The 223,692-nt window shown below is 56.1% G+C and overlaps 61 protein-coding genes across 61 annotated transcripts; 34 read left to right on the top strand and 27 right to left on the bottom strand.

Annotated features, from left to right (window-relative positions):
- Positions 1–3,526: 3,526 nt before the first annotated feature.
- KVR01_000601 (uncharacterized protein) lies at positions 3,527–5,851 on the top strand (the record flags this gene model as incomplete). The annotated part of the gene is made up of 7 exons (XM_044791856.1): positions 3,527–3,531; positions 3,642–3,775; positions 3,863–4,404; positions 4,472–4,639; positions 4,688–5,055; positions 5,115–5,692; positions 5,784–5,851. 7 exons carry the CDS (start codon positions 3,527–3,529, stop codon positions 5,849–5,851), a joined length of 1,863 nt encoding a protein of 620 aa, XP_044650550.1.
- Positions 5,852–8,178: 2,327 nt separating this feature from the next.
- Positions 8,179–8,732, top strand: KVR01_000018 (uncharacterized protein; the record flags this gene model as incomplete). The annotated part of the gene is made up of 3 exons (XM_044791827.1): positions 8,179–8,308; positions 8,388–8,487; positions 8,570–8,732. The coding sequence occupies 3 exons, from the start codon at positions 8,179–8,181 to the stop codon at positions 8,730–8,732; spliced, it is 393 nt and encodes a 130-aa protein (XP_044649967.1).
- A 1,377-nt stretch (positions 8,733–10,109) lies between these two features.
- On the top strand, positions 10,110–13,285 carry KVR01_000712 (uncharacterized protein). The gene is made up of 3 exons (XM_044787930.1): positions 10,110–11,140; positions 11,270–12,032; positions 12,089–13,285. The coding sequence occupies exons 1-3, from the start codon at positions 10,932–10,934 to the stop codon at positions 12,950–12,952; spliced, it is 1,836 nt and encodes a 611-aa protein (XP_044650661.1). The 5' UTR covers positions 10,110–10,931; the 3' UTR covers positions 12,953–13,285.
- Positions 13,286–14,163: 878 nt separating this feature from the next.
- On the top strand, positions 14,164–17,009 carry KVR01_000901 (uncharacterized protein). The gene is made up of 4 exons (XM_044792774.1): positions 14,164–14,238; positions 14,619–14,806; positions 14,864–15,786; positions 15,909–17,009. The coding sequence occupies exons 2-4, from the start codon at positions 14,705–14,707 to the stop codon at positions 16,444–16,446; spliced, it is 1,563 nt and encodes a 520-aa protein (XP_044650850.1). The 5' UTR covers positions 14,164–14,238; positions 14,619–14,704; the 3' UTR covers positions 16,447–17,009.
- A 1,192-nt stretch (positions 17,010–18,201) lies between these two features.
- Positions 18,202–23,340, top strand: KVR01_000884 (uncharacterized protein). The gene is made up of 3 exons (XM_044792837.1): positions 18,202–19,148; positions 19,257–19,472; positions 19,593–23,340. The coding sequence occupies exons 1-3, from the start codon at positions 19,033–19,035 to the stop codon at positions 20,944–20,946; spliced, it is 1,686 nt and encodes a 561-aa protein (XP_044650833.1). The 5' UTR covers positions 18,202–19,032; the 3' UTR covers positions 20,947–23,340.
- KVR01_000519 (mRNA (guanine-N7)-methyltransferase) lies at positions 21,276–23,340 on the bottom strand. The gene is made up of 2 exons (XM_044784710.1): positions 23,247–23,340; positions 21,276–23,176 (listed from the first exon to the last, which is right to left on the bottom strand). Exon 2 carries the CDS (start codon positions 22,920–22,922, stop codon positions 21,540–21,542), a length of 1,383 nt encoding a protein of 460 aa, XP_044650468.1. The 5' UTR covers positions 22,923–23,176; positions 23,247–23,340; the 3' UTR covers positions 21,276–21,539.
- A 343-nt stretch (positions 23,341–23,683) lies between these two features.
- Positions 23,684–25,298, top strand: KVR01_000143 (proteasome regulatory particle lid subunit RPN7; the record flags this gene model as incomplete). Its single annotated transcript, XM_044782641.1, has 3 exons — positions 23,684–24,142; positions 24,209–25,032; positions 25,100–25,298. 3 exons carry the CDS (start codon positions 23,684–23,686, stop codon positions 25,296–25,298), a joined length of 1,482 nt encoding a protein of 493 aa, XP_044650092.1.
- Positions 25,299–25,674: 376 nt separating this feature from the next.
- KVR01_000766 (uncharacterized protein) lies at positions 25,675–27,255 on the bottom strand (the record flags this gene model as incomplete). Its single annotated transcript, XM_044784000.1, has 2 exons — positions 25,675–26,726; positions 26,850–27,255. 2 exons carry the CDS (start codon positions 27,253–27,255, stop codon positions 25,675–25,677), a joined length of 1,458 nt encoding a protein of 485 aa, XP_044650715.1.
- Positions 27,256–30,381: 3,126 nt separating this feature from the next.
- KVR01_001022 (uncharacterized protein) lies at positions 30,382–32,320 on the top strand (the record flags this gene model as incomplete). Its single annotated transcript, XM_044791172.1, has 5 exons — positions 30,382–30,728; positions 30,787–31,098; positions 31,161–31,572; positions 31,643–32,107; positions 32,161–32,320. The coding sequence occupies exons 1-5, from the start codon at positions 30,542–30,544 to the stop codon at positions 32,318–32,320; spliced, it is 1,536 nt and encodes a 511-aa protein (XP_044650971.1). The 5' UTR covers positions 30,382–30,541.
- Positions 32,321–33,347: 1,027 nt separating this feature from the next.
- KVR01_000423 (uncharacterized protein) lies at positions 33,348–33,887 on the top strand (the record flags this gene model as incomplete). Its single annotated transcript, XM_044793871.1, has 2 exons — positions 33,348–33,360; positions 33,452–33,887. The coding sequence occupies 2 exons, from the start codon at positions 33,348–33,350 to the stop codon at positions 33,595–33,597; spliced, it is 159 nt and encodes a 52-aa protein (XP_044650372.1). The 3' UTR covers positions 33,598–33,887.
- A 455-nt stretch (positions 33,888–34,342) lies between these two features.
- On the bottom strand, positions 34,343–39,281 carry KVR01_000618 (uncharacterized protein; the record flags this gene model as incomplete). Its single annotated transcript, XM_044786447.1, has 5 exons — positions 37,175–39,281; positions 36,892–37,123; positions 36,738–36,842; positions 34,731–36,688; positions 34,343–34,644 (listed from the first exon to the last, which is right to left on the bottom strand). The coding sequence occupies exons 1-5, from the start codon at positions 38,943–38,945 to the stop codon at positions 34,343–34,345; spliced, it is 4,368 nt and encodes a 1,455-aa protein (XP_044650567.1). The 5' UTR covers positions 38,946–39,281.
- A 1,941-nt stretch (positions 39,282–41,222) lies between these two features.
- KVR01_000865 (uncharacterized protein) lies at positions 41,223–41,756 on the top strand (the record flags this gene model as incomplete). The annotated part of the gene is made up of 2 exons (XM_044788983.1): positions 41,223–41,436; positions 41,485–41,756. 2 exons carry the CDS (start codon positions 41,223–41,225, stop codon positions 41,754–41,756), a joined length of 486 nt encoding a protein of 161 aa, XP_044650814.1.
- Positions 41,757–41,939: 183 nt separating this feature from the next.
- On the bottom strand, positions 41,940–43,868 carry KVR01_000721 (ribosome biosynthesis protein ENP2; the record flags this gene model as incomplete). The annotated part of the gene is made up of 1 exon (XM_044787476.1): positions 41,940–43,868. The coding sequence occupies one exon, from the start codon at positions 43,866–43,868 to the stop codon at positions 41,940–41,942; it is 1,929 nt and encodes a 642-aa protein (XP_044650670.1).
- A 324-nt stretch (positions 43,869–44,192) lies between these two features.
- On the top strand, positions 44,193–49,522 carry KVR01_000913 (uncharacterized protein). The gene is made up of 2 exons (XM_044783031.1): positions 44,193–44,744; positions 44,819–49,522. The coding sequence occupies exons 1-2, from the start codon at positions 44,706–44,708 to the stop codon at positions 49,316–49,318; spliced, it is 4,539 nt and encodes a 1,512-aa protein (XP_044650862.1). The 5' UTR covers positions 44,193–44,705; the 3' UTR covers positions 49,319–49,522.
- Positions 49,523–49,532: 10 nt separating this feature from the next.
- Positions 49,533–51,267, bottom strand: KVR01_000279 (S-methyl-5-thioadenosine phosphorylase). Its single transcript, XM_044788799.1, has 3 exons — positions 50,791–51,267; positions 50,220–50,711; positions 49,533–50,149 (listed from the first exon to the last, which is right to left on the bottom strand). Exons 1-3 carry the CDS (start codon positions 50,819–50,821, stop codon positions 49,737–49,739), a joined length of 936 nt encoding a protein of 311 aa, XP_044650228.1. The 5' UTR covers positions 50,822–51,267; the 3' UTR covers positions 49,533–49,736.
- Positions 51,268–51,916: 649 nt separating this feature from the next.
- KVR01_000109 (uncharacterized protein) lies at positions 51,917–52,879 on the top strand (the record flags this gene model as incomplete). Its single annotated transcript, XM_044784833.1, has 1 exon — positions 51,917–52,879. The coding sequence occupies one exon, from the start codon at positions 51,917–51,919 to the stop codon at positions 52,877–52,879; it is 963 nt and encodes a 320-aa protein (XP_044650058.1).
- A 613-nt stretch (positions 52,880–53,492) lies between these two features.
- KVR01_000271 (uncharacterized protein) lies at positions 53,493–56,989 on the top strand (the record flags this gene model as incomplete). The annotated part of the gene is made up of 6 exons (XM_044783497.1): positions 53,493–53,698; positions 53,758–54,152; positions 54,206–55,696; positions 55,735–56,434; positions 56,569–56,673; positions 56,872–56,989. The coding sequence occupies 6 exons, from the start codon at positions 53,493–53,495 to the stop codon at positions 56,987–56,989; spliced, it is 3,015 nt and encodes a 1,004-aa protein (XP_044650220.1).
- Positions 56,990–57,161: 172 nt separating this feature from the next.
- On the bottom strand, positions 57,162–58,034 carry KVR01_000808 (uncharacterized protein; the record flags this gene model as incomplete). Its single annotated transcript, XM_044782652.1, has 1 exon — positions 57,162–58,034. The coding sequence occupies one exon, from the start codon at positions 58,032–58,034 to the stop codon at positions 57,162–57,164; it is 873 nt and encodes a 290-aa protein (XP_044650757.1).
- A 1,884-nt stretch (positions 58,035–59,918) lies between these two features.
- Positions 59,919–61,467, top strand: KVR01_000077 (uncharacterized protein; the record flags this gene model as incomplete). The annotated part of the gene is made up of 5 exons (XM_044786226.1): positions 59,919–59,925; positions 59,985–60,070; positions 60,163–60,524; positions 60,595–61,365; positions 61,440–61,467. 5 exons carry the CDS (start codon positions 59,919–59,921, stop codon positions 61,465–61,467), a joined length of 1,254 nt encoding a protein of 417 aa, XP_044650026.1.
- A 335-nt stretch (positions 61,468–61,802) lies between these two features.
- On the bottom strand, positions 61,803–63,468 carry KVR01_000387 (uncharacterized protein; the record flags this gene model as incomplete). Its single annotated transcript, XM_044786688.1, has 3 exons — positions 61,803–62,247; positions 62,330–63,092; positions 63,225–63,468. 3 exons carry the CDS (start codon positions 63,466–63,468, stop codon positions 61,803–61,805), a joined length of 1,452 nt encoding a protein of 483 aa, XP_044650336.1.
- A 659-nt stretch (positions 63,469–64,127) lies between these two features.
- Positions 64,128–65,929, bottom strand: KVR01_000936 (uncharacterized protein). The gene is made up of 3 exons (XM_044786043.1): positions 65,416–65,929; positions 65,214–65,324; positions 64,128–65,063 (listed from the first exon to the last, which is right to left on the bottom strand). Exons 1-3 carry the CDS (start codon positions 65,423–65,425, stop codon positions 64,471–64,473), a joined length of 714 nt encoding a protein of 237 aa, XP_044650885.1. The 5' UTR covers positions 65,426–65,929; the 3' UTR covers positions 64,128–64,470.
- Positions 65,930–66,978: 1,049 nt separating this feature from the next.
- Positions 66,979–68,159, bottom strand: KVR01_000340 (uncharacterized protein; the record flags this gene model as incomplete). The annotated part of the gene is made up of 4 exons (XM_044788723.1): positions 66,979–67,179; positions 67,242–67,751; positions 67,821–67,892; positions 68,157–68,159. 4 exons carry the CDS (start codon positions 68,157–68,159, stop codon positions 66,979–66,981), a joined length of 786 nt encoding a protein of 261 aa, XP_044650289.1.
- Positions 68,160–68,674: 515 nt separating this feature from the next.
- KVR01_000201 (uncharacterized protein) lies at positions 68,675–69,886 on the top strand (the record flags this gene model as incomplete). Its single annotated transcript, XM_044786410.1, has 1 exon — positions 68,675–69,886. The coding sequence occupies one exon, from the start codon at positions 68,675–68,677 to the stop codon at positions 69,884–69,886; it is 1,212 nt and encodes a 403-aa protein (XP_044650150.1).
- A 318-nt stretch (positions 69,887–70,204) lies between these two features.
- On the bottom strand, positions 70,205–70,651 carry KVR01_000318 (uncharacterized protein; the record flags this gene model as incomplete). Its single annotated transcript, XM_044790862.1, has 4 exons — positions 70,205–70,225; positions 70,286–70,380; positions 70,440–70,536; positions 70,604–70,651. The coding sequence occupies 4 exons, from the start codon at positions 70,649–70,651 to the stop codon at positions 70,205–70,207; spliced, it is 261 nt and encodes an 86-aa protein (XP_044650267.1).
- A 233-nt stretch (positions 70,652–70,884) lies between these two features.
- On the top strand, positions 70,885–75,388 carry KVR01_000052 (uncharacterized protein). Its single transcript, XM_044782847.1, has 3 exons — positions 70,885–72,047; positions 72,104–72,151; positions 72,225–75,388. The coding sequence occupies exons 1-3, from the start codon at positions 71,348–71,350 to the stop codon at positions 75,029–75,031; spliced, it is 3,555 nt and encodes a 1,184-aa protein (XP_044650001.1). The 5' UTR covers positions 70,885–71,347; the 3' UTR covers positions 75,032–75,388.
- Positions 75,389–75,821: 433 nt separating this feature from the next.
- KVR01_000822 (uncharacterized protein) lies at positions 75,822–78,725 on the top strand. The gene is made up of 4 exons (XM_044782642.1): positions 75,822–76,664; positions 76,735–76,804; positions 76,872–77,092; positions 77,149–78,725. The coding sequence occupies exons 1-4, from the start codon at positions 76,592–76,594 to the stop codon at positions 78,444–78,446; spliced, it is 1,662 nt and encodes a 553-aa protein (XP_044650771.1). The 5' UTR covers positions 75,822–76,591; the 3' UTR covers positions 78,447–78,725.
- A 7,198-nt stretch (positions 78,726–85,923) lies between these two features.
- On the top strand, positions 85,924–86,349 carry KVR01_000562 (uncharacterized protein; the record flags this gene model as incomplete). The annotated part of the gene is made up of 1 exon (XM_044788903.1): positions 85,924–86,349. The coding sequence occupies one exon, from the start codon at positions 85,924–85,926 to the stop codon at positions 86,347–86,349; it is 426 nt and encodes a 141-aa protein (XP_044650511.1).
- Positions 86,350–86,548: 199 nt separating this feature from the next.
- KVR01_000592 (rRNA-processing protein BFR2) lies at positions 86,549–88,427 on the bottom strand (the record flags this gene model as incomplete). The annotated part of the gene is made up of 3 exons (XM_044784015.1): positions 86,549–88,130; positions 88,198–88,294; positions 88,364–88,427. The coding sequence occupies 3 exons, from the start codon at positions 88,425–88,427 to the stop codon at positions 86,549–86,551; spliced, it is 1,743 nt and encodes a 580-aa protein (XP_044650541.1).
- Positions 88,428–88,872: 445 nt separating this feature from the next.
- Positions 88,873–89,960, top strand: KVR01_000709 (uncharacterized protein; the record flags this gene model as incomplete). Its single annotated transcript, XM_044786988.1, has 4 exons — positions 88,873–88,944; positions 88,998–89,247; positions 89,307–89,531; positions 89,614–89,960. 4 exons carry the CDS (start codon positions 88,873–88,875, stop codon positions 89,958–89,960), a joined length of 894 nt encoding a protein of 297 aa, XP_044650658.1.
- Positions 89,961–91,181: 1,221 nt separating this feature from the next.
- On the bottom strand, positions 91,182–92,692 carry KVR01_000266 (uncharacterized protein). Its single transcript, XM_044782983.1, has 2 exons — positions 91,772–92,692; positions 91,182–91,694 (listed from the first exon to the last, which is right to left on the bottom strand). Exons 1-2 carry the CDS (start codon positions 92,317–92,319, stop codon positions 91,532–91,534), a joined length of 711 nt encoding a protein of 236 aa, XP_044650215.1. The 5' UTR covers positions 92,320–92,692; the 3' UTR covers positions 91,182–91,531.
- A 768-nt stretch (positions 92,693–93,460) lies between these two features.
- Positions 93,461–95,708, top strand: KVR01_000407 (fructose 1,6-bisphosphate 1-phosphatase). Its single transcript, XM_044793505.1, has 5 exons — positions 93,461–93,807; positions 94,084–94,343; positions 94,422–95,212; positions 95,302–95,356; positions 95,418–95,708. The coding sequence occupies exons 2-5, from the start codon at positions 94,216–94,218 to the stop codon at positions 95,494–95,496; spliced, it is 1,053 nt and encodes a 350-aa protein (XP_044650356.1). The 5' UTR covers positions 93,461–93,807; positions 94,084–94,215; the 3' UTR covers positions 95,497–95,708.
- Positions 95,709–95,825: 117 nt separating this feature from the next.
- On the bottom strand, positions 95,826–103,190 carry KVR01_000638 (uncharacterized protein). Its single transcript, XM_044781337.1, has 5 exons — positions 102,552–103,190; positions 102,309–102,422; positions 98,399–102,096; positions 96,379–98,259; positions 95,826–96,305 (listed from the first exon to the last, which is right to left on the bottom strand). Exons 1-5 carry the CDS (start codon positions 102,652–102,654, stop codon positions 96,195–96,197), a joined length of 5,907 nt encoding a protein of 1,968 aa, XP_044650587.1. The 5' UTR covers positions 102,655–103,190; the 3' UTR covers positions 95,826–96,194.
- Positions 103,191–103,430: 240 nt separating this feature from the next.
- On the bottom strand, positions 103,431–104,684 carry KVR01_000092 (uncharacterized protein; the record flags this gene model as incomplete). The annotated part of the gene is made up of 5 exons (XM_044784550.1): positions 103,431–104,032; positions 104,101–104,251; positions 104,333–104,406; positions 104,449–104,543; positions 104,606–104,684. 5 exons carry the CDS (start codon positions 104,682–104,684, stop codon positions 103,787–103,789), a joined length of 645 nt encoding a protein of 214 aa, XP_044650041.1. The 3' UTR covers positions 103,431–103,786.
- A 2,826-nt stretch (positions 104,685–107,510) lies between these two features.
- On the top strand, positions 107,511–110,246 carry KVR01_000269 (uncharacterized protein; the record flags this gene model as incomplete). The annotated part of the gene is made up of 1 exon (XM_044792761.1): positions 107,511–110,246. One exon carries the CDS (start codon positions 107,511–107,513, stop codon positions 110,244–110,246), a length of 2,736 nt encoding a protein of 911 aa, XP_044650218.1.
- A 485-nt stretch (positions 110,247–110,731) lies between these two features.
- KVR01_000997 (poly(A)-specific ribonuclease) lies at positions 110,732–115,004 on the bottom strand. The gene is made up of 8 exons (XM_044784709.1): positions 114,847–115,004; positions 114,523–114,630; positions 114,274–114,452; positions 114,085–114,211; positions 113,438–114,030; positions 111,998–113,385; positions 111,726–111,939; positions 110,732–111,675 (listed from the first exon to the last, which is right to left on the bottom strand). The coding sequence occupies exons 1-8, from the start codon at positions 114,865–114,867 to the stop codon at positions 110,802–110,804; spliced, it is 3,504 nt and encodes a 1,167-aa protein (XP_044650946.1). The 5' UTR covers positions 114,868–115,004; the 3' UTR covers positions 110,732–110,801.
- A 714-nt stretch (positions 115,005–115,718) lies between these two features.
- Positions 115,719–117,198, bottom strand: KVR01_000856 (uncharacterized protein). Its single transcript, XM_044793415.1, has 4 exons — positions 117,003–117,198; positions 116,798–116,816; positions 116,184–116,739; positions 115,719–116,117 (listed from the first exon to the last, which is right to left on the bottom strand). The coding sequence occupies exons 1-4, from the start codon at positions 117,060–117,062 to the stop codon at positions 115,865–115,867; spliced, it is 888 nt and encodes a 295-aa protein (XP_044650805.1). The 5' UTR covers positions 117,063–117,198; the 3' UTR covers positions 115,719–115,864.
- Positions 117,199–117,432: 234 nt separating this feature from the next.
- Positions 117,433–119,081, bottom strand: KVR01_000930 (uncharacterized protein). Its single transcript, XM_044790782.1, has 2 exons — positions 118,813–119,081; positions 117,433–118,738 (listed from the first exon to the last, which is right to left on the bottom strand). The coding sequence occupies exons 1-2, from the start codon at positions 118,990–118,992 to the stop codon at positions 117,479–117,481; spliced, it is 1,440 nt and encodes a 479-aa protein (XP_044650879.1). The 5' UTR covers positions 118,993–119,081; the 3' UTR covers positions 117,433–117,478.
- Positions 119,082–120,052: 971 nt separating this feature from the next.
- KVR01_000211 (uncharacterized protein) lies at positions 120,053–120,698 on the top strand (the record flags this gene model as incomplete). The annotated part of the gene is made up of 2 exons (XM_044788745.1): positions 120,053–120,154; positions 120,252–120,698. The coding sequence occupies 2 exons, from the start codon at positions 120,053–120,055 to the stop codon at positions 120,696–120,698; spliced, it is 549 nt and encodes a 182-aa protein (XP_044650160.1).
- Positions 120,699–121,067: 369 nt separating this feature from the next.
- Positions 121,068–122,243, bottom strand: KVR01_000850 (uncharacterized protein; the record flags this gene model as incomplete). The annotated part of the gene is made up of 3 exons (XM_044783978.1): positions 121,068–121,362; positions 121,438–121,774; positions 121,892–122,243. The coding sequence occupies 3 exons, from the start codon at positions 122,241–122,243 to the stop codon at positions 121,068–121,070; spliced, it is 984 nt and encodes a 327-aa protein (XP_044650799.1).
- An 813-nt stretch (positions 122,244–123,056) lies between these two features.
- Positions 123,057–127,255, top strand: KVR01_000007 (uncharacterized protein). Its single transcript, XM_044791981.1, has 2 exons — positions 123,057–124,947; positions 125,889–127,255. The coding sequence occupies exon 2, from the start codon at positions 126,005–126,007 to the stop codon at positions 127,004–127,006; it is 1,002 nt and encodes a 333-aa protein (XP_044649956.1). The 5' UTR covers positions 123,057–124,947; positions 125,889–126,004; the 3' UTR covers positions 127,007–127,255.
- A 492-nt stretch (positions 127,256–127,747) lies between these two features.
- Positions 127,748–133,455, top strand: KVR01_000399 (uncharacterized protein). Its single transcript, XM_044789246.1, has 2 exons — positions 127,748–129,627; positions 129,684–133,455. The coding sequence occupies exons 1-2, from the start codon at positions 128,300–128,302 to the stop codon at positions 133,144–133,146; spliced, it is 4,791 nt and encodes a 1,596-aa protein (XP_044650348.1). The 5' UTR covers positions 127,748–128,299; the 3' UTR covers positions 133,147–133,455.
- Positions 133,456–135,095: 1,640 nt separating this feature from the next.
- Positions 135,096–139,461, top strand: KVR01_000251 (uncharacterized protein). Its single transcript, XM_044791852.1, has 3 exons — positions 135,096–136,283; positions 136,338–136,421; positions 136,475–139,461. Exons 1-3 carry the CDS (start codon positions 136,062–136,064, stop codon positions 138,914–138,916), a joined length of 2,748 nt encoding a protein of 915 aa, XP_044650200.1. The 5' UTR covers positions 135,096–136,061; the 3' UTR covers positions 138,917–139,461.
- Positions 139,462–139,915: 454 nt separating this feature from the next.
- On the top strand, positions 139,916–143,129 carry KVR01_000461 (uncharacterized protein). The gene is made up of 6 exons (XM_044791439.1): positions 139,916–140,439; positions 140,525–140,685; positions 140,756–141,590; positions 141,654–141,953; positions 142,017–142,233; positions 142,384–143,129. The coding sequence occupies exons 1-6, from the start codon at positions 140,397–140,399 to the stop codon at positions 142,826–142,828; spliced, it is 2,001 nt and encodes a 666-aa protein (XP_044650410.1). The 5' UTR covers positions 139,916–140,396; the 3' UTR covers positions 142,829–143,129.
- Positions 143,130–143,224: 95 nt separating this feature from the next.
- KVR01_000031 (uncharacterized protein) lies at positions 143,225–147,089 on the bottom strand. The gene is made up of 3 exons (XM_044788399.1): positions 146,042–147,089; positions 143,982–145,985; positions 143,225–143,881 (listed from the first exon to the last, which is right to left on the bottom strand). Exons 1-3 carry the CDS (start codon positions 146,747–146,749, stop codon positions 143,510–143,512), a joined length of 3,084 nt encoding a protein of 1,027 aa, XP_044649980.1. The 5' UTR covers positions 146,750–147,089; the 3' UTR covers positions 143,225–143,509.
- Positions 147,090–147,350: 261 nt separating this feature from the next.
- KVR01_000610 (uncharacterized protein) lies at positions 147,351–149,821 on the bottom strand. Its single transcript, XM_044789832.1, has 2 exons — positions 149,380–149,821; positions 147,351–149,329 (listed from the first exon to the last, which is right to left on the bottom strand). Exons 1-2 carry the CDS (start codon positions 149,592–149,594, stop codon positions 147,670–147,672), a joined length of 1,875 nt encoding a protein of 624 aa, XP_044650559.1. The 5' UTR covers positions 149,595–149,821; the 3' UTR covers positions 147,351–147,669.
- Positions 149,822–150,004: 183 nt separating this feature from the next.
- On the top strand, positions 150,005–153,065 carry KVR01_000392 (translation termination factor GTPase eRF3). The gene is made up of 5 exons (XM_044789298.1): positions 150,005–150,713; positions 150,773–151,413; positions 151,465–151,667; positions 151,746–152,649; positions 152,714–153,065. Exons 1-5 carry the CDS (start codon positions 150,377–150,379, stop codon positions 152,777–152,779), a joined length of 2,151 nt encoding a protein of 716 aa, XP_044650341.1. The 5' UTR covers positions 150,005–150,376; the 3' UTR covers positions 152,780–153,065.
- Positions 153,066–155,316: 2,251 nt separating this feature from the next.
- KVR01_000857 (uncharacterized protein) lies at positions 155,317–157,187 on the bottom strand. Its single transcript, XM_044782366.1, has 3 exons — positions 156,931–157,187; positions 156,059–156,875; positions 155,317–155,998 (listed from the first exon to the last, which is right to left on the bottom strand). Exons 1-3 carry the CDS (start codon positions 156,982–156,984, stop codon positions 155,913–155,915), a joined length of 957 nt encoding a protein of 318 aa, XP_044650806.1. The 5' UTR covers positions 156,985–157,187; the 3' UTR covers positions 155,317–155,912.
- A 231-nt stretch (positions 157,188–157,418) lies between these two features.
- KVR01_000904 (uncharacterized protein) lies at positions 157,419–160,430 on the top strand. The gene has a single exon (XM_044783163.1). It carries the CDS (start codon positions 158,358–158,360, stop codon positions 160,125–160,127), a length of 1,770 nt encoding a protein of 589 aa, XP_044650853.1. The 5' UTR covers positions 157,419–158,357; the 3' UTR covers positions 160,128–160,430.
- A 10,836-nt stretch (positions 160,431–171,266) lies between these two features.
- KVR01_000903 (uncharacterized protein) lies at positions 171,267–176,254 on the top strand. The gene is made up of 3 exons (XM_044790473.1): positions 171,267–173,711; positions 173,800–174,627; positions 174,775–176,254. The coding sequence occupies exons 1-3, from the start codon at positions 173,495–173,497 to the stop codon at positions 175,341–175,343; spliced, it is 1,614 nt and encodes a 537-aa protein (XP_044650852.1). The 5' UTR covers positions 171,267–173,494; the 3' UTR covers positions 175,344–176,254.
- Positions 176,255–176,916: 662 nt separating this feature from the next.
- On the top strand, positions 176,917–177,803 carry KVR01_000935 (uncharacterized protein). The gene has a single exon (XM_044782210.1). The coding sequence runs from the start codon at positions 177,103–177,105 to the stop codon at positions 177,751–177,753; it is 651 nt and encodes a 216-aa protein (XP_044650884.1). The 5' UTR covers positions 176,917–177,102; the 3' UTR covers positions 177,754–177,803.
- A 409-nt stretch (positions 177,804–178,212) lies between these two features.
- KVR01_000718 (uncharacterized protein) lies at positions 178,213–179,722 on the bottom strand (the record flags this gene model as incomplete). Its single annotated transcript, XM_044791225.1, has 3 exons — positions 178,213–178,985; positions 179,164–179,293; positions 179,363–179,722. 3 exons carry the CDS (start codon positions 179,720–179,722, stop codon positions 178,213–178,215), a joined length of 1,263 nt encoding a protein of 420 aa, XP_044650667.1.
- Positions 179,723–180,900: 1,178 nt separating this feature from the next.
- On the top strand, positions 180,901–181,190 carry KVR01_000680 (uncharacterized protein; the record flags this gene model as incomplete). Its single annotated transcript, XM_044784553.1, has 2 exons — positions 180,901–181,035; positions 181,098–181,190. 2 exons carry the CDS (start codon positions 180,901–180,903, stop codon positions 181,188–181,190), a joined length of 228 nt encoding a protein of 75 aa, XP_044650629.1.
- Positions 181,191–181,725: 535 nt separating this feature from the next.
- KVR01_000702 (uncharacterized protein) lies at positions 181,726–185,036 on the top strand. The gene is made up of 3 exons (XM_044781982.1): positions 181,726–182,134; positions 182,190–182,695; positions 182,773–185,036. The coding sequence occupies exons 1-3, from the start codon at positions 182,055–182,057 to the stop codon at positions 183,054–183,056; spliced, it is 870 nt and encodes a 289-aa protein (XP_044650651.1). The 5' UTR covers positions 181,726–182,054; the 3' UTR covers positions 183,057–185,036.
- Positions 183,285–185,036, bottom strand: KVR01_000128 (uncharacterized protein). Its single transcript, XM_044782472.1, has 2 exons — positions 184,915–185,036; positions 183,285–184,841 (listed from the first exon to the last, which is right to left on the bottom strand). Exons 1-2 carry the CDS (start codon positions 184,923–184,925, stop codon positions 183,719–183,721), a joined length of 1,134 nt encoding a protein of 377 aa, XP_044650077.1. The 5' UTR covers positions 184,926–185,036; the 3' UTR covers positions 183,285–183,718.
- Positions 185,037–185,201: 165 nt separating this feature from the next.
- Positions 185,202–187,589, top strand: KVR01_000383 (uncharacterized protein). Its single transcript, XM_044783963.1, has 2 exons — positions 185,202–185,713; positions 185,785–187,589. The coding sequence occupies exons 1-2, from the start codon at positions 185,555–185,557 to the stop codon at positions 186,643–186,645; spliced, it is 1,020 nt and encodes a 339-aa protein (XP_044650332.1). The 5' UTR covers positions 185,202–185,554; the 3' UTR covers positions 186,646–187,589.
- Positions 187,590–191,193: 3,604 nt separating this feature from the next.
- On the top strand, positions 191,194–197,092 carry KVR01_000421 (uncharacterized protein). The gene is made up of 2 exons (XM_044781391.1): positions 191,194–196,481; positions 196,599–197,092. Exons 1-2 carry the CDS (start codon positions 191,997–191,999, stop codon positions 196,626–196,628), a joined length of 4,515 nt encoding a protein of 1,504 aa, XP_044650370.1. The 5' UTR covers positions 191,194–191,996; the 3' UTR covers positions 196,629–197,092.
- Positions 197,070–199,383, bottom strand: KVR01_001014 (uncharacterized protein). The gene is made up of 4 exons (XM_044792120.1): positions 199,145–199,383; positions 198,800–199,044; positions 198,387–198,616; positions 197,070–198,321 (listed from the first exon to the last, which is right to left on the bottom strand). The coding sequence occupies exons 1-4, from the start codon at positions 199,258–199,260 to the stop codon at positions 197,194–197,196; spliced, it is 1,719 nt and encodes a 572-aa protein (XP_044650963.1). The 5' UTR covers positions 199,261–199,383; the 3' UTR covers positions 197,070–197,193.
- A 200-nt stretch (positions 199,384–199,583) lies between these two features.
- KVR01_000785 (uncharacterized protein) lies at positions 199,584–200,770 on the top strand. The gene is made up of 2 exons (XM_044783335.1): positions 199,584–199,858; positions 199,927–200,770. The coding sequence occupies exons 1-2, from the start codon at positions 199,806–199,808 to the stop codon at positions 200,762–200,764; spliced, it is 891 nt and encodes a 296-aa protein (XP_044650734.1). The 5' UTR covers positions 199,584–199,805; the 3' UTR covers positions 200,765–200,770.
- A 692-nt stretch (positions 200,771–201,462) lies between these two features.
- Positions 201,463–205,339, bottom strand: KVR01_000848 (phosphoenolpyruvate carboxykinase PCK1). The gene is made up of 6 exons (XM_044792613.1): positions 204,518–205,339; positions 204,398–204,446; positions 204,305–204,330; positions 204,173–204,222; positions 203,910–204,110; positions 201,463–203,390 (listed from the first exon to the last, which is right to left on the bottom strand). Exons 1-6 carry the CDS (start codon positions 204,918–204,920, stop codon positions 202,047–202,049), a joined length of 2,073 nt encoding a protein of 690 aa, XP_044650797.1. The 5' UTR covers positions 204,921–205,339; the 3' UTR covers positions 201,463–202,046.
- A 1,521-nt stretch (positions 205,340–206,860) lies between these two features.
- Positions 206,861–210,506, bottom strand: KVR01_000281 (uncharacterized protein). Its single transcript, XM_044782608.1, has 2 exons — positions 210,365–210,506; positions 206,861–210,196 (listed from the first exon to the last, which is right to left on the bottom strand). The coding sequence occupies exons 1-2, from the start codon at positions 210,425–210,427 to the stop codon at positions 209,426–209,428; spliced, it is 834 nt and encodes a 277-aa protein (XP_044650230.1). The 5' UTR covers positions 210,428–210,506; the 3' UTR covers positions 206,861–209,425.
- Positions 210,507–212,345: 1,839 nt separating this feature from the next.
- KVR01_000769 (uncharacterized protein) lies at positions 212,346–218,178 on the bottom strand. The gene is made up of 2 exons (XM_044788946.1): positions 217,163–218,178; positions 212,346–216,893 (listed from the first exon to the last, which is right to left on the bottom strand). The coding sequence occupies exon 2, from the start codon at positions 216,644–216,646 to the stop codon at positions 212,963–212,965; it is 3,684 nt and encodes a 1,227-aa protein (XP_044650718.1). The 5' UTR covers positions 216,647–216,893; positions 217,163–218,178; the 3' UTR covers positions 212,346–212,962.
- Positions 218,179–223,692: the final 5,514 nt, after the last annotated feature.

Raw genomic sequence — 223,692 nt, 5'->3', positions numbered from 1 at the left:
ACTCGTCATGTCCGGTGGTGGCTCCTCGCTCTTGGGGAACCCGGAGCTGGGGTTCGTCGCCGCCTCGGCCAGCGCGACGAAGAGCTCGCTGATGCTCTCCCATGTGACGCTCACGTGGAGGGGGTGAGGCATCATGAGGCTGTGGGTGTACGTGTCGGGCTGCATCTCGCAGCGCTGCGTGGTCTTGTCCTTGTCGGCCTTGAGGGCCACGTATATGGAAGGCAGCTCGTCGAGGTGCGCGAACTTCTGGCGGAGCTCGACGATGTGCGAGAACGAGTCCGGGTCCGACGAGTCGTACGTGTAGCACAGGAGGTCGCAGGCGTCGAGCTTGGCGCGGTTCTCCAGGATGGCGGGCTCCAGCTCGCCGAGCTCCTCGAGGATGAGATAGCATTGCTTCCCGCCCTGGAGCTCGACGCTGTTGACGGCCCGCCTGGGCTTGATGGTGGGGCGGTGGAGGGCGTCAAAGGGCCGGCTGAGGAAGGCATCCATGAGGGACGACTTGCCAGCCCCTGATGAGCCCAGAACATAGCACAACACAACGCCTCGCTCAACCCGACCTGGTCGCTTCCTACGCTTCCGTGCCTTGGTCACCTTCAATGCGCTGGTGATCGACTCTTTGGGATTTGAGGCCTCAAAGCCAAGGTACGCAAGGTATTCCAGCGTAGTCTTTGGCTCAAGGAAGGTCGTCATGCTCCATTGTGCCAGCCATCCCTGCAGCGTGATATGGCCCGCTTCGTTGCGAACAGTAGAGGAGGGAAACGAAGCGTCAGTCCACGACTGAGGCAGGCCGGGTGTGGGGCGGAACAATGCCGCCAGCTCCTCGCTGTTGAGCCCACCGTCGTTGTCCTTGTCGAATGTGATGAAGAGATCCACAAAGAACCGGTACCCAGCAGGACTCAGCTCCGCAGAGGCGTATTCGGGGACATCGAATTTCGGACGGAGGAAGTTATCGTGTAGACTAAGGCTGTCGGTGTAATGATGCTTCCGCAAGATGATCCATATGGTCTCATGGCGTCCCTTCTCGGCATACATCCTGTTTAGGCGAAGGAACCCTTCTAAGTCTACGCCCTTTTCCAGGTTGGTGCCGGGCGACACTTTGCCGACAGTCAATTTGATGTTATCCAGGTCCTCCTGCGACAAGGGCCGCTCGAAAGACTTGGCCTGGAAATCGTGCATCTCCTGGTCATTGAGGTAGCCGTCCTGGTCCTTATCACTCAGGTAGAATATCCTCCGTAGCGCCGACGCGCAGGCAGGTTTGAGGTTGCCCTCCTTGTAGTCGAACAGCGGGGCGATGGGGTGAGTCACGGCCTTCTGGCAGAGGAAGAAGACCTCGTTCACGTTACGGTGCTCCCTTGCGCTGGTTCTAATGCAGGAATCTATCTCACGGAACTCGTGCATCACTGGCAATATCTCCTCGTCAACGACCTGTGCTGTGTTTCCGTCGCCCGTCAGGTCCGACTTGTTCGCGCACAACACAACAGGGACGTTAACTCCGAGGGAGCGGAAGTAGGGCATCCAGAAAAGCGCAACCCTCTCATAGCTGTAGTGGTCGGAGTAGACAAGCAGGATGACATTGGACTTCCGGATCTCTTTGCGCAAGGTGTTGCGGTCTTGTGGTCGGGCAGATGTGTCAACGATGGTCGTAGTAACATTCTCTGGGGTCCCTATGCTCGGTGGAAGGGATATCTGGGGCAGGACGGCCTGTACGTGCGCGAAGGTCAGCGTGCTGATCGAACATACGAGGAGTTTCCAGCACGGGGAGTCGTATGAGTCGCGGACGCTCACGCACCTGGATCTTGTTGGAAACGAAGACGTCCTTTACAAGCGACGCAATCAGGCTGGACTTGCCTGTCCCCTCATCACCGCACACGCAGATACGCACTGATATCTAAATGTCAGAGGGTCATCATATAAGGGGCTCGTCTCGGGAAACGGACCTGTCGCCATGGCAGCTGAGGTGGCGGAGACGGCGTTGGAACTTGGAGGAGCTGCTCATGCCATTCCAGGTGGCGGACCGGCAGCGAGGTGGCACGTTGTTGGAGGCGATGAGCGATCACAAATTTATTCTAACGGTGGACAGCCAGACTGAAACAGAGTGGTGCTTTGTTGTGGAAGTGAGGAAGAAGAGCAAGCAAAAGTATGGCGTTGTAGTGGGCAGAGGTGTGGGAAAGCTACCCACATTTGTCCACGTTGGGGTCACGCAGTGCAGGTGAGTGGTAGCTCTCAGCAATTTCCGAGAGCTTCGCAGCCAACCACGAGCTGATCAATCGAGGCGTGACCATCTCAATTTTGGGACCCATCGCTCTAGCTCTTCCTCCGCCTCTCTTTTGATCTTATTTATCTACGCACATGGAATGCACACCGGCTGCGGCGGGTACGCAGGCACTTGAATGCTGGCCTTGGACTGGACAGGAACTATACCAACGCGCCCGTCTCTCCGCCACGCCGAGTGTTGGGCTTCTAGAATGCACGAATGCATAGATGCACGGATGGCTTGCGCTGGGGACCAAAGTCATTGAACGCCGTGCTGAGTTGCTGTTCCCACCTACGTAGCTGCTCGATGTTCCTGCATCCACACCTAGGTAGTGCGAAGACTATGACGGATCTAGATGCCATATGGGTCAAGATATCAAGAATCTATACTATTTCTGGATGCTTAATAGACTGGCGGATCTCTTACGTGCAGTTTGACAGGCCGAGACAAAACCCCAGCAGACCCCGTGGCCCTCTTCTCCAAGCTCCAACAAGCTTCCCCTCACTCCATCGCGGCTACCCCACAAGATCCATGTGGGTGACCAGGCCGATAGGGCAATTGGCACCTGGGCACTTGCGAAAGTAGGGATCACGTCCGAATTCCCAAGGGTGATCCCCAGGATCAGGGGCTACCGACACGACGGGCCCAACCCAAAGGCCCAATGGGTCCCGAGGTCTTGTCCTTCTAACCTGCCAACATCTCTCATCTCTCTCCGACACCTCGAACGTCGTCTCGTCTTGTTTGCCTCCCATCTCGTCTTCCACGCCTCTTTGTAAATAGTCGTCGATATTTGCTCCTCCTCACCCACTCCCAGCGACCATTTTGAGACCCATCAAAGGACTGTGAACGCGCAATTGGTTTCCTCCGTCCGTCCGATCCGTCCCCCTTCGGCCAGGAACGTCACCGTAATTGGCAGGTCGATCGAGCTGCGCGCCCAGCCTACACAACCCCCGACGGCCTGTCAGACTCGTGCCTCTGTCGTACTGTGGCTGCCACACTGCACAGCTCATTGCATATACATAGTCTAGCACCATCTCCTCTCGATCCCACCAACGACCGTCAGCCGCGGCCGCGCGCAACCGGTTCAGGCAGACAGACCGCAGCCGAGGACTGCCTGTCGTTATATTACACCACCCACCAGGGGGTCCGCTCTATTGCATGGGGCTCACTCCATAGATAAACACCACCACCCGTGGAATACAGACATCTCGCCAAGAGAAGCACCGTCCAGTACCACACCCATCAGGAGCTCTCACTCGTCCCACCGGCGCCATGTTGTGAGCTTATATTCCCATTTTACAATCTACCCCTTCCTTGTCCATCGTCCCACCCCGTTTCGCGGAAGCGCCACAAAAATGACGGACGTCTCGCTGATCACTGCCCTCAGCGTCCTACCTCCTCCCCCGCGGTATCCCACCCAGGCCGCATACAATGCCGCCGTCGGCTCGGGCCATATCCCGCCCATGATCGAGACCAACAATATTCTCTCGAACCCAGAGGACCACTTCCTGGTCGGAGAGGGTGAGCCCCGTCCAAGACCCTCCTATCTGCGGGCCTCGCACACTTGCTGCTGCGCGCGCGAGGCTAAACCGGTCTGACATCACCCAGGTACCTACGTCCTCAAGGAAGACCTGCATCTCGCGACCCCTCCACCACATCCATCCGAGGCACCCGTCATAAACCCAAACCCACTCTCCACGAACCCACAGCCCGCCACCGCGGGTACGAGCGTGTCGCTGATCAACGTCGACGCCCGGCACTCCCCCTTTCAGTACAGAGGGGGCATCACAGCAGCCAACCTCGGGCAGTCGAGCAGCATACAAGAGCACCCGCACGAGGACAACTCGAGGGATCCGACCATCAGCGGCAGTGAAGGGCGCGCAAATTCCAGCGATGCGCCCTTATCGTTAGGCTCGGCCCCTGCGTTCGGGGAGGGGACTGCCTTGCTTGTTGCGCCGAATTCCAAGGATGCTAACAAGCGGAAGAAGCCCAAGAATAACATGACGAAAAGCAACTCTTCGTTCATCAGCAGGGTTATCGTTAATGAGAACCTGAGCAAGAGGATACAAGAGCGCCCGACGGACGGCGTATGGGGCTTTGCCAATATCAACCGCGCATTTCAATGGCTGGATATGTCGGCTTCCAACAAGGTTGGTATCTCCTGTTGTATCTCTGCCAAAGGACTTGTGGGCTAGAGTCTGTGCTGACCATTTGTAGGCCGAGTATCTCACCAAGGTCCTCTTCACCAAGGCGCATTGTCTTTGTCATGATGTGAACCACATCACGAAAAGTATAAACCACGTGGACGTGATCATGGGCTTCTCTACTGGCGAGATAATTTGGTGGGAACCCACCTCACAACGATATGCGCGTTTGAATAAGAATGTAGGTCCCCCGGCGAGTGCTTATTCAGGTCCAAGCTGACGACCACAGGGCGTCATAAATGGAACCCCCGTCTCCCAGATCAAATGGATACCAGGCTCAGAGACCCTTTTCTTGGCATCACACATGGACGGGTCTCTAGTGGTTTACGACAAGGAGAAGGAGGATGCCATTTTCACATCAGAGCAGGAGAATGGTGAGGTCGAGGCAACCAACGGCACGAATGGAGTCCACAGCCCCAGGAACGATATCCAGGTTCAGAAGTCGGTCAACTCGAAGAACCAAAAGTTCAACCCTGTCGCAGCGTGGAAGCTCTCAAACCAGCGGATCAATGCCTTCTCCTTCTCACCAGATAACCGGCGGCTGGCTGTGGTGTCGGAGGACGGCTCGCTGAGGATCATCGACTACCTCAAGGAAGAGTGAGAAGCCCAACTGCCAGGACTCCGCGCTGATCTCCTTAGCTGACTAAATCTCACAGACTGGTCGATCACTTCCACTCCTACTACGGCGGACTCATCTCCGTCTGCTGGTCACCAGACGGAAAATACGTCCTCACAGGGGGGCAGGACGACCTCATTTCGATCTGGCACGTCCCCGACGCCGTGCTCATCGCTCGATGCCAGGGCCATCACTCCTGGGTGACCTCCGTAGCCTTCGACCCCTGGCGATGCGACGACAAGAACTACCGTTTCGGCAGCGTGGGGGAGGACCGCCGGTTGTGTTTGTGGGACTTCAGCGTCGGCATGCTGCACCGGCCCAGGGCTGGGACGGGCGCCGGCGCAGCATCCGTCCGCCAGCGGGGCTCGATTGCCTCCCGGCTGACTACGTCGCAGCTCACACGCGCCGAGACACAAGGGACATCGGCGAGCAGGGTACGGTCTAACTCGGCGATCTCAGCCGGAGTTGATGGCGAAGACGGCTTCGTTGGACCGCACGCCGTCGAGCCCAGGGCGAACACCGCGATCCTGCCGCCCGTGTTGACAAAGGTTGTGGACACGGATCCGTTGTGCTGGTTGGAGTTCACAGAGGAGGCCATTGTGACGAGCTGCAAGTCTGGTAAGGGAAATACGCATCCGCCCCCTCCTTCTACCTCGTGCGTCCCGTCCGTCGCATCTGCTCCGCCCACTGACCGTCTCTTTCCTTCAAGGACACATTCGCACCTGGACTCGCCCATCAGACTCGACGGCGCCCGTCGGTGAGACCTCGGCCAGTTGAGAAAGCGAGAACATTTGTTGGGATGGCATCAGCGCGAGAATTGGTCCGCCAAAGTTCAAGTAGCAGGTTTTTCGGGCTATGCCATATCCGCTATGCCGCGCAGGGACACATGTGAGACGGGCCTGATAGGCAATGCTAATCCAGGCACATGAATCCCAGGCCTTGCATAAGCACTACAAAGCCTTTTCACATGCTTTTGACTCTTGCGTTTCGTGAATGGCTCGGAGTGTGCCCGATAGAGTTGTCATCGCTGTGCCCTGGCTGTCCCCACCGGAGAGCTTCAGATCCGCTCCTGTTGAAGGGGCGACATGCATATATGTGTGTGAACTTTTGTTTCTCGTTGGTGGTAGGGGCCCCATCCCGCGTCGCCCATGGCTCCGGTTCGAGCCGCAATATCCTACATGCGGTTGATCTTGGGGACCCACACCAACTGGTCGAGAACGTTGCAGGACTTTTGACTCAAGACACGCCGGTCTGTCGAGCTACCAGCGGGCGAGGCTCGCGGAATGTCGCCGAGGAACCTCCTTAGGGGGGCGGGTTCCTGATCGGCGCGATCCATCTATCGAACTGTGACAGCTACTGCAGCCCTCGGCGGGCTTGAATTTTCTTTCTCCGACTCACCGAGTCCCTGAGTATTTTGGGGCCAGAGGGGGGAAGGGGGACCTGCTCGAGCTAAGCTCCTGGAGCTGTGCTCGGAAACACGTGGGTCCTTTGTTCCTCGAATTGTCAGAGTGGGACCCGGGAGATATCGCAATGGCAGATGGATCTCGTCCCGGCCACCCGACCCACAGCGGGAAAAGCATACTGCAGCCTCAGCCTCTGAGCCTGCAGCGGTCAATCTAGTGCAATCAATGGTGGTGCGATTGGTTGTCAGCAGCGACGGAGCAAAAGTGCACTGAGAGGTCTCAGCCTGCCTGTCCGGGTCTGTCCCGCATGAGGATCGATCAAGAGGTGTGCGGCGCCGGGCACATTGTTGGCATATGAGAGGCTGCATTGTATGTTTGTGGATTGACTGCGCCGGATTCGTGACCTGCCGAATTCTTAGCGCGAGGAATCGGTCAAAGGAAGTATTGATTGTATCTGTACACGCGCATGGCGCTAAGATGTCTCGAAGCAAAGCCTGCTTGAGGGTTGTCGAGCAGACGGTCTCAGCACTGACGCGCTCGTCATCGTGACAGATCCAGATAGGCGTCGACGTCCAGAACAAAGCCTTTTTTGGCACATCCCAAGCAGCTAGGAACAGGGATGACGCGTTAAATCATCTGCAAGGTTTTGCTTAAGAGAGCCGCTGTTATCAGGCTTTGGCGGGCTGCGGCAAAACTTTTCGAGCGTCGAACATGTGAAAATGATGACACTGCACTGCCTGCTCATAGTTTGCCTGCTCACCGTGGACGCTGCCGCATATTTGAATTTGCACGCATTTCATGGTCGGTTTCGTCGACCGTGTACCTACCCCTTGCGGCTCACTGTAGTGAGACAGACAGACAGACAGACAGATGCAAGCAAGATGTTGTGCAACCAGCAAGGCTGAGGACCGATCTTTTGTCATGTACCCACCTACGCTCTGTTTGGTTAGTGTCGATCTTTAGAGGATATACGAGCGGCCGAGCCGTGAGGCCGTTGATAAGGAGCGATGGGAACGGTGGACCCGGCCAGGACGGGTGCCGCTGGACAATCAATGCGGCGCAGGACCGGCGTCTCGTGGCGTAGATTGCTTCGTAGTAGTAGTAAGCCCGGATAGGCAGCCTGCCGACAAATCCTGAATCGTGACGGTGGCGGGAGGCTACACACGCCGCCTCTCGCTCTCGCGGCAATCAACCGTCGACCCTTAGCTTCGGCAAAGCCCAGGCGGAAGCGGTCGACCCAGATGCCTGCCGATAATGCAAGCTGCACCTCAAACAAATGACTTATGAAACTTGTCTGCTGAGGCTCACAGCTGAGTCTAAAGCACTCTGGGCGAACTGGTTGTGCTATCAAGAAGTTGACATGTGCCCGTGTGTTTCCTTTTTTTCGGCAGATCTTGGAATCGTTCCGATTGACACAGGGGCCAGGTATCAGGGCTGGACTTGTGGTGGGCCGACCCAGAGTCGGTCAATTAATCGTCGAATTCTGGCCGAGGCAGCGGTTGTTTTGAGCGGTCTGGCGGTTCCCTCAATCCTCGGACACAACGGTCAGGGCTTGTCAGGCACAAGCGTTCGTCTGGATTGCCCCAATACTGATGTAGCGCGTGGTTTCGGCTACCGGTTAGGTTTTGCCTGCGAGATGCGGTTGAACATGCTCTCTGCGCCGGTCCCGTGCGCTCCAATCGGCTACGGACCACCCCCTACATGTGGCGTGGTGTCACCCCGAACGAAGGTCATGCTATCGCCTGCTTTTCTCCGGAGGGCAGCGAGGCCCGCCGGTCACAAGGCCGCGGCGTGCAGGTTGAGACCCCGCGATTATGGGACGGTGAGGCGTGTATTTTATATATATCGGCTGCAAGAGCAGGTGCAAGCCGCCGGGGGAGGTGCATCGGCTCATTAGCACGGGTTGGCAGACAGGGCGGATAAGCAGGCTGGGCTGGTGGAAAAGAGGGCCATCAGGCGAGGGCTCGGAGAGATCATGCCACTGCCCCGTGACGCGGGCATGGGACGACAGTGTGGCACCTTCTAGGCCCTCTGACCGTTGGCGACGAGTTACAGACCAGGCCTCGTGCAGCAGGTGCTGTCTTGCATGCAGAGCCACTGTTGATCACAGCCGGGCAAACATGGAGGGTGTCGCCATGGCAGCTGCGCAGCTGGGTCGAGGCATCTGGTATCCGTGGAGGGCTCCGAACTGCCGCCGCTCGAATGCCATGCCCCGTCTTTCCCGCCCAATTCAGCAGTCCCACGCTGCAACGTAGATCTCGCCCTGGCAGCGTGGCAGGCGGAAGGCCACCAATGAAGTCCTGGTCATTTGCATGTACGGAGTACTGTACAACACGCGCTGCACGGTCCGCAATACCACAGTAGTATTGCTGAACGGGGTCGACTCGCTTGCGCCACTCGAGGAGGCATAAGCGAGAAGACTGCTGTTGTTCCGGCCGTATCGCGACGGCTTGACGGCAGGTGCCAAAATTGAAGCAAGGTGCCTCTCGTATCGAGAACAGACGCCACAAGCGAGGGGAGGAAGGCCAAAATGGAGGTCAGATCGCATCTAGATGTTAGCCCAGCCGTGGGGGCCCTTGGGGGTTGGGCGAGCCAACAGACCGCCGGGGCCTAGATTTGACGGGCCAGCCAGCGAGCGAGACGAAAGGCAGATACACTAGATGGAAGCTTGAAGGAAGGATAATGGAAGGATTCCCGATAAGGAAACCACTGCAGATTGATAGTGACGGGCTGGCCTGGGCTGACGCTGGACCCACTTTGCAAGTACCTAGGTTCCCGTGTACTGTACAGTACTCCGAACATGCAGAGGTGGTGACAGCGACGAACGGAAGGGCCGATCAGCAATCACCCCTTGCCGTCATGACCCGCCAGAGAGGCGAACGGGGCGCCTGTTCGGGCCTGTCAGAGTGGGATTTCAGGATTCGCCAGAGCACAGTCCTGGCAGTCTTGTTTTCGTGGGTTGGGTTGGTATCAGGGTTCACGGCGGAAATGCGGAATAGTCCGGAGATTCAACGGCAAAAGATACTGCCAGACGGGCCCAAGTGGCAGATTTGGCTTCCACCCATGCTGCCATGACGCTCGCGGTTCCGGCTGGAACGAGCGCAAACCTGAAGTGTATCGAGAACGGTGCCGACCCCGGCGACTCTTGACGCCCTGATGGATGACGCCAGGAGTCAAAAGTCAGTTCCAAGTATTCGGTACAAGTCATTCAGCCCACCCACACACGACGTCTTTGATACCATCACTGCAGAGTGACACAGCCCCCATCTGTACTCACACATACCCACTGGGTGAGCCCAGGTACCTAGGCACCTAGGTAGTCAGTCGGCTGGCTGCTTTGTCGACATCGGGCGTAGAAACTCTGATGCAGCCGTCGGCAGGGGCCTAAATTCTAGTAAGGGGTTTGTTTTTTACCGCGAGAAAGCCAGGGAAGGCGGGAGTAGAGCGGACGGGCGGGCGCTGGGCGGGGCAGGGGAAGCCCCTCGAGTCCAAAAGTGACTAGGATGCTTGCAGTAAAGTGATTGTTGACCTGGTACTATCAGTATGTGGGACACAACATCGCTTATTATTGTGACTGAGCGGTGCTGCTTGCTGCTTGGCCTGGCCGCGGCCGTTCTTTTGTACCGGTACCTGTCACCTGTTCCCATCTCCCAGTTCCCAGTTCCCAGTCAGCAGATCGTAGACGTGCTTGCAGAAAGCCGATGCGTGCATATGGGACCCAGCGCTTGGGTTCCACGTCCCACCCAGCCCAGCCAGCCAGCCCAGCTGTGTGTGCTCCATCCGATCGCCCTTTGTGTGTGTGTGCGAGTGTGTTGCGAGTACATACATTGTGCTGCTGTCGGCCGGTCGTCGCTTGTTCTCGTTTTTATTAGGGGGCAATGACCAACAGGGCGATATCCTTTCTACATGTAGAAAACGTTTGCCCATCCTGCCCTGCCCTTTTCCAATCCCACTCTGATCATCCCCTTTCACCAATCCCAAAACGAGGGCCAGAGACCCCCACCACCCACTTCGTCGCCGCTGCCTCCTCGTGGGGTGTTTTTTCGCATCTTTCGATACCAGTCGCCTCGACCCGTCTCGTCACCCTGCCTGCCTTGTCTGCCTTGCCTGCCTGCCTGCCTCCCTTCCACCCCCTTCTGCTGCATCCGCCATCCACCAGGCCAAGGGTCCCAGTCCACTCACGGGGCGCGCTACGCTACAGCAGTTATCGTCGTCTCTGATACCGGCCACTTATAGCAGCCGCAAACGACTCATTCCCACTTCTGCCCGGTGTTACTACGCCCATTTACATTTTTTTCGCCTCACCAGTACCCACTCCGCTTCCATGATCTGCATTGGGTTCCTGGATTAAAAACACCCGACCCTGCCTGGCAGTCCCTGGCCTTTCCTGACCCTTCCTGCCCCTCGGGCTATTGCACTGCGATTCTCATGCACAGAGCACCCACGGCTTGAGAATGCCCTCATTTAATCCCATCGCCAACGTCACTGGGCGTAATGCCTATACGCTTTTCGAAATCAGGCTCGACAATGACTTTTTGGTCTTTCGAGGCAATGACCATGAGTCCTCAGGCCAACTACTGAAGGGCACCGTCGTGCTGTGTCTCCCACAAGCCCTCAAGGTCGACGACGTGCACCTGCGACTAGTCGGTACGGAGAGGTTGAAGTGAGTTTGTTGCAGTACTCTAGCAGCCGTTCTCTACATCACTGCCTCGTCGTCTCCCTTGCACCGAACCCCCTCCCTACCTAAGCATTTTTTCCGCCTATAGAGATCCCTCACTAACAGCCACACCAGCTGGACGGACGCACGGGTCACGCCAACGGGAATCTCAAATCAGAAGGTCGATCGTACCAACATCTTCTACCAGCACAGATGGAACCCTTTTGTTGGCGGCAACTCGGGGAAGAGCACCCTGCTCGAGAAAGGGAATTACGAATGGCCCTTTGAGCTTATGTTGCCAGGAGACTTTTGCGAATCCATCGAGGGGATGCCCGAGGCCAGCATCACCTACCACCTGAAAGCGACCGTTGCGCGCGGCAAACTCGCCTACGACCTGCACGCAAAAAAGAGGGTCAGGATTATCCGCACACTCGAGTCCTCCGCCCTGGAGTTCCTACACGCCATGAGCGTCGAAAACATCTGGCCAAACAAGGTCGAGTACAGCGTGGTGATCCCGACCAAGGCCATCGTATTTGGAAGCTCCATCCCGCTCGAAACCAGGTTCACGCCGCTGCTGAAAGGCTTGGAGATCGGGGATATCAACTGCAGGTTGATGGAGGTCCACGAGATAATGGTGACGACAGCGGCAGGCCACAGCATACGGGAGCACAAGAGGGAACGCGAGGTCGCACACTGGACGCTCACGGTAAATCGAGATGAGCATTGGAATGACATGATAGAGGATTCGGGCCAGGAGGGCTGGGTCCTCAACGCAAATCTCGATCTCCCGAGGAAGTTGGGCAAGTGCATGCAAGACACCAATGTGCACGGCATCAAGATAAGACACAAACTGAAGATGGTGGTTGCGCTGCACAACCCAGACGGCCACGTCTCAGAGGTAAGTCAACTGCCAGCGGATGGAACATGAAGTCACAGGCTGACCCGACCTCACAGCTGCGTGCAACTCTCCCCGTGACGATATTCATATCGCCCAACATGCCTCTGGATGATGAGGGCAATCTTGTGCGACAGTCACCGACCGAGACCAACCCAGCACAGCGCATGCACGGCATTGCGCCGCCGGGCTACGGCGAGCACGTCCTTGATCAGCTTTACGACGAGGTCGATATGAACGGCCTGCAGAGCGGGTTTCAGACACCAGCGATCCAATCTGGCGTCAACACACCATTCTACGCCCTGTCCCGGGCTGGCTCGGCCGAGAATCTGCACCAGATGGCAGGAATGGCAGTACCTCCCGCAGCGCTTAGCTCGCGGCTACAGGATGTGTCTCTCAATGCCTCAAATAGGAGTCAATCGTATCACAGCCTCAGCGGCGCGACAACAGGTGGCGCGACGACGCCACACTCGCAGCCGCCACCGGCTGACAGCACCCACAACTCACCTCCGCCCTCGGCGCCGCTTTCCAGGTCAAATAGTGGCGAGGACCAGTCCGGCATAAACACACCGGAACACATCGAGATGGAGAGCCTCAGCAAGGTGCCCAGCTACACCACGGCGATCAAGACGCCTGCGCGACCCCTCAGCACTGGGGAGGGCCTGAGCCTACCCGATTACGACTCAGTGGTGAGCGCGCCGACGACACCGACGACACACAACAGCACGCAGGCAGCAAATCCCCTGGACTCAATCCCCGAGGCGGCAACCACCGAGAACAACCAGCCACCGCCGCGGCCTCGCCCTTCCAGGAGGCAGACCTCCCTGGGGTTCAGCAACCTGCTTCACCATCACCACTTCGGGGTCGAAGATGACGTCCGTCGGAGGCTGCACCTGCTGCAGGCTCGAGCCCAGCCCTACTAGAGGGAGGGACTGGCGCGAGTTCGTCGTCCGCCCAAGCAGTGGCCGTGGTTTCCAGGCGGACCCTCAAGACCTACTTAGCAGAAGCCTTCTTTTTTTGAGGAATGGTCGAAACATTGTTTTTGTGTGGATTTAGACAGCATTGGTACAAAGGATACAAGCACGATCATGAGGGTATTAATAAGGGATCATCATAAGGGTGCATGCATCAGGCATTATAGACAGTGGCCGCAAAGGACGGAGTTTTGGACATAGGGACCGTTTATACCCCAAATAGCCTTGCTTTGGTAAATGGACAATAGATTCCAAGCATTAATAACAGGGACTGTAGTGATATCCGTTTCCTACCCGTGGACCCCAATGACATATGACCGAGAAGGATTTGGCTCATGACAGACCACTTTTCCATGTCCCCAATGGTGTTATAAAGCACATGAGTGCTCCTGTACATTACCTAATTTGAACAACAACTGGAATCATTTAGGACAGTCATGGACCGTTTTAGTGTAGTACTGCCACGCATGAGAAACCCAGTCTGTGTTCCCTCTCCACACGGTTGTGACGGTCTAAGACATCTAGCCAACTCGATGCGACCTCCTGAGAAGGCGGGGAGTAGCTACCAGACCTGTCACCACCGACCAGCGAACCTTGTTCCATGCCTTGCTTGCCATGGTGCCAACCAGATTTCGATCGTCCCATCTTGCTTGGCTTTCCCTCGCTGCATCAGGCGGCCTCAGGTTAGCGGTGGACCACCGGTGCTGCAGTGGTAGCCAGAGAGGCGCAGTGCCTTTCCCCGAAAACCTTCGCACCCAGAAGACGGGATCGTGGGGAGATCATGTCCCTAATCCAGTATGGCGCCTGATGGCGATAGGTGTGCGTGTGATGTTGCGCCCCTATCAAGCTTTTTGGCCATGTGGACCGCGACAGCCGCTATTGAAGCTGGGTATGGGCTCTGCCGGGGTGGTCTCGTCCCGCTGTTTCTTCCTTTCTCAAAGGGCCAAGGAAACTGCGTTGTGGCTTTCCCGCGCACCACGCTACTCTGAGGTGCCAGGCCGTAGTAGGCTACGTGTGTATGCTTGTATGCTGGGTATGATGCACAAAAGAAGGCGCTTGTTAGGGGACCGCTACGTCATCGCCACTCACTGGCCGCCCACGACGCCGGGTGTTATATAGCCCAATATCTGTCGGTCGAAATGACACACCATGCCAATAGACCTAGATCTCCTACACCAACAACAGCATCATCAAAGCGCTGCCAGATTAAATAGACCAAAGACTCATTTTCCTAGGTAAGCACAGCCGTTTTGTTTATCGCATCCCGAGTTCATGTGCCCTGTGCTTGTCAGGCAACGCGCCTGCAGGCAGCTCGAACCGGAGGCTCCGTGCAGCCCCCACCACAAGGTTCATCAATCTCGTCTGTCGAGATCGCCACAGGGGTCTTGAGTGCTGCATTGTGACGGCCCCACTGGGGGGGGGTGGTCGGCAGCTTGGCCCCTGAGCTCTACTGCACAGGTGAAGCTGTGCCGTGTCATGACGGTCCTATCATCAGCACATCGCTCAGACGACCTCACTCTTTCAGCCTCAAGATCTGCTGGCGTTTGAAGCTATTCACACATACGATATTGAATCCAGGTAAAGTTTAGATAGCGTGCTGACATTGGCTCTATAGTTTCTTGCGAACAACGCTATCGTCTCCACCCATTAATAGCCCGTCTCTAAGACCCGATAATCCGAAAGCAGACAACTGCATCCACGATGGCCGACGACGTGAAGACGTTGCCCCAGAGGTCGGGCACGATCATGACCAAGTCGAGCACTTTCAGCGAGTCTGCCGTCCCTGACACAGATCCCGGAACCGTACGTAGCCTCATGTCCTAGACTGTCTGTCGCGTCGACGACTGACCGAAACTACAGACCGCTGGGCTGCTTGCCGAGCGTCTGCAAGCATGGAAGCATGCCGTGGGCTACCTTGAGGAGTACATGGGCGCCATTGAGAAGATCCACAAGGAGCAGTCTAAGGAGTACGAGAAGGTCATGAAGACCATCTCCAAGCCCCTGCGCGAGGGCCACCACTTCGACCAGAACCTCGGCGGCGTTGCCGGCTTCTATGAGAACCTGCGTCAGAACACGCAGGCCCTCATCAACACCAATACCGAGACCGAGAAGAGCATCAAGGGCTCTGTCCTGCCCATCCTGGACCGCCTCCACAAGGAGATCAAGAACAAGGCCAAGGAGCTGGCCAGCGGCGCGCAGAAGGGCGCCAAGGAGGTCGAGAAGGCCCGGAACACCACCCAGAAGCACATCGAGCTTCTCGGCCAGCACGCTGCGTCTTTCGAGTCTACTGGTGGCAGGATGAACCCCTCTGAGGACCCCTATGTCATCCGCCGGGGTGTCCTGCACCGCCTGAACAAGCAGGTCATCGAGGAGAACAACCACCGCAACGATCTCATCGCGGTACAGGGCAACTTCCAAGACTTCGAGGCCCACGTCATCCAGGTCCTTCAACAGGCCATGGAAGTATTCAACCAGTTCGCCGGCGGGCAGGCCGAGAAGACCCGTGCGCTCTACGCCGATATGCTCGGTGCCGCCCAGAGGATCCCTCCGGACATGGAGTGGCAGGCCTTCACCCAGCGCAACGCCGATATCCTCATCGACCCCGAGGACCCTCCCAGGACGGTTGAGGCTATCGAGTTCCCCAACCAGGGCCACAACTCGACCGAGCCACTTATTGAGGGCAGCCTCGAGCGCAAGTCGCGGAACAAGCTGTCTTGGGGATTCTCGACCGGCTACTATGTGGTGACTCCTTCCAAGTTCTTGCACGAGTTCAAGACAGATGAGTAAGTTACTTTTGTGCTTTTTTCCTTTCTTTCTATCTGCCGATACGCCGGGCGGACCTCTGCTCCGGCCGCGTCTCGCAATTCCTGCCTAGATAACAAGATACTGACTACATGTGTCATAGCAATGCGGCCAAGGACCCAGTCCCAGAGCTCTCCATCTATCTCCCTGAGGCAACCATTGGCACCCCCAGTGGAGACAAATTCAACGTCAAGGGCAAGGACAAATCCAAGAGCATGAGCAGCAAGCTCACGGGAACCTCTGAACTCTCCTTCAAGGCGCACACGGCAGCGGATGCTCAGCGGTGGTTTGAGGTCATTTCAAGGGTTGCGGGGGCCAATTCGTCCGCAGGAAGCACACCCGCCAGTCCTGTTGTCGGCAGCGGTGATTCTCCGGTAATGAACGAGGCCCACGACCTTGGAGCAGAGAGGCCAGCAGAAGGATCAGCGGGAACGGTTGGGACTAATGACATGACTGGACAGAAGCAGGAGCCCGCTGGACAAACCTCGGGGATCACGGGCGAAGACACAGTTGCCAGCCCGACGGCTGTGTCGCCATCAGACACTAAGGGTAAGGAAGCTGTGGACCACCAACAAACCATCCCACCATCTGCGGCGAACACGACTGAGACAAAAGCAACTGCCCCAGCATCGGAAACTTAGGAAGCTACCATCGAGACCAATACGACCGCAGCCGAGGTTGATGTGAAACCGTGGTACGAGAGCTAGGGAGACCCGAGAGACGAGTTGTATGGCGGGGCGAGAGCCTGGGACAGCGAAGACTCCTGGGGAGCAACGGACGGCGGAGGGAGCGCGCTGGCGGCTCATGACGGGAATGTGTTCAACGATGCGAGAGTGAGCCACTCTCAGCCATGGAGGTTGAGGTATCCCACGCCACGTGATCTGAAGGAGCGCGTGGGAAGGACTCGGTCCTCATACGACAGGGCCCAGGGCACAGCATTCTGGTGGGACGTATAGTAAGTCGGATTACACAAGGTGGGATGGCAGAGCTATAGTAAGTGGCCGTAATGACGGGCCAAGAGGGCGAGGGAAGGGTCTTTTGTGTTTCACACACCAACCATATTTAATACTCATTCGGTTACAACACGGCAGGGAGGTTTGAACATCGGGTCCTGTCGCTCTTATCGATTCCCCCTTCTTCTCCCCTCCTAGATGAGCATACGCAGGACAAATTTAGGCCTCCGCCCGACAGGGCACTTTTTCTACTTGGCCCTCGCCCGTGTGACGAGCATCTAGCATCTGATTCGCCATCTCCCAACTGCTGACATGCAGCTGCAGGGTGGGTGATCAATTGATGCGCCGAGGTTTTTGGGGGCTGAAAAGGTACATGCTGGCCGCGTCAAGCGAGGCCAGCCCACCCACACCCTGAGTGTTCTCTGGCTTTTCGATCTCCGAATACACAGATGCGTACGCAGTAGTGTGCATTACCAACACCCGGGCGCGTTTCGGCACCCCTCGCTTGCGCGTTGGTCTCAGGACTCAGGTCTGTCTGTCTGCCCGTCTGTCTTGCGAGCCGCCCGCCCCATTGTTTCATAATCAGCCGCCCACGAGGCTGGACGTGGTGAGAAAGTAGTCTCCCGATTCCCCGAAGGAATAAGCATCCCACAGACCTTTGTGTATGTATGTGTGTGTGTATGTACGTGCATACCAGGCTGAGTGAGTCCCGGAAGGAAAGGCCAAAAAAATAATAATACACGCGGGCACCTTGGCCCAGACGATAATATCTATTTCCCCGCTTTGGCTGAGCAGCCTGGCTTGCCGCTCTGAATCCTTCAGAGCCGCCTCCACCTCCACGACCAGCCAGCCTGAAGGGTTACTTCTGGGATGGCATCCAAGGCAAACGAGGCGGGGAGGTATAGGCAGGCTCTGAGGGGCTTTTCCCTCCCTCCCACACAGCCCAGCCGAACCCCGGGTCCAGCCACGTTTTCCCTAACGAGGCCCACACCTTGGGTGTGCAGGCCGCCGGTGAGCGAACTGCAGAGAGAGAAGCGAAGGGTGGGTGGGTGGTGGTGAGCAGGGCCTGTCCCCTTCCAAGGTGTACAGTGAGGCCACCCAGCCGGGCCCCAAGAGTGAGCGAGCGCCTGCTCGAAGACCACAGCCCAGCCCAGCCAGCCCTGGGGTGGGCGCTTTCGACGCCCGAGGCAAAGCCACCCTCCACCATCTTCACCCCCCCCCCCCAACATTCCTGCCAGATAGATGGCAGCGTTGCATGTAGAATGTCTGAGATGCCTGGGAGCTGCTGGCCGACTGACCAACCAGGACTGTTTTGGGTGGTGGACAACATGTGCCCATAGCCGGACACGCGTGGGTTTTTTTTTGGCGTGGCGGTTGATGGTGTGGTTGAACTGGATACCACGCCGTTTCGCTTCGCGTCATATGGAGGGCGCCTACGCTGTCGGACTTTTTCCCTGCTGCTGCTCCTGCTGACACCCTGCGTCTAAATCCTCAGCTTGTGGGACGGGCCGCGCTCCATCTGGACGCCTAGTTTGTCTGCCTCTCTCTCTCTCTGTGTGTGTCTCCGGATGCCTAAAAGGCGTCGCCAGCACAGTCAGTCCCCCACACCCCCTTCGAGGCTCTCTCTTGGGATCTGGGATCGCCACGGTGCCAGACCGAACTTTCGAGGGCGGACCCTTTTTGACTCATCGAGATTGCGGAAGGGAAAGCTTCGACGTGGCCGGGGCAGGGGAGGCTGCGATTCTTGTTATAGACATGATCGTTCGTCCCCCCCTCCTCTATGGGGCGGCAGGGAAGATCTAGGACTGGGTTTAGCAACACCTCCCAGCCTACCGTGGCCAGGTGAGGCTCCAGGGACATGGGTTCGTGGGGTTGAGCGTGGACTGTTCCATTGGGTGCCTTGTTATCCCAAGTAGTTATCTATAGCCCTCAGAGTGTCCCTCCGTGCTTTCCCTTCCATCCCCTCCTCAGGGCTTCCCAAGTACGCCTTGCTGAGGCGCCCCGTCACACCTCCATCTCTGCCCCGGCTACTTCTATGATGCTTTCTCCTCCCGAGCAGTCTCCTCTCCCATAGCCCTATCTCCACGCTCCTATATCCATGACAATCATCTCCGTCTGTGGCAAAAAAAGAAATACTCAGCTGCCGGCCAAAACTCTAATGCCTCGCGCCGCCCGAGCTGACGGCCTCCCCCAGGCTGGACCACAGCTCCCCAGGACCGGGGACAACGCCATCCCGGCGTGAAGGCCGGTGATAACCACCGAACAAGGGAAAAGATGACCAAGGAATGGCTGAGGTACCGGTCGACGATCCTCGGCCTGTACAAGGATCAAAGCAAGACCCTCGACGAGGTGAGGCGGATCATGAAGGAGGAGTATGGCTTCGAAGCATCGTAAGTAAAAGATCTCCATTGCTACCCCGAGACACTGACTTTCCCTGGCCACCCGTCTTCTTTCGAGGCGAGACATGTTCCCGCTGACAGACATGATCCCATCTCCAGGGTCCGGGCATATAGGTCCCGCTTTGATAAATGGAGAATCCACAAGTATAACTGCGCGCGCCGAAGGGCCGTGACAGTGACGGCGGCGGGAAGCTTCCACCAGCAGGAAGGCTATCTGTGTCGAGGCCGGGACGTCCATGTCCCGGCGTCGCACGCTGAGTGCCAGTTCCTGCCCATAAGGCATTACTCCGCTCCAGACGTGCTGGCGACCGAAAGGTAAGCTGTGCTTCGTCCTCTGCCACCGTCTTGCGGCCCCAGAGCCACCTGGACTTTCCAACCCTCTCCCGGTGAAACGTCCATTTTGGCTAACTCGCTCCGTGCCTCCTCCCATAACAGCGAGTTCCGCCCGTACACGCCACAGGAGCCCTACACCACCACCAGGCCAGGGATAAAGCCAGAACCGCCGGTGGACCACGAGAACAGCCCGAGGATCCAGCCCGTAGGCGGGGAGCATCAACCCGGACAGGCTTACCGCTCCTGGTTCGAGTCGTCGCACAGCGCGGGAATCGGGGACGCCACCCACCAAGCCCCGAAGGCGGAGGGGGGCGTTTCCGCCAGCAGCTGCAGCAGCAACAACAGCAGCAGTCCGCCCAGCACCACCAACACCACCACACGGATGTTCTTCAGCAATAGCGGTGGCATACCCCAGGCCCGAGGAGCAGCAGACAACAACAACAACAGCAGCCCCAGCCCCTACAATGCCACGGACCAGCTGCACTGGATCATGCACGCCGTCCAGGTCCCGCTCCAGCAGGACGCCCTCGAGACCCTGCGGCAATATCTCCTGTGCAGTCCAGTCGTGACCCGTGGCCTTTCCAGCGGGGAGTCACCATTTTCCAGGCTGGCCATCATGGTCTGGCAGCAGCTGGCCTCGGACGGCACGCTGGGGCCCGAGCCGGTGTGGAAGCTGGCCGCCGAGTGCCTGCGGCAGTTCCTCCTCCTAGGCGAGGACCCGGATGTCCTGGTCGGCGACAGGCCCCTCCTGATCCGGATCCTCGAGCAGCCAGTGCGGACCAGGGCCTTTGACCTGCTCTGGCCGTTCGTGTGGACCCTCGCCCAGCAGGCCAGCCCGGCCAACCACCACCACCACCACGGCCTCAACGCCCTCCACACACTGCTGCTCTCGATGGGGGCAAGCGAGATCGGTGTCGGTGGCATGGCCGTCATCGTCCCCACCGACATCGCCGCCGCCCGCACCCGCCTCGTCAAGCTCCTCGTCACCCGCGTCGCGGAGGCGGGGCGCCTCGCCGACCGCAACGCCCAGGGGTACACGGCGCTCCAGCAGTACGTCTACCACACCGCGCGGCACGACTACCCGGAGCACGTCCTGGCCATCTGCGCCGAGCTCGTCCGGCATGAGGCCAGCAGCAGCAGCAGCGCCGTGGTCTCGCCGACGTTCGTGGCCGACCTGCGCGCCGGCAAGCTGGCCGCGGGCCTACACGACCAGGCCTCCGCCGCGGGGCTGCTGCCCTTCGTCTGGACCTCGGCATGCCAGCTCAGCGTCGCGGGTGACGCCACCGCCGCCGAGGAGCACCTGAATGTTGTCCTCTGCTGCATCGGGCGCCGGGCTGAGGCCGAGCAGCTCAGGGTGATGCTGCCCCGGCCAGTGGTGCCAGCACCAATGGCTCTTCCTAGTCCTGTCTCGCCGTTGGCTGTTTCGCCTAGGGTTGAGGTGAAGTATGCGTGGTGATGGGCGTCGGGATTGGGAGTGTATAAGATATTACAAGGCGAAATGGGAGGTCGATCCGGGAAGTCCATTCGCTTGTAAGCTGTCGTTCTGTCTGGGGGGTTGTTTTCATTCCTTTCTTTCCTGTCAACGCTGTTCCCTTTCCACGAAGCTGCTCCAGTCAGCAAGCCCATAAGCCCAGGTTCACAGTACTGGGATAGACGTATCCCTAAGAACAAGACATGAGGTCGGCAAAGATTCTTCAAAAAAGCATACATGACAGACGAACCGTTTATGGGTTGTTAGCAGATCATTTGTAACACGCATTGACTTTGGTTCCCCTCGGTGTCAAAATCATTATTTCGTTATCTCCTCTAGCTGAGGTTCACCTCATGTGCACGCTTGGGGCATGGCGTTCGCGCATTCATGTGCCACTTCTTGTTCGATGAACGGACAGCTGTCTGCTGATAAACTACGCCGTAGCCTGTATCGTGGTGGTCATACAACAAACCAGCATCCTCATTCGCGACTGACAACGGCAGAAGGTATGAGGTCCAGGTATGGCTGAAATGAGAAGTTTCTGGACTGGTCTTGCGGTGACAGTAGGAGGAGGGGTCCTACACCTTGTAAAAGCAGAATCCTACGTAGAACGATGCGGCCTCCATCTCCTCCGGAGAGACCAAAAGCTCGCCCCCATGTCTCTGTCGTACACCCATCCGCTCGCTTAGGGCACCCAGCGTAGGGTCATCCTTCTCTGTCTTCCAAATGTCGGAAAAAGTCTTGTGGTACTGCAGCTCGAGATTGTAGTCCTCCGCTAGAGCTCGGAAGGCCTCCCAAGGGACAACGTACTCAGGCACCTCCTCGACGGCCTCGTGCAGGAAGAAGTTGTACTTCCAGCCGAATGGAGGTCGAAAAATGCCGTCTTCGGGGGTCTTACCCGGGAACCTAACCCGGTAGATGTCGTTGCCCCACTCAGCAGTCGGCTCGGCCTCGCCCTCCTCCTTCTCCTCGCCCTCCTCAAGCTCGCCCTCATCCTCGGCCTTGGGCTCTTCGCCATTCTTCTCGGCCTGTTCAGCCTTGGCCTTCTGCTTCTCGTTGAATTCCTTCACCTTCTCGCCGATGACGTCAGAATTGGGAATGGTGCCGATCAAGCGTCCGCCTTTCTTCAATGAGCCAGCCACGTTCTTCAGCATCTGGCGGGCTTTTGCCTCGCTCTCAAACGCGTAGTGCATGCAGAACATCATGGAGACGACGTCGAACCCGCGCTCGCTGCTGATGTTGGACTGCGTGAATCCCACTTGTCGTACGATGTCGATGTCTTCGATAGATTCGGCGAAACAGTCCTTGACGTGGAACCTTGCCTGGAACAAGCGAGGCTGTGGACGCCGGTAGTTACCCCCGCGGCCACCTCTTCCGCCGTGCCGGTCCCTCTGCGACATGCCTCTGTATCGTTCCTGCGCCTGTTCGATTGAGATGTCGGCCGGGTCGAGCCCCACATATAACTCCACAGTCTGCGGCGCCTGCTGCCACTTGCCCAAGTCGCCTCCCTTGCCGCAGCCGATGTCCAAGATCAGTAGCTCTCTGCCACTTGACATGCCCCTCTCGAATGCGCCTGGTGTGTGATCCTCATCCGGGGCGAACTTTTGAATGATGCAGCTCTTGATCCAGTTGTTGAAGGAGCGGAGTCCCTTGATTCGGCTGTCGGTCTTACGCCAGTCGCGACCACGCTCGGGAACTGCATTATAGTGAGCGCGGACCACGTCGTTGATGGCGGCGCGCTGTGTCTCGGCCTGTGTTGCCGCGGCCTGCTGCTCGCGCTCGCGCTCAAGGGCACGCTGGCGGAGTTCCTCGCGCTGGGCTTCGTTGATGCGCGACCGCTGGCCAGGTCTCTTGAGTTTGCGGGGCTGTTCAGAACCTGAGGGGGACGTGCTTCGCTGTCGCTTTTTGGCAGGCGCAAGGGCCCTGGCGTCGTACGGTTGGGGAAGATCGTCTCCTGCCATGGCGACAAGTGTGCGATTGATATGGATTCGAGTTACCACAGTCGTCGGAGTCGTTTAAAGTGTCAGATTCGTGGAGATGGTAGTAGAGATGATAGAGTTTGTAAGGTCGAAGTTGTCGCGTGGGAAGTCGCAACGGCGGGCTGCTCCCAATAAATAACTTAGGTAACCTCGAGAAGCGGCCGTGCAAGTCCAAGACGGTCTGGGACGGAAGGGACACTGGTGGTCTCGATTTGAGCCGACAGCTCCTGCCTAGACTTCTAGCTGATTTAGCTCGACGTCTACTGCCCAGAGGCCCAGAGGTCGTAAAAAATGGTGTCTTCTCACGGGGTATTTCTTGTGCCGGGGTTTCTGACTCTGATTCGGAAACAATGAAGAGCCTGTGACGGAACAGTAGAAGAGTGAAGAAAGGGGCAGTCAGTCAGTCAGACGCATCTGGGGTCCAGCGAGGTTCAAGCATTGCACCTTGCTAGGTGGGCGGTACCTGGGTACCTAGGTACATTGTAAGAGCCTGGACCCACCCCCGGGTGCATGGGCGATTATGGCGGGCATTACGAAAGAAGCTCTGGAGCCTGCTGCTGTCAGCCACTCACTACCTCAACAGCAACATCGGCAAGCTTCCTTTGCCAACACAACTTCTCAAGCATCCGAAGCCCAACGATCACCACCCAATTCGGCGCCTCAAACCCTTGCCTCTATCGCCGTTCTCTCCTGTACCTCTCATCCCCAGCTGACATCGTCCTCACCCCCATTCGAACACAATCATGGGCTCAGATCCTCAATACGCGAAATGGCCTCTGCTGCCCCTGTCGCAGCATGTCTTCACCCTCACAAACCCATACGCCTCGCGGCCAACTCAGGATGCCGCCGTCAAGAAGCTGCAGGATGCTATCGAGGAGCACAAGATGGCACCTCTGTACAGATACCTGGCACACCCGCTTGAGGGCATCCTGAACGCCGTGGGCGAGGGTGGCGCCAACACACCCGGCAAGCCTCTGAGCAGGAAGTCGAGCGCTGCTGGCATGATCGCCACCAAGGGACCTACGGCAACAGTCACAATCCCCTGGGACGAGGGTCTGTATCAGAAGCTGAAGGCGGAGAACGACCGGGAGCTGGAGGAGATTCAGAAGGAGGAGGACGAGGCCGTCGAGAAGGCCGGCGACTCTGAGATAATGGCTGCAAAGGGCAAGAGAGCCGAGTTCTGGGCGCGGGTTGGCGACAAGGTGCGCCTCCATCATCACCATCTCAGACCCCTTCATCACAATAGCTAATATCTGTCGTCTCACCAGGAGAAAGCCATAAGCACTTACGAAGACGTCTACGAGAAGACCGGAATCCTCGGCACCAAGATCGATCTCGTCCTCGCCATAATACGCATGGGGCTGTTCTACGGCGACAAGCTGCTCGTCAAGAAGGAGGTCGAGCGCGCCAAGACACTCGTCGAGAGCGGTGGTGACTGGGACAGGCGAAACCGCCTCAAGGCTTATGAGGGCTTGCACCTGCTCACCGTCCGATCGTACAACCTTTCCGCGCCCCTCCTGCTCGACTCCCTGTCCACATTCACGTCATACGAGCTCTGCACCTACTCCAACCTGGTAGTGTACTCCGTGCTCGCAGGGTCCGTTAGCCTGAAGCGTGTCGACTTCAAGAGCAAGGTCGTGGACGCCCCCGAGATCAAGGCCATCCTAGGCGATGGCGAGGACAAGCTGGCGGCCCTCAGCGGGCGTGTGTCCGCAGGCCCCAGTGCGGACGACCCGGCCACTGGGGACGAGTCTGGCACCCAGGCACAGCAGGCGGCCAAGAAGAAGGCCGTCAACCTCACGACGCTGGGCTCCAGCACCGAGCAGCCCGAGGCCGAGATGGCGGTGGACTTCTCGCCGCTGGCCAAGCTGGTCAGCAGCCTGTACAGCGGGCGCTACAAGACCTTCTTCCAGTCCCTGGCGCTCGTCGAGGAGCAGTTCCTCACCCAGGACCGGTACCTCCACGAGCACAAGAACTGGTTCATCCGCGAGATGCGGCTGCGCGCGTACCAGCAGCTGCTGCAGAGCTACAGGGTCGTCGGGCTGGAGAGCATGGCGAACCAGTTTGGCGTCACGGTGGACTTTTTGGACAGGTTCGTTTTTACCCTCTCCTCACAGAAGGACGTCCTTCAAAAGCACGAATTACTGACAATACTTTAGGGATCTCGCCAAGTTTGTCGCTGGAGGCCGCATCCCCTGCACCATCGACCGGGTGTCGGGCAAGGGCGTCATCGAGACGAACCGGCCTGACGACAAGAACAAGCAGTACCAAGATGTGGTGCGCCAGGGTGACCAGCTGATCACCAAGCTGCAGAAGTACGGCCAGGCCGTGAGGCTCCGTGGGAGCGAGAGGGCATAGACGCAACATCAAGGCGCAAGATAGACCCGGGACAATGGAAGGGCAGATGATGCTTGTGGCATGGCACACATTGATGGGGTGCTGGGCCATGTGCCCAAGCCACACTGTATTGTATGATACCTAGACACAGATGAAATGACCTATTGGGGAATCCAAACAGAAGTGCTCCGAATTGAGGTGGGAATCCTCTTTTGTTACATTTCCAATTCCGTCATGTACTCATCTATGATGCAGCACTGTCATGAAAACATCGCGGTTTGCATCCAAACAGGCGAACGCCATGCCATGTCCAAATCCACTCAAAATCTACACGATGGCTGAAGCCATCTGTTTCCCCTCTCCTTCGTCCCCTTTCCAACGCGACTGGCTGTTCTGTCTACCTGTACTTGTTCATGAACTCCTCGTGGAACTTGACAATCGACCCGACCCACTCGGTACCAGGGGCGAGGAAAGTCGTCCGGAAGTGCAGGGTGCCCTCCTTCTGACCAAACCCGCTGCCAGGGACCAGACAGACGCCAGTAGCCTCGAGCAGCCTCAGGCAGTAGAACTCGTCGGCGGCACGGCCCTCGGCCCTGGCGGCCTCGATGGCCTTGGCGGGGATCTTGACGGTGGGGAACAGGTACATGCTGCCCTGGGGCTCGCCGCACTCGACGCCCTCCATCTTCTCGAAGGCGCGCCACAGGGCGTACGCGCGGTCCTTGAGGTTGTTGAAGATGAAGTTGTACTCCTTGTCGTACAGCTCGTAGCTGGGCTCGCCCGGCTTGGGCGGGTTGACCATGAGCTCGACCAGGCACTGGGCGATGACGGGGGCGCACAGGGTGATGGACACGAACTTGTAGATCTCGGCCTGGACCTTGGGGTCGAAGCCGACCAGCTCGAAGTAGCCGCCGCGGTGGCCGCACTCGCCCACCATGCCCTTGGACACGGACTGCAGCGACGCGAGCTCGACGGCGTCGTACTTGCCGGGCTGCTCCTTCTGCAGCGTCCTGAGGACCTTCTTGAAGGAGTGGAACTCGCCGACGAACACGTTGGTCTGGTACACCTCGTCGGCCATGACGACCAGCTTCTCCTCGCTCGCAAAGTCGAGGACGCTGCGGATGTCGTCCTCGGACAGGCTGGCGCCGGTGGGGTTGCCTGGGTTGATGATGACGATGGCGCGGACGTCGACGCCCTTTGCCTTTGCGTCGGCACAGGCCTGCTTGATGGCCGATACATCGGTGCCCCAGTTGTGCGACTCATCCAGGTAGTAGGGCACACATGTGGCGTTCAAGACGGCGAGGGAAGCAGTGTAGAGGGGGTACTGGGGGATGGGCACCAAGACGCCTGTGTTGGGACCCTCACAGATGATGTGCAGGAGGGTGTTGACACCGGAGGAGGCACCGCCCGAGAGGTAGATGTCCGCCTCATTGGCTGGGAAGCCATCTCGCCCTGCGGCAGGTTAGCCTTGTCTCATGCAGCCTCAATCATTCTGCGGCAGCCTCATCCACCGCAACTTCTTCTGCACAGTGATCCCTGCTCTGTTTTTCTTTTTCAGGTTGAGGGCCAACTCACTCTCAAGAAAGTCAGCAATGCTCTGCCTGATGGCCGGGACACCGTTGCTGGCGCTGTATGCTCCGACTGAGCCAGCCTTGCTCAACAGCCACTTGGCCCTCTCGATCACATCGGTCTTGTAGCCGAGCTGATTCAGGAGAACATCCTCATGCTGCAGGAGCTGTGGGTTCTCGCACAGACTCAGGACCTGCCTGAAGAAGGTGATGGGCTTCTGGTCGAGCTGCTGGGGGTTGCCGATGTTGGCGGAGATGACCTCCTTGAAGGGGAGGTCGGTGTCGCCCCTAGCGAGCTTGGCCCGGTACTCCTCAGACTTGACGGCGAGCTCGCCACGGACGGCGTACTTGGCCTCCCTGACGTGAGGGTTGACGTTGTTGATATTCAGCCTCCGTGCCGGTGTGGACGACATTGCGCGATATGTGGGTATGTGAGGCTGCAGCTGGTGAGAAAAGCTGGCAGTGGATGCGAGAGTGGTCGGCGCTGAAGATGCTACAGAAGGGCAATATTGTGAGTTTAGATGTGCTATTGATCAGAAGCCAAGACGATATGTTGACAGAAAGTGAGAGTAGATGGATCAATGACGCTTTTAGCGGAGACGGCGGCAAGGTACGGTGAAGCTGGGATGAGTCAAGCAACGATAAGTATTGTAGACTATTAGTAGCAGCCAAGCAGCCGGGGAGGAAATGGGGTTTCAAGACTCTGTCAGGGAAGACCAAAAAAATGCGCGCATCCAGACGGACCCTGTCAAGAAAAGCTTCGGATCTCGTGGGGTAGATGGAAATCTCGCGTGCATACGGACGCAACAAAACAAGTACCGATGTGACTTGTCGATTAGATACAGCGTCATTGTATCTCCAACGTGGTGGGGCGAACCATGTCTCTGGCTTGTGCACCACGAGGACCTGCCCATGTGCACCTTGCACCTGCTGTTCCTCAGCTCCTGCGCCCGATCCAGCCGCTGGCTACTGGCTCCTGGCGCCCCCGTGGACCGTGGGGCCGGCCGACTTGGCCGACATCGGGGGCGGCGGACGGGGATCTATAGTGCGGGAGGCTGCGGGACAGGAAGGGTTGACCCAGAGGCTGAGTGGCTAGTAGCCAGTGAGTTAGCCCTGAAGCCAGCCAGCCACGCTTGAGGCCATCACCGAGTTTCAGGGCCTCGACCGCAAGCACACCTGTGCCCTCCAAAAATGGTGGTGGATCGTGCCGTGCCCAGAAAGAGTTCCACTGGGTCGTCGATCGTCGATCTTTTGGCCGTGGCGGTAGCAACGGCTGTCACTTTGAGATCGGTAGATCTGCCTCAGCCAAGCAGTGTGCAATGCAGTGCAGTGTAATAAGGTCAAGATTTGTGGGATAGGAAAGACGTTACCCAGTCTAAGTTTACCCCGAGCCAATGAAGCCCGGCAGCGACTCGACAAAACCGGGGCCACAGCCCTGGCCGACATCGAGACCGCCCTCTGCCCACGGAGAGCCATCGTCGTCAGCCCGTCTCTTGTCTGCTCGTCTTTTCGCACGACAGATGGTGGGCTGGGGGGATTCAGGCTTGATAGGAGGATGTTTGATTTGGATCAATTGATCAAGGGAGAGTCGTGAGCTGAATTAAAATAGCGTGGGGGAGAGATAAACAGGCCCGCAGGGCTGCCCCTGCTCGGCCAGGTAAGCTGGATATAGCCGCAAAAGCAGTGCCGCACGTAACACGGCAGCCCGTAATAAGCGCCGTCCCGATATGGCTCCAGTCACAGCTGTGGATAACCCGTTGTTGACGTTGACTCGCGATTTTCATTACATGGAACAGTGACACTAGTATTGGGGGTTGCTTTCCAGGACCAGCTAGAGGCTCTTTCTGCAAGTGGGATGTCGGGTTGTCTGATGCAAGACTGTCTGAACCTCGTAGTAATAGAGGACCCGCCACTGATGGGTGGGTTAGGTGGTTTCGTTCTTAATTTGTAACCATCCCAAAGGCGTACGCCCCTTCACACAGTGGTAAACACTCAATGACCCAGCTTTTACAAAAATTAGATTAAACACAATGCCGATGACAGTCATCCGGATACTATAGGTGAGAGGAGATAAACTTTGAGATTTGTAGATATTGAAAATGCCCTTGATGCCCGGGATGAGGTTGCGGGTTATGATCGCCTTGCGCGCTTTTTGAGGGCAGCGCGGTAGGGCGTCTTAGATGAATCTGGGAGCGAGAGGACGGAGTGGGCTAGGGCGAAGTAGGTTGCAATCTCAGCTGGTGTGAGACCGTTGTTGTAGACTTAGAAGGAGTCTGTTGTTTTGCTTAGAAATCATGTCATATCTGGGGGTAACGAGATGCAAGTGGGATAGCTCCAGGGAATGATGTTTATCTCAAGGTGAATCTATGGATGTCTCGTGATAACTGCAACTTGCCGCACAGATGGATCATTGTCTTCTCAAAACCATGGTAGTCGGCAATACCGTGCCTGGCACCGGGCCGTTGGGGTTTGAGCCCGCATGTACCGTACTGGTAAATAGGGGGGATCCGCAAGCGTTACGGCCCTCTGCAAGCGTTGTGGCTACTGCAAGACTTGCGCCTACCGTAAGAGTTAACCCCTTCCGCAAGAGTTAGAGAATTAAGGTATAAAAGTTATGTGAGAAGATTCTGGTAATCTGAAAGTTGCTTTGTTTACCTAGGCGTGGAGAATGGCTGAGAAGGATTCTTCTTTTGGTACGATTTTGAGGTTTTTCATTCTATGAGTTGTTTTGTCTTTACCGTTGCCTTCGCCTTCGCCTTTGCCTTCGCCTTCATCTTCTTTGTCGTCTTTCTCTTCGTGACTGCCTCTTCGTGACTGCCTCTTTGTGACTGCCTCTTTGTGACTGCCTCTTTGTGACTGCCTCTTTGTGACTGCCTCTTTGTGACTGCCTCTTCCTTAGGTACGTACCTACCTAGGTACGCCTAAAAAGCCCTTACGTGACTTTTATACTTTAATCCTCTAAGTCTTGCGGAAGGGCAACTCTTGCGGGCTGCCTGCAGACACCGGTACGGTAGGCTGCTGATATGAAGATGTCGACGTGATAGACACGTACCCTGGTAATACACCATCGCTCCCTTGATTCACAGTTCAGGTGCAGGCACAGCTCGAGCCTAATGCTATCAGTTGTGGCTAAAATACTAGTTTCCAGAAGCAAATTGAAAGTCACTGTCAAATTCCCTGCATGTGGAAACTTGCTGTGTCTATCTTGAAAGATGTATTGACTTGTCCTTCTAGGGCACTTGCTGTATTTCCGACTTATTAGTGGAGGGACAAAAAGAATTCAAATAGGCCTATGATCCACAGGTCCTTATACTGGATCTTTTCCTTTTCATGGGGGGTTTGAACACATTGAAATCCAGCCATTACTAGTCATCTAGTGCAGTGAAAGCTAAAGTGATAGTTTGCTGTGGATAATTTGTGCCTAGTTGGCTTGGGTTCCAAGGTTCACGTGGTGTTTCCAAGGCGGTCCCTACATATCGGACAAGAGCCTGCCGACGATCATCCTTGACTAGTCACAAAAGACAACCCCCATCCTAGCTGTCACCGGCAGGAGCAATATAGGCCGGTCCCTTTTGATTATTGAAATCCAGGGACGTAGAGCTTGTCCATCGGTCAGTGTCTCTTGGTATCGGCACAAGTTGTCAAGAAACAAATGAGAGGTGCCGTCCAAGCACCACTAAATCGCTCAAAATTTTCAACATGACGGCATCATCAATCCGGGAGAGCAACGCCGCAGCGGCCAGCTCCAGTCCGTCCAAGGAAAAACCAGGCATCGCGACGCCGGCAATGGAATTAGTTGGGGAAGAGGCGAGACCAATCGACCCTAGAGCGGAGAAGAGAGTCGTCAGGAAGATCGACCTTTTCCTCATGCCGGCCATGGTAATTGGTAGGATCGCAAGACCGTCCCATGATCAGACCAGAAAATCATTGACAGTGGCGTGCAGGTTACGGCCTGGTCTACTACGACAAGGCTATTCTGGGCAGTGCAGCACTCTTCGGCATGACGGCTGACCTCCATCTCTCGGTGGCGGACTCATCGGTCAGCCCGCCCAGGGTAGATACCACGAGGCTCAGCTGGGCCACCTCCATATTCTACTTTGGTCAGCTGGTTGGCTCATATCCCATGACTTATATCCTCCAGCGCTTCAACAATCGACAAATTCTCGGTCCTGCCGTGATGCTTTGGGCAGTGATCTGTGCCGCCACTGCTGGGGTGACTACTTGGCAAGGTCTCCTGGTGCAGCGATTCTTCCTGGGTATGACCATTGGACTTGCTTTACGATTTACGAGAATTTTCGAGCTGACGATATTTGACCAGGATTCACTGAGTCCATAGTCCCTACCTCCTTCATGATCACCGTCAGTGGGTATTACACCCAACCCGAACAAGCCTTGCGACAAAGCTGGTGGTTCTCAGGTACAGGCTGGTTCACGATTATCGGCGGGGGTCTCAATTACGGGTTTGCTCAGATTGATGGCGCTCTCAAGCCGTGGCAGTACCTCTACATCTTCGCCGGCGCACTAACGTTCCTGTTCGGATTGTGGTGCTTTGCATTGCCGAACTCCCCCTTGGATGCGTGGTTCTTGACGCCCGAGGAGCGTATTGTCGCCGTTGAGAGGCTGCGGGCAGGCCAGACTGGTGTCAGAAACCAGGAAATCAAAGGCGCCCAGATTATGGAGGCATTGTTGGATGCGAAGATCTGGCTAGTCGTGGTGATGATGGCCGCTGCGTGAGTTTCCCGCCACCCCTAATTGCTGGCCTGGCTCTCAGTTTTGCCGAGCTGATGCGTATTAATATAGGTACACGGTGAACGGTGCTGTATCCGGCTTTGGCCCTCTCATAGTGTCGACTTTCGGCTATTCTTCTCTCGACAGTATCTTGTTTCAGTTCCCGCTCGGTGCTATCAGTGCAAGCGGCATCACTCTGACCGGCTGGATATGCACCCGCCGCAACATTCGAATCCCACTTTTGGTCGCCTGTTGTCTTCCTGTCATCGCTGGCTTCATCATCATCTGGAAGTCTGAGTGGGGATACCGGCCAGCTGCTCCGGTTGTGGGATATTCAATCATTGGCTTCTTCGGGCCCGTAGTCGGACTTATCATTACCCTGGCGGCTGGTAATGTAGCAGGCGAGACGAAGAAAAGTTTCACAGCATCAGCTGTATTCGTCGCTTACTGCGTGGGCAACATAATCGGGCCTCAGATGGTAAAGAGTCAAACTAAGAGCCAGCACTATCCTGAGCTGTGGACAGGTTTGACCATTTGGTATGTACAGTGCCCTTTTACACTCCGAGTGACCTTATTAACAAGATGGATAGCTACTGTATCACCATCATCTCTGCCTCTGCATTGTATTTCATTCTACATAAAGAGAACAAAAGGCGGGATGCCCTTGGCCTGGATGAATGTGAACGAGACAGGCTGGCTTTCAAAGACTTGACAGATAAGAAGAACTTATATTTCAGATACGTCCTATAGAGGGCGCGCTGGGACATTCCTCGCTACGTTGTAAATTACCCGCAGATGACCCACTGACAAAGAACATAGGTATATACTTCAGGACTGCATATCTACCTAGGTACATAAGTGTTAGAAAATAGTAATGATATGATGTTAAAAATGCTCTTAGTCTAATACGAAGGGCAGAGGCGAGGGCGGGGACGAGCCGCTCAGTGACAGTGGCGGTAGCTGTGACCGTGAGGTGAACATAGGAGCACATTGTTGACTGCACCCCATACCGTACTTTGGTGGGTACTAGAGAGGCTTACTTACTATGAGCTGAAGGACGTTTTTTACCACCTCTTGGGTCTTGGGCGTTTACCACCGTATGAAGGCGCCATGTGTCCTCGGACGTATACGGAATAGAAGCGAAACCAGTTAATGAGCTTTCACGGAGTCAAGAACAACCGCTGCATGTGGTTACATTTAGAGATCGGATATTCGCACCCACCAAAACGGAGGGTACACCCATACCAGGAAACTCAGAGTTCAAAGTGCTTAGTTTGCACCAAGCTACAAGTAATTATGTGGTTTCGCTTCTATTCCGTATACGTCCGAGGACATATATGGCGCCTTCATACGGTGGTAACTACAAGTAATTATCTCGTAGGTTTATCCTATAGGATGTTATCCTATAGGAGGTTGTCCTACAGGAGGTTGTGTCCCATAGGAGGTCATCCCATAGGAGGTTGTCCTATGAGAGGTTGTCCCTTGGGGCTTGGGTATACCCTCCGTTTTGGTGGGTGCGAATATCCGATCTCTACATTTATCATTAGTTAGACATGAGCCAAACACGCCCTAACGCTGGTAATGTGTGCCTATGTGAAGTGCTGTTAGATTGTTCCAGTGAAGAAATGGCTACAACCAACGGCAGCAATCCAGGGTCCAACCCTGACAGGGGTCGTGCGATCGCCCGAAGCCCATTCCGACGTCAACCCAAAATCAAACCTCGCCCGTCAGCTCGCCGAATCCCCCATCAGGCCACGACAATTCCACACAGCTAGCCATGGCCAAGAAAGGTGAGCAGTGCAACACCCCAATCCAAGCCTTCTCCTCCCCCCAGCATGCCTGGCCAAGTACTAACCCGCGGCAACCTGCCGTCGTGAGCAGCGAAATCCCGCGTCGTCTCGGTGCGGCTCCTCTCGATGGCCATGACGGGCTTCTTCTACCAGTTCACGCGCCCGCGCACGTCGCCGCCCATGAGCATGCTCAAGTACGACCCGATAGGTACGCCACCAGCCAGTCGATCTCCTTGATGATCCTCCAATCTGGACGCCGCGACCGTGCCCTCCCGCCAACCCAAGTCGCGCCCAACTGAAGACGGCAGGCAGGCCGGCGCATTCCCACCCCTCGGCCGCCCACGTCCCATTCGAGCCCGAGGCCGGCCTGTCGCGGCGCACAAAAACCGCGCGATGACTGGGAATCCCTTCCGCGACTGCAATGGTGCACGGGACTGGGGGTCCAGACTATCCAATTGCACGCACTGCTGCCCCGGACCGATTTTGCTGACATTGGATCCAACAGTGCGACGAAAGGTCCTCTTCCTCGAACAAAAGCGGAAGGGAAATAGGTAGACAACTACAATCTATACCGTCGCTTGGCCGATAGCCTACAGTTATGAGGACACAAAGAAGCAACACTAAGATCCGCTCAAGTCTCTGGCTGTGCGGATACCCATCACACGGCGCTTCTGAAAATGGGAGACCGCGAATGGGGAGCAGTACGGAGCATGCACTGCGGGTGCAGGGTGGGTGCTAAGGAATCCGGGCTAGACCTCTACCTCAACAGAGGTCGTCCCGATGCCATGCCATCAGTTCCGGGTAATGAGGATTCGTTCAAGTCCAGGACAACGACATCCGCCTTTTCATGGGCTCGACGAGTTGTGGTCGAGGAGGTGAACGTGATAGAATAGGTCGCATTCGCGCTGCAATGCCGTGTATCAAGCAAGGTTCGATTAGTCTAGCAGAGCTACAAGTCGCAAAATCCTCTTCCTCAGCAATTTCACTCATCACAAGCTACGTGTCGTCCGTCTTCACCTCTTTCACGGTTTCCCAGACCCGCTGAGATCAAAGACCCTGAAATCAAGCAAGCCTCTTCAGAATTGAATCTGCCCCCGGTCGCTAGAGCGGTTCCTTGCAAATCCCACCATTCTTCACAATCTTCGACTACACCAACATTGCATCTTCCTCTCGTTGTCAAAGGATCCCTGAAGTCACTCTTCATGTCTCGTTGAAGAAGGAGTTGAAGTACCATGGGCGACGTATGGGCTGATGGACTGGCCCTGCGGGCTCGCTTCTTCCCTTCTGGGAGTGGGTAATCGAGTCTTGAGAATCCTCCTGCTGCGAAGAGCGTTGGCGTGGGTAGTCGAGCAACTGCGTATCCTGGCTACTGTCTTTCGGGGCAGTCGATGCTCCTCGCCCGCTTGAAACCACATCCTCGGTTCTTCTGCGCTGCTTGTGCCCCTTTTTCTTAGTCTCACGCTCTCCCATGGATCCACTTTGTTCAAAGTAGAGACTGCGAACGGGAGAGATGGAGTCATCTGTATTCTTGCGAGCTCTCTTGCGTGGCGCGTCAGGCGGCTCCTGTAGCTCACCGGCTTGGCTCACTTGGCCCTCTGGAGGGGACAAGTGTTGAACCACACGCCGTGGGCTTTGCTCCTCCGTACTACCACTGGCCTGCTTGACAGCCGAATCCGCCACTCGACGGCTGCCCTGCTTGCGCTTTGTTGAATCTCGTTCAACACGAATTTCAGCTTGGCTGACGTTGTTGTCGGCCGTTGTTTTGGTACCTGACACGGGCCGATTGTAGGGCGCCCGGACGAAGTTACTGCGAGTAATGGTACTACTGTCCTGGTGAGTCTGGTCTTGCACCTCTCCTTCCCTCGCGCGAGCTAGTGGCAACCGCTTGAAGGCTCTTCTGCCGAAGGAGCCCCGAGTTGGCAGACTGACAGGCTCGGCAGTCGCATGCAGATCTTCATCCTTGATGATGCTTTGGCTGGATGCTTTCATAATGGATTTCGGTGGATCTGCTGATCGCCTGTGCTCCTGTTCTGCTGACACTGATGGGGGATTCGGAGAAGACACGCTGTGTCTTGGGCTTCTGATCGTCACGCGACGACCAATCTGGTCCAGCACTCTCGTAGCAAGGCTCTTCCGTGACCTTGGCTCTGATGAGCTACCCGGCAGGCGATCTACCCCAGCATCTCCGCTGGCGATGGTCTCATCTGCTGTTTCTTGGTCGCCATCTGGCGTCAATCCTCCCTGAGATTGACAACACCGAAAAATTGCCTGATGCAGCATGTCGATTTCCAATATTGCTTTCAGCTTGGGGTTGACGCCATCGAGGTCACCACCTTGAGCCTTCCGTAGCTCAGAGAAAAGGCTCTTCACAGCCTGATGGCCTCTTGCCCATTCCTTCAAACCGTCGAGAGCCTCCTGTAATTTCTTGTCGTACGCCTGGGCGTCTTCCGACAGCCGGGCAAGCTCACTCTCCTTTTGCGCAATCTTGGCTTCGAGGCCCGTGACTTCCTTCGAATTGTGATCAATAGCCTTTTGGGCCTCCATGTCCTTCTCATGTACCTCTTTGCCAAGTCGATTTGCATTCGCTTGTGCGATCTCTAGCTCAGATCTCAGCTCGTTCACTGTTGTGCCCGATCGTTTGTTCTCTTCTTGAGCCATCGAGACCTGTTGTTTTGTCGCATCGAGTTGCTGTTTCAATGCAGTGCGCTCTGCCTCAGTTTGTTTAAGGAGCATGCTAAGATTCTCTTTGGCAATGTCCATGTCGTGTGTAACCTCCTGGCGAGCAAGCTCAACCGCGGCTTCTCGGACCAACCGCGCGTTTTCGTCATGCTGCTCAACCAACTTTTGCAACGTCTGGGTGTGACTCTTGTGCTGTTCCTTCTCGTTTTGGAGCGCTTCTTGGCAATCCCGAAGTCTACCCTCGAGGTCACTGGAAATTGCGGCCTTGGCGATAATGTCCATCTTCAGCTTCTCGCATTCCTCATGGAGCGAGTTTGCGCGTTCGGCCTGTTCCATGTCGTTGGCTTGAGCCTGTTCTAGCTCGGCGATGTCACTTCTGAGGTTCTCGAGCTCGCTCTCACTTTGTCGAACTGCGACCCCAGCCTCTTCGAGTTGGAAGGAAAGGATGTTGCACTCCTCCTCCCTCAGTTGCGCATCAGCTTGTAGCTGGCGGTTTTCTTCCTTGGTCTTGTCCAGAAGCTCTACGAGGACATCTTCACGATCCTCAAGCCTCATCCAGAAATCTTCCATGTAGTCTTCGACGGCATCAGCGAGTTCGTTCATGTTGGATTGGATCTCTGTGTTCGATCTCAGCACTGGGTCAAGTAGGCTATAAGTCTGGTCAGCACAAGATCAGTCTACCCTACTTGGTGACTTACTTGGAGAAAGTTTTAACATTGGCTTCCTGCATCTTGTCGATGAAGCTTGCCTGTGGCTCGACTCGCTCATCAAGAGTAGACAGATGTCCGACGATTTTGTCAAGTCTGCTTGGTCAGCCTTTCGACCCTGACAGCAGAGAAGCCGAATACGTACTTGATTTGTATCTCCTCCACAGCCGCTCCGTCTCGATTCTGCTGAAATGATGCAAGGTCCCCCATTTTCGTATTGATCTGCGCAATCTGAGCTCCATAGGTCTTCATCGTATCTTGAACGGATTTGATGGTTGCGGTTTGCTCTAGGAGCTTCCGGATAGTCTCCCGTTCTCGCTGCACATCAGCTTCCCGCTCTTGGGCTCTCTGCTGTAATGATTCGAGCTTGACGTTGACTGCTGCTTTTCAGCGTTGGAAGAAGACGTGCATGCAAGATGTGTACTCACATTCTCGTTCTTTGGAACTATACTCAGCAACCGTCGACTTGACAACCTCAGTGAGACGTTCACGGGTGGCTTGCAGGTCTTTGCGGTGCTGTTCATCGAGCATTTTCCTTTTGTGCTCTTCTTCTCGCATATGTTGGATAGCAGTCTCGCATTTCGCCTTGGAAGCCATGTAAAGCTCCTGCTGCTCTGCGGTAGCCGAGTTCAGGTGCTCCTTGTATGTTCGGCACTTCTTCTGGAGCTCAGAGAGCTTGTTTGATCGATCTTCGAGCTGCTGGTTTGCGGACTCGAGCTGCTCTTGAAGTCGACTGTGATCTTCTTCCAACTCCTGGATCCTCCCAGACTTGCCTGCACTCTGTTTTCGAAAGTTCGACAATTTTTCAGCCTGTTTGCGAAGGTTGTGCTCGAGATAGGCAATATCTTGCTCCTTTCGTCGCCATTCGTCCTTCATCATCCCAAAGTTGTTGTTCAAGGCTTGAGCAAGGTTTCCAGCCATCATATCGATGTCAATTGATTCATTTGACTGCTGAGGACCCTCTTCTATCACAGGACTGGGGTGACTCGCTGCATGCTGGCGGTCCCGTAGTCTGATGGACGGCGTGTCGTTATGGCGGCGCGAGTGCCGTGACCGTGGCTGATGCAATCCGCTCAAGGGTGTTGGGCGAGGACGCGACCGCTTCTTGCTGATGTTCGAACCATGCGCAGATGAGCAAGATGATGGGCGAGGGGTTGGAGTCTTCAACTTGGTGACCTGACGAGTGTCTCTCATTGGTCGATTGAGACTGATATATGGTGACAGTCCGAGAGCTTTCTTTCGCGCGAGATCCTCACGGAGCCCCCGACATTGAGAGGTCTCTTGAGGCAATGCCCTAGAAGCTTGGGCTGGTGACACGGAGGTATCATTTGGCAGTGAGATGCGCTGTCTCGGCCCGTCGGTCTGAACAGGAGTTGTAAGTTGATCTTGATGCAGTCGCTGGGTTACTGGGTTGTGAGTTCCCCTCCTATGCTCAGTAGAGATCTTCTCTACGCGAGGAGCTCGAGACTCGAGTTGAGGGGTGACGTGATCTTGTTGCTCTCCCGTGCTTGAATCATCCGGATGGGCCACGCGACAGGCAGAAGTCTGCGCGAAGGATGCTTGTACTTGGACATCTGAACGGCGGTATGGTGGCACACAGTCCTCGAAAGGGGGACGTCTTGTGGAGGGGTCAACCTGAGGCAGTTGCTCACCCTCATTTGCGACGGATCTGTCCGTCTCTTCAGGGTTCAGACCGCCATTGATGCTGTGAACATTAATACGAGCTGACTCCTCAACAGGAAGTCTCAACCTAGGAGAAACAGAGTCACCAAATTTCCTAGAGGCGACGGGAAGTGGCTGGCCAGAACTGTCTGCAATGGCATCACGGCCATTGGTAGTCAGATTGCCAGTGGTAACAAGAGAGCTCGCGGAAGCCTTCTCCTTGACGGTATCGAGCATAGACCTTGTGGGAGCCGGGCGGCTGAACTGCCCAGGAATGATCTTCACCGGCTTTCCCCACAAGAAGCTCTCACCTGGATCAACTTCCAGGTTTTGCGGTCGAGACAGCAGCTGAAGGCCGCCATTTCGTTCAGTCGGCGACGAGTGAGAGTTCTCGGAACTGCCATTCTGGGTGTCAGGCAAGGGGCGCAGGGCATTCTGTAGGGTCATAGAGTCTTGAGAATCCTCGTCCTCTGGAGCCACGTCCGGCGGTCCGGGACTGTGGTGGGACATGGGCGAGATCGCGTCCACGTCCTCCATGTCGGGCAAGTAGACTGTACAGGTGCAAAAGCGAGACTTGTACGGCCTAGCAGGACAAGGGAAAGTTTCTTGAGCTCCAGTATGGTGTATATTGTCACTTCTGAGTTGCTGAACAGATGGGTAGGAGCCGAGAAGAAGGGGGTTGACGGTAGAGTGATTCAGTTGTGGTCGCTAGAGTGGGTGAAGTTCCTCGAAAGATGCTCTTGCGGGCATGCTGATTTTTTTCAGGCAGACGCCAGCAAAATTTCACAGAAGGGAAGCGACGTCTTAGATGGTGCGATACAAGCTCTCATTGATGAGAGAGGAGGCAGGCACCGTGACTGCCTCACCACCAAGGAAGGTACCTAGATACCCTAGGGTACCGCTCCCCATCGCCAATTTGGCGCTGGCGATCTAATGACTGTTGGACCAGTGGCTGGAACTTCATGCTTGAAAAAATATCCAGAGCTCATCTTTTTGATTCCTGTTGAACATGAAATCAAATCTCGAATTCTGGAGACGGATCGTCTTGTAAGAGGTGACTTCCTTGCCATCGTCGACAAGGCCGGCACCTTGTGGATCCCGGGCATGGAGGATATCGGCAGTGCTGTCCATCGTCTCGGCCCAATATTTTAAGACTGCAGGTGTTCAGCTAGCAGAGTCTACCATGGTGCTACTGGTTGTAGAATGATCGAGTAACCTCGTCGTCGAGTCATCCTCAACTTCTACAGTTGGGAATGGACCACATCGGTCATTGTCGTACTGTAGACCTAGCTACAATGACAGTAACATGACAGCTGACTGAGCATTGAAGGGCCAAAGTGCTTTCAACAAGTCAGAACTGACATCCGCTATCCAAGAAAATGGTCAATGGCAGCAAAGACTTGGAAATCTTAATAACGCAGTCCGGAAAAAAGCCACCTCAAACACCGTCAGCCGCCTTGGTGGTGGACGAAGAGGTTGAAAGTAAACAAGTTGCATCAAGACATTACCTCAATTTAGACGCTGGAAATTCCGAAACACGATGTCGTCTAGAGAGCAGCGCGTCTGATACTATTCATAGCCTCTCCTTACCAGGGCTTCGCGTCAAGCTGCGTCTGGAAGCAGGCGAGCTCCCTCAGCATCCGCTCGCTTACAGCTCCTGTCTTATCCAAATAAGGCCACAAGCCAAGCAAGTCAATATCCCCAAAGCAACATGAGGTCGTCTCGGGATATTAAAACTCTCGGCCGGGTACGGAGCCACACAGGCAGGCAGGCAGGCAGGCCGCATAACACAGAACCCCCGAATGTCGCCCGGCGGTAACTGACACCTGGTGTCTTGGTCATCTTTTTTTGGTGCTTCTTGAGTCTCGCAGTGGCAGGCCTGCAGCATCCAGTAGATTTTGACCAGGTTTTCATGCAGCTCGGCACAGGCTTGCTTGGGTCTGACCCCAAAACCCAATCCGTGCTGCAACTGTGCGTCCCATTCAAGCTGCCAGTCCCGTCACCACGGTGATGGTGTGGTGATTCTGGCACGCTGACAAGTTTCTCGAATCGTGAATGCCCGCTTGTGGTGCAACTTTGGCAGATGCTGATTCAAGAGCGGGGAAATGTGCCATGAAAGAATTAGCATCGTGACGAGAAATTCGCACGATACAGATCGGCAGTGATATTGGTGAGAAGTCGGGCACCATTCCAAAGGTGAAGTCAAGGGCTCGGCGCTTACACGCACCCCTGCCTCCCGGCCCATTTATCCTGATTGGCCCGGACAGCCCAGTCCAACTCAGGGGTACTGTGAAGTGATCCGCAAGGACGGGCGCGTAGCAGCACCCGCCCTCGCCAATGACAGAGACAGAGGCTGCAAAAGAGCTGTCAGTTTCACCTGGCACCTTTTGGGTGGCCAATGGCCGCACCACTGACATCGGCTTGCCCAAGTGCCGAGGAGGGTCCAGCATGCATGCACATGCACTGCTTTCTTTGGCAGCACCCACGATGTCCACATGCGCCCTTGTCTTTCGTGACGATTGCGGGCTGCAGACTCTGAGGGTGAGGTCTAGCGTGGTATTTCTCTGGGTATTCATGTGTGACTGTAGATCTAGTTGTCTAAATAGAGCGGCTCCTCGCCCTGTGAAACAATATTGGGGCATTTTCATACCCTACTCTCCCCGAATTCTTTCGACTGCTGTCCCTTCAAGTCCGAATTTTCCACATTCCCAACCGCTTGCAGGGCTGACAAGCATTTCTTGATAAGGTCTTCCGTCTGTGACGGGATTCACGGACCATCCAGCTTGCGGCTTTTGTTGTGAGCGACCGGCAATCATGGCGGCGACATCATCCTCGTACTTCCCGCTCGCAACTGAGGACCCATACACTGGCGGCGGCGACAACACAGCTGGCACGGCGAACGCTGGCTCAGATGGAAGTCCCGACAATGACGCCGGAGCGTCTGGCAGCAGCAGCAACAATTTCCAAATATCGCAGGGCGCACTCATCGCCATCATCCTGATCGTTGTCCTTGTTGCACTTATCGGCAGTAAGACGCCCCTTTCTCGCGTTCCCAGCGCGTGCTAACCCTTGACAGTCGCCTCTGGAACACTCTTCTACCTCGCAAAGAAGAGAGAATGGAAAGTCCGCGAGACCATTCGCAGGTCAGCCAGGAAGGTAGTCACAGCACTGACACCGCGACGCTCCGAGTTCCCGAGATCTGTGAAGGAACAGTCGATAAGGTCACGAAGTGGACGTACCCGGGTTGAGGATGAGATCCCACCAACTCCACGCTTGAAGCCCGAAGATCTCGAAAAAGGCCTGGCCGCCAAGGTGGACGTGAAGCGGAAGTACTTTCATCGAAAGTAGGGGTATCGCAAGTGGGTGTGAAGCGGACTGGTTTTTGAATGCGGAATTACCCTTGGCTGTGAGTCTGATGGGAGCGTGATGATATTCAGAACGAGATGATAATCGACCTTCAACCGCGAAGGGCGGTGTGGAGTTCAGGGTTGTAATTGAGCCGGATCATATAAGTAGTACGATGCAGATGTATTATAGTTTCCTGAAGGTGTTCGTGCTGGCACTCCGTCTTTGTGCTGAGCGTTTGTTATCCGAGGCTGGCTGCTCAGGCTTTTGCTTCTTCTTGGATTCTGGCACGAAAGTAATTGACCTTTCGCCCACCGCATCGCCCTGCGAAATCTTGCCAACGCGGCCAGTCTTCTTCTGCACTCGTGAGCCGAGAGCGATATCCTTATTTCTTCCTGCCTGGCCGGATGACGATACCCGCATGGAGACACCTTGTGGTTCATTTCGAATCGGCTCGTCGTCCTCGCTGACAAAACCATCTTCGGACTCTTCCTCAGAATCCACACGTTGTCTTCGGGTGCCGTTCGTACCTGCCTGCGCATCGGTCGTTGTGCTGGGGTTGAGCATCTTGAACTCCCTGCTCGTCTCATCCACAGCGAAGTCTTCGTCTTCGAAGAGCTTGCCGAAACGGTCGTCCCCGAGCACGCCGGCGTTGGTATCCACGGTGTCTCTCCTTTCTTGCCGTGCGAGGATCTTGTCCGCCAACTTCTGATTGACCTTGACCTTCTTGGTGCCACGGATCCTGCTCGCACGCTCCTTCTCCACCTTCTGTTGAATCTTCTTCTGGCGCTCCTCCTCGAGCACGAACGGGTTGGCAACCAGGTGCGCCTGCTCGTAGAGTTTCGTGTCGACAAAGTAACCGTGCATGTACGGGCGGAGCGTAGGGGTCCCGATCAGGTGATCCAGGCTGAGGGCCTTCAGCTCTGGCAGGGTCAAGAACTTGTAGTTGTCGTATGTCTCCGTGCGGGCCTCCTCGGTCATCTCTTCCACCATGTTGTCGAGGAATCCACACCACTTCGGTGCTGAACCCAGGGATGGGATATGGAACACGTGCTGCTGCTTTCCCTCATTTGCGGTCACAAGTGTGCCCGTGTCCTTGACCCACTGGACGAAGTTCAGGTCGGTAATGGGCTCTATATGTGTCCAGGCCTCGCCACTCGTCTCGTCCCAAATTTTGATGATTTTCTTGTCGGATGTCAATATTTTCCTCTCCTGGGATGCAGTCTTGAGATGCAGAATGTTTTGGATAGCATAGCCGAAGCCTTGATCCTTTCGTAGTAGAGGCACCGGTCGCCGGAGGTCGAAGACGGAGCATATACCCTGGCTGGTACCTATTGCCAGAGAGAGCCCAGAATAGGGATTGAAATCCAAGGCCGTGACTTGTCCCTCCAAACCTTCAAGAACAGCCACCTTTGATCTGACGCGTGGGTCGAACATCTCGACCGAGCCCTTTGATGTTCCGAAGGCCAGCAAGTTGTGGGTGTCTTCAGCGATAGCAGCCGCGCTCACGCAGCCAGCCTCAACACTGCCCTGCAAACCAGCCTCGATTCCTTCGTCGCCTCCCACATCAATCTCGTAAGACTTCATGAATCTGCCCTCGACAAGGTTCATGCGGAATACCTCTCCAGTACCGTTCGATCCCAGTCCTGTAGCTGCGACGAGAGCCTCGGACGAGTTGCGGTCGTAGACAAGATCTCGGCCGTAACGCGGCAACCGTATTTCGTGATGGCATCCGGCCAAGGTGTGGAACTCGAGTTTGCGGTCGGACTGGAGGTGAAGCGACTTGGAGGCATCCTGGCTGAGGAGGACAAAAGACTGATTGAGACTGGTGGTGTGTCTGTCCCAACTGAGGGAGAGTTGGCTGAGATCGTGCGTGTGTATTTGCGGTTTGTATGTGCCTGTGCTCATGATCCATTGCCCATCTTCCGAGACCCTGACACAGACACTAGCCTCTTCGAACTCGAAGTCCTGAAGCAGCTCGACTCGGTTTGAATATTCGGGGTCATATTTCAAACTTCTCTTCCTCCTGCGGGCGAGCCAGTCTGGCAGCGGCCTGCCTGTAGATGCGCCGGAGACGGTGTATACTGGCACAAGGCCAGGCGTGGTGACCTTCATGCTTTCTCACGACCGTGGGTCGAAAGAGACACGCAAGATTGTGTACAGGCGGGTCTAGGCGCAGAGGAAAGCGTGGTGAGGCTTGTTTTCGAGGCAGCAGAAAATCGCTTGTAAGAGGCCGCAAGAAAGTAATCCTTATCGGAACTTTTTTTATCGACCTCGCTAGGCCCACCAAGCATTGGACTGCCCAGGTACTATGGTAGAACGTAGAGCCCCAAGCTGGCCCTGGCCCCACACCTGGAGGACCCCTGTGAGAGGTGCAGGCGGGCGGGCCAAGCACCCACGAGCTAGTCCCGTCCCCCGGGCCCAGCAGCAAAGGGCAAGAGAGCGGCCAGGCCGCGCTGGATTCCATACATCAACGAAGAGCCAACCTTCTAGTCCGACCTGCTTAGCCGTGCCCGTCGTCCCGGCCGGAAGCTTCCCCGAACTGTACGATTAATTGCCCTTCCAACAGGTGCATCCCTAGCTCGAGCCGCTATACCCAGGTTTCGAACTGCACAGCTCAAAGTCGGAACCCCCGCGGTTGGCCTGCTGTTCTAGCCGTTGGGAACAACGGCCTGGTACTCCGTACTCCGATCGCCTTGCCACATCACGCACCTGTCTCACGATATCCGCACCTGGTCCCGACTGAGATGGACTGTGGCCCTCCGAGGGCTTTCAGCAGACCAGACCACTCCACACCCATGAGCCTCCGTCGCATGAGACGCCCCAACCTCAAAAACCGTGCCGGGCTTTCCACGAGGTCCTGGATGTGACACTCGCTTGGGAGGACGGCCGATCTACACGTGCCCCATGAATGGAGGCTGTCTCCCCCTGTGAGGGACTCGATACTACGAAATGGACCCTGGGGAATATGATACTAATACATTATTGATTGTGAGTTGCCCCCAGCGGCTCTTGCACTCCTTGGCGCGTGCCTCCGCTGACGTCTGCGCGCGCTACTCGTCCAGAACAACGTCTCCTCCGTCGCTTTCAAGATCTACGAGCCCGTGGTCACACACGCTTCCTCATACTCCTTCTCCGCTTCCGACGTCGAATCCACACTTAGGAATGGGGGGCATTTGGTCTATGCCGACGCGATTCGGCGGGCAATATGGTGTTTCTCACTTACTGCCGTCGATGGGTCCACCATGGGCCTTTCGGCACAGCCATACCTCGACGCGAATCTCGAAGTCTGCGGCTACAAGCTTGTGATGGTAGAAGAAAGCGGTCTCGAGCCCATCAGCTTGCTCAAGAATCGGAATGTCACCCCGAATACGCTCAACACCCCCGTATCCTCGTCGCCCATCGGATCCGCGCTCGACAATGCGCTACGAGGCGCACAGGCCCCAGGAGGCGCGATGGCCACGACAGGTTTCCCCATGGAACCAGACAACAAGACAAGCGTCGCTTTCTCGGCAGACTCGAAAGGCTATGGATCTATACCGGCGAAAGACATATACGAGTTCTTCACCGCGGCAGTCTTGACCAGCATTTCACAACGTTTCTGTGCTAAGACTGGTGCAATCCCGCTGGACTCGAGATCCTTCATCCTGCCCTCCACTTCGACCGATTCAGAGTCTTCGGAGCTTTCCAGCGCCCCAATAATTGCCTCGCTGAGGGTACATCTGACTACAACAGGCTCACTGTTCCTTGGCGTCTCGCTGTCTTTCTCCCAAGGCCTGCATGCCGGCGCAGATGGCTTGAACTCGTCTCTTCCGCCAGCTGGCACTACTATTCTAGCTGCGCCATTCGGGGTGTTTGGCACATTCCAGGGGTTGACAGAAGGTGACGGCAGCTCGGTTGATGGTAGTGCGGCTCAATCGCCCGAGACACAAATTACACGTTTCAGACCCGATGGAGATGCGAACTCCGGTCAATGGCGCGCTACGTGCTGCAAGTTGCTTGAAATGCGAGGCATCTCGACTGCTATTTTAAGCAGGTCTTCTTGGCTGAGCATCCAGTACCTGCGACGAAAACCGGTTGAGTCCAGGTCGGACGGCAAGCGTACTCCTGTGGTGAATTCTCAAACACACATATTGTGGCCAGCGGTGCTTTGTTTCCGGAAAAGGGCGAGAAGCTCACTCGCGATGAATTGCACTGTCGACCCCAGCGGCATCAGTCTACGGGATGGCTTCGATGCCTTGAATCATGCCAAGAGTTGGTTCATTGGGAACAGTGATCGTGAAGAGCTCTTGGCGAAGAAAAAGAATGAGAGAGAAGCGGCGGCAACAAGAGACACCAGCGAAGCTAATCCTCGCCTGCTGCAGAACAACGGGTCATCACCGTTTGATATGCGTCGAGCAAGCAACAACGGGGCCGCCGGTGGCGCTATGTACCCTACGCCACCCGATGGCGTGCAAACAGCGGCAGGCGTCACGCCGTCCATAGACGGAACTACGTCTAGCCCCGGAAATCCAGCACCCTCAGCAGCACTTGTTGACATTGACACATCGATGACAGCGCCAGGAGTTTTGGGCGATGCTTTTGGCGAAGGATGGGACGGTCCTGACACAAAGCGAGAGCAATCCTTCATCCAAGGCGAAAATTGGGAACTTAACAACGATGTCTTCGTTGACAACGACATCACGGATGCAGACTTCAACTTTTTCGACGACGAGAATCCTGGCTCCATGGATGTCAGCGTTCCTGATCTTTCCGAATTGAACACCGGACTGCCAAGCCTGGGCTCTGCGGACCAATTCGCCGCGCCCACCCCTCAGAAGCCTCCAGAACTTGGGACTCCAAAGAACAACGATCTGCCGGCTCCTCCTGTCTTCGCCAAACCAGAACTTAAGCACGCAAGGAGCATAATAGGCGAAAACCGCTCCCGCGACAGTACCAAGGTACGGCCATCAAATGGGGTCAAGAGGCAGGCCAGCCCTTTTGATCCCACAGCCGTCTACAAGAGGTTGAAGGCGTCCATTGCAGGTGGTTTTCGAACCAACTCGAATTCCGTCAATCTACCGCTTCGCCGAGGCAGTGTTTATGACAAGCTTCAGTTTGATCCGTCTCTGTCCATGGTGAACAAGAAGTACGAGCATAGCGGCAGGTTCGACTTCCAATGGGACAGCGAGGAGAACGCAACCAAGAAGACTGGCTCGCCTCCAACGACCGACTATTTGCGGCGGCATGGTAAGTCGAGAGCCACAATGAAAGACGTGCCGGCCAATGCGGGCAGTCGAGGTCTGGATGGCGCGGGAGTCATGGGACACAGCCTGCATCTTGATTCTATCAAGTATGAGGACTCAACTTCGGACGCTGATGAAGTCAGCCTGGTCTCAGACCAAGATGATGCAAGTGACTTCTCTGATGAGCCATCGTCTCCCACGAAACTGAGTGTGCGGCGGCGACGGCTTGGTGACGACAACGAATCGCTTGCCCCGTCCATACGAGACATTGACTTCATGGATGACAATCAGACGCTGAGTAGTACGGATCTGTCAAAGTTGTCCATAAATGACCACTCTGAGACTTCCATCTTGCGCTATTTCGCCGACGCAGAGCCGGCCTCTCAACGACCGATTCTCAACGACGACGAGTTCATCATGATTGCTCAGATACTCACAGAACAGGCTGTGTCTGGCAGCCTCAAAATTCCTCTTCCAGAGTCCATCCATGTGGGTCTACACTCGGCCGACATGCAGCGAGACATCGTGCATGGCACACAGACTTCGTTGCGGACACTGCAGGCAATACTGCCACCAAATCTGCAGACAGCGACGGTATGCCAGCTCCGTCAGTTGCTGGAAATACAAGACGTTCCATTCCTCGCAGCGCCTAGCCGCATGCAACCACGGCCGGCAGGCGGGCCAGAACAACGACCAAGTCTCGTCCAGATCCCGCCGCCGCACCTCGAGCTGCGGAGGCAAGAGTCCAGATTGTCAGTGTTGCCGTCTGCCGTCAGATTCTGGGAGACACTCGGGCTCGGGCCGTCACAGGGCCCCAAGAACGTACATGCTGTCTGTGTATTCCCTGGTCTAGACGGTGTGGCCGACTTTGCTGGTATCTTACTAGAGCGTCTCCACAACGTTTACGAATCCCTGAAGTTGGGTAGTTTCGAACGGATGCCGTCATCGGCGAATGTCCCGAATGTGCAAAACGGACTCTTCTCATACGAGGTTGACAGGACGAACAATGCCGCGGTTGCTTCACCGGGATCTCAATTAAGATCACTGCTGGTCGAGAACATGGCGAAACTCGCAGTGGCTATATACAACTCGACAGCGGTATCCAAGAACTTTGTCATCTACTTCGTTTACACACCCGACAACCCTCAGACGATTGTTGACGCTTGTGCAGCTTTCAAGAGACTCTTCGACATATACAAACGAGTTCTGGCGGAGAGGAAGAAGCCGGCACAGAACGAGCTGGTGCTGCAGCTGGTCTCTCTAGATTTCATGGCTACATCGACTTCATTGGTTGTGCTCCAGCCGTTTGAACACATTCGACTATGTCTCGAGACTTACGATCGTTGCACTCTGTTTGGAGGCCCGATGCCCGCTCCAGCTATTGTCCTTGAGCAACCCATAACCCGGGGCATCGACTTCCAGATCAGGAATCCGCCGTCAGCGAACATACTCCAGGAGAACTCAGCAATGCACATTGCGTATGCCCAGAGTGTGGATGAGAGATGGATCTCGGCTGCTTGGTCGGACAATCGTGGCTCCAAGCAAATGACTGCATCGTATTGCCTGGGAAGAAGAGGCAAGCCACTATCGAGGGGCTTCACTGATGTGGCCCATGAAATCTGGACGACGACATTTGACCTGATATCTATCTGGAAGGTGCACTGGCGCATAATCGTGACCAAAGTCGGTCCAATGGACCAACAGGAGGCCAGCGACTGGATCACGCTGGCACAGACAGAGACCAAGGCCTCTGTCACACTCACTCTGCTGGCAGTAGATACCAACCCATCGCTGCAACTGATCCCAGCAGTATCGAAAATACCCATCACTGCACAATCTGCATTCTACTCGACACCGGTGTCGACGCCCCAGTCATCCATTGTCTCACCAGAGCAAGTTGGGAACCCGACCACACCCAAAGGCGGGCCGACGTCCTCCCAGAGCGCTACTACGCCAGGGGCAGACGCAAACGCGTCCGAGGCCGATACTGATGCAAGCCTCGTGGACGTGACCGACACAGTCTGGGCAGCCATAGCCTCGCACCGGCTCAACATCTCACACTCGCTGGTGGACCCCAACCCAGCCCTCATCAGCGGCTACCTGATCAAGCGGGGATGCTCAAGCACAGAGGACCCGCCGGCCGTGCTAGAAGTCAACGTGGTCCACAGCGAGGGCAACCCCCGGATGCATGAGCTGCTTCTTAGAGAGATGTTGACTTACTTCCGGGGACTGTGCACCATTGCGAGGGCCAGGTCTGTGACAGACGAGGAGGGCGATGTGCGGCCGTGGCATGTAGCCGCGGCCGAGAAAGGCGTACAGGCGTTGTATCAACTGATGTGAGGGGTGGGCGAGGCGGATATCTTGGTATTGTACCACGGACTGGCCGGGCCGTTGGTGTTTTGGGCGTTGATCTTACTGGCGCAAAAGCATGGGAGAAGCACTTGAGCATGAAATGTCTATTATAGAGGCCCAATGTAGGATATCATGCACACCAAACAATCCGTGGAGCAATTTTTCATCGCTCTCAGTAGTGTACTTCGCGAGCGATACGGTCTTGTGTCTCATTGCATATTGAATTCCTGGATGGCACGCAAGTCTCGCAAAATCTACAGTCTATATTGCTGCGCTTACTTCTCTATATGTGCAGACTGAGCGCTTTCTTCTCACGCGGCACGTTGCTGACTCCGAGAAAGCCACGGATGAGAGCAGCAGCATCGCTGCCAAGCCGGTCGCTTTGACCTCTACGCCCCCCAAGACCTTAATTCTCCCAGAACCCGGGGAACAGGTACTCGATCCTCTTCATGGCCTCCGGGTCCCTGCCCTCAGGCTTGGTCATGAACTTGACGGCACCGGAGCTGGCGCCCTCCCAGTGCTTGGCGAGGACGAGGTCGCTGTTGTCGTGCTTGGACAGCTCGTCGAGGGCGGCGCCGACGAGCCGCTTGGCGTTGACGCTGTTGGCGCTCATGTAGCCCATGACCATGGCGACGTCGACGTCCTCCCCGCCGGCGGCGGTGCGCCAGCAGTCGTAGTCGGTCGCCATGCAGACCATCTGGTAGGCCAGCTCGGCCTCGCGGGCCAGCTTGGCCTCGGGAAGGGCCGACATGTTGATGACGCTGCCGCCCCAGGAGCGGTACATGTTGGACTCGGCGCGGGTGGAGAACTGGGGGCCCTCTGTTGTTGGGAGGCGGTCAGAAATGTAACCGAGGGGGGAAGTCCTTGAACATCAGGTGAAACTACTGACCCATGCAAATGATTGTGCCGCCGTCGTGCAGGGTCGAGCCCTCGCCCTGCATGGCGCCGGCGCAGGCCTTGACGACGGCAGCCAGCTTGGCGTCGAAGGGGTCGGCGAAGCCGACGTGGCCGACGAGGCCCTTCTCGAAGAAGGTGAAGGGGCGGACGCCCTTTGTGCGGTCGATGACCTGGTCGGGGACGACAAAGTCCATGGGCTTGATGTGCTCTTGCAGGGAGCCGACGGCGCTGAAGGCGATGACGCTGCGCACGCCGACGTGCCTCAGGGCGGCGATGTTGGCGCGCGAGGGGACCTCATGGGGCGCGAGCTCGTGGTGGGCGCCGTGGCGCGACAGGAAGGCGATGGGCACGCCGTTGTGCTCGAGGATCTGGATCGGAGCCGAGGGGTAGCCCCATGGCGTCTGCGGGTTGACCTGCGCGACGGGCACGTAGCCGTCGATCTTGGAGAGGCCGGTGCCGCCTATCACGGCGATGTGGACCGGGCCTGGGGGGAGAGGGAGACAAGTTAGCCGCGTATCCCGTGGAATTGGGCTATGGATGGGAGTGTGAGGAAAGCTTCTTACGGTCATACTTGTCTGGGAGATTTGTAGTCATGGTGAGAGCGAGGCAACCGGCCGGACGAGGTCAGAAGTGGGAAGGGTCGGGCTCACGGTTGAAAGAACCCCTCCAAAATTATCAATTAGTCTATCAATGGAGGGGTTGGGAGCTTTACATTTCTTGTCTAAATCGACCCCTCGGCGTGAGGTCCTGAAAATGTCCAGACGACCTGGATCTACATCCTGGTAGACAGACTACTGCGTATCTAATTACTCACTTAAGTAGGTAACTTATAAGACGTTGAATATTTGAGCAGAGTAGATCTCTCTGTTCCACCATTCCTTCGAGTCGTCTCGACGCCAGTCAGCCGCCCACGTGGTAGACGAAGGAGCGCCACATCGTCACCGTTGTAAAAATTCAAATTCGAGCAACTGTCTCACTTCAAAACCGCAATGTCGACCTTGACAGCTTGAGTCGGGCGGCTAATGCCGTGGGATCCCTCATTGATGTGGGCCATTTTACATTTACAAGGGCAATCTGCCAGGGGCAGACACACCTGAGCTTTGTATGTATGCCTGATGCTGTCAGGCTGACCCGGCACCAGGCACCGAGGCAGCTGCGAGGTTGACTGTGCCTGCCCTGGGGCACTAGATCCTTCCTTTCCCTTTTCGTTATGTCGTGCGCTTCGACGCCGCTGATCTTGCACTATCCCACGGACTTCCCTAGACCCCGAGAGTGAGTCCTGTGAGGCACAGTCTTGCCTGCAGGCACTCCGATTGGCAGACGAGCGAACACCACCACTACACTCCCCTGGTGCGCTAGTCTAATGCAAGGTCCTCAGGAGCAATAGCCTCATTCAAGTCTACCAACGGGGCCAAGAGCAATGATTGTTGACCACCAACACCGACTTCTTGTCATCCACATTAGGTGAGCAGCTCCGCAGTGGCCGAGGTTGCTTACTCTATGTTTTCACTCAATACTTGGCTGCAGCCTTACTGAAGCCCTTAAAAATAGATCAACGTCCAGAGTGAGTATGGTATATAAGACCACGGCGACGCCTTCAAGCAACATGGATGATGATGCTGCCATCATCCCTACACTCCCTTAGATTCACCCTCACCCTTTTTAAATCCAGTTGCCAGTTGGTCGACAATGCAGCTCAAGACTGTGATTCCTGCCACCCTCCTTGCCGCCACTGCGACAGCGCAGCAGGTCGTTACCGAGACTATCGAGGGATACGTCTTCGAGCACTCAGGCCCCAGAGACGCGGCTCCGCAGGCCACCTACGAGATCCGGGGCCTGAAGACTGCCAATGAGCTCCTCAAGACCCGCATGGGGCTCGACCCCTCGACGTCGGATGACCTCGCCGCGCTGAGGGAGGAGAACAGGCGCCTCAAGGCCGAGTACGATGCTGACGGCTTCCTGGAGCTCCTGGCCCCCGACATCACCTCAGCGGATGAGTTCTGGCAGGACGTGATCAAGGACTCAACCCCGGGCAGCTGGATACCCGCCGACGCCCGGGGAGCCGCCTTCCTGCCGAACCTCACAGCCTTGGCCTTCGCCGCGTGGTCGCAGTCGCCCCTCGCCGACAAGGCAAACAACGACGTCAACGGCGAGCACTACTTCAAGCGCACGGTAACCAAGGGCCACGGCGTGCTGGCCTCGGAGATACTAGAGGGATGGGGCGGCGTGACGACCCTCTTCAACATCCCGGACTACGCCACCCCACCCAACAGGCTCCAGTTCCCGTTTCTGCGTCTCCTGCCCGGGTTCCTCTTCCAGGCGGCGGGGAGCAAGGTCCTTGCGGACGGCAGCCTGTTCGGCGTGCTGCACATCTCAACACGCGATGTTGTCGGGAAGGCGGGCGAGCGCGGCATCGAGATCTACTCTACCGTCTGGTACGGCGATGCAGCCGAGGATGATTTCCTGGAGGCGGAGAGGCAGCACATGGTTACTGAGATCGTCAAACTGACGATTCAGGCCCAGAAGGACGTGGAGAGCGGCAGGTTCAGTGTGCCTTCTGTGTGGGAATATTCAAAGGCCGCAGGCGAGGGAATCAAAAATGAAGATGGGAGCTACGGTCTTCAGACCCAGTTCGCAATAGGCAGTAATTAATTTTCAATCGAGAGTACCGGTACACCACGGTGAGCGTTGTCTGCAATGAGCTTACTGTGTACAATGGTTGAATTTGCTGTGGCGCCAAATCGAGTTTGTGGCCAAAGAGAGACTGAATACACGGTTGTGCCACAGCAGATCTTGGGAAGGCGTGCTCCAATTGCGTAAGGCTGGGTGAGTCGGTGGCGCTACACCGGTGTGAGCTTAGGCAAGGATCCGCTGCAAAATTCACGCCCGCCTCTCCCCTGCCGACTGCACTGCTCACGGCATCCATCCGGTTTGGCAAGCTCCATCTGTTTGCCGTCAGTAACAATTAGCACTATTTTTTTTGTTGCCTCACAACGCACTTATCGCTCTATCTGCTATCAGAGAACGAAGCAACAGAACTATTACTGTCTGGCGCGAACCAGTAATCCAGTCGCGCGACGTTGTGAGCTCGGCCCGAGGAAGCAGAGGTAGCTTTGAGTTCGACCTTAGCGACCCGTCGAGGTCGCTGCTCAAGCTATCGTTTGTGGACGAGGCGCCAAATAAGGCACACTTCACAACAACGGTATCGAGGTACCAGCCAGGGTCAACCAGAGTGGGCTGCTCTCTGTAGCCCTCACCGAAAAAAATGGCGACGACAGAGGAGCCGGAGCCCGCTTCTAACGGCAATAAGTGCTCATACAATTCGATAGAGGAGCGATGTTTTGCTTCCGCCCTCATCTGCCTCGAGGGTCACTATACCGACTCGCCCGCAATGGGACCTCTGACCAATGCCAAGGTCGTCAAATTTGTATCACGCACATTGGAGAAGACCCATGCGTCGAAAGAGGTCCGGTGAGTGATCCCTCTGCTCAACGTTGCTGCCCCCTCACACACGCTGAACCACACTACAGAGAAGCGCTTTCAAGAAATGTCGCCATATGGATATGGCTCACGAGGATCTTTGCTGCCGCCATTCCCAATCTCACAACACGCTCTGTTGGCCCACTAGCAAGCCTTAATGACCCCGACAAGGGAGTGACACCCCAGGAGAGTACGGCTCTCATCGTGAAAAACTACCAAGGCCTAAAGGACGACCTGCAGATTCTTAACAAGCTCATGCACATCGCCCGTAATCTTCTCGTGACGACAGAGCCTGAGGTGCCTCAGGATCTATGTGCGGCGGTCCACTTCGACCAAATGGTCTACCAGACCATCATCCTCTGTGTTAATGTGACAAGTAAGGGTTATGACGGCGAGGTTTTGGATGAGCACTCTAGGCAGAGACTTAATGAAATCACTGAGCTCTGTAAGTATCATGGGATGCCACCTGGTTGGGAACTGTACTGACGTCCTGTCCAGACAAGAAGATACTGGTCACCTCATTACAACAGGCCCACAATTGGACTGCCAAGAATGACCGGAACAAGATGTCATTCTGGTTCGACGTGCTGTTCGACGAGGATGCTGCACTCGACGATCCGCAAGACGGGCTTGGCGATGGGCTGGGATTCCGGGTTGACGTCGCCAAAACGGAGGTCCAACACTGGCTGGAACGTAACTCAACAATGTGCGATACGGCCCGCCGACTTCTCAGGGACTATGCCGAGAACAGTTCCCATAGGCCTCCTGGCGCACTTGCACCGATATCACCGTTGGCATGGAACTGGCTTCCTCCAGGCTCGGTCAAGGTCAGAGCGGACGACCCCGAGGATAACGACAAGATCAACCCACAATGGAAACCCGAGGAGACAGACAAGTTTGAGCAGGACAGGGCCTATGGTCGCGTGTCAAGAGAGGTCGACATGTGGTGGATCAAGGCGCGGGATGCCAACTTTGATGATTGGGTCGTGCCCATGCCCTCGGTAGAGTTTGCGCAAAAGCGCACCGAAAACTGCAAGGAGAACCTCGTCAACCGATACGCCCATCAATATCGCGCCGAAGACCACGAAAGACAAGGTTCGCCACAGGAGGGAATCCACGAGGCGGATTACCCAGAAGAAGGTGACCAGCATGTCCCTGAAGAATACAGCGAGGAGTACGCGGACGACATGGTGGAGGACGAGGACGTGGACGATGACGACTCTTACGGCGAAGGCCCCATGACGGGTCTCCTCACCGAGGTGCCCAACATACTTGATCCTAAGCAGATTGAGGCCTTGCACATGATCGTCAAGTCGTGCATCTTGGATGCGGCTGGAAGCGGTTGGACTAGGGCAGGCGAGAATCTCCAAAAGACGCGATGTCGCATGTTTCTGGCTCTAGACTGCGGTAAGAGTTTGCTTAGAGAGATGCTTGTCTTCATTGCGGTCTGGGAAAAGGACGAGTCATCTCTTATCTTCCAGATTACGAGTCAAATCGTGGAAGCCATTCACCACAGTGCTCTCATTCCTTACGCCTGGAACAACCTGAGGATACCCAAGGACATAGTGTCTCCGGCTCAGACAATCCTGCTCCGTCTCATCAACTACATGTTTCGAGCACGGATTAAGAACCCACCCGTCGAGGAGAACAAGGATCAGATGGTGGCGATCAGATTGGTTCACTTTTTCTTCATCACCTTCAGAAGCCGCATCGTTCCAGAGTGTGTGGCTCTGATGAATCTTCAGGCACAAATTCGGGACAACGCCATGGATCCTGCGGACTTCCCCGTCGACAATTGGGACATGGAACGTGCAAAGGATGGCCTGGTCCAGTTTCTTGATTTCCTCACCACTGTTTCCGACGACTTTGACATGCGGAGCAAACTGATCGAGTGGGAGGCAGCGTATGACCTCTTGGCTCTGCTAAAGGGCCTCGAGGCCGGCGTTCCAAAGAAGCCCCTGGTTGATGTGCCTCACCGCTCACAACATCGTCCAGCAGATCCGGCGGCATCAACACCAGGCAACGAGCACTACGACGCCCACGACCCCCTCCCCCTCCCCATCCAAACATCAGAGAGACGCCATCCGCTCACACATTCCCGTGGGCCGGTGTCAAGGGCCAGATCTTGCAGATCCTCGCAGCCCTGCTCCAACCGCCTGCCGGCCGCAGCAGCCCGGGTAATCCAACGGTGCAATCGCAGGTCGTTCGGCACAACGGCATAGTGGCCCTGCTGAACTGCTGCACCTACGACGACCACAACCGCTACGCCCGCGAGCGCGTCCAGCTCTGTCTGAAGTGGCTCATGGACGGCTGCGAGGACGCCAACACGTTCCTCCGCAACCTGGTCCACAACACACCCGCTCCGCCGGGTGCCTCTGCCCCGGCCACCACGGCCCAGCAGCAGCAGCAGCAGCAGCAGCAGACTACGAACCTTCGCATCGACGGCGTGCCCGGCGAGGTGAGGGTGCAGGTGCGTCCAGCTCCGAGCGAGCCGGCAATGGCCACGCTGAATAACAGTAACGGTGTCAGCGGCGGCTCCAGTAACCACCACCACCCCGGGCCGGCTGCCGGCGCCGCTCCGTCGCGAGGCTCGGCTAACCACCCTCCTCCCGTCCCGGCTGTCCCTGGCCCGAGCAGCGCCAACGGCGGCGGTGGCCTACAGCTGGACAACCCACGAAGCAACATGCGGACGTACCTACAAGCGCTGGATTGGGCGCAGGCTCAGATGTAATGAGAGACCCTTTTCTGCTTTTGATTGCATTTTTTCCTCCCCAAGGACACCCGCGGCTCGAGAATTCGAAAAAGTCCGAGACTTCATGCTGACAATGGATCTTTCGTCCCACGCCACAAAGGCCCCCTAGGAGTCGCACCGACGAGCTCCTGCACGACATAATCAACCTGGCGGACGAGGCGGCGCGGCTTGCCCTCGGCGAGAACGGGGAGGAAACGGAAGACGAGGACTTCATGTGAGGGCAATCACAACACACCAAATACTTGTGGGAGACGGTCCCCCTTTTGTTCTTTCTGCTTGCATTTGACTTCTCCCGGCTTTTCCCACCCCGCCTTAAGTTTCCAGCTGCCTCTCCCCCCTCTGCCTCTTTTCTCAAAACCCACGCACAGAGAACCCTGTCTAACCTGCGTCTATTTTTTCACCTCGCGTACAGGTACTGCGTCTTGAAGCTTACAGAGCGCCTGAAGAGGGAGGGCATCGACATCAACCTACGAGACGCGCTCGGCGTCGACACGGACCCGAAATTGAGGAATTTGCGGGGGAAGCTGTGATGTTAGCGTACATATTAGATTAAAGCGAGGTCACTGGCGTAGGGACGCCACGAGACAACGGGCGTTGAGGATTATTGACTTTCCGCAACACAAATTGCGTCTAGAGATACCAGGTTAAGAGGTTCACTTTTTTGTTGAAACGGGCTTCTTAATCATAAACAAAACAAAACGGCTATTCTTTTGTATGGGTGCTGTGCCGTAACGTATCCCTCGATGAGGTGTTGGAAACCGTCGCGCGTGATCCCGGCCCCAGAGCTATATTTGAACGATCAGACACGCTCGCCCCCCACGATTCAGTCTCCCATGTTCCGGGAGGGCTCAAGCAGACTGCACTGTTCTCGTCCAAGGTGATGTCGTCCCCCCGTCGTTTGGGCCTGACATATACCACGCTGACCTCGTCCTTCCTGGGTGGCGGTGGGCTGGCCCCCCTCCACAACTGCGCCACCAGGTCCGTCGTGCTCCCGGCGTGCAGCTCCGCCGGGTGGATGTAGCTGCCCACCACCTCGGCGGGCTTCCCCCTGCCGTCAAACTCGAGCCGGTTGAAATGCGTGGCGAGCTCCTGCGGCGGGGACTTCGGCGAGGACACGGTGTGTGGCGAGCGCAACGACCTGCCCGCGTGGTAGCTGCTGTTGCTGGGTGCGACCCGGCTCGTGCGGTGGTGTGTCGAGGGGTGTAGGCTGGCCACCTCCTGGCGCTTCTTCCTAGCGAAGCGCCTGGAGGTGCAGAAGACGAGGAGGACGAGGAGGATAAGTAATATGATGGCGCCGATCACTATGCCGGCTATTATCCCCGGTGAGAGGCCGGAGGGCCTGCTGCCCGACGACGACCCGGATGAGGAGGATTCGTCCGTGGCGGATTTTGTGAAGACGTAGACCAGGGTCAGGTCACTGCTGACGGTGTTTGGAGAGTCCGTGATGAGGGCCGCCTCGGTCGAGACTGTGGAAGACGCGGCGATATCATCTCGGGTGATTGTGACGGTGAGGATTGAATGTGAGGAGGATGGTGCGAGGCTCTCGGTCAAGGGAAGGGAAGATGTGGTGGTCATGATAGCCCGGACCAAGCAAGTCACTGCTGTGTGATACTTGGGCACCGATTCGAAACGAGTGTGTATTGAAAAGGCGGAGGGAGGTAGAAGATCAACTGATGTTCATCTTCATATCACCAGTTTCTATGAGGCTCTGCTCAGGCTCAGGCCCATTCTCGCGGCACAGTCGAGCGAGGTCGGATCAGACAGACATTGGCTAGGTGATATCCACATATGTGACCAGGTTCGAGTACTGAGTAAAAGACGGCGGTCCCGGGTGCAATGTTTGGGCAGACGGGCGTCGTTTCCTGGTCTAAGTCGGCGAATATGGTGCGGAAGAAGGACAAAAGAAGATGGGAGAGCCGAACGCATGCATGCCACAAAGTCGAGGAGGGGAATAGACCTACATGAGAAGAAAAGCTGAATCCTCCCGTTGGGAGTGCTTTTGGTTACTCACGAAGAGGCTCCAAACCAACAGCCACAGCCATCCTTGCACCGCGATGAGAGCGAGATTGGACACGACAGGGGCCTCGCCTGAACCGTCAGGTTGGGCCTACACTGAGTAGCGTGACCAAGGAACGAGCAGCGTCTGACGGCCAAATAGGACTTCGTATCTGGATGCGGGTGTTGGGTCAATAGGGTAGCATGGGCGTCCCGTCCCCCCAACGAGCCGAGCGGACTGGACGCGCAAAACAGCCGCCCACGCCGCCTGGCCGCCTACAACACTACTAGTACAACTCGTGGATGGCAGGGAAGTGGCCCTGGCGAGAAGGGTCAAGTGACATGGGTAGAAGGGCCAGGACCCGGCCCGCCCGCCCAGATCTCGCTGCTAACGGCGAGCGGGCGAGCAGGCTGAGGAATAGTTCCCCTCGAGGGATCTTGGCAAGGATCTGGTCATCTTGTGGGTGTTGGTCCATTGACAGGAGCTTGACCCGATCTGGACGAAGCGAGATGAAATTTGCACAATTGTGCATCCGTCCACTCTTGCACAGACAGCATATGCTTCAATGGGCGGATGGACGGATTGATGGGAAGATGAAATGATAGGTGAGCTGACGGACTGACTGATGGATCAACGTGAGCGTAGATGGGTGGTTAATATAAATACAGGCTTACTATACCAGGTGTGGGATTGGAAATATTGATGACGGTCGAGATTGCAACATCCTCTCTTGGTGACGGCTTTTGTCCCTGCTTCCTTCAGGCGAACCCGAATGGGTGCTAATAAGAAGAAGACGGATGCCGCGTGATTTGTCTATCTGACAGGCAATTGAAACACAGGTTAGTCTGTGTTCCCCAGAAAGACCAGGAAAGAGCCGCATGCCCCAGATTGTCGGAGGGCTAGTCGACTGTGCCGGGATGGGGACCATCGCAGTGCTGTGGAAGAGGTTAAGCATGTGAAACTGCCGCTTACTCGTTCGTTCACAGCCAGCAGTGATGGAGAGTCGAGCAGCCACAGCACGGCTCTTTAACAATTTCTTAGTGCATCAAATGACCTCCCCGTCCTGCTGTGGGCGGCCCAGGTCAGCAGAAACGGCAGGGGCGACTGGCATGTGAAGACGCTGGAAGGTCCGTCGCAGTAGGGCAGTCCCATGACGCCAAGGCCCCTATGCGTGTCCGACTTCCGGCCGCTGCTGCAACCAAAGTCCACATCGCTTCGGGCTCGGTCGTCGTGTGCCTCGGCTCATCGAGCCAGGCGGTCCAGACAGATTACTACAACAACATTCCTCTCCTCTTCGTTTCTGAATTTGCACCAGACAACGCAAACTTGTTCCTCTGTCAGTCTGTCCACAGCACGAGACGAATACCATTCTCATCCGTATCCTATCTGCAGCATCACCGCGCCTTGTGTCACCCGATACCAATAGCCAGTAACCACTTACACCCTGGACAGAACAGGCAAACATGGGTGGTAGGAGAGCTCTCTCGTGTGCGCTTCCAGCGAACCTCGGACTGATCAAGCGGCCACAGCTATCGATAGGATCTCAGCAGTCGCTGGCCAGCTCTCCAGCCCCAAGCAGGGCAAGGCCAGACTCCTCGAGAAGAACCCCGATGATGTGAGCTCACCTGCTTCTCCCCTCTGCGGCTCCTTGCGCTGGTCGCCTCGTCACTACCTTCGCTGACCAGGGCTCCATCGCCTGCACTCTAGATCGTCGTGACAGCATGCCTTCGGACAGCATTCACAAAGGGCGGAAAGGGCGGCTTCAAGGACACCATGGCCTCCGACTTGGTTGCTGGCGCACTCAGGGGCATCATCGAACGCTCCAAGATCGACCCCAAGCTGGTTGAGGATGTCTGCGTCGGTACCGTCCTTGCCCCCGGTGGCGGTGCCACCGAGATGCGTGCCGCTGCTCTGGTCGCCGGCTTCACAGAGGCCACCGCTGTGCGCACTCTCAACAGGCAGTGCTCTTCCGGCCTGCAGGCGTGTGTGGACGTTGCCAACCAGATCAGCGCCGGCATGATCGAGGTCGGCATCGGTGCCGGTGTCGAGTCCATGTCAACGCAATACGGGTATGCAATGAACTGACCACGTCTCTGCTATCTTTCTGAGATCGGAAGCTAACAAGCGCGACAACCACAGCCCCGGCGCCGTCTCCGAGTTCTCGGAGCTTCTCGAGTCCCACCCCGAGGCCGCCAACTGCAAGGTACCCATGGGGGTGCTGTCCGAGCAGATGGCCAAGGACCGCAACATCGACCGGGCCAGCCAGGACGCCTTCGCCGCCAGCTCCTACCAGAAGGCAATCAAGGCTCAGCAACAGGGCCTGTTCAACGAGGAGATCATGCCCCTCAAGGTCAAGTACGAGGACCCCAAGTCGGGCGAGACCAAGGAGGTGGTCGTGGACAAGGACGACGGCGTGCGACCGGGCATCACCGCCGAGTCCCTCGGCAAGATCAAGCCGGCCTTCGCCAAGGACGGCAGCATCCACGCCGGCAACGCCTCCCAGATCAGCGACGGCGCCGCCGCCGTGCTGTTGATGAAGCGCAGCACCGCCCAGCGCCTGGGCCAGACCATCCTGGGCAAGTACGTCGCGGCGAGCATTGTCGGCGTCCCGCCTCTGCTGATGGGCGTCGGGCCCTGGAAGGCCATCCCCAAGGTCTTTGAGCTCACCGGCATCACCAAGGACGACGTCGACATCTTCGAGATCAACGAGGCCTTCGCCAGCCAGTGCCTGTGGTGCGCCAACGAGCTGGGCCTGCCCATAGAGAAGATCAACCCCAAGGGCGGCGCCATCGCCTTCGGCCACCCTCTCGGCTGCACCGGCGCCAGGCAGGTCTCGACCCTGCTGTACGAGCTCAAGAGGAGGGGCGAGAAGATCGGTGTCACGAGTATGTGCGTTGGTACGGGCATGGGGTAAGTCATCTGCATTACTATTCGCTTTCAATCTCGCCGAGTCGCCCCGCAAATGCTAACGTCTTTCTTTCCAGAATGGCTGCCGTCTGGGTTGCCGAGTAGACTATATAGCTGTAGTATAAAAATGTGATATTGCTAGCTTTGCATCTTGAGCCATGCGACTTCCCAACCACGCTGTCCTGTGTATCATCGACCTCAGTAAGTCGTCTGAGATCAGTACGTTCCGCAAATATTCTCGTGTAGCCACCATCCCCACAAGACTTGCACAGAAGCCCTCCACGTGGACTTCGTACAGCAGTCCCTCTGGGTGCTCGTGGCGTTGGCTGTGACATGTCTCGTACCGCGGGGCACAACAGGTCCTTTTTAGCATCGCACGAGATCCACGCGCATAGTGCATGGTTGCGCGCCACAGTACGTGCTTCTCTACAGTTGCCCGTCTAGAACCCAGGCACATGCGCGCCGATCCCCTTTTCCCGGGCAAACTCAACAACCTTCATGCCGACGGTCAGGTCCATCAGCCCCAGGCCGACGCTCTTGTAGATGACGTTGCCGGCCTGGAGCCAGCGGCACATGTGGTCCTCGCGCTCCTTCTTCTTCTTGGACACGGCGTCGCCCGAGCTGTTGGTGCTGCTGCTCCCCTTGCGCCGGTGGAACAGCGAGCCGGGCCGGCTGGGCGGCCGGCTGCCGTCTGCGTCGTCGGCGAGCGTTGTGGCGCTGCTGTTGTAGACTGAGGACATGGATGGCCCCGAGCTAAGGTCTAGCTTGTCGAATTCTGAGGACGGCGCTGTGCTCGCGCCGCTGCTGGAGATGAGGCTGCCCGTGTCGTCTGAGGAGGACTCCTCATCCATCTTGATGCGGTGGAGCATTACGAGTTCGCCCAGCCTGTGTTTGTGTTAGACTGCGTGTTGCCGTGGGGCTCAATACAATACAGTAGCCGGCGGGTTTCCACAATGGCTGGACTCACTCGATAAGCTGCTTGGGTGTTAACCCGCCCTGGATGACCTCGCCGGCCTCCTGCAGTGCGCCATCCAGGGTATCTACGATGATGACGCCGCCCTCGGTGGCATGCTTGTGGAAATGCCTGTGGCCCTCATGTTTCTTGACGGCCTGGTTTACCACCTCGAGGGGGATCTCAATCATGTCAGGCGTGTAGCTACCGATGGCGATGATGAGGCGGCCCTTGCGGCGGCCATCGCCGTTGGTGAGGAAGGTGTGGTCAAACAGCGGCTCCTTGCTAGGCGTGCAGCAGAAGATGACATCGGCTGCGCGGACCTGCTCCTTGAGCAGGCGGTCGAACTCGCCGTACCCGGGCGTGAGGATGCCAAACTGCGCGTCCTGCCAGCCCTCGCGCTCCTTGACGGCGCTGGGCACGGCGTACAGCCGCTTCAGGATGAGCTTGCACGACTCGGAGAAGCGGCGGTTGATGACGTTGACCTGGCGGATGGTGGGCCCGCGCAGCATGAGGGCGAGGCGTATGTGCCAGTAGGCCTGGTCGCCGGCGCCAAAGGCCGTGATGGTGTGGATGCGGTTGCGGCGGACGACGAGGCAGGCGGAGGCGAGGGCGGTCCGGAAGGCCGTCAGGGTGGAGGCGTGCAGGAGCCCGACGGGCTGGCCCGCCTCGGAGAAGAGGGTGATGGCGCCCGTGGGCTTGATCTTGGGCCTCCCCCCGGCTTCCCCTCCATCGCCGCCCTCGTCGTGTTTTGGCCGGGGTGGTGAGAGGGTGATGACTATTCATCTCGTCTGATCAGCAAGGGGCGGGACGGGTTTGAGGCAGGCCTGGGGCAAGGGCAAGGTTCAAGGTCAAGGGCGATGACATGGGGGCCGGGGACGGGGCCGTGACAAGACGGGTGGCTGCACACCTTTGACGCCCACGCCGGCTGGGCTGCTCGAGGGCATGAACAGGGTCGTGGCGCCTGTCCTTGAGGAGTGGACGCTCTGCCTGTGAGGCTGGTGGATATCGGACTCGCCGCCGGGAACCTGAGACCCGTTTGAGTAATCGTGAAGCGCGCCCTTGAGGTTCACAATGAAGGACTCGAGCTCATCCCCTGTCAGGGACTCGAGGAGCAGCCTTATCTGCTCGTCCGTGAGTACTGTGAGAGACATTGCGCTGTTATTGCACGAACGGTTCCCGTATATGTATATAAGACGCCGTATACTCGGGCAGTTCGGTCGATTCAGGAGGTGAGCATTCGCTTGACACCAGCAGGGGGTGAGGTTGTTGGACTTGTATGTGGCGATGGTTGGCCTTGGTCAACTTGGCAGACACAAATTTGAGAGTGAATAGTGTTTTCTCATACGACCAGAGGACAATGACGGGTGAGATGGTTTGCAGCAGGCAATGATGGACCAGATGTTTCTCGTTTAGGTAGGTGCAGTACCTAGGTACCTAGGACGTAGTTTGTGAGAAGTGAGTGAGTGATTGGGGAGGGACTCACTCGCATCTGCCAAGTGCCGCTAAACGAAGACGGCATTTTGACAGAACTTGAAGACCCGACGACAATTACATGAACAAGACGTTCTTGACATTGAATTCACGTCATTACGCTTTTCTGTCCATGCTTGGGGCTCGCGGCAGTTGGACTGTGGAATTTTGCAGCCCTTCTCAATCCACCCTCAGCAGCACATGCCGGTTTACGGAGTCTAATAGAGCAGCTAAGGGGCATTTGATCGTGGTCTGGCGGGGTTGATTGATTGACATCAGAAATAGAGCACAACAAAAATCCACATCATTTTGCAAAGAAGAATTCTACCTCTTATTCAGACATTCGATCAGTCTGCAAGGCTCCCACGCCACGCTCTTGTTTGAATACACATGATGACGGATCGTGCCTCTTCGCTGGTCTCGCGATGCAACTGACGCTTTCTTTTGAGTACATCCAAACACATCCAAACACATCCGCCCCCCAAGGCGCATAAATATCATGCCCAATCCGTCCGCCAAGGGGTCCCCCCGAGGGGCCCCACGACTCGAGGGCTCGTCCGGCCCAGGTCATTCGCCCCATGCACATGTTTGAACGCCAGGCACAAGAAACAATAAAAAGAAAACCAGAGCTAATAAATCATAAAACACACGCGCAAGCAAGCATCTCCATCGCTCTTCTATCTCTATCGCCCCGTCATGGAGGCTCCCTGACCGCCGCTGCGGAAGACCAGCGTCGCGTGGTTGCCCCTGATGATCTCGTCAGGTCCGGGGCTGCGGTGACCGTTGGCCTTGGCCTTTGTGTTGCCGAAGCCAAGGTCCCTGACCTTGCCGCAGCTGATGTCGAACAGGCACCCGTGGACCTCGAGCCCGCGGTCGCGGATGGCCTCCTGGATGGTGAAGTTGGCCATGAGCACCTTGACCCCGGCCTCGACGTTGAGCTCGGCGATGCGCACCCCGCGCTCCTTGTCGTCCCGGATCGCCGCCAGCTCCTCGGCGTGCGCGTACCGCACCGCCTTGAGCGGCGTCAGCCACGTGTCGAGCACCCCGCCCACCCGAGAGTCGGACAGCGCCGCCGCCGCCCCGCCGCACGACGTGTGCCCGCACAGCACCACGTGCTTCACCTTGAGGTGCGCCACCGCGTACTCGATCACCGCCGACGTGTTGATGTCCGTCGCCGAGATGATGTTGGCGATGTTGCGGTGCACAAAGACGTCGCCCGGCTGCAGGCCCAGGATCGTCGTCTCCGGGCAGCGGGAGTCGGAGCATCCGAGCCACACTGTTTGGTTTGCGTGTCCATTAGTCAGTTGTCATCTTTTCGAGACCCTTGGCGGTCCAGATGCCGAGCCAAGAAGCGAGCCCAGAATAGGTATCAAAGTCTAAATGAGCCGCATGGGGGGGAGGGAGACGAAACAACTCAGGGACTTACGGATCTGGGGTGCTTGCCCGCTCGCCAGCTTTGGGAAGAATTGTGGGTTCTGGTACGCCTTGTAGCCTGCCCACGCTCCGTTCGAGCTCATGGCATACTGGAAGGTATCCTCTGCATCGGCAACAAGTCTTGGTCAGCGAAATGGATATCACATCTGCCTGCAAGTGCATTGCAGATGGTGGAACCTGGACTGGTTACTCACGTTGGGCCATTTCGGAAGTCCGCTTGTGTGTGTCTCCCAACAAAAACTTGGTTTCGCCTTGCTGGTGGGTTTTTATACGCTGAGAGGCGCAAAGGAGGCGTCGGCTAGTGCAGGCGCTCTTCTGGTGACCCCGTCACAAGCTCGCAGCCTCGCAGGCTTCTAGGTCTTGCGGGTGGAATACCGGTGACGTTATTCCCACGCGAGAGTAAGGGGGGAAGGGGGCAGTGGACAACGGTGAGGCACCAGAGCCGGGATGGTGAGAACCGTTGGTGGTGACGGTGTGCTAGGCTCGGCTTGACGGTGACGGGCTAACGGGGTGATCTGATGCAGCGGACCGTTCCGGTGCTTGGAAGCAACTCGCGATGTAAGAGCGAGTTTACTGGACCCTGGCCTGCGAGATGGGGAAAGCTGTGGTCCACAATATTGGGTCTGCAGTCGCGTCAGACGAAGAAGCCGAAGAAGCGATACTCAAGGTTCCAGAAGCACATCCAGAGGGGGGGGGGGTGATGCAAGATAAAGATACGTACCTGGCCCGGGGAACACGGAGTATGTGCACGGTAGTTGACGAAACTCGGGGACACAGAACGGTGAGCGATTTAGACGCCGTCAACCAATTGTCAGCCGGGTAATGTCGACGCTACGAACTGCGCGAAGGGACGCTTTGTGGAACTCTGTTTCTGATCGAGGGGAATTCTGGCTGCCGCGGTGAGTCCTTCTTGTACTCGTGGGGAGGGAAAAAAGAAAGAAAAAGGAAAAAGAGGTTTGGGAAACCTTATAATATCATCTACGTCTGTGGGTGAGATCAAAACCCGGTGTACCCCAGGCTACGGATTTAGTTTTGAGATGAAACGACTCGAGCCCGAGTACCAGATCTGCTATCGCTCAACAGGCCGACCGATCGCACAGATGCAATTAGTGTTATTGGGAGTGGCCCGGGAATTTGACCGAGTGTTCGCGATCGCAGGAGCGTCGACAGGCGTGCGTGCAAGGCCCCCCAAGGAATGTCAAACACAGATCGCCGTCCCAGAACCCCTGGTCTGCCAGATCTATGCCTGGCTGCCGGGGCCAAGGCTCCTACCACATACCTAGGCTCGGGATGAATCAGGGTCTGTTTTGTCGTTATTGCTGCACACTATTATAGTCCCGGCATAAAAGAATGCCCAGCTGCTCCCTGCGAGACAGGCAGCCCGGTCACGGGTCCTGGTGTCTCTTGTGACTTGTGTGGCTTTTGATAGGGGGGATGCGACGCTACGGACCCAGCATGTGTTACCAAGCGGGTGCTTGGCACCCAACAACCACGTCCGGGAGTCGCCCAGCGCAATCATGTCACGGTGGTGATACGCTTTGAACATGGCAGGCTTTTCCATCTCGAGAGTCGTATTCTTAGTAGTGGCTGGCTACTCGGCGGCAATGTCACACAACACGAATGTGCCCAAGATGCTTCCAGATTAAGCAATTCCATTGTGTCCATAAACCGTTTTGGTATTTCCCAGACGCCGTGACCAGTTACCCTTTGCCGATCATGCTTCCCAATCATAGAAATCAGTCCTCGTCGAAACAGAATTAGACCTTGAGGGCCTGCTCGACAGCCTTCCTCTTCTTCTCAGTGCGCTTGTTGGCCTTGTCACCCATGATACCACCTCCCCACTGGCGGCGAGCGCTCTCAGTGTTGGCCAGGTAGCCGTCCTTGATGGTGGAAACCAGCTTGGACAGCTCGGACTTGTCCTCAGAGCGGACCTCGGTGATGGCGAGGACAGCGGCGGTCTAGACAAACGAGTGTTAGCATACATGCGCACTTGGTAGCTGGAGACCGGGGCAGCGCTCACCTTCTTGTGGACGACAGTTCCCAGACGAGCCTTGCCCTTCACGATGGCGAAGGGGACACCCATCTTGCGGCAGAGGGCAGGCAGGAAGATGACGAGCTCAATGGGGTCGACATCGTTGGGGATCAGGACCAGGGCGGCCTTCTTGTTCTCAATCAGGCCGACAACGTGGTTCAGACCGTACTTGACGGTGTAGGGCTTCTTGGAGACATCCTCCTTCTTCTTGCCCTCCTTGATGGCGGTAGCCTCCTTCAGCAGACGCTCCTTCTTCTCGACCTTGGTCTCAGGGCGGTACTTGTTGAGGAGCTTGAAAGCCTGGGTGGCGGTGTTCTTGTCGAGGACGTGCTGGAACTGGGCGATCGCAGGGGGGACCTTCAACCGCATGTTGAGGATCTTCTTCTGGCGCTGCAGGCGGACATACTCGGGCCACTTGACCATACGCGCAAGGTTGCGCTTGGGCTGGATGTCGGCACCGATACCGAAGTTGCGAGGACGCTTCTCGATGAGAGGGTTCTGGGGGCACTCGTTAGCATACAACGGGCCGTCGACCGCAAGAGGGGATGGATATCTATCAGCACATACCTTGGGGGCCTTCTTGCCAGCCTTAGACTGGGGGAAGGGGGCGGGAGCCGCCTTCTTTCCGGATTTGGGAGGCTATCATTGAGGAAGAAAGACATCAGCGAATGTGTTTCATTGCTTGTTGGTCTTTCTCGATCTCTAAAGAGCTCGCACGAGGCATCTCTGCCATCGTTGCGGAGGCTCAAGCCAAGTCATCACCTGAGTCCGAAGACAACAGGCGGAATCTGCATCTCGAATTTCTTCAAGAGCAGTCTCGAGTCGAACAGATGGACGACAGACAGCAGCACGCACGAGGCGGCCTGGTCTGCCGCCAACAAGACATCTCAATCAAGGGCTTACCATTTTGAAGGGTGGTGGTCGGCAGTTCTGGAATAGACCCTCTCGAAGAACTGTGGTTTGGCGATGGTTCAAGGGAAAGGAAACTTTTCGCTGGTGGGATCGCGGAGAAAATCGACTGGCAAGTTTTGTGGTGGGTTTCAGAGTAGCTAGTGCGAAACGGGACTAGCCTGCTGGGGGAGCCCGCTCACCAGCCACACTTGACGCCACAATGGGAAGGTACCTAGGTACCTAGGTAGCTTTTACAGGCCGGTGACTCGGCAGGCTTGACTCTTGTTACTCCGTAGAGTGCTCCATAGTCCAGACTGCCCTTCATACACTGACTTTTCGACTTGAAGTCCTTCAACACGGGTGAAAAGGACAACGATATTCGCTTTTCCTGTCACAGATTTGAGATTACAACTACTCCCATGAAAACATCTTGGGTTTCATATTTGGCCATTTTCTTTCCTCCTGGTTGTGACTCAGATTGCGAAGTTTGAACTGCAAGCACCGCAGTCTTCCAGTCCAGCGCCCTCGGAATGGCCCCGGTACCATGCGCCGTCTGCAAGACGGACAGGGCTCTCATCAAGCGGCCAAAGAACCACATGAAGCTTTGCAAGAAGTGTTTCATACAGGTATTTGAGGACGAGGTTCATCACACCATCACATCTTCAAATCTGTTTTACCCCGGAGAGAGGGTAGCTATCGGCGCGTCGGGTGGCAAGGACTCGACCGTGCTGGCTTCGGTTCTGAAGACGTTGAACGAACGTCACAATTATGGCCTGGACCTGGTGTTGCTCAGCGTGGACGAGGGTATCAAAGGCTACCGAGATGATTCCCTTGAAACGGTCAAGCGGAACTCGGAGCAGTATGAGATGCCTCTCAAGATAGTGGGCTACGGCGAACTCTACGGCTGGACGATGGACCAGGTGGTCGAGACGATTGGGAAGAAGGGCAACTGCACCTACTGCGGAGTGTTTCGCCGGCAGGCGTTGGATCGCGGTGCAAAGATGCTAGAGATTAGGCATGTCGTCACCGGCCACAACGCCGACGATGTCGCCGAGACCGTGCTCATGAACCTGCTCAGAGGCGACTTGCCAAGGCTGTCACGGGCGACACACATCGTCACCGGCGACTCAAACTCGGATGTCAAGCGGAGCAAGCCACTCAAGTACTCATACGAGAAGGAGATCGTGTTGTACGCACATCACAAGAAGTTGGACTACTTCACCACAGAGTGCATCTACAGCCCCGAGGCCTTCAGGGGAAGTGCACGGAGTCTCATCAAGAACCTCGAGAAAGTGCGGCCGAGTGCCATCCTGGACATTGTACGCAGTGGTGAGGACATGGCCCGCTTGGTGCCAGGGAGACAACCCGACAAGTGCGCCTGTGACGGAAAACCATCCCGCGCTGCAGCGCCGGTCGAGGAGGACGAAGGTGTCGGAGGGTGCGGCTCTGGCAATGGTCGCAGTACAGGGAATGAGATGGCCGCAATGGAAGCTCAACTAAGGGGCAACGAAACGTCGACGGGGCTTGAGACCGACGTAACAGCTGCCGTGCCTCTGAAGGCCCGGTCGAACGGGTCCAAAGAACTGCCAATACGGACTGCCAACTCCACAAATAAGCCAGGGGTGTCAAGGCAGGTGCTGGGAAGGTGTGAGAAATGCGGTTACATGTCGAGCCAGGCGATATGTCAGGCTTGCATGCTGTTGGATGGTCTGAACAAGAACAGAGCACAGATTCAGTTATAGCAAAAGATACCCGACACGGTTCATCCGTGCGCCTCTTGACAAGAATCATTCTTGTAAATGGCTCGTAGTATTGTCCCAACAAATTCGTTGCAGACTTTGTCTTCCATTGTTGCATGCATTGCGTTAGAAAGCCCCTATTCTGACTGCGTCTCCCAGGCGAATATATGCAAGTTGCGACCAAGCACGTATGCCTCTTCACGGCCCATGAACTCCCGGCCCACACGTATCGAGGCGCGCTAGGAGCCACAGTCTCGTGCTCTTGAGCCAAATATGTTCGCTTCGTGACGTCGTGGCGTCTAGGTGAGAATCGGTCTCCATCTAGCATATGCGTCGCTCGACCTGTGCATGCTCGTCAGCCTCCTCGTTGCAATTGCCAAGTTCCCAGCTGTTTCGTCTTACTCTCCAGGGGTTGTTCAATTCGTAGCCATCTGGTGCCACTGCATTTGACGTCTGGCCCCTGAGGAATCCAGTTAACCGCCTATCGCGGTTCATCACTTGTAGTCCGATCAGTATGGCACGTCCACGTCGTGATTACCAGCTCAAAGTAGCGTACTCTGTCTGTCCCACTGATCGAGCGAGCGCCTCGCTCGCTTGCCCCCGTTTTGGTAGTACTTCATGTTGGCAAGTCCCACGCCGGACACGCCGAACATCTGCAATTGAAGTCAGCCAAAAGTCGGGTGATTATGCCTCCTCTCTCTTCCGCCTCCGAAGTCTTACCGCAAGGATGATTCCATAGGGAATCAAGGTCTCGAATGGGACGGGCATCGTGCTGGCTCGGTCTGGATGGTGATTGAATTGGGTGTGGGATCTGACGTCGCCGAGACAGAACGTCGCTGCTGGAGTTGTCAAGCAGTCCGGTTAGAGGTGCTTGCTCGGGCCGGCACTGTTGTCTCAGACTGCAGACCGCGGGGCTGCAATTAGGCTCCATTGACCCCAACCCCAATTTGCGCCGACTGCAGGTACCGGCCGTGCTAGAATCCCTGGTCTGCGCCGAGACAGCCCACTCCTGCACCTCCGTTTGCGACGGACGTCTCGCCCTTGGGAGCCGGTCCGTCTTTCAACACGAACAGCTAATTTAGAAGCTCGAAACGCGTCAAAGTCGAAATTTTCGAAGAAGTGACTGCCTAGATGCTCATCGCCTCATGGTATCCCCTCAAATTCGCGCGTCCAACCACGGGCAACTCTCCAGACCGAGCCATCCACAACTTCATGCGTAGCGCCACCACGTCTCGTCGCAAATCACAGATCGCAAGGCAGACCGACATCGAGTGTGCGATCTAGGTACAACTACATACATAAAGAGTTGGGAATGAAGCCAGGCACTCCAGCAGTGATTGCCTGTCCGTAAGAAGGGTGGAGCAGGCCACGCGCAAGTCGTCGCTGGCAGGCAGAGCCTGGGCGGCGATCCAGAACAGGACCCCAACGAAGCTCCGCAGCTGGATTTCAAGTGTCCCCAACGAAATGGCGGCCGCGGGATCAGCTAGTAGCGCTCCCCTCACCGAGGACGAGCTGCAGCAAAGCGCGACAAATACCGACGAGGCTCCCGAGTTTGGCCAAGATGACGATGCCCCTGGTGACGAAGATCCAGATGCCGAGGGCGAGGAATATGATGAGGATGCTGAGGGTGACGAAGATGCGGAGGGTGACGAGGACGCCGAAGGCGAGTACGAGGACTTGGACGTTCTACCAGAAGAAGCCGAGGAGGACGAGCAAGAAGGCGCTATAGGATCCGGGGACGGCGACCTCGGGAGCGACGCAGATGCTGAGGGAGAAGAGGATGATAATTACTACGACGATGCCGAAGGCGAGCCGGATGATGAAGCCATGGAAGACGCACAAATGGGCCGGGGCAAAGAGGTCCCAGAAGACGAGGAGGAAGAAGAAAACGAGGACGAGGAGGGCGTAGGTGCTGTCAAGCTCCGGCCAGGCGAGACCGATGACGAGGAAAGCGAGGCCAGCGAGGGCGAATCGTATCACGCCGAGAGCGAGGAGGCATCCGAAGCAGAGGCCGACTGGAACGTCGCTGCAGACAACGACGACGATGACGATGAGTCGGAGAACGCGCCGGCTAACATCTGCATGTTCTGCAAGCAAGACGAGGAAAACGACCCTTGTGAGGAGTTCGAGATCTTTCTGAGTTGTACCGGCTGTGGTGACAGTGGTTTGTACCCCTTTACGTGAATCCGATGTACCCGTATGCTAATAATACCAATATAGCTCACCAGCAGTGTGCTCGGGAGAATAAGGCGCTAGAGGGCAAGCAAAGTGAGTGGCCAACCAACCCCCCCTCCCCCATGATCATAAATAACAGCATGTCTGATACTAATCTCGACCGTAGCCTCCAAGTCGTGGAGATGTCCAGAGTGCCATGAGCAATCCGAAGCCGAGCAGGACGAATCCCAGGCTGAATCCCCAGGTGAATCCCAAGAGGACCTGAATGATGAATTGAATGGGATCGTCGACGCCGATTCGCCCCCTGCCACAAGACGGGCCACGGCCCCAAAGCTCGCCAGAGACCTCCTCCCATCGCAAAGGGGTGCAGTGAAGCCAGATTCACATTCTGTGTTCAACCAGCTTGTTCTTGACGATGACCCCATGGATGGGTCGCGCGTGCTTAGGAAACGCAAAACATCCTCAGCGGAAGCTGACGAGCACGTTGTTGGCCTCCGCAAACGACGTAAGAACACCGGTGACAGTCAGACTCTCGAGGGTGTGGCAAGCGTCACAAATGTCACAAACGCGGCAGAGGAGGACAGCCGTCCACGCTCTGCACGGTCCCTCAGGTTAAAGATATCAACCCAGGCGCCAGCGACAATCATCAAAAAGACCAGAACCACTCTTGTTCTGAAGTTCCGCGTCGCACCGACAGAACTGAAAAAGATCACATCCAAAAAGCCGAAGCCATCCAGGTCTGGTGGGGGTGGGCGGCGCACGACAGCGTCTAGACCAGCCAGGGCGTCTGCTCCTTCACGCTCAAGAAGGGCGGCCACGCCTCCCGTCGCACCCTTCGCCTCCAACCTTTCGCAGCCGTTCTACTCCTTTTTCGACAAGGACATGGACGACAAGGGCAAACCGTACGGAGGCATCCTTACAGAGGCGGAGGCAGATACTTCAAAGACAGTGCCGACCAACGAGGACCGCCGCCGTTTCGACGAAGCAAAACAGAAGGCTGAGGAGGACTGGCAGGAGCGGCTTTTGAAGATGCAAGAAGAGATCGAAGTCCCTGCCAAGAAATCAAAGAAGTCGCAAGGCCCTGCGAGCCAGATCGAGTGCATCGAGTTCGGCGGCTGGGAGATCGACACGTGGTACGCGGCACCGTACCCAGAAGAGTACAGCAGGAACCGTGTGCTCTTCATCTGCGAGTTCTGCCTCAAGTACATGAACTCGGACTATGTTGCTTGGCGACACAAGCTGAAGTGCCCTGCAAAGCATCCCCCAGGCGACGAAATCTACAGGCATGGATCCATTTCAGTCTTCGAAGTCGATGGTCGCAAGAACCCGGTCTACTGCCAGAACCTGTGTCTACTGGCCAAACTTTTCTTGGGTTCGAAGACGCTCTACTACGATGTTGAGCCGTTTCTCTTCTACGTGCTCTGCGAGTACGACGATCTTGGCTACCACTTTGTGGGCTATTTCTCGAAAGAGAAGAGGGCCAGCAGTCAGAACAACGTGTCCTGTATCCTGACTCTGCCCATCCACCAGCGAAAGGGATACGGCAACCTCTTGATCGACTTCTCTTACCTCCTTACTCGGGTAGAGGGGAAGACTGGGTCTCCTGAGAAGCCATTGTCAGATATGGGCCTGGTGTCATATCGAAATTATTGGCGCCTGATCATGTGCCGATATCTACTCGAGCACTGCCCAGAGGACAAATACGTCAAGAGAGGCCTCAGCATCAAACAAATATCCGATGACACTGGTCTCACGCCGGACGATGTCATCTCGGCCTTGGAAGGCCTGAGATGCCTCGTCCGCGAGCCACAAACCCAGCTCTACGCCTTCAGGGTTGATATACAGTTTTGCAAGGAGTACGTTGCGAAGTGGGAGTCCAAGAACTATGTTCAGCTCGACCCGAGCATGTTGACTTGGACGCCCTATGTTATGGGCCGCAGCAACGCTACAAACTTCGAGCTCGCACCCGCTATACATGCCATCGCCCCTAGGGATGAAGATGACGAGCAGAAAGCGGAGGAAGCTGTGGTTGCAGAGATTGTGGAGAACGGCATGCCTGTTGCTGTCCAAGTTGAACCCGAAGCAGAGGCCGAAGTACCTACCGAGGTTAACGCGGAAATCGAAGCCGGCGCCGCGACTAACGGCATCGGCGACGACGCGGAAGCGGCTGAGAAGGAAGCGCAGGCTGCCAGGGAGGCAGCCGACACGCCAATCAAGTCTACTGAGCCCAACGAAATGGGAACGGACGGGGCAAGTGACTTGGGCAATGGCAACGGGCCCGTGGCCGATACAACGGAGTATGGATCCGAGCAACGAGTGACTGAGCCCGAAGCGGCTGGGAACGTGGTCGAACAGAAGCACTCGAGTGCAAAGGACTCTGAGAACAAGGAGAATTCTTGGGTGGATGCCTACAGTGGCATTCCGCCCACCAGGTTCGTTGTGTACCCTCACATCCACGGTGGGAGACGTACCACAACCATCCGACCGATGACGACCCCTCGGCCTCCGGCGGTTCGGACAGCCAGCGTATCTCGGCCGAAAGCCCGGAGACCAACCGGGAGCCGGCGATCTGCGGGGCCAAAGGCCAGAAGCAGTAGCAGCAGCGCGCGGAGGAAGCCCGGTGGCACGGGGCGAGGGCCAGGTCGCTGGCCAAAGGGCACGAAGAAGAGCGACTACGGTAATGCCGATAGCGGTCCGGGCCTGCCGCCAGGGTGGTTGGAGCAGCGGCGACTGGAACTCGCTGCGGGCGGGAAGATTACGACGCAAGAGGCGGAGGAGTCTCTTGGCGTCAGCAGCGATGGTGTCCAAGGGAAAGTGGCCGAGAGCCGGGCCACAGCCAGCCCACGCCAAGTCAATGGCAACGGTGCAGCTTCTTCTAGGAGCAGCAGCAGCAGCAGCAGCCGTAAGACAAATGAGACCGGCGATGGCGACGGCGACGTCGCCATGGCTGATGCCGAGGACATGGCTGCTTAGAGAGGAAACAAGTGGCTCTCTTTTCTATTCAGTAGCTTGTCGAAGGCCTTTTGATGAATTGCTAGCAAGGCGTTGGGAAATTATTGTGTATCTATGTATTACTACTATCGATGGACTGGAGTAGTGGGTGGAAGTTGAGTCGACAACTGAACCGAAGGACTATTTAGCACAGGCGCCGTGAAGCCTCGTTGCCGCTTAGAAGATAATGGACAAGGGTGTTCGATGGAGCTTCTGGTCTACTCTCCAGGCTACCGGTGCGGGTCCAGTGGATGGAACGGTTCAAACGATAATGCTAATATTAGCGAGAGTGCCAGATAGGCGGGCTGGTTAGCATACGTGCAAGGGACGGGACGCCAGGGTCTGTCTTTGTTCCTGCTTGTGCACTTCTGACTTGTGACCTGTGATCAGCACTTGAGCACTCATGCTTGGTACGGTCATGTCTGGAAGTGGATTGTGATGAATTACCGCAGCTCCGTACAGAGATGGACTGGCCTGGTCCGTTCAGAATTGTGGGCTCGGGGTACCCACCTGTCCACTAGCTGGCCAAGTCTGTGGTCATCGTAATTCATCGCATTTAGATTTACAGTGCATGGTTTCAAGAAGGCTCTATTTCGCCTTAGTCACGCCCTGTCGCCTGCAGCTCGCTCATCAGATAGTACCCGGACGGGCTTAGCGCACGTGGACGGGGGGCCCTGTCAGGTTTCGTCATGCCCAAGCCCAAGCCGAGCCCAAGCCTGAGCTGGGCAGACCGGCTTGCTGCTGCGCCTGGGTTTTGACGCGGTGGGGTGTGGGAGAGTAGAGTGCACGCCAGTACCTTGGTTACAGTGCCGACAGTACCTCCTACCTCAGTGCCTTCCGGGACGGGCGCCGCCTGCAACACAGGCCATCACCTCCAAAGAAAGGGACCTCCAGCTTTACTTTCACTTGACTCTGGAACATTGTCTCATTCCTCATCGTACCATCTCCAGCGCCCTTCTCACATCGGGCTGCAACCCCCATCTCGCCGGCCCGTGACACACTCGTTGGCATTATCCCATACGAAGCATCCTACAGAAAGGCACTCTCCGACCGCACAGCAGCCGAGGAGCCACCGCTGCGGTAATTCCAGAACTGGAACCCATCGAACCGCTCAATTTCCCGTGCCAACTGCCTGCGATCCCGCCGTCCCCCGTCCTCACTCCATCGATCGATTAATCACTCCTGCCACCAACTTTCCCGTCTGCGTTCGACAATCAGCGCCGGCCAACCACCCCTTTCCTCCCTCGCCATTGTCGCATGTGGCATACCTGCCCTCACTCGTCGTCCGCAGGCTCGCCCATTGCTGTCGCTGTTAATTCGCAGTGGACGACACACCCGCCAGTTGCATACCGATATCCATTGCACGGCATCACGACTGCGCGCGACAAACTTCCAGGCTCGCCTGCGACAATACTACTCTCGGCGCAGCCGGTCGGGACCTGATTGTCCGGCTCTCACCGGGAAAGAGATCCATTCCTCTGCCGCAAAACCATCCGCCTCCCCAGATCACACACGTGATAACTCCCAGACCCTACCGCCAAGATGTCCAAGGTGCTGAGGGGCGTCAAAAATGTCACCAAGGGATACTCAGGTGTCCAGATTAAAGTGCGCGAGGGTATGTTGGCCACCCTCACGACAATTCGACCGGACGGTTCAGGATGTCGCAAACTGACGTAGCCATGCAGCGACGAGCAATGACCCATGGGGCCCCACGGGGACTCAGATGAGCGAGATCGCCCAGCTCACCTTTAACTCGTATGTCGCCGAGCCATCGCAGTGCTAATTATGGTGGTAAGCTAAAGCTAATGCGCTCGCAATTTAGGTCAACTGAGTTCTACGAGATTATGGACATGCTAGACAAGAGGTTGAACGATAAAGGCAAGAACTGGAGGCACGTTCTGAAGGCACTGAAGGTTCTCGACTACTGCCTCCACGAGGGCTCCGAGCTGGTGGTCACATGGGCGAAGCAGAACGTCTACATCATCAAGACCCTCCGCGAGTTCATGTACACTGATGAGGAGGGCAGAGATGTCGGTCAAAACAGTAGGTGGCGGCATCTTACCTCTGGTGCGAGACGAGGCTAACAATTTCCCTTGCAGTCCGCGTAGCAGCAAAGGAGCTGACGTCCTTGCTGCTGGACGAGGAGCGCTTGCGGGCTGAGCGTAGTGATCGCAGAACGTGGAAGTCTCGTGTCACAGGCCTCGAAGAATATGGCTCGAACTCCCACGAAACACCACCAAGCCGCCGTGAGCGTCGCCCACGGCCGATGAACGACGAGGAGGACGCCGAGTACAAGCTAGCTCTAGAGGCCAGCAAATACCAGGAGGAAGAGGACAGGAGGAGGCGTGAGGGCCGCCCCGGCCAGGACACAGAGGACGACGACCTTGCGAAGGCTATCAAATTGAGCAAGGAAGAGGAAGAGGCGCGCCGACGAGCTTTGGAGGAGCAGAACGCCCAATCACTGTTTGACGACACTCCCACGCAGACTCAACCCCAGCAGACTGGATGGAACCAAGGGTACCAGCAGGGCAGCGGGGTTGACTTTTTCGGAAACCCTATTGACCAGAGCCAGTTGCAGCCACAGCCCACGGGGTTCATGCCAAACGCATATACTGGCTTCCAGACACAGCCCACTGGGTACCAGAACGGCTTCTCAAACGGTTTCGGCCAGCCTCAGCCAACCGGATTCGATGCCTTTGGCCAACAAAACATGCAACAGCAGCCGTTCCAACCTCAACCGACTGGCTACAACCCATATGCGCAGCAGCAGCAACTCCAGCCACAGCAGACGGAGTCACCCCTGCAAGCAGGGAGCAACAACCCTTGGGCGACGAACCAAAGTACGGGTCTGTCGGCAATGGCCCCGATGAAGACAGGCTCCAACAACCCATTTGCGCAGCAATCATCTTCACCCTTCAACAGGCCTGGGCCGTCCAAGATGCCATCAATGTCGGTCTTAAACCCGCTTCCAGAGCAAAAGACGCTGTCAGCCTTCAACCAGCTACCCACATCTTTCACTCCACCGCCGAAGTCATCTCCGGCACCGTCCAAGCCGATGAGCGAGCACGAGGCGAGGCTCAATGCGCTCCTCTCCAGCGGCGAGGGCCAAGACACCTTCGGCAATACCGGCGAGACCAGGATACCGGCGCAACATACAGCGCCGGGGACGTTCGTCAACAGTGCAGGGGCGGGCGCCAACAAGTTGACGGCCGAGGCGACGGGCAACAACCCATTCCTCCGACAGCAGTTCACGGGCATGCCGACCGTGTCGTACGGGGCCACGGGCCCCGGGGGCATGGGCATGGGCGGCGGCTTTGGCGCGCCGGGCTCGAGCAACCCCTTCGGCGCGAGGCCGCAGCAGCAGCAGGCTAACCAGGGAGATCTGATCCAGTTCTGAGGTGGACCAATGAGTGGGCGATTGGAATAAAGGGAAGCAGGCTGGCAAGGATTCGTTTGACCGACGAGCAGGAAGAAAGAAGGAGAGAATTCGCGCGCGCGTATCTGTCTGCGTGTCTGTCTCCATCGTAGGAAATTGGTGTGTTGTGTTCTCTCCCCTTGGGTGGCGCCTTGCGTTGCTGGGTTGGGCTTGAGTGCGAAAGGTTTTTTTCTTTATGAAGATATATCCCCTCGGAGGTCCCTAGGTAGCATTCATAAATCATTATTGTTTCTGTTGGCATTGGGCGTAGGATACTATCTGTGTCACTCTTGGATTCCCGTGTCAGCCGTGATAGACCTGCTGCTCTGTTTAGTATTACATAGACGCATGTCGTAGAACATATCTCATACAGCCACGGTACAGTGGGCTGTCGCGGTCAATCCAGGTTGGGATAGGGAAGCAGGCGAGGTAGGCTCAGACGTCCGCTCGCGAGATGGGCTTGCCGATAGGGTAGGACGGCAAGAGATCGTAAGGAACGTAGATGTTATACTCAACCTCACGAGTCGATAGGCCGTTATATCCATCGTCGTGAAGGGTTTATCGAAAGGCCGCACAGTCACCGCTACGGCGGGCAAGCAGCACGTCGTGTCTGGTGGAAGTAGTATAGGTATAGTTAGCGATAGCTGTCTCTCCACCGTACAGGTAGACGGCCCAGCGGTACCCATGATACTGGATCTGAGGAAGATGGAGCTTCGAGTAGAGTATTCCAATGATCACACTGATCAAATAAACGCATATCAAACCCCAAATAGTACAACAGCAGCATGCTTTGCTTCGGTGTCTTCTAGGCAATCACATAATCAATGCCCCCAAACTCCTACAGGTCAGCCTCTTTTAGACAACCTCTAATGGGACAACAGCGTATGGGATAACCTCCTATGGTACATTCTCCTATGGTGACGGATATGGTGGCGGATTTCGTCAAGCGTTGGCAGCTTCTGCCTGGATGAACCTCCTATGCTATCTCCTCCCTGCCAAACCGGTCAACAACCTCCTTTCTCTTGGAATCTGGCAAAGTTATCCCATACTTCTCCCCATATCCCTAGTCGTCTCTAATCTTCCACTCGTCACACTCAGGATCTTACGGTCTTCATCAAGCGGTGCCGAGCCAGAAATCTCTTCCCAGATTGGATCAAACAGACTGGCATTAAGCTCAAGGCCAAAAGCCTTCGACATTAGAAAGGGTCATCCACTCCTCTGAAATTCGGACATGCCGTGCTCTCAATGGCAGACCCTGGCTTATAGAGGCTATCAATCCGTCAGAAGACTGACATCACCGCTGATCGAAGACTCCTGAGCGTCTTGAGAGATATGCTCACGCCAATAGTCACAGTTGAATTGATGTCAAATCCGGCAATCACTGTTTTGGAGTCCAGGGTCAAGTTCATGATCGAGAATCCGAGTAAACCCTCGGTCCTATCTGTGCGGCTGCTACGAGGCTTTGGCCCAGGGCCTTGTGCCATTTATCCCCGTCCCCCCCAACGCTGAGTCCTTGAGCGTAAACCACTGTATGTATGAAGGCACCACATACGTTTAGGTGTATGGGCATTTGAAGAGAAAGCACCATCCCACCTGGAAACGAAACCGCCACCCCTCATTCTCAGCCTGGCATTCCCAAGAGAGGCGGCAGGGCAGCATTTATGGTAAAGATGTCGACAAAATCTGACAGCCACATTCTAGTGGATTGAGTGCCAATTTATAGGTGTTAGTTCTCTGCAGGAGATGCATGAAGACGAGATTGAAGACGACATTGGCGTACACGGCATCTAGGACTTCCCGCCTACCACCCAACGGACGCGATGCGGGCTAGAACGAAGTGACTTTGGGTATCTTCTGGCAGACCAAGTAAGATGGCGTTGGCAGTTGTCGTATTGTTTGTCTAGTGTATGAGTAAAGCACATCCCACGTCCCTAGGTTACTCTTCAATTTCCTCCACTAAAAATTGATAAACACAACGGCGATGATCCGGGTGACTGGACAGTAATCGATGTGTACAGGACAATTTTGACTTCGCTGGTTACAGCACTTAAGGAAGGCCATCAAAAAAATCCGACTGACTGTCAGATGAGAGTATTCAGGTAAATCGCCGAGCCAATTCTGGCAATGTGTCTGGCCACCCACCACGGACCCGCCAATCCCTTGTTCAATAAACAACAGATCGGACATTCGCACACACAAACACAAAGGGTACACCCAGGTAAGACTAGCAACCTACATAAGTAGATTTAGCTAGTAAGAGCTAATGAAGACACAGGCCAACTCGGAGATCTTAGTACTCAGGTTAACACTTAACTAGTTACCCCATAGGAGGTTATCTTATAGGAAATTGTCTCAAGAGAGGTTGGGAGGTTATCCTTTGGGGCTTAGGTGTGCCCTCCGTTTTCGCAGGTTCGAATCTCCGGCCTCAGTCTAGCAGACCTCAATCAGCGACTATCATGGACTGGTGCGAGTGTTCACTATAATGGTGCTGAAGTGATTGGTGGTTGTCTGTCTGTTTATGTCTTCAAATAAAGTCCGAGTAGGCGCAGGCTCCAGAACTATATCGCCAGACTTGCTGTGGACAACCACTGAGTACACCTATCCTCAGTTCCATAAACTCGCTCGTGCACACGGTTTCCAGTCCCAAGGAGTACTGGAGCATTTGGCGTTCGGTGACCTTGTGGCAGCGCTTATCCCTGCTGGTAGTTGTCAACCTACCAGCCCGGCCAGTTCCTCGTGACAAGGAAGGCCGTTGAAATTGAAGTTGTCAGAACTGAAGGTCGTGGCTCGCAGCGATGGAATCACCGTCCTGTACGGCACGACAAAGGGGGAGATAGTCAAATCAACGCTACACAGAATCGCCAAACTGCCAGCCGTTCAGGCACATCCATCAAATTCAACAACATGACTTCACTTTCCGAATGGGGCCTGATCCGTACCATCAAGGTCGGCCAGTTGGCAAACAGATTTGGAGTCCCTGAGACTAGGCTAGAGACACAAAATTCTCTAATTGCCAGATTCTTCCGCGCAGGTCTTGTGCATGCGGTAGAAGAGGGGATGGTCCGTGACGGTAGCCTGATGGAAAAGCTCTCACAGTGGGATTTGATCTGGCACCTTAGAGCTCGAGGTGACGAAATTCGCCGATAATAAGGCCCAAGTAAGAGGCTACCCAGGCTTCGGGAAATCAGTCACAAGCTGCCAGATTACGATACCCCTGAGCCCCATGAAGACAGCCCTCCCGTGTTGAGTTTCGCTAGGCTGCGGCAGCACATAACCTCTACGTGAAATACGGCGACAGTAATGAGGTAATTCAGCGTTAATCACTGGGGACGGTAACTTCCGTAGGATTACCGGAAATAACATTGAAAACAGGTGAAGACGCCACATGACACGCTTTATATGCATTGGAATTAAGAATCAAAACCACTTTCCGGTGGCAGTAACGATCAGAACCCCGGTAGTGACAGGGGCTCTGGCGACGAGGGTGACCCTCATGAGTCCGGCAGTGACCAAAAGGAAATATGACAGCGCATACTATCAGATTGATCCGAAGCGGCGCAAACTTTCTCGCAAAAGGCGCGAGGCACGACGCAAGACAGCAAGCAAACCCAAATCTGGCAGATCGAACTCAAAAAGGATCAGCGCCGCATTCACCTCTGACGGAAAATGTACATGGGTTTCCTGAATTTGCTACCTTCCAAGGTTGATCATGGGTTTGTTCTGCTACTTAGGTACTGACAGGTTCAGCCCGAGACGGACTGTTTAAAAAGTATATCTCTCAACGTCCTACAGACCAGCTTGCGATGGCGTGTTACCCATTGAGACACTCAGGTAGAAGAAGAGGAAGCTACTTCTAAATAGGTACCCACAGGGATACTTTTTACAATTTTGGAATCGCAGCTTAGTTCTGGAACAAGATGTGTGAATTGGGTTCGAATTGAGTGCTGAATAAATCTTGTGACACTGCCTTACTGCAAGCGACGAGTCAGGGGAGAGCAAGATAGAAGATATATACCTACTCACTCTACAAATCCCTGACAAGAAGTTGTCGGTTGTTGTTGGTCATCACTTGTGTTCCCGGTCACATGCGGGGGGGATGCAAAACGGCCACAGATTTCAGTGCTCAAGGGTCATTTGAGGATCTGCAGCAAGTGTCTGGTCTATGTTTTGTTTATATATTAATATGCCCACTCAATCCAGCTCGACAGAAGACATGGCCTGGGCGATAAAGCTATCCGCCCCCGCATCGGCCCGTCTGGCGTGCGCCGCTGTTGGCCCGTTCCTAACGTCAAGATCATCTGAACGCACACTGGCCTCCCCGTCGTCACTTCTCTCACTGCTTTCCTCACTCTCCGTCTCAGGGGGAGTCTGCAAACCCGTGCCTTCTCCGCCCGACGGGAAGTGCCTCTTTAACATACACATCTCCACCGTCACGCCTGGCCCAAAAGCACAGCCCACGATGTGGTCTTTCGGGCCTCTGCCGTCTGGTGTGCAGGCATCCATGTCTTTTGAGCGCAGGCGATCGAGAACGCTGAATATCGTGGCGCTGCTCGAGTTTCCGTGGTTGATGTACGTGTCATAGCTCGCTCTCATATGCTCCGGCACCAAACCCATGGCCTTCTCTGCACCACTCAGAATTGTTGCACCTCCTGGGTGCATGGCCCAGTCAAAATCCGATGGCTTGGCGTCATCCCACGGTGGCGGCAAATCCAGCGAGGACATCAGATCCGAGAAAGTCTCCTGCAAAGCCCCTTGGGCAATCCTGGGCACGTTTGGTGTCAGGATCACCTTCCAGCCGACGGGATCGACGTCGAAGCCCAAATCTTTGGCTGTGTCTGGGATGATCCGGTTATCCCAACCCAGGTACTCATACACTGGGGGCCCGGAGACTCTACCCAGTCCGTTGCTCAGAACCACTGCGCTGGCGCAGTCCGAGAAAAGACACACTCCTATCCTGGTCTCCTGGAGCTTGTCGATGCTATCCATCTCACTCCGTACCATTGTCGTGCTCACTTCAAGGGCAAGGACCAATATACGCGCTGGTTTCCCTCGGAAGGTGTGGCCCAAGGCGAGGTTTGCGGCAGTTCGTAAAGCGGTCAGTCCGCCCGCACAACCGACTCCATGGAGGAGAACCCTTTCTACCTTGGGAGAGACTCCCAGCTCCTCGCAGACGAAGTGATCGTAGCCAGGATTAGCACTGTCCGTACATGTTGTCGAAACAACATGTGTCTGGCTCGTTGTCAGTCTGGGACGCACACTAGCAAAGGCAGGAAGGGATGCCGCATATCCACACAGCCCCAGGCCCAAAAGGTTTGGTCCTCAGACTGAGGGAGAGGCATCGAAACACTCACAATTTCATTGAGGTCAACCTTGGCTTCAGCAATGGCTTTCCGAGCAGCATTGACGGCCAATGGGACTCCATCACTCATGAAGACCTCATGAAGCTGGGCTATGGAGGGAGGACCAGGGTGGTTGACGACTGGGTGGTCGGGGTTGCCGATGGACGAGCGGGTGTCGATGCCAGTGAACTGGTTGATAGCCCGAACCTTTTTCATCGAGGGGCTGTCCGGGTAAAAGCGTGTGGCGAGGGTGTCGATGGCATCTGGCTTGAGACCATATGGTGGGTACTGGGAGCCGACTCCCAAGATAGACAGGCCCAGCTGCCCGAAGCTGTTTGGAGAAGCCATTGTCGGCTTTCCTGTGATGCCTTTGCGAATTTCCCTCAAGATGGAGCTTCGAGCGTTTGGAGGTTACCGTTCGTAGTCGTAAATCAACCACTGGCTGGCTCAATGGCTCATAGGCGCCCGGCACGTGCTGCCAGGATCGTCGACCTTGGCGGGTAGGTCACAGAGAGGTCGTGACACTGTCCAAGGCAGGCAAATCCGCGGCAAACTGATAAGTGGGTTCCTCCCCAGCCTCTGGTGCACTTCTTTCCCCCCCGAAAGGTTTATGGCATCAACAGTTTGTGGGCAGAAGGAATATCGAAGCAAAATAAGCGACTGAGTTGCGACGGTCCAACCGCAGCACTTTCGGAGAAATTGTCTTGAGGTGTCAAATCGGTCTCGACATGAAAATTGATATCCGTGGAGAGTCTTCAGCTAATTCGAGGGGCACCTACTCGGTGGCAAAGACCGGTCAGAGTGGCTTGGGTTTTTGTCTTGCGAGGCGGCAATGTTTAAAACAGGTCGGGAGAAGGGTCCCAACAAATTATGGCGCCAGCGGGAGAGTGATGCACAGGAGGGCGTGACGGGCTGCGTTAAAGTGTTCGGTTGAGGTGTTAATAATGATTGTGATAACGATTGCGAGGCAACAACTTGCAGGAGGAAAGAGCCGAGTAGGTTCTTGTACCCTGCATGTGTCTACTCCGTACCGTAGCTGAAGATACAATTCCTCCTTGGGCAGTCACGACCGTGGTGGCGAGAGCTTGATTTTCTCTCAGAAAAATACCCAAGCCCCCCAGCCTGCCAGCCTGCCAGCCCAGCCCAGCCTGCGTGTCTGATACCGAGGCATCTGCAAGCATGCAAGCATGCTGGCATGCCAATATGCTCGACACTAGTCATTCGGGCGTCGGCCCATTCGCAGAAATCCTGTAGTGCAATCTACCTGGACGACCCTGGCAGCCTGGCCGGCCGTGGAGGACCCTGGATGTGGGTGCACCACACCGAGACAACCAAGACAGCCAGTATTAACAGCCCCCACGAAAGCTGACAAGGTCTCCTCCCAAACGCAAAACACGAGAGTCTCGAGTTCCGCCACGGCAAGTGTAGCAGAGCATGGCTGCGTGAACGGGCAGCTGCACGCCTGCAAGCCCACCCCTGGAATTCAAGAGCCTCCCCTGCCGGATCCCGGCCTCCCTCTCACGAGCTTGCTGCTCCCCGCTGACAAGCACAGCAGGAGTCAAGCTTGTCAAGGTTCGTTGAGCAGGGCGCTGAGACAAGGGTCAACAGCTCTACGGAATACTCGACAGCTCGACCACTCGGCCATCTCGTGTGCAACTATCACACACAGCCACAACCACATCAACCGTACAAGGAGCCAATATAACCCACAATCCCACCGCCGTGCAGCCCACTAAGCCCTATGCGACTTCCCAGCCCGTCAATATGACATAGCATCACACCGCACACACAGCACCTGGCAGCCTATCACACAACGGCAGACGCGAAGCAGACTACGTGAGCCGCCTCTCAGCCTCTGGAACCAACTGCAATCAATGAATCATAAATGGCAGCGTTGACCAGGTACGATCTAGCCATTGGCCAATTGGACCGACAAACTGCTCAGCTGCAGCAACTACGGAGTACAACGCCCCGGATCCCCCACCACACCGGCTGACCGGCCGGCACCCGGAACACATATTGCACCGCCGCCGATCCGCCGCCGACTGCAAACAAATCAAGCCACTATCCCTAGCCACGCAGTCAACAAGAGGAAAGAAAGAAGGAAGAAGGGAAAAAAAATGCACCACGGCAACCTGGCCCTCGTCTTCCACGTCCTCATCGAGGCGCCCGCCTCGCTGTCCTTCCTGCTGAACGCGCCCAAGCAGCTCCTGGAGTCGAGGCCCAGCCCCGAGGCCGTCCTCGTGTGCCAGAGCTACGGCGGCCTGCTGGTCGCCACCAACGTCTTGTGCCTGCTGCTCCTCTACTCCAGGGGCATTAGCACATTTGACGACGCCAGCGCCATCGTCGCCGCTTCGCTGGCCATGTACCATGTCATGCCTTTGCGGCGGGCCTGGGTGAGGATAAGGGCCCGGGGGGCCGGCCGGGGATGGTTGCAACAGGCTGACGCGCTCGGTGGCCCTTATGTGCACTTTATGGTGCATACTCTCTTGCTCGTGTCTCTCACGTGGGCGGGCTTGCACGAAGTAGTTGGCGGAAAGCCTTGAGTTCGATGCAAATGCTTGTATATATATGTATGTATATACACACACATATGAGGTCTAAAGTCCTGTGCACCGCCTTAACGAGGGTTACACGGCGTATACCCCCGGTTGGCTTTCTATAGGGCGACCATCCAAAAATTGCCGTGGCAGTCGTCCCTGGCTCCTATCTCTCAAGGAGTACACCCGAATTTTCTTCGTTAATCTAATTCCTGAATAGCTTCAGCCCCTCCTCCTCGGCCACAAGATCATCGTCTTCCTCGTCCGAGACATCCTCCTTGAGCTGCATGCGCTGCCCGAACAGGGTCCCGAACAGCCGGTCGATGGCCTCGTCCTCCCAGGACCGCCTGTCCTCTGGCGCCATGAAGTTCTGCAGCTTCTCATGCACCGTGAACCGCAGCTTGCGGCCCTTGCTCGCCCGCCTGTCCACCTGCTTCCGCGTCTTGGCCTCCTTGATCGCCGTCCACCGCACCGTGGGCACGTTGTCGTTGCCCGTGGCTCCAGAGTCACTGGTGCGCTGGTCGACGAGCTCCTTGAGCAGCATCTGGTAGAAGTCGGCGTCGTCGTAGATGGTCGGGTCCTCGGTGACCTTCTTGGCCACCTGGAGGGGGGCGCAGGACCGGGGCACCTGGGTGCGCTTGACCCAGCGGTCCGTGTTGAGCATCATCTGGTCCTCGAGCACGGAAACCAGCGACTCTGAGCCCTTGGCGGCGCCGAGCTGACGAGTGTTGCTGTTCACGACCGTCGTCTTGTTCTTGGCCTTGGTGGACCATTTCTCCAGGACCTGTTTCCGCTTCGCGATGGCCCGCTTCTCGGTGGCTTGCATCTCCTCCCAGAGCTCGTCGGTGGACATGACGGCGGCGTCCCGCTTGCGCTTCTCTCCCGCCTTGGGCTCGGGGAGCAGGCTGGCCCTGAAGCCATCGATGGCGTTCCACAGCTTGATAGCAGCCTCCTCGGCCGCCTCGTAGGGCTCCTTGTCTGCGTCGTCAACCTCGGTCGCCTCGTTTAGAGAGTTGGTGGCGACGAGGCCCTTTTGGAGGCGGATTCTGAGGTTCAAGAGCGAATCGTATGTACGCCTCTGCTTCCGGATCGCAGCACCCTTCTCGGCGTCCTCCTTGGCTGCTTGGGATATGATGTTGAGCGCGGGCTTCTCGCCTTGTTGCATCATCCCGCGCAGCGATTCTTCGCTGTCCTTGGGCCTGGAATCATCCATCTCGACGTCCGAGTCTTCTTCCTCTCCATCCTCGGAGCTCTCATCTTCCTCAGAGCCCTCTTCCGAGTCTTCGTCGGACGTTTCCTCGGCTTCCCTGTCGATGAGATCGTCCCCCGAGGCTAGGTCGTCCAGCGAATCGTCGCTCTCTGAACCGTGTTCGGACTCGGCATCTTCCTCCTCGTCTTCATCCTGCTCGCTTCCCGAGCTGGACATGAAATCCGCCGCGACGGCCCTCTTTGATCGCCCGTTGGTGGTAGGTTTGGAATCCTTCTTGGCAGCGCTCTTGCTGTCTTTAAATGTGAAACCCTTCTTTCTGAAGCGTTCCTCCTCGCCCTCCCCAAAGGCCTCATCGCTGTCGATTTCGTCGTCCTCGTCGATGATGTTATCTCGTTCAAGATCGGCCGTGTCGGGGTCGTCGTACTCTTGGGAGTCCTCCGAGCCGCTTTCATCGTCCTCTTCTGACTCGCCCTCGCTCATGCCATCGCTGCTGTCATCCAGGGCCGCGCGACTGACTTTGACGCCGCTGTACTTGGGACCTAGTGCCGGGGCCTCCTTTTGGCGGAGACGACTCTTGCTGTGGGAGCAGTCAGACCCGTGCTATTCTGGCGCAAAGGGTTTTTCATTTTCAGGAAAGAACATACCCAACATTTACATAGTGTTCAGTTCCTGCCAAGTCCTCCTCGGCCTCGCTGTCGCTGTCGCTATCGGACGGGGGGGCATTCGCTTCCGGATCGAAATCTGCGAGGCAGGTTGTCAGACAAATCTTTCTGCTTTTTGCTTCAGAATTCTGGGCGGACATATGCATACCCTTCATAGCCTTTTCCTCAAACGCAGCGAACTTCTTCGCGCGTGCTGATTTTGCTGGCGCCATGGTTTTTTGTTATGCGAGACGGTTGTTGGAGGAACATGGAAATTTCGCCCGCCAGCAAAAATGCACCTTGAAGCTTCTGAACTTTTTAGTGGGTCCTATTCGGCGTTTTGGGGTACTCCCTGGCGGCCAGGGGCAGTGATTGGTTGCTAAAGTTGACCGCCCCGAATTTCGTCGTGGGGTCTTGGTTTATCAACGACGACATGCGGCTCGAACGCGGCATCCTGCTGCGAAGCATTGAGTTCAGCTTCATAGATGAGATATCAGTTCCTGTCTTGTTTCTTTTCAGTGTTTCCGGCAGATTTGAAAACTTGAAATGTTCTGTTAGAACTCTCAACATGATCACTGCGTTTTTATTAATTGCCTGTTTCTCACATACCTCTTTCTGAATTTGCAGCACTTTTCCGGGTCTTCGACTTGATTTCACAACCTATATCCTGCATTGACAATGACCGTCATGACCCCCATACAACGACGTTTCTTCAGCACCCTCCGTGCTCTACAACATGAGAACCCTCTCGTAAGACACTTTTATTTTGTTCAATTTGATAGAGGCTAATCAAACTCATATAGGGCCTCCCGCGTACAGGTTCCATCCCACGGATGCAGCGTGGCCTTCCTGAACGGCGCAAGATCAAGGATGTCGCCAAGGTCATCGCCGTGTCCTCCGCAAAGGGCGGCGTAGGCAAGAGCACCATCGCCGCCAACCTGGCTCTTTCCTTTGCGAGGCTGGGCCACCGCTCCGGTATCCTGGACACGGACATCTTTGGGCCGTCGATCCCAACGCTGTTCAACCTCAACGAGGAGCCTCGGCTTTCTGAAAGTACGTGGTCAACAAACCCCCTTTGGAGTCATCCACGGTTGCTGATGACTGCGGAACAGATAACCAGCTGCTTCCTCTTTCGAACTATGGCGTCAAGACCATGTCCATGGGCTACCTGGTCGGCGAGGACGCCCCTGTTGTGTGGCGCGGCATGATGGTCATGAAGGCCTTGCAGCAGCTCCTCCACGAGGTCCACTGGGGCGGTCTGGACGTGCTTGTCCTGGACCTGCCACCGGGAACTGGCGACACGCAGTTGAGCATCACACAGCAGATCGTGCTGGATGGTAAGCTCCTCTTCCACATCCCAATCAGTCATCATCACCCAGCACACAGAGAGAGATATATATATTGACGCCTCACCCAAAGGCTCGTTGATTGTGACAACACCACACTCCCTCTCCGTCAAGGACGCCATAAAGGGCATCAACATGTTCAAGAAGGTCAACGTGCCCCTCCTGGGACTAGTCAACAACATGTCCCTCTTCACCTGCCCGGACTGCGGCGGGCAGCACCACATCTTTGGCCGCAGCGACGGCGTCCAGCGCGTGTGCGCCGACCACGCCATCGACTTCCTCGGCGACGTCCCTCTGCACCAGAACATCGGCAGCCATGCGCAGGAGGGCAAGCCGACTGTCGTCGCGGAGCCTGGTAGCGAGCGGGCCGAGTTGTTCCTAGGCATGGCGAGGAGCCTTGGGGGAAAGATTGGGCTCTAGTGTCGCCTGATGAGTGCGTGTGAGAGAGAGAGAGAGGCTACCCCATGATTAGGTGATCAACCTCATGATATTTGGCCGCTACGGTGTGTGTCAGCTGACAAGAGCATATCCAATGCTCGTACTGTGGCAGGCAAGATAACGTCCATGCTGAATGTTATCACCAGCAAATGTTATCACCAGCCTCATATCATGTCGGCGCGGGCAGGCGGGAGTGCTCAACTCATTACAGATGCGCAGGTTCGAGTCACCACAAGAGTGGGAAGCAAAACGGGGGCAGAGAAGGGCCAACAAAGAGGAAGACCGGTGTGCCAAAAAGGCAAAATAGAGTTCGGACCCGGTGGCGTATGTCCTACATCTCTTTGTCGTGCAGCGCGGAATTTTTGGCTCCCAGGCGGCGAGAGCCTGATCGTCGGTGGAGCCTCACCGACTGTCCTGCATTTGCTGGTTAGGTGGTTGTGTGCAGCGCGGAATATTCGGTCCCCAGGCGGCGCCACCTGACCGTCGGTGGGACCCCACCGCTGTCCTGCAGGGGAATCGAACTCGGGGGCTTCGGTCGGGATTGGCGAGGGCAGACAGCTTTCGAGGCAGGCGTCCCTACCGCTAGGCCATCTGCCCTGGTTTCTGGATGGTCTAGCTTGTTTATATGGCCTGGGCTACTGTGTTGGGAGGGCGGGGGAGGGGCAGTGAATCACCCAGGTGATGGGATGAAAGGTGCGCGTCGCGCGGCGCGTGGGCGTGGCTGGACGCGATTGTGCTAGCCAGGTGACCATCGTGCTAGCCAGGTGACGGGCCTGCGGACAGCGGGGCGACGAGGTTCGAACCCCGGGCGTGGACATCCAGGCTCGAGGATCTGTGACGGAGTCGAGGAGAACAGTGTCTCAAGCATGAGGCTCCTCTCGGGCAGGTGGCTTCGCGGCTTGATATACGCGAGGTGGTTCTCGTCACCTACACATACCCACCTGTGCCTGTCGCCTTTCAGGCGGGCATACAGTTCAACTCATGGATGACGTTACGCCCATTGGTACTGCCGCATTTGTCAAGCATTGGGAGTGGAGGAGTATGGTACAAGATCACAATATTGACCTTCCTAATTGTTTTCTTCTAAACAGGCTGGAGGACATGTGCTCATCGCACAAGGCAAGCACCAGAATTAGTGTATGTTATAAGAGCTTGGTCATAGCAAATACCAGAAGATGTAGACAACATCTATTGATTGACACCTTTCTGGCATAGTGAATACATTTAAATATGTTTGAATACACTTAGGTACCTTGTTGATCCAGTCGATGATATCGGCGGGCACCAGTGGCCCACCCTCTGCGTAGCCTTGATCATATATCAACCTCATGACAATCTCAGTACAAGTGGTCTCGTATACATATAAAACGCCAAAGGATCTCATTGGTATCAGCCGCCATGGGAAAAACCGCCCACCGCCACCAGGCCAACTAACTACCCAAAAGCGAGGAAGAGCTCTCATGATTCGATGACTCCGGGTCGCCATCGTCTCGCATTAAATTCAACGCCGTTCCCGTCATACTGTCCGACTCATCCCGCCTGGTTCACGACGCTCAGGCCGTCTTCTTCCATTGCGCCACCAGCCCGATCAAACTGCTGACGGTACCGGCAATACCGACAATGCCATCGTCGAGGTTGACCCAGCCGAGAGCCGAGGAGGGGATGGTCAGATCGCACAAGTCAGAGATGAGCTGCAGCTGGCTGGCGGACCGCTCACTGTGGCACAGGTATTAGTAGGTGTCGCAACGACAGAGAACAAATAGCGGCAAAGGAAACGAGGCGGGAACACTCACAGCGCTATCCGCTTGCTCTCAACAACACCCTCGCCCTCCTTCTTGTCGACCTTGGCCTCGCGCTGCTTGAGCTGATACAGCGTGTAAGCCTGCGCGATGAGGGAGCTGATAAGCCCCATGGCCCAGAAGCGGTACGCCTCCCGCTGGAACTTCTTGGCGGACTCGGACTTGCGGATACCGGCGGCGTCGAGGACGGTGGCCATGTCGAGGGACAGGTAGCCGGCGTAGCCCAGCTGGCGGGCGACGGAGGTGTAGCGCAGGACGGGGTCGACGGAGCCGGCCTTGGCGTCGGCGGCGACGGCGGCGGCGCGCAGGTGCTCGACGTTCTTGCCGACGCGCATCAGCTTGCGGGTCAGGCCGAACTGCTTCTTGACGGCGTCCCAGGGGGCGACCTCGGCGGGGGACCCGTTGGTGCGGAACAGGTACCAGGCGTAGAAGCGGGCAAAGTACTGCAGGGTGCGCAGGACCTTGTCGCGGCCGACGGTGGTGGCGACGAAGCGCAGGTAGTGGGCCACGCTGGGGTGGTAGATTGCGGCGTCGGCGACCATTTTGACGGGTTCTGTGGTGTGTGTGTGTGAGTGTGTCTTTGGTGTAGGGCGAGGTTCGCGGGTTGGTCTGGTCGGTGGTGAGGCTGCGCCGGTCGGTCGGACGTCACGAGGGCGTGAGGTCGAGCTGCTGTACAGAAACAGTGGGGACGGGCAAGAGGCAAGAGGGGAATGCGCTGGGATATGGAATCACTGCTGGAATGGACGCGAGGACGGGCAAAGATGAGCAACGGATCAATTAAGACTTTAGCTAGAGTCGAGTCACCCTCGAGGGAAGACAGTCGCAGCCGCTAGAATAAAAAGAAGACGCCGTGAAAGTACGCATTGGCGTCGGCTATCGAGTGCAACGGCTTTGCCTTGGTCGCACGCGTGGATTGGCGCATGTGCCGAGGTCAAAGTCGGCGATTTTGGGACTGGGGCTGATGAGTCTGGCACGCGGCAATGGCGCACAACCCGAACCCTGGTGTTGGAAGCCCGTCCAGATTGGGGTCTAACAAACTACATGAGAGCTTGTGCAAGTGTAATCTGTAGGCCTACTTGTTAGTAGACAGCCAGTGCTACGCTCGAAACATGAGCATGTGAAAAGGGTGAGCGCTGTTACAGCCAGCCCTGGATGATACGCGTGTTCATCCCTGGCCGACACAACCTCGTAATATGGGATTGATACTCGGTGGTCTTTGTAGAGACAAAGATAAGAGGATAATGATATCGGCCTGTATTAATCCGCAGACCCGTCGTTTTCCCTGGTGTCTGAGGGTCTAGGCTGAACGTCGTCGCAGGAGATGGGCGTGCAGTTGCGACGAGGTCGACAGCGTCCCGGGAAATTGTCTTGGATCAGTGTTGTGTCAATGTCAAAGGGGTGAGCCCCCCCAGGACCCGTCAAAGGCGGGACCCACCGTAGCCACAGCGCCCCCGCATTCCTCCGCCTGGGCCGTTCTGAACCGTCTGGAATACCCGTGGAAACCCCAAGGGCCCACCAGCCCTCCGAGCAGCGTCAGTGTGGAGAAGCGCATCGTACCTGGACGTGCATGCAGCTGGGACCGCTGGCCAGTGCTGGGGCAGATCAGGCCGATCAAGCTGACAGCGACCCGGCTGCCCGGCTGCGCGGCCTCGAGCACGTCGGAAACGGAAACGGAAAAGCTTCTTTGCTCCAATTAAACGTCACTCCTGCGTACCGTTTACCCCATAGCCGCCACTGTGCCGAACCCACGGCAACGTCAACCCTCGACTCTCGCTCTGGCCGTCTGCATGTCCCGGCCTAGTGAGGGGCATTGGTCCTGGAGCAAGACCGAGGAGGGGCAAGTCACTCTGCCACTGCCCGCCATGGGCAAACGGGGGATGGAGGTCTGTCTGCATGCTTTGCCCATATTCCGTACCCCGTCAACCCGTACAGCTTGACACATAGCTAGGGTGATGCTGCCCTGCTCTAGCCAAGGTACCCTGCCCAGCGTAGCCGAAGCCGACGAGGGCCCCTCCGGCCGTGTCATTATCGTGAGTCCCTTCCTGGCTAGAAATTGATCTGATCTGCTCTGGTCCGCAACGGCTGGTTCGCCTCTCTCCTTTCTTCCTTCCTGCTTCTTCCTACTTCTTCTCCTGCGCATTGCAAGTCCTCCCTCAAACAATATCGCAACCATCCTGCCCAATCTAGAACATCCCAGTTCCAGACATCACGACAACCTCACCTCAACCTCACCCTCAACCGTAACCACCAGCTCTTACTCTTTAAGAATTACACACACCCGGCTATTCAAGGCTAAGGTGATACAGCCCATAGCCTCCCTCAACTTCGTTTCAAGGTCCTGTCCCCGTGCTCACCACCGCGGCCCAATTCATCTGCTTGGTTGATACCCATTACTTCTTTGTTCTGTTCTCTGTGTTTCTTGCAGTCCTACCACCACAATGTCTGCACAAGTAAATACCAATGGGGGTGGCAATGAGGCCGAGACCATCAACACCAACATCGTAACGCTCACCCGTTTCCTGACGGAAGAGCAAGTCAAGATCAAGGAGGCAACTGGAGACTTCACGTATGTCAGCCCTTGAACACACACACAGCCGCTGCCCACCCCATGACCTGAACAAGACAAGACTGACCCCTCGACCAGCCTGCTGTGCCACGCCCTGCAGTTCTCCTTCAAGTCGATCGCCTACTACATCCGAAGAGCAACCCTCGTCAACCTGACCGGCCTGGCCGGCTCCTCCAACACCACCGGTGACGAGCAGAAGAAGCTCGATGTCATCTCCAACGACCTCTTCATCGCCGCGATGCAGTCCTCGGGCAAGTGCGCACTACTGGTCTCCGAGGAGGAGGAGAACGTCATATACTTCAAGGAGAACCAGCACGCCCGCTACGCAGTCGCCTGCGACCCCATCGACGGCTCCTCCAACCTGGACGCCGGTGTCTCCGTCGGCACCATCTTCGCCATCCACAAGCTGGCCGAGGGCTCCACCGGCACCAAGGAGGACATCCTCAAGCCCGGCACCGAGCTGGTCGCCGCCGGCTTCACCATGTACGGCGCCTCGGCCCAGCTGGTCATCACCATGAAGGGCGGCGGCGTCAACGGCTTCACCCTCGACAACGGCGTCGGCGAGTTCATCCTCACCCACCCCAACATGCGCCTGCCCAAGTCGCGCGCCATCTACTCCGTCAACGAGGGCAACTCGCTCTACTGGGAGGACAACGTCAAGGGCTACTTCGAGTCGCTCAAGCAGCCCCAGGGCGGCGACGGCAAGGGCAAGCCTTACAGCGCCCGGTACATCGGCTCCATGGTCGCCGATGCCTACCGGACGCTGCTGTACGGTGGCATCTTTGCCTACCCTGCCGACAAGAAGGCCCCCAAGGGCAAGCTGAGGATCCTGTACGAGTGTGCGCCTATGGCCATGGTGTTTGAGAATGGTGAGTTGTTCACTCCTCCTTACCTTTTCATATATATATATATATATATATACATATATCCGCAAGAACTCGAGACTGACAATGTGTAGCTGGCGGACAAGCTGTCAACTCGAAAATGGAGCGTATGCTGGAAGTCGTTCCTGAGTATGTTGCCCCTTTCGCCCTGCCTTTTCACCTTGTACATATTCACTAACAACAACCACAGGGATATCCACGACAAGTCAGGAATCTTCATGGGCAGCTGGGATGAGGTCGAGAAGGTCAAGCAGTTCCACAAGTCATAAGATACCCGACCGGATAGGCGCTCTGTCTCACGCACACTCTCACACACATTCTTGGCTTCGGAGGTATCATGGGAGGAGCAAAGGACGGCGTTACTGCTTGCTTGCGCTGCTGTCACGATTAACCGGTTGGATGTCGGATCAGATTGGAAACGGTCATAATGTGCATAGCTGTGTCACTAAACGAATAATACCATGGAGAAACTCAACGAAAAGCGTCGCATTGGTCGTACAATGATGAGGTTATCTAGGCACGTGAGGCTCCTCGACAGCATTTGGAATGAGCTGGACTTGGTCAACATCACTTCTCACATGGAAAGACTGGGCACTCGTTTTGAAGCATGAAGCTTGTCTTGTGACTATCTAACACTATCTGCTGAGCACGTGGCACGCCCAGGTCTTGCCATTTCTGTAGAGGCCAACCCCCTCTTCCGATTTACGTCTCATCATCTTTGTGAGATGTCTGTGTCCGACTCAATTCTCCTCTCATGCCCTGTATCACCCACAATGTGCCATTAGTTGAGCCATGGGGGAGAAAAAAAGTCAAGAATGTAAAATGCCATGCTCGCTCCGCCCTGCCCTGCCCTGCCCTGCCCTGCCTTGCCTTTCCGTTGCTGATTGGACCGATCAGGATCAACACCTGGTGCTACAACCACCCCTTTCCTTCGACCTTTGCCGGTTGGTTCCCTTTCGCATGGCTATCAGCTGCGCCCGACCATGACGTCTTTGTAATACGCAAAGGCCAGCTCGTTCGAGTACTTCAGGTACGCGTCCTCCGTGAGCGGCAGGCCGAGAACTTGGGTAAGTGTTGTCTGTAGTAGGAGATGAGATTAGCATGGTGTCATTCCAAACAAAGGGAGTGGATGTGAAGAATCATGAACATACCTCGCCCTTCTTAGCCAGCTCGACAACCACCTTGGCCACCTCGCTCGCCATGTCCGCCACGGCCGCAACCTCGAGGACGTCCGCGTCCTGCCTGACCTGGACGCTCTCGTGCAGCGCCGGCAGGCCGGCCATCAGACCCTCGACGACCTTGGGCGGCACGGTGGCGGCGGACCCGTGCTCGACGTGGCGGATGAGCTCGACAAAGTCGCAGTAGATCTTGCCGCCAAAGTTCCAGTCGGGGACGAAGCGGCCCGCGTCGTCGCCAAACTCGGCCAGCAGGTCGTCCAGGCCGTCCCAGTCGCGCTCGATGACCGCCGCGGGCGCCACCTGCTTGGTGAAGGTCTTGTGCGCCTCGGCGTAGCTGCCCGCCCGCAGCAGGTACACGACCTCCTGCCTGGGGTTGCCCTTGACGCTGCGCATGTACAGCGCCTTGGCCTGCCAGACCCACTCCGCGGGGATCTTGAAGGTCTGCGTGAGTGTCGTGAAGTCCTCGCTCTGCTCGCCCCCGATCAGCTTGGCGTGGTGTGAGAGGTGCTCCTGGATGGCCTTGGCCCGTGCCTCGGGTCTGGTCAGGTACAGGAGGACGAAGACGGCCTCGAGCCAGTGGCCGTCGTTGGTCAGCTGCCACGCGAAGGTCAAGGTTGCAGCGTCTGCCTTGTCTTCTGCGTCTCGTCCGAATGACACCTTTCCGGTGTTGACCAGAGCCTGACCCAGCTGCCAGCACAAACGGTTGTCCAAGGGGGATAGCTGCGAGTTTTCGGGTCGGAGGATGTCAGCCAGATCAATCTCTTTGTCGGCGTACAGCTTCAGTAATCCCCACATGAGGTCCTCGCGCAAGTCCTTGTCAGGGTCGTCCCATAGGGCGGCGATGCCTTGCTCGGCATACCATGGCTGAGGCCGCGGCTCCTTGTCTTGCTGAATGTCTTCTGCAAAGGAGTGGATCGCTTCGACAACGTCATCAGCTGAGGTGATCGCATACCACAGCCGTAGGCCGAACGCTTGCTTCCAGTCCAGACCAAATCGTTGTGAAAGTATGAATGATTCCATCCGGTTCTCCATGGTTCCCTTAGAGCCCTCAACGGCGCAGACATTGCCTCCGAGTAGTTCATAGATGGCACGAATGGGCTCGGTGAATTCGGACAGCACGTTTGCCTCACGCCATCCCTTGACCTGTTCGCGCATGTCTTGCATGAGTTGGTCACTGGTTCCAATGAGTGAGACCAGAGTCGCCAGCCGGAAGTTCTTGCCATCAAGCAGGTGCTTGCAAGCGTCCGGAACCCGGTGACCAGAAAGAGAAGCGATGGCCTTGTCCTCGGGGGATCGGGCCATACCGACAGCCCTATTAGATGCCTCTTCGACAGTGTTCTGCCAGAATTCGGAGAGGTTACGTCGGCGGGCCTGACGGAGACCAGACGGTGGAACTCTCTTCCCATCGGGGTCAGAGACTGGATCAAAGAGGATGCTGGCAAGTTCCCAGACCATCTTCTCGTGGACGTTGGCCGGTTTTTGAAGATCCTGTCCATGGAAAAATGCCGTCAAAGCATTGACAGGGCCCAGCGAAACAGTGGGAACATTGTCGATGAGTTTGACCCGGGTCAAATTCATTTGATTGGCTAGCGACTTTGGTGAGGTCTCGTTCGAGAACTTCGCAAATCGAATGTCGCGGTGCTCAGAGACGATGTTCAGTCTACCCATAGCCATGATGCCATCCTTCTCAAGGGCTCGCCGAGATGATCGAGTAAGGGTCTTGGGTGTGGAAGAAATGACCAGGGTCCCATCCGGGCCCCAGCTAGGGCGGAGTGTATCGTGGAAGGCCTTGTCGGCTGGATCCATGTTTGCCTCATCCTCCTCACCGGTCTTGTCTTGTCTCTTGTACGGCCACTAGAAAAGAAAGGAAAAGTCTTAGTATGAAGCACGTTTTATTGAAGGCAATGCATATGAATAAATACAAAACATCCACAACCAGTAGTAACCTGACCCATGCACGAGAAACATTCTAATAGACAGATGTGGTACCGACCTTGAATCCCGACGTGGGAATAGGAGCCGGGGCAGCCCGAGCGGGCGCTCTTGGCTTTTCGAACAACGAGTTCATGAGTTCAATGCTCGTTGCAAATCCACGGCCATCCGGCACGGCTCTTGGCTTTGCCTGTGGGGCGTCCTGCCGAACACTGGCTTTCAGGTCCTCGTAGGTCTCTTCCTCGTTCATGGCCTTCAACGCAGCGCGGTCTCGCTTTGCGGGGCCAATGGTCTTCTGGAGCATATCCATCCAGTCATCACCATCGGCGACCTGAAGCCTGAGAGGCGCGTTTGAGTCCTTGATAGCACGCATTCTGGCCCTCATGATGCCACCGGGCGTCTCTTGGTACTCAACCATCGATCCTTGGTAAGGCGAGTCGTAGTCTGGCTCCGCGGCTTGATGATACCCCAGGTAAGCACTCGTATCTTGTGCCTCGGGTAGAGCATGCTCTTCGTCCATTAGTTCAGCCTCGTGGTGTTCGAATGCTTTGGACGTAGAGCCCACGGAGCGGTTAGATAAAAAAGACTGCTCGTTGGCGTCGGCCATTTCCTCCTCGTCATCTGAAATGGCGCCTGTGTAGTCGAAAGCGCCAGGAAGAGCACGTCGCTTCCGCCTGAACTCGAAAGTGTCCTCGGGCTCGGGGTGCTCATGCTCAACTTGGAAGGATGACATGGGGGGCGCAGGTAGGGTGGCCTCCTCCGGAGCGGCCTCAGCAATAGTAGTGTCGCCTTCAGTGTCGTCCTCGTCATAGTCAAGACCGTAGGTAGTAAAGTGCTCCACCTCGAAGGTCCACACCCCGGTTTCCGCGTTGTAGTCAATGAACTTCGTGTCAGGAATCTTCTTAAGGCGCTCGACATGCTTGTTGAATGCGCGGCCAGACTTCTCGGGGATTGGCGTCCGCTTGTCCCGGCCACGAGGCCAGGAGTGCTCCAGAGAGATCTCAGAAGGCACGTTCAAGCCCTTGCCAACCGGAGGCTTCTTCGCAGCGACAGGATACACCGTGCAAGATCGAGTCTCCAGGACAACGATGCCTCCTGGAATCTCATCTAGGTCGATGTTGGTGAGATCGACAGGCGTCTTGAACTGGACCTGTCCGACGTTGTACCGACCAACAGTAAAGCCCGGTACCTGACCACGTTGGACACGGTTCATCTTCAAAATTTCGTCTTTAGAAGGACTCAACCAATAGGCGCCAGCTTCTTTGCTTGGAGAAGAGGTGGCGTCCTGGGTTGTAGAAGTGGTAGAAGACTCCTCGTGCACAACCGCCAATTCGTTGCCCTTAACCTGTTCCATCTCAGGCTGAGCATCGGGACTCTTCGAACCGTTAGTTGTCAGGCTACCTCCGTTTGTTGGGCGGATGAAACCCAGATCCTGAGCGGAGGTGCTGGGGGTTGGTGTGCCATCAAGAGTGCCATTCTCGGACGCGTCAAGGCTGGTGTCGAAGCTGACCCGTTTTGGGAGCTTACGGGGACCAGGTGACTCTGCAAGCTGCTTGTCTCTGGAGGGCGAAGAGAACAGATCGAGACGCAAGGATTTGTCGATGTTCAACTTCTTCAGGCCTGCGCTACCATAAGGGCGAGTTCCCATGCTGGATGAGAACGACCCAGGCGTCAAGATGCTATCCTCGGCATTGAAACTCTTGCGCAGGTTGCTCGAGGAAACACTCTTGCTCAGAGACCGGTTCAGGCTCCCTGTACCGAGCAAACTCTGCCCCAGCCCACCGGGGGTGCTCCCCGCACTTGACGGTGTCGCTGGAGAGCCGTAAGTACTATAAGAGAAGCCAAAGCCCCGCTTCACCGGAGTATTAAACCTGGTGGATGATCCAGGGTTCAGCTTCCACATGGGAAGGATAGAGCCCTTGCGCTCCTTCTTCTTACCAGACAAAGGCGTGGCAAGGGGGCCAGGGTTCTGCACTTCTCCATTGCCAAGCCCCGAGAACAGGGACGGTGTACCGTATGCATTAACATCGCCGATACTAGCAGTCAATGCTTGCGGCCCTGGCTGTGAGTTCTGTGAGGCGCCGAAAAGAGAGTTTCCCAAGGCATTCTGTTGGGGTTGCTGGGCTGTGGACTGTCCAAAGAGGCCACCTCCCACTTGTTGCGTGTTTTGGTTTCCAAAGAGACCACCGCCAGTTGACTGTCCCGTCTGACCGCCGAAGAGAGAGGTTTTGTTTTGGTTCTGGTTGCCCCCCAGGTTACCGAACAACGATGTGGTGCCTGTCTGCTGTTGCTGGGTCTGGTTGTTGGACCCCAGGCCGCCGAAAAGACCGCCCCCAGTCTGTCCAGTCTGCCCGGTGGTAGCACCTCCAAAGAGGCCGCCACCAGTTGCTGGTTTGTTGGCTACCCCAAACAAGCCACCACCGCCTTGTTGCTGAGTGTTGTTCTGGCCAAACGCATTTGTGTTGGTGTTGGTGTTGGCTCCCCCGAACAAGCCACCGGTGTTTTGCTGAGCTCCAGTGTTGCCGAAGAGCCCTCCTCCAGTGGTGGCTGCAGGCTTGTTCTGGTTTCCAAACAGGCCGCCACCGGGCTGCTGTGTGTTGGTTTGTCCAAACCCACCGGTGCCGAAGCCGGTGGACTGGGGCTGCTGCTGTGCGTTGCCGCCGAAAAGACCACCGCCCGTGTTGGCTTGTTGCGTGTTCGTGTTCCCAAAGAGCCCGCCGCCTGTATTTGTGGCGGTGTTCTGGCCAAAGCCGGTGCTGGTTCCAGTATTGGCGCCAAAGCCCGTGCCCGTTGTTCCGCTCCCGAACCCGCTCGTGAACCCGGTTGTGGTAGCAGGCTTGTTTTGAGTGTTGCCGAACAAGCCGCCGCCCGTGTTTGATCCGAAGCCAGTCGTGGCAGTATTTGTGGCTCCAAATCCACCCGTCGTACCACCTGTGGAACCGAACAGTCCGCCGGCCGGTGCTGGTTGACTCGTCGCGGTCGTGCTGCCAAATAGACCCCCACCGGTCGCAGGTTTGTTCTGCCCAAAGAGACCTCCACCCGTCGCACCGGCCCCGAAGCCAGTTGTGTTCGAGGTGCTGCCGAAACCGGTCGCGCCCGTATTATTTTGGGTGTTGCCAAAGAGGCCAGTGCCTGTATTCGTGCTTCCGAAGCCGGTGGTCTGAGCGGTATTGGTACCGAAGCCACCACTTCCAAACCCAGAAGTTGCTCCAAAGGCGCCACCACCACCTGCTGGACCATTGCCGTATTGTCGGCCCTGGGCATAGTCTGCCATCCTCAGCTCTTCGGCCGAGAACTTCTTGTATGGCTCTTGGAAGAGGATGTTCTGGAAAGCGTTCTGTGCTGTGCTGTTCGGCTCCTTCTCTAAGTAGGGGGAGAAAGCCAGAACAGCAGTGCCAGGGGGGTCTCCGACATTGGTTCCTATCCCAGGGTTGTTGGTCGCACCTCCGAACGCGCCGGTGGTGTTGCTGCTACCGCCGAAGGCACTACCACTTCCAAACAAGGTAGACCCAGTGCTGGTTGCGGTGGTCCCGCCGCCGAAGGGAGTTGACGTCTTGTTGGCGCCGAACAAGGAGTTGGTGGCTCCACCGCCGAAGGGCGACGAAGTTGCCGCAGTATTGGTGCCAAAACCGCTTCCAAAGCCAGTTCCACCGGAGGTTGTCGTTGTCGAGCCGAAGAGGCCGCCCCCAGTACCGGTTGTAGCGGCACCAAATGCGGGTTTCGCTGCTCCGAAGCCTGTGTTGCCCGAGCCAAATGCACCTGTGACAGAAAGTTGTTAGTAAAACGAGACTGTCTTGCAGCAGCCTGGTGTGATCAAGAAGACGCCAGCGGCCTTGGAGATAGAGAATGGGGCGAGACGTTTCGAGCAGACGACTGGCGCATTCCACGGTAGTGCGGTGAGTGCGCCCAGGACCACATCGACCAGTGAAACGCGGCGCTCGCGGCGTTCAAAGGAAAATGATGTATCATACCGCCAGTGTTGCTGCCAAAGCCACCTGTGGTGCCACCACCACCAAAGAGACCGCCCCCGGTGTTGGTTGTCTGCGCTGGCGCGCCAAACGCAGGAGTGCTGGATGATCCGAAGGCTGGTAGTTGGGAGCATCATGTCAGCCGAGGCGGGTGAAGATCAAGGCCTGGCGCGAGAGCGAGAGCAAGAGACGAAACAAAAAGAAGACACGAGTATCACGGCGAGAAAATTATAGGGAGGAACATACCCGAGGTGGTGTTGTTTGTGTTTGCACCGAATCCGCCGCCGCCGAAGGTATTACTGGTTTGGTTGTTCTGGCCGAAGCCACCGCCGCCGAACCCGAAAGACATGTCGGAGATGGGGCGAGGTGCAGTAGCCCTGCCAGGCAGTGATGGGCGCCGAGGTTGGGATGATCAAGGGCGCGAGGGCCGTGGATCGCGCGCGGAACGCGTCAAGGTTTCCAAGGCGCGACACGGCTGGGTCCAAGTCGCAATCGACACTCGAAATAGAGGCGTCGGTCGCGGTGGTTGGGTGGGACCGCGGTCTGTCGCGCGATCGCGGCGGGTGATGGAGCTCTGCCTCGCTCAGGAGGAGGTTGGGATGAGGTCGACGCCGTAGGTGGGTGGCAGGGAGGTTGGTTTTTTTTCTTCAGTTGCAGTGGGACATGAGGAAACCAGATCTCCAGTGAGAAAGACAAGAAACTGCCCGTGCTTGAAAGGTGGCGACAATCAAAAATGCAAGACTCGCCAGAATCAAAAGAAAAATGAAGCCATGTGAAGGCTGTCGCAGACAGGGAGGTAGGGAGGTTGAGGGTCGGTGACAGCTCCTTCGCAAGCTTGCTCGGGGTTGGTAGGTGGTGTCTGTGAGCAAAAAGCGGACGGGGGCGATAATCCAGTGGGCAGACAGTGGCTAGTCCAGCCAGCCGGCCGAGCGACTGCTTGGGCTCTAAAGAGGCCCAGCCCACCGCGCCTGGGCCACCAAGCTCGGGCCAATCAGGGGAGACCGAAGTCCCGCGCTGCTGCTGCCTCAGGTGGATTAGTCAGTCAGGCCCTGACAGGCCGGATTCATTGGTCAATCCCACAGAGATGACCCTCCTCGATTCTGCCTTGCGAGCTTTACATGGCCAGTACCTGTCAAAATAGAGTCATATGACCAACACTGCCTTGTAAAGCAGGACAATGGATTCATTGTGAGTCAATATCAGGGACCTTGATTGGATAGCAGTTTCAGGCTGCCGTACGTGAGAAAAATGCTGACATATCAAACAAGATGTTGGTTATTTTCGAAGAGAGGGTACACCCAAGCCCCACCACGTATGTATTTCTTCCACTGCACTCCTTGGCAACATTTGAAAGTCGTGAACGGGCAGTCAGTGAGACCGGCAGCCCAACCAACAAGAGGGTTGAATCCCGAGGTCGTGACAACCATGTTTTAAAGTAGTCGACCTGCCAAAGACGACTCCTCCCTTGACTGCTAAATATCTCAGACACCCAGGGACTGCTTGACATAATTGAGTAAGTGCGGCGAGACTCGGGACTGGATAAGCCTGTCACCCTGTTCGTTCGGGTGAACGCCATCCCTCAGCATGTTGGATGTGAACCCAGTGTAACAGTCCGCAATGACTATGGGAGACTCAGTGCTATTCAGACCAGCAGCCCAGGAAGGAATTGCGTCGTTGATGGAGACGATGGCGTTGTTATTAAAGGATAGGGGGATGACCTTATCAACCTATCACGTTGTAGGCCCGGTGTTAGGAATAGTATTCACCCTGAAAACAAAAGCTAGAGTAAACTTACGATAAACTTGGCCTTGGGATTGGACGCGCGGACCGTCTGTACGATCTTGGTGTAGGCAGCAAGAATTTGCGAAGTAGGATACCCCCTTGTAGCGTCGTTGGTGCCACCCATGAACATCACGATATCCGCCGGCGTGTTCTTTATCCAGGTTCTAGTGTGTGTCAGTCACCTGCTACAGATTCTCTAGTGAATTTTTCTACAGTGTTTCCAGAGAGAAGAGCATGATACTGACCCGATGTAGTTGTTAGCAATGTCAATAGCCAGCCAGCCAGAGTGGGCCTCGTTATGTTGATCCCAAGATTGAGTCTGAGGCTTGCAATTCTGAGGGTTGCTGTTCTGCGATCCGACGTACTGCACATGGCTCGACAGATTGGCAGCCGTGAGATCGTCCCAGACGTAAGCACGCCAGCAAGTTATTTCAGTGATACTATCGCCCAATGGCACTGATATAATGTCAATAATTCCGTGTCTCTTCATCATAATAAGTCCATGAGATGAGACTTACTGATACGCAGCTTGTTCTGGGCCATGCCGCAGCTGAAGAGGGCTGAAGCCGCCGCCACAACAATCTTGGAGACCTGCATGTTGTCGATCTAAGTCAAGGAGGCTTGGACTACGATTTTTTTCATGTCACACGAGATGAACGGAACGAGATCCCAAGTCGAGCATAGTTATATAATATTTGAGGTCGCTGTCGTCTATGTCGCTTGGCAGCACCCGAATCTACGGCTGATGTACAGGAGATGCAACTGAGGAGAAAGGAAACCAAGATTCTGAGTGATCTCCAAACCTTCCTCGGGCACGGCAATAAAAGTGTGCAGCCGGGTAACAATCAAAGACGTTGGCGAATTAGCCTGAACTGAATTGGCATGCGATACTACAGCAAAATGAATTCACCGTCGTATCGGCACGTTTCCCTTTTCCTTTTCCTACATCCTTCAATTGCACGTTGTCTTAGCCTCTCTTTATGCCGGCTTGTAGGCTCCGTGTGGGTAGTGCACGATCCTTACAATATCAGTCTTAAAGTAATTGCATGTGAGGACACACGAGACCTAACCAAAATGGGGTGTGCCATGTGCGAAGCGTCTCGCGTCTCCTGGGCACATATGAACTTGTGACCGCCGGGTCAATGGAAGAGTCGTTCAAAGCCTACTCCGTGTCACTTGGATAACACAGGTGTCTCTTTTGCTAGCAGCTTCCATGCCAATACTTGCTTATATCTCTAGTGCCACTACTCAATAGCAGACCCCCGTGAACTGCTTTCACTGCTTACTCTTACACATTGCTGTTAGTAGGTCCAATACCACGGCCGAAATACAGCCTCCATGTTCGACGGTCAGCAGAAATAGAACGCCGGTTCCCCTGGATCGTGCTTTCTCCAGGGGCCAACGACCAAGCACTTGGAAACGCTTTTGATGAGAGATATCGTATTGGAGGGAAGCATGTGATCCTTTGAAAATAGCCACCATATTTGATTTTGTGAATCCTGGCGGAGACTGGAAATTGCTTCGCTTTTCATGTCCGTAGGGGCCCATGAGCCATAGCTAGCTAATTCAAAGATTGTGTACCACGTGAACCTTATGCATGTTGTACCGAGTGGTTTGGTGTCCAATAGAAAGAGCTGTGGGCTTAAGAATTGCTAGATATGGCATGTCAAAATGTTCTAGCATTGTCATAGTCGAACACAAGGCATTATAAAAAAAATACGACTTATTAGAGAGCCTGCATAATCGTCGGAGGTATGTACTTGGCCGTTGGGGTGCACATTTCTCTTCACCATTCTGCTCGATCTGTGGGCAGCTCACACAGCTCGGGACGATCATCAAGATATGATGTCGTGAGCTGACGATATCGACAGCTCAGCCCTGGAGAGGTCATTTCGTGAGCTCGTTCAGTGAGAAATACATGTCCTCGGACGGTGGGAAAATAGAGTTGAGGGCATATGATGTACCTTAGATCTACACAGGCAGTCATGAGACCATAGAAGATACAACTTTGTAGTAACTCTCTTCGTAATTCGGATTGCATGGCGGCTTGCATCACAGCCTCACATATGGACATGCACCACCTCATGTTGAGAAACGTCGTTCCAGCAAACTGAGAGCTCAGCGTATTGGATGTATTCGATTCGAACCACACCAAGAGACTCACCACAATCCTCGAACGACTTTTTCAAATTGCTGAGACATTTGCGATCAGCCTCTTGATACCGTTGGCCAATCGGCTCCTCACTCCAGGCTGTCAACCCTGAACGGCATTCAAGTGGTTCTCACTCTACATCTACGTCTTTTGCTCGAACATCGTTCTCCATTCTCCTGGTTGTCCCTCCAGTTTTCCTTCGGTTTTCCATTTCTCAACTCTCTTGTTCTGCTGCTGTCTCCTCTGCTCTCCCTGCATCCTCACTCCCATCAACTTCAACACGGTGGTCTCACCTCAAAACCTCCATCTGTCCATCTTCGTAAGTACCTCATTTTCTCAATTCAACAAACTTTTCGTCTTATCTACACGTAACTACATCACAAGCTTTCAGCTGTGCTGCCTGAGGTGGATCACCTTGCTTCTGCAACTCCTTACTTCCGTAGTCAATCTTGCCCTTCTTGATACCTTTCTCTCTCGACACCTCTCTTGCTAAGCTCATGCTTCCCTCTATGGTCGGTGAGCATCAGTTTTACCTTTGAAGCCTTTTCAAACACATTGATCAGAACTCATCTATTTCATCGAGTCTCCTACCAGGCTGTTAGTTCTCCTCGTCTTATTACTTCCCTTCCGTCCCTTCATCCGACTTACAAACACAGAGTACTTACTAGCACCCCTTACCACCTTTCTTTCTCAAACGCGTTCTCCTCACACACGGACCCGCACAGTCTCACTCACTCACTCACTCACTCACTCACTCACTCACTCACTCACTCACTCACCCACTCACTCATCCACTCTCTTCTCACAAGCTTCTTCTTGCATCCCTGGTCGGCATAACGTCTTCATACTGACGACTGGGTTACCGGCCTCGCAATATCTCAGACTTGGTGGTGAGTGACAACTGGTTTCATCTCAGTCTTAACATTACATTGCCTTTCTTGCTCTCTCGCCTACTTCGACTCTTTCCTGCTCCATCCTTGACTTTCCTTCTATCATTGCCTGCCCTTGAACTCAAGTGTCTTCACTTGTGGAAGGCTCGCTGGTCTGCACCCACTTACAACCACACCTTTACGCCTACCCACGTAAACCTGCGCACTTACACCTACAGACTTACATCTGCGCACCCACAACTACACTCTCATCCACACAATACCTCTTCCCCTCACTTCATCCCACCACTCTTCAACCTTTCAACAGCATTTGATGACATACAAGATCGGTTTCCACTCCTAACCGCTCTTTGCAGACAACGCACTCGCGTGACATCCACAATGGATGACCCGGGCGAAGGTGGCGGAGGCTCTCCAAGACTTCCCCCAGACGGCCAGGGCGGTGCTGAGCCTGTGCGAGGGAATGACGGATCACCGGATAGTGGCATATTTGTGCCGCAACTATCACCAGAAGAGGACGAGCAAACCGCCTCCCCTGAGCAGGAGCGAGAGGTCTCGCAACCAGGCTCCTCCAGAGAAACCCCCATGGTCATTGATGACGATGAGCATGTTGAGGAAGCTCCGTCCGAGCGCCCAGAGGGGTCTCAGCCGCCCGAGGACGAGCCTGCCCCAGACCAAGACGAAAGCGATCAGGAGGGTGGAGAAAGCGAGTCTGAAAGCGAGGAGGCTGAGGACCCAGCCGAGTATGAAATCCTAGCTGCATGCCTGGGGGCCCAATGCCAACAGCAGTGTGATCAGATTGCACAGACAATACGTCTGAAGAATCGAACCAACAAAGATCTCCGGCGCACGCTCAAGCAGAAGAGGCGCAGGATTAGATTCCTGGATGGAAAGATCACGCTGTTGGCCCGACAGGTTCGCCTGCTTGGAGGTGTACCTGTCTACGGAGCAAGACGAAGAGCCACTCAGCGCCGCCCAAATGCTTCCACCCCGCGTGGCATGAACCGTTGGCAGGAACTGCTCAGACGCTCCATTGACGGCAATGAATCTTACAACAGGGCATGGAAGAGTAGTCAACAAACTCTGAACATGCCTATCGACAATAGCAAAACACATCCTGGCATCAGGTTCGTCGCCCATGCCAATGCTGAGGATGAAGAGCCTGAGGATGAACAGTCCGAGGGTGACGAGCTCGAGAACGAGCCCGCTGAGGGTTCTCTCGTCAGGGCAAGATGGCCTGCGGACTCGGAGTTGCCCGACAATGTGTTGTTTTGCATATTGGAGCATCTCCTCTTCTACGACCAACAAATGTGTCACTGCATCTCCAGGCTTGACTATCACGAACCGCCTGTCAGTTTTCCAACACGAGAGGAGCTGGGTAACTCACGTACTGGACTTAAAGGACGGTTCTACTTTTCAAGCTTTCAAAGAACGCCGGTTTCCCTCACGCATGACACACTGGACCCAAACGTCGTGCTCGCTCCATCCTTGGTGTGCCGCCGGTGGGCCTTTTACTCATTGAACATATTCTTTGGACGCAACACGTTCAGCTTCAGTTCGTTGGTAAGTCCTTGCGATATTTATAACAGCACACCACTTCGGGGCTTGCAGCACATGGCTAACACGCCCCAGGGTGAGTTTGGCAGAGCCATGACCGGCTGGAAATCATCCAGAATCGCAATCATCCAAAATATCGAGCTCGCATGGTTAGGTGGAAGGGTAGTCCGCTTCAGTGAATCGACTGGGGAACGCCGGGACGCGCGGACTCAACCACTGTCGTGGTTTTGCGAGTTGGCTAACTTGAAAACATTGGTGATCCACATTGAAGAGGCGAATAGGAAAGTCATCAGGCGATCCTACGAGTCCGAGAATTGGAAGGAATACCAGAGGAAAAATATGGCAGGCAAATGCCAAGGCAGAATGACAAGAGCCCTGCGCTGTTGTCGAGGCATGGATTTCATCACGCTTATGCGGGGACTTTCATGGGTTCGCGTTTTTGATTTGGACAAGCAGCTCAAGATGGTTCCTCGAGATGAAGCCGCCATCAGAGACCAGAGTTTCAGAATCGACGTTGAGCGCGCTGTGACTCAAGCCAAGCGACCATCGGCAGCAGCTAAAGCACGCCCTGAGAGGCTTGACGCGCTGTTCCCCGTCCGCCGGCACGTTTGGAACCCAGAAGACGAGGACTTCCAGCGCGTGTGTGTCATTTTCGACGAGCACACTGGATATTCTCCAAGGGAAAATGATTTGGACGCCGACGCCGACTCCTCTGAGGGGACAATCGTGCCGAGCGAGTCCGACTCGTCTGGCGATTCTGAGGGAGACGACTCTGAATCTTCTGGGAGCCCACCTCCACTCAGACGCCGTCAATTCACACCTGCACGCAGAGATAATTCCAGGGAAGACGAAGGGCTCAGCGAGTCTGGGGATGAAAACCATCATTCTGGCAGCGACAGCGGCGATTCTGACAACGATTCTGACAACGATTCTGACAACGATTCTGACAACGAGTCTGACAATGATTCCGACAACGGGTCCCTTTCGACCAGGAGAAGGAGGCGCCTCGTGCAATATCGCCGGCAGTCGACAGTGTCAGAAAGCTATTCTGATGTGAATCCTCGCAGAGCTCAGAGTGAAGGAGGAACAGTCTCCCATACATCAGAGATCATTGATATCTCAAGCGAACATGAAGAGAGAACACCATTGCCTCTCGGGCTCAGGGACCGATCGTCATCCGGCATGTTTGTCACCTCATGTGAGCGCTCCACGGGCACGCCGGATCTTCTAGGGCGCTCTTCAAGTACGATGCAACGACGCGCGTCCAGCGCACCCCGTCCTGGCTCTTCGCTTCATAACACCGTCGATCTCACTCAAGAGGAAAGCGACAAGGAAGATGGCGAGGAGGGTGTCGACAAGGAGGGTGTCGACAAGGAGGCGAAAGAAGAGGACACCGCGGCCAACGAAACTGGCGGAGATGCACGTGCCCAGCTGATGCCTAGGAGGAAACGCAGCCGACGGGTGACGAGTTCTCCCAGTGAGGATGAACATCACGGTGAACCAAAGAGGCACAAGTCGGTCCCACAGGACTGGCACTTCCCTTCCCAGATCATACGGTGATACTGCCACATGAGACGTTTGTTTCTGCTATTTGGCGCCTGATCACACCACATCGCTTTTCATCATCAATATCCATTTTTCCGACAGCGTTCATTGCCACTATCCCAAAACCACCACTACCCTCCGCCCAAGGGTTTGTACATTATCAACAATTTGAGCCGACGACTGGAGCGTCTCCCGTTGGAGAGTTTGACGCTGAGAAGTCATCTGAGCTGAGACTGTCCCAGTAGAGGGACACACGTGGGAGGTGATCCCGCGGAGGTCATTGCTTTGGTAGGCTGAGCCACAGGAGCTACATCTTGGAGGTTAACCCGCATGAGATCATCCTATTTGAGATGATCTCCTGGGATACTAACCCATCAGTGGTTATCGGAGAGGAATTCCCAGGTTGGGAGGCTATCCTCTCCCGCACTATGGACACTACACCACGGTCACGACCGAACAGCTTGCGTTGAATTTTGCTTCAGACTAACCCAATACACTCATTTTTAAAAAAGACCTTCTGCTCATTTGTGTGATATCTATGTACTCGTCTATGCAACCCCTTGTCTCCACTTACTTGAGAGGAGAGCCCTTACTTGGCGTAAACCCTCCTGCTCCCGGACCAGCCGACCAGCTCGGCGTGAGTGTCCCTGACATGCTAACCAGTCCTTTCCTAACGGGCGTCGAGGGCGCCTCCGAGATAGGCGTGGTGCTTCTCTGCACGACGCCCTGCTGCTGATGACTCTGCTGCTCGTTCGGAGCCGGGGGTTTCCAGCCCACACCATCTCCCGCACGGTATATCTCGTTGAGCATCATCTTGGTGATGCCCGCGTCGTCGAACTCGAGGAACTTCTTGTACAGCTTGAGCGCGATGCGCGCGTCCTCGATCGAGTCGTGCGTGTCGACCTGGATGCCCTCCTTGAGCAGGTACCAGGCCAGGAACTTGAGGCTCAGCTTGCGCCTGTAGTTCTTCTGGTAGAAGAGGTCGATCGTGTCGATGATCTGCGCCTTGGGGACCTGGATGTTGATCACGCGGAAGTCGCCCTTGAGGCCGTGCCCGATGAACTTGCAGCCGAGGTTCAACAACACCCAGAGGCGCTTGTATGCGACCTTCAGGGACACCAGGCAGTGCTTGCTGTTGCGCGGGTCCAGGTCGTCCGGTTTGATGCCTGAGTAGCTGTGCAGGTAGTCGATGACCGGCTCCCTGACTTGGATCCAGTCGTCTATGAAGGCCAGGCCCTCGTCCTCGCCTTCACCGCGCACAATAGAGACACGGGCCAGCGCGTGGAAATTAGGCCGGATGACCTCTCTAACGCCATCCGATTTCATCTCCACCTCTGACTGTTTGGCCAGCACGAACTCCGTATCAAGGGCCACCGTAGTCTCGGGCCCCGGTCGTTCAAGGACTGGGTCGAGTGTGCGATACGGGTGCTCTGGTGCGTCGGGCCTGAGGAATGTCAGCTGGAATCCACGACGAGGAAAGGGGTAGGGCCGCACCTGAAATCGAAGTGCAGCACCGAGGTGTCAATGTTCTTGACCCACTCGGTGTCAAGGTTGTTGTTTGCAGTCTTCAGCTGGTACACAAGCACGGACGGCATCTTCCACCTTGAATTGAAGGTAAGAGCCTCCGCAGCTGAGATTGGCTTGACGGAGAAGTCGTTGAAGAGATGCCACTGGCTGTCTCCTGGAGGCGTTGGCTCGGCATGAGCAACTAAATTTCGGTCAGCGTGTTTTTTTCTTAGATTTGACGATGTCACAGGAGCACTTACCGTTGACCATGGCAACAAGGTGGGGTTTATGGTTTGACCCAGTATCGACGCTCACTGGCGATAGGGCCGCAAGGTGTGGTTTTTGAGGTGACCCGCTCTCAATGTTGACCGACAGGCCGATGAGCGAGTAGACCTGGATATTGTGCACCCCGCGTTGGAGGTGTAGTTTCAGGTCCTCGCCTTGGTAGCAAAAGAAGGAGCCGTTATCTACTATGATACCGATCTCCTCGGGAAGCCACCCTGGGTTTGCCCACAACATCCTCTGTTCGAGCTCGCTGTCGCGGTGCTCCGCGACTGGGACATTCAGGGTCAATACTGAAGGAATTCCTTGGATAGTCTTGCGGGCCTGCAGGGACTGGTACCGATTACAACGGATACACCAGCCTTTCATGGCCCCTTCTCCTTCGACGCTGTTTTTCAACACTTGAGAGAAGGTGGTCTTGGTTGAAAGGCTTCCGCGGCCTTTGGTCATCGGATACGTCAGATCCGTCACGTAATTTGAGCCCGACCGGCTGGTCTCATTTCCGCAGTTCAAACATTTGATCGTAGTGAGAGCAGAAGTAGCGAGAATCTCCTGCATCGCGGTCGGGGTAGGGGACTTGGTACGGTAGTCGTCCGCCATGGTCTGAAGCAGAAACCTCGTGAGCTGCTGCATCATCTTGGTCAGAGAGCCTTGCCGCGAGTCTTCCTCCAAAAGGCCAAGACGAGATGCCGGTGGATGGTTGCTCAAGCATTTCAAGAGATTCGACGCGTGGCATGATGAGCCCTCGGTCTTCTGCAACATATCCGACAAATAGCCAAGCTCACAGAGCAGGCACATTTCGCTCAAGCAATCCGTCGCCGCATGCTGGAGAGCGAGATTTCGAACCAATGGCGTGAAATGCAAGACCTGAAGGAGGGAATTTGCGTATGAGTTCGCAATGTGGTTTTCCAAGCCAGCATATCGGGTCATGTTGTAGAACCCGAAGTCGAAGTCGTCCACGCCATACTTGCTGAATGAGATCTCAACATTTTGATATAGAGCCGGGACATCCAGACGCAGACTTTCCAGCTCAGTGGTACCCAGCGAGCCCACGGCCATGTCGACCTGCCCGTCCGGGGCAGTCTTGCTGCTCGATACCTTGGTCGCATCTCTGGCCTTTTCACTGAGGAACTTGGGTGCTCGTATAGCAAGGGTGGTCTTGTCAGCAACCCGTGTGTCCTGGATCTGATTCCGGCGTATTCCCCGGGTATTTGGACCGTAGAAACCAAAGGCAGCTTTCGTGAGATGGGCTAGATCATTTTGCGCGAACCTGGGAGGAGGAGCTCCGACATCTGAGATGGAGGTGTTTGGAAGGGCTGATGAGAGTGCCTCTCGATAGTAGGGCATGCCGATGGAGTTCAGTGGCCTGGCACGGTCAGTCAAAGGTTTCGGTACCGCGCTTCAAGCACGCGACTTACGTATTGTCTTTCCAGTCAATATGGGGAGGTGGCACCTCGTCATCTGGCCATTCAGTGGGCTGTGGCAGCTCGACAAAGTGACACTTGGAAGGAGAGCCCCAGAGGTGCATATTACATCCAGTGTCGGCCAACGCGATGGCCTCGCCTGATGGTGCGATTTCTATTCCTGTAAGTACCGAGCCTACGACATTCGCCTGGCGTACATTGCTAGTGTTTGGGTTCAGGAGGTCCACCACATGCATCTGGCCACCCTGGGAAGCCACTATTCCTGTGGTGAGCATGCGCGGATGCATACGGACATAGGCAGCCAGCGGGGGGAAGGGTATAGGAGGCATGGTGGCAAGATTCTTAAGATCGAAGACCATGACAAAGGGGTCGAGCATATAAGTACCCGCGGGTTGCTTAAGCGAGGTACCACAGGTGACAACAAAGTCCTGCTGGACGTCCATGTCATTTATGAAGGCAGAGTGAGCGCGCCATTTGTGTATGATGCTGAACTTGACGGGGTCGAGGATGTGGACGTTGCCGTCGGTTGTAGCTGCGCATATGTAGCGGCCCTTTTTCATCTTGATGTAGTGGTGTGCGGTGGGTATCTGGAGGGCATTAGCCAATACTCGGGCCAGCAGCACCACGGACGGCGGTCCTACTCGTTTCACTATTTCCCCCTTGTTTGTGTCAATCACAAACATTGTATCTTGCACGCCGGCGACGAGGATTTCGGAGGTTGCTTTCGAGGTGAAACTCATGCAGCGGAGATCTCTCATGTCTTCGGCACTATGGCGGAATGACCATCAGTCGCTGCTCCCGAACAGCACCATTGCAGCAGCAGCACCCACCTGATATGTGGCCATACTGGCGGTCCCCTCCTTAGAGCCATGTGGACGCCTCGGGCGCCGAGTGCGAGGACGCCCTTCTCATTGAACAGCAGCTGGTGCACCGCACCCTCGGACGGTGGGTGGGCGCGGAAGGAGGTGTATTTTTGAAGATTGTTTGCATAGAAGGATGTAACACGGCCCTGGAAAACTGTCAGGAATCTGGTTGCGACGGTGAATGGGGACCAGAGAGGTCGGTCTGGTCGAGCGTACGTATTCGTTTCCGGCCCACAGGAGCTCCTGGCTTGAATCGAAGGCGAGCGCGGTGACGCCGGTAGGCACCGACTGCCCTCCCGGTGGAGGGAGGAGTTGACGACTCAACTGTGGTTGTTGGAATTAGCATCCTTGGCCCAGCCGCTCGTTGTTGTGAATATGTCCAGCCCTCAGCCCTCAGCCCTCATCGCCAGAGTCCGCAGTTCAGCACCCGCAACGCCAGCCAGGTGGTGATGGCGGGGTCTGCCTCGTCGCGCAGGACCAGCTGCGGCTGAAAAGACCTGTCGATGGTCGGTCTGTAACTGGGCAAAGGTGGCGACTTACCTCATCCCAGTCCGCATCCATTGCACCGGGTCGCCAGGTGGCATCGTGGTGCCCTCTTGCAGTTGAAACGAGGCCTCAGAGACTCGAAAGGAGTACGCGCTCAGGCAGACCATAAATCCGCCAACTTGCTGGGAGCTGGGACTTGGCGTGCCGCGGCCCGTGGTGGGGGTGCAATTCCTGGGGGTCTAGCGAGAAACTACAGGGGCTAACTGCCACGGTGGGTTGTACTAATACCACAGTCGGGCGCATGCAACTGGCAAGGCTATTCAAGACAGTACCTAGGTACTTACATACTTAAGCATGTACTCGGCCAAGATGCCGGCTCGAGAGACACTTCACAGTCTTTGCAGATAATGCATTGTGCGTTCTGGAACATTCAGATCAACTTCACGCAGTATTCTGCTTTCACCCGTTGGATGCAGTTGGCTCAGACACGGGCATTAACCACAAGACCGTAGCCAAGCACCTCATACAGTGAGTGACTTAAAGCAGACTTACACAAGCCCATCAGACACCACTACTATAACACCGTCACTGCTCCAAAAAAAAAGGGTTAATATCATATAACAACCCCATGACTTTATCTACCGCTCTGATTGATTTAAAACTTGTTGTATCAATCAACCATTTTGGAGCCGCCCTTATGAGGCTGTTGTGTAGAGGTTCGGAAGTTTGTCTTATACAATCATCGATGTTGCCTTATAGCAGGTTGTCCTTTAGTAGGTTGGGTGGGGATAGATGCTGTGGCTGTATCATACTTAGATAGAACCAAGCAAAGCTTTTGTCGTCAAACCACATCACCATATGGGCGGATCAGCCTAAATTCTGAGCACACTTACTGAATGGGTAGTTAGAAGTACAATACCTGCGAATCGCTAGACTGATGTTCATTGAACACTTGCAAAAATCTGGCTACGAGTTCTAATTCTATCCCAGGCTCGAAGCGGCAGCCAAAAAATCGGTCCGAGAACCCGTGCAACAAGAAATAAGTTGGTGTCATGTATCCGCTCTGACGAAATCAGTATACGGCAGGGAATGTGCCCAACCTGCCTCCGTCGATGACCGTGACATTGCCATTCAGGTACGCCCCAGCCCGCGACACGAGGTAAAGAACCGTGCCCGTCATGTCCTGCGCATCGCCCATTCTTCCCAGAGGGACCACGCTCTTGTCCAGCGGGATCAGGTCCCCTCCAGTAAGGCTGCCTCCCATTTTCTCGACGATAGGTGCCGACATCTCGCTGGGGAACAGTCCGGGCGCCAAGGCGTTCGCCCTACAAGACTCTCGTTAGTGCTGGTACCCAGAACAATCACTGCCTGCCGTCAGACAGTCTACTCACCTGATGCCCCATTTGGGCAGGAGGACGGACAACTGCTTCGCGGAGTGTGTCGCCGCCGCCTTGGACTGCCCGTAAGGCCACCCGCCGGGAGCCTTCTTGTTGAAGCCGGCGATGCTGCTCGTGACGAGGACCTGGCCCTGCCAGTCCAGGTTCCCCTTCTTGTTGCCCTTGTCCAGCAGCTCCAGGAAGGCCATCGCCGTGTACCAGACCGCCGTGACGTTGACTCTAAACGTCTGCTCGTACTCGTCCATCGGGATGGCAAGGGCCGTCTCGCGGAACTCCTGCAGGGTTGTCTCTCCGGGGTTGTACGTGATCTGGGGCCCGCCGACACCGCTGTTGCAGACGAGGAGGTTGAGGTAGCCTGAGCGCTTCTCAACCTCGGAGACGAGGGCCATGAGGGAGTCCTGCGAGGTCACGTCGCAGGTGAGAGGGACCACGACGTCGGGCTTGTTGATCGTCTTGGCGGCGGACTCGAGGACCTCGAGGCGTCTGCCCGCGATGTACACCTTGGCAGCGCCTGCGTTGGCGAGGGCCTGAGCCATCATGAGGCCGATGCCTTGAGCAATGTTAGCATACTGTGTATATGAGTCTAGTATAAAAGGTAGGTTTAGTACCTGTTCCTCCACCTGTGATCTGTCAACCAGAAATCGTGTTAGCAGATGCCATAAATGGGTGGGGTGGCGGCGGTGGTGGTGGTGGGGGGCTTGTAAGCCGACGGACTGGCTGTCCGTTCTGAGACATTACACAGAGTCGCTGACAACAGTCGCACCGCATACTTGGGGACTGACAGGAGAGTATGACTTCACGGTCGAAACTTACCAGTGCGACCATTCCCTTCACAGAGAACAACTCTGTAGGGCTGCTTGTGGTGTCCGACATGATGACGTCTTGTGTCCAAGTCTGAGATCAAACACTTTGAAGATGGTAATCACCGAATCCAGATGCAATGATGGGTCAAGAAGAAGAGAAGTGAGCGTTGAAATCTCTCACTTGAAAGACAGACTGTGGTGTCTTTTTGCGAGTGCAGTCAACATCTCTCTCTTTCAGTACTGATTAGAACGGATTTAAGTAGACGATGCTGCCCCCCGCGACCCCATTACTAAGGCCGTTGACGTCGCAGCTGCGTCCCTTGCGCTTCCACATGGGAAAACAACTCCACGCCCTGAGGTTGACAGGTGAATGACTCACCGAGACCTACTCGCACTTCATGGCAATCACAATTGAGCATGACTGAGGCTACGGCGGACCCTTTCTCCAAATTATGACTTCAATTCTCCCGCAAGTATGGGTATCTCTTAATCAAATGTGATCTTCTTGCCTTGGAAAGCAGCCGCCTGTTGCGCCTCCTTCGCCTTCTTCCGTGCCTCCCAGCTAGGATGCAACGGGCCTTCATCGTCCTTCTTCGGCGGCGGCCTTGGGCGGCTCGACTCAGGGGCACTGTGCTCCTGCTGACCATCAGGCCTCCTCTCAAACGGCGTCTTGATTCCCTTTTTCCAGGGCGTCCTCTCGCTGCCGTCTACCGCACCGCGCTTCAAATCCCACCCCGAGTCCCGCCCGGACTTCTCCAGGCTTAGATGCTTGGCCTTTTCCTTGAATTTCTTCTCCCAAATGGCTTGTCGAGCCCGCTGGCCTCTCCTGTTCTTTCGTGCGGCTGGCGCCACGTCGATGTCAGACGCCTCGGATTCTGAGCCCGAAATGTACCCTCCCATCAGGCTGGGGAGCATGCCGCCCCGCTTGAGAATTTCATCTGCCTTCTTGGAATCCTTTCGCGAAGCTTTGGGTGGCGGGGATATCGCAGAGACCTCAGAATCAGAACCAGATTCGGACTCGGATTCAGACTCTGACTCAGACCCAGTTTCTTCCTCCGAATCGGTTGAACCATCCTCATCCAGCCCGGCCTGCGTGCCTGGTTCATCACCCTCTGAATCCTCCGATGCGGACTCGTCTGTGATTTCCATCGGGTCGAGTTCCTCGTTTGCGGTATCGTACTCGTCCTCGTCGTCAGAGTTGGCGTTTTCCTCAGAATCAGAACCCCCAATTCTGTCCTCAAATTGCGCGAGGGCCTTTTCTACTAGCTCTTCATCTTCGTCGGCTCCGTCGTCGTCGGAGAGACCACCCCATTCGCTATCCTCATCGTCCGATGATGGATCGTCTCGCCGAGTCTCGCTCTTGGCAGGCTTCTTCTCCTCGCCCTTCTCCATCTCTTTCGTTGCTTTCTTCACGGTCTTTTCGGTGGCCTGTTCCTCTGTGTCTTTGCTGGTCTTCGACTCGCTCTTCTTGTCTCCTCTCTTTAATTTACCCTTTTTGTCAGGTACTGGTACGTGCAGCACCTGGCAAATGTCGGCAACGGCTGCGTCCAGAGTCGCCCGAACCTTGGGCTGGTTGCAGAGCCCACTGGTGACATTATGCAAAGCCGCTCGCTCCTCTTCTGAGATGTCGGGTTTTGGGACACCCTGCTTGAATTCGTCTGGCAGTCTCGGGGATTCGGCAACAGCCTTGATCTTTAGAAGGGCTGAACAGAGATGGGCGTGTGCGACTGAGTGGAGGTCGATTGACTGCACCGAGCTGTCAGCTTCATGCCCAAGGGCTACATGTCAGATATTCAATTTGGGAGCATGAGAATGCGAACCTTCAACACCTCGATCTCCTTTTCTATCCTGGCTCTCTTTTCCCTGGTCGACTTGGGATCGCGCTGCCGTTTTGCCATGCGCTGTCTCTCGAATCCCTTCGCAACTTTCAGGGCGCGGGAGAGCACCGTGCTGTGGTGCTCCAGCTTCTCCTGAAGATCATCTCTCTTCCGCTTCGGCATCCTGTCGGTGGTGTCGTGCCTACTTGTCGCAAGGCCCAATCGTACGCAACCTTGGTAAAATCGGTCGAGGGTGTGTAGGTAGATGCAGCCTGTGAAATGCTGGTCAAGCTTTGGGGAGCCAAAATTTTGTAGATCGCATCCGTCTTATCTGTTAGCTAGCCGAGAGGTCACACTGCAAACTTTGGTGGGGACAGCTACAAAAGCATAACAGATTGTGCCGTGGCACCCCTAGCTGTTCTGCCCCTCGGCCTCTGTGAGCACTTAGACCAGATCGGACTGGACTGCAATCTTGGTGGGGTGGGAACTCAGGCTAGCTCACTGCAAATGCTGCTTGCTCTCCTGTGATCATTCGCCCTCGCTTTCGCTCGGCAGAAAAGTGTCGGACAGGCTGACAGGGAGCGCGTCCAGGGACCGCAGGTCGCGTCGAGGCGGCCCTGCCAAAACTTAAACCGACGGTCCACATTTGTTTGCGACCCCCCCAGTGATCCCAGTCACTCGACGAGAACCATTCGATCCCTGGCAAGGTCAGGATCTCTACAGGAACCATTGACCGACCTGATTGATTGATTGTTCGGGAGCAAGCGCAGAGAAGTGCTCGATCCGGTCGTTCTTGACCACCCCAGCACCCCGGGCATTCTCGACCGCTCGAAAACAAAGGAGGGCGAGCGCCCATCAACACCCTCACCTCGCCCCTTCTGACGGAGAAAGAGCGCGTGCGTGCGTGCGTCTTGTATCGTGCAGCGCGCGGGCGCAGGATGCTTACTTTCAGGATACAACTCCCTCAATCGCTTCTGGTTTCACCCTCGCCTCCTTGAGAAATTGCTCCTCTTCACACCACGACCACGACTCACGACTCCTCGCGAAATCTTGAAACCACTTGCTTTCTGTCGCACTTCTGCTGCTCGCCCCCCCCCCAAAAGCAAAGCGACCAAACTCGAACATAGGATCCACCGCTTCCTCGCCGTACCACAAACACTAGCTGTTCCGCCTACTATCGCCTCGCGCTCGATTAGTGCATCTATCTGTATCCGGCCGCATTCGAACGATATATCCTTCGAAAATGATGTCAAGAAGTATCAACCAGCTCCCGGCGCACGGTGCGCCGTCCAGGGACGACTTTGCGAAGTTGGACGAGCGACAAAGGGATCAGATTAACGATGTCGTATGTCACCCTCCATCCAACCCCTCTCCTCTGGCAACTGTAACCTTCCCGCGCATCGTCTGCTCCCGCTAACGACGCCTGCCAACCCCATCTCTAGTTCTCCGTATTCGACGTAAACAAAGACGGCCGCCTCGACTACCACGAGCTGCGGTTCTGCCTGCGAGCGCTGGGCTTCGAGCTTCCCAAGTCGGAGACGTATCCGTACCTGGTGAAGTACGGCGTGCAGCCGATCGACTGGGACCCGAAGCGCGAGTGCACGCCCGTGTGGCGCGAGTTCACGCAGCCCATCTGGCAGGGGATCGCGGGCACGCTCATGTACAACCGGGACCCGGTGGAGGAGTGCCACCGCGCGTTCAAGCTGTTCGACGTCGAGGGCAAGGGCATCATCACGCTCGACGACCTGCGCCGCACCATGCGCGAGATCGGCCAGAGCATGGAGGAGCAGGAGCTGCAGTCGATGATTAAGGAGTTCGACTCGGAGGGCAAGGGCGGCGTCAACGTCGACGAGTTCACCAAGATTATGATGACCAGGAAGCAGAAGTAGGGCCCGTCTGCCGTGGCGGATAATCTGGACTGGAAGGGCGCGACTGGGGACGGGCCGCCGCGACATGTCAAGGGCGTCGGGAGGGCTGCTGCGCGGTGAAGAAAGGAGGAGGGAGGTTCCGATGGAGGATGGGACGAATCTTGTGCATGATTGCATAGGCGTTGTTGTGATGTGATATGATACCAGGAGAGACACCATTACCATGACGAGAGAGACTATCTATAGCTTCAAAGAAGCAAGGACCACCGAACGAGAAGGGGGCAGGATCGTTACAAAGAGGCATATTTATTGCTCTGGCAGATACATTTTGTCTATTATATGTCAATGTTGCCCTGCACCGTCCACCGTCTATAAATAATCTTTACATGCTCAAAACAGCTTGGGGAAGAACTTGGGCGTGTTCTTCTTCCACTGCTGGTAGTCCTTGCGGTCGCCGTACCGCTTGTCGTATTTCGACTCCGACATGGGGATGCCGCTCACTTTGGTGACCAGGAAAGTCGTGAATGCTGGGCTGACGTAGGCCAGTGCCAGGGCACCGAGGATACCACCCGCACCTCCGCTGAATCCAATGGCCGCCTGGATGGGCTGGCTCGCGAGGACTCCCGCCGCAGTGGTCGCGATACCAGTCCAGAGGGTCGACTCGCCGAAGTAGTTGGGATATTGGCTACAAAGTCACCGTAAGTCAGCACATCCGCCCTGAATGGAAACCCGATATCCATCCGCCTGAGTGAGACCTTACCTGCGCTGCCAGAGCCCCCGGGTCATAAAGTCCTCCGAGTGCTTCTTCTCGCGCTTCTCCTTGAGCCACTGCGACTTCTGCTTGTCGGCGGTGGCCTCGAGCGTGATGCCCCCGACCCACAGCGCGACGCCCAGCACGTCGGTGAGCCTCAGGCCGGGGATGGCGGCGAACGCGGACGCGGGGACGGCGTTGAGCGCGATGACGGGCAGGCAGATCAGGGAGCACCAGGTCGCCTGGGCCATCCAGGCGACGAAGAACTTGGGCGTGGACTTCTTGATCTCGTCGAAGCGGGAGTCGTGGCCGTCGCGGAGCACGCGCTGGAAGAGGTACGCCCCCACTGTTTTTTTTCGTGCTGGTCAGTCAAAGCTTCTTCCCTGGCTGGCTGGCTAGGTAGACGGATGCGTGGCGGGCGCCTCGCAGACGGCCTGGAGCAGGGGTGAGGATGTTCACGTACGCCGGGCGGCCCATAACGTCACGAAGCCAGTGAGCGCGACCTGTCGCCAGTTCAGGCCCGCGGCGGCCGGGTTGGTGAAGGGCGTCAGCAGGCTCGGCAGGGCCTTGCCCGCGGCCGCGGCGGCCCCCCCGGCATACTTGGCGCGCAGGGCCGGCAGGTACAGGCTCAGGGCGACGATGCTGATGTTGGTGAGGGCGCCTGAGAAGTCGTAGAACCGCTCCGTCTGGGCTACTATGGAGGGCACGGCAAAGGCAGCCTGGATGGCGAAGGCGGCTGACACGGATGGCACCACCGTCCGGAGGAAGGGGGACGAGAAGTTGGTGAGGTGCAGGAGCTTCTGCACGAGAGCCATGTTTGCGACTTTCTATGAGAGACCCTCTTGTTGAGAATTGGCAGAACTCCCAGGTGATTGAGTGAACCCCTGGAAGAGAGGACGGAGTATATAGTATTCAGGACATCCGTCTCAATGAAGCTCGATTGGAGCTAGGAAGAGCTGTGACGACATTGACAAAGGAGCTTGAATCTGCCCGAGTCCGACGAAGCATGTGTTAATGCGAGAGCCAGTGCTACACCCAAACAAGCCTGACATGCTGTGCCGGTGGATCCTCTAGTTGCGGAAGACACCGAATTGAAGCGTGTTCTAGAGTCTTTCTGGCTGTTCGATCGTGCTCAGGCGAGACCGATCTGTCGCGTGGGAGACTGTCGGCTCACAATCGAACCCTGGATTCCGGTCCCAGCCAGCTGGATGGGCACGATAAAACGGAGCCGACTGCCAGCTCGGAGCCGGATAGTCTCGGACTGCCGCTGCTAGAGAATGCCGGCTTCAGTCACATCTCACACAACAGAGCCCCTATAGCCTGCCTGCCTCTAGAACATTACCTAAGTATCTTATCCTATACAAGATTAGGAGCTTATCCTATAGGAGGTTGGGGGGCATATTTGCCGTGGCCGCGTAGCAGGCACCTACACAAAGCTCATCGTCAATTATACGCCATGGCCCATGAGGATGTGATGGATATGGAGTATGGATCAAATCGTACTTCATTCTTTCCTGAGACTGGAACGTCGAATGAGCCATTGCATGCAGCACGAGAGTGAGCAAGAAAACATCGCCATGGCCTACGCTCTCTTTTAACGGACCATCACTGCATGCTGCAAGAGCTACTTGCACTTTTCAGAGGTGCAGATGAGACCCCATAGACTCTGCAGGTTTCGGCCACTGCTAAACGAGGAGAAGGTCAGCTTAAGGAGATCCTTCGGCATCCCCACTATAGTCGAACCTCGTTGACTATGGTGTGTCCTGTGTTACGCGAGCCTGCCAGGCCTGTTAAGACATGCTCACGGAGAGCTCGGTGATAATACGGAATCATGTCCCTGTCCTGATCAGGATGTGCTGTGCTCCCGGAACCTGGACAGGGCGGGGTTGGGAGGGGGGACTCTGAGGGGAGCAATCTGGGTGCCGAGCCTGAGCCAGGCATGCCAGGCGTGCCAGGCCCCGGTTACCCCGGATTCTGTCGGACGGGAGCGGTGGAGTCGCCCCAGCGTGGCATGTTACGCTACGCTACAGTTGGATGTGTCGTTACCCCGCAGTGTCAAGGCTGAGGCGTGAATGATGTGACGGCCAGCGCGGAGTCCTTGAGATGAAGGGGAATGAGTGCTGTAACCCTCGAACTTGGAGCATCTGCTCCCTTCGCAGGCAGAGTGAGTACCCAGGGCATGCTTTGTCGCTGGCGACTGGCCCGCGGGAGACGGAAAGCAAGACATGCTCAGCTGAGAAGGGCAGGGCAGGGCAGGGCAGGTCGGTGGCCCCCAAGGAGGGGCCGGTGCTGATTTGCGCAGCTATTTTGATCGCGCCCGTCCGCCCTGAGCTGGATCCCTGGCAAGAGACGAATCCCGGCGGCCAGAAGGCGGTGCACCTGTGGCCTCGAGTCTGTTACAGAACGAGCTGTTGGTCGCATGCCATTAGTCCATTAGAGTGTCCATAGCCACACTAGTGCCCTGTTCGCCTGGGGAACCGAGAGGCCATGTCGAGCGCTGGTACCTCCCCGCCCTCGCCCTGCCAGGGGGGCTACCAGCTGATGACCGCGACGTCATGTCTCGTGCTCTCTCTCTGTTTCGCCTGCCCCGAGAGGGGAGAGCTCCTGGGCAGCTTGTAACCCGTAGCAAGTCGTGCGAGTGACGAGTCCCTTTCCCCTCCCCGCACAAGCGGATCCCTGAGTGCCTGTTACTGGGCGAGTGTCGTATCGGAAACAAGGCTTGGAAACTTGGGGAAATGGGTACCTCGCCAACTCGCCAGCTGCTGAGGTGTGGTCTGTCTGTCACATGCGGGCAGGGCGACTGGGCATCTGGGACGAGGAGGAGGAGGACGGCTTGGACGGATGGATGGCTGGGCCATGGCTGGATGGGCGACCGCCGACCGATCCAGCAACCGTTGTCCCAGTCTCCTTGTCGCAAGCGCCGGACCTGTCCCACGCGAGAGAGGTTACGGGCTACGTCGCTGGCACACCAGCTCGTTAGGCCTGGCACAACAGTATGCCCGCCGTAGACAAAATGCGCGCTCCCCGCCTCGGGAATTGGAGTTATTATGTGCCTGTTTGACTCCAACCTGCCCTTTTATTAGTCGAAGCCGCCCACCCTCTTGACGGTTTCGTCGGCTTAGCCCCTTCTTTCTCCTCAGAAGATCACTCACACTGCGTTCCAACCTCGACTTTTGGTGGTTTTCTTTTTCTCGGATATCCATCAAACCAATACTCGATATTCTCGGCTCTGGTGTTCTCTGCTCCGAGCGGTGTTAACGCCCACCCCCAGTCAATCTCCGAGTCTCGGCACTCAGCCCTGAGCTACGGAATCGCGTCAGCGGTCGGTCCCCCACCTTTGATAGCACCCTTTCTCGAGTACCGTGGGCCAGCCCCGCGGAAAGCGGAAAGCGACAGGACGAGCCCGGAACAGTCCGGTGGCTGTTGCCGCTGTTTGGCACCGAAGAGGTCGGGTAGAGAAAAAAGTACGCCATAGAAAAAGAGACCAGGGATTTTGGATCCGGGCCGCTGGAATTGAATGTGAGTGAGTTGCCGAGATTGTTGAGTTGACGAGGGGTCGCTGGTCAGCCCACCACACATTGTCCAGCTCCCGGTTGGTTGGGAAGGAGGGAGCTCCGGCCCAGCTCTGGGCGGGAGAGTCTCACCATACCCGCATCCCGCACTTACACAGTACACCCACCAAACCCACCAACCGCAATACACGCGCGTACACTTGCACTTTGCCTGCACTGCTCCCTCCCGCCTCGATACAAGCTCAGGTCAACGTTTCTGGATCATCGGCTTTAGTGAGCCGGTGAACCCAACCATGCCCATGGGCAGATGCATCTACCACGGCTTACCTGGCAAGTCTGGGCCCTCAGTCGCCCTGGTTCCTGCTTTTCCCGACGGAACTGGTGCCGTCGATACCAACAACCCAATCTGGGATGGCTGCAACCTCATCCCTCAACCACGTAGCCGATCACAGCCGCACGCCCACCTCGGTAGACGTGCCCGGCCCTGATGTGAGTGGTGGGCGCTACTACGGGGCATCGAGTAGCGCCGTAGTCTGCCATGGAATGCATGGCGATGCCACATCCAGACTGTGGGCCCACTGGGATTGAATTCAGAGCTGAGGGCTGAGGACTGAGGACTGAGGACTGAGGGACTGACGAAGGGGCCGGGCAGGTGGCAGGTGTATAACATAATTCACCTGCCCGTGGCTCCTTCTGTCCGTCCAGCCAGTCAGTCTCACGTCGACTCCACGGATGTCCTTGGCCGTTTCGCTCCCCGAAACGTTGACCTCCCTCTAGTTGAGGAAGTTACTCCCAGGTCCCCGTGAATGAGCACTTGCTTGCTTCGTGGGCCGTCTCACAGCTCCCCTGCACCTGCACCTGCCCCTGCCCGACACCGACCAGTTCCTCGCCTTCTTGCCAGCACTCTGCTCTGCACCTGCTCAGTCCCGTGGTTCTGACAGCATACAGTTTTTTTCAACCGACCTTCTCCTCGGCGTGTCCAGGCGTCGCATAGAAACCGCCCACAATCCACTTCAGAGGCGCATTAGACTCATTTTTCGTCATTCCAATACACCCCATCGATCATGTCCAACACCATCAAGCAGGCCGCCGAGGCAGCCAGGTCCAAGACCTCAGAAGTCATGGGAAAGAACGTCCAGAGCGAGGGCGCAGCCGTGGCAAACGATTTCCTGCACACACCCTACATGAGGGCCGCGCTGCCCTTCATCAACGGCGGCCTGAGTGGGATGGTCGCAACCTCGGTCATCCAGCCCGTCGACATGGTCAAGGTGCGCATCCAGCTGGCCGGCGAGGGTGTAGCAACGGGCCCCAAACCAACACCTCTCTCCGTCACCCGCGAGATCATCGCCAAGGGCAAGGTCCTTGATCTGTACACCGGCCTGTCCGCTGGTCTGCTGCGACAAGCTGTCTACACGACCGCCCGTATCGGCTTCTTCGACACCTTCATGGGCCAGTTGACAGCTAGGGCAAAGGCCAAGGAACAGACGATCGGCTTCGCGGAACGCGCCGCCGCAGGTCTCTCAGCTGGCGGCATCGCAGCCATGATCGGCAACCCGGCGGACCTGGCGTTGATCCGCATGCAAAGCGACGGCCTGAAGCCTGTGGATCAGCGCAAGAACTACAAGTCCGTCATCGACGCCCTGTCCCGGATCGCGAAGAGCGAGGGCGTCGCCGCCCTGTGGGCCGGAGCAACCCCGACGGTCGTGCGAGCGATGGCGCTCAACTTTGGACAGCTCGCATTCTTCAGCGAGGCCAAGTCGCAGCTCAAGACGCGCACAGATTGGTCGCCGCGCGTGCAAACCCTGAGCGCCAGTGCCGTTGCCGGCTTCTTCGCATCCTTCTTCTCCCTGCCCTTCGACTTCGTCAAGACACGGCTGCAGAAGCAGAGCAGGGGCCCCGACGGCAAGCTCCCATACAAGAGCATGGCCGACTGCTTCGTCAAGGTCTCCAAGCAGGAGGGTCTGCTGCGCTTCTACCGCGGCTTCGAAACCTACTATGTCCGCATTGCGCCGCACGCCATGGTGACGCTCATCGTGGCAGACTACCTCGGATGGCTCACCAAGTAAACGAGGGCGTGGGACCCGGTCATCTTAGGTGCGGCGTTCGGGCGGATTTCTGCGTTTTTTCTCGGTTTGACAGTTTCCCTGGGTTGGCCTCGAGTTCACGCACTTACTGGTGTTCGCTCTTTCCAGCAATGCCGACCTGGCGGCGTGCTTTGTTCGTTTCGTGACTGGCTTGATAGTGATTCCCGGATGGCAAATAAGTTAGATCCAGTATCTCATAGGAACCACAGATTATTGAATCGTTGCCAATCATTTGCAAATTGGTCGAGAAGTCAATGTGCCAGAGTTGAAAACCCATGACTGCTCGGGCGGCTGGAGAAAACAAATCTGTATTACCGGGTTACCGGTGTTTGCTTCTGCCAGACGGGGCGAAGACCGGAGGTAACCTTCCAGGTTGGCAAAGCTCCTAGCCCCACAATAGCTCCTGACGGCCTGCAGCTGCATGTCTTGCAGGGATCCTGGACAGTCAGTCGCCAGGAACTGTGGCTTCCTGCGGGTTTATACTGTTGTCAAAAACCGTGCAGATATCTACTGTATTGCAAGACGCCTTTGAGTCCTTTAACTGCAGAGAAGAACCAGTGTCTCCCAGTCTTCTCCGCCAAGAGGTTGAGAGGTCTCAGTCGAGCCTCAACCGCCCAAAAATCCTGTTTCATAACGAATTGCATTATTACCACTGCATGTGCGCGAGCCCTTCTGTGCGTATAGCTTCCCGGAGAGGCCTTGCCTTGAGCACGGTTGGCGGGTGTGCTACTTGATTGGACCATAATTGGTGGGCAGTTAGGGCGGCGCGGATGATACGCGCATATCGGGTCTAAGTCAGAGCTGGGTGTAGCTGGGCCTCGCTCGTCTCGTCGTCACTATGCCTCACACCGAATGCATGTGCCCCTCCTCAGCCGACTGAGCCCTCGACCTCGACTTGTGCACCCTTTTCTACCCCATTTTTGCTGTATTCGGTTCAAATCCATTCCCGATCTGCCCGACAGCTCTCGGTATTGTCGCACAACAGACAACCCTTCTCAAATAGTACCATATCTATCAATCGAATCGAACCCGTCACTGGCTGCCCACGTCGTCCCCACCATCACAGCTTATTACTACAGGTGGCAACTTTCCCCAGACCAGCGACACACGTCCCGTCCACCACAGAGCGCACCCAACTCGACATCGCATATCGACGTCCGCGCCCCTCTTCCGCACTTCCTTCGCACCTTTAAAAACGCCGTGATCCATATCGAGACTCACAGCGAGGTGCACCGAAGTGCCGGAAGAGTCTAAGCCGCCCATCACTCCGGCTCAATGAGTCACAACTTACTGTGGAAAGCCTACCATGAGGACAACGTCGACAGGTTTCGGCGCCTGCTGGCCCCCGCCGGCTACAACGCCCAGAGCGCCTCCAAGAGCCCCAGCGTAGGAGGGACAGGGGGAGGGGCTGCGAGCCCCGGCGCGTTCGGGACATCGCCCAGGAACGCCTTCAGGTCGCGCAAGGCCTCGGCCTTTGGCCCGGGCCCGGGCGGCGCGCGGTCGGGCAACGTGAACTTTGGTCGCGCCGAGGTCAACAGCCGCGACTACATGGGCCTGACCATCCTCCTGCGCGCCGCCTCCTCCGACTCCGCCAACGCCATCGCCTTTGTCGAAGCCCTCCTCGACCACCCCGCCGTCGACATCTACGTCCAAGACCCCGAGAGTGGCTGGAATGCCCTCCACCGCGCGCTTTACACTGGAAACGTCTCCATCGCGAGACTGTTGCTAGACAAGGAGCGAAGGGATCTGTCAGGCCTGACTGTTGGCGCATCTGTCTCCAGGGTCGGCAGGCTCATAAAGACCAAGGACAACGAGGGCAACAGTCCTTTCGACTTGTACAACTCGACGATTGGCGAGAGAGATCTGAAGGGCCTGGACGATGCGGATAAGTCGGACGATGATTCGGAGAGCGAGGAAATACCGGTTACGACGGACAACGCTGGCAGCAGCGGTCTGCTGGACATTGTTAATGGGACCGAAGTCTTCGCGTTTGGAAGCAACAAGAACTTGTCGCTTGGTCTCGGAGACGAGGATGACCGACAGTACCCCGAGCGCGTGTACCTTGAGCGCCCTGATCATCTGATCCAAAGGTTCTACGAAGAATATCTCGGGAAAGGGGGGCTTGAGACGCCCGAGCAGATCCCGACGCTCACCCGTCACAAGGAGCTGCTCGTGCATGATGTGGCCCTGTCGAAATACCACAGTGCCATTCTGACGACAGACCCGGTCTCCAACTTGTACGTCTGTGGCATTGGCCGCGGGGGCAGACTCGGACTGGGAGATGAGAACACCCGGTTTACGTATGCTCCCGTGCAAGGCGGCCTGACCAACAAGAAAGTGACTCAAGTTGCGCTGGGACAGAACCACACCTTGGCCGTCACGTCGGAAGGTGGCTTGTATAGCTGGGGGTCCAATGCAGACTCCGCGCTTGGTTATGCACTGCCTGAGCCCCCTCCTGGAGAAGAGGCTATGAGTCTTCTACCCAGGCAGTTGTTCGGGCCACTCAAGAAGGAGGCTATAGTTGGCGTAGCTGCGTCAACTATCCACTCGGTGGCGTTCACGAGCACCGGCAGTCTTTACTGCTGGGGTCGCAATACTGGCCAGTGAGTCGTTTCGAGCATAGTCTTCCATAAGACTCCATTCGCTGATATGTCCCCAGGCTGGCTCTGATGGATGCGGACTCTCGGTCACTTGAGGTGCAGCAGACACCTAGAAAAGTAGCCGCTTCCTTGTTAAACAGTGGTATTACCATGGTTTCGGCCATCGACAAGGCGACGACCTGTCTCCTTGCGAACTACACCGTGGTTGTATTCACAAGCTATGGCTACAATGTCGTCAAGTTCCCATTTGGCGAAGCCGGGCTCACAAGCCATCGTCTGGGCAACATTTCCATGTCCTCGCGTTACGATGCAGAGCGGAACCGGATCAAGTACATCGCCTCGGGCGGCGAGACCATTGTAGGAGTAAGCGGCCGTGGCGACCTCTTCTCCATGAATCTCACCAAGAAAGCGGATACCCAGTTGTCCACGTCCACTACAAATCCATCAAAGATCAAAGGCGCTGTCAGCCAGCCGATCTGTATCTGGAGCGCTCACAAGGACGGAGTGCGGTCCGTTGACGTGGGTGAACATGGTGCAGTCATCATCAGCACACAATCAGGGGCAGTATGGCGGCGTATAATCAGGGCCAAAGCAAAAGACACTCACGTGGCCGGGTCCAGTGAAGCAAGGCGCAAGGACTTCAAGTTCCAGCGTGTGCCGGGAATCACCAACATCGTCACAGTTCGAAGCTCTGTGTTCGGGGCCTTCGCGGCCGTTCGCAAAGACTCAGAAGTCATGCGCGAGCAGGTCAATGTTGGTCGCCAGACCCTCTGGGACGACATTGCACCACTCAATTGTCTACGGGACTTCAAGTCCTCTGATCCAGGGCCGAAAGGGAAGGGAATTCTGAAGACCTGGGATGCTACAACACTCCACCAGAAACTGGGGTCGGTCGCATTTGAAGTACTGAAATCGCCCGACCTCGAAAAGGACCTTCAGAACTACTTGCTCTTGTGGCGGCCCACGAACGAGTCTACGCAGACTGCTCTGGATGCCGTCATCCGATCTTCTTCTCTCCCAGAGCTACAAGTACCCATCCACAGCTGGGTACTTTCCGCCAGGAGCCCAGTTCTCCGACAAGCGCTGTGGTCCTTCCGGACCAGCGGCACTTACAAGACCTCCGATGTTTTCGGAATTGAGAAGCTCGGGGAAAAGATTGCCGTGACTTTTACTGGCCTTGACATCATTTCCCTACTGAACCTGGTTGTCTACATGTACGAAGATCGTGTCATTCCTGCGTGGAACTACACTCGCCACGACCCGTCCCTAGCCTATAGGTATCGCCAAATTCGAGCTGAAGTCGTCAAGACAGCAAGCAATCTTGAGCTCGGAAAGCTGGAGAACTCAGCTCAGAAGCAAGTCGACCCTCAAAGGCAACTAGATGAGGATTTGCGATCAGCACTGGAAGACCCACAGTTCTTCGAGGATGCAGACGCCGTTGTGGAGCTCGAGGGTGACGAGATGCTTGTTCACAGCTCCTTGTTGTGTCAAAGGTGCCCCTTCTTCGAGGGTCTGTTCTACGGACGCTCCCAGGGTATGTGGCTAGCAAGCCGACTTGCCGCTCAGGGGCCTTCAGAAAGGATCCCCGTCGACCTGAAGCACATCCAACCAGAGACTTTCAAATTTGTTCTCAGTTATCTTTATGCTGACACAGGAGATCAAATGTTCGACGGAGTCGTGACGGACAATCTGGACGAATTCACTGACTTGGTGATGGACGTTCTTTCTGTCGCGAATGAGCTTATGCTCGATCGTCTGTCACAAATCTGCCAGCAGGTCTTGGCTCGGTTCATAAACACCCGCAACATTGCACATTTCCTGAACGCCATCAGCCCGTGCTCTGTTACAGAGTTTAAGGATGCTGGCCTGGAATATATAACTCTTCAACTGGAGAATATGCTCGAGAATAACCTGTTGGCCGACCTCGACGAGGAGCTACTACTCGACCTGGACGAAGTGGTCAGAGGAAATCAGCTTGCTCGATACCCGTTTGCGAGGAGCGGTCGGGCGACGCTCCTGCTTCACGAACAATATCCAAACCTGGCGCAGGACATAGATGAGGAGAGACAACGCAGGGTCAAGGAAATGGCTTTCAAGGCCAATCAAAGGGAGGACGAGAGGAAGCTCTCATCCTCGCTCAAGGGCAAATTCGGCAGCCTCGAGGATGTGCAGCCCGCACCTCCCTCTCTGGAGAAGTCCAAGGGCAAGGGTACCGCTAAAAGAAATGAACCCTTTAGTCCTGACCTTCGCCCCAAAGCTGGTCAGGCTGACCTCATGTTCGATATGGACGAAGATGAGGGACCACTGGAGAGCCCATCCTTACGCCCTAAGAGGACTGTGAGCTCACGGCAAAAAGCCGAACTCGACCAAATCCCTTCGTTGAGCGAATCCTTCCGCGGTCAACGCCCAAGACCTGTCCGAGACTCGCCTTTAGGCTCTTCGCCAGCTGGTCTGGGATTTGACTCGACTTCCGTGACTGGCCAACCTTCGGCGACGCCTCCTATCAAGTCAGGGAGCCCGTGGGCCTCTGCGAAGCTGCCGACTGCCAAGCTTGACCTGAAGGAAATCATGAATGAGACGCCGCCTGCACGTTCGGCTCTGTCTGCTGGCCTGGCCGCGCAACAGGCGAAAGAGGCGTCGGCAAAACCATCACAGACGAAGTTGTCACAAAAGGAGCGCAAGAAACTACAACAGCTCCAAGCGGAACAGGCCGCTGAGTTCGCAAAGGCATTATCGGACAAGACCCCCTGGGAGAAACCAAGGGCAGACTCCAGGCCATCACCTTGGAAGGCACCATCCAGCGAGCCTAAAGTCGCACCCAAGGATAGCCGGGCAGATGCGCCACTGTCAGCCCCGCCAGTCACGAAGCCCCTCGTGGCAGCAGAAGCGTCCGCAAAGTCCATCCCGCGACGGACACAGTCCCCAGACACGCGGCACTCGGGCCAGTCGCGGACACCAGCAGCAACGCCCCCGGTCCGGCCACCACCACGTACCTCGTCCACCTCCACCTCCACCTTCTCGGCTGACATGTCCAACAAGCCGGTCGTGCCACACTCCAAGTCATACATCAAGCCGGCGGCCAAGTCGGAGCCGATCATCGGGCTCAGCATGGCCGACATCATCGACCAGGAGCGGCGGACCCTCGAGAGCGCCAAGGAGGCGGTGGCCAAGCGCAGCCTCATGGAGATCCAGCAGGAGCAGGCGTTCCAGGAGTGGTGGGAGGAGGAGTCGCGGCGGACGCAGGAGGAGGAGGCGAGGCGGTCGAACCGCGAGAGGGAGAGGGAGGAGGGGAAGAACAGCGGCGGTGGTGGCAAGGGCCGACGGGGCCGGAGTGGTAAGCCTCGGGGAGGCAGTAGAGGGGCCGGGGCCGGTGGTGTGAATCCCGGCCCCGGCCCCGCCGCCGCCGTTGCTGCTGGTGCTGAGGGCGAAGCGGCACGACAACAGAATCAGGAACCGGGGAGAGGAGGCCGCGGGAACAGACGCGGTAGGGGTCGGGGAGGCGCTGCGAAGGCCTCGACTTGACGCATTTGGCCAGAACACACGTTGCAAGTGCTGTAAATCTGAGGCAAGCTTGTGTTTGCCACAACTGTCTGATTGTCTGCATGGGATTTGGTTAGATCGCCGTAACTGTTCAAAGATCATTTGGCTCTGTGCCGTGGCTTATTGTCTTTTTGGATTCATGGTATATATTTCCGGATCGGGCCCATAGAATATAAAGAGGTGGCGGCCGTGTGTTCAAGCTTTCAAACTTGCCATGGGGCATTACATTCTGAAGATTTTACAGAGACAACTAATTATGCTTGTTTCGGATCAAAGTTTACAAAGGTGCAGATTGAGTATATGGTTTGGACCTGTTGTGATACTTCTTGGGGAACGAATTAGGTTCCTCGTTCTCGCCTGCTGTACAGATAACGATCTACATCATGTGCTAGGGCAGCTCCTGCTAACTATCGTGCAGAGCTGTAAAGCTTAAAAATGGATATCCTCCCGTAGTCATGTCATACTGTTCATACTTGGTGGCTGTGACGGGGCATGATAGGGGGGGGACATTATGGAGATTTCTTCTCACTGCGTACACGTTCACTCGGAGTAAGTGTTGTCATATCTTGTATGGTCAACCAAGTCACTTTTAGCAAGCGGCCAGTCAAAGCAAGTTCGAGTCAACGTTGTCAACGGTTTGCCCTAAATCACCAATCTATTTCTATCTCGGGTCCCTGTATATATATTTATGTTTTTGCACGCACCCATGAAGACGAATACAGCAACAGAGAAGCGTAGCCCCATTTCGACAACCAAGACTCACTCAAACCCGTCCAGAAGGAATTCACTCAAGGGCGCACTTGTTCAAGAGTTCGCAAATAACTGCCTAATGCCCAGAGCTCAAGGTGCGGAGTGGGGTGAATGGTGCGAGGTGTGTTGCAATTGGATCAGGGACGGCAGACACCGCCCAGGCTGTCCGTCCTTTGCAGGAACCAGCCCGGACGAGACTACAGAACTAGACCGTGCTGGGCGGTTCGACGGCTGCAACACCAGAGGGCGCAGCAGCTACGATGATAGAGAAGCCAGATGAGTCAGTCAGGACTACTAGCCCAAGGTGGGTAAGTGAAATGACCCGTGGAGGGTAACTCGGACAATGCAGCTACTGACCAGTCTGTGTAGCACAACGCCAACCATGCCTGGATTGGTGCGCAGTCAGGTCATGACTTCCAATGCGTGTGGCGGTAAACCGTTTCTTATCTCATCTCTTATCTCTGTATCTCCCGTCTCCGATCACGGATGGGCTTGGGGCCGTGGTGAAGGTGCTGGAGGACCTCGGGAATGATTCAGTGATGGTGGTGGTGGTATTGTTGATCACCCAACAGGATGGCTGTTATAATTGCTCCTGCATGTATGATGATGATATGTTCATATGGTATGATTCAGACCTGTGCATGAGGGCATTGTGTATGGTTTTCATCCCACCCAGCCCAGATAGCTCTTGTATTCCTCAATCTAGGCATCCCGAGCACTACTCTGTACCGACTACCAGGGAACCTAGGTATCTAGTACTCCGTACCCAGGTGCTTGGTCGACTCTTGAACAGCGGTCAAGAACGGCCATGGACGAAACAGAAACAGCTAGGGCGTCATGAGGTGCTTTGTTCGTAGACACAATGGCCCCCCTGGGCGAGAACCAAGTCCACAGCAATCCACCAAGGGAGATAATATTCCATTGCAGCAGCTCATTGTATATACAACATAACCGTGTAAGTGGTCCACGGCCTGCCATGTCAGCCAGCCAGCAGGGTACCCACAGCCAGAGAGGGTGAGGCTGCTGCCAGGTCCAATGTACTAATGCTTGGCAGACCTGGCTACTGCGCCTGGCCGGCTTGCACAGACACCTGCTCCACATCCCGCTTGGTTGACACCACCCAGCACCCATCATCCATCCTTCTGCATCAGTCACACCCAAGTTACTCATACTCTAGCTCACTCCCACCAGGCCGGGCCTCTCCTATCTTGTCCCAACTGCCCATTCCTTGGCTATCTTTGGCTTTGGATACCTGCATTTCTCTTCCGTCTCTTCTTGTTTTTGTTCCCCCGGAACAAGCAGCCAGCCTCCTGTCTCATCTTGTTCTCGGCCCCTGCTGCTGGCCTGCATTGCTGAGCGGCCGCCCTCGCAACAACAGAGTCTATCTAGTCAAGTAGCTTCCTCGGCACCGGATGACGACAGAGCCGCCAGGATCACGAGGCATGCTTCACCACCCATGACTTCGACTGCCACCCTGCATATTCTCAGCCATCGAAGATCGATCCTGGTCATAGGTCCACATTCGTAACGTCAGTTCTCTTTTTGCTTCTATGCACACGGAGCGCCTGCGAGCCTGTCTCCTGTGACCTTGGTATCGTCCTGTCAGTCCATCTCCTTGGACTGCATATCCGGCTCTCAACAACCACCCTCGCCCCTGGTCAGTCTTGCTCAAGCACAAGTGCACATCCACCATGGCTGCGGCTTTCTAGATCGCAGCCACCCACAGAATTGAATCGTGACAGCTACTGCAGCTATCACCCCTGGATTGAGCAATTGGTGCGCGTCGGTGCCTGGCCTCTGGAGCCAACCAAACCTTGGAGCTCCCACCTCCACCCACAGCCTGCCTTAGCTGTGTGTACAAAGCCCTCACGAGTCTGCCTCATGGTCTCTTTTCAAGTCCCTACTGCCAAAGCGTAACAATGGATGCCGATGTGCGCTGGAACCGAGAGTAGAACCTCAGCAGCGACGTACACCCCACGACACCCTCATCCGGAAGCCGCCACACCTACCTCCACCACTCAGTGTCAGTCCTCAGCCTCGCGTCAAGCCTGCTGCAGGCCACCACCACCATTCACCTTGCAACCACCCTCCTCCCGGGCCGAACTTACCAGCATATCCGACGGACCAGTTCCCAACAGCTCTTCAACATGCATCAGCACCCTAGACATCCGCCGAGGACGGCATCTCCTGCCTCCTCGCCTCAAACAAATCCCACACGATCAAACAATCCCAGAGAAGGAATAGGAGCCCAGGGCAGGGCTGTGCCGGAGTCCCCCAGACAAGGACCTTCCAGCTCTGGTGGAAGCGGGGATTTCGAGCTCAAGGGGCCGAGTCCTGAATCCATCAAGAAGCTGGATTCAATCATCCAGGTGTGTAGCCCATCACCCCCCACCCTTGAAGAGATATGAGCTGACGTGCTCTAGAATTTATTTCTCAAAGCCGCAGTGCTTGTGGCCCAGGCCCGCATCAAGACAACGCCCCTTGGAGCGGGCAAGACAAACAAATGGGTATGTCTGCCAAGGACGTGATTGAAGGGCTGACTGCTGACCACAGCCACTAGTTCTCGCTGGAAACTGACGAGATCGACGAGTTTCGAAACGATTTTCGCTTGTGGAAAACTTGCAGCGCCTTCGAAAACCCCTTCCCAGCAATGGTCATCGAGACGTATTTGGATGCCTCTCGCCTCTCCCCGAGCCAGTGCCTGGTAGTGGTGGACGACAACGGTAAGAGGTGGGACGTGCTCGAGGCCTTAAACTCTTCAGAAACCAGCGACGACAGCCCGACCTCCAGAAGGCGGAATACCGAGGTCATACTGGAGCGATGGCGTCTCGAATTGAAGCCCACCCCGACCCAAGACATCGATGATTTCGGCCCGACACTACCCACGATTTACAAAAAGTGCATAATCTTCTTCCGGGCTCTGTTCACGGCCAGCCGAATAATACCTTCGTACAAGTTCTCACAGCAGAACATGACGAGGAAGCCCCAGCCGGCCCTAGAAGTCAGGTGCCGAGTCTTGACAGGCGAGACGGGGTCGAATGGCCATGATGCGCTCCGCTTACCAATCAGCGACGGTCGCGATGTGGTGACCGACTACATGCTAGGAGACTTGGAAGTGCCGGTGGGCCGATTCTACGCTTCAGTCGCGTACCGCAACGAATGCCATTTCCGGGTCGATGACGCAGAGTCGTTCCTGAGTTCACGCTTCATGGGGGTGGATGAGAACTTCTTCAAGCCATCGATACCCCAGGGCAGAGAGTCAAGCCGTCGAGAAATTTCGGAAGTAGGCTCTTTGCCCTCTAGGCGGCACGGAGCAGGCTCTTCAGATCCCCAACAGACCTACGGCAGTCTCTCCACGTTTCATGGAGCGGGTGCACTGGGCACCAGCCCTATGTCGGCTCTGAAGGCTGTAAGGCCCGCGGGCTCAGAGGCCAGCTCTCCTACCGGCTCAGTCCCGGCAAGTGTAGAAGAACCACGCCATTCTTTGCCAATCCGCCCTCCGGTCCGTGGTAGGGAGACTTCTGGAAGGCGTACGTCGGTCTCATTCCAGCCATTCAAGGCAGGTTCTCTGTCGGGCTCCCCAAGGATCCCGGATGGTGACATATCAGCCTCGCCTCTCTCCGGTCAGAGGCAATCGGGGCCGAGCGCGCTTGCTCAAGCTCGAAATCGTAATTCGCTGACAGCTGGCATGCCGGCCTCGCTCAGAGGAGGACCGCAACCTGGCGAGATACCCGTGAGCTCATCTCCCAGGCCATCTAGCGGCAGGATCAGCAGCAGTTTCAGCCACCGCAGAGGAAGGCTGTCTTTCGGCGGTCAAAGCAGAGCAGTCGATGACGACCAGGCGAGCAGTGGACGGCAGAGCCTTTCGTCTTCAATTGCTCAGCCTGGATCCGGCTTGTTGGCTGAGACGGGAGGCCAGACAAGTTCTGGGTCGTTGAATGCCGATGATGATAACATTTCAGAATTTCTCAAGGTCCTGGATAGCAAGAAGACGCTGCCGAGTTTCGAACCCGGAAAGAAGGGCGAGGCGGCGACTAAGAGAACGGTGGCACAGCTTTCCAAATTTCAGCACATGCGCGACTCAAATAACGCCCTCACGGAGTCGATGGCCTCCTCGGTGCAACTGCAGCGATCGTCGAGCTCGTCCAGTCGTCAGCTGACCAGCGTCCCGGGAATGGTGGCACCGGGGACCTCAATGTCGGTCTCGTCGTCGCCTGGAAAGCCGCTGTCCCCGCACACTCCACACACGCCGGCCATCCCGTCGCGGCTCAGCGAGAACTCGATCATCAGTTATGAGGCGCAAGCCCAGGGTCGCGTTGATGAGCGAGGTGCGCGTGTGGCTCCTCGTTTTGCGTCGACAGAGGAAGAGTCCGCCACTGGACCTGCTCTTAGCCCCGAAGGCACCACGGCGATCGACATCCCCCTTCCCCTGTCACCTAGAATCATGCAGACCAACCGCAGGTCCAGCTCGGTTGCGCAACAACACCGGGCCATGGCCGAGGACGAGGAAGCCGAGCTGGCATTTGGGGGACACCGGAGCATCAGCCTCGGGGCCGAACGCGAACCACCGACTGCTAGCACGCTGTTCGGCATGGAGCGGGGTGACTCGTCAGAGGATGCGTCGGGCCTCCAGCCTGCGGCGAACATACGGACTTCTGCTGCGGCAGGCGGGTCGCCAAGTCTGGCGGAGCGCGAGAGGAACCCACCCGGAGGGCTGCTTTCTGGCAATGCTGCGAGCTCGCCAGGCCGTCTTCGCTACACGAGCATGCGAGGCCGGCCGACGCCGCCACAGTCCTCCAGGGGCAGCTTTGCGGGCAGCTCGAGCGGCCGATATGGCGCGGGTCGTGGTGACAACGACGCCGATGACGAGCCACTTGTTTTCGACATGCAAGTGAGCGAGATGGGTCGTCGGAGCCTGGAAGAAGGCCGCGGGGGAGGGAGCGTTGGCAGCAGCTCGAATGATCGATACGAGCCACGCGGAGTCTCGAAACGAGGGTGGTGAGAGACGAGTTGGATTCCTAGTTTGGCTATGAACAGCACGAGCTAGAAACAGGCCAAGGACAGACCATCCGACCAAGCAGGTGCTGTTTGCACACCGGAGCCGGGGAGTTGTCACGGGGATTGCACCGTTTTCTTCGATATCAGACTGGACATGATCGTTTTCCTTTTCCTCCGTTTTGCAATTACTGGGGGAGCTCTGTGCCGAGTCCCCATCAGGGCCGGATGGTTTAGCAGAGGAAGAGGCGCTTGATCAAGGCGTTGATTGGATTGAGACAGGGTGGCCGGCGATGCCCCTGTCTCCAGGAGCGATTAGTACTCCAGCACATTTCACAGATGCATTGGGCACGAGGGTGTGCCCGAACAATTGGGCACGACAGACAGCACAGGATGGACGATACGGCACACACAGGCCTCAGGCGGGCTGAATACCGCTGGGCGAGCTAAGCAGAGATGCACATAGTGGGTAGCCTCATGCATCGCAAGAGGAGCGCATGGATTGCACATAGACTTAGAGGAAATCAATTCTCAATATGTAATTGCCGAACACGTTCAGTACAGACCGTGACAGCCACGCAACAGATTATTGTAGATCATAGGAGAGGGAAGAAGACTGGTGCCAGGATAAAGTGGCGTACCTCTTTAAAGGTAGTATATCTTTGTGTGGGCAGCACAGCACAGCCCGGCGTGGCGAGGCTTCTTTTCCTGCTTGAATGCTCAAGGCTGGTTGTGATGTGCCCAACGGAGCGCCCAATGGCACTGCCAAACCTCTGCAGTGGGTCTAGTGCAAAGGCAGGACTGATTCATTCACGAGTCCTCAGTCGTCGGGGCGAGCCTGTTTGAGGTGCGGCATTGTGGCGCAAGCTGGGTGCGTGCGTACGTACTACAATACGCAATGCGAGAAGGAGGAACGAAGCAGCTGTCGAGAGGATCCATCCCGGGTAATTAAGCGGGCTGCAATGGAGCGCGGGAGGATGCGTGGGTGCGTGTAAGAGACGCCACTGACACTGCACCACTGCAATAAAAGAAGGTTCCCCACCTAGAATCGGGGCAGCGGTTTGACACATGCAGACCTAGGCAAACAAGGCAGGGTTACCTCACTGCTGCAGTCCCGCCAGCCCGCCCGGGTGCCCCCCAGCTTGCCCCCTGCCTTCGGCTTACTGTGCCCGAGTACTTACCACAGTACTTCGCATACCTGGCGGATTTGGTTACTGCGACTTCGTCATCGCCTCCGAACATCACCTCTCTTTACCTTACTGTCCGGTCGGCTCAGGCTGCCACTCGTGACCTTCCCTCCTTTGCCCCCGCCCCCAACACACGCAGCCCAACCCAACCTGACCGACCTCCTCGCCGACGACGGGCGAATCGACGAAGATACACACAATCGCCAGCATCGCATTTCAGCCAGCCGCCAGGCCAAATCGCCCAGCACGACTCGACTCCGCCCGACAAGAGCTCCCTCAGCTGCAGAGCAAGCCGCAACCATGTTCCGCGCAGCAGCTCCGGGCCCCTACGATGAGGCCGTCGGTACGTGAACTTGAGCCCACGGCCAGATCGGCTGTACATATACAGCACACGCGTATCATCGCTGACTCCCACGTGCAATATCTAGCCAAGGCGACGGACGAGAACCTCACCTCGGAGGACTGGGGCTCCATTATGGAGGTTTGCGACCGCGTGTCTGGCGATGCGAACGGCTCCCAGCAGGCTGTCCAGGCCCTGATCAAGCGTCTGGCCCACCGCAACGCCAACGTGCAACTCTACACCCTCGAGGTGGGTTTACCTGCAGTTGTTCCTCCTCCCATGCGCCGCACAAGCTGACGTTCCCCCTTGTCCACTACAGGTCGCCAACGCCCTGAGCCAGAACTGCGGGAAGCCCATGCACCGCGAGCTTGCCAGCCGCGCATTCACGGATGCCCTGCTGAAGCTGGCCAACGACCGCAACACCCACAACCAGGTCAAGGCCAAGATCCTCGAGAGGATGAAGGAGTGGTCCGACATGTTCAGCAAGGACTCCGACCTGGGCATCATGTATGACGCCTACTTCCGCCTCAAGCAGTCCAACCCCCAGCTACAACCGCCCTCCGCACCCCAGAAGAACAGCCTCACAGACGTCGACCGCCAGAAGGAAGAGGAGGAGCTCCAGATCGCACTCAAGTTGAGCCTGCAGGAGGAGGAGAGGAAGAAGGCAGCCCAGCAACCAGCTGCCGCCGGTCCAAGCAACAGCGCGGGTCCCCAAGAGGCTGCCCCCGCCGCGCCCTTACAGCCAATGCCTTCGGGAACTACGGCGGCGACGGTGAGCCGTGTACGCGCACTATACGACTTTGTGCCGTCAGAGCCCGGCGAGCTCGAGTTCAAGAGGGGCGACGTTATTGCTGTGCTGGAGAGCGTGTACAAGGACTGGTGGCGGGGCTCTCTGAAGGGCAAGACGGGCATCTTCCCTCTGAACTATGTGGAGAAGTTGACGGACCCCACCCCCGACGAGTTGCAGCGAGAGGCACAGATGGAGGCCGAGGTCTTTGCCGAGATCAAGAACGTCGAGAAGCTGTTGACGCTCCTCAGCACAAACAGCGCGCCGAGGGAGGAGGACAACGAGGAGATCTCGAAGCTCTACCACCAGACATTGGCGATCCGGCCCAAGCTGATCAAGTTGATCGAGAAGTACTCACAGAAAAAGGGTGAGCTTTGCAAAGGTTTCAACGGCGAAGGGAAGTTGGAAGGGGGGCTAACATGTGTCACAGACGACTTCACTCAACTCAACGAGAAATTCATCAAGGCACGCAGGGACTATGAGGCCTTACTCGAATCCTCCATGTCACACCCGCCACAGTCCAACTACGGCCAGTACGCAATGCGGCCAGCAATACCTCAGGGCTATGGAGGTCCTCCGGGGCCTGGTTATCCGGGGCAAGGCCCTCCGCCGCAGCATCAAGAGCCCCAGGGCTACGGCGCACCCCCCGGCCCAGGCTACCCTCAACAGCAACAGCAACAACCACCCCCACAAGACCCGCAGAGGTTCTACACTCCCGCACCCGCACAAGGTTAGATCTAGTCATGGGAATGTATGTATGTATAGGTGTCGTTCCTGACCAATAATGCTGCAGACCAACAACCCCCTCATCAATATCAAGCATACCCTCCTCAACAGCATCCTCAATCTACCCCTTCCCCTGCGTTCCAGAGACCCAGCGCTACCCCAGCACCTTTCTACATGGCTGGTGCCGAGGTGCCCGCTACGGCGAACCAGCATCAGTATCCTCCTCAGAACTCGGGCCAGCGCGTTCCCTCTGCTGGAAAACAGCCCGAGGTGCCGCCTATACAGTAAGTATATCGCAGTCTTCCACTCAAATTCACTGGCATATCTGAGCGATAACCCAGCCCTGGGTCAAGGTTGTGTGAGGTGCTCTACTAGATTTGATGACAGACATGCCTGTCTAGCATCAAACGACCGAATACTGATGACAAACACAGGACAAACACATCGCCTCCACCGGCTGGCCAATACGTCCCCTACTCCCGCCCACCCATCCCAGGCTCACAACCACCACCACAAGACCACCAGCGGCCCCAGAGCACATACGGGCCAGGCTCAGGCCCCAGCAACCCGCAGGAGCTGGCCACGTCCGTCTACGACTCCCCCATCGCATCCCACAACCCCCAGTCCGCAGCCACCTACACAACCTCTGCCTACTCGCCAGATGACGGGCCCTCGGCGCCGAGCGAGCCTGGATACCCGGCGCCGTCCGCCCCCTCTGCCCCCTCTGCGCCCTCCGGGGGAGCACCCGGCGTTCCTGGCAGTCTGATGCCGGGCGCCCCGCCGCCGCTGCAGCCGAGCGGGGCTGCGTATGACGCGAGGAGGGCGTCGGGCGGACAGTCGCAGTATAAGCCTTATGTGCCCCCGTCGAATGCTTATTAGTTTGAGTGTGCCGTTGCAGGGTGGGACCTGAGGAGGGAGGTTTGAAACGAGATCAGGCCAGGCGTAAGCAAATGGAACTGTACATGGAAGAAATTGTGTTGGGAGGGAGGAGTGCGCGTGTTGGAGATACTTTGTGTGTTTTGGCAGCTGCTAGGATAGGGGGGGCACACCCATGGTGGTCCTTCGCTGCAAGCTTCATGGTGCTTGCGACTGGCGGGCGGGCAGGCGGGCACGCAATATGCGAAGTGCATCGGCGTTAAGTAACTAATATCAACAACCAGTATATTGGCATGCTCACAAGCATTCTCGCTACCTGATTGAGGTGGTTTCCAACCGAGGTGAACGTCACATATGTCTTTTAGTTGACCTCTTCATCAGCATGAGCCGTCACTCCACCATAAACCACCCTCCTGATGATCACTGATAAAAGTTGATCGATCTTATGAACAATTCCACATATTACAGAGCCATGATCTACAAGCGGTATCTAGTGACAGAAACCTCTTTTCAAACGTCAAAAGGAACCGAACGCCGACGCCGTCTTGGTCCGTATGTCGGCAGCAGACAAGTATATCCTAGCCGGTCTATCCCGCCACCCAGCCAGCTTCCTGGGCTTCCATGTCCAAACGTAGCACATCATGAGCTCATTCAATCTTTCTCCGAGGCTCGGGCTGAGGCACCTCACCACCGACGCCCATAGACATCGTCCTCCCTCCGGTACGCCTTCTTGGGCGCGGGCGGCTTCTTGCTCCTAAAGTCCGCCAGCCCGTTGAGGGCATCGTCGTCTTCTAGGTCTCCTCCCCCCCCTCCCCGCTGGCCGCCGTCGTCGGCGCGGGGCTTGAAGAGGTTGAGGAGGTCCTGCAGGGACAGCTTGAGCGAGTCCTTGTTCTTCTTCATGCCGCCCTCGATGGCGTGCTGGGCGAGCAGGCGCTTCTTCTCCTGCAGCTCGAGGATGCGCTCCTCGACCGTGCCCTTGACCGTCAGCTTGTACACGACCACGTCCACCGTCTGCGTGAGGCGGTGCACGCGGTCTATGGCCTGCTCCTCGACGAACTACATGACACAATGTCAGCTTGCGGTACCAAGAGGAGAGGGGAAAGAAATAAGAAGAAAAATGTCTTGGAAGGCAGGGGGTCGGCTGGCTACTACTCACCGGGTTCCAGAACGGCTCGATGATGATGACCCGTGTGGCAGCCGTCAGGTTGAGGCCCAAGGACCCACACTTCAGGCTGCAGAGCAGTATCCGCGTGTTCTTGTCGTTGCGCAGCCTATTCAGGCTCTCCTCGCGGGCGTCGTTCTTCATACCGCCGTCGTAGCGGACAAACTTGAAGCCCTCCTTGCGCAGGTACGGCTCCACGAGGTCCAGCATCGACGTGAACTGGGAGAAGACGATGAACTTGTGCTCGGGGGCCTCCTTGTGCAGGATCTTGACGATCTCGCGGATCTTGGACGAGTTCATGAGGTGCGCCGTGCTCTTCTTGGCCGCCGCCTTGTGGGGGGTGGTGTACAGGATCTCCGTCTTCTCGAGCTCGGATTCGGACACCCCTGAGTCCTCGTCGTCGGAGTCGGTCTGAGGCTCGGATTCGGAACTGGACTCCACTCTTCTCGCCGGCTTCCGCTGCTTCCTCGACTTTGTAGGCTGTGACCCGAACTTATCAAGAGACACAAGACTGTCATCATCAGAATCATCGTCATAGGTGGTTTGGGTGTTGACCTCATCATCGACGACGAAGCTGTCGAGGCGGCTGCCCGCCTCGGATTCGGAGTGGTGTATCGAGTCATCGGACCCGAGGTCTTCGCCCGTTCCTTCGGCATTCTCATCGTCAGTGCCGCCGGCCTTGCCTAGGCGCAACGAGCCGCGCTGGTCCTCGCCCACGAGCCAGCTTCCCTCCTCGTCCTCGTCGTCACTATCAATGACAACGTTTCGCCTCCGCGGCTTACGCTTGTTGTCCTCGGTCTTTCTCGCGTGCTTTTTGGGCTTCTTTGCCTTCTTCTTGGTCTTGTTTGCACCCGTGAATTCGGCGTTGACTTCGTCCATGTTCGCCAGGCACTCGTCGCAGTGCTCTTGGCCGCGTGCGGAGACATCGCGAGGTAGGTCTACCATGCATAGCTCGCACTTCTTGGCCTGAATGCCCATGCCGCCCAGTGCGTCCGCGAGGTCATCGACGCTCGTATCTGCGTTCTTCTGGGCAGACGTATCGGTCGAGAGGGCGTCCTTGTCCTTGTCCAGTTTGCTTCCAACCAGGCTGGGGTGATTGCACGCCTGCCTGAGCCGCAGTAGCAGCACCAGGGCGTTGGCATAGTTGACCTTTTGCTTCATCATCGCCTCGAGACTCTTGTCGGCGCGCTCCTCTAACTTGTTGTAGAACCTTCTCTCAGATGCTGAAAACTCTGTGGAGACCGCCACGACCTTGCGCTCGGTAATCTTGAATTTTGATGCTGGAGCCTCTCCTGTTCCGTTCTTCGCGGCCTCCTCGAGGGCCTTCTTTCCGCCTGGCAGCAAGGCACCTTCTTCCTTAAGTATATCCTTGGTCCGGCGTTTCATGAAGGACCGCAAGAGAGCGTGCAGCCGGCGAATCGCGAGGTGTCCCTTGCCATTCTTCATGGGCTTGTCTATATTCTCTCGCCAATGCTGGAGGTTGTCGTAAGGCTGAATGCGCAGGAAGTTGACCAAGCTCTGCAGTTCATCTAGGTTGTTCTGCATTGGTGTGCCAGTCAGACACCATCGGAATTCTGAGCGCAAGGCGCAACATGCTTTGGTGGACTTGGCATTGCGATTCTTGATGGTGTGGGCCTCATCGAGAATAACTCGGTACCAGTGCAGACCGAAGCACCCTGCCTTGACTGTCTCCGAAGTGTAGTTGAATTCCGAGACCAAGATCTGGTAAGTGGTGATCACGACGTCGTACTTAGCGAGGTCTTGAAATCGCTTTGTACGATTCGGCCCATGATGTACGCAGACGCTGAGACGATGCGATTTTGTCACCTTCTCCTTAATCTCTGCCTCCCACTGCCTGATCAGGGCTAGAGGCGCAACCACCAGCGTGCCTCGCTCGACACCATTCAGACTCTTCTTCCAGTCTGGGTGGTCCCTATCTGGCCTTGGGTTGCTGAGTATGAGTGAGATGGACTGTAGAGTCTTTCCCAAGCCCATGTCCTGCAGAATGTGTTTGAGCATGTGAGTCATCAGGAAAAATCAGTATGAGGACTTACATCAGCCAGAATGCCACCCTTGGGCACCTTTCCGCGCTTGACAGGACCCAGCTCCCGGCCCTTCATCCACTTGACACCCTCGACCTGATGTGGGAGGAGTTTAACCTTGATCCCCTCCAGTGTTCCGTCGTCCAAGTCACCCTTGTTCTCTTCCTCCTCCTCATCCTCGAGTCCGCCCTCCAGTAGAGCCTTTAGGTCCTCATTCGCCTTGGCAGGGTCCGTATAGAAGGTGTTGTCCTCAAAGGCGGCTTCGGTCGGGGCGCCCCTGTAATATGATGACTGGACGTATTCGGGTGGGTATGCCTGGGGGCTCATAGAGCTGAAAGTTGGCGGCTTCGGCTCGGCGGGTTTGCGGGGAGGGGGCACGTTCCGTTCCCTGTGCAGCTCTGGTCGGTTCTTGGGCTGGATAAACATCTGGGAAGCGCCGGCTGCCTTCTGCTTAAGGCTGGACATGAGCTTTCCTGGCTTCCCAAAGACGGGCTTGTCTGAGTGTCCGAACCCCAAGGAGTTTAACGATTTGAATCCGCGAGCAGGTTCGGGGCTGTGGGTGAGGTCGATTACTTCGGCGCTTGGAGGTTGACCAGGGCGCGAAGGGGTGCCTGCTGCGGGTGAGGCGGCGTTGTGCAGGGACTGGTTCGCGACCTGTGAGTTGATGTTATCGAGGTAGTCATCCTCGTCCGAGGACTCGGCACGCGTCAGGCGCGCCATGGTAACGATCTTGGATGATAAAGATGGGCTGAATGTCTGATCTGGAGCTCAGGAACGTAATATTCGGTCTGCCGATGGTCGGGAAGGCTGCGGAGGCAGATTTGGCTTTGGTCTGCCTCGTTCACACGCTTGATGTGCTGCTTTTTGAGTGAGGCTGTTCTGGGGCGAAAACCCAGGCAACCAGGAAGGTTTTGGGGGGGGGGGCGATGCAGGGCTGGAAATGTGCGACAGCGGTCTGCGATCAATAAACTAGAACCAAAGAAAGCATCAAGAGCTGAGCAACATAGTACAACGGTTGATGCAGGAACGCGTGTCCGTGTTTAGAATGATGCAGGTTGAGTTGGCGGCTGCTGCAGGTGAGGGGCAACTTTGCGGGACCGGGTTGGCTCTACAGTAAGTAAACAGATGACATAGGTAAAAAAGGGCAGTGGGGCCGTTGCTGCGACAGCAGTGCTGCAGCCAGGCGCGAGTCAGACACGACCGACCAAGATGGCGCTTTGACAACTATTCCGAGTTGTGTAATAAATGCTGCGGTTTTTGTAACGTGAATGCATCTAATTCCTTTGACTTTTATATACACCATTATCATAGCACCGTCACATGGCAAAACAAAGTCAATTAAATGATATCATAAGAGAGTCAAGAGTCTCTGTGGCTTGCTTATTGTCTCTGGTTTGGACTGGGAAGTTCTTCTGTGGGAGGTTAGGAGGTTGTCCATGGGGAGGTCAGGGGATAGAAACACGCTTCGAACGCGGAGCGGACAAGCAAGCAAAGCTCGTCTTTTTGAGGATGCTCTGGTGTTCCTGCCTCTAGATGCCATGTTGCTTGCGTTTCCAGACACTGCAAGACAAACGACGTTCATTGTGTCTATTGGGGGTATTTTCTGCTCATGTCTCATTCTTGTGAGAGCAGTCTAGTTCTCATTTCGTAGGGGTATCAGTGTAAGGATCAAACCCAACGCGCTGTTCCGCCTCGTTCCTCATCCTCCACCTCGCCTCGCCCTTGAGCCCCGTGGTCGACGTCTCCTCCAAAAAGAAGGACAAGATGTGATCCGGTATAGACAGATGCGCCGCCTGCTGGAACTCTTGCAGGCTCGTGAGCCGGATCAGCATCTCCATCAGCGATAGCGATGAGGTGATCGAGCTGAAAGGCGACCTAGCTACAAACTGTTCCTCTCGCCTTGCATCTAGCCTTTCCAATTCTTTCGACGCCGGCTTGCTGGAAATTTCGTTGAGCCCTGTTGGGGATTGGATTGAAAGTGTCTTGATCTGCGCCATCAAATTCGCATTGAGTGAGGGATTATGAGACGCCGCGGGTCGTTTTGCTTTGATGGTGGGTACTGTCTGCTCATCCTCGCTCTCCTCTTCTGCTTCGTCTTCTGAGTCTTCCGAGTCGTCGTTACTGTCCTCTGTGAAGACCTCAAATGCGAGCCATTCGGGATCAAGGTGAGGCGGCAGATGCAAACCCAATGGGTGTTGTTTCTCCACGGCTTTCGAGTCTGGGGGCCCAGTTTCCTCACGGAGCTGGCGGTCGATCTCGTCTTGTTCATAATCCGCGTAATCACCGCCAGGGCCACTTATAGCCTTGGTCGGGTTGAACTGGTGATGTTCCGGTGCGTCCTCTTCGAATTCGGTATTGCCCGCAGCACTCACGTCCCTCTTCAGGAGAAGGATGGGGTTATTGCCAGCCTCGTCAGAGTTTCCGATGTTGAGAATTCTGCCACTGTCGGTGTAGAAGATGCGAGAAATCTGATGGATGGGGATCGATTCGCGTATGCCTGCTTGGGTGATGGTGTCGTAGGGACGTGTCTTAGCCTCGCCGTCTTCATGCACCCGGCCGTCATTCAAGTCCTCCACGAGCTCAATATGATAGGCGTATTCGTCGGGCCGCCCAAAGGCGTCATCTCCCGGGTAGCCAGACTGTTGACCTGGCATCAGGAAGCTATCGGGAACATAGCCCTGATTGTGATCAAAGCCCCACTGGATCGGGGTTCTGCATAGCCGTACGCGAGCCTTGTGTAAGACTTCCTGCCAGATCGGCCTTCTCTCGCCCTCGCCAAACCCATACGGCTCATCCTTCTGTGGAGAACCTGCTCGAGATGGATCCGGGGTGGCCGGCCTTGCATTACCACGAGATCCGGGGTGAGATGTGGCCTGACTATGTCCCACGAAGAGCATGTAGAGTGACAGGTTAAAATTTGGGCCGATTTGGACGGGGCGCGAAGGATCACTGGCAAACTGTGTGTCTCCGAGGTTCAAGAAGAAGCTGGCTTGGAGGAATCGCGACGGCGATATTCCTGTGGGCATGGTCGACGACAATGTCTCTCCAGAGGCAGTGATGGCGATCTGCAGAGAAGGTATCTCCCTGTCAATGCGGGCCAAAAGGGCTTTGATATCGCGGATGATGTTCAGCAGTTCCGCATGATGAGCCTCGGCCGTCTTGGCCTTGGTCCCCTTCTTCTGAGAACCTTCCTCGGCGACGGCAGCATTCTCGAGTCTCGTGCCAAGAGAGACAATATCACGGTGCAGAGACTTTGCCAGCGGAACGGCAGATTCAAGAAAGACGTTGCCTCGTCCAGACCTAAGGGCATGTTAGCGAGGATTACAGGGTGTGGAATAAGCGAGACTTACTTGAACTCTATCAAGTCTATAACGGGCGACAGTATCTTGACCTTGCCGTTGAGCTGGTCCTGCAGGCTCTTGAGCTCTGCTCGAACGCTTCTGTCATCGACGGTCTTGAGAAGTCGTGAACATTGGCCGACGGCATAACTGGAAGTAAGGGCAATCCCAGATCGGATGGCATAGTTCATGGCCTGCGCCCCGAGCCGCCCTAGTAGGGCGTCCATGGTTATTAGGTCGGTCGGGTTATGCAAGGACAGCCACACACCAGACCTCACCCGACTTGGCCGTGTTGGTGGGCAAGTCCAAGCTGGTTCATGACCTTGCACAAATGCGAGCCAGGTTGAGTAATTTGTTTAATGGAGGAGTCAGATTTAAAGACCCCCCGACGAAACTCCGCCCCCGGAATGAGGCAACGTTGTCACCGTCTTCTACTTCACTGTTTGCGGCGACCTGTGCTGTTTGGAAAGGGCATGTGTGAAGGCATGTCATTCACACCGTGGGTAAAGGTGCCTTGTCGTCGGTTTGGTCCGTGCAGGCTGCTGTGGCCCTGACTGTGTAACTCTCCATAGTGGCAGCGGCAGCCTAAAGGCAGCTAGGCGTCATGGTGGGGCAAAAATCATCCAGACCATCGACCCCGCCGCCCAAAGGTGCACGAAATCCTAAACAGCATTTACTGGATGCTCGTCTGACCCAAATTACCCTCCCTGGCCTCAGATATTCCAGAGGGACCAACCAGTGGGCGCAGTCAGGCATCAACAAGACCAAGGAGTCATATTGAAAGGAGAGGCGGAGCAATACCCAACAGCTTGCCCATCCAAAACCTGATCAACGGGCAGCTATTCAAGCCGAACCCAACCCCTGCATTTTGTGGCTCCCCCGGGCAAGCTGTTGCGAGCATAGAAATACCCTCGCAGACACCATCCTACGCCATACCACGAGCCACAACCTCGAGGATCCCACCCTACTGCCAATTTTTACCTCGGGAAACAACACTACAACGGTCATCATGTCAAACCTCAACTCGTGGGAAGATGACCCTGCCGCCCAGGAAGAGAACCTGGCCCAGCAGGCCCAGCAGATGAACCTGGGCAACCAGCCCCAGGGCCATTCGCAAGGCTTCCGCCCTGGCGCCGCGACCTTCTCACCAGGAGCTGCCGCCTTCCAACCCGGACAGGCCTTTGTACCAGGAGGAGGCTATGGCGCCCAGCAATACCAACAAGGATACTATGGCGCCCAGCAAGGCTACTACTCACAGTATGGCGGCCAGGGACAAGGCTACGCGCAGTATGGCCAGGGCGGTTACGGCAACGTCTACGGCCAGGGCCAGTACAACCAAGCATACGGTACGTCTGTTGAACTATTCACCCTCTGTCGCAGCGCAATCGACTTACTCGGATAGTAGGCCAGTACCAGGGACAAGGATTCCAAGGACAGCAGGCCCCGCAACAGCAACAACAAGCCCCTCGGCAGACTCCTACCATCGCCAAGCGACCGAACGACCCTGCCGCTGCCTCTTCCGACCCCGCGCCAAAGCCTACCGTCTCTAAGGAGGGCGGTGCCAAGGTTCTGAGCATTGGAGGCGACGCACCGAAACCCAAAGCCAAGGTCCTTTCGATCGGTGGCACGGCGCCCGCAAAGGAGGAGCCCAAGACCGAGGAGGCTGCGCCAGAACCCAAGGAGCCCGCAGCTGATGAGGGGGCCAAGGTCACAGCGGCAAAGGCGATTGAGAAGACCGGCGAGAAGGCCGGCTCGGAGAAGGCGTCCTCCGGCAAGACGTCCCCTACACCATCTTCTGGCCGATCCAGCCCTTCACGGGCCGGCCCTAAGGCGGCCAGCCGTGATGCGGTGGCTGTCGAGCAGGAGCAGACCGCCGATGTTGACGAGGAGACGTTGAAGGATATGTATGGCAAGGAGCACGTCAACATCATCTTCATTGGTCACGTTGACGCCGGAAAGTCCACACTCGGCGGTTCTATTCTTGTCGTCACAGGCATGGTAGATCAGAGGACACTGGACAAGTACAAGAAGGAGGCCAAAGACATGGTATGTACCCTTCGTCTCTAAACAGTTTTCTGATAAACTGACCGTTTCCAGGGTAACCCGTCGTGGTACCTGTCGTGGGTCCTGGATCTTACAAATGAAGAGCGATCTAAGGGTAAGACTGTCGAAGTAGGACGAGGATTCTTCGAGACGGAGAAGCGGAAGTACAGTGTTCTTGATGCGCCTGGCCACAAGACATATGTGCCCAACATGATCGGCGGAGCCTCACAAGCAGACGTTGGTATTCTTGTCATTAGGTAAGGATAAACATCTCACCGCAAGGAGTCGAGGGCAGACGACTCTCGCATGTGCGCAGCCGGCTAACGAGCCCACAGTGCACGAAAGGGCGAGTACGAGACCGGATTCGAAAAGGGCGGCCAGACGCGTGAGCACGCCATGTTGGCCAAGACCCAAGGTGTCAACAAGCTGGTGGTGGTCATCAACAAGATGGACGACCCAACAGTGGAGTGGTCGCATGACCGTTACAAGGAGTGCACAACCAAACTCGCCACCTTTCTCAAGGGCACCGGTTACAACCTGAAGACGGATGTGTTCTTCATGCCCGCCGCGGCCCAGTCACTGCTCAACATCAAGGAAAGGCTACCGGCAGGCGTTGCACCGTGGTACGACGGCCCGTCGCTGCTGGAGTACCTCGACAACATGCAGGCCCTGGAGCGCAAGATCAACGCACCTTTCATGATGGCTGTATCCGGCAAGTACCGTGACATGGGCACCATGGTCGAGGGCCGTGTCGAGGCTGGTGTGGTCAAGAAGGGAATGGCCCTGACCATGATGCCAAACAAGGCCAAGATCGATATCTCCGCTATCTATGGCGAGCAAGAAGAGGAAATCCCACACGCACAGTGCGGTGACCAAGTACGCATGCGGCTGCGAGGTATCGAGGAAGACGACATCCTCCCCGGGTTTGTGCTCTGCTCGCCAAAGCGACTGGTCCACTGTGTCAAGTCTTTTGACGCCCAGATTCGAATTCTGGATCTGAAGTCTATCCTCTCGGCTGGATTCAACTGCGTGCTCCACGTCCACGCGGCCATCGAGGAAGTCACATTCGCGGCTCTGCTGCACAGCTTGCAGAAGGGCACTAACCGTAAGAGCAAGCGGCCACCTACGCATGCGAAGAAGGGCGACAGCATTATTGCACGGCTGGAGGTTACTGGTGCCTCGGGCGCGGTGTGTGTTGAGAAATTCGATGATTATCCCCAGATGGGTCGTTTCACTCTGGTAAGTTCTCGTCCTATCTCCCATCTGCCTAGCACGGCATGTCTAATGGCTAACTGTCTTGTAGCGTGACCAAGGTCAGACGATTGCCATTGGCAAGATCATCAAGCTGAACACGGAGGAGGTTGCTTAAGCGGTTCTCAGAACAGCAAGAGGAACCAAATACTTCAGCGGGACTGCTGTATATGAATGGCCAGGGAGACTAGCCAGAGATTGGCGAGGATGCCCCATTTAAGTGTTTGGTAGATAGATCCTGGCCCAACCGCATTATAGGCACGACTCACGGCAGAATGGCGATGCTGGTGCAAAAAGTTACCTCTGACGTGAGAATCAAAAGCTGGATTTACCCAGGTAGAATGCTTGTTTCACGAGATGCATTATGCTGCCACGTGTGTAGAAATCAATCGCATTTTACTGTGTAGGTGAGCCAGGTTTTGTTTGCCTGGAGTACACCAAAAAGGCCGTTATTACTACTCGGCTTCTGGATCCCACCCCAACCGTGCGTGGTACAGGCGCCGCTAAACGTGGGGGCATTGACAAGGGTCTATTACAACGCTTAGCCCGTGGTAGGCTTGCTGCGGTCCGATGCCGCTAAGGGACCTGGGAGGTTTTGTGCGCCGGCAGCGCTGATTAGATCCAGTTTGTCTCGGCCTGTGTTGACTTGCTTCTTGTTCCCCTTCTTCCTACCTCCCCATTCACGTCCAGCCTTTTCGGTCCAGGCAAGCCGTTCTCCTTCCAGACCCCAATCACCATACTGACGGCTAACGTGCTTGTGAACCAGCTGCCAAGATGTCTGACCAGAAGCCCCTCCCTTTCATATACCAGTTTGCCGCCGGTGCGTAGTCAAATAGCCGACTGGCATCCCGACCACGGACGACTCGGGGTTGTCGCAACATGTTGTGGGAGTATATGGCTGACATTCCGTCCTCATAGGCGCTGTCGCCGGTGTGTCAGAAGTATGCACTGCCTTTTTCCGGGTGCAATTGACTTGCTAACATGTCTCTATCTCTAGATTCTGGTCATGTATGTCAACATAGGAGCCGCACGCGACCAGCCAAGCTTTGTTTGCCTACAACACACTGACATTGCTACATAGGTACCCACTTGACGTCGTCAAGACCAGAGTGTAAGGCTCTCGACCGGCCCCGAAAAAGATAGCGATGCTGACAGGCGCAACAGACAGCTGCAGACTGGCAAGGGGGTCGGCGCGGACTCATACAATGGCATGTTCGACTGCTTCCAGAAGATCATCCGTCATGAGGGGTGCGTTCGAGATTCTCCCTCCTACAACAGAAATACATACACACATAAACAGCCCGACCAAGACAGATATATGCCCTCCAGCAGGGAAACGGGGTCCCCAGAAGCAACCACTAACGAAGCCACACACCACGCAGTTTCTCCCGGCTGTACCGCGGCATCACCGCCCCGATCCTGATGGAGGCCCCCAAGCGCGCGACCAAGTTCGCCGCCAACGACGAGTGGGGCAAGTTCTACCGCAAGGCCTTTGGCGCCGACAAGATGACGCAGCCGCTGTCGGTGCTGACGGGCGCGACGGCGGGCGCGACCGAGTCCTTCGTGGTGGTGCCCTTCGAGCTGGTCAAGATCCGCCTGCAGGACAAGGCCAACGCGAGCAAGTACAACGGCATGCTGGACGTGGTGGCCAAGACGGTGCGGCAGGAGGGCGTGCTGGCCATGTACCAGGGCCTCGAGAGCACCCTGTGGAGGCACATCCTGTGGAACGCGGGTTACTTCGGCTGCATCTTCCAGGTCCGCCAGCTGCTCCCCAAGGCCAACGACAAGACCGGCCAGATGGCCAACGACATCCTCGCCGGTACGGTGGGCGGCACCGTCGGCACCATCCTCAACACCCCGCTCGACGTCGTCAAGTCGCGTATCCAGAACTCCGTCAAGGTCCCCGGTGTCACGCCCAAGTACAACTGGGCCTTCCCGGCCGTCGGCACCGTCCTCAAGGAGGAGGGCTTCGCGGCTCTGTACAAGGGTTTCCTGCCCAAGGTTCTGAGACTGGGACCGGTAAGTCCACTTGTCGCCGGACCCCAGCGGTCTTCGCAGAGCCCCGGGTTTGGATCTGCTAACGTTGACGGAATAGGGCGGTGGTATTCTTCTCGTGGTCTTCCAGGGTGTCATGGACTTCTTCAGGAAGCACCAATAGGAATAGATTCAGGCATAGACGGAATAAATGAAACATCATTCGGGCACATTTCCTGGGGCATTTGCGGTTCGGTTCGTGTATGTATCGAGTACGTGTTAGAGAAACAGATACCAAAGCACTCGCCACCGCTGCAACTGACACCTAATGATCTTAAACCTGAACATTGATGTGCTAGAGACCACGCAGTAGCGTGCACTAGAGCGCTATACACAATGATCATGTGTTGTTTTAATCTGATTCCCTAATATGGTCACCATAGCAGCTCACAAGCCCCGAATAGGCTCCTCAGAGTGGAAAGTGCGAATTGTGCCTCGATGACACGGACATGGCCTAAGACTCATGCTTGCCACTTCACCAAGTGAGACTGGACTTAGGCGACTAGCCTTTTATGTCGAAGAAACGAGTTTACGGTGACTGCACAGCTACGGGTGGGGGTCATTGACGTTGTTTTCCGGGCTAAGAAAACTGCACACGGAAGGCTGTTGACCCCTGAGCAGGCTCGGAGAAGCAAATGTGTAGAACGCCACATCAGGAGTATATCTCGGGTATGGACCAGAGTGTGTTCCCATATGCGACTTGACTACTTGGATCCCGCATGAAACCAGTATGTTGTCAAGTACAACGGCCATTATCAAGCAAGAGACGGGTACCAGTCCATGCCGGGGTTGGCGCAGGTATCGCCAGCAGTCTTGGCACACGATGAAACATAGAATCAAGAGTCTGCGGGAACTTAGTATTGATCCAAAGAGAAGCGCTATGGGAAAACCACGCTGTTTGATATGTGCTACTGGCCGTGTGGTGAGCTCGGCCGGTGTGCCGAGACACACGGCAAGCCCGTTCCTATGAACAGAGTATGCTAAGCCTGACCAAGGCCGGGACATGGTGTCTTGTCGTAGGAGAAGAAAAGCCGAGTTAGCCTCCATATGACAAAGCAGAGGTGTTTTACCGTAAAGTAGAAAGTCCACCAAGACCCCAACGCCGACCAAAAGCCACGGCAAGGTGCCGGTCCCGCCCGCCTGCGCCGGAATTCCAAAGTTGTTGATCTTGAAGACGTCTGTCCAAGGCACGGAAGGTCCTGCAGCAGAAAATCAACTTAGTCAATGTCCTCATTTGGTTGGTAAACATGACGACTTCGAGTGGGATCCTTGCGCATGGTCTGGCCAGACCCGGTGAACCCAACTATGGTAGCAAAGTCAGTCAACAGTCGTTCTCCGGGCGAGCAGAAGCAGCGATACTGACCTCGGCCGTGAACGCCGTCAGGTGTTCGGAACATACTATCCTTCTTTTGTGTCTTGCCGAACTTTGACTTGGCGTTGAAGTCTTGCCACTTGGACTTGCCCTTCTCGAGCTCCTTGTTCGCCTTGATCTTCTTGAACTTCTTGGCGGGCTTCTCGCCATCAGCAGCGGCGTTCTTGTCGGCCTGTGGGTACACGCTTGGGGCGGAGGTAAGGACAATGCCGTTGTTCACGCTCGTTGATCCACCCGGTGTCGTTGATCCAGAGGCGGCCGGGCTGTTGACGCCGCCGCTTCCTGGGGCGGCAGGGCCTGCATTTGGGGCGGTGCCATCGGCCTTGCGCTTGTTGCTGATGGGGCGGATGTTGTTGGCGCGCAGGGTCTCGCTCGTGTCGTAGCTCTTGAACTTGACGGTATACATGGGCTGTGTGGAGGATCCGGTGACGGCGGTGATGCGTGCTGGGTAGAATCCCTTGTCACCCGAGACCCACTTAGCAAGGACTGTATCATTGACCTGGTAGGAGATGGGGATAGCCGACTCTGCTGCGGCGGCGGCAGCTGCCTCTTGCCTGTCCTTCTCCTCCTGTGCGGCCTTTTTGAAGGCCGGGTGGTTCTCGCGCGACCACTTCTCTGGCTTTGAGTCCCCCGGGGCTGGGTCTTTCTTGGGGGCGGCTGCTGGGGCAGGTGCAGCAGCAGCACGTTTCGGCTGGATGTCGGCGATGGAGTCGTTGATCATCTTGATCATGTCCTCCAGCTCAGCCCTGAGGGCGAGCAGCTCGGCGTTCTCGGGGTCATCGCTGAGGGAGGTGGCGACGATGTCCAGCTGCAGCAAGGTCAGCACAGGCTCGACGACGCAAACAAAGCCAGGGGCGACGGACCTGTTCCTGGTAGGCCTTCTTCTCCTCCTCGAATTGTGTAAGCTGTGCACTCATTTTGAGTAATGGTTTCCCCCGCGGTATTGGAGTAGCTATCCGAGAGTACCTGAGCTGGAGAATGAAGTCACGGTGGGGGTTGAGACAGTCACTCGGTGGGTGTGGCGGGGCTGTCGTGATGGCTGGTTGGATGGCGACGACGTGAGTGAGGCGTTGCTGCTGGAGTGAGGAAGGAATGTACGTCAAAAGCTACCGGCCTCGGGCCAAATGATAGCGGAGATTACAGAGTACGGCAGGGTGGGCATCTGGTCTGGGAGTCTACCCCAAGGTACCTAGGTACCTAGTTTGCCTGCCGACCGACGCGGCACTACACTAGCATCGATCGCATGCAACCAGACACCCTGGCGCCCTGGTCAGTCCTAAGCTAAATGCGGAGCGAGAACTGAAGCGTGGAGGAGGGCAAGAGGGGTGGCCCTTTCCGGTGGTGCCCGCTTCTGAGTCCCTCGTGTCTGCTAAGGTTCCAAGGCAGCAAGGGCCTGGGCTGTTCTCTGGAAGAGGCGGTCACGGCCCAGCAATCGGGTACCTGGGTACGGGCCATAGCGAAGGAGTGCCATCCGTACTTCGGAACGGCAGAGGTGATGGGCCAGATCCAGATGGAATCGTCGGGCAGCGGGCACACGGCTAGTTTGCGCAAATTGGACTGATTGACTCCGTCTCCGTCTCATTACGTCGCCGACCGTCGGGTCAATCGTCACTCAATAATCTCCTTGTGCTGCAAGAGGAGACAATTCGCCCTCGTCCTGACGTGGCACAACCTCATTCATTCATTCATTCACACTCTCTCTCTCTCTTGTCGTCCTGTCGTCGTGTGCCCGTCTCCTGCGACCGATTGAGCCCACCCTAGTTTGGTGTCGCGACCGTCGTCGTCTTTCTACGCCACCACCCCCGACCACCACCACCCCCACTCAGTGTCTGTCTGTCTGTCTGTCTGTCTTCTGCTGCCCAGGACTCACTGACAGACAGCGCAGTGACTAACCGTGGTCCTGTACTGCTTGCGCCTCCCACGCTGCTGACACCCCCCTCTCTCTCCTGCCCCTCCACCAGGTCCAGTCGGTCGGCGCAAAAAGCAAAAGTTGGCGCCCACCTAAGGTCTGCCGACCGCCAATCCACGCGCATTCTGCCCACTTCTTCTCCAAATCTGCAAGGAATCTCCCTCACCGTGGTGCACACCGAAGCCGTCACTCAACTGTCCAGGACGGGCTCGCCCGCCCACACACCCTGGGGCGTTGGAAGGAGACAATCACTGAGTGGACAGAGCCCTGGGTTCCTAGGTAGCTCGAGAAATCAGGGTCAGACGGAGGAGAGCCCGTCTTGCGGCCGAGCACAGCAGCAAGCCAGCAGCCAGCAGCCAGCCAGCCGGAAAACAAGCAACCATGGCCAGGGACAGGGAACGGGGAGACAGCATCTCGCCGTCTGCCGGCCAATCAAAACGTTCTGCAAACCAGCAGGATAGCGATTCATTGGACAGCGACCAGACACATCACAGTCAACAGCATCATCAGCAGCACCCGCGAACGCATCACAAACCCCAGAGGCACCATGTCGGTGGCGGAGGCGCCCGCTTACATGCAAGAGTCCCGTCATCCAAAGGACTCTCCAAGCACAACACCTCCGCATCATCCACAAAACTCAACCGAAGAGTCACCTCTCCCTCTCCCGAACGAAGCACCGGCCTTACTGCCGCTCACCGCCGACACCACTCCTCCGAGGTCAAATTATCCCGCGACCCGTCCACCACAAGTCTCAAGAAGAACCACTCCCAGACCAGCCTGAAGCGCAATCGCTCCCAGGTCGAGGTCGCCAAGCGCTCCAAGCCCCAGAACCAGCTCAAGAGGTCTTCCTCCGAAAAGGCCGTCAGCAAGTTCAAGTCCTCCAAGTCCGCGGTGCACTTCGACCTCGGAAACGACGGACAGGAAGACGAGTGGATCGATGCTAGCAGCTCCGCGTCTCCCTATCTGTCGAGGCGCGGATCAGTCAACACAAGCGGTCAGTCGTCGGGCAATGCACAGGGGAGCGCCGTCGGGAGTCCAGCAGGAGGTGTGACCGGCGACGAGGAGCCCACACCCCTGGCCGAACCGCAAAAGCTCCTGTTTGCTGGCGACAAGGAGCACAGCCGGACTTTGACATCAAAGCTGCTTCAGCGCACGCCATCGCATAGCGCCACCACCGGCATGTCCAACACAATGGCCATGGCCCGGGCCGCATCACCCGATAGTCGCCATTCTGCGAGCACGCTGTCCGTGACCCCGGCACAGCCCCAGGGTGTTGTCGGGAGCAATGGTCAAGAGGAGGTCACATCACGCTTCGTCTCCCAGACCGCGGCCAGCTCGTTCACAGGCTCCGGGCCTAGAGGGCCCAGGTCGATAGGAAACTTCTCCTCATCAGCCAACAATGGACTGTCCGGCACCACTGAAGTGCGCGACGACGATGACTTGACAGACGAAGAGGACACTGGTGTGACCAGCAGTGCAATAGCAACCACAGCTCGGTCAAGAGAGGTGGGAACAGTGGCGGCAGCACCATCTGAGAAGAGCCGGACACAGCAGAAGATCAACCTCCAAAGGGCCAGCTCGTCCATGGAGCCGGTTCGTCACCGGCACTCCGGGATTGGCGGCTTCGCGGCCGAGGTGGCCGAGGTGGCCGGTCCCTTGTTAGGCGGCGCAGGGTACGATTCGCAGGATCCCAGAGTCAACAAGCTTCTCGAGCGCACCGGGGTGGAGTACAACATAGTACGTCGCTACCAGAACCCCGTCGCCCGCAGCTTGGTACGGCTGGCACAGCTCCCCGGCAATGACAGTGCAAGGAGGATACCCCGGCCCGGCACGGCCGGAGGTGCTGGTAGCCGCAGCTCTGTGAACCTGGCTGGTGGCGGGCAATTCGGTCTCAGCCAGAGCTTCAGGGACGGTGCCAACGGCGCCAACGGGGCACGAAGGCCGGCGACTCCCAGGCGGGCCCATACCACGATTAGGAACAGTGGCACAGGCTCCAGCCTGGACACGGACGACGGCGGCGCCAGCAGATTGCACGAGGCTCAGGGCCTGAGTGGGGCCAGCCTCGTCAATGGCGACGACGATGACGGGATCCAGGCGATATTGAGGAGCATGTGGGACAAGAGCACTCTAGACTTGGCCGCGAGCCAGTAATATCCCCGTACGCACTCACTCCAATGGCCAGACGGCACGGATTGATGGTTTTTGTTTTGTTGTAAGCGGTTCCAGGAGGTCATTCAAGCAGTCCCTGTCATTTTGGACACTGTGATCCCACTGGCCCAGTTTGTTCGGCGTTGGGGATCGTAGCGTCACTGCTGAGATATCCACCAATGAGGCATGGAAAAGGTATCTATCTAGAGACGGCAGGATTCAGGGTCTGAGGCCCCCCCTTTTTGGTTTCCTCGTTCATAGCCGAGAACCACCAAGGATGAACAATAGAAGAAAGTCCACAGCGAAGTCTTTTGGTCCTTAGTCTCCCGGCGAACCAAGTGAATGATCGTCCCGGCCTCTTTCGGAAAAGGTGTTAGGCAGCTTCCGTTATGTTCACCGACTGTCCAACAGGTTCGAGACCGCGGTAACGTCCCAACCTCTGCCAGGCCAGGCTGCATATCTTCCGAGTCCTTCCAATAAGCCCCGAACACTGACTGTATGTTGAGCTTGCAACCACGGAGTAATGCTTGCCTTTATGAGGTTATGGCTGGCAACCTCCGCCTTCGTGCTCTAACAGAACAAGGCTTGTCAGATATGCCTTTCCACATGGTCGGGACCGTGCCAAACAAGCGAGACTGATACATATTTGCAAGCAGTAGAACAGGCACAGATCACAATATTCAGCGTACAACAGGCATGTATTCAATTTGCCATGAGAGAGTAAGTAAGTACGGTATCTAGTTCCCAGTAAAACACATCATCACACGTAGATTTTGGTCCCTTGTTCCCGCCCACAAGCAAACACCCAAACCGACCGAGAAGAAGGATTTACACTGTTTGTACGCTTTGGAAGCAGGTATTTTTTGGTACTGAAATGGTGGTATCCAATAATATCTTATGTTTAAAAGGGAATGAATGACTAAGAAAGGAATAAACAAAATTCAGCAAGACACCATATTATGACGCCAAACAAACGCATCCCGACGCTGAAAAAAGGTATTTTGTAACAACCAGCCAAGTTTGTATGGACTAAAGTAGATAATGAACCCTTTTTGTGAAACATGTATCCAGCACACACCCACACACACGCGAGGCCACTTTCTTATGGCTTCGAGACCTGCTCCTTCCGGAAGAACTTGAAGAAGCCGAACGGGATGACCAGCTGGAACGCCAGGCAGATCCAGAACCACTTCTCGGCGGCGCCGGGGAGGACGCCCTGGCTGAAGTCGGGGAAGGTGACGGTGGCGTACTTGGCGTTGGGGCAGGTCGCCCTGGCGAGCATGGTGACGGCCGATCCGATGGCCTGGGAGCCGATGAGAACGGCGAGCACGTGCTGCCGCGTCAGTGTGGCCAGCAGCATCATGCCCAGGCCCACGCCCTGGATGGAGTCGAGCAGGCCCAGCCACAGCCAGATGCAGCGCGACAGGATGGCCGAGCCGACGGGCGAGCTGACCCAGGGGAGGTACCAGCCGATTCCGGAGACACCCCAGAACATCTGGGCCCAGCGGGGGGCGCCCAGGCCGATGGCGAAGATGGGCAGGAGCCAGGTGTGCTCGTCCGAAAAGAGGGAGAAGATGTACAGGATGATGGCCCACAGGACGATGAAGAAGCCCAGCGCGAGTATGAAGATCGCCCAGCCGGGGACGAACTGCGAGCCGAAGAGGAATTGCCAGTTGCGGCCGTAGGGCGCCGAGAGCCAGTAGTTCTGGATGATGATGGCGATGAAGAACCAGGGGACGAGCTTTCGGTGGAGGAGCGAGATGTAGAGACCAGGAATGGACTCGGGGGATTGGCGGTAGTAGTCGGGCAGGCCGAGGAAGAGGATGATGCCGACAGCCCACAGTAGTACGGCCACGGGGACACAGACAACGAGGGCGATGGGGATGCTGGTGTTGACGATGTAGGCGTTCACGGAGGCCGCGGACATGGCCACCAGTGAGCCCCAGTACCAGAGCATCAGGGAGTAGACAGACGCGATGCCGGCGACGATGATGGCGCGGATGATCCATTGACGCGTTGGCGAACCACCTAGAGAACAGAATATGTCAGCGTCTTGCCCACGAAGCCACAAGTCATGGGGAAGAGGGGGACAGAATAGCCTTACCTTCGTCACCGAAGTTGAGCGCAAACATCACGGCTCCACTGCTCGCTCCGGCGGCATAGAATGCAGTTGCGGTAGTCCGCACCACACCCTGTACCGTTCCGTCACCGAGGAAAGGCGCAATACCCAGCAGCATGAAGGCCAGGCCGAAGAACAGCCACGGCAGAGAGATGGCGTACAGAGACTTCAGGTGTCGGATCATGAACCAGTACATCAACGAGGTGGCCAGGTAGATGGCACCGATGATGTACAGTTGATTCGAAGTCTGCGACGACTCGCCGGTAAGCAAGACGATCTGGTACGAGTTGACCGACATGATCTGGCCCAGCGCCATCAGGAAGGCGTAGACTGGCCAGTCGCCAATCCTGATTGAAAGGATTCTGGTAGATATCTGCGTCAGCGTTCTGCCTCCTTGACCCGTGCAATCAACCAACTCTGGAGGTGGTTTCGACTTACTTCCTCAGACCTGTGGGCGCCTTGTAGCCGTTGCCCAGCAAGAATTCATCATCAACATCTGGTCCGCTGGGTGAGCCCGCTTCCGTACTCATATAGGTCATGGTGCTGTGGGGAGTAATACTGCGATGTCGCTGCCTTCCCCGGCTAACAATCGACGAATTTCTGCTCTTTCCATCCCTGCTTTCAGGCCTCTTGAGGCCCAGGCCGTTGGGGCTGCGCGCCCTGCTCACGTCGCGCCGGCCCAGCTTTGCGTCCCGGTACCGTCGGAACCATTCCTTCTCACTCTTCTTGAGGAACTCTTCGATGCAGAGCTCGGTGTGCGAGTTCTTGGCTGTGATTGCTGACAGCTTCTGCTCGAATTCCGCGTAGAACTCGCCGTTGGTATCGTTAAAGGTCAGATCCACCTTCTGCAACTTCATGTCTTGCCGCTCGCCGACGACGTCCGACAGGGAAAGCTGACTGCTGTTGCGGTTGCCCTGTTGGTAGAAACTTGGCTGTGGGAGGGGCAGGCCTGCAACGGAGTCGCGTGCGTCTGGCAGGCCGGGGCTCATAGGACCATCGGCCTGGGCGCGCATGGCGAAGCTGTCGAAACTGGCCACACTGATGGCAGAGTTACGCGCTGATCCGGGCTCCAGGTTGGTCCACGGGAACTTGGGGGTGTTGAGGTTTGGCGAAGACATGCCGCTAGGCGTCCGCAGGCCAGGGGAGGGAAGTCCAGCGGTCGAAACGTCGGGGGATACGTTGTGCAGCAATGAGCTTCGCACTGCTTGTGGCGAGGATATGTTTATTTGGACTCCAGTGTTGGGTGTGGTTGGCCTGGATGTGCCAGGCGTGTCGGGGCCGTCTTGATGGGATGTGGTGTTCAGTGATAACATTGACCTGCTTGTCAGCTTCTTCTTCTTGCTTGCCTCCTTGTTCGAGACGCGGATTGACTCGTCGTAAAGGCTGTCGATCTGCTGAATCCACTGCTTGACTGGGAAACGTTGCTTTGCACTCCACGCACGCATGAGGGCTCGCTTAGGCTGCTTGGAATCCAGAGCTTCCTTAAGAGCGTGCCTGAATTGATCCAGCAAGTGAGCAGGAGACATCGACTCGACCGTGTACCAGAAACCAGGCATCTGACCAAGACCACCGACTCTCGCACCGACACCCAGCGCACCCTTCCTACCAAACTCGACAGCGACGAGGCCAAAGGGTTCGTCACGCGAGGGAATCAGCGCAAATTCGGCACCGCTAAAGATGTAAGGCGGGAGCTGAGTAAATTCGGGCTTGGAGAACACCCGCTTAGGGTAAACCTCCATGAGTTTGGCAAGCTTCAGGGCCGCAAACTTTCCGTACAAGTCAATAACAGGACCGACACAGATAAGTTGTGTCTTGGGGTACTTCTCCAAGATGCTGGGGAAGATATCGGCGATCAGATCCACACCCTTCTGGAGAGACCAACGACCGACAAAGACGAACAGGTCGGCGGTTGGGTCGATTTCAAGACCGGCCCACTCTTGAGCCTTTACTCGGAGGTCTCCTCGGGCGCCTTCGAACTCCTTGTCGACCTCGATGCCGTCCTTCTTGCTGCTTCCCTCGTCCTTCTCGGGCTCCCATGCGGCTGTATCCGAAGGGTCGGGGTTGGGAAGCTGTCCGATAGCTTTCAAACTCCAGAAGATAGGGTAACGAGCCAATGAACGGTCACCGTACTTCTTGGACACACCCACGGCACCAAAGCCACGTTGGTGGTACCGCAAGTAGCTTGCACCGGCGTGCAAAAGGTTGAAGACGGAACCGTACTGGACGTACTTCTTCACAACGTCCATTGGCAGGCCGAACACATCGCAAACCTCCTTGGTCTCTTCGGGGCTGCGCATGGGCCACAGTCCTTGGAATTCGGCATTGTGCAGCGAGAGACACACGGGGATGGTCTGAGGAAGCAGGTATAGAGGAGCGATGGCACCGTGGTAGTCGTTAATGTGGTAGATGTCAACAGGGAAACGGCGGATAGTCTCAGCAATACAGCTGTTCCAAGCTGCATACAAAATACCAGATTCGACGTCGTCCATTCTTGCAATGTAGGGCTCGGCCTTGGTCTGTTGACGGAAGATGGGTGCGTCGAGGAGAACGTAGGTGATGTTGTTGTATCTGTGGTACTGGACTTGGACCTCGTAGGACTCGCCCATAATTTGAACAAACATCGACTCTGCCGGCTCGTCGATGGGGTAGTCGATACCGCCTATGCATGGTACGACCCAGATCAAGTTGACGTGGGTCAATGCGGTACTCATCAGCTTGGCCATGACACCAAGACCACCAATCTTGATGCCGATCTTCCAATCATCGATGTTGTACTCCATGGTAGCGATCAGAACTGTCCTCTTCTCACCAGTAGCCTTGATGGCGGGCACCGGGGTACCCGATGGCGAGGGCGACATGGCCCGCAGGGCGATGCTGTACTTCTCCTTCTTCTCGTTGCCATTGGAATCAGTCTTCAGGATGGCACCAAGAGAAAGCCAGTTCTTGGGGCTCGACTTGAAACCCCTCTTGTTGACCTTGACCTGGTAGAAGCCACGGACATAAACCCAGCCGGCCAGGGCTGCCAGGATGATGGGGATGATGCCGAGCAGGAAGAAGAGGAAGATCTGCAGGTAGACGGTACCAGTTGACACGGCCTCGATTGTCCAGCTTGAGTCGTGGACAACCAACTTGTAGGACAAGCCAGGCCATTCGGGAACTGACATGTTGAAGACGTTGCTTGACAGACTGCTTGGGGACAACCTGTCAAGGATGCCGTCCCGATCAAGATCACCGAAAATGAAGGTTGTGTCAGGCTGACCATCTGGGTTGACACCCCAAATGTTTACCTGCACTGACGCGGGCCATTCTCGCATGAAATGCATTTCCCAGGTATGGTCAGCCACAAGGCTCATAGCGCTTGCCGCTCCCCGATCGAATCCCCACATGTTGTATTCACCGTGCAAAAATACGTGAGGGAACTGCCGCTTGTACTTGACGTCGGTGCTGTCGCCATGCTGGATGAAGGCGGACGATCCCAGTGGCTGACTCCAATACTGGACCATAAGGTGATGTCCATACCATTCCTGATCAAAGGTTCCAGACCAAGTTTGAGCTGTGATCTTTTCGAAGTCGCCCGTGTAGGTCTGCCAGTCGCTCCAGCTTGAGCCAAAGTTTGTGCTGTACCGCCACATGGAAGCGCCGGGGGCACTATGGTTGACGTACATAACATCATTGGCCACGTGGAGGACGGTGGAAGAGTAGTTGGCAACCTCGGGGAAAACGACAGGGTTGTTGGGCAATCCTCGTCTCAGGAGGAAGTGGTCGGTGGCATCGGTTGATTCCCCGCCGGTCGATTTGGGCTCTTTGACTGTGATCTTATGGACACCATCAACAACACCGGATAGGGTAGCAGACCACACCCAGATGGTGGGAATGTAGCCAACAAAGTCTGGGGTGACCCCCTCATCAACGCTCGTACAGGTTGCGGTTCCCAATTTGGTCAGTTGCTGCGGTCCTGAGCCATCGATATAGGAGACGACAGAGATAGAATCGGACACGGAGTCGCAATCCATCTCGGTCGAGAAGCCAAGCTCAATCTCCACATCATTGCTGGTGTTGACCGAAGAGTCGATCTGGTAGTCGTGGCCAGGTGAGAACCTGGTGATCATGGGCCCTGGAGTCACAAACCGGGGCGCTTCAACAAGGACCTTCCACTCGTACGGCTTCATAGTAATGGTGCTGAGACAGCCGGATTTGGAGTTTGTGCCCGTCCAGGCGTTTTCGACGGCAGAGGACTCCAATGAGAGTGTCTCGCTGCTGGAGTCCATCAGGTTTCGGACCTTGGTGTTAGCATCGAAAGGAGAGACGAAAGCGGTGGCGGCATCATTGCAATCAAACTCGTAGGTGGTCTCGTTGGGCTGGTTGTGATAGACCAGCCATACGGGCTTGCTGTTAGTGGCGTTGACGTCTCCTTGCGTGTCTGCGTTGAAAGCACGGACAACGCTCCAGATGCCAAATTCGGTCTTAGAATCAGTGCCGTTGGGATACTTGAAGGTTGTCTGGTTGGCAAGTTGAACGAGGGACCATCCTTCATCAAGAACTGGGAATGCCTTGCGCAGGGCGAACATGTGCTTCATGGTGTTCCGCAGTGGGGCAGAGGGGTCGCGGTGATCCAGCGCCTGAGATGGGTCATGACATCCCTGAGTGGCCTTGGTTACAGGCCAGTTGTTGTAGATTGAGCTTCCCAGGCTGTAGCAACCGTGTCTCATCCAGGCCTGAGATGGCGAGAAGGCTTGACGACCAAAAACGTAGTTGTTCGCGGTGCTGTCGACCAGGTACAGGTTCTGCTCCTCTCCGTAGTAAACGAGCGGAATGCCTGGCAACAAAAAGGTGGTGATCATGTAGCCAAGCATCTGGCGCTGTGTCCCCTTGTCGATTCCTGGCCAGCGGAAAACGTCCTGGTTCGTCACACCGTAGAGATGTCGGGGGTCGAATTTACCGGTGTTGGCATTGTAAAAGTCGTTGGATAGCAGCATCTCGTTCCACATCTCGACCCAGTTTGTTGGCAGATCGTATCCGGCCTCGAGGTTTCCCTCCATGCCCAGAAAGCGGGTCAGGAATCGATAGACCGAGTAGTGGAATGCGCCTGCATCGAGAGCAGAGTTTCCTGCCGGGCGAAGGTACATGGAGTCGGCCTGGCTGGTGTTCCAGATGGGCTCGAGGCTCTCAGCAGTCTTGATATCATCCAACCACAGTTCTTTTGAGCGGCCACGTCCCAACCAGATGGACCCGAGTGTGTTACCAGAGGTAATCTCACCAACCACCATGAAGTTGTCCTTGCCAAGCTTTTTGGCACACTCGCGCACCTTGGTGGTGAAGGAAGCCTGCGCGTCCACCGTGACCTGCATGGCCTTGTCCACACGGAACCCGTCGATATCGAGTGCGGCGACGGTCATACACGAGAAATGCTCCAAGCGAGCAAGCACCGACGGGTTCCACTCGCGCAACCGATCTTGCACGGAGGCAAACTTCGAGAGTTGACGTTTCCAATCGGGGAAAACACCGAAAGCTTCAATGTCACCATACTGGTCGAAATCACTGTCATAGCAGCCCTTGAGCTTCGCAAGGTCTTTTGAAGGCACCAGGTTGCCATCCTCATACCAAAAGGTCGGGTATTCGCAAGTGGTGTTGTACGTGTTGCCGATGTCGAAGTCAAGGTATCGCCGAGATGACTTCCACGCCACCTTGTGCTCTTCCTCCAAAAATGGCGTACTTTCGTTCTGGTAACCGTCGAAACTGATAAGATCTCCCAGGCTGCGTTTCCAGAATGTGAGTGGTTGATCGCTGCCGCTAAAGCCCGGTCTCTTTCTTTTCACTTACGTTGCCATGGTGTTGTCCAAAAGGACATACATGCCTCTGTTGTGGATCTCCTCCACGACTTTCTGCCACATTGTGATATTGCCGAAATGCTTGTCGAGGAGGGTGAGGTCAAGCGGCTAGACGGTGCTGTCAGCGCGTGCGGCCATGGGTGTGAATGTACGGTTGAGGATTCCATCGTTGGTGGTGACCTACTGAATATGCGTCTGCGCCCCATGGCTGGTTGATAAAGGGTGAGCCGGCGATATAGAGACCCTGTTCGCGTGGTCAGTACACAGATCCAGCGAGGCGAAGGGGGGGGAACTATGCGGCGAGAGCAGCGAGAGTGGGAGTGAGGACGGTGGGTTGGGGGCTTCCTGGTGGTGTGTTTGTTACCTTGATACCCATGCCGGCGATATAGTCCAAAGAGTCTACCAGTCCCTGGAGGTCACCGCCGTTGCGGATTTGGGTACTCCTCATATCGGTCTCGAAAAGCGTTTCGTTTGCATTGTCGTTGGTTGGGTCGCCATTGACGAAACGATCTAAGAAGACGGTATAGAAGGGAAACCTCCAGTTTGGTGGTGATTCTGTGTAGTTTGCGAGTTCGTCTACGCTGTAGTCGAGGGGGTTCGTCGCTGTCTTGTTCACATTAAGATTAAAATCTACTTCAGAAAGGGTGTACTTGAGGCCGTGAACGAAGGTATTGGAAGACGAGAAAAGAGCAATGGCAGAAAGCCACGCGAGAGAAAACATCATCACCACACAACAACAACGACGCACAGCTCACGGTGGTGTGAGCCGTCCGTGGTGAGCGTCTCTGGTGGTGATGAAAAACAAGGGCGAAAAAAGAATGGCAGGGTGCTGTGAGTAGCACAACCAGAGTCTATCCTCCAACAAGAGCGAGTGACGGCGACTATCAGCGAGTGACAAAGGTGAAGATGCCGAAAAGAAAAAGGGAAGACAATGGAAGCTTTCGGCGAGCCACAATATCCCACCCTCGCACAACCCTACCGTCGGGCCCTCCCACTCTGGCACTCAAGGGGAACCCTTGATAGGCCCCATGTTGACAGTGCGGCCCCTGACCGGCCCAGCAGCCAGGCGCAGGAGGAACAGTGAGGAGGAGGATTCGAGACTTTGCCTCTGGCTCTGCCTCCGCCTCCGGCTGGGCCGAGCTAAACCCGGCCAAGCACTCGCTTGTGAGAAGGCGGTATCCACACGAGGCTGCAGCAGCAGGAACCCATGGTACCCAGGTCCGCAGAAGTTCCCGACGGAGCGTGCGGTGACTTGTCAGGCGAGTTAGAGCATCCATTTTCAGCCACACTGGAATACAAACACGGACGCGAGAAAGGGGGGGCGGGGGTAATAGAGGACCAGGGGGGTCCCGCGCCTGAGGCAGATTTCACACATTGCCCTCTCGCAGAGTGGGGAGAGGGGCGTGGCGATTGATTAACAACCACTGCCCAGAGACATATTTTTGGGCGGTGGAGGTGGACACAGACCAGAGGCGCGTTGCAGCCCGGACGTGTCGTCGGAACCCCTAGTGGTTCCTGAGGACTAAATGCTGATGCGCGGCGCCCGTTGATGGGTGCGGTTGAACGGGTGAACGGTCGAGGTGGAATGACTGGACGAGCACGGAGAAGTACCGGGAACATCTCTGCTGTCAAGCGTGGGACCGAACAGGCTACTCCGTAGACCGTAGCTTTGGATCGAACCCTACCGTGCGGCAGGCCGAGGAAGGTCGAGGACGCGCACTGTGGGCAAAGGTGTGGGTGTGTCTCATTCTCCTTTGTCTGTTCTCACTTCCTTCTCCAGGACCACCAACCAGGACCAGGTGCCGGGCTTGGACGGGCGGACCGTCCAGCGTTATTCGCTGTGGTTTCGACGCCTTTTCGGTTGGGGCAATTTGTGGAGGGTTCCACAGAAGCCAATCCGAGGATGCTGTGGGACGACCGGGCTGCATGCTTGTAGTGTAATCTGTAGTGTAGGTGTATTATGGTACACAGTAGGTTCAGCTGGAATCCAATTCAACGGGTCTCTGGGAGCCCCCATCGCCAGCAGTCCGAGGTTTCCTTGTGGGTGCTACTCGGTGGGCATGTCGGCAATCCCAAGTGGCCCCCCAGGGGATCGGCAAGCTCAGATGCAGCACAGCAGCGCAGCGGTGCAGCGGTGGTAATCAATCGTGGACGTCGTGATTTTTACCCGCGCACTCTACCGTGAGGCTGAAGTTTTTGGGTGCTGAGTGTGAGTCTTGACCTGCTGACTGCCAGACTCCCTGCATTGGGGGCCAGGGGAGGCACATCTGGGCTGTATGGATAGAATTTGGGTTCTGATCTGATCAGCCAAGACCAAGACAGAGTGATGATGCTGACGGCGCCCGGGACGGATCCTGCTGCAGGATCCTCCAACCGTAGACGTGGATCGCGGTCGGCCAGAAACCTTGGGCCGTCCAGAAGCAAAGCCGCCCGACAGGCCCGACAGACCGAGCGAATTGGTGATGCTGATCAGGATGAGTGACGATCGCGGTCGACAGCCGCGAGAGCACGGTACCAGCACGTAGCGAATTGATCAGTCCGCCGATCAGCCCGCTCGCGTGGTGGACGGGCCTGTCTGACTGACTGTCTGACAGCTGCATCGTGTTGTGCTGTTCTGGCAGTCTGGTTGTCTGGTGGTGTGCCCCCGTACAGTCAGGACAGCCTTGAGGACAGTACGTCTGTACTGTGTGTGTGTGTGTGTGTGTGTGTGTGTGTGTGTGTGTGGAAGTACGTAGGTACATACGAGACGCATAGATACGTACCTTCCTGAGAGTGGCCTTATCCGCCCAGTCAGGACTCAAGAGGCCACAGCCGCGGGTCGGAAGATAGCAGATGGCAGGTGGCAGGCGACAGCTCGCAGAAGCAGGCCACGGTGTAAATGAACCAACGCCAGGGGTACCAGGACTCCCCGGCCTCCCAGCTGCGAGGGAGATGATGATCATGCCTTGAAAAAGCAGGCGACAGGGCAGGGCGACATGGGTGCCGGGGCCGGCGCACAAGGCCGTGTGGCACACCAGCAGGGCCCAGCAATCGTTTTTGGCAAGGTGTCAGGGCAGCAAGATGGGCGTGCTGCATGCCGCGCTGCGCATCTCAGGGACCCCCCTGCTGGCGAGCGGACGATACGAGGAGAAGGCGGTACCTCGTCAGGGGTTGCAGCCACTCAGACGGACCCTTCCCGAATCAGAGAGGACGGCCCTATCAGCGCATTAAGGTTTTAAATCTTATCCCTGTCTTCTACCGTGGGGACCGACCGCGTCCACAAGCCGCACAGTCGCTCAGTGCTCTGCCGCTCGCTGTGTCGCTATGTCGCTTCTTTTCCCTCAGTCTTGGGGCCTGGGTGGCCTGGGTGGCCTGAGCCTGCTAGTACCGTGCTTCTTTTTTTCCCTGATTTCTAAACTTGGTATCAAGCTCCATCGCGGCACCATGCCCACTCGTCACTACTCGCTACCGCTCTGCCGCTCTGCCCACTGTGTTGACTCGCCGCGCCGCCTGCCTGCCTGCCTGCCTGCCTCGCCGTGCTCGAATGCCTCCTCATGTCTTCCCCGTCACCCCGTCTTTCACCCCCTTCTTTTTTGCCCTAATATCAAGGTCGAGTCAGTTGCTTCTGAGCCACCTGGCCGCTGGTGCTTAGCCTCTTTCCCCTGGTCCAGAGGCCAAAAGGGGGCCCAGAAGTTTATGCAACAATGACGATGGGACAAATAATATCAGACGAACGAGTGTTGATCCCCGTTCCCGCTGTTCGCCCGTCCAGCCCGCCAGCCCGCCAGCCGCCAGCCCGCCAGCCCGCCTCTCTGCTCTCTCGGGCCCTGCCCACACGTTGTGTGTTATGTGTCACGGTGTCACGGTGTCTGGGCGTCTGAGCGTCTGTGGGTGTTTTGTGTCTTCTGGACACGTCGTGCCAATCGGGCAATCAGTCGACCACGAGTCTGTCATCTACGATCGGCAAACTTAAACAAAAACTTTGCTTAGACGCCCTCTGCACTCGCTGATCACAATCACACCCCTCCCCTCCGCTCACGACAGGAGAGAAGAGAGAGGGAGGGAGATGCTGGACGCTCGGTACACCAGTGACAGTCCAATTACACCCACCACTTCCAAACGCCCGCCAGCCCGCCCGCCAGCCCGCGCTCCATCGCGCCGTCCTGGCAGGCTGGGCAGCCACAGCCTGGCGAATGCCATGGCCATGCACGAAATCCGGGCTATGGGGCCCCGACGGGTCACATCGCCGCTCAAATCAGACAATCAGACCAACCACTCAGGCGCTTCCCTGCAATCTCTGGATACGATACGGATAACCGGTATGTCCACTCCCCAGCTCTCCTCTCACTAGCACCACCATCGGCGCGGTACAGTAAAGGGGCCGGGCCACTAGCCCCCCAGTGCTGGTTGCTGTTTTTGGAAGTCTCTATGTCTCTCATCACGTACTCATCTCTTCACCTCTTCTTTTGCCCCCCTTCTGCCTGCGTATTTGTTCTACCCTACTGTGGTATATGGCACAGTAAGCATGGGGGCAGGGGGGATGGGGTGTACCCTGTACATGCACATCATAGTACCCAACCACCACCTTAGCAGCTTAACAGCTTCGTAGGCAGCCCGGCAGCCCAGGAGACGATCCAGTAGTCTTGTACGCACTGACAGTACAGTGGTGTGGACTGTATTCTGTTGTCTGTCTGTCTCTGCCTCTTTTTCCCAATCCAAGGGGGCCGCAGCAGCAGCAGCAGGCAGGGGGTCAGTCGATGCTGCAACGTGACGGGGCCCCATCCCGGACGCTTCTGGAAATCTCTGCCGGCCGTTCGGGGTGATCATAACAAATCACCATTCGAACCTTTGATTTCTTTGACCCTCTTGCCCTCCTGGTGACGCCCCTCTCTTCTCCTCTTGGCAGGGCTCTGCTCTAACTGGCAGGGTTGGTAGGCCATGTCTCTCGCTTTGTCCGAGCTGCCGAGTAACCGCAAATACGCCGTCGTGCAAGAAGGGGAAAGATCACTGGGCAATTGTGGGACGCTCGTGCTGGTCTGAATTCGGAATACGGGAGCGCGTCCCTCTACCAAGGCTGTTGCTCGCTCGCCACCCCTGGCAGTCTGGGGACCTCGGGGCACGAGATCGAACAAGCAATTTACCAACACAGACACCACCTCCGCACGTCGGTAGGTTTGTAGGTTTCTGATTAGGTTTCCTCCACCCCTACTCCAGTTCGTTCCTTACACGATCTCTCTTTTTTGTTGCGATATTCCCAAGAAGTCTTGGTCCTGCCTCGACCCGTCTTGAATTGAACCACATTCGTTTAAACCCCTATTTGGTGACTTGAAGTGTATAGTTTGGACCCGGGCAGATAATACTCGCACTGCGCGCCCAGCATTACGCGTCCAGTGTCCTGAATCCCAGCCAGTCCTTTCAACCTCTCAAATCAAAACACAGGCATCATGCGTGCCGTCTCGCTCGCTTTGACAACGGCTTCGGCCCTCCTCAGCCTCTCCAGTGCTGCCTCGCTGGAGGAGTGGAAATCCCGCTCCATCTACCAGGTCGTCGTCGACCGTTTCGCCCGGACGGATGGTTCCACCACGGCCGCCTGCGATGAACTCTTCCTTTTCTGTAATGGCACATGGACCGGTCTTATCAACGGTCTGGATTACATCCAAGGTCAGTATGATTGAATTTGACCGAAACCTTAGCACCCTGGCTGGGGTGGCTGCAGATAAGATGGGCTGATAGCAACTGTAAACATCAGGCATGGGCTTCACGGCCGTACAGATCAGCCCCATCTCAAAGAACATTGAGGACAACACCGCCGTCGGTGAGGCATACCATGGCTACTGGGTGGATGACCTCTACGCCGTCAACGAGCACTTTGGCACCGAGGATGACCTGAAGAAGCTGTCCGAGGAGCTCCACAGCCGTGACATGTACCTCCTGGTCGATGTTGTCGTCAACAACATGGTCCAAAAGTTCGACAACATTGTCCCGCCAAAGATCGATTACTCCAACTTTAACCCGTTCGACGACCAGGACTACTTCCACCCCTACTGCAACGTCACCGAGTGGACCAATGAGACAAACTACCAGGACTGCTGGCTCTACCCTTACGGTGTCGCCCTTGCCGACTTGAAGACCGAGGACGACAAGGTCGTCGACATGTTTAGCGACTGGATCAAGGAGCTCGTTTCTAACTACTCCATCGACGGCCTGCGAATCGACGCCGCCAAGCACGTCAACCGCGAGTTCCTGCCCAAGTTTGTCGAAGCCTCCGGTGTCTTCGCCTTCGGTGAGGTCCTCACCGGTGAGCCCGAGGACTTCTGCCCCTACCAGACCCAAGGCTACCTGCCCGGCATGCCCAACTACCTCGAGTACTACAAGATCAAGGACGCCTTCAACGCAGGCTCCATGACCATGATTGATGATATCCGTGAGCAGGCGCGGTCGTCCTGCAACGACACTTTCGCCCTCGGCTCCTTCGCTGAGAACCACGACATGCCTCGTTTCGCCTTCTACAACCAGGACATGGCCATCGCCAAGAACGCTATGGCATACATCATCCTCAACGACGGCATGCCCCTCGGTGAGTTACAACTGCCTGCCCGCTCTAGCTTTCATGCCGAGTCATTGATCTCACATGAGAGTTCCGGTTAATGCCGCAACCCCCCCCCCCCCCGAGGTCGATCATGACAAGCGACAGTCTTGCTAACATGTGAACCCCCAATCCCAGTCTACCAGGGCCAGGAGCAGCACTTCTCCGGCGGCGACACCCCCCAGAATCGTGAGGCCCTCTGGCTGTCCGGCTTCGACACGACGTCGGAGCTGTACGTCACCGCTGCCAAGCTCAACAAGGCCCGCAACACCCTCATCGGCCTGACCAACACCACCGACAGCACCTACGTCGACTCGCGCGCGCAGACCCTCATGGTCAACGACAACCACCTGTGCCAGGTCAAGGGCCCCGAGGGCTTCCAGATCGTCAGCTGCATCGTCAACCACTCGTCCAACGGCCCCTCGTACGAGCTGTCCATCGGCGGCTTCACCGCCGGCGACCAGGTCGTCGAGGTCCTCAGCTGCGGCACCTCCACCGCCGACGAGACCGGCAACGTCACCATGTACATGAACAAGGGCGAGCCCAAGGCCTACGTCCTGCAGAGCCTGCTGGAGCAGATGCCCGGCGTCTGCAACGAGACCAAGGACGCCAAGGACGCCTCCAAGGACAGCGCCGCCCCGTCCCTGGCGAGCGGCCTGGCCACCGTCTTCACCGTCGCCCTCGCCTCCGTCGCGATGCTGATGTAAAAGACTGACTGCGGAGCAGCTCCTTGTTTTTTTGTTAAAGTGGTGATTCTGAAAAAGTCCGGCGGCATTGCCCGTCGGGACTCGTTTGAGCTTACTGATGGCGTGCTGCTTCGTGTGCTTGATGCCTTAACGTCGCGCGGCTTTGAAGGAGCTGGTTGGTGGAATGGAGTGGGCGGTAGTCGTGAAATACTTTTTATAACTCTCTTGCGTGTGCACATGTTTTGCTGCTGCTCTGTTGGCACGTACATATGTTTTCATGAAAACCTTTGATATCCAGACTTACGTACATTGACATTAATTCATTAATATGAACTCTGTCTGCTATCATCCCCGTGTTTATCAAATGTGACTGGTCAGAAATCGGGCACGCCCGGGAGCCCCCCCCTCGGGGGGGAGGCTGGCGCAAGGGATGGAGAGAGTGTTCGGGACAGCATGCCCGCCCAGCACGATTCACTCTCGCAGAGTTCTCAGACAACAAGAGGCTTGTATTGCGAAGCTACGGGGGCTTGATCAGCTTCCCATACGAATCCACTGAACGGACAGTTGGGGGTTGAAGGGCTGATGGATTCGAGTTTCCAACTCAACACCTCTGAGAAATGGCATTATACGAAGCCGCGAGATATCTTCGAACATGTGACATGAGGCTGAATAGACCCATTCTGTCCCGGTTTTACTGACATCATACCTACCTTGGCAAGGCTGGAAGCAATCTCCAGCGAGGCATCACCCCTCAGTCCTCAATTCCTCGAGTCCCAAGTCCATCGCGACAGTGATCATCGACACTGATTTCACGGGCAAGTATGAGGTGAGGTCAGTACAGTACAACCTCGCAGTACGGATCATCCCAGAACAGTTCTTGTCTTATAGGGCTTAGGAGGTTTCAAATATGAAGGCACTCACTCGGCCGAGAAGTGATTTGTCGCCAAAAGTTAAACTTTCATGCCGAAGGGATCCCTGCCAGCTGCGGAGACGTCTATTCCTCCCTGGGTAGGCCTCAGCCTCAAAAAGTGGCTCCCAACAAGAGTACCTCGCAGTACAACGCTCTACGTATGCAGTCCTGTAGTAGGTTGTTTTATGGGACTATGTCTGTTGGGGGATCACCCTACTGGAGATTATCTTATGCGAGGTTCCCCTATTAGGGAGCAGTCTAAAAATAAATTGTCCTATGTGAAGCAGGCCTGCTGTGGGTAGTCTCCTGCTGGAGTTGCAGACTGCTGGCACAAGGCTGAAACCAAATGCGATTTGTGAGCTGACGGTCGGGCTACTTCGGTCATTCACACATAGCCAGGAACGACATGTCGTCGTCCTTGTCGTCGTGACCCAGCCGTGCGGCGGCCACAGACGCCGCATCCGAGCACCGGGCGGCTCAACGGCTCTCCTTGGGCGCAGATCAGCCAGTGTGTCACCGGTGCGAGCTTCCATTGTTCAGCTCAAGCAAGAAGAAAAATGACGATGGCAACGGCCGCTAGTGGCCGTTAGTAAGACCTCGGGAGACATGTATGAGCGCCATATTCTGACGCGCACTTAGACGCGGCTTGATAGTCATATGCGTCACATTGACAGCTCTAATAGACGTTGACAGAAAAGCGACTCTGCCTATAAATATGAATAGCATGCTGTTTATGATGGGTTACATTCCATTCTGAGTATATCAGTTGGTCTTGAGGACTATCAAATTAACTCTAATTATTCGGTGGTGATTAATCACAAGAACCCAAGAACAACAACCAAGTCAACATCTCCACCCCGCCCGCCCAACATGTCCTCCCTCCGCGCTCTCCGCCCACAGTCACTCGCCCGCCACACAGGCGCAGCGACAAGACAAGTCCGCCCAAGAGTCCCAGCACCAGCGGCACTCCAACAACAACAACAACAACAACAGCAACAAAGACGCCACCTGGACACCTCGAGCGCCCCGACGCTCTACTCGGCGCACGCCCGCGTGGTCGGGGCGCGCACGGGGCACGTGCAGGGCGAGAACCTCAACGTGGAGCTCACGATGGCCAAGGCGCTGGGCGGGCCCGGCGACAGGGGCAAGACGAACCCCGAGGAGCTCTTCGCGGCCGGGTACGGCGCGTGCTTCCAGTCGGCGATGAACGCCTCCGCCGCGGCGATGGGCATCAGGATGCCGTCGCGGGCCGAGGACTCTGTCGTCGAGACCACGGTGCACCTCGTGGGGGACATGAGGGCGCTCGATATGGGGCTGAGGGTTAACATGGTTGTAAAAGTCAAGGGGCTGGGCCGTGAGGAGCTGGACAAGGTCGTGGCCAAGGCGAAGGAGGTGTGTCCCTACTCGAGGGCCACGCAGGGCAATGTCGATACGCACATTGAGGTTGCCAACTTCACGGATAAGGAGAATGATATTGAAGGGGGCCAGGCCAAGTCATATGGGTCGAGCACGTATGGCTGAGTCACCTGGCTTCAGAGGACTGGTCATGCGTCTAACGTTTGAATTTGCTTGACCTACAAATGGAATCGCTCTATTTGTCTCGACAGCTTGTCTCGTCTGCCTGCCGCCATGTTTCATGGTTCCCAGAGAGCTTCCTCCGACGCGAGTGAGCCAGAGACAAGATTGGTCAATGGCATCTATACCCATGTTTGACACAACCTGAGCCTTCGTGGCGCCCTGTCCAGCTGGGTCCGTATCCAGCATTCTTTCTATCAAATTCCTAAACTCCTAGCCTGGTAATCATTGTGTTAAGACTTGATGTGACGCTAAGAGAATTAAAAAGAAATGCAAAGTAGTCCCTCTGCTATTACCGGGAATCTTCCGCTGCTTGTATCTCCAATCTTTTGGGTAAGACGTATGCGATGCCTTGCCTCTTGTTGTGGTTGTAGGGTGGGTTGTCAACTATAGCTCCCAAGAAGCTTAAGCACCCGGTGCTGGGTTCTGCTGGCTGGTCGGCGCTGGAGCGCCTGCCGTACCCACGCCGGCGCTGGCGGCGCTCTGTCCGACTCGTAGTTCATCCTCTGGCACTCCCACGGCGACGCTCCCAGTCGTACTCCCAGCAGTGCTCAGCATGCTGGTCACTCTGTCGCCCCTAGGAGGCGCAATGCCGGCCCCCCCGCCAGTGACGTTCACGCTCGCTGTGGTACTAACACTCTCACTGCGAGGCCTGGTACTGGCGTCGCTCGCCCTGCGCTCACGAACCAAACGCTCCAGCTCCCTGATCCTTTGCTTGAGAGCGTCGTTCTCTCGCTTGACCGTCTCCAACTCCTGACGGTGGAATGCAGTCTCTTCATATCTTGAAGTGACAGGCATCATGCTGGGTGACCTCATATCTGCCGAGGCAGAACCTGGTGTGGCCTGGGCGTGTGACAGGCTATGCGAGGATGCGCCCGTTGCCGAGCGGTAGTGGAAGTAGCCACCATGAGCGGCGTCCGCCATGTGCGAGCTCGCAAACGAGCTGGCGTGCGCAGGGGAGCTACTGAGACTTTGCCTCGAATGGCTTTGAGTACTATTCTGACGGCTCAGAGAGGTGGCGCCTGGCCTGATGGGCGCTGGTGAAGTGATGTTAACCACGGATGTGCTTCCTGTCGTTGCTGCGATACTTCGTGCGCTCGCGCTCGATCCGCTTCTAGTGTGGCGTCTCTCACGTCCGCTAGTCTGAGATGGTATGCTAAACCCAGATCCAGAGATCACTGGAGCGACCACCAGAGTCAGCGTGTATCCAAAGAAAAGTCATGTGTAAGATGTACGAGTCCATCGCCGCCCATGCTAGCGCAGGCCCCTCGTGCATATAGTTCGAGCCAGCAACAACACAATGGACCAGCCCGCGACACAAGGACGATAGAAGAGTGTATAGTGTCTGCTGCTTACGATGTTGTCTGCCATCTGGTATTATGGGAATTGTAGAGGTGGGTAATTCGGCGCCCGAGTCACTGGCTGAGGCGGAGGACGCATCATTTTGCTGTCTAAGGATTTCGAGTTCACGCTGGAGACGGTTGACCTGTTTGCAGACGTTGTGTCAGCATGTTACTCGGTCAGGCTCCCATGCGGCACTGAAGAAGACACATACCACTGCCTCCTGCTCTTTCTCGAACTGCTGGTGGAGATCAGCAACTGTGATGGTTTGCGGGTGGCGCGTGGGCCCCGGGCCCTGGGCCTGAGACGACGCATCTGCAGGTGGGTGTGCGCTGCCAGTCGCGACAAGGCGGGGCGACGGCAGAGAAGCGGCGGTGGGAGCACCTGTGTTGACGGCAGCCTGGTTTGAGGGCAGGATGTTGAGTGCCGGGTCCGAGGTCGAGGTCGAGGTCGGCGCGGCGCCTTGACCCTGGCTAGGGCCGGGAGCTGGTGGTGGAGGCATTTGCTGAGATGAGGCCCGCCTGGACAGAGCTAGAACGCGAGGCGATGGAGGAACCGAGTTAAGGTCCGGCATTGGCAGACGTTCCGGAAAGCTATGAAGACGGGTGGTCCGATACGCGAGGATGGCGCAGGGTGTGGGTCCTGCAGCCTGCTTCTTCTAGTCGTGGTGGTGGTGTTGATGGCGATGGCGGCCGTGACAGCTCGGGCGGGGCGAGGGGTTGAGCAAGCAGCTAGAGCCACCAGGTGGTCGGCGAACTTGCGAAGACGGACGGTGACGGTAAGAAGGCAGCACAAGATCAGCTCTGCAAGGGAGGAAAGGAGAGATCATCACATTGAAACAGTCATCTCTCCTGGGCCAGGCACACTAAACAAACAAACATACGAGTAGTGGTGAGATGCAGTACTGTCACAGGTATTATAGCAACACGGCGTTGGAGCAATAGCATCCGTTGCTGTTGTGGCGGCTGCAGGGGCTTAGATTGAACATTCATGCATTACCATGCCAGTGCCTTCCGTCAGGCTGTTCTGTCACGACTTGGCATCTGGAAGCTCAGGCTGAAGGGCTGGAAGGTGTATTGGAGCAAGTAGTCGCATGAGCTACACCTGCAGCAGGCCCTGCCTAACGGTTCCAGTACGGAGTACGTACCCGACAAGTACCCCTCATCGCAAGGGCACATGGGATGTCTACCCGACTCTCAGGTATACTCCGTAGAAAGACAAGAGCTCGAGAATGCCATTGCAGTAGAGAGTGGTAGGAGAGCCAGCCAGCCAGTCAGTCAAAGTGCAAGCGTGAGTAAGCGCAAGTGCTCCTCCCTAACCGATAATGGCGAGCGTCCTTTTCGACGAGAGTGCCTCCAGCAAGCGAGGGAGATGATATCATGGTGATGTCCCGACCCCTCTGACGTGTGTGTTTCCAAATCGACGCGCAGATGGTGGACAAACCACAAGGTCTAGGAGCTGCTTTCTCCTTTATTAAGAAGCAGTCTCTTCCCTCTGATCATAGTTCTTGAACCAAGAAATTCAGACCAATTCCTCCAAACCCCACGTTCGCCGCCGTTGTCCAGAAGCACAATCCAACCCAACTTCTCGTGTAAGTCAGTCGGGCACAACAAGCCTGCACCCCGCCTACCGGACGCCATCTCTTCGTGACGACCAACCCGGGCACATCCAAATCAGAAAGAATGAGAAAGGCTAAATAACCATCTTGCCACTGTTCAGAACAAGTCTCTCACATCCTCCCCACTATTCAAAATGTCGAGCACCGAGGGCCGCCAGTCTCCTCCCCCCGAGCAACAGAGCGGAGCTCAGCTCAAGGACGCCCCGGCACATGGTCAGGGTACCGACGACGCCTCCAAGAAGGAGCAGACCAACAAGTCCGCCCTTGACGTATGACTACCAAGCCCAGTCAATTATTTCTCCAGGTAGCTTGCTAACGAGGCACGTTGCAGAGCTTGTCATCCAACCCCAAGGGCCCTCTGGACGACGCCGTCAAGGACAAGTTCTCAAAAACCTCGGATAGCGAGGGTACAAAGCAGAAGTGAGAGCGCAACCCGGCCGGGGTTGTTTGAGGGAGAGTGGATGAGCAGCCAGTCAGCCCACTTGGGCAGGGCGCAATAGAGGCAGCTCTGACGATAGCTTAATGAGCAACAATGACATGATTTTGAGCCAAGAGTCGATATCATTCTCCACCGTATATCTAAGTGATTATGCCCAAGGAGTTGCTTGGTAGACTTGAGAGCCATTTGGCAGTGGCACCGCCGCACACGGGGCACCTGTTCCTCGTCCGAGCACCGCGACTGCCAGAACAGACATGGAACCCTGGAACGCGGTATGGAGACCGTGATGCCTGGATGCCAGGCCCATTTTCACATGCTTCCCATCCCTAGCCAGAAAAGCAACGGTTAGCTCGTGGCAAGGGCAAGGCAGGATTCCCACCGGTTGAGACAGGAGCTGTCGTATCAAGTGTGGCGCAGAGTTGGGACCTCGACTCGTCAACGGCCTGGGCTGGGAGGCCACCTGCGCCTTCTGGGCCTATTTAGATTTCACTATTTTGGTCTGGCTGTGCACACAGGTGGGGAGGGGGGGAGCTCTTACCTCCCCCGCAGGTCCTTCGCCGTCTGCTCAATCATTAGCGAACACACTCCACTTAGGCGCCACCAGCAAATGACGTATCCCGCCCCCCCTAAGCTCCCTCCCTCGCTGATTCTTGGCAACTACGCGCGTAACCCATAAAGCACCATCGCCTTCTTCTCAGTTGCTATCCCCCGTTAAAAGCTACATAACCAAGCAACTTCCCCTAAACAGAGCCGTTTCATACCCCATCCACCAAAGAATACACATCACCCACAGCTTTACATCGACTAGAGAACCCTCACACCACCACTCAACCCTTCACCATCTTCACAATGTCTTCTACCACTGTGAACGTTAAGAACATCGCCGGTAGCACCGACGACAAGGAGATCCGTGACTTCTTCAGCTTCTGGTAAGTAAATGTCTTCACGGGGCTCTTTTACCAGCACACCTAACAACTCTTTCAGCGGCAAGATTACCAGTCTCGACGTCAAGGCTGAGGGCGAGACCAAGTCCGCAAGCGTCACCTTTGAGAAGGAGACAGCCGCCAAGACTGCTCTCCTCCTGAACAACACCCAGCTCGGCTCCAACCACATCACCGTCGAGTCTGCGGGCGGCTCGTCCCCTATCGATGCTGAGCACCCCACCACTAACGCTGACCGGGACACGGACGAGATCACGCAAGAGGAGAAGCCCCGCGCAAGAATTGTCGCCGAGTACCTCGCCCACGGCTACGTTGTCGGTGATGCCGCCATCCAGCGGGCCATCGAGCTCGACCACACCCACGGCGTCTCGACCCGGTTCATGAACACTCTGACCGGCCTCGACAAGAAGTACCACGCCACCGACCGGGCAGTGACCGCCGATCAGAGCTATGGCATTACCCAGCGGGCGAACACCCTTTGGTCTGGCCTAAACTCGTACTTTGAGAAGGCTACCAACACTCCCACCGGCAAGAAGCTGGTCGACTTCTGTAAGCAATACACATACCGTCCAGCTTCATGCGAGACAAGGCCGAACAAGTTACTGACCCCGCTTTCCTTAATTCAGACACCCAAGGCCAGAAGCAGGTCACAGACATTCACACGGAGGCGCGCCGTCTTGCCGACCTCAAGAAGAACGAGCACGGTGGTTCTGCGTACAAGGCTGCCGGTCTGGAGCGTGTGTTTGGCGCCGAGAAGCCCAAGAGCGAGCCTCCGTCCTCTGGCCCTGGCGCCCCCGCCGCACCTGGCGCCGCCACCACGACCGAGACAACCCAGCCCGTCAAGCCTGCCGAGGGCGGCCTAGGCACCCAGGAGTCCGCTACAATCCCCCAGCCCGAGAAATCCGGTTAGGACAGCGATGAGGCCGCTTAGCAAGAAGCTCTTGGCGAGGGAGTAGTGAGATTCCATCGGACGAGTCAGCGATATCCAGTGGTACAGGAGCTGGAAGGATTGCATGCGACGTTATGACACTGCACGACACGACCCCTTTTTAGAATGAAGGTCCTGACACATGAATACCCCAACCCGTTAGTGTTTTTGCAATGATTGTTCACGAAGGCGAAATAGCAGATAGTTCCTAAATTCATCTTCACATCCTTTTCATTGTAATCATGTGTAGTGCGGAATCACACGGTGACAGCTATATCTACAATGTCGGAATCTATTGACTGACCTAATTAAAGCCGGGCCTCCACAAGCAATGAATAATGCGCGTGTCGTCCTTTCCTCAAAAACTGCACCTCACAGTGTTTTATTACGTATTGAAAATGTCGAGGACCAATTTCTTGGGCCAAGATAAGTAAGGTGTCTTGTGCTGGCTATGGCTCCCGCTCCAGTATTCCGTCTCGAGATCCGGGATCTGCGCCAGTGGTATATGAGTAACCATTCAAGAATATAAGACAGGTGTCAGCATGTCGTTTTTATAGTCCACGTGTGACAGAATGCCCAAAGTCCGGGTTGACACGCGATTCTGTCAGACCAGTACCGACAATTATGGCAAAGAATCCCAGTCGTCACCGGAACCACCAGTTCACAGACCCATTCAGCTGCCCGTCGTCAGACCGACTCCTCACACTATGCCACCAACCCTTGGGGATGAACAGCGCATCGCCGGGGCCCAGCTCCGCCTCCCGCAGCGGCGCCGCGGGGGCCGTCCAGACGGCCTGGTGAAGCAGCTCCCTCTCACGCCCCTGCATCATCTCCTCGCCCCTGATGCGCGAGCTGCCGCTCGTGCGGCCCAGCGCCGTCTGCACCTCGCGGAACACGGCGCGCCCCTCGTGCGGCGGGAGCAGGCGGACGGTCTTGGAGCTGCGCAGCTGCACGAACAGGTTCGGGTTCGGGTCCCGGTGCAGCGGCGTGTATGTCGGCTCCAGCCCCAGCCAGACCGACGAGGCGTATATGTCGCCGTTGCCGGCCTCCCTCACGAGGCGCGGCGTGGGGAGGTCCTCTGATAGCTCCCGGGGCAGGTCGGCCAGGGAGCACTGGGCTATGTAGAGCTGCCGCAGGCGGGAGGATCCTTTCCTCTGGGCGTTGTGCCTCAGCGCGGCGATGAGTAGCGCCAGGGGCGCATGGAAGCGCAGGAGCTGCTGGTATCGGTTGGGGTCGAGAAAGGGACGTCCGAGCCCGGGGGGTGCCTCCGTGATCTTTTGCCTCAGAATGCTGGCGAGATGTTGCTCGAGTCTCGCTTCCGCGGTGTCCGCCCTGCCGGACTGGACGCTGCCGGACTGGAGGAAACTCATGAACTGGCCGACAAGCTCGTTGCCGCCCTCACGCTTTTGCGGGTACATGAGCTCGTAGGGCAAATAAGCCATGGCGAAGTCCTGGAAATAAGAAGATACCGTGTCTGCCGCGGGTGATCCCTGACCGTCGGACACGGGCTGGAACCACTTCTCCATTGCGGGCATGCTGGCAGTGGCAGGTCCATCGTGTGAGGCTTTCAGCAGCAGAGGCACGCCGGCGTCGAAGGCCAGCTCCCTGAATCGCGCCACCTCGATGCTCTCGTGAGGAGTGTCTACACTCGTGACGTGCTGGACGAGCGGTTTGCTGCTATAGCCACGGGCCAGGCCGACCCTCAGCAAGTTGGCCTGAGGGCCCCTCAAGCTTCTGCTGAATATCATCGTCATCCGTACTTCTGTTCTGAGAGCGCGCCAGCACGGGTGAGGCAGTAGTCAGCCATCTATTTGATGCATACATAGGCTTTTATGCTTGCATTTCTAACATTATAAATCGAGATCGCAGTTCAGGTAATGACCGACATAATCGCTGAGCGACTCAAGGTGATCAAAGTTGCAGACCGTCGTCCACGAGTTGAGCATGCGGGATGCTTTGAAGGCGTATCCGGGTACATTGGACAGTAGTCATTGTCCTACCGAGGCTAAGTACCTATCAGCTTGGCTTGCCGGCCACCGCACGGACCACCTCGGCCGTCCCGCCAGCCAGCCCAGGCCGCAATTCCAGCAACCGATCTGCGTCCTTGACCTCCAGCTTCGAAAGACGGCAAGAACAGGATATCGCAAACCAGTATTATCGTCACCACATCGCCAGCAGCCTACCTACGCCGCCCCTACCTTGGCTCTGGGAAGGCGCCCCTTGACCTGATCGGAACACCTGGTCCCTGGGCAACTGTGGACATGCCAGCGACCCCTCACTAGGTCCATCCCACTTTGCATCCCATCACAACGCAACGCAACGCGGCAACCTTGCCCCCCCCCCCCCCACCAACGCGTCTTTCTGCTCAGCGCAAATTCCCCATCCCCGCCACAGAAACCTTCACAAGTGGTGATCTCTTGGGGCACGCCGTTGGTCGCGCGGGTTTTGCTGCTTGGATTACGTTGGCTACCGCCGCCACCATGTCGACTTCCTCGGGACCGCCAGAGTCCTGGATAGCCTCGTTCTGCTCCCTGCTCGGCCATGAATACTTCGCAGAGGTCTCGGAGGAGTTCATTGAAGATGACTTCAACCTTACGGGACTGCAGTCCCAAGTTCCCATGTACAAGGAGGCGCTCGAGGTGAGTCATTAACCCCCGATCCCACAAACCTCGAGGCTTGAGAAGGTTTCTCTAACTGATGAGACTTGTAGATGATACTCGACGTCGAGCCAGAAGACGATGAGGACGAGGAGGATGATGAAGACGAGGACGAGGAGGATGTCAGTGGCGATGGCCTCGACCGAAGGCTTCCGGGAGAGCGGCGTCATCACAGTAGGATGGCTAGTGACCTTTCCGTGATCGAGTCCTCTGCCGAGATGCTCTACGGCCTCATACACCAGCGATACATCTGCTCGCGCGCAGGCATACAACAGATGTCGGAGAAATACGAAATGGGACACTTCGGCTGCTGCCCTCGCACGAATTGCAACCAAGCACGAACGCTGCCGGTCGGGCTGTCAGACATACCCGGGGAGGACACTGTCAAGCTTTTCTGTCCCTCCTGCCAGGACGTCTACGTCCCACCCAACAGTCGCTTCCAGACCGTCGACGGCGCCTTCTTCGGCCGCACATTTGGCGCCTTGTTCCTCATGACCTTCCCCGACTACGACTACTCGAAGCACGGCGCCGACCTGATGTCATCTAATTCCTTGCACATCAGTCGCCGGTCGGGTGACGATGACTGGATGGTCAACGGCATGCATGCTAGGAACATTGCCCCGAGCCTAGGACCAGGCAAGATTTACCAGCCCAAGATATACGGGTTCAAGGTGTCGGAACTCGCGCGCTCTGGCCCTCGGATGCAGTGGCTGCGCGACAAGCCCGCGGACCTGTCCGAGCTGGACGAGGCACGCCGCTATGCGGAAGAGAACACGGACGATGACGAGAGCATGACCGGAAACCCCAAGCCGTCCCGGAGGAGGCCCCGTGGTAATGCCCGCCTGCGCCAGAGACAGCAACAAAACGGAAGCCCCATGGCCGTCGAGACTAACGGTGCCGAGTCGGAGCTCTAGGTGCCGATGGCTCACAGACATGAAATCGAAAGGGCATACCGCAGTGAGCTCCAACTACTCAGTTCAATGTTGATGCACAGCGCTGGTGGCCGGGAGACTACGTTATTAACAGACCCAGTTGAAGAGATGGAAGCGTCAAAATCAGCAGCGCCATCGCTCAAATCAGTCGAACGGTCTGCTAAACATGACTCTCCAAGCCGCGGCGTCAGAAACCTCGTGGAGGCTATCGACTTGCGTGGATCTGATGCCGGAACAAATAATATGCATGACAGTAGCGAAGACTCGATTGATACTGTGGAACCCTGGTCTTCAGAGGTCTCAGAGGAGTCATGGCCGGCGCCTCCTTTAATTCCGTTGTAGGCTGCAGGTTTTTGAAAGCCGCATCCGACTTTGACGAGCCGAGGGGTTCGGAGCCAGGAATCCACGTTCAATCTATTTCCTCTGCACAACGAGGCTTCTTCAGTGCTAGAGTCGTCGGCGCAGGTCACAGCAGGAGCAAGGAGCAGGAACAGGAACAAGGAGCAAGGAGAAAGAGCAAGTAGGGGGGCTTGAGGTTGGTATGAGGAGGGAACAAGGTAAACAGTGTCGGGGGAGCGAGGTGTTGGGCAGGGATGCTTCAAGCTACACATTACTTGCATGCGGTCGGCGTTGTTTCTTCCACCGTCTTCACATTATGGAATTTTGACATATATGTTTGTGTAAGGCCAGGAGGTCGGCGGAGCCGCGCCGCGCCGCTGCAGCGATGACTTTCGCTGGGGGCAGCATCGGCAAGCAGCAGCAAAGACGGTAGAATCCACAGACCTAGCCTTTTTCTTCGTGCCTGTTTCCTTGTGCGACTGCCCCTCCGTCGTCGTCACTACCGCAGCGCCGTTTTTTGTGTTAGGTCAAGGAGGAGGAGCATTGTTGGGAGAATCTCGTTGTATGAATAGACTAATTGAAACCCGCGCTTCTATTCCTCTATGTATTTTTTGTGTTGGACCGGCGATGTATTCAATTCATTAGCCGCCGTCTTTACATTCCCGGCTTTACTTGGGATTCGAAGACCCGTGCCCTACTTGGTATGAATATTCGTGTCTGCCTCGCATGTGTAGCTCGACGAATCCGGCCATACCGTCGCCATGGTCGATCTACTTTCAAATGTCGGTAAAAATTGCTGTCAATGATAAAGAGCCAGACATCAAAGGGCTGCTCACAAGCACACTTCGGCCAGCAAGGGCATCCTCCAGATCCAAATAGCCCAATGTAGAACCAGTGCGTACCCAACCCAAACCCCCTTTCCAAACCTGCCTAACTAAACCAGGCTGAACTCCCAAGGGCCTCAACCGTCATCATATGCACCACTGAAGGATCACGCCCGCATGGCATGACATGGCACTACATTGCTTACCCCCCGTAGGTTACAGTCTGTCACTCCGCGGTTCCTGCAGGCCGGCTCGGTATATCAGGAAACCAAGTTGGACCCTTCTAACGCGCTTGCTTACCACATAGGCAGGTCGGGGCGCATCCGGTATACGGCTCAGACAGTTCTTATCCCTTACAAATACGCCACGCTTACGATATACGCTTCCACCTCGGTAAGGAGTTGGTTGAGTGGGCTCTACCCTCCTGCCTGGGCCACCTAGCGAGATCGTGTCTTAAATGAATCAATGGTGATGCCGGTGACAAGTGGCTTCAATCATTGATATTGCTGCGGATTAGGTGGTTCTGTGCCGGCCAAATGATCATCATGGCTCATCCCTAGATTCTGTATCCGGAAGTAAATTGAACTTTCACTGTCACAGCTGATCCATTTGCAACATGTTCGAGTTTATGGGGCATTTTGAGATTGTGAAGGAAACAAACAAAACCAGGTTGGAACAAGAAGCAGCAGGAAAGGAAAGGATCCAGATTAGAAATCCAAAAAAAAATATTCAAAATGTCCACACAGGAAAAGCAGCCTTGCATGCTGACTCGAAATCGATAATCACCACCCAAAACTGTTCTCTACAGTCCCCCCTGGGAGAGTCAGGTAGAGGGGCGAGTTCCAACATCACAAGGTTGACGGCGGCCGGGACGGGGGCGACCCGCCCGCGCTGACCCAGCCAAGGATCGGCGCCGAATCAGGATCCGGACCCGACAAGACGGGTCAGCAACGCACTGCTGCACTCTATTCCATCTCCTTCTCTCGGTTACATTGGCGCACCACAACTCAATGTAAGCAAGGCAACCAACCAGGGCCAAGGCAACATTGATCCCAAGGCACCGGCTCGGCGCCCCAGTCGGTGCCATTCTGTTTTATCGTTTGGAAGTGGACTGCGTGCTTACGGTGATGATGCAGGCAGGGGCAGGCAAAAGTTATATGCCTTGCTGACGGGAAGCAGTAAGAAAATACGAGGGCCTGTTGATAAATGCATACTGTGTGTGGTAACCCTCCAGCCAGCCCGGAAGACAGCGCCCTTTGGCCCTTGGCGGAGGGGGACGGCATTCCCAATCGAGGCCCTGCGACGACGCCTCCCCTTTCTGCCTTCCCCCCCTCCCGTCGCCGTGCGTTCCGCAGAGGCAAAACAGTGCGATCCAATCGGCGACAGCTTGCCCCTGTGCCTGGGTTGTTTTGGTTCAATTTTGATACTATGTAGTAGTGAACCAAGTAACAGCGGCAGCCCGGGACGGGACGGCTAGCTTTAGATACGGCTTTTTGTTTTATTTTGTTTTTTTCCTTCCTCTCTGCCTGCTCGTGTTCCAGATCACGGAGGCTTCGAACGTTCCTCGGGCGGGAATAAAGTCCTGCCACCCAACCACCCACCGCACCCACCCGCACACACACACGCCCGAATCCGGCCTAGCACTAGCCAGCCCTGTGCCGCGGTCAGCCTGAAAAGGACCCGCGGGTAATTATCGGATGGGAAGGCAGCATCCCGTCTCACCTGTCTCAGTGACAGCGCGCCCGAGTCAGGGGGACGTTCCGCCGACGGGACGACTGTGTCAGGGTGGGGCCGCTGTTGAATCCGGGTCGTCGTTGGTGGCGAGTGGAGAGGGAGGGCCAACGGCTGTGCCGAGGGGGCAAGAGGGGAGAGAGGAGAGAGGCAGAGAGGCTTGAGGGTCTAGTGTGCACTAGCGAGTGTGTGACAGGACACCGCAGGACATGGCAGCAGCCAGCACCGTGTGAGGGAGTCTCCGTCTTGGGAAGCGATCAGATGCTCTGGAGCCTGCCGTCGATCTCGACTTACATCTGTACAGGACGGACTAAAGCTCGAGCCCGACCTTGTTCCTGTTGGCGGTTGGCGGTTGGCGGTTGGCATGGGGGCGGCCTTAGGTCCGAACAAAACCCTAAGTCCGGGCCTGAAGCTTTGATAGGATACTTGGATACCAGCAGGCAACTCATGCGTATCTGTCTATGCCCTTGGGTGATACGCAGTAACATTGGGAGCATTCATTCAATGCGTCTGAGCTGGCAGTGCAGAAGTGCAGAAGCGCATCACTGGCCGTCCGTCCTAGTGCCGTGCAAGCCTCCCGTGGTGCGTCGTGGCCAGGAAGCTCGTCAATGCCGTGATGGCTCAGGGCTGGCGGCAGACTCCAGGAGCGGCCCCCAATTGGCATGGCTGGCAGGGCAGGTCGGCAGGGGAAGCCGTCTCGGGGAGTATTAACTTACCGGCTGGAGTCGCCAGGCCGGCAGGATTACTCACCGAGACGCGCGAAACTTGTGTCGATCTCTGACGGACCCACCGGCCATCTCCTGGGATGGGGATATTGGGGAATGAGATGCAGGTCTGTGTGTATACCATGACACTGGCAACACTGTGGAGAAGCTTTTTTTTTTTCGGCACGTAGTACGGAAGTTGATTCTAGAATCTACAATCTACACTATGTATATAGGTGTAACCGTTGACTGCGGTGTAGCCCACGGCCATGTCGATGTGGATATGCTTTTCGTGTTTGTTACTCGGCCAAGGTGGCTCATGATGGCTCACACGGCAGACACTCCTGATGCTGCTCTGGTGAGTCATGCCGGGGTGCTCCTTGGCATTCTCATGGTCCTGGTCCTGGTCCTCGTCCATTGTTCCCGTCCACGCCCTTCGCCCACGTCCACGTCTTGCACGAGGTACGTACCCCGAACTGCTTGTTGGACGAGTCTCGTGCGCACCGTGTAATTCCGTATATCCGCAAATCTCACCCATCTCTTGGCATTGTCCTTTGTCGATAAAGCAGGGCAAACATTGGTAACCTGCCAGCCTGCGCGAGCAAAAAAAAGGAAGCAGCAATTGATAACAGAAGCGGTGTCTGCCGTGATACGCTGCGGCACAGTACAACTGGCGTGCACAGTAGAAATTCAATTCGAGCGCTCAGACTGTCAGACTGCCAGATCGAGGGCAGGGCCGATGTGGGGGTGCGTCCTCCTGCACGTTGAGCAGGCTAGCACATGGTGGTTCTGATCCGGCTCGACCCCCCCATGCGCCCCTAATTAGTCCCTTGTCCCCAGTCCCTCTGGCCTGGGGCGGGCACTTGGGACCGTTGAAACGACGCCGTGGGAGCAAAACAGAAAGTCAAAATGGCCCACTGGCTGATGTTCCAGAAAGACTGATTTATAATTCTAAGGCTGTATTGGCCCGGCCCAGCTACCGAGCCGATTCTCGGACTGCCGACCCCCCAGGCCACATCTGTGTGTATCTATCTGTTCGTCCGTCCCATCTACCTATTTGAGCCGCCTTGCCCCGAGGGTGCCTGCTGCTTGCTACACCATAAACTTTGTTGTTACGCCTCCCTGTTTCTTGCTGCTGGGGTTGGCACCCGTGGTCCACAGTCACTTCGTCATAACCCGAACGAAGTCCTGGCAACTCGTCTTGCCTCTCTCTGTGGGAAGAGGAAAAGCTGTGTTTCATAGTTTTACAAAATATTTGCCTCTTTGACCCTCGATGCCCCCCGCCCCTTTTTTCCTGCCTGCACGCCCTCAGGCCCTCTCGCAGCATTCCTTCAAGAGACTGGACGGCCCCCGTTTTCAGTCTCTAATTTCAAAAGGGCCCGCAACACTACACCTACTTTTGACCCAAGCCCCCAGTGCCAGCCCAGACCAGGACCCAGACCCAGACCCATTCCAGGCTTAGACCCTCCCTCCCTGGCCATTTGTAATACGATATCAGTCTTGATATCAGAACTTCAAAAACCTCAAAAATATCTGGCTGCACTTCCACCCATCTTTCTCACCCAGCGACTCGCGTTGCTTCGGGTTCTCCAGGCTTCAACCTTGGCCCTGCCCCGCGAACTCTTCTGCGCGCCCTTCTCACTATCGCGCCCAGATCGCTTGGCAGGAGCACTTGTGTTTATCTGTTTATTTGTTTTGGCTTTTTGTATTCTTCGCTTGGAGCATAAACGAGATCATGGAGCCCGATGTGGAGAAGGCCGCGCTCGAAGCTCGGGACCAGGAGCACTCCGAGTTCCTGGCCCATCGCGAGGTCGAGGAGCCACCACGAAGGACTTCGACCGACAGCGACACCACCCGCGATCCTGAAGAGGAGCTCGAGCAGGCCCGTCGCAACAACCCCCTAGGCCTCACCAGGACCAAGTCTGGCGTCTCGGTCGAGCAGGCCCGCGATGACTTCCAACAGCTGCGCCGAGAGATCTCCAGCCTGTCGAGGGCATCCAGGCAGAGCCGTGAGCACAGCCGCAGCCGCAAGGGCAGCAAGGTCGACATCCACCAGGAGAAATCCCACGAGGCCATCGACATTGCCGAGTCTGGCGGAACATCCACAACACTCTCCGACGATGAGCAGTTCGACCTCGAGGGGGCCCTGCGGACGGGCCTGAACGCCGAGCAGGAGGCTGGCATTCGCCCAAAGCACATTGGTGTTTACTGGGACCAGTTCACCGTCAAGGGAATGGGCGGCTTCTCAAACTACGTCAAGACCTTCCCCGACGCCTTCGTCGACTTCTTCGACGTCATCTCCCCCTTCAAGAAAGTCCTTGGGCTCGGCAAGAAGGGCACCGAGTCCACCCTCCTGGACAACTTCCGCGGTGTCTGCCAGCCTGGAGAGATGATCCTGGTCCTGGGCAGACCTGGCTCGGGATGCACCACCTTCCTCAAGACAATTGCGAACCAGCGGTATGGATACACCAACATCTCTGGCGAGGTCTTGTACGGACCATACGAGGCCAAGGAATTCAACCTGTACCGTGGCGAGGCAGTCTACAACGCCGAGGATGACCTGCACCACCCGACCCTTACCGTCGAGCAGACCCTCGGTTTTGCTCTGGACACCAAGGCCCCCAAGAAGCTCCCGGCCGGCCTGACCAAGGCCCAGTACAAGAAGTCCGTCATCGACATGCTGCTCAAGATGTTCAACATCGAGCACACGCGCAACACCATCGTTGGTGGGCCTCTGATCCGTGGTGTCTCTGGAGGTGAACGCAAGCGTGTCTCCATCGCCGAGATGTTGATCACAAACGCCTGCATTCTGTCCTGGGACAACTCGACCCGTGGTTTGGATGCCTCGACAGCACTGGACTTTGTCAAGTCTCTCCGGATCCAGACAGACCTGTACCGGACAACCACCTTTGTCTCACTGTACCAGGCCTCAGAGAACATCTACAAGGAATTCGACAAGGTCCTCGTCATCGACGGCGGAAAGCAGGTTTACTTCGGACCCACCACCAGCGCGAGGGCCTACTTTGAAGGCCTCGGCTTCGCCCCGCGTCCACGACAAACCACCCCGGATTACGTTACGGGCTGCACGGACGAGTTCGAACGCCAGTACGCCCCGGGCTACTCCGAGGAGAACGCGCCGCACGACCCCGAGTCCCTCGCCGAGGCCTTCAAGGGCTCTCAGCTGTCGAAGGACCTGTCCAAGGAGATGGCGGATTACAAGGAGAGCCTCAAGGAGGCCCAGCAGCAGCACGATGACTTCAAGATTGCGGTCAAGGAGAGCAAGCGCGCTGGTGCCAAGGGCTCCGTGTACGCGGTTGGTTTCCACCTGCAAGTCTGGGCTTTGATGAAGCGACAGTTCGTCCTGAAGATGCAGGACCGGCTGGCGCTTATCCTCGGATGGCTGAGGAGTATCATCATTGCCATCGTCCTCGGAACCCTGTACCTGAACCTCGGCCAGACGTCAGCCAGTGCCTTCAGCAAGGGTGGTCTCATGTTCGTCTCTCTCCTGTTCAACGCTTTCCAGGCCTTCTCTGAACTCGGCGGTGTCATGACGGGCCGAGCCATCGTCAACAAGCACAAGGCCTATGCCTTCCATCGGCCCTCAGCCCTGTGGATTGCACAAATCATCGTCGACCAAGCTTTTGCCGCCTCGCAGATCTTCATCTTCTCGGTCATCGTCTACTTCATGACAAATCTGCACCGAAGCGCCGGCGCCTTCTTCATCTTCTATCTCATGATCCTGGTGGGCAACATTGCCATGACGTTGTTCTTCCGTATCCTCGGCTGTATTAGTCCCGACTTCGACTACGCCATCAAGTTTGCCGTCGTGATCATCACTTTCTTCGTGACAACTTCAGGTTATCTGATTCAGTACCAGGCTGAGAAGGTCTGGCTCCGATGGATCTACTGGGTCAACGCGCTGGGCCTGGCCTTTAGTGCCATGATGGAGAATGAGTTCAGCCGGATCGACATGACATGCTCGGGCCCGCAGCTTATCCCATCTGGCCCAGGCTACGGAAACATCAGCCACCAGGTTTGCACCCTGCCCGGGTCCCGGCCAGGCACTGACCGGGTCTCTGGAGACGACTACATCATTGAGGGTTTCTCGTACCACCCAGAGGACCTGTGGAGGAACTTTGGCATCATCATCGCCCTGATTGTCGCTTTCCTCTTCTTCAACGTCCTGTTGGGTGAGCTGGTTAGGTTCGGAATGGGCGGCAACACCTTCAGGATCTTCCAGAAGCCCAACGCCGAGCGCAAGGCCCTCAACGAGGCCCTGACCAAGAAGCTTGAAGACCGCCAGAAGAACAAGGCCGGGCTCGATGCGGGTGGCAACGACATGAAGATTGATTCCAAGAGCGTGCTTACCTGGGAGAACCTCGTCTACGACGTCCCCGTTGCCGGTGGCACCCGCCGGCTTCTCAACAACGTTTTCGGCTACGTCAAGCCAGGCGAGCTGACCGCACTTATGGGAGCTTCCGGTGCCGGAAAGACGACCCTGCTGGATGTGCTCGCTGGGCGCAAGAACATTGGTGTCATCGGCGGCGATATCCTGGTCGACGGGGTCAAGCCCGGTAAGGAATTCCAGCGGTCGACCAGTTACGCAGAGCAACTCGACATGCACGACCCGTCCCAGACCGTCCGAGAGGCACTCCGCTTCTCAGCCGACCTGCGGCAGCCTATGGAGGTGCCTCAGGAGGAGAAGTACACGTACGTCGAGGAGGTCATCGCCCTGCTGGAAATGGAGAACATCGCAGACGCCATCATCGGCTCCCCCGAGGCCGGCCTGACGGTCGAGCAGCGCAAGCGTGTCACGATCGGCGTCGAGCTGGCAGCCAAGCCCCAGCTGTTGCTCTTCCTCGACGAGCCCACCTCGGGTCTCGACAGCCAGAGCGCGTACAACATCGTCCGTTTCCTCCAGAAGCTCGCCCGCGCCGGCCAGGCCATCCTCTGCACCATCCACCAGCCCAACGCCGCCCTGTTCGAGAACTTTGACCGCCTGCTCCTCCTCAAGTCCGGTGGTCGCTGCGTGTACTTTGGAGACATTGGCAAGGACGCCCACGTCCTCCGCGACTACCTGGCGCGCCACGGAGCCGTGGCCGGAGAGACCGACAACGTGGCCGAGTTCATGCTGGAGGCGGTGGGAGCCGGTTCTGCCCCCCGGATAGGCGACCGCGACTGGGCCGACGTCTGGGAGGACAGCAGCGAGCTGGCCAACATCAAGGACCACATCTCGCAGCTCAAGGAGGCGCGCAAGTCGGCGGGCGAGCAGTCGGACGCGTCGCTGCAGCGCGAGTACGCCTCGTCGGTGTCGCACCAGCTCAAGGTCGTCATCAAGCGCACGGCCATGTCGTACTGGCGGTCGCCCAACTACCTGTTCACGCGTCTCTTCAACCACGTCATCATCGGCCTGCTGACGGGGCTGACGTTCCTCAACCTCGACTCGTCGCGCTCCTCGCTGCAGAACAAGGTCTTCGTCATGTTCCAGGTGACGGTGCTGCCTGCCCTCATCATGTCGCAGGTCGAGGGCATGTACCACTTCCAGCGGGCCATCTTCTTCCGCGAGCAGTCGTCCAAGATGTACTCGTCCTTCACCTTCACCTCGTCCATCGTGCTGGCCGAGATGCCGTACTCGATCCTCTGCGCCGTCGCCTTCTTCCTGCCCCTGTACTACATGCCGGGCATGCCGACCGACTCGTCGCGCGCGGGCTACCAGTTCTTCATGGTCCTCATCACGGAGCTCTTCGCCGTCACCCTGGGCCAGGGCCTCGCGGCCCTGACGCCCTCCATGTTCATCTCGTCGCAGTTCGACCCCTTCATCGTCATCACCTTCGCCCTCTTCTGCGGCGTCACCATCCCCAAGCCCCAGATGCCCGGCTTCTGGCGCGCCTGGCTGTACGAGCTCGACCCCTTCACCCGCCTCATCAGCGGCATGGTGACGAGCGCGCTGCACGAGCTCCCCGTCACCTGCACCGACGCCGAGCTGAACCGCTTCACCGCGCCCGACGGCCAGACCTGCGGGCAGTACATGGAGCCGTACTTTGCGGCCGGCGGGCCCGGCTACATCGTCGGCAACGACACCAGCGACTGCGGCTACTGCGCCTTCAAGGTTGGCGACCAGTTCTACGAGGCGCTGGGAATGTCCTTCGACACCCGCTGGAGGGAGCTCGGCATTTATATCGCGTTTGTCGCATCCAACCTGATCATCCTATTTCTGGCGGTATGTTGTTACACCCCGAACTCCCCGGGCCCGAAGGGGGGTCCCCCAAGACACCCCCCGGAAGACCCGGTATCTATGAGTGGAGAACATCTGATTGGCTGACAATTTTTCCTTTAGGGTCGTTTCCTCAACTACAACAAGCGTTAATCGCACACCCCTCCCCTGGGACCCCCCCTTTTACGCGGGTCCCTTTCATCATCCTCATCATCATCACCTGTTTTCTTCCTCTCTTTCTTCGACTAGGGCCGGATGGCTCGGGGTCGGATGGCTCGGTGTCGTGTCTCCTCCCAGGACGATCGATACCTATTGTGGTTGGTACTTAGATATATGCTAATTTTGTTGTTGGTGTTGGTAACTATGAGTTGGACACTTGCACGGACTACGGTTGATGCCCATAGAATTTCTGATTGATTGATGCATCATGCGGTCCACGTCTGCATAGCAAAGCAAAGAGTCTTTTGCATGATCATGAGCAGGCAGGCATGAAGGGAAAGAAGGACGCACAGGAGGAAAAGATAGCCGTCCATGTGTATGTGGGAAAATAGAGAAAGATGTGTAACTATTCGCCTACGTAGGCAGTCAGAATGATCACATGTTAATTCGTACTTTGATATCATTCTCATTCGGGCCACCACCATGACCCAAATTAGAATCGCAGGTAGTGTAGTTCAAGCAGACAGATGGATCACTAAGTATCGACAACGAGAAGGCATCATGGCACAAGACCATCGTCATCCCGCCCCCCTCGAGATCTCACCTTAACAAAGACCGGCAGGCCGCCGTCCATGGGCAGCGTGAGGCTGCTCTTACTCTTCCTCTCGCGGCCCTCGTACGCAGGCACGAACTCAAACGTCCACGCCACGGTGGCGATGACCTGCACCGCGATGAGCTCCGCCATCCTCTTGCCCAGGCACAGGCGCGCCCCGCCGTTGAACACGGGGAACTCGCTCGCGCTCCTCTGCATCACCGCTGCTGCCTTGTCGCCGCCGCCGCCAGCCACCAGCCACCTCTCGGGCCTGAACTCGTCCGCGTCCTCGCCCCAGGTCAGCCGCGAGCGGTTCATGGCCCAGGGGCACCAGACCACGACCGCTCCCGCGGGCAGGAAGGTCCCGTCGGGCAGGGTCGTGGGGGACATGGCCTGCTTGATCTCGAAGGGGATGGGCGGGTACAGGCGCAGGGACTCGTTGAATATGGCGAGGGTGTAGGGCATCGAGGCCGGCGTGAAGAGGGTCGGGTCCACGGGGAGGGTGGGCGTAGTATCCGCCGCAGACGACGACAAGGAGGAGGAGGATGACGAGGAGGCGCCGCCACGCTGCGTCTCGAGGGCCTGCTGGACCTCCTGGCGGATCTTGGCCAGGGTGTAGCGGTGGTGCATGAGCAGGTGGAATGTCCACGTCAATGCCTGCGCGGTGGTGTCCCTACCTGGATGGGTTTGGGCGTGTTGGTTAGCATCGGGTTCTTGCTGGAGTCCGTGAGGAGGGTGAGCCAAGATACCTGCGGATAAATAATTAAGAGCAGAATCTGCGACTATCCCACGGTCCCCGATGGCGTCGAGCAACGACTGGATCAGGCTCCCAGAGATCTTGTCGAGCTTCTCGTCGCTGTCTGCGGCGCTGGGACGGCCGGGGGACGTCCCCTTTGCGGCGGCACGTTCACGGTCCCGTATGGCATTGTCTACGATCTGCTTGCCGTACGTCTTTACGATGGAAATCGACTTGCGCAACCTGGCGCCGAAGAAAACCTCGGTGGCGCGCCAGAGCGGGTTCTGCACCCTTTCTGCAGCGGCGCCTGAGGCGTAGTCAAAGGCGAGGGTGAAGTCATCGTCGGCGTGCATCTCCATCTGCCCGGACATCTAATCAGCCTCTGCCGTGGCACAATTGGACAGTTGGACTGCAAGCAGCATACGTTATAGGCCAGCTTGCCCATCAGCTGGGTGGTGATCTCATGGAACACGGACTGCAGGTCGGCCTCCCGCACGTCGCGAGACCTCGACTTGAGGAACTCGACGCTCTGGGCCAGGTACTGCGGCAGGGCGACATCGGTGAGGACCTGCAGGTTCTTGGTGTTGAGGAAGGCCAGGCCGGCCCTGCGCTGGATCTTCCACAGCTCGCCATCGGAGTTGATGATGCCGTGGCCTGTTGGGGTTGGGTGCACGAGGCGTCAGCGGTTGTTGGAGCATCAGCGGCCGACGGACACGGAGTGAATGTGGGAACGGAGCCGGGGACGGGAAGGACCCCTTCCCTTAACTCCGGGCCCGAGGCCGGGGTTCCAGAGCCCCAAGATGCCGGGCCCGTGAGCCAAGCAAGTGATAGACTAACCGAAAAGGTCCCACAGGGGCTTCTTGACAAAATCGCCCTTTGAGAAAATGGCTTCGTTCTTGAAGACATGGTCTAGATTGACAGGGTCGTTGATGACCACGCCCGGGGGCAGGCTGGGGACATACAACTCAAAGGTCTCGTGGCCAAAGATGCGCTCGCACTTTGCGAACCACGAGAAGAGCTTCTGGCGGGCCTGCAGAAACAAGATGCCGTTGCCGACAAGGGGCAACGTGTTGGGAGGTGTCCTTTGGTTGGGGTTGTCAGCCAGGGCGGACTTTACAGCACAAAAATATTGAAGACTCAAGGAGTGAAGAGAAAAGGACATGGTCAATCAGCCCGTCTTACCTCAGGGGAGCCCCACCTCTCGTGATGCCACTTTTTCTGAGGGCCGACTGCAGGAACAGAGCAACCAGGACGACTCCGACAACCCAGGTTGCAGCCCAGCCGGTTAGGAAAGCCATTGTTGCGATGCAGTAAGCGGAAGGTGTGAGCCCATCTCAGGTTTATAGTGCAGGATGATGTGGCTAAGCTCGAGGAGAGGAGGAGAGGCGAAACGTCATGATGTGTATGTAACACACACAAAGCTGGGCTGTGATGCATGTGCGGGCGTGGAGTGAGGTTGCACACCTGGGCAGGCTGGGCCAGTGAACCACTGATTCTCGTGCGGCGTTTTGGAACGGTGCCGATTGGACGGCCCCTGCGCAGCTGTAACTCTCCTTGCCCAGCACGGCAGACCCCCTGCAACCCTTGAGACATGCAAGCTTGCACAGCAAGCACCCTTGAGAGCTGGTCTAACGGCAGGTGCAAGAGAGACAGTGGTTACGTATCCTGCTTCCTTCCGAGGTTCACAGCAAAATAACCCCAAGGGATATCACTGCCTCAACCGTCCAACAACACGAAACAGAGGCAGTCATAAGTCAATTGCTTGAGACCAAACCGTGAGAGTGCAAGGAAGTGACAAAAGAACCACTCAGCCCAACTAGCCAAGAGTGTAAAACTCACCAACATGGCGCCCCTGGTCCCGCGGATGCATCTCTTTGAGATTGATGACCAGCCATGGTAAGCCAACTCCCGAGAACGTCGTCCACGCCTCAGAGGACCTACCAGCTGACCAATAACCCCCCTAGGTTCCCTCCCTGGTTCCGCGCCAAGGTCCAAGCCGCCCTCACCCAGACCTGGAACTCCCAGATCCCCCTCCTGCAGCCCGTCTCCCCGGCCAGGATGGTCTCGCGCCTGCTGCAGGCCCACCTGGGCGACAGGCTCGCAGACCACGTCTTCGTCGACTTCTGCGCCGGCGGCGGCGGGCCCACCCCCAGCATCGAGAGGTACATCAACCAGGACACCAGCCAGGGGCCAGTCCAGTTCGTCCTGACAGACCTCCACCCTCACATCGAGAACTGGACGCGCGCCTCCCGCCGCTCGCCAAACATCCACTTCTCCCCGTCCCAGATAGACGCCTCGGACGCGCCCCCGGACCTCCTGGCCAACCACCTCAACACCAACAACGCCCTGGGCAGCGGCAAGAAGCAATTCCGCCTCTTCAACCTGGCCTTCCACCACTTCGACGACCCCCTCGCGAGGCGCATCCTGGCCAACACCCTCCAGACGTCCGACGGCTTCGCCATCTTCGAGCTGCAGGACCGCTCCCTGCGCGCCTTCCTGGCCTGCTGCCTCCTCGGCGTCGGCGTCCTGCTGTCCGCGCCCCTCTTCGCCTGGCGCTGGCGCAGCCCCGGCACCCTCTTCTGGTCCTGGGTGGTCCCCGTGCTGCCCTTCGTGCTCGTCTACGACGGCTGGGTCTCGTCCCTGCGCACGAGGACCCCCGACGAGGTCGAGGCGCTGCTGAGGACGTGTGGCGCCGGCGAGGACGAGGTTTCCCAGTGGGAGATGCGCAGTGGGAGGGAGTGCCACCTACCTCCTGTTGCGGATCTGAACTGGATTATATGTACCAAGAAGACCCGGGGTTGAGGCGAGGCGCATTGCTGGTGGTGGTGGGGGGGGGGGTTGTTTTATCAGCGAGTCGTGATGGATGGATGCGTGAGGTGAATTAGTTGCCTCAGGGCCGCGCAGGACGCACAACCATGTTTCGCGCTTTAGGGAAACAATGTGGCCAAGTTCAGTTTGAGACTAATGACACTTCAAGACAACTCACCACTAATCACCTATTCACAAGATGCTTGTATATATGAATTATGGTTGCATATCACTGGACTTATCGAGGTATATCCATTACAACATTTCACAACGTTACACAGCATCATCGCGCATGCGTGCGACTACGTAAGCTGACATATATACACCTCTACTTGGCTGGGATTCCCTCTGTGCGATTCATTTATATAGCGACTATCTTCAGACCTGGTCTCGCCGTATGACTCTATCGCGGCGTTCTAGTCAACGCCGTCAAGACGATACCCCTTAGCCTAATCTATACATCGCAAGGCTAAGGCCACAAGCATCTATCGTATTATAACTATCATTATTAACATTATATTCTTTCTAAGCGCTGGGTCTTGAGTGCTTACCACCGTATAAAGGCGCTATATATATCCTCGAACGTATACGGAATAGCACCGTGTGAAGGCGCCATGTATGTCCTCGGACGTATACGGAATAGAAGCGAAACCACGTACACCTCTACTACGACCAGCCCTACTGCAAGACCACTTCATTCAACTTGTCTCAGGCTGAATGTTATGTGTTAAGCTTCCGCTACATACTATGTTCATAGATCACGAGAGGGTAATGCCTACGTTGAACAGATAGATGAAGAGTTTAGATGAGCCGAACAAGTATCCCAAAATGGATGCGATGAAGTGGACAGCAAACACATCACAGTGGGAATATTAGTGAAAAGTAAATTGTTCCAAAACTCATTTTCATTCTCAGCTGTTTATTTGGGCATCAACCATTGATCCCATTGAGTGCTATCAATCCTCAAAACCATAATGGCATTCTTGTCTGCCGGTGATGCAGCCGCATAGCGCGGAGCGCGTGTGCTCGTTGCTGGGCCTTTGAGTAACTTATCCCATATTTATCCCGGTTGTGGTATCATTGGACCTATCGCTCGGAGCGCGTGTGCTCTTTGCGGGTCTCTGATAGGTGTTCGCTCGGTCTAACAAAAAAAGCCAAAGCCAGATGCGATGGTGGATGCGCGTGCTCGAAACTCATCCCCGCACTGGGAATAGGAAGCATTAAATATGAACAGGTCGAAGTTCAACAAGAGAAGCAATCAAGGCGAGGATGTGCTTTAGACGACGGGTCCGGCATTCTTGACCTCGGGGGTGGCCTCAGACTCGTACTTCTTGAAGTTCTCGTTGAAGAGCTTGCCGAGCTTGGTAACCTCCTCGGTGAAGCTGTCGCCACCAGCAGTCCAGGCCTTGGCCGGGTTGAGCAGCTCAGACGGGACGTTGGGGCAGGTCTTGGGCACCTGAAGGTTGAAGATGTCGTAGTTCTCGTACTCAACCTTGGCAAGCTCACCAGAGTGGATGGCGTCCAGGATGGCACGGGTGTACTTCAGGGGGCAACGCTTGCCACCCTGGAGGGCACCGGCACCAACCCAGCCGGTGTTGAGAAGCCAGGCGTTGGCATTGTGGCTCTCAATCTTGTCCGCAAGCATCTTGGCGTAGCGCATGGGGTGCAGGGCCAGGAAGGGCTGGGCAAAGCAAGACGAGAAGGTGGCCTGGGGCTCGGTGACACCATCCTCAGTACCAGCCATCTTGGAAGTGTAACCAGAGATGAAGTGGAACATGATCTGGTCCCTGTTCAGCTTGGAGATCGGTGGCAGCACGCCGCGGGCGTCACAGGTGAGCAGAATGATGTTGCTGGGGTGGCTGGGCGACAGGCAAGGGATCTTGGCGTTCTCGATGTACTCGATAGGGTAGGCGCATCGAGTGTTCTCCGTCAGAGTCGAGTCATCGTAGTCAACCAGTCTGGTCTCTGGGTCAAAGACGACGTTCTCGAGAACGGAGCCGAACTTGATGGCACCGAAGATATCTGGCTCCTTCTCGGCCGACAGGCCAATGCACTTGGCGTAGCAGCCACCCTCAATGTTGAAGACACCGTGGTCGCTCCAGCAGTGCTCGTCGTCACCAATCAGGGCGCGGTTGGGGTCGGCAGAGAGTGTTGTCTTGCCGGTACCAGACAGGCCGAAGAAGAGGGTAACGTCGCCGTCCTTGCCCTCGTTGGCGGATGAGTGCAGGGTCAGGACGTTGTGCTTGATGGGCATCTCGTAGAAGAGAACAGTGAAGATACCCTTCTTCATCTCACCGGCGTACTCGGTGCCGAGAATGACCATCTCCTTCTCGGCGAAGTTGATGGCGACGGAGGTTCCCGAGGTCATGCCCTCAGTGTATCGGTTTGCTGGGAAGGATCCGGCATTGTAGATTGTGTAGTCGGGGTGGAAGTTCTCAAGCTCCTCACGCGAAGGACGGATGAGCATGTTGCGCATGAAGAGAGCGTGGTAGGCACGGGCACAAACGACCCGCACCTTGATCCTGTACTTCTCATCCCATCCTGCGAAACCATCTACCACGTAAATGCGAGACCTGGTGTTGAGGTAGTCGACAGCACGCTCGCGGTTGATCTTCCAGACCTATTGGGTTGTATCACGTGTTAGCCTCGATTGTGTTTCCATATTCCCGGTTATCCGGGTATGAGAGCGGGAAATGCAGGAGGCGCCATGCAGGAGTGGAGCCGGGTCTCGGCTGTGGAATAGCGGGGTGCATGAACTGGGCCGAGGGGTTGCACCGATGATCTCAGTGAGGAGGGGCGTGTGGGGTACGAGCCGCAATTCCAAGGTCGCATCCAGCAACATTTGCCTTCAGCAACCAGAATTGGAGCGATTCAAGGGAGGAAAGAGGATACGCCGGGTGGAGTCTGTGATCGCCAAATGACGTCGAATGTATTTGTGAACCAATGGAGGGCCAATTCTGCTGGTTTTGCGCAGCAGCCATAATTTGCACGAGACTCGTGACCGGCGCAGCCATTTGTCATGAGCAGCAGCTCGGTCGTGTGACCAAGTAGCAAAACAACCAGAGCGATGGATTTGGTGCCAAAACAAAGGAAGACAGGGGAGAACTGTCTGCAAAAGTCCGCAAGAGGAAAAACGTACGTCTGTGCCCATGGGCTTGTTCACTGGGCCCCACCAAATGTCCTTTTCTGAGCCGGGCTCCTGGACAATTCGCTTGTCCAGAGGAGAACGGCCGGTCTTCTTGCCAGAGTAGGCAGTCAGGGCGCCGGAAGATGAAATGGCAGAACCAGGCTCGTAAACGAGAGCATCTTCGTAAAGAGCAGCAACTGAAGGGTTGGGAATCTGTGACGCTGGTTAGCGTCTGGCTCAGGCTAATTCTGAGCCCGGGGATTTTCCCAACATACAATTGCAACACGGTCGTAGTCAATGTGTGCCTTCTCGTGCAATTCTTCCTCTGTTCCACTGTTAGCCAGTCTGTCCGCGGTCTGCAGGCCTGTCGCTGCTCGAGCAAAACAGCGAGATTTCTGGAGTCGTACCAAGCTCGGTGTGTTCGCGGTGCGGCCTGGAAGAATGCTGGGTTAGCTCGACTGTTCGATTTGAAGCACAAGGCCGCAGGATTTGAGACTTACTGCACACCACTCGGGTGGAGGCCGGTTTTGTTGACGGTGTTGACAAGCACTACAGACAGATGTCAGCACCATTCAGGCATAGGAGGGCCAATATAAGGCAATATTGTGCGTAAAACGTACTTTTGCGAAGATCTGACTGAGTACCGGAGGAGAGAATCTGAGCTCGAGGGCCTTGGACTTTGGGGTCGGTATAAGGAGAAGCGGTTCGAGCAACAGGATCGCGGGAGGGAGCCATGGTACTTGTATGAAATGGGCAGAGGGGTGACTTGGAGTAGGGGATGCCGGGCTCTGAGAGTGACAGGGTTGTGTGTAAGTTCAGACGCTTGTGAAAGTGACGAGTCCACAATGGGAGTGGGAGTGGGTACGGGGACGGTATGGATCCAGGCTTGGAAGAATCGAGCACGGGTGCGGGTCGAGACTGGGGCCGAGTTATTCCAGCTGAGGGTCCACGATGGGATAGCGCGTGAAGCCGAGGATATATAGGATTTGGCCCAGTGGAGCCTTTGAAGCTTGACGACAGCATTCGACTGGCCAGAGAAGAGCTGAGGGTGGTGATTGTGGTTGTTTGGGTTGCCGTCTGACGAAAACCAGCCGGAGCAGACAATCAGCCACCCCTGCAAGCTTCGGGAGGGGCGTGACGGACTTGCGTCGTCATGTCTAGCCGCCCCGGGCGTTGGTTACGGGCCAGGGGCGGACGGCACCAGACAAGGAAGGCAGCAATGGGGTTCTAGACGGACGAGTGTTGGGCGTCGGTTGTCGTGTCGTGTGTGGTGTGCGTGCTGTGCTGAGGTTTGGGGAGAAAACGGTCTGGCCGGGTCGAGGGAATGGGGAAATGGGGAAAACGGGCCTTGCCTAGATACACGGGCAGAGCCTTGACCCTCCGGGACGTCTCTCACAGTGCAACTACATACTCCGTAACAGCCTGAACAGCCTGACTGCTCGTGGTCCCAAAACGGTGATTGCTAATAAACTGCAGATTTGTGCATTTCACGTAACCGTTGGCTGGGCCGACGTTGTTTTCGATCGGGACATCACGATGCAGGCCTGATCGATGGATCGGCAGCAAATCAAATCCAGCAGCTGCCATTGGCGGCCCGCCACTTAACTGCCAGGGGCTGCGAGCCGCACTTGCCTTCTAAATTCAAACATGTAACACCCAGCCAGCACTTATGCACGTAGCACAGCAGATGCAATCGGTCGGGTAGGAACGGCCTTCCTCACACCCAGGTCCCCTTGCTCACTTCTAGAATTAGACCACACTCCCATTTGCCGAAGAGGGTACTCAGTCAGAGTTCAGAGACGGGACGGTCACGGCTACGGTCACTTCTAAACAAAGCCAGTCCAAGAGACAGGCAGACACGACAGGCAGACGGAGGGACCTGAGCCTGTAACGGTGTAACGATAACGGTGCAACGGTGTGACGGCCGCCGTCGGCTGTGCTTGCACAACCTGAACAGGGCTGAGGTGCAGCGGAATGCGATGATGCCAAAAACGGAACTTAGCCGACCTACGCGGGTCCTGTCGGAAGCACTCGAGTAGGCTGGCTGGCTGGTTGGGTGGGATGGGATTCTGAAATTCGAGACTTTGGACGGCCCATTGATTGCACAGAAAATACTTTCCGAGCCTTGCCGTTCCCGGACATAATTCTGGGGTTTGCAATCTAGAGAACGACAAGCCGCTCTCCAGATGTCCCACGAGCAGAGGACCCGCCAGGCGGCTAGCCCCTTGCCCTGGTTCTACCCCGGAAATCTCCAAGGCCAAGGCTAAGCCTTTGCTCCCCCCAGCTCCCCCACAGGGCAGTCCAGATTTTCGGACACACCCACAACTGGCTGGCTGACTGACTCCGTCTCGTCCCCCCCGTCACACTCCCCCACGACGACCTCTCTGTATTTCGTCGTGCTTTCTTTTCTGGTTTTCCACCATATCATGGCCCGATTTCGATGCGAAAAGTTGGACGCTGCTTGGCCCTGTCACAGGCAACATGCTCGTGCGGCCAGAACCTCGCCAACGATAATGGATCGGGACCAAACACGAGCAGATGTCGGGTGCTCCGCCCCACTGCATTGTCACTTACACATGCTAACCCCGCAGTGACCAGGGGGGTGACGGCGGCCCCACCCCACCATCCATCCCAAGACAGCCGCATCCCGAGGAATTATCGTCGCTCCCCCAAATGAGAAAGGGGCCCCTTTAGGCCCCTACCGTATCTGGACGGGCGCACTATGGCAATGAGTGCCGTAATAGATCTTGACTTTTACGAGATGGGAACGGCATGTGAGCACGGCTGCACAGCCTGCACGGTTTCACGGCTTGGGGTCGCCCTCTCCCACCACGTCCACGACGGCTGGCTGTGATCCAGAAGTGCTCGCATGGAGGCTCGTGACTGACGACTAGGTACCTAGGTATCCAGGTACTCCGTACCCTGCGGACAACGGACAGCTGAGTACCTGGGTAGACAAGTTGCTGGGGAAGCTGGGTGTAAGTAGAGCACGAGACACAGTCGTCTGGGCCACGCGAACCACCGCCAAGCTGCCCAGAGCTGAGCCAGAGAACCGGGACGCAATCCTGCAAGCTGCAATGGCGACATGGCCACTCATGTCGCCCTGACCCAGTCCCAGCTTGTCACGGCTGCATTGCCAAGTTTCGTCTCGTCTTGAAGTCGCGGCCGCTGTTCTCATCCACGCAAGCCAGGCTAGCCAGGCAGGCCAGGTCATCCACCTCCCACCCGAGATATTCCCTATCTGACATCACGATCACAGTTCTTGACAAACTGCCCCATATGTCGATCATCTCTCCCCGACTCTAGGCGTCCAGGCCTCTGCCCCCTGCTCGCCCTCTTCACTCCGCTCACCCGGTGCACGGCACCCCGGCAGAACGAATCGGCTCCCTTCTGTAGCATTATCACTGAAACACACCTCGCGCCCGACTTCAGCCGATATCATATCTAACACCACGCACCATCCCGAACCTACAACGACTTCAGAAGGTCGTAACATTCGCGCCATCCTGAGGAAACTTTCCTACCTGCAGAACATGTACCTGCATCACGGCGCGGCAACGATAAAGTTCGCTTTCGACTCGCCAGGTTTCGACTCTGGCCGAGCGTGTGCAGGCCGCCCGGGGAGAATAAGTGGCACCCGGAAGTTAAACGTCTATGCCGCCTATGCGGCCCTATGCGGCGAGAAGGCCCGATACGTCGTGTCGTTCGGCTGATGGGCATGAATTGCCGTCGTCAAGCAATTTCCACACTTGTCTGCGGGCTTTCTTCTCTTTCCGTTGACTCTGGATAAAACCCTAGGCCATCGAATGAGCGGGCCATTCTCGCCACCCTCAGTCGCGTCCCGAGGGCCCATCAACCAGGACGGGACGATCCGTTCCGTAAAGTTCCCAGTAAGTAAGGGTTGCCTCGCCGGGTCGGCGCGAGTTCTCGTTGATGGGATCATCTGTCGACTTCGGGGCGTTCCCTTCCGGCCCAGGGCCGGCTTTTCCTTCGTCCCAAGCCCGTCAGGGCGCCGGCTTGGCTCCGGCGCGACATTGGTCCCGCCCGGTGCTGCAGTCGCCCGCGTGTACCTTGCACCCAACGGCGCTGCCGATTGGGCCTTGCGGAGGAAAGCGTCCATAAGCTTCCATATTGCGACTGTGATTCGGGCCTACCTTGATTCATGTAGTTTCGAATGCCACGTCTCTGTAGGCTAGTTGGCTAGTTGCTGCTGATACGAATCGGAATCAAGGGATCGTACAGATGTCTGTATTATGATACTACAGCTGATACTGGTGAGTAGTATACTACTACTTGGGTGAGCAGAGAAGCCTGACACGAGGTGCGGCAAAGGAAAAGTCACAGCGGCAAAGATTGTGATTCGTTCACACTTTGATCTCATTGAATGTTGGCTATCCAGACATCCATCGCTAGCTACCTACCTAGGTAGGTACCCACTACATGCTATCCCGACATATGGCACTTGCTTCCTGGACATCCTTAATCTAAGATTCTCTTTCACCTTGCTAATTCCCACTCCTTCGGCCTCTTCTGGCGCTGGTTCTGGGACGTCCTGCCATCATATGGGCCCTGTCTCTTCCCTTGGCTGGACTGCTGGGGCCTCGGTGACAAGGGTGGATACGGATGATGCTTGGCCTTGCCCTTGAAGAAGGGACAAAAGACGTGTTCGCCGTTGTGGACGAGTCCACAGTCTGGGCAGATCTGTGTTGGGCCGCTCATGTTCGCATGTGATCGTTATTTTGTGTGTCTTTGACCAAGGAGTTGTGGATGTTCTAAACTGGACAAGGCTGATGTGATGAACCACAGGAGGCCGTCGACTCTGTTCGGGACAGAAGCGGCCACAATATATATAATGGGGTATTTGCTGTCACTGGACCTGGACGACGTCCCACTTTCTGGGACAAACACGCTCGTGTCGCGGTCGAAAACAAACTGTATTACCGACACCAGCGGCGTCTGTATGCCAGCAATGAACATTTGGGGATTCAGTGTGACTGAAATAAAAGGCGTGTCACTGGGTCTGGCCAACGGATTCTTTTTTCAGTCAGATAAGTATTGTCACCATCACTAGCAAGTAACACATGGGCGAGCTCTCCCGTCAAAATCAGCCTCGTAATTTCCGCGGGAGGCCCGCGAGTACGACAACAACTTGAACACAGGGCGGTGTAAGAAAGGAGGATACCGTTGACGTGTCTTTGTGCAAAAATCCAGACTACGTCTGCTTCGACCAAAAGACAGCAGCTCAGAAAGGATTTGGGCAGGAGACTTACAAGGGGAATTTCGCTTTTTGAGTCCACCCTCTCAGACCTTTGTATATTTACTATAGATGAGTGTTCCCGAGAGGGGCTTATGGATGAAGGACAGGAAAGTCCTCTGAGAGCCTCGTACTCATTTCCCAGTACACGTAGCTGTCCAGGCAACTGTTTTCGTAAGGCTTTGAATAAGGTGCTTTGGACGTATACAAAAGACTCCCAAGAAAAGAAACCGACAGCATCGCTCAACCTCCAATGCCTAGGTACCCTCCCCATTCAAAACTCATACACCATCCAAATAGTCTCACCCTCCTCGTAGCAATCCTCATAAACCTTGAAACCAGCCTTCTCGTAGAAAGGGACAACCTTCTTGTTCTCCCACCCAACACCAATATGCACCCCCTCCCCACAATCCAACCCGCCCTCCCGGACAGCAGCAGCACTGGCAGCACACGCGTCCTTCACGCTCGCCACAAACTCCCCGATCATCTTGCGCCCCCACCCCTTGCCCTGCCACCCCTCCAACAGGTCGATATGCATCGTAGCCCGGAACCGCCCCACAAGCGCGCCCCTGGCCCCGGATCCGTCCCCGCCGCCGTCCCCGAAAAGCAGAAACCGCGGGCTATGCGCCAGCTGCGCGAGGCACTCCTCGTTGATGACGGCCGGCCCCGGACCCTCCAGCCCGTCCTCACGCACCACATCCCCAGCCGCCGTACCGCCGGTGACAAGCCACGGGGCCAGGCGGTCGAGCTGCCGGGGCGCGGGGACCGCCGCGGCGGGCCCACCACCACCACCACCACCACCACCACCGTGGCCGTCCAAGGCTGCGGGCTGGAGCAGCACCTCGTCCACGTACCGCCCGTACCCCCTCGCAAACACAAACACGTCCGGGCACCCGATCACGTACCCCACCGCGGCGCCGGCCCCGTCGTCGAGCACGAGGCACGTACCCGGCGAGAGCAGCGTGTACTGGTGTGTCCAGACGTACGGCGCGAGGCGGACGGCGGCCTCGGAGTCGGCCAGGCTCGGGGGAAGGGTTGCTCGGCACTGTTTTTTTTTGGGGGTTGTTGGTTATTCAGCCCGTGGTGGTTGGGTGTGGGTGTGGGTGTGTGGAGGGAAGGGGAGGGGAATGGGAGGACGGGATTGGCAGAGGGGCGCAAGTTGCATGAGGTTGGGTAAGTGCACATGTGGAAAGAGTGGGTGGTGGCTACTCACGATGTGCGCGGTTGCGGCAAAGTCTGAAGGCTTATAGGGGCGTATGAAAGCCGCTGCGGCCATTATGGAGAGCACTGTGGGGATGGGGTGAGGGTCGATTCTTGTTTTCGCTAGATACCCGTGGGTTCGCTGTCGCTCCAAGGAACCCACTACTGGCGCAATGGGTGCCAAAACCCCCGCACAGCCAAAACCCCCACACACTTAAAAAGAATAAAACACTATACTTAAATTAGTCTAACTTACTTAAATAAAAATAATATAATATAAAAAAAATAGTTTTATAAACCTTATTTTTTAAGGAATTTCAATAAAATAGGTATAAAATTTTAAGGTTAGGGTTTAACTAGATTTTATTACTTTTTTATATTTATATTATTATAAATATTAACTTTAATTAATTTTATATAAATATAAAAAATATATTATTATAATCCTTATAAAATAAGGAATATTTATAAAATAAGAAATAAACTTTAAGGTTAGGTTTTATAATTTATATAAAGTATATAAAGTAAAGAAAATAAATAAAGTAAATAAAATAATAATTTTATTTATTAATTTTATTTATTAATTTTATTTATTAATTCTATTTATTAATTTTATTTATTAATGTTATTTAATAATATATTTAATAATTTTATTTAATAATTTAAATATTAATATTTTATTTTATTATTTTATTTTAAAATTAAAGTTAATTATAAATTAATAAATTTATTTATTAAATAAACTATTTATTTATTATATATTAAAATTAAAAGTATTTATTAAATAAATATAATAAAACTTTATTTTATAAATTATTTTATAAATTTAATTATATATATATAATATACTTATATATATAATATATTTATATATATATAATATATTTATATATATAATATTATTTTATATTTATATTAATTATTTTATATTTATTTTTATTAATTAAAATTATAAAATATAATAAATTAATTTTAAAATTAAATTAATTAATAAATATATTTAAAATTAATATATTTATTTATTAAAGTTATATTATAAATTATATAATAAAATTAAGTTTAAAGAAAGTTTATTTTTAAATTACTTTAATTTTTAAAACTATTTATTTTAATTTAATATTAAATAATAAATAAAAGAAATATATAAAAATAATATAATATAGTCTTTTAAAATTTACTATAAAACTTTAACTTTAATTTTTTAATTATTTTATAAATACTTATTATATTATAAAATTATAATAAAATATTTTTATATTAATATAAAATTATTTATTTTAATTTAATATTAAATAATAAATTAAAATAATATATAAAAATAATATAATATATTTATTTTAAAAGTTTATTATAAAATTATAATTTTAAATTTTCTTTATTATTTTATAAATATTCTTTATCTTATAAAGATTATAATAATATATTTTTATATTTATATAAAATTAATTAAAGTTAATATTTATAATAATATAAATATAAAAAAGTAATAAAATCTAGTTAAACCCTAACCCTAAAATTTTATATCTATTTTATTTAAATTCTTTAAAAAATAAGGTTTATAAAACTATTTTTTTTATATTATATTATTTTTATTTAAGTAAGTTAGACTAATTTAAATATAGTGTTTTATTCTTCTTAAGTGTGTAGGGGTTTTAGCCGTACGGGGGTTTTGGCACCCCCTACGCCGGGAGGCGTAGGGGGCAACCGAAGGTCTGACCCCCGGGTACCCTTTGCGCATCTAAACTTTGGTTGAGCTTGAGGCCAGAAGCTAGGCGCCGAGTGTGATTCGGAGCGACTGCCCGTATTGCATGGGCTAATTCCCATCGGCATAATGGTCAGCGAGACCGATCAGCGGTTAACCAATCCAATTTCACAAGTCCGACATCAGCAAAGAATCAGACTATCTTTATTCTCACAGCCTACATGTTGACTGCAAGGCAATGATCGATCAACATTGGAATCTGAGCAAGATTGGACACCCCCAGCGACCTTGATTTGCACAAATTCCCTGGATTCATGTGCCGAGCAACTAACTACTAACTAAGTATTATCTCCATCTTCGCCTTGACCAAGCCCATGGCCCGACGGGCTCTTGGCCGCTTGTCCGAAGCAATGAGGATAAAAGAACACGGTGCCCTCAATATGCAGTTCCTCGCGTCTCTCGCCTCACCTGTAAGGCTGTGATGTGACACTCACTGCCTTCAGCTGACGAGATGGTCTGGAACCGGTCAGATACAAATATCATCGTCGCTCCTCGCGTGTGTCCGACTGAGTGCTTCTCGAAACCCATACCAACCGGTCCATTACAACACACCAAGTGTCCGTGAATGAAAGTAAGGAAACGGAATATCAAGGCTAAGATGTGCCATAACGCAGTATACAAATAGGTATCTCAGCCCCGAAGGCCCCCCTTTATGTAAAGCAAAGATCGACGCCAACCCATGCCATGCCGAAGATATCGGTGATTTTTTTTTTTCCATTTGTGAATCACGAGTGGCGACCCTGGCTCACTCGATTTGTCTCGCTCGCGCTCGTAAGCATTTCTTCTGCTTTTTTCTTCTGTTATTGTATTAGGGAACGTAGCTGTGTGGACAGGCTGCAGCTAATCATCTCAGAACATTCCCCCGGGCATGTTTGGTGCCGGTCCCCGCATAGTGGACGTGATCACGGCCCTTCCCGCTGGTGGCCCGATCGCAACCTGAGGTGGGGCGCCGCTGGCGCGAGCGTCCAGCTTAATCTCGGAGCTGGCTTTTCTCAACAACTTCCGAGGCGCTGGCTTCTCATCATCGCTGACCGAGAACGCACTCTTCCTGTCTTCAACAGACGAGTCCGCGAAGGGGGCCACTGGCGGTCTTGCCAGCGGCAAATGAGGCGTGCTCATGCTGTGAGCAGCGTCATCTCCTTCGGTGATATTGCGACCTATCAACCCGTTTATAATAGTCCGTGTCCGAGAGCTCTCGCGCTTGCGTCGGGGGTTGACAGGTGGCAGTGGTGGTGGCGAGCCACCCCCAGCATTGCTGTCTGATCTCGACCTAGACTGGCTTCTAGACCGCGCCTCGGCTTCACGAGCATCTGTAACAGACATGGTTGGAACTCGACTGGTTGACATGATGAATGTTGGTTCAGAGATGTCGCTCTTGTTGATAACTCTCTTCATTGAATCCGTGAGTGTGCTCGTTGTTGTGCTCGGATGTGCAATCGAGGGCCTTCGAGGGGGCGCGTATGTCGGTGTCGCCGGTGCTGATCCATTGGCCTCGTTGGACGTGAACGCGCCACGAGGTTGCTCGAACGGTGCGCCTCGTGGCGACAACGGCGAAGCACCTGCAGACAAGGGCTCATTACCCGTCCGGAGCGGGAGAGCTCTCAGATTAGTTCCAGAGTTTGTCCTGTCAAGGAATGGCCCTGGATTAACAGACTGGGGACCGCCCGCAGCCGCCCTCAGCGGGGGCATGTGAGGCGACCGTCTGATATCAGTACCTGGCAGACCAGGCGAGCGAAGCTTGGGTCTGCCAGTTGTTGCAGCATTGAGCCTCTGGTCTTCGTTCGACACGGTGTTTTGTCTGGACCGCTGCGTCGGTCGGCTCCTCGATCGGCTCTGACCGGCGCTGTCTTCAGAGCCGCTTCGGTCTCTTGCAGTTCTTGACTGTGACCGAGGAGGTGCTTGCGGCGTCCCTACGTTTGAGTCATCACTGACCTTGCGCTGCTGTCCAGACCAAGCCGGCTGAAGCTCCCTACTGGGCGTACGTCTCAGCTCGCGTGTGCCCTTCTCTGATGCAGGTGAGCTTGTTCCTTGTCGGGGTTGTTGAGTCGGATGTCTTGCCAGGGCCTCGAGTTCTTTGCGCTTCTGCAGTTCTCGCCGCGCCTGTCTGAAGGCACGAAGGCCAGGGTGAGCGTTGGCTTCCTCCTTGTGCTCCGCGTCCTCGACTTCTTCATCGGGATGTTCCTTTATCTCGATTGGCGTCCTGCGATCGTGCTCGTCGAATTCCTGTTTGACAGAGCTCGGCGGGGTTGGCAGGGACACGGGGCCTGGTCCGTTGACTTTGTTCGACCTGGATGTGGCATCCCGTCCCCTATCAATTAGTGAGCCCCGACTACCCTTGCCCCGAAGAATTCCCAGTGGGTTGGAGCGGGACGTTGGCGGAGGCAGATCCCTAGCTGGCTCTGATGGCGACTGTGGTGACAAGGACAGAGTGTTGTCAGTCTCAACAAAAGACGTCAGCTTTTCCCTCACGCGGCGTCGTGCATTCGCAAGCTGATTCGCGAATTCGTCTTCCTCGTCTGGTGAGCGTGGTGATCCTGAGAGACTGTCTAGCTTCGTATGATCGGTGGCCTTGGACTGTTCCTCACTGTGCGCTGGGGGATTGGGTAGCACATGGAGGTCGCGCTCGCTTTCCTTGCTGGCAGATGCGATCCAGTCTTGGTCCTCCCACGGGTTTTTCAGTGGAACAGCGACAGACTCCCCGTTGTCCTGGGCTCCGAAAATGGAGGATACATCGCTTTCGGTCCGCAGGTGCTGTCGAACCAAGCCGCCGAGTCCCGAGTTCGGACCCAACGTTGGCGAGTCACCTAATAATACTGGCTTGGATTTGACGTTAAGCAGATCGGTGCTGCTAGTTGGAGGCGATTGCAAGTCGTTGGATAGCTGTGGGATGGAGAGTGGCGTTGGGGCGGCAGAGCTTCGCAGAGCTGGGTGAACTTGATCGGCTGGTCGTTGTACCCTGACATGTGGCGAGTACGATGGTTGATGAACGAGATCATTCAGTATAGGCGACTCGACGGGATCATTTCGGGGTGAGCTCTCTGCCAAACCCTCCTCTTGGGTTGAGAGGGTAATTGGCTTGGAATCCGACTCCGGCTGGCGGTTGGACGCTACTGACTGAGAACGAGAGTAGGTAAATGATGTGCTTGAGTCCTTCCGGGAGCGCTGGGTTGGAGTTTCTCTGCCTTGCTTCAATTGAAGCTGTCTCTCCGCATACCGGGAGTCGTCATATGGCTGGGATGGTCTCTGGAAGACACCCATGGCAGTTGCCTTGCCAACATCCTTGGGTTGGATGGATAGGTTTGTTTGATCACTTGCGCTGTGATCGCTGATTGGGGGGCTAAGTGGCGGTGACGCCAGGAAAGACGTCTTTGTGTCGATGGCGTTGATCGCTTTCGTGTTGAGATCTAGGGTGCCAATCGAGGATCCGGTGGTCGGTGGGCTCATGGACCTCAAGTTTGGGGCACTAGTCTTGGACAGGATGGTCCGACGCTCGCCGAAGCGGTCTGAAAACGAATGCATGGTCGGAGAGGGTGAGTTTTGTGCCAGGTCAGGAGTTCGCCCCCCTGCCGGCCGGCGAGTGAGGGTGTCGACCCTCGACAGGACCGAGTGCTGCTGTTCTTGGAGATCCTGTGTCAGGCCTTGTTCGTAAAGCCTCCTTGTCCGAGTGACATGTCGCTCCAGAGCGGGCGTGGAGGTTGTTGAGGACGCTGCCGTTGTTTGTTGGGAGTGGGTTGTGGTAGGCTGGGAGATTATGGAAGTGGCAGCTGTCGAGTTGCGCCCAACGGAAGGAGTAGAAGAAGTCGTCGATGATGTCTCGCGCTTCTTGTTATAGCCCTGGGGGAGCGGAGATTCTGCCCTCATCGCGAATGAGGAGTCCTCTGCTGGCCTCAACTCGTCACTTTCTGCCTCGCCAAGAGGCTCGTTGTCTTGTTCCTGATCTTTCGTAGCCTGTCTCCACTTCTGGAACGCAGACATGGAAACATCGTTGTCGTACAGGGCTCTGCCACTCATGCCGTCACTCAGATTCCTAGATGACGAAGATCCGACTGCAATCTTGTAAACCTTCTGTCTGCCTCCGAACATGACATTACCCTCTGTGGGTCGTGCCCTACTCAGCACTGAGCCAGACTCCTCAGAGGCGGTGGAGTCAGTCCGCAGGAATGGTGGTGCCTTGATAGATTCAACCTCAGCAATGTCACCGAGGCCTGCTCCGTTGCCAAAGTTGAAATCGTTCATCCTCGAGTGTCGCTTGGGTAGCAAGACACTATCGTCGCTAGCCTTGCCTATCTTGGTGCTTGGATCATCTTGTTCTCGGAGCATCGAAAAGCGAGCAGAGAGCCCTGACATGAGTAGACTCGTGCGGAAATCGTCACTCGAGGGCAGTGCGGTTGCCAGGTCGATCTCCTTCTTTTCCTCCTGCTCATGTGACTTCTTTTTCCGTCCGAAGAGAGAGAAAGAGGACTCGGACTCGAGAGACGGGCGAGCGGATGCCGCGTCATCCTTGGCTCTCTTCTTGGTCTTGAATCGGTTCATCGTGGATGTTGTGGTTTGCTCGGTCAACGGCAGTTGTTGAGAGGTGCTTTGGTGCCTTATGGGCTAACGATGGACAAAAGACTCTCGTCTTCAAGATGTGGCTTCCATCAATGCGAGCTTCGCATCGCAGAGTGGTAGTAAGGAATGCGCCGGTTAGCCTCTCGGGAGCGGTAGTGGGACTGGATTTCAGACGAAGATAAAGTCTAGATATGTAATCCGACGAACTGCGACCGTGCGAAATGGTCAGCTGGAACGACAGAGCATCAGCAAAATAAGCGGATTAATTGAATGTTTTGAAAACAGAAGGGCAGAAAAGGAGCCAGACAAACAGCCGAGCTGAAATTGTAGCTGTCCGTACAGGCTGACCGAGGCCTAGCAGGAGGTGCCCAATTCCGCGCACATCTTGTCATCAGGCACGGGAAGGCCAGCAAGCACCATCCTTCCTGTCACCATAGGATGTATGCGTGGGGCCAAGGCTAAAACGTGGGGATTTGTGCGCTGTGGGTGTTTGCTCACCTTGTGCGTAGCCGGTGTCGGATGCGTTTCAAAAGAGCAGGAGGGAACCTGGTTTGACAGGACGGTGCGCACAGGAGCGATTGGCGTCAGAGTGCGGACCCTTGCAACAACCAGCAGAAGAAATATGGACAGGATGATAATAAGACGGTAGGATCAGTGGCCCTATGTGATCCAGCAGGGCTGAGTCCCGAATGGAAATAGTCTGGTTGTGCTGGTGATTGGTGGAAGAGGTGGCGAGTTTGGCGACGTTCTGCACACGCCTGAGACGCAAGAAGGGGCCGGTGGTCGTCGACGATCCAGGCTGGCGACAAGAAGAGACGTGTTGTCGTGCGGCAGTGAAATGCGCGGCCGTGAAGAATGGAGATTGGTGAGTTCACCAGCTGGAACGCTCACATGCCAGAGAGGCGTCAGGACGGGCTGTCGTTGGTTGGTCTGGCGTGGGGCATGAGAAAGATTGTCTCGGTTGCCGTGCGGTGACAAGATCGGACCCGATACTCTGATTCGGAAGAGGAATTTCGTCTGGAGTCGGTGGTCCGCAAAGATGACTGAGAAACGAGGGTCTGTGACTGGGCCAGTTGAGGAGAATCCCAAGAAAGTCTGTCTGGGGATGTGGTCTTGCGTCTTGGATCTTGGGTCTTGGTCGCGGTCGTGTGGTCGCCTGGAAGGAGGGAGGAGAGAATGGCAGCGGCAAGCAGTAACCTGGACTGACAAGTCGCACGGACGAAAACAAAAGGCTGGGATTCGAAGGCGGACAACGAACACACGGGTGTCACGAAGGCAGCACGAACAAGGACAAAAAGAGGGACGAGGTCAGGGGATTTCCCACTGACCAAAAGGGACTTGGGGACGAAGGGGAACAAGAGACAAAGTACAACAAGACGCGGGCCGGGGGAGATTGACAGAGACTGAGAGATTGACAATCGAAAAATGAGTAGATGCAGGCGCGACCGGACATTGGATTGCCACTTGGGAAGACGTCGACGTGAGTGGCTCGGGGAACGCTGTGGGGCTGGACAGGGGGCTTGTACTTAAGTTGACTTAACTGCGAGGGGAAAGGACCACTTGGGCTGCTTGGGTGTCAGAGCGGCAGGGGGGCAGGGGGCAGGGGGCAGGGGGGTTAAAGCCGTGCAGCCAGCCAGCCAGCCAGCCACGGCAGGAGGCAGGACATTGGTGCTATACTATGTACTCCGTAGTAACAGAGTATCATAGTACCTGCGTGGTGTGGGCGGTAGTGCTCGGGAAGTCCCATGCGACCCAGTGGCATCCACCCTGCAACTCCCCACAGGAGTAGCGCAGGTACGCAAGCACCGGGGGGAGGGTGCGAGGGGCGAGCTTGCAGGGCGCCCGGCAGTGGGATGGATCCTGGCATAGCTTGGTGGGCTTAAACTTTCTGCAGTGCTCCCTCCATACCTACACTACGTTCGACACCTGGACGTACCCACAGGCAACCCACCTAGAGAGCACTGTCAAGACTGTCACTGCCAGACCGGTCAGCCCAGCTCACACATGTTCATTTCATCAACGACCTGCCTCGGCCACTCGCCCATGGCCATATCACGCACACTACTATCATAAACTCTGGATGAAACTTATCGCCTCTGCTAGAGCCACACGCAGCATAACCTTGTTGCCCTGTTTGTTCCAGTACGCTCCTCGGCTCGTGTGGATCTGGCGTTGCATTGGTCCCTGCAAACTCGGGCCCTCCATGTCGCTGCCTCTGCGCCTCTGTGCCTTGCCCTCACCCACCGTCTCATTTCGTCCCAAGGCGGCAGAGCTGAGAGCCTGAGAGCTCTCCAGCTTGCAGCCAGCTCGCATCTGCATCGCCTCCTTCCAGAACAACGCCCATCCCCTACCTGAAACATGGGACGAGAACAGGCTGATGACGTTGGACCAAGCAAGCAGCCGCATCCAACGAACTGTGGAGGACCCTTCAGCTGGACATGCCGACAAGCTGACAAGCCGACTGAACACCCGCGTTCCTGCAGGACAGACTTGCATACACACTCCGGCATATGCAGTAGTGGTGCACTACACTAGGGCAGTCGGGCAGTCGGGCAGTCGAGCAGTCAAGATCCTACCGCCTATCCTTTGCCACCTGCTTGCTGTCCCTGTGTCCCTGCAGAAATCGGGCGTGATCGACAGGATGCTGCCGCTGCGAGATCTGACTCCCAGTCTGCTGCCCCCGACTGCCCCATGAGCTCGGCATGCTCGGCTGCCTTGTCGGATTTGACGGTCGGTCTGTCGGTCTGTAAACATCTGCCTGCTGCATTTCTCTACACGGTAAGCTTCAGACCACTGGCGCCGAGAGCGTCACGGCGCACTGGTTGACTGGGTCCTGACTGTCTTGGCACCGCGCTGGCCCCATCCCCACCGGCGGGACGGTCTCTGCAGCAGTTCTCTTCCTGCTGCTGGACGGCGAACTGCTTCCCAGCACCACAGTCGCCGGACCGTGAGCTGATCCGCCTTGTGCATCGTCTCACAGCTCAGGCGAGTCAAAGCAATCCGGCACCACTTGACCGCAGGTCTTCACCAGAGTGGCAAGCATATTTCAAAGTCGCTGCTTGGGAGATTGTTTGTCTCGGGGGCAACCGTGCCCTGTGCCGCATCGCACTGTCCTTCTGTCCCCCTTGCAGCACTGCGTCCTCGGATCCCTTTTTCAACTTCCTCAAGGCTCTTTATGGCACGGCACCACAGGACGGCTTGTACGGATGCCGGGCGGGCGAGCGCGACGACTCTGCCACCACAACGTGCAAACGCAGGCGCAGGCAAACCGGGTGGGCTTCGATTAGCTCCGCCCAGTCAACGGCGGTGGGCGGTTTCTACAGTCATTGACAAGCGCTCGCTACTCCGTACTTCTGCTTGCCTCAAACAGAATGCAAACCCCTGAGATTCTGCATCTGTGCATCTGCAAGGGGTCGTCCTGGGGTTGGGGTCCCAAGGTCGGGTTGTAGTGGACTGGCCCGCGAGCCAATAATGGGCCTGTGCCTGAGCCCATCATCTTGCCAAACTCAGACAAGCGCTACGCGTGGGCAAACAACACGGGCCAACCGTACGCTTTTGGTACGCGGAGTATCCTTGGGGAGGCCTGTGGCCATACCCTGCACCACACCTTGCACACCACGTCTGCATCTCTTGCACCCCTTTCTCTCTCGTCACCAATGCCAATCAGACCAAGGCTGGCTGTGGCTCAAACAGCCCAGCGAATCGATCTTGTACGCCTTGGCCGATGGAAACTGCGGCTAAAAATTCTGAGAAAATAAAAGATAGGTCAAGCAGTCTAGGCCGTAGCAGTCTAGGCCGTAACAGTCTCGGCGGACCCATCATTTTTCACCTGCAGCGCTCTCCGTTCGACTGATCGGCAGACTCCGACTTTGTACTTGTGCTCATCCACACAGCGCTTTCACAGAGACGAGACCCATGCTATTGCAGCATCTCCTGGCCCTCTATCATGCTCACAACTGACGGGGATAGAGAACCGTGGCGGACTGGCGTCCTATACTCTATATCTACCGTGTGGCCATGGAATGCATCAATGTTCATGAGCAGCCACTGTCGACGATCACCCCAACGGGTTGGACGTTGTTTGCTGCCGGAGGGCTGGGAGCCGTCACGGCTCGAACAAGCGAGGCACACCGGGCTGGGGATCCCCGTACGCCAGTGAACCACTGTCCAGTCCAAGTGGGTGCTGACAAGGTTCATAGGACAAGCTGGCTAGATATCAGACGAAATATAGCCTGCAAAATGTCTAATTCCGACCAGCGTTTGCTTGTGTCAGGCTGGACGATCCGGCACGTGCAACCCATCCAAGGCGCGCTCATACACAGTGCTCGGGTTCGAAAACAGTAATAAAGCAGTATCTAATCAGCCATTGCTACGTTCTGATTGTGATTCGGCCCCGGTGGAGGCTTCAACTCATTTTGCTCCGAGTCAACACGTGGAAATGTCCCGATGAAGGATTCGGGAAACGCTTGGGCCACGGTCAATCAGGTTTGATTTGATTATCGTCAAGCTCTGAAAGATTTGCTTATTGTGATTACAGGAGTACACAAACCGCTTGTGATCATGCTACCAAACATGCGCACATTTTCCCTGTTAGTGTCCATCCCCAGACCACTCCGCTGTCGCCACCCGTGTGACGGATGGTCTAGGCTTGCCTGCGACAAGCACACTGGAGCAGCTTGAATTGTGAATCCCATGAAATCGCGGGATTCTCCCTGATGTCAGACGGATAAATTCGATCGACCCACAAGTCAATTGATTGGGCCCCCTCGGTGACAGGATACAACCCTGTCCAGGACCCGCCGTGGCATTAATTCGACATACTATGACAGGTTGCGACAAAAATCTCGCTTGAGACAGGCCGAATGAAGCAATTTCCGCGTGCTCCGCAAAACTTGTGTTCATATTCGATGACGCAGATCACAAGTTCACGGTGACGAGTTCATGATATGAGAACGCGGGGCACCAAGTGATGGATGGCAGCTTGTCCATGTCGTTGCTTGCTGGCTCTCTGTTGGGCGAGGTCCGCGGAGGCACACGCCGGTATTTCGAAGGAACTGCCGGCTAGGAAGGTTTAGCGTCAGCTTCACCAAATTGGCCTGGAAGAATGTGAGTCCCGATTATGCTTCTGACCTGACATGTCCATGATGTGCAATCAGTGTGACAATATATTAAACCGCCTTGGTCTCATCGCACCTCCAACCTTCGGACGAACCACGGCGCGTGCCCACTCTCCGCGCGCCAATAACCTTAATCTGCCCGCCTTCGATTCGCGAACGTAGCGTGCCTAGGGGCGGGTCACTCAAATTTGATGGAGACAGACGCGGTTCAGAGTCTGGGTTGCACGCTGCCCGCGGAGTAGGCGCTACTACCGCCCTAGTCCTCATCCAAACTAACTTATAAATCTCGACGTTATACTTTCCACGGCTTCGGCACATCGAGCTTGTCTCCAGCACGCTGGATTTTAACTACTCGGCCCTACTGCAGGTTCCGGTGGTTTCGAACCACCTGGGCTAGTCTCCGCGCCAAAAATCCAACGTCGACCTCGGCGGGGGCCTAGACTCGCGGGCATCCCACGAGCGGTCCGTCGCACACGGGCAGTGTGCTCGGTTGCCGCCAAGGTCGTGCGACCATGGCGTTCGTTCAGGAGCCCATCCGAGAAAGGCAGCCCGATACGCCGACACACAGATACCCAGCCCTCCCCCCAGCCGCAGCGCCGATGACAAGCGGCGGATCGCCGTTCCCGGGTGCACACGTACGCACACCCGTAGGACGCCCTACTTCGTAGTGTGTGGGTGGCTTGGGTTGCGGCGTGCTGGCATGCGGCCACGAACGCGACTAAGACATACGCGTTCCAGGTTTCCTGCGCGTCTACTTGACGACGCATCTTCTTGCCCTATGTTTCGCGTGCCACCGCTGCGACCGTCCTCGTGTCCTGGCTTAGCTGCTTTGGGTTGTGTTGTTTTGGCAAATGGTTACCCCTCTCTGTTGGAAATGCCTAGACGAGAATCGGAGGGGCTTTTGCAAGCGCGACGCAAAGGGGAGGGTGGACGTCGACCCCAGGTCTTGTCATACACCAGGGAGGCGTCTTTGCCCAGACTGATCAAATGATCACGAGTCCACTGTGGATTGTATCAGAGTTTTCGCTGTGCAGTTATCTTATTATCGTGGGATAGTCCTAGTATCGAATAGATTGAGCGAGTCATACGTAGATGCACAATATGGCTGGATTCAAACCGCGCTATTGTCTTCTGGCGTGCAGGGAGGACAGAGTACTCCCCGCTTGCAATAGCTTCAGGCCTCGTGAGGAAGTGTTGACTATGTCGCGTTCTCGAGATCAATTGCATCTTCTAAATTTGCTGTCTTCCGGAGTCAGCCAGCTGAGACCTTCTGCAAAATATCTGGAGCTCTCCAAGACTGTCGAAACTACTCTGGTCATATGTGGCGCAAGACAAGGCGCTCTTTGATCTGTGACACTGAACTTGTCTGCCAAATACCGAGGCAGATACTTGGGATGATACCGTATAGTAGATGGCAGGTCTATGACAGATGTCTTACCACGCGGTCTTTCGTGCAGCGGTATAATCCCCATACCCTTCGGTGCTCTAAACTGTGAACACTGCCAACCTGATGTCCTCGATCAATATGTATGCGACTGTTAGTCAAATCAAAAGCACAGGCTGTTCACTTTCCGGCCTGTAGAGACCTCGAGGGAGTCTGCATGGTCTAGTGACATGCATCATAGCAGTTCCAGTCAAGGAGGGCGAGATTCATATTCGATTTACACGGATCCCAACTTCAAGTTGAAGCTATTTATGCTATGTTTAGGCTGATCAGAAATACCACAATGTTGCCAATGCCTCGAGTTTATCAGGCAGAGGGTCTTTGAGCATCTACCACTGCATGAAGGGACCGCATGCACCGCCGGAAAGTGTGTGGATTAAGAATGAAACCACTTGTCGGGCGGAGGCTGTTCTCTGACATCGGTTTGTAGCACGGACTGATATTGTACGAATCTAATGTTGGGTCTT

The sequence above is a fragment of the Diaporthe batatas genome, assembly GCF_019321695.1.
Source record: "Diaporthe batatas strain CRI 302-4 chromosome Unknown Contig00001, whole genome shotgun sequence".
Taxonomy (NCBI): domain Eukaryota; kingdom Fungi; phylum Ascomycota; class Sordariomycetes; order Diaporthales; family Diaporthaceae; genus Diaporthe; species Diaporthe batatas.
This window is presented reverse-complemented; position numbering and strand designations above follow the sequence as displayed.

Bases quoted from the DNA above. Each gene is read 5' to 3' on its own strand.
- KVR01_000712 (XM_044787930.1), top strand. From the start codon at position 10,932: ATGCCCTCATTTAATCCCATCGCCAACGTCACTGGGCGTAATGCCTAT. The intron at 11,141-11,269 runs GTGAGTTTGTTG...CAGCCACACCAG, and splicing joins GTCGGTACGGAGAGGTTGAA to CTGGACGGACGCACGGGTCA. The intron at 12,033-12,088 runs GTAAGTCAACTG...CCGACCTCACAG, and splicing joins CAGACGGCCACGTCTCAGAG to CTGCGTGCAACTCTCCCCGT.
- KVR01_000901 (XM_044792774.1), top strand. From the start codon at position 14,705: ATGGCCGACGACGTGAAGACGTTGCCCCAGAGGTCGGGCACGATCATG. The intron at 14,807-14,863 runs GTACGTAGCCTC...CCGAAACTACAG, and splicing joins CTGACACAGATCCCGGAACC to ACCGCTGGGCTGCTTGCCGA. The intron at 15,787-15,908 runs GTAAGTTACTTT...CATGTGTCATAG, and splicing joins CACGAGTTCAAGACAGATGA to CAATGCGGCCAAGGACCCAG.
- KVR01_000884 (XM_044792837.1), top strand. From the start codon at position 19,033: ATGACCAAGGAATGGCTGAGGTACCGGTCGACGATCCTCGGCCTGTAC. The intron at 19,149-19,256 runs GTAAGTAAAAGA...TCCCATCTCCAG, and splicing joins GAGTATGGCTTCGAAGCATC to GGTCCGGGCATATAGGTCCC. The intron at 19,473-19,592 runs GTAAGCTGTGCT...CTCCCATAACAG, and splicing joins GACGTGCTGGCGACCGAAAG to CGAGTTCCGCCCGTACACGC.
- KVR01_000519 (XM_044784710.1), bottom strand. From the start codon at position 22,922: ATGGCAGGAGACGATCTTCCCCAACCGTACGACGCCAGGGCCCTTGCG.
- KVR01_000913 (XM_044783031.1), top strand. From the start codon at position 44,706: ATGGACCCTGGGGAATATGATACTAATACATTATTGATT. The intron at 44,745-44,818 runs GTGAGTTGCCCC...CTACTCGTCCAG, and splicing joins ATACTAATACATTATTGATT to AACAACGTCTCCTCCGTCGC.
- KVR01_000279 (XM_044788799.1), bottom strand. From the start codon at position 50,821: ATGACTACAAATCTCCCAGACAAGTATGACC. The intron at 50,712-50,790 runs GTAAGAAGCTTT...CTCTCCCCCCAG, and splicing joins TCTCCCAGACAAGTATGACC to GCCCGGTCCACATCGCCGTG. The intron at 50,150-50,219 runs GTCAGTAGTTTC...TCCCAACAACAG, and splicing joins CGGCACAATCATTTGCATGG to AGGGCCCCCAGTTCTCCACC.
- KVR01_000936 (XM_044786043.1), bottom strand. The intron at 65,064-65,213 runs GTAAGTCCCTGA...CAAACCAAACAG, and splicing joins CGGGCAAGCACCCCAGATCC to TGTGGCTCGGATGCTCCGAC.
- KVR01_000052 (XM_044782847.1), top strand. From the start codon at position 71,348: ATGGCGGCCGCGGGATCAGCTAGTAGCGCTCCCCTCACCGAGGACGAG. The intron at 72,048-72,103 runs GTTTGTACCCCT...ATACCAATATAG, and splicing joins TACCGGCTGTGGTGACAGTG to CTCACCAGCAGTGTGCTCGG. The intron at 72,152-72,224 runs GTGAGTGGCCAA...TCTCGACCGTAG, and splicing joins GGCGCTAGAGGGCAAGCAAA to CCTCCAAGTCGTGGAGATGT.
- KVR01_000822 (XM_044782642.1), top strand. From the start codon at position 76,592: ATGTCCAAGGTGCTGAGGGGCGTCAAAAATGTCACCAAGGGATACTCA. The intron at 76,805-76,871 runs GTATGTCGCCGA...CTCGCAATTTAG, and splicing joins GCCCAGCTCACCTTTAACTC to GTCAACTGAGTTCTACGAGA. The intron at 77,093-77,148 runs GTAGGTGGCGGC...TTTCCCTTGCAG, and splicing joins CAGAGATGTCGGTCAAAACA to TCCGCGTAGCAGCAAAGGAG.
- KVR01_000266 (XM_044782983.1), bottom strand. From the start codon at position 92,319: ATGGTCGCCGACGCCGCAATCTACCACCCCAGCGTGGCCCACTACCTG. The intron at 91,695-91,771 runs GTGAGTGTTCCC...CCTGTGCCACAG, and splicing joins GAGAGCAAGCGGATAGCGCT to TGAGCGGTCCGCCAGCCAGC.
- KVR01_000407 (XM_044793505.1), top strand. From the start codon at position 94,216: ATGTCTGCACAAGTAAATACCAATGGGGGTGGCAATGAGGCCGAGACC. The intron at 95,213-95,301 runs GTGAGTTGTTCA...GACAATGTGTAG, and splicing joins GGCCATGGTGTTTGAGAATG to CTGGCGGACAAGCTGTCAAC. The intron at 95,357-95,417 runs GTATGTTGCCCC...CAACAACCACAG, and splicing joins ATGCTGGAAGTCGTTCCTGA to GGATATCCACGACAAGTCAG.
- KVR01_000638 (XM_044781337.1), bottom strand. From the start codon at position 102,654: ATGTCTTTCGGGTTCGGCGGCGGTGGCTTCGGCCAGAACAACCAAACC. The intron at 102,097-102,308 runs GTATGATACATC...TTTCTGTCACAG, and splicing joins CTTTGGCAGCAACACTGGCG to GTGCATTTGGCTCGGGCAAC. The intron at 98,260-98,398 runs GTCGGTACCACA...TTTCTTTTCTAG, and splicing joins TTCCCACGTCGGGATTCAAG to TGGCCGTACAAGAGACAAGA.
- KVR01_000997 (XM_044784709.1), bottom strand. From the start codon at position 114,867: ATGGATGCGGACTGGGATGAG. The intron at 114,031-114,084 runs GTAGGACCGCCG...AATGCCCTCCAG, and splicing joins AGGGGGAAATAGTGAAACGA to ATACCCACCGCACACCACTA. The intron at 111,940-111,997 runs GTAAGTGCTCCT...ACCGAAATTTAG, and splicing joins CCTTGTTGCCATGGTCAACG to TTGCTCATGCCGAGCCAACG.
- KVR01_000856 (XM_044793415.1), bottom strand. From the start codon at position 117,062: ATGTCGGACACCACAAGCAGCCCTACAGAGTTGTTCTCTGTGAAGGGA. The intron at 116,118-116,183 runs GTGAGTAGACTG...AGAGTCTTGTAG, and splicing joins CTGCCCAAATGGGGCATCAG to GGCGAACGCCTTGGCGCCCG.
- KVR01_000930 (XM_044790782.1), bottom strand. From the start codon at position 118,992: ATGCCGAAGCGGAAGAGAGATGATCTTCAGGAGAAGCTGGAGCACCAC. The intron at 118,739-118,812 runs GTTCGCATTCTC...AGCTCGGTGCAG, and splicing joins AGGAGATCGAGGTGTTGAAG to TCAATCGACCTCCACTCAGT.
- KVR01_000007 (XM_044791981.1), top strand. From the start codon at position 126,005: ATGTCCAACACCATCAAGCAGGCCGCCGAGGCAGCCAGGTCCAAGACC.
- KVR01_000399 (XM_044789246.1), top strand. From the start codon at position 128,300: ATGAGTCACAACTTACTGTGGAAAGCCTACCATGAGGACAACGTCGAC. The intron at 129,628-129,683 runs GTGAGTCGTTTC...ATATGTCCCCAG, and splicing joins TGGGGTCGCAATACTGGCCA to GCTGGCTCTGATGGATGCGG.
- KVR01_000251 (XM_044791852.1), top strand. From the start codon at position 136,062: ATGCATCAGCACCCTAGACATCCGCCGAGGACGGCATCTCCTGCCTCC. The intron at 136,284-136,337 runs GTGTGTAGCCCA...GACGTGCTCTAG, and splicing joins AGCTGGATTCAATCATCCAG to AATTTATTTCTCAAAGCCGC. The intron at 136,422-136,474 runs GTATGTCTGCCA...CACAGCCACTAG, and splicing joins CGGGCAAGACAAACAAATGG to TTCTCGCTGGAAACTGACGA.
- KVR01_000461 (XM_044791439.1), top strand. From the start codon at position 140,397: ATGTTCCGCGCAGCAGCTCCGGGCCCCTACGATGAGGCCGTCG. The intron at 140,440-140,524 runs GTACGTGAACTT...TGCAATATCTAG, and splicing joins CCCCTACGATGAGGCCGTCG to CCAAGGCGACGGACGAGAAC. The intron at 142,234-142,383 runs GTAAGTATATCG...TGACAAACACAG, and splicing joins CCCGAGGTGCCGCCTATACA to GACAAACACATCGCCTCCAC.
- KVR01_000031 (XM_044788399.1), bottom strand. From the start codon at position 146,749: ATGGCGCGCCTGACGCGTGCCGAGTCCTCGGACGAGGATGACTACCTC. The intron at 145,986-146,041 runs GTAAGTCCTCAT...CACATTCTGCAG, and splicing joins AGGGTGGCATTCTGGCTGAT to GACATGGGCTTGGGAAAGAC. The intron at 143,882-143,981 runs GTGAGTAGTAGC...TGTGTCATGTAG, and splicing joins TCGAGCCGTTCTGGAACCCG to TTCGTCGAGGAGCAGGCCAT.
- KVR01_000610 (XM_044789832.1), bottom strand. From the start codon at position 149,594: ATGGACGCCCTACTAGGGCGGCTCGGGGCGCAGGCCATGAACTATGCC. The intron at 149,330-149,379 runs GTAAGTCTCGCT...ACATGCCCTTAG, and splicing joins ATAGACTTGATAGAGTTCAA to GTCTGGACGAGGCAACGTCT.
- KVR01_000392 (XM_044789298.1), top strand. From the start codon at position 150,377: ATGTCAAACCTCAACTCGTGGGAAGATGACCCTGCCGCCCAGGAAGAG. The intron at 151,414-151,464 runs GTATGTACCCTT...GACCGTTTCCAG, and splicing joins AGAAGGAGGCCAAAGACATG to GGTAACCCGTCGTGGTACCT. The intron at 152,650-152,713 runs GTAAGTTCTCGT...ACTGTCTTGTAG, and splicing joins AGATGGGTCGTTTCACTCTG to CGTGACCAAGGTCAGACGAT.
- KVR01_000857 (XM_044782366.1), bottom strand. From the start codon at position 156,984: ATGAGTGCACAGCTTACACAATTCGAGGAGGAGAAGAAGGCCTACCAG. The intron at 156,876-156,930 runs GTCCGTCGCCCC...ACCTTGCTGCAG, and splicing joins AGAAGGCCTACCAGGAACAG to CTGGACATCGTCGCCACCTC. The intron at 155,999-156,058 runs GTCAGTATCGCT...TTGCTACCATAG, and splicing joins TGACGGCGTTCACGGCCGAG to TTGGGTTCACCGGGTCTGGC.
- KVR01_000904 (XM_044783163.1), top strand. From the start codon at position 158,358: ATGGCCAGGGACAGGGAACGGGGAGACAGCATCTCGCCGTCTGCCGGC.
- KVR01_000903 (XM_044790473.1), top strand. From the start codon at position 173,495: ATGCGTGCCGTCTCGCTCGCTTTGACAACGGCTTCGGCCCTCCTCAGC. The intron at 173,712-173,799 runs GTCAGTATGATT...TGTAAACATCAG, and splicing joins CGGTCTGGATTACATCCAAG to GCATGGGCTTCACGGCCGTA. The intron at 174,628-174,774 runs GTGAGTTACAAC...CCCCAATCCCAG, and splicing joins CAACGACGGCATGCCCCTCG to TCTACCAGGGCCAGGAGCAG.
- KVR01_000935 (XM_044782210.1), top strand. From the start codon at position 177,103: ATGTCCTCCCTCCGCGCTCTCCGCCCACAGTCACTCGCCCGCCACACA.
- KVR01_000702 (XM_044781982.1), top strand. From the start codon at position 182,055: ATGTCTTCTACCACTGTGAACGTTAAGAACATCGCCGGTAGCACCGAC. The intron at 182,135-182,189 runs GTAAGTAAATGT...CAACTCTTTCAG, and splicing joins CGTGACTTCTTCAGCTTCTG to CGGCAAGATTACCAGTCTCG. The intron at 182,696-182,772 runs GTAAGCAATACA...TCCTTAATTCAG, and splicing joins CAAGAAGCTGGTCGACTTCT to ACACCCAAGGCCAGAAGCAG.
- KVR01_000383 (XM_044783963.1), top strand. From the start codon at position 185,555: ATGTCGACTTCCTCGGGACCGCCAGAGTCCTGGATAGCCTCGTTCTGC. The intron at 185,714-185,784 runs GTGAGTCATTAA...TGAGACTTGTAG, and splicing joins TGTACAAGGAGGCGCTCGAG to ATGATACTCGACGTCGAGCC.
- KVR01_000421 (XM_044781391.1), top strand. From the start codon at position 191,997: ATGGAGCCCGATGTGGAGAAGGCCGCGCTCGAAGCTCGGGACCAGGAG. The intron at 196,482-196,598 runs GTATGTTGTTAC...TTTTTCCTTTAG, and splicing joins TGATCATCCTATTTCTGGCG to GGTCGTTTCCTCAACTACAA.
- KVR01_001014 (XM_044792120.1), bottom strand. From the start codon at position 199,260: ATGGCTTTCCTAACCGGCTGGGCTGCAACCTGGGTTGTCGGAGTCGTC. The intron at 198,617-198,799 runs GTTAGTCTATCA...CAACCCCAACAG, and splicing joins GCCCCTGTGGGACCTTTTCG to GCCACGGCATCATCAACTCC. The intron at 198,322-198,386 runs GTATGCTGCTTG...ATGTCCGGGCAG, and splicing joins TGGGCAAGCTGGCCTATAAC to ATGGAGATGCACGCCGACGA.
- KVR01_000785 (XM_044783335.1), top strand. From the start codon at position 199,806: ATGGCGCCCCTGGTCCCGCGGATGCATCTCTTTGAGATTGATGACCAG. The intron at 199,859-199,926 runs GTAAGCCAACTC...TAACCCCCCTAG, and splicing joins GAGATTGATGACCAGCCATG to GTTCCCTCCCTGGTTCCGCG.
- KVR01_000848 (XM_044792613.1), bottom strand. From the start codon at position 204,920: ATGCTGTCGTCAAGCTTCAAAGGCTCCACTGGGCCAAATCCTATATAT. The intron at 204,331-204,397 runs GTAAGTCTCAAA...GCATTCTTCCAG, and splicing joins CTCCACCCGAGTGGTGTGCA to GCCGCACCGCGAACACACCG. The intron at 204,111-204,172 runs GTATGTTGGGAA...CCAGCGTCACAG, and splicing joins ACTACGACCGTGTTGCAATT to ATTCCCAACCCTTCAGTTGC.
- KVR01_000281 (XM_044782608.1), bottom strand. From the start codon at position 210,427: ATGGCCGCAGCGGCTTTCATACGCCCCTATAAGCCTTCAGACTTTGCC. The intron at 210,197-210,364 runs GTGAGTAGCCAC...AAAAAAAAACAG, and splicing joins TTGCCGCAACCGCGCACATC to TGCCGAGCAACCCTTCCCCC.
- KVR01_000769 (XM_044788946.1), bottom strand. From the start codon at position 216,646: ATGAACCGATTCAAGACCAAGAAGAGAGCCAAGGATGACGCGGCATCC.